The sequence below is a fragment of the Stigmatopora argus genome, chromosome 2 (genome assembly GCF_051989625.1).
Source record: "Stigmatopora argus isolate UIUO_Sarg chromosome 2, RoL_Sarg_1.0, whole genome shotgun sequence".
NCBI classification, from domain to species: Eukaryota; Metazoa; Chordata; class Actinopteri; order Syngnathiformes; family Syngnathidae; genus Stigmatopora; species Stigmatopora argus.
The window spans coordinates 2,811,922-3,044,381 of NC_135388.1; the positions used below are offsets into that span (position 1 = coordinate 2,811,922).

The 232,460-nt window shown below is 39.3% G+C and overlaps 11 protein-coding genes and 2 long non-coding RNA genes across 18 annotated transcripts; 9 read left to right on the forward strand and 4 right to left on the reverse strand.

Moving 5' to 3' along the window:
• Positions 1-64,131: 64,131 nt before the first annotated feature.
• On the reverse strand, positions 64,132-66,486 carry phospho2 (phosphatase, orphan 2). Of its 2 annotated transcripts, none has more exons than XM_077593433.1 (4): positions 66,247-66,346; positions 66,037-66,127; positions 65,861-65,955; positions 64,132-65,143 (listed from the first exon to the last, which is right to left on the reverse strand). In XM_077593433.1, exons 2-4 carry the CDS (start codon positions 66,105-66,107, stop codon positions 64,584-64,586), a joined length of 726 nt encoding a protein of 241 aa, XP_077449559.1. In that variant the 5' UTR covers positions 66,108-66,127; positions 66,247-66,346; the 3' UTR covers positions 64,132-64,583. The 2 variants fall into 2 exon arrangements, with proteins under 2 accessions (XP_077449559.1, XP_077449549.1); XM_077593423.1 differs by lacking the exon at positions 66,247-66,346 and adding an exon at positions 66,400-66,486 and having other exon boundaries at positions 64,134-65,143.
• Positions 66,487-66,861: 375 nt separating this feature from the next.
• On the forward strand, positions 66,862-71,214 carry syap1 (synapse associated protein 1). Of its 2 annotated transcripts, XM_077593413.1 has the most exons (10): positions 66,862-67,196; positions 68,064-68,182; positions 68,317-68,383; positions 68,467-68,540; positions 68,918-69,057; positions 69,214-69,365; positions 69,808-69,860; positions 70,543-70,699; positions 70,775-70,916; positions 71,002-71,214. In XM_077593413.1, exons 1-9 carry the CDS (start codon positions 66,983-66,985, stop codon positions 70,903-70,905), a joined length of 1,107 nt encoding a protein of 368 aa, XP_077449539.1. In that variant the 5' UTR covers positions 66,862-66,982; the 3' UTR covers positions 70,906-70,916; positions 71,002-71,214. The 2 variants fall into 2 exon arrangements, with proteins under 2 accessions (XP_077449539.1, XP_077449537.1); XM_077593411.1 differs by having other exon boundaries at positions 70,775-71,214.
• A 5,495-nt stretch (positions 71,215-76,709) lies between these two features.
• On the forward strand, positions 76,710-92,494 carry LOC144070340 (adhesion G-protein coupled receptor G1-like). Its single transcript, XM_077594903.1, has 15 exons — positions 76,710-77,528; positions 84,878-84,950; positions 85,369-85,619; positions 86,194-86,380; positions 86,465-86,510; positions 86,625-86,715; positions 87,640-87,765; positions 87,850-87,966; positions 88,046-88,088; positions 88,794-88,900; positions 89,818-89,933; positions 90,034-90,293; positions 90,364-90,463; positions 90,970-91,244; positions 92,032-92,494. The coding sequence occupies exons 2-15, from the start codon at positions 84,887-84,889 to the stop codon at positions 92,181-92,183; spliced, it is 1,935 nt and encodes a 644-aa protein (XP_077451029.1). The 5' UTR covers positions 76,710-77,528; positions 84,878-84,886; the 3' UTR covers positions 92,184-92,494.
• A 1,429-nt stretch (positions 92,495-93,923) lies between these two features.
• slc7a6 (solute carrier family 7 member 6) lies at positions 93,924-102,013 on the forward strand. The gene is made up of 10 exons (XM_077621478.1): positions 93,924-94,082; positions 96,556-97,032; positions 98,480-98,605; positions 99,379-99,523; positions 99,603-99,726; positions 99,799-99,902; positions 100,726-100,822; positions 100,904-101,053; positions 101,121-101,304; positions 101,583-102,013. The coding sequence occupies exons 2-10, from the start codon at positions 96,582-96,584 to the stop codon at positions 101,642-101,644; spliced, it is 1,443 nt and encodes a 480-aa protein (XP_077477604.1). The 5' UTR covers positions 93,924-94,082; positions 96,556-96,581; the 3' UTR covers positions 101,645-102,013.
• Positions 102,014-102,147: 134 nt separating this feature from the next.
• On the reverse strand, positions 102,148-106,938 carry slc7a6os (solute carrier family 7 member 6 opposite strand). The gene is made up of 5 exons (XM_077621487.1): positions 106,635-106,938; positions 105,445-105,762; positions 103,983-104,186; positions 103,770-103,914; positions 102,148-102,501 (listed from the first exon to the last, which is right to left on the reverse strand). Exons 1-5 carry the CDS (start codon positions 106,821-106,823, stop codon positions 102,374-102,376), a joined length of 984 nt encoding a protein of 327 aa, XP_077477613.1. The 5' UTR covers positions 106,824-106,938; the 3' UTR covers positions 102,148-102,373.
• Positions 106,939-107,479: 541 nt separating this feature from the next.
• LOC144090174 (uncharacterized) lies at positions 107,480-113,990 on the forward strand. The gene is made up of 3 exons (XR_013305297.1): positions 107,480-107,628; positions 111,333-111,504; positions 113,692-113,990. It is a non-coding gene; the product is annotated as an uncharacterized LOC144090174 (long non-coding RNA).
• On the reverse strand, positions 108,722-116,609 carry tdp1 (tyrosyl-DNA phosphodiesterase 1). The gene is made up of 16 exons (XM_077621498.1): positions 116,463-116,609; positions 114,897-115,466; positions 113,991-114,034; positions 113,871-113,926; positions 113,702-113,798; positions 113,607-113,641; positions 112,483-112,575; positions 111,319-111,489; positions 111,058-111,136; positions 110,810-110,986; positions 110,590-110,638; positions 110,442-110,508; positions 109,939-110,046; positions 109,489-109,591; positions 109,021-109,126; positions 108,722-108,922 (listed from the first exon to the last, which is right to left on the reverse strand). The coding sequence occupies exons 2-16, from the start codon at positions 115,462-115,464 to the stop codon at positions 108,849-108,851; spliced, it is 1,827 nt and encodes a 608-aa protein (XP_077477624.1). The 5' UTR covers positions 115,465-115,466; positions 116,463-116,609; the 3' UTR covers positions 108,722-108,848.
• A 576-nt stretch (positions 116,610-117,185) lies between these two features.
• On the forward strand, positions 117,186-133,551 carry LOC144090128 (semaphorin-7A-like). Of its 3 annotated transcripts, XM_077621459.1 has the most exons (16): positions 117,186-117,489; positions 117,562-117,707; positions 119,206-119,258; positions 121,152-121,282; positions 122,228-122,287; positions 122,351-122,449; positions 122,520-122,628; positions 122,709-122,816; positions 124,016-124,158; positions 125,730-125,908; positions 126,914-127,016; positions 127,095-127,281; positions 128,921-129,036; positions 129,109-129,260; positions 131,928-132,004; positions 132,828-133,551. In XM_077621459.1, exons 2-16 carry the CDS (start codon positions 117,658-117,660, stop codon positions 133,154-133,156), a joined length of 1,896 nt encoding a protein of 631 aa, XP_077477585.1. In that variant the 5' UTR covers positions 117,186-117,489; positions 117,562-117,657; the 3' UTR covers positions 133,157-133,551. The 3 variants fall into 3 exon arrangements, with proteins under 3 accessions (XP_077477585.1, XP_077477575.1, XP_077477593.1); XM_077621449.1 differs by lacking the exons at positions 117,186-117,489; positions 117,562-117,707 and having other exon boundaries at positions 119,136-119,258; XM_077621467.1 differs by lacking the exons at positions 117,186-117,489; positions 117,562-117,707; positions 121,152-121,282 and having other exon boundaries at positions 119,162-119,258.
• Positions 133,552-149,252: 15,701 nt separating this feature from the next.
• pnoca (prepronociceptin a) lies at positions 149,253-151,811 on the forward strand. Its single transcript, XM_077591311.1, has 2 exons — positions 149,253-149,382; positions 150,653-151,811. Exons 1-2 carry the CDS (start codon positions 149,257-149,259, stop codon positions 151,157-151,159), a joined length of 633 nt encoding a protein of 210 aa, XP_077447437.1. The 5' UTR covers positions 149,253-149,256; the 3' UTR covers positions 151,160-151,811.
• A 348-nt stretch (positions 151,812-152,159) lies between these two features.
• pdpr (pyruvate dehydrogenase phosphatase regulatory subunit) lies at positions 152,160-162,820 on the forward strand. Of its 2 annotated transcripts, XM_077592551.1 has the most exons (19): positions 152,160-152,271; positions 153,367-153,656; positions 154,205-154,338; positions 154,405-154,486; positions 154,893-155,056; positions 155,131-155,252; positions 156,032-156,149; positions 156,268-156,417; positions 157,217-157,409; positions 157,595-157,719; positions 158,292-158,447; positions 158,539-158,672; positions 159,004-159,152; positions 159,471-159,583; positions 160,110-160,204; positions 160,273-160,362; positions 160,465-160,647; positions 161,458-161,863; positions 161,947-162,820. In XM_077592551.1, the coding sequence occupies exons 2-19, from the start codon at positions 153,385-153,387 to the stop codon at positions 161,949-161,951; spliced, it is 2,691 nt and encodes an 896-aa protein (XP_077448677.1). In that variant the 5' UTR covers positions 152,160-152,271; positions 153,367-153,384; the 3' UTR covers positions 161,952-162,820. The 2 variants fall into 2 exon arrangements, with proteins under 2 accessions (XP_077448677.1, XP_077448669.1); XM_077592543.1 differs by having other exon boundaries at positions 161,458-162,820.
• Positions 162,748-164,385, reverse strand: mrps11 (mitochondrial ribosomal protein S11). The gene is made up of 6 exons (XM_077592564.1): positions 164,167-164,385; positions 163,952-164,038; positions 163,764-163,862; positions 163,442-163,571; positions 163,294-163,359; positions 162,748-163,023 (listed from the first exon to the last, which is right to left on the reverse strand). The coding sequence occupies exons 1-6, from the start codon at positions 164,241-164,243 to the stop codon at positions 162,916-162,918; spliced, it is 567 nt and encodes a 188-aa protein (XP_077448690.1). The 5' UTR covers positions 164,244-164,385; the 3' UTR covers positions 162,748-162,915.
• Positions 164,386-164,646: 261 nt separating this feature from the next.
• On the forward strand, positions 164,647-167,499 carry mrpl46 (mitochondrial ribosomal protein L46). The gene is made up of 4 exons (XM_077589816.1): positions 164,647-164,937; positions 165,226-165,430; positions 165,863-166,033; positions 167,146-167,499. The coding sequence occupies exons 1-4, from the start codon at positions 164,677-164,679 to the stop codon at positions 167,394-167,396; spliced, it is 888 nt and encodes a 295-aa protein (XP_077445942.1). The 5' UTR covers positions 164,647-164,676; the 3' UTR covers positions 167,397-167,499.
• A 739-nt stretch (positions 167,500-168,238) lies between these two features.
• LOC144092147 (uncharacterized) lies at positions 168,239-212,612 on the forward strand. Its single transcript, XR_013305986.1, has 3 exons — positions 168,239-168,343; positions 183,321-183,508; positions 212,532-212,612. It is a non-coding gene; the product is annotated as an uncharacterized LOC144092147 (long non-coding RNA).
• Positions 212,613-232,460: the final 19,848 nt, after the last annotated feature.

Here is a 232,460-nt window from a genome sequence, read left to right on the forward strand (position 1 = left end):
ACCATTCGAGGAGGAAGAGATGCAAAAAAGTACGCACCTGCTGCTTGATGAGGTCTGCCGGTTCTCCATCCCCACTGAGGAGGCTGGGTAATTTTCACCCCGGCCTCCCAGGGACCTCCACTTCTTCCCCATCAACAGCAAACACCATTCTCCTCCTTCTTGGGCGGCCCCCTAGAGGCAGCCAAACACAGTGCATAATTACCCGGTGTGAACATTTCCCGCGGTGAGTGTGTGTCTGTCACACGTTTGGGTGTCATATTTCCACTCATGGATGATGTTTTTGAGGACACGCTACAGAGCTCCTGTGTTGATGGCTCTTTTCGAGCTTTTCTCGCCACTGCAGTGTTGCTAAAAATAAGGCTTTTTAGCCTTTATTTTTCAAATGTACCCAACTGGAAATGGTTGGATGTGTGCCAGGAATTTGGACCGCAAAAATTGGCATTCCAAATGGGAAATCAGGACATTTGACGGGTGGAAACTAAGGTCATCACTTCACTCAAAATCAAAATTTGCCCGAATATAAGACGACCCTGATTATAAGACGACACCCTCTTGTTTGAAAAATACTTTATGATTTTTTGAATGTCTAGTGTCGTCAATGGCACTGAACGATGAGTATCTGCAGCCAATTTGAGTAAATTTTACATCTGTTATTGTCAATAGCAGTTAATTTTTTTGCCTTGTTTTTTTTTCACTTTCATTTTAGGGTACTTACATCCTACTTTTGGTAAATTTTGGATCATTTCCGATTGATTTTGGGGAATGTTCTTATTTGTTGGTTGATTCCTGTGGATTTCTTGGCCTTTTCCATTTTTTCCCTGTAAATTTTGGGATGTTTTAAGGTTCCTGATTAGGTGATAACCCATGCAAGCCCGGGAAGAACATGCAAACTACACACAGGAATGTCTGAAACCTAGATAGAATCGTTGATCTCAGAACTGTGACGGGGTAACCACTCAGCCACCAGGCCGCCCATGATTTTTATATATTGTTTTTAAAATTTATGATAATTTTTGAATTCCACAGGCAGGAAAAACTTACAGTCATACCTCTACTTTCGAATGGCTCTAGGTACGAAAGTTTCAGGTTACGATATTTTTATATGCAAATGAGTGACTCGATATGAAAAAAATGCAAGTTACAAAATCCCCCAAAAAGTAAATGCATTTCCTTATCCGTTATTTTATTTTGAATTCCCCTTATTAAGCTATTAAAAACTACAAATGCAACATGGCACATATTTTGACACACACACGCAAAGGGCGCACGTAAAAGTTTAAAATGTACTACAAAGTGGACGGCTTTCAGCCTTGGTAGAACGGGCTCTTGCCACTATCTGGCTTACAAACATGGATATTACATCTATAAAGGCCACGGGAGGAGATATTTCAGCGGTGCAGGGCACATTTTCATATGCTTTATTTATTTTAAGACATTAATAAATAATTTCCGTATAATTTTCTCTCATTTTTGTGTTTCCTCACAACTTTTTTACAAAAATTGGGACACTTTGACCAGTTTTAAAGGGTATAGTTGGTAGTTGTGTGAGGACCTTGGAACGAATTAGAGAAATTACATATAAAGTACACCTCTACTTACGAAATTTTCAAGTTACGAAAAAAGTCTTAATTTCGTAAGTAGAGCTGTATTTCAGCTGTTCTACAATGCCATTTTTTGCCAAAGCCGTTTTCATTGGCTCTGTGTGTATCTGCTTGCACTCGATGCCTCCGATTAGAGAACCCCTTCATTTTGCCACGTATGGCCAGCGGCCAGCAGAGGGTCCGCCGCCCCTCCTGCGGTCAAACAAGCAAAGATTTGGCAGCAAAACACGGATTAGGCAGAGATTATTAAATGTCAGCTCTTAAAACGAATACTTTTTACAGCCTCGGAGTAAATCAATACTACTTATCTTTGATAAAAGAGGTGCAGACAGGCAGACGCGGCGGCGTGACGGGGGGGCTCGCGGGGGGATGCATCTCGCCTCGTCTCCCGCCAAACAATACCGCTAATAATCTCGTTGGGAGATCCCTAAGGAATGTATTGGATATAGATTATTATGACGCGCTGCTTTCTTTGTCATTGTGGTTCTATGTTATATTAAATATAATCACATAAGATAACATATGTGATTAATATGTCATTTGAATCATATATTGTCAAGATATAATGTGTTTATAGTTGAAATATTTGTTTAAAAAAATAGGGTGGGCCAATAGGAGAATGGTTAGGGCGCCACTGTGTGGAGTTTGCATGTTCTGCCTGCGCTTATGTGGGTTTTCTCCGGGTACTCCGGTTTCCGCCAAAATTCCAAAAACATGAATGCTAGGCTAGCTGGTTGGACACTCTAAATTACCCTTAGGGTCTCCTCGTGCCCTGCGATTGGCTGGCCGCCAATTCAGGGTGTGTCCCGCCTGGTGCCCGAGCTCAGCTGGGATAGGCTCCAGCACCCCCCGCAATAATTGTGAAAAAATGAATGATTGAAGCATAAAACAAAAATAAAATACGATATCCAAATAAATCTTCAATGCCCAAGTCCCTGACGATATCATGGTCCAATTGCACGACTTCACCCGACCTCAGCTGGGATAGGCTCCGGCACCCCCCGCTACTCTTTTGAGAAAATGAATGACTGAAGCATAAAAAATAAAAATAAAATACTATATCCAAATAAATCGTCAATGCCCAAGCCACTGATGTCATGGTCCAATCGCCTGACTTCGCCCGAGCTCAACTGGCATAGGCTCCAGCACCCCCCGCAACCCTTGTGAGAAAACAAATGATTGAAGCATAAAACAAAACAAAAATACTATACCCAAGTCCCTAACCATGTCATAGCCCAATCACCTGACATCGCCCTAGCTCACCTGGGATCGGCTCCAGCACCCCCGTGACCCTGACACCTCCCAGTGAAACCCAAGCCTCATTCAAACACCTCCATTACAGCCTTCATTTGTGCAAAAGTGCCTATCTAAATGCATTCCACCGCCACTCCCAAACATTTTCCGCCTTGGACGACGACACACTGGTAGTTCCCATCAACATCTCTCTAAGTCCAAATAGAACCGGGTGACCCGCGAGCGCATATTTAACACGCCGCGTGAAGCTAGCAAAGGCCTCGACCTATGGCGGCGCTCCGTTCTTATTACCCAGCGTTCCGCTCTCTTTCTCGCCAACGGTCCGGCCCCTTTTACCCGAAGCTTCCCTAGATTGACGTATAGAAATATTGATGTAAACAAACCAATCAGAAGTCTTTGTACGGAAGCCCACTGAAGTACAGCGAGCCCACCGACTGGCAGCAAGTGTGCTTCATTACCTTACATTCGCCCCGCGCCCGCGTGTGTGCGTGCGTGGGTTCATGAATTTCTAGTGCCCCCTCGCCGCCTTCATCCAAATCATAATTACAATGTAATATCACGCGTAAGGCAGCGCCCCTGCTGTTGTTTCTCTTCCTCTTCTCTTCCATGAATATCAAATGTTGTCACGCTGAGCTCTCAAAGCTGCGCCATTCCTCGCCAGGCACACCGCTTGTGTGCGGGTACGTGCGTCCAAGTGCTGAAATGTGTGTCCGTGTGGGGGTTTTGAGGGTGCTTGTGGGTGTTTGTTTGTGTTTACGGGATGGTTACTGAAGGCAGGTGTGTGTGGGATTATCAGGGTTTTTATGGAAGCAGGTATGTCATTTAGCTTTCGTAACCTGTCGACGTATACGTTTTTCTGGGATTTTGTATGGTTTTTTTGATCATTTTAAATGGTGTACGGCACATGTGTCAAAGTGGCGGACCGGGGGCCAAATCTGGCCCGCCGCATCATTTTGTGTGGCCCGGGAAAAGTAAATCATGAGTGCCGACTTTCTGTTTTAGGATCAAATAAAATGAAGAATATAGATGTATATTAAATTTCCTGTTTTTTCCCCTTTAAAATCAATCATTGTCATTTTTTTAATCCATTTTTTTCAGTTTTTAGTTAGAAAATCATTTTGTAAACTCTAAAAATATATTTTAAAAAAGCTAAAATAAACATTTTTTTTAGATCTATAAAAAACTGAATATTCAGGGCTTTTAATCCAGTTCTTTTAATCCACATGTGTCAAAGTGGCGGTCCGGGGGCCAAATCTGGCGTTTAGCGTGATCGTGCTACGTGGGATTATATGTGGATTTTAGGTTAATTAGTTATCAAATATCAGGAATGTGGGGCGTTTTTTTGTTTTGTTTTGGTTGTGCAAAAGTGCAGGTTTTAAGGGAAAATCAAGTCTGGTAATTCGGTTGAGGATTTCCGAGTACAGTAATACCTCGCCACTTCACGGGTTGTTTATTCACCACATCGGATCCGCTAAGTCTACATCAGGGGTGTCAGACTCGGGTTGGTTCACGGGCCGCTTTAACGTCAACTTGATCTCACCATTTTAGATATAATATTTAGATTTTTTTAAATAAATTGATTAAAAGAAAAGACCTGGATTAAAATCCCTGAATATTCAATTTTTTATAGATCTAAAACAACGTTTATTTTAGCTTTTTTTTATATATATATATATATATATATTTAGATTTTACAATGATTTTTGAACTAAAAACACAGAAAATGGATTAAAAAATTACAATTATTGATTTAAAAGGGGCAAAATCAGGAAATTTAATATACATCTATACTCTCTGTTTTAAAGTCAAAATAAAATGAAGAGTATAGATGTATATTAAATTTCCTGATTTTGCCCCTTTTAAATCAATAATTGTAATTTTTTAATCCATTTTCTGTGTTTTTAGTTCAAAAATCATTGTAAAATCTAAATATATATATATATATATATAAAAAAAAGCTAAAATAAACGTTGTTTTAGATCTATAAAAAATTGAATATTCAGGGATTTTAATCCAGGTCTTTTCTTTTAATCAATTTATTTAAAAAAATCTAAATATTATATCTAAAATGGTGAGATCAAGTTGACGTTAAAGCGGCCCGCGAACCAACCCGAGTCTGACACCCTTGGTATACGCTGTATAACACTGTATTTTAGACATTTTATTTGGGTTGATATTATCCATCTTGACATGTTTTCTTCCCTTAAAATCTTGCTTCAAATTTGTGTGCCCTTTACGAGGAATTTTTAGCTTAGCATACCAGCCAACTTATACGTTTTCCAGTATTTTATACGTTTTTTGTTCATTTCTAATTGTGTACGCTGTATAACAACTTTAGTATGGGATTTATTAAAGTACTTTTTTGTAAAAGCGATCTCGTTTTACCCATTTCGGCTCTAATCCGGATCGTCTCGGTCACTGGTAGCAGACGAAAATGTCATCGTTGATGCTAATATTGTCATGCTTTAAGCATAATATGTGCATACCTTTTCACCATATAAATATAGCGTGTCAGCAAGCAATGTACCCAGACAGTTAAGCTGTCAGCGTCATACAGCGACATCTACAGAATGTTGAATTTAGTGCATACTGATTGGGCATCCCGTCCACTTTGGGGAAAATTTTAGACATTTTGCATTTGTACGTTTTTTTTCTCGTTTAATAAGGGGAATTGCAATCATTAATAAGGGGAGGAATTGACCAAGATTGACAGGTCTGGCTTTGGGCGGTTAGTCTTGATTTTTACATTTAAATTTGAGAAGAAGACTTTTTCAGCTTGAAGTGGGACATTTACTCCGTCGCCGTCTCATTTGAGGCTTGGCCGCAACTTTTCGAAGATTCATTTTCTGTCTTGAGTGAACTTTAAACTCCACTGCATTGCCTCTCGTGGCCTCCTTTTAAAATTCATAGAATGTTAAATTCGACCACTTTCCCCCACCTCGAGTATCTTTTCAATCCGCCCCGCCAAGTAATACTTGAGGATTTTTCGCCGTGCGGACAAATTTGCGGGCGACAATTGTTTTTACCACCGCCTCGTGTTGGAAGTCGAGAGGGGGCCGAGAAGGGCGCCGAGTGGAACGGGCGCCCCGTGACACACGGATCACTCTAAATGTAAATGAGGGGGTTTTAGCAGGGCGCCGGTCGTGAAGCAACAATCGACATGCGTTGGTGAGACATGCCGACGTCATAGAAATAAATGACTGCGTGGCTTTTTCGAGAGGGCGGGGTTCATTTGAGTCATTATTGGGGTTGTTTTCAGGGACGTACTCTTCATTATCTGCGAGAAAATCTGTCTAGTTGCTGTTTTTGTTGGTTTGATATAGTAATGCTTTGTCGCCATCTGGTGGCATCTGTCCATGAACTATGTTGAGAAGTTTTTTTTCGATACGTCTTGGCCGTATTTTTGTCATTTTTGTGTCATTTTGAAGCAATAACTATATACAGAATCTATTTGACTGCTTATGACAGTGTCACAAAATGTTATTATTGTGATATGACACTTGTTATGGACATTTAAAGATGATTGTGACAGCCGTAATTAACTTTATTAACCCTAATAAAGGGATTATGACAATCTTATAACACTTCTTTATCCTCATAATGCAGCATTGATCGTTTTTATCCCTTTTGTTCATGCATTTTTGCTTTTATCCTTCTTCATTTCTCTCTTTTTCAAACATATTCATTCATTTTCCCTACCGCTTATCCTCATAAGGATCGCAGGGGTGCCTGAGCCAATCCCAGCCAACTATAGACCCCCTGAATTTGTAGCCAGCCAATCACAGAGCACAAGGAAACAACCATTCATGCTCACACCCATAACTAAGGACAATTTAGCCTACAATTAGCTTAGCATGCATGTTATTGGGATGTGGGAGGAAACCATAGTACCTCGAGAAAACCCACACAAACCCAGGGGGTGCCTGAACCAATCCCAGCCAACTATGTGCAGTGAATTCATAGCCAGCCAATCACAGAGCACAAGGAAACAGGCAACCATTCATGCTCACATGCATAGCTAAGTCCAATTTAACCTACAATTAGCCTAGCATGCATGTTATCGGGATATGGGAGGAAACCGGGGAGGAAACCAGAGTACCTGGAGAAAACCCACACAAACCCAGGGGGCCTGAACCAATCCCAGCCAACTATGGGCACCATGGATTCATAGCCAGCCAATCACAGAGCACAAGGAAACCGACAACTATTCATGCTCACACGCATAGCTAAGGACAATTTAGCCTAGAATTAGCCTAGCATGCATGTTATTGAGCTGTGGGAGGAAACCGGTGTACCTGGAGAAAACCCACACAAACCCAGGGAGAACACGCAAACTCCCTAACGGGACGGTCCGGACCTGGGATCGAACCCTAGATCTCAGAACCGACATCACGCGCTAAACACAACCCATGCTGTTAAATATTACTCATTTTTACAGTGAGTAAACAAACACAGATTGGGTATCAAAACAAAAAAATGGCGCCCATGAACTGCAACTCTACTTTACAGAGTCATAAAAAAAACTGCACAAGATAGAATAGCGAGGATCCCACTTTTAATTAGTCCGTCTTTGTTGTCCTGCAGGGACGCACGCGTGTACGAGTCCACAAATGGCCTACATTTGCAGAAATTAAATGATTAGCTAACGCCGCAAAAGCTCTTCTTTACTTTAAAGTAACGCCACTCTCATTTTCTTCCTTTGGAAATGTCTTTCATTCATTTGGAACTCCGGCTTTCACGCCGGCTTTTGCGTCTTTTGTCCCGCTGTACATTAAGAACGCACCGAGCCTTTCACGCGGTCATTTGACATCTTATTTTGTCCTTCATCCCCGAACGGCTCAAAAAGCAATTTGGTCGGCAACGTGGCGGCTGAATGGAGCCACGGAAGGACAATACGTCGTTTCTCATTAGCGCTAACGTGCCGGCCGCCACGGAGGCGGACGGAGAGGCCGGCGCCACTCAGAAAACCAGCCTCGGGTCTGAAGATTGACTCGCCCTGGAGGTCAAAAGCACGATGGATGCAAAAGTCTTACCCACAAATAAAATCCGCCCACCCGCACACGGACGGAAACCCTCACAAAACACCGACGCCAAGCCGAACATACACGAAGATGCTAACTGGTAGACACCAAAATGACACACACACACACATTTGCCTGCTGACTTTGGATGGTTCAGACGGCGGGTGTTCCCGCAGTGACAGGCATATGATTGACAGGTGAGCGCCGGCGCCGTTTACAGCTTTGTGTTCTCCCTGGGCTGCAAATCCCACGCCGTCCTTGACCCCCCCAGTACTGCACCTGAGTCGCATACATTTGGATTAAACGTCAGCATGAACAAAAATGGTATCCTGAGGATGCAACACTTTAGGTTTCCATTTTTGAACACCACTAGAATTTTCGGGGAAGAGGCTTTACGTCTACTTGGACATCTATCTTCTACTAGGGCAAATTACCGTATTTTCCGTGACCGGACATTTGGTCACCGGACGTTTGGTCGCCCGGACGTTTGGTCGCCCGGACGTTTGGTCGCCCGGGTGAATATAATTTTGAGAGCTGGTTTCAACAATAGATATTTAGAAATTAAACTCTCTCTCATGAATATAATTTTGAGATCTGGTTTCAACAGTAAACGCTCTGTCATGTTGTCAAACGTCCGGCGACCAAATGTCCGGCGACCAAACGTCCGGGCGACCAAACGTCCGGTGACCAAACGTCCGGGCGACCAAACGTCCGAGTACCGTATTTTCTCGCATATAGGCCGTATTTGTCGCTAAAAAAATGATGACTGAATTGAGGGTGCGGCTTATATGCGCACAAATTAGACTTGACGTGCACGAAACGCCATAACGCAAGACAATGCGGTCGATACGCTTATTTATTTCAAAATAGAGAAAAGATAAATGGATAAAACGCTAAACGAAATTTATTTTGATGTCTTTGAATGAAATTCAAGACAAAAAATAGACCGTATCTTGCATGTATCCACAACAGCGGAATGACTAATTACAAGTCCGTAACTTACACTTATTTAGGTCTTTTGCCGATTAAACGTAGCTTATGGAGAAGCACCATCAATTTCGTCACACGCAGTTTCTGCGTGTGATGACAAGTAGGCTTTTTTGTGTTGTGGTAATTACGACATGGCCTATGTCCGATTATTATTATTATTATTATTATTATGTAAAAACTCACTTGTGCCTGCCATTGCTCACTCAAGGCACCGCTATCTTACCTAGGGATGACAAATGAGACCGCTATGGACACACTTCCTGGTTGTAGTGGTCACCTGACTTCCTTTTTGTGTTTGTCGACATGCAGGCAACACCCTTTCGGAATGTCCAATACAGCAGACAATCCTTTCGATTCATAAACAATCTTAGAAATACCACATGCGGTGATTTTGATGACTTGGATTACCATGCAGACACACTCAAAAATAGGTTTAATCTAACCTTACACTAAATTTAATTCTAATTTTGTTTTAAAATTTGATACCTTTCTTCTCCCGGGTTAGCTCTATTTGCCCCGCCTCCACCCTGACTTTCAAATTCAACCTATCGAGGGTTGTTTGCTTTTGTCTTCCCTTCAAAATATTCCCAAAATGATGTACACATGATATTGACCCTCCTAATGTGCTTTTGATTCATACAGTATCGCAGAAATACCACGTGAAATGATTTTTCTCAAGTTTTTCCCTTCAAAGTAACACATTTGTACTCCCTATTAAAACCATGAATATGGAGGTGAAAATTGTGAATAAGGGGGCGGCTTATACACGAGAAATTGTAAAATTCAACAATTTTAAAGCAATTTTTAAGGGTATGGCTTATACGCGGAGGCGGCTAATATGCAAGAAAATATGGTATATTCATTAACATGGATATGTTCATTAATATATGCTGTCCCTTATATTAAATAACTCAAACTCAAGGGACGATGCGCCATTTTCACAAAAACTCAGGACCCCTCTGGGATCAAACCCTCGACCCCAAAACTTTGAAGCCGACGCGCTAACCACTCAACCGAGGCGAAAATATCAATGAGACCATTTTTATAATGACTTGTGCTCATTACCTTTGTTGGGTCTTTGATGTGATTGAGTCATCAAAGTGCAGCTCCAGGCTGTTTTTGTTGCCGATTCTCCACCCCCAACGCCGAGACCCTTCTGGCTGAAGATGCTCTCACGGTTACTGATTGACAGTTTGCGGGAAGGTGCCCTCAGCGTGTGAGTGTGTCGCTGACATTCAACCCCCCGCTATCTGCTCGCCACCAGAAGCCGGCGTATTCCCCTCCGGACGGCACACTTGAGCGAAGCAAAATATACACTGCACCCCAACCCGCCATCCCGCACCCAGCAGGACCCCGAGAACCCTCACCTGCAGTTAAGGTGGCAGCCCTGCAAGCCCGCCTCCTCCACATGAGGTCTTTGATGTTGTTGATTGTTTCTTGACAATGCAGTCAATCATCCTTGATGAAAAACCCTTAGATGGTCTCGAGGAAAGAATGGCCCAGCACGCCGCGTATGGCTCCTTAATCCGGCACCCTGCGCAGTTTCATTTTCCCGACTTCTGGAATACACGATGGACGAGTGGTTAGCGCGTCGGACTCGCAGTTCCAAGTTTGTGGGTTTGATCCCTGGGTCAGGAACTCGTAGCTGTCAAGCTAGGCCAATTGTTCCCTTTATTAATGATTAAAATTCTCCTTATTAAGTGATTTTAAAAAAACATAAAAATGCAACGTAGGACATATTTACTCACATTAAGGCGCACGTAAAGGCGTACTTCTCCAAAGTAGACGGCTTTCTGACGTGTTATATTTACCATATGTTTTCAAGTATAATGCGCACCCGTGTATAACGCACACCCATAATTTGTGACTTAAAATTGGTATTTTTGTTTTGTTTTGCACAGGTACTGGTAACTGGCTAATGCTGAACACCTGTCGCCATGACAAAACATTTATTCACAACGGTACACGGTCGATTGGTCGCCGGTCTTTTGGTCGCCAATCTTTTGGTCGCCCGGAAGGTAAGTGATAATTACCATTTAAATGGTTGCTCAAATTCCCTAAATACAAACTGCGAATTACTATTTAGTCATACTTGATGCCCTAGTAATTGTTAGGCTAAAGAAAAGCTCCAAATTTCCCGGACTTTTATTGTTTTTTGTTGGAGAACTTGTTCAGACCCTGACTGACGTAGCTTCTTAAAGGGACAACGCATGTACATACAAACTCTTATACACTCACACGTCGGCTCAGTGAAACTGCTCATGGCCATTGTTGGCTTTTATTGATGTGTAGACCGTGTTGTTTTACCTTGTTTTCTCGCCGGTCTTTTGGTCCAACGCTGCCTTCCATGCTTTGTAAAGCTGTATTGATGTCGATGTCCAGGCCACAATCCATTGGGTGTATTGACAAAAGAACTATATATCCCAGCAATCACTGCGCAGTACTTTTTCTACGGGGAAAATAGTAGAGTCAGGGGCTGCTTGCCATAGTTGTGAGACCTGTAGAGGGTGGTGTACCCTATCGACTGATTTATTTTATTTTATCATGATAACAATTTTAGTATTGGTCCATATATAAGGCGCACTGGATTATAAGGCGCCCTGTCTATTTTGGAGAAAATTTAAGACTTTTAAGTGCGCCTAATAGTCGTGAAAATACGGTAATTTGACAGGTATGGGAACTTCCTCTGTGGAGTTTGCATGTTCTCCCCGGGCTTGCGTAGGTTTTCCCCGGGAAGTAAAAAAGTTTCATTTTATTCGACGGTCACGTCCATACACTTTGATCCATTTTTTGTGTATTTTGATCACACACACTCGCACAGCCACATGACAAATAGTTTAAACTGGACGCCCTGAGCAGTACGTTTGAAAACAAATACATCAAAATGTGGACATATTCTTTGGCCATTCGCTGCTGGGGGAGATTAGCTGGGAAACAAGATGGAATTTAATATAGCCATTAATAAAAATAAAAATTGTTTTAAAGTTGGTAATGAAGCTGCCGCAACAAAGTTTTTCAAGCCCTCCACAGAAGTAAAACAATACGCGGCGGCTGTTTGGATGATTTACTGTCAAGTCCAATCAGAGTGAGAGCGCAGATCCATATAATAGATCTCCTCGTTATTACCACGGGGAGATGCAGTCGGCGGCGGCGGCGGGGCTTCCAGCTGCGGCGCCAAAAAAGCGCCTCATCACGTCGCCGCCATTGCTCAATTGCATGTTTATCATCCATGACATTGGCGGAATGTTTTTTATCGGGATTGCTCCTCATAAAAAGAGCCATTTGCTAAAAGTTGAGCCGGGATTTGAGTCCATTAGCCAAATTACCAGAGACCAGCGGTCCCTCCTCCCCCCAACCCGAGTCCACGTCTTCAATCTGATGCTCAGCATGAAGCGAGAGGCGGGAAACGGCGAGTTGGAAACGAAAGGGAGATAGATGATAGGCCGGTGAATGGGAAGGCCTTTGTCGAATTTTAGCTAGCGGTTAGCGGTTATATTAAATAATTAACTCATATCTGGCGATACGATTCGCAGATCACGATGCGATTAATTCCGATGCTACACTTTAATTCAATTGAATGCTTTTATTGTCATTATACAAGTACAATAATATTTAAAGCTTCACCACAAAGTGCACAAATAACAACAACAAACAAACAGACAACAAAATAATCGATGAATAATAAGTTAATAATGAGTAGACAACATAATAAGTAGTCAAAAACTTAAATAAGTAGGGGAGTGCAGCAATAACAACAACAAACAAATGAACAGATAAATAACCGAAAAATTAATATGTAGTCAACAACATAAATAAGTAGTCGTCAACAAAATAAGTGGTCAGCAACATAAATAAGTAGAGAAGTGCACAAATAACCCACAAACAAACGAACAGATAAACAATACAATAATAAATAAATACGCACTTAACATAATAAGTAGTCAACAACTGAACTAGTAGGCAAGTCCACAAATAACAACAACCAACACATAAAAAAATAATCACAGAATAATAAGTAGCCAACATAATAAGTAGTCAAAAACAAATTAAAGTTGGGGAGTGCAGAAATAACAACAACAAACAAACAAATGAACAGATAAATAACTAATAAATTAATATGTAGTCAACAACATGAATAAGTAGGGAAGTGCACAAATAGCAACAAACAAACAGATAAATAATACAATAATAAATAATAATATAATAATAATAATAATAATCGGACATAGGCCCTGTCGTCATTATCACAACACAAAAATAAATACGCAGTCAACATAAGTAGTCACAAACATAAATAAGTAGGGAAGAAATAGCAATAACAAAAATAACAACAACAAACAAACAAGTGAACAGATAGATAACCAATAAATATAATATGTAGTAAATATGTAATGGTCAATTAAATAAGTGGTCACAACATAAATAAGTAGGGAAGTACACAAATAACAACAAACAAACAGATAAATAATACAATAATAAATAAATAAATAAATACGCAGTCAACATAAGTAGTCAACAACTCAACTTAAATAAGTAGGGAAGTGCAGAAATAACAACTAATAAACAAACAGATAAATAATATATTAAGAATTCATAAGTAGTCAACAAAATACACAAGTCGTAAACCGATGACTCCGATTTTTGTGTATCATTTGGAGGAAAAAACGAATCTAAATGGATAGAAATGGATATATCAATGTATTTTTTTAAGTAAACATGTTTTTGTTTGAACAATTTTTAGCCTTTATTCTATCATTTTATCAATTTTTAGTGCAAACCAGCTTTGTTCCAAACCTGCTTAAACGCATCTTAAAGGATTTGAGCTGGGAAACAGCGCCCTCTCGTGTCCAAGCATGATTAGTAGATTTCAGGGCACGACGGTTGCTGCTGCCTACTAGTGGACGCGAGTGGAGGTGTCGTCGCCTATTAGATCTCAGAGAACAACACTTGACTGCTGCCTACTAGTGGACGCAAGTGGAAGTGCCGTCGCCTATTAGATCTCAGTGCACGACGCTTGACTGCTGCCTACTAATGGACGGGAGTGGAAGTGTTTTCACCCAAAAACACGTATAAGAGCAATTCCGATTATTCAAACGAAATAACCATCAAGACGAGCAATCGCATTAATCATCCGACTTTTTTTAAATCCGTGGATTATTTCTAGTCGTTCACATTTGACGAGGCGGGCGAGCGTCCTCGAAGCAGACCGCGGGTGTCAAGTAGGCCCAAGCGCGCTAAGGTCTTGCCGAGTGTGATTACACGATGACGCCCTTTCCAGATGAAAACTTTCATGAGTTGGAGGCGGAGAATGACTCTCACAACCTTTAAGGGAAAAAAAGAAGGTGCAGATAATGTCAGCGTACTTCACAAAGGCCAATGAACGAAGAGCTGCCTGCCACTTAATTGTCACGGCACAGCTGATGATAAGAAGGCAAATATCACGATAATCAGCGTATTACTTATTGGCTACCCGCGGAAAAACCAAATTATGAACTCCTTCACCTTTGCTAGAGGTAGGCATCCAATCCGTGGGAATTTGAATTTTCGCCGTAATTATTCAACGAATGAGTTTGTAAACCGCAGGCTAGTTTATTTCCAAATCATTTCAAATGTACGGCTCGCGGGCCGAATGTGGCCCGCTACAGGGTCTAATTCGGACCGCCGGGTACTCTGTAGTTCATTCCTACAGCACATTTTCACCATCGTAAAACCAGAATTTTGTGATTTGTGTAGCGAACTCAATTTCTTGTTCGCAGTCACAGTCGTAGTTACGCCCCCTGCTGGCAAAGAGGAGCCATCGGAGTTCACAAGGAACCTTAAAATGCCCTAAAACTCATAGGAAGTCCCAAAAATCAACAGAAAGCGACCAATGAACAGGACGCAATCCTAAAAACCAATAGAACATGATCCAAAATTTACAGTAAGTGACCCTAAAATGGAAAAAAAGTGACAGGAATTTAACTCATTGCCTGATATTGACAATAATAGATGTCAAATTCATTTAAACTGGCTCATATTTCAGTGCCAATGACGGTGCTAGATGTCCAATCCATTTGGACTGGGAGAAGCGAACGAAGGAACATTCATGATGCGCAATAAATAAACTTTTTGCCCAAAAATAAATCACTACATGAGATCTAGCTAGCATAAATGTAGCTTGCAAACCATACTGAATTTGTATTAAACTGTATATAAAAGTGTTTTTGGGGTTGGTGGATAGGTGTGTTTTCCTTAAGTGGCCTGTCTAAGTGATTTGTATGTGTTTTCGCCTGTTGTGTCCCTCCTGGCTTCCCTTTATTGTGTGACCCAGGTGTTTGTAATTTGTAATCACCCTTTGTATGTGTATTTAAACCCGTGTGTTCTGGCATGTCTTTTGTGGGAGTATTGTTTTCCTGTTTACTGCGTCCATAAGTAATGTTTGCCTATTCGTCGGTGTGCGACCACACCCCTGTTTAGTTTTTATTAAGTTAACTTGGTCCCAGTTTTTATTATTTTGTATGATTATTTTGGCATTAAAATACACCAGCACTTTCCTCTCATTTTTTTCTGATTCCCGCATTCCGGGTTCAACTTCACGACAGTCCTCAAGAACAGTTTTGTCTTTGCTTGGCCACTAATTGGCTAGCGACCAATCCAGTCGACCTCGCCATAGTCAAAATCCGCCGAAAAAAGTTTCGGCCAATCGGAAAACCCGAAAGAGGTCAACCCAAAAAAAAAAAAAAAAAAACGGAAGGACAGTCTATTAATGAACGTCGACTCCCAGATGACCATTCCTTCATTTCGCAGAACAATACCTCCCTTTTCAATGTTTTTTAATGTGGAATAGAGGACCCCTGACCCCCCCATTTGCATACGTACCCACATGGGTCTATTTGCAGGGACATATGGCGGATGTTTGAAGCGCCGGGGTCTGTATCTTCTCCATACAGTCGTCTCCGGGGAGAATTTGAGTCCCTTTCATGTGACATTCTCCAGGTGTCACTCTCCACCCCGCGTTATCATGGCCGCCGCCGCCGCCGCCGCCGCCGTGACAGCTTCAAGGCACCAGAAATAAAAAGCCAAACTCCAAAGCTGGGCTCAAAGTGTTTGCCGGGGAAACGTGAGTGACGTGCGCTTTATGCACGGGCGACGAATGAGACGCCATTGTATTGTTTAATAAAAGGCCATGTGGTAATTTGTTGTTATCCACGGGTAATTCGGGGATTAGTTTTCGGAAGTGGTGGGAATGTTGATTTTAAGTACCTGTCAAGGCATTTAGGGACAATGTAAACATGCCGCTGGGTATGCAATGGGAAATATAAGCATGGTGGAGATTAGGTTTTGACAAATATTTTTGAGATGATGCACATTTTTTGCATTGTCAAAATCTATGTAAAATATATATAAAGTAATTAGCGTCAAAGTTTTATCAATGGGAATCAAAGAAATTGATTAAAAAATGGATGACCTCATTTTTGACATCGACCCAACTTCGGGTTCGCATGATGTAGTGGTTTTATTATCCTAGTTTTATGACTTTTTCTCCCAAAATGACTGCAATCTATTAATATTGGGCAAAAAAATGACAATTTTGTGGTAAAACTGGATTTATAGTTGCCAAAAGTTGATGCCCATAAAAAATCAATCAACTTTTGGTGCACTTTACATAAACTATATGCAACAAAACTACTTGAATCTTGTAAAATTACTAGTATTTGCATTTTGTAATCTTATGTTTTGAATTTTGTAATATCACAATTTGAATCTTTTAATATTACAATTTGAATCGCGTAATATTGCAATTTGAATCTCGTGATATCACAATTTTAATCTTGTTATATTGCAATTTTAATCTTGTAACATTACAATTTGAATTTTGTAATATTACAATTTTAATCTTGTAATATTACAATGTTAATCTTGTAATATTACAATTTGAATTTTGTAATATTACAATTCTAATCTTGTAATATTACAATTTTAATCTTGTAATATTACAATTTGAATCTCGCAATATTACAATTTGAATCTTGTAATATTACAATTTGAATCTCATAATATCACAATTTGAATCTTTTAATATTACAATTTGAATTTTGTAACATTACAATTTGAATCTCGTAATATCAAAATTTCAATCTCGTAATATCACAATTTTCATTTTGTAATATTACAATTTGAATCTTATAATATTAAAATTTGAATCTTGTAGTAATACAAGATCAATTCATTGTTGAAATGAATTGAATCGAATGCTTTTTATTGTCATTATACAAGTATAATGAGATTTAAAGCTTCACCACAAAGTTTATTTGTTTGTTATATTTCCATTTCAATCTTGTAATATTACCATTTTTATCTCAGGACATTAATATTATAATGTATGTCTTGGCAGGTCATTTCCCATGACACACCTGACCACTGTCTTCCGAGAGAGGTCAGCTGACTCATTACCAACAAAAGATGACAAAAACGAAGCTTTTCAACCTCAAAGGAAAGACTTGACAAGCTGCTGTAACAGGTCAGTTATGTTAGCCAAATCCGTCTGCACCACATTCAGATCGTTAAATGAATCAGATTTGCATCTTCAAAAGTAGTGTGACTATTAAATGTGCAAAAATTGATTGAAAAATGGTTTAATTTAATTTTAATTTAATCCCCACAATTTTGTTTTACGCTAATTTGCGGTAATCTTACTGTAAACAGAATGTAAACACAGCATCAAACTCTCAAAATAATTTTTCGAAACGTATCACATGCATAGCTGTACGATTACCGCCACCAGCAGGCGTGGAGTGGAACAACCACATTTATTCGTAAACGATGGCGTTGTTCAAGGGTAACCTCACATGCGTCGTCTAATTTTTACCGCCGCAACGACACAAAACAGCCCTTAAACTTCGATTAGCTCGCGTTCATTCAAAGGAAACGCCATCTGCAGAAAGTCGGGCGATGAAGACTTCAAAGAAGGAGCGTGTAAACAAGAAAGCGGCGGGATAAGAACTCCTGCCGCACTTCCTTACCACGCAGTACAATGCCGTTGGGGGCTTTGAGCTTCGCCAGCTCGCTCCCACGTGGCGAGGACTTCAGGTGATACGGGAAAGAATGGGCGGGGGAGGATTTCCATAAATTCGGTCGGGATTTTCTTCGTTGGAGAATGTGAAGGAAGAGATTACTACAATTTTCGGGAGTCGAGGGATTGCTTCAGAAGCTTTTATTTCTCTTTCGGAAAGTGGCGTAGAATTGGGGGACGCAACGAGTAGATGCTAACAAAGAGTTTCCTGGAAAAGTGGAAGGAAGAGATGCTTAAAAACGTAGAGAATTTTGTCATTTTTTTTCGCTATCACGTTGGTTTTGGGATTAGCCGTTGACTTCCTGTACAGCGTTAGCTGTATTACTTATTTATTGACTATTTATCTGTTTGTTTGTTGTTGTTATATGTGCACTTCCCACATTATTTATGTTTTGATGACCTATTATGTGACTACTTATTTAGTACTTATTTATCGATTATTTATTATTTATTTTCTTTGTTTGTTTGTTGTTATTTGTGCACTTTGTGATGAAACTTTCAATCTCATAGTTGTTTAATGAGAATAAAAGTATTCAATTCAAAATCAAGCGTAGAAATTTTTTTGGTCATTTTGAGTACAGTTAATGTATATACATATTTAGTATATCTAGATTATATTAAATGTTGAATTGGATTGACTTTTTCAAATTGTCATTATTCAAGTATAATGACATTTGAAGCTTCACCAAGTGCACAAATAACAACAACAAACAAATTAAAAATCAGTAAATAATAATAATTAATAATTAATCAATAAATAAGTAGTCACATAATACTAGTTATGTGTTACTTTGTCAATAGATGGCGAATTAGAACAAATAAAAATGTTTTTCCAATCCAATATCCTGATTTTGGTGTTTTTTCAGAGGGTTGGAGCAAATTAATTTGTTTTTAGTTCATTTCAATGGGAAACGTTCGCTCGAGTTACAAGAATCTTGTCATACGAGCTCAGTCCCGGAACGGATTAAGCTCGTATCTCGAGGTACCACTGTATGGTAGAGATAAGAGGTCGGACCCTACTTTGCGGATGATCGATTTCCGTGACCGTATCGAGTCTACATTACCCACAAAATTTGAGGGAATACTGTATTGTATGCTTGATTAGTTTCTCTGTTAAAACCAGGCCCCTGGCATCGTACCATGCCCACCCGGAGGCGCCTCCCTATTTGAAAGGGACTCAACTACACAAATAAATTGAAAATGTCGGTCACACAAACACACAAACACACACATACACACACATCTAAATTGTTTGTCGTGTGCCTTCAGACATCGGTGCGGGCTAATAGGTTTTTTTTAGCGTGAAGGTAATGTGTCACAAGTGCAAATCCCAACGGCACTACCGCGTGTCTCGCCGCCATTTCGGCCCACTCCATCATGCTCTTTTTTCCCCCCAAATGCTCAGTCTTCTCGGGGAAGGGGAGGGGGCAGGATTGTACCTGCCCCCAGGTGTCCATCAGTTTCCAGATAATGCTGGACGGCAATGTCGCGGTGCACAACTGTGTGTGTCGGGGTTTTACCGTCTGTCTGTTTGTCTCTTTGAGCGTATACATGTCTGTTTAGCGCTAACGCTAACCGCCGTCTGTTGTGTTATCACTTCAGACGTCGAATGAGAGGCGGAGACGGGAGACGAATCAAAAGGTGGGATTGTTGGAAGGTTTTTTTTGTGTTTTTTTGCCCGAATCAGAGACACTGCTTCCACTTTTCTTCTGCCTGTGTGCACCATGTCATCTTTAATCACCGTCACTGACATCAGGAAGCTTTTTCATTCGCCGCACACGCTTCTTGATACACTCGTTCCTTGACATGTGTGTTTTGCTTCCCTCTGTATAGGAGAGGCAATCATTTCTGCTTGAGGAAGGCGACCTAAAAAAAATAGACGCAACATTTTGACGATTTCGGCTGCGTTTGTTGGTCTTTTTCGGAATAAAAAGAGATTGGAGTTTTTTTCAGAACATATTCAAGTTTAAGTTACAGCACGTGTGTCAAAGTGGCGGCCCGGGGGCCAAATCTGGCCCCCCGCATCATTTTGTGTGGCCCGGGAATGTAAATCATGAGTGGCGACTTTCTATTTTAGGATCAAATTAAAATGAAGAGTATAGATGTATATTACATTTCCGGATTTTTTCCCCTTTTAAATCGATAATTGTAATTTTTTTATCAATTTTTTCTGTGTTTTTAGTTCAAAAATCTTTTTGTAAAATTTTAAAATATATTTAAAAAAAGCTCAAATAAACATTAAGTTAGATCTATAAAAAACGGAATATTTAGGGCTTTTAATCCAGTTCTTTTAATCCATTTATAAAAACGGCTCGTTTTATTCCAAATTATTTTTTGTAAAAATCAAGTTGAAATCAATGATGGCTATCCAAATTTGCGCAAGTTTTTTTGTATGTTTGTTTCATACTGTAGAAAAGATAAATTATTTCATTGGTCTTTATAATGGGCCAAGTAATAGTAGTAGTCAAAAATATTAGTTTGTTTGAGGGGTTTCTTCTATTCTGATCAATATTTGGGAAATTTGTAGTAGTAATAATAGTCCTTAAACATGTAAAAAAAATTAGCATGATTTTTTTTACTGAAGTATCACAGTTGTTTAAGTGTGATAAATAGCGGAAATTTCAATTAAAACATTGTTTTCACACTGTATACAAGATAAATTATTTTCTTGGTCTTTATGGTAGCCAAGTAGTAGTAGTCAAAAATATTAGTTTGTTTGAGTGGTAGTTTCTTCCATTCTGCTCAATATTTGGGAAATTTATAGTAGTAGTAATAGTCCTTAAACATGTATAAAAAAAAATTGCATGATTTTTTTTAACTATAGTAATACAGTTGTTGGAATGTGATAAATATCGGAAATTTCGATTAAAACAATGACTGATCAATTTGAATTTAGACCATCGTTGAATTTCTTCATAATTACTCAAAACAGAGCCACCCAATGGTGTAATGGTTCTTCCGCCTGGCTTTATTGCGGGTAGTCTGGGTTCGATTCCCACTCGGTGGCAGTGTGAGTGGTTGTCCGTCTGTCTGTCTGTGTGCCCTGTGACTGACTGGCGACCAGTCGAGGGTGTAGTCTTCCTTTCGCCTGAAGACAGTTGGGTTAAGCTTTTTTACGCAATCCAAATAACCAAAATAACTTGAATTTCCCCACAACCTAAAAAAAGTCCAATGCATATACATATTTACCAAATTTTCTTGCATTCATGTCATATTTGTCACTCAAAAAAATGATGACTGAATCAAGGGTACGGCTTATATGCGCATAAATTAGACGTGACATGCACGAAACACCATAATGCAAGACAATGCGATCAATTATTTCAAAATAGAGTAAAAATAAACAGATAAAATGCTTTGAAAAATGTATTTTGACGTCTATGAATGAAATTCAAGAATAAAAATAAACCGTATCTTATCCACGGAGGCGGCTTACATGCGAGAAAATACGGTAATAATAAAGATGATTGCTCGTTGTGGCAGTTGTTAACAATAAATGAGAAAGAGAGTGGCTACATCAGTCAAGGCAGCTGAGTGAGTGTTTTGACATGGATTGGTTGTGCGTTGTGTGTGTTGGGTGTGTGTTGTGTGTGTGTTTCGTGTGCGTTACGTGTGTGTTGGTGGGCAGTTACCAATCTGATTACTCGGCAATGTCGATACCAAATAGGGAGATGTGAGGAAGTGTCCCCGCTGAAGTGGAAAATGAACATCTCTGACCTCATCAAGCCTGCGGAAGCCTCTTCATTCACTAATTAAGATTGAGCAGAGGAAGCAACGTCGGCCATCTTCGTCGAAACTAATCAAGTGCAGCTCACTTGCATTCGCCTCCGCTGCACTTTTTTGTCCATAAAGTTGATCGAGGCAGGAAAAGGGAAAGACTCGAGTAGAAAACACTGATGTAAGTCCGGATAACTCAGCTAACGATGTATGCTTAGCTAACTTTCCGAGTTTAGTCAACTGGCCCTGCTTCCCTTTCCGATATCGACCCCGCCGTCTTCGCCGGCTGGTCCTGCCGAACTCGCTATCTTTCAATTTATTGTGCGCACGGTATAAGTCACTATAAATCATAGTTACGTGTCGGAGACCAATGTTTGATAAACCCATGCGGCTATAGTTGATGGTAAAGTCCGGTATTGTCGAACAACTTGCGTAAAGACACACAAAAAAACACATTGCTCGCTCAGGGCGCCGCCATCTTAGGGATGACAAACTAGACCGCTACGGACACACTTCCTGGTTGTACTGCTCACCTTACTTATTTTTTTGAATTTGTCTACATGCAGGAAACAACCTTTAGGAATGTTTAATCCAGCCAAGGATCCTTTCGATTCATACATTATCTCAGAAATAGCACGTGCAATGATTTTTCTTAAGATTTTCCCTTCAAAGTAACACATTTGTACTCCCTATTAAAACCATGAATATGGAGGTGAAAATTGTGAATCAGGGTGCGGCTTATACGCGAGAAATCGTAAAATTCAACGATTTAAGGCAATTTTAACAGTACGGCTTAGGTTTGATTTGAGCATTTAGGCACCCATAGTCTCTTAGTTCAGTCATGTTAATGCAAATTCCTTGAAATTAACACATTTCTACTCCCTATTAAGATATGGAGGTGAAAATTACAAATACGGGGGCGTCTTATACGAGGGAAATTGTAAAATTTAACATTTTAAAGCAATTTTAAGAGTGCGGCTTATACAAAGATGCGGCTTATATGCGAGAAAATACAGTATATGTTCATTAACATGCAAATTTCTTCAAAGTAACACATTTCTACTCCCCTATTAAAATATGGAGGTGAAAATTATGAATCTGGGGGCGTCTTATACGAGTGAAATTGTAAAATCTTAAATTTTAAAGCAATTTTAAGGGTGTGGCTTATACGTGGAGGCGGCTTATATGCGAGAAAATACGGTATATATTCATAGACATGGATATGTTCATTAATATGTGCTGTCCCTTATTAAATAACTCAAACTCAAGGGATGATACAGCATTTTCACGTGGAAAAAAAACTTTCGGCAACCGTTCCTTATCTAACAATCTTGGCGATGATCTTTGCTGTACAACAGACTCGTTATTCCCAATTAAACTTCCCTGAATCCATCCTCAAGTCTATGGTTAGCGTGCAGCCATTACTGGTTTCCATTAATACTGCATCTACGCAGCCCTTGCGAGAGCAGTTTAATCCGGCGGCATCTCTCTTTAAATATTCCACAGCCAATTTGCGAGGCCCATTTTGATTTACAACGCCAAGAACGCCGGCGAACATACTTGCGCCGCCTCTACGGGTTGTGCAATTAGCTCGACAAATAGCCCGTCATTCCCAGCCAGCATCACGTCATCCGGGCCAAGGACTCGCCTTCAAATAAAACGGGGAAAATCCTCCGTTCGCCGTAACTGTAAGTCGAGGAACGGCGCCATTTTGTGACCCGTATGCTAATGGGCGTACGAGAAAACCCGCCAGACGTGACACGGTGGGGGTCAGGATTAGCGGTGGAAAACATGGCTCGGCGTACGAGGAACCTTGAAGAAGGTGCCCTTTCTCCAATGAGAAATAAGGGAACATGGGTTGCCGGGTAAAAATTACAGCTGCGGTGTCAAAGCGCCAGTCGCATGACAACCGGGAACGGCGCTGAGTGCCCAAGGCGGTCGCCGTACTCCGTTCCCGTACCGTCGCCCCCGTGAAGGTCAGAACGGCGAGTGGCCCTCGGAGCATCGCCGAGCCCGTGTTTACTTCTCTTTTTCCGAAAGCCAATTACGTGGTGGCAGCGCGGTGCCAGTCAAAGACGCCAACGCCGGTGGGGCTCGTGCCACTTACTCGGGCGTCGGAGGTTAGCGTGCGACTTCTTTTTAATGGCCAATTTGCCACATTTTATCTTTTAGGATTTCATACTTGGACGTTAACAACTTGTAGGAATAAATGTGTGGTGGAGTGTCGGCAAATAGAATGTTTTGGCGGGTTTTTTTAGCTTGCTGTGTATAGAAAAGAAATTGACTGTGTGAGTTGAAAAAAATGGACATATAGATAGATGGCAATACATTTGTGCCGGTTGAACGAAAAGTAAAATTTAGATTAGATTAAATTACATTACATTAGATTACATTAGATTACATTACATTAGATTACATTACATTAGATTACATTAGATTATATTGCATTAGATTACATTACATTGGATTACATTAGATTACATTACATTAGATTGCATTAGATTACATGACATTAGATTAGATTACATTAGATTACATTACATTGGATTACATTAGATTACATTAGATTAGATTACATTACAATAGATTAGATAATTTTGTATTCGGGAAATTCCACTGTCACAGTAGCAAGAGGGTGAGAATACAGACACAGGAAAAGACATTTTAGACATAAATAAATAGGTCATAAATAACTTAAAAAATAAATATATAAATAGATAAATAAGCGTGTTGCTGAAATATATCTATATATACATTATGTATATATATATGTATATATATATAAGTTGCAGGTTCAAATGTGTGTATATTATATTTTATATTTATTGTTATTATCATATTATATATATATATATATATATATATATATATATTGTAATATATATTTATATTTATACATATATACATAATATAATAATTATATATATATATATATATATATATATGTATATATATATATATATATATATATATATATATATAGGTTGCAGGTTCAAATGTATGTTTATTATATTTTTTATATATTATGTTATTATATTATGTATATATCTAAATAGATATAGATTTGAACCTGCAACCACAAAACTATTAACAACCTCATCCCCGGCATTTTCTTATGGCAGCCCATATTAAAGTACAGCCATATTTCACCAGGTTGGGTGCATTAACCAACGCATGCTTGTTGACCATTATAGTGCACTGAATGCGAAGTGATTATAAACCCGTCTTCATTTGAGTGAAAAATGTTCAGCCGTCCGTGTTAATGTTTGCGGATTTGTATTCCGGAAACCCCCGAGGGTGCGGCGGGTGATTTACGTGGGCTCACGGACGCGGCGCGCGATCTTACAAGTGTTTGGCTATTGATGATGACGAACGAGCGTTGGCGCTTGTCGCCACTTACTTTGGCTTTTAGCTGACACCTAATGGCCTCGTCTTGACAGCCCGAAAAGACGATCGCCCAAGAAGAATGTCCATTCGTCCAAGGTGTCACCCTAAAGGCCGAGAGTCGGGTATATACAAGACAAATGTCCCCCTTGACTGTCCTTGTTGTGCTCATCCATCCGCGGAGCGCCGGGCCAACGGTGAACACCTGCCCAAGCCGCTTCGCGTTGTTATTCAAGGGGTATTTTCCAAAATGTCAGAAAATGAAAATGATTCTATTACGGAAAAAATGTGGTGGAAAAACAACCGGCCCGTCCCGTTCCACAAATTGGCTTTTCCAAAGCTTTGTTTCAGTTTTTGGCCGGAAGTTCTGGGGCCGGGGGTTCGATCCCGGGTTGGTCCTCACTGTGTGGAGTTTGCATGCTCGTCGTGGGCTTATGTGGGTATTCTTTGGGTACTCCGGTTTCCTCGTACATTCCAAAGTTGGCTGATTGAAAACTGCTGGGATGGGCTCCAGCACCCCCTGCGACTCTTGTGAGGATAAGCAGTTTGGAAAATGAATGAATGGAAAAAAAAGAATGTTTTAGTTCTTTCATTTTCAACACATTAACTAGTTTTCCCATAAATTGAATTTCTTGGAAAAAAATGCATGAGATTAAACATGCATTTTGCACTTTTGGGGTTTATTTAAGAAAGAAAAAGACCGGGTTATGGCTCGGTGTTGTCCAATAGAATTCAACCAATGAGGTGATACAGTCATCCCTCGATTATCGCGGTTAATGTAGACCAGACATGGCCGCAATAAAGGAAAAAACGAAAAATAGGGTCACCCCTATTTTTTTAAAATATTTTTTTCTTTTTAAAAAAAATTATAATAATATTTTTTTCTTTTTTTAAATAATAATTGTTACTTTTTTAAAAAATTAATAATATTTTTTCTTTTTTTTTACTTCAGTGCTGAGTTCAAGGAGCAAGCGGAGGACAGGGGAGTGGCTTCCACTTAGGAGTTTTCACGTGGATTTTCACATTTTTGTGAACTTTAAAAAAAATTATATACAAAAAAATCCTGCGATGTAGTGAACCCTCGGAAGTTGAAACCGCGATATTCAAGGGATTACTGTAATGGGAATTTTAGCTTTCTGTCAAAAGAAGTTTCAAAACTTTTCACCTAACAAGACTTGAGAAAACCCAAAATTACGATTAAATCTAATTATGACCTTTTTCCATAGCGACGTTCATGGCCAAGAATTTTTTGGATTGTCTAACGCTTGAATGAGTCCGGTCAATAAGTGAGCGTTCCCACTCGATGCCACGTGCCACGCGGACTTTGCAACATTTATTTCAGTCCAAGCGCTGGAACAAACCACTTTTCTTTCTCTTTCTGTCTTTCAAGCCTCAGGTAACCTTGGGGGAGATACACTAACTAAGGCGCCGACCAACCGGAGGCGTGCGAGCCAGCGGCAGCCGGCGGCCTTACCCCGCCGCAAAAATCAGACCGCGTGGCTTTTATTCAATTAAGTGGCCGTGCTTTGGGGAGAAGTTGAATGCTTCGAGCCGTAATGGGAGCGCCATTAACAAAGGTAGGAAAACCACAGTTCTTTGTGTAAGTCCAAGTCCACTTTTTTTGTCTTCCAATGGCAATAGCACAATTTGCATTGGACAAGAAAAATGACGGTTTGAAATTCCTTTATTAAAGCATATGGAAAATCCTTTTTGAGAGCTGAAAGTGCATGCATGGAAAAGTCTATTAATTCTTCTAAAAAGTTGGTCAAAGTCGCATGGAATAAAGTTTCAAAAATTTGTTTGGGATAAATATCTGTCACCAAAGGACACCAAAAAAAGTTTTATGATGAAATTGAAGAGAAAATTTGCACCATTATTGATTTATTGACCCAAATATTTCAATTCAAGAAACGCGATCAATATTTCTAAAATGGCTCTCAATGGTAAAACACTATAAAAGATGATTGTAATGGTAAACCTGAAATTTTCGCACTTTAAAAGATGATTGTCCTTCCATAAATTGTTATTGTTTTGAAATACTACTTGTACTACAAGTATCCTAACCACGACCAGACATGTACCTAATGGTCCATGTACTTGCAAGTGTACTTGTACTACAAGCAGGTGTACTAGAGTGTACTTGTGTTACAAACATGTTCACTTTCATTTTCTTGTACTCCGTGTCCGTGCTCTTTAAGGCCTTAAAATAAACCGTGGCGAGGCCGTATGGAAAATCATTTCAGCTGGTGCGCCGCTCTCGGGCTTGTTCGCTACTTAAATATGAGCACCCTCTCGCCACCGCGTTCCCGAGGGGATGGCGGATGTCTCCGTGCTCGGGAAGCACGATGGGGAAGTGGATATTGACGGGCCATCTGCTTTTTGCCGCTCGCCACGTCTGTTCGCGGGCCCGAGGCACTTCCTCAGGTGGCGAGTCGTACCGACGTCATCACTTTTCCACTTGTTTAATGGGCGTCGTGCCGGGGCTCTTAAATATTCATCCAATAATTGATCGTTTTGGTGTGCGGCGGCAGCGCGAGTCCGCAGAGGTACGATGGAGTGAGGATCGCTATGGAGAGTGATGACACTTCATTAGCGCAGCCTGTTCTGGAAGCTAATCAGAGCGGAGAAGAAGACAACATGGCGGCTGTCATTTTGGGTCAGGAATGGATCTTCATCTCGTGTAGTTAATGGCGCTATGGGAAAAAAAAGAAAATGAATTTGGTGGTCAAATCTAGTTGTTTTATTAGTTTTTCTACTCAAAACAATGCATTAGGGAACGCCCACTTTTTACAGCAATTCTGGTTGTGACATCACAACCAGAACGGTTGATCACATCTAACGTTGACTGAAAATGACTGCACTAATGTCATGTAGAAAATGAATTTGGCGGTTAAATATGGCTATTTCTTTTTTGTTATTTAAACCATGCACCAGGGAACGCCCACTTTTTACAGCAATTCTGGTTGTGACATCACAACCAGAGAGGATGATCACGTCTAACCGTGACTGAAAATGACTGCACTAATGTCATGTAGAAAACGAATTTGGCGGTCAAATATGGCTGTTTTTTTCTTTGTTATTCTAATAATGCATCAGGGAACACCCACTTTTTACAGCAATTCTAGTTGTGACATCACAACCAGAACAGATGATCACGTTTTACCTTTCAATGAAAATGACTGCACTAATGTCATGTAGAAAATGAATTTGGCAGTCAAATCTAGTTGTTTTTTTTGTTATTCCACCCAAAACAATGAATTGGGGAACGCCCACTTTTTAAAGCAATTCTGGTTGTGACATCACAACCAGAACAGATTATCACGTCTAACCTTTCAATGAAAATGACTGCACTACTGTCATGTAGAAAATGAATTTGGCAGTCAAATCTAGTTGTTTTTTTGTTATTCCACCCAAAACAATGAATTGGGGAACGCCCACTTTTTACAGCAATTCTGGTTGTGACATCACAACCAGAACAGATTATCACGTCTAACCTTTCTAAGGCCGCGCTAGCGAGTGCATGACAAAATCTGGATCTCACTCTATATGTGCCATCCTCTTCCGATTGGTGACTTTTTGTGGGCGGGGCCAAGCCATCTCAGAGAGGAAGACTAAATAGGATCACATTTCATTCTTAAGCCATTTCTGTCACTTTTTTGGGTAGTGATTCGCTTCCAAAATACACTTGCTATTATACTATTTTAAACCACCTAAAAAGTAAAACGTGATCAAAACAAAACGGACAAATACCCGTAAAACCCGCTGGAGGCTTTATTATTTGCCACCGCTTCCCAATTTAGGCGTAGACGCGGGAGAGAAGGATCAAGAAAGCCTTTTACAGGTGCGCTGGTGTGTTTTCATTTTAACATGGCAGATAGGCCGCCGTGTCCTTGACACCGAGGAGATGGATGCAGCGCCGGTCAAAGGAAAGTCATTTATTTCCTTTGACCCGCTCGGTCAAGTGGATTGAAGCCGAGCCTTTTGATTTGCCTCCCGTCCCCCCCTTCACAGAGTCCACGCCGCCGCCGCAATTACCGCAAACAGAGAGGGTGATGGCTCCAAGATTTTGTCCCGATAAGGGACTCGGGACTCTCTCTCTCGCTCTCCCTCCTGTTGACAGCATTAAGCTATCACCGAGAGTGGCGCTGCTCGCCGAGGGTCTTTGGAGGCGGGGGGTCCCCGCCACTCAGGGCCCGTCAGTCAACGCTTACCGCTGCGTTCTTGTTTAAAAAGCCGCACAATTCCCGGCGGCCTCTTTGGGTCGGATCCGGTGGCGGCGCCACGGTCGCCGCGTGCCAGATTCGCTTTCGGTCTTATCGGGAAAGCCGAGTACGCTCGGGTAGAAGAAGGTGGAAAAGCGCTTAAGGGTTATTTGTCACTTACCGCCAAAGCCGCGAGCAAAAAAAAAAAATCTCCACGCCAAAAGACCGACGACTATACACGCGTTTTTTTTTATCAGCTGACACGAAGGTGGGTTCAATGCAGTCACCGTTTGGACTCTAATCCGGCATCAGCGACACGCGGGGAAGCTAAATCTCTCCACGGTGCGACTTATCAAACAATAACAGATGCTTTGCAGATCCATTTGTGGCTCAGAGAGATTAATTTGATGTTGTGACTCCAGGTTAGAGTTAACTGCGGGTATTGAGATCAAAATTCCATACAGACGTGACAAAGGAACACATTTAAGCATCCTTCATCTGTCATATAGTTGTTGACGTTGGAAAAAGCCCTACAAAGTTCATTCATTCATTCACTTTCTGAATTTTTTTTAGCCTCACAGGAGTTCGCGGGGGGTGCCGGAGCCTATCCCCGCTAACTATGGACACCCTGAATCAGTGGCCATCCAATCGCAGAGCACAAGGAGACAAAGGACAACCAATCATTGATAGGAGCAATTTAGAGTTTTCAACCAGCCTACATATTTTTGGGATGCGGGAAGAAACCGGAGTACCCAGAGAAAACCCACGCAAGCCCGGGGAGAAGATGAAAACTCAGGGAGAACTGAGCCGGACTCGAACCCTCGACCCCAGAACTGTGAGTCCAACGCGCTAACCACTTACAACATATTGTCACACCCCTCCCCCAAATACTTTTCATTCATTTTCTGAACCGATTTATCCTCACAGGAGTTGTGGGGGGTGCTGGAGCCTATCTCCGCTAAATATGGACACCCTGAATCAGTGGCCAACCAATCGCAGGGCACAAGAAGACGGACAACCAATCATAGCCTAGTGGCGATTTAGAGATTTCAACAGCCTACGCTACATATTTTTGGGATCCGGGAAGAAACCGCAGTACCCAGAGAAAACCCACGCAAGCCCGGGGAGAACATGCAAACTCCACACAGGTGAACCAACCTGGATTTGAACCCTCGACCCCAGAACCGTGAGTCCAACGCGCTAATCACTAACAACAAATTGTTACACCCCTCCCCCAAATACTTTTTATTCATTTTCTGAACCGCTTATCCTCATAAAGGTCGTGGGGGGTGCTGGAGCCTATCCATGCTAACTATGGACACCCTGAATCAGTGCCATCCAATCACAAGGCACAAAGAGACAAAGGACAACCAATCATTGATACGAGTAATTTAGAGTTTTCAACAGCCTACGCTACATATTTTTGGGATGCAGGACAAATAACGGATTACCCAGAAAAAAAAACACACAAGCCCGGGGAGAACATGCAAACTCCACACAGTGAGGACCAAGCTGGAATCGAACCCTCGACCCCAGAACTGTGAGTCCGACACACTAACCACTAACAACATATTGTCACACATACTTGTTAGTAGAAAAATATTTTAAAAAATATAATCTGTGCTTACCAAAAACATTATTTATTGAAATTCCGTTCATTCAGCTGACTAAAGGTGAAAGCCAAACTAGTGGGAATCGAGCCCGCGCCCAAGTCAGGTGAGTGTACCACTACACCATCAGGCAGCGCTTTGATTGGAAGATATTTTCCGCATCCACTTGTATAGCTACGCCATAATTTTTTTTAATTTTTGCTACTCCATGGATGGTGTCAGCTGGCGTTAAGAGTCAGCACAATTTAATTCCCTTCATAAACGCGCGAGGATGGGTCGCTAGCAATTTAATTCTCACTTTTGTTTCAAATAGCAAAATACTGGTCTCATTCCACCCGAGATGACAATTGAGAAAGGCGAGACTGCGGCGAATCAACGCAGCTGTCGCGCAATCTGACGCCCACTTATGCCTTTCAGCTGCAAAATGGCAGCACGCTAAAAAAAAATGCATTAAAACGACTGATATAAGAGACTATGGGTGAGTTTAAAAAAAAAAAAAAAAGCCTAGATGCTCAAATCAAACATCTGGTCTTTTTGTGTTTTTTATGTTCGATAATATTACAAAGCCCCAACTTGAATTGCTTTCCAAAAATGTTCATAGTAAACAAATTCTAATCACGTGTTAACTAAATACAAAATGCTCGGAACATTAGAATCCTGACACAAGATCAAAAACTCTCAAAATTATTTCCCCAAAGTTGAATTAAACTGAGACAAAATTTCTCCGTCCCGTTATTTACCGTATTTTGTCACATATTAGCCGCCTCCACGTATAAGCCGTACCCTTAAAATTGCTTTAAAATTGAAAAATTTTACAATTCCCCTCGTATAAGACGCCCCCAGATTCATAATTTTCACCTCCATATTTTAATTGGAGAGTAGAAATGTGTTACTTTGAAGGAATTTGCATGTTAATGAACATATACTATATTTTCTCACATATTAGCCGTCTCTGCGTATAAGCTGTACCCTTAAAATTGCTTTAAAATTTTAAATTTTACAATTTTCCTCGTATAAGACTCCCCCAGATTCATAATTTTCACCTCCATATTTTAATAGGGGAGTAGAAATGTGTTACTTTCAAGGAATTAGCATTAAAATGACTGAAATAAGAGACTATGGGTGCCTAAATGCCCACCCTCAAAATTGCCTTAAAATCGTAGAATTTTTTTAAATTCTCGCGTATAAGCCGCACCCTTAAAATGGCCTTAAAATCGTTGAATTTTACGATTTCTCTCGTATAAGCCGCCCCCTGATTCACAATTTTAACCTCCATATTCATGGTTTTAATAGGGAGTACAAATGTGTTACTTTGAAGGGAAAATCTCTTTAAAAAATCATGTAGTATTTCTGAGATACTTTATGAATTGAAAAGATCATCTGCTAGATTGCACGTCCCGAAAGGGTGTTGCCTACACGTAGACAAACTCAAAAAGGAAGTCACGTGAGCAGTACAACCAGGAAGTGTGTCCGTAGCAGTCTAGTTTTCACCAAGTCTCTGGGTGCAATAATAGCATGAGATACACATTACGCAGATAACAATTTTATTTTAATAATCAACCATGTTTAGCATTTTATCCGTTTATCTTTTCTCTATTTTGAAACAAATAAACATATTGGCCTTATTGTCTTGCGTTATGGCGTTTTGTGCATGTCAAGTCTAATTTATGCGCATATAAGCCGTACTCTTGATTCAATCATTTTTTCGAGCGACAAATATGGCATATAGGCGAGAAAATACGGTAGTTTTAAGGACAAAAAAATCAAGTTTACAACTTTTCTGAGACCTTTTAACTAGCTGTAGTTTTCTTTAAGTAAGAAACTACATTTAGCACGCTTCAGTTAGCATTCACAAACACGCCACTGATGCTAACTCCATGTGACACCTGTCGTTAGCTTACGGCCGGAGACCTTTCGGCATACGGGAATCAAGCGGCAGCCGTCGCCGCTTTAATCGGCGCCGGCGCTAAATCGATGCCGGGTGATATAGGAGACAAGTGGGCGGGGCAATGGGCGGGGACACATTCGGGGCCAACTGGCAGCTGAATCTGATTTAGCGAGTGTGAACAGAGACTAATTAACGTTCTGAAAATCTTTCATTGATGATGGCGGAATTGGACAAAATAAAAGAAGCAATTTCCTCCTCATTTCTGGTTTTATCCTCAATCCAATTTTCTTTAAAAGAAGCACTTAACCAAAACAAATTTGTACCTCCCCGCACTAAAAAAATAATCACTTAAAACACACCATTTGCAGAGTGTGATTGGAACGTTGAAAAAATCTCACTTTTGCGCATTCGCCGCTGCAGTTTAATAAAGATTGTTTGTCAGCAATGGAATTAATGCTCACTGATGATTTAAGATTAAGACATAATTAGGTCTGATTACTCGGCGGAGATAATATAGTATAATTATACTCATTGTTCCAACATTTTCATTTTCGCCAATTGCCGGAAATCACTTGATTTGCTTCCTTCGTGGTGACAGACATTTTGTGAATACAGTGGTACCTCGAGATATGAGCTTAATTCGTTCCGGGACTGAGCTTGTATGTCAATTTTATTGTAACTTAACAAACGTTTCCTATAGAAATGAACTAAAAGCAAATTAATTCGTTCTAGCCCTCTGAAAAAAACACCTAAAACATGATATTGGATAGGAAAAACATTTTTATTTGTTCTAATTTGCCATCTATTAACAAAGTAACAAATAACTAGTGGTTTAATAGTACTAAAATGTGTTTAAGAGAACTAAAATTAGACGGATTTCGTGGAGGGGAGACTTTTTGCACGGCAACGCGCTCGTAACATAACATAAACAAATTTAAATGAACTTGGATTATGATGCAGACACACTCAAAAATAAGTTTAATCTAACCTTACACTAAATTTAATTATAATTTTGTTTTCAATTTTGATACCTTTCTTCTCCCGGGTTGGCTCTATTTGCCCCGCCTCCACACTGACTTTCAGTCAATATCGAGGGTTGTTTGCTTTTGCATTCCCTTTAAAATATTCCCAAAATGATGCACACAAATGTCCTCACAATAGGATAACGCACGACCACTTGCCAACGACGACTTAGTATATACTCCTGTCGTATTAGCGATCGCTCTACCATTCGCACTGACTAACGGGAAGAAAATAAACATTACAGGAGGGAGTTGCGGGGAGAGAAACAGTGGCCATGATGTTGTTATGAGCAGCCTTCTCGTATATCAAAATTTGTCTCGTATCTCAAGATAAATATTTGCCTGAAATTTTACTCGTATCTCAAATTGAGTACTCGGCCGTTTGGTCGCCCGGAAGGTTATTGATAATTACCATTTAAAATTGTTGCTCAAATTCCCTAAATACAAACTGCGAATTATTATTTAGTCATACTTCATGCCCTAGTAATTATTAGGCTAAAGAAAAGCTCCAAATTTCCCGGACTTTTATTGTTTTTTGTTGGAGAACTTGTTAAGACCCTGACTGACGTAGCTTCTTAAAGGGACAACGCATGTACATACAAACTCTTATACACTCACACATCGGCTCAGTGAAACTGCTCATGGCCATTGTTGGCTTTTATTGATGAGTAGACCGTGTTGTTTTACCTTGTTTTGTCGCCGGACTTTTGGCCGCCGGACTTTTGGTCGCCGGACGTTTGGTCGCCGGTTGTTTGGGTCCGGGCGACCAAACGTCCGTCCGGCGACCAAACGTCCGGTCACTCTCAAATTGCTCGTATGTCGGGGCACTCGTATGTCGAGGTACCACTGTAACAGAAAAATATATATCAAATCCATGTTGGCGAATCCATTGAATTTACTGCAAATACTTGGACGACTTGAACTCATTTGTCCAAACCTGGTATTGAACCCTCGATCTCAGAACCGCCAGGCCTGCGCGCTAACCACCAACCCACCGTTACACATCCACCTCTTTTTAAAATACCTAAGAGAGCGCCTCTCTTAAAAAAAAAATCAATTAAACCCGCGTATTTTTAGTCGGCGATTTGACACGCAGCCGGCGGCCTTCAAGCCGTCGTCCCGCCCAAACGGCGGACTCTTAATTAGACGAGGTTAACGAACGGAGCGAGACTTTTGCCGCCGCCTTGTCACGGCAGCTGGAAGGATGTTTTCATAACAGCCGCCGACTGGCGTGATTAATGCTCGCGTGTCAAGGGCCGTTTCTTATCCCTTTTCTCTCCTATTTGAAGGGGTTGGGGGGGTTTGGGGGGGCAGTCCTGACATGTCTGCAAAGTTCAGGTGCGTTCCTGGGCGCCACTTCCCATTCAAATGAGCGCATCAGACTTGCAAATGCGGGAGAGTGCCTTCCAAGTTCAGCTCGGATGTCTTATTAAGAGCAGTTTAAAAATATCCGAAGCGGGATGGGCATGGAGTTCTTTAAAAAAAAAAAGTACATGCGGGTAAAAAAAAAAAAACTGAGGCTAAATAGACTGGACGTCAATTCCGATTGTCTCCTATGAAAACCCGAAAAGCTTTTTACCCAAAATGGACTCTGTCGTGCAGTCGCGATTCATTCCGACAACGGAGAGGGAAAATGGACTATTTTTTTTTGCGGGTAATCACGCCGGTATTTTCTCCCTAGACTTGCCAAATATTTCTCGCTGTTGAGGATTTTCATTTGCATGCTAATGAAGGTGAAGGGCGGAAGCCACTAATTATACTCCAGTAAAGGCCTGCCTAATGGTCCACTAAAGACGTAGCATGGCTGAGCCCATAATTCCATTATGCAAATGTGGTGTCGGAAGTGGGAGGGGAGAAAGAAAAAAAATACAAACTCCGTCGTCAACGCCGCCGTTGTCGCTTTTTAGTCTCGGAAGACTGACGAGCGTTTGAGACGACGGTGGTTTCGTTTATTTCTTTAGTTACAGACGAGCTCGAATGCCGCTGCTTTTTGTCACGCACCTGGAAAACCACGCCTCAGTGTCTATGCTAGGACATTTGTGTGCATCATTTTCGTAATATTTTGAAGGGAAGACAAAAGCAAACAACCCTCGATAGGTTGCATCTTAAAGTCAGGGTGGAGGCGGGGCCAATAGAGCCAACCTGGGAGAAGAAAGGTATCAACATTTAAAACAAAGTTAGAATTAAGTTTAGTGTAAGGTTAGATTAAACTTGTTTTTGAGTGTGCATCGTAATCTAAGTTCATTTTTAAAAAAAATATGTTGTGTTACGAGCGCGTTGCCGTGCAAAAAATCCCTCCCTCTCTACCCTCCACGAAATCCGTCTAATTTTAGTTCTATTAAACACATTTTAGTACTATTAAACCACTAGTTATTTGTTACTTTGTTAATAGATGGCGAATTAGAACAAATACAAATGTTTTTCCAATCCAATATCCTATTTTTGGTGTTTTTTCAGAGGGTTGGAACGAATTACCGTATTTTCACTACTATATGGCGCATCGCATTTAAAGGCGCAGTGTCAGTAACGAGTGCTATTTCTGTATTTGAAACACACACAAGACGCAACGCATTTAAAGGCGCACACACTAGGTGGTGCTGCGCTAAAGGGAATGTCAACAAAACAGTCAGCCAAACTTTATTAATAGATTACAAAACAGCTTTCTGACCACTCCATTCACTCCCAACATGAATAAACAACAGTTTTTTTATTTTCTCTGAGGTTAAAGTATTAGTATTTTTGTGACACAGCAATAGCATAATAACTCATGTTGAACAGGTGGGCATCTCACCAAAGTCGTCTTTAATCGAGTCAATAATTTCTGCCTTCCTGAAAGCTCGGACATTTGAGTAAATTGACATACGAGCTCAGTCCCGGAACGCATTAAGCTCGTATCTCGAGGTACCACTGTATAAGAACGGCACAAACAAAAGTCGTAGAAGCTCATTGAAAAGAAGCAGTTAGCACTAATACGACACGCAGGGAGACAAAGTGAATCAAATCCAAACCGGAACATAAACCTTAAAACGAAATTACGTTAATGTAGAATGAATTTGATGAATATAAAAGCATTTATTGCTTTTAGAATCCATCTAGCCAGCGCAAGTTTACGCAAGTTCATTCGTCAAATCACGCAGCGGTGAACAATGAAAATGACATTCATAATGGATTCATTCATAATAAATGAATCCTTTCCAATGTGAACCCGCGTTGGTGAGTGCGTGTCTTTTTAGGAATGCAATGACTTTTGATATAAAGACTCCAGACTTTGCGTGCTCTACCGCACAGGATTTTATTTGGCAACTGCGTTATCAATCGAAGGACTGCTTTCAGGCCCTGACTAGTTCCGTTTGTAAATGTGTCATCGCAAAAAAAAATGGCACAAGAAGCTAATAAAAGTCTGTTTGGTTTTTTTTGCTTTGGCTTGCCTGTTCCTGATTGGCTCCAATGAAGCATTAAATTCACTTGGACTCGTTCGAGAAGCAACTTTTTGACTAAATAATTTTGTTTTATATACATATATATACACACCGTATTTTCTCGCATATAAGCCCTATTTGTAATTTTAAAAAATGATGACTGAATCAAGGGTACGGCTTATATACGCATAAATTAGACCTAACATGCACGAAATTGCATGGCAAGGTGACAAAGACGAAATGCGGCCGATACGGTCAGTTATTTCAAAATAAAACGCTAAACAAAATTTATTTTGAGGTCTATGAATGAGATTCAAGAAAGAAAGAAAACATATCTTGCATAAAACGTGAAAAAAACTCACTTGTGCCTGCCATTGCTCGCTCAGGGCGCCGCCATCTTACCTAGGGATGACAAACTAGACCACGACGGACACACTTCCTGGTTGTACTGCTCACTTGACCTCCTTTTTGAATTTGTCTACGTGCAGGCAACACCCTTTCAAATTGTGCAATCCAGAAGAGGATCCTTTGGATTCATACAGAATCTCAGAAATACCATGTGCCATGATTTTTCTTAAGATTTTCCCTTCCAAAGTAACACATTTGTACTCCCTATTAAAACCATGAATATGGAGGTGAAAAATTGTGAATCAGGGGGCGGCTTATATGCGAGAAATCGTAAAATTCAACGATTTTAAGGCCATTTTAAGGGTACGGCTTATACGAGCAGGCGGCTTATACGCAAGAAATCGTGAAATTCAACGATTTTAAGGCCATTTTAAGGGTGCGGCTTATACGCGGAGGCGGTCAATATGCGAGAAAATACGGCATGCTAACATCATTAGCAACATAGCATAGCTAGGGGCAATGTAAAGTGTTCAACCAGCACGTTTTTGGAATGTAAGAGGAAACCAGAGTACCCGGAGAAAACCCAAGGAGAATATTCAAACTCCAAACAAGAGAACCGACCTGGATTCGAACCCAGGACACCCAACATGCAAACCACTTTTTCCTACCGAGCCACCTCGGCTCATTTCTATTATGCAAAAATGGAAGCTATGGTCAAGAACTGAAGAACTGAATTCCTGGAAGTGACCCACACTTTTTGGATGGCTAATCACTTATCAACAACAATCTCAGCAAGCACCCGCATTGTAGAAAAATTAAAAAACACACAAACACACACACACCCGTGTCGTGATTACGGCAGGAGTCGGCTGGGGAGAGAGCGAGTCAAAAGTCCGAGGCCCAGCACATCTGCTTTGAAAGACAAAACGATAAAAATTTCTTGGCCGTCCATCTGGCCAATTAGATGACAACTCCTCACGGGCTCCCGCCTTGATTTCCACCCATGAATGGAAGCGTTTAACCGTTCAAAAAAAGGGCTCGGCACGATCATAAAAGGCTAAAAAAAAAGAGCACGTGAAGTTGCGGCTTTGACGACTTTGTCGCTCAAAGCCCACACTTTGCCGCCGGAATGTGTTCTGAATAAATAGGTAAACATGGTGTCAAACGCCGTCCCTCTGGGGTGCCTGACAAAGCGGCTTCTCCGTGGGAATAAATCATCCTGCTTCCGCCGGATTGAAATGCGCCAGAAAAGACGAGGCCCGAAGCAAGGAATTCATTTTTTTTTTCTATGGCTCACGAGCAACAAGGCTCCTCGGGGACCGGCGCTATTTCGCTATCTCGCTAACGTCAATACGTCATTTCCAATGTAGGCTTTTATTAAAATGCTACCTATTCATGTTTGAGAAGACTTGAATTGAATTAAACGCTACTTATCTCTATTGATTATTGATTTGTTGTTATTGTTTATAGATAATTTATCTGTTCGTTTGTTGTTATTTGTGCACTTTTCTACTTATTTTTGTTGCTGGCTACTTATTATAGGACTACATATTTATTTAATACTTATTTATTGATTATCTACCGTATTTTCACGACTAAAAGGCGCACCGCATTATAAGGCGCACCCTCAATGAATGACACTTTTTTTTCCATATATAAAGCACATTATAATCGTTTTGTCTTATAATGATTATAAGGTGCCCTGTCAATTTTGGAGAAAATTTAAGACTTAAGTGCGCCTTATAGTCATGAAAATACGGTATTTATTATTATTTATAGCTGATTTATCTGTCCGTTTGTTGTTATTTGTGCACTTTTCTACTTGTTTTTTGTTGGCTACTTATTATCGGACTACATATTTATTTAATACTTATTTATTGATTACCTATTTATTATTAGTTATAGACGATTTATCTGTTTGTTTGTTGTTATTTGTGCACTTCTACTTATTTTTGTTTTTGCCTACTTATTATGGGACTACATATTTATTTAATACTTATTTATGATTTATGATTATTATTTATAGATGATTTATCTGTTCTTTTGTTGTTATTTGTGCACTTTTCTACTTATTTTTGTTGCTGACTACTTATTATGGGACTACATATTTATTTAATACTTATTTATTGATTCATTATTATTATTTATAGCTGATTTATCTGTTCGTTTGTTGTTATTTGTGCACTTTTCTACTTATTTTTGTTTTTGGCAACTTATTATGGGACTACTTATTTATTTAATACTTTTTTATGACTAGATGATTTGTGCACTTTTCTACTTATTATGAGACTACTTATTTATTGATTATTTCTGTTTGTTGTTTTTGGTGCACTTTTCTACTTATTTTTGTTGTTGGCTACTTATTACATATTTATTTAATACTTATTTATTGATTATCTATTTATTATTTATAGATTATCTGTTCATTTGTTGTTATTTGTGCACTTTCCTACTTATTTTTGTTTATGGCTACTTATTATTTGACTACTTATTTATTCATTATTTATCTGTTTGTTTGATTTTATTTTTTGTTGTTGAATTTTGCGCGTTATACTTGAATAAATACAGCAAATTATAACCCAGAATGATGAGACTGCCGCAATAACCACTCGGCCGTTTGTTTGTGAATCTGCAAAATATTCAACGACATAAATACATCAAATGAGATTTCCAAATGCAATTATTTATTTGCCGACACTCAATAAACCAACATTGCTGTGAACAATTAGCGCGAACGACTTTTGGACAAGAAAGCCGGGCTCCAACACGCCGTCTTTCCACACTTTATCCCCGCTGTTTTATGAATGCGCAATTACGCCTTGTTAATATGTCATTTGCATAATTACAAGAAATGAGGACAGCGATCACCATGGGAATACAGACCTTACCTTTACGTGCCTGTGCTTATTTATAGGCCTTGTTTCTATGATGCCGAAAGCCAATGGGTAGATTTATCTCAAGTTCTTACCTTAGTTCATATTTTCCCGATGAAAAAAATACCCGCGTCGGGGGCGTACGTGAACCCACCTTCGCCAGGTTTCCCTCTTAGATAAATGGAATGCCCAGAAACAGATGACAGGTCTTTAGCTCGACTAGAAGATGCAATTAAGCGGCAAATGAGGCCGGGTGAGGCGGCCATGACCGTTTGGCATTAGCGGCATCAAGGAGGAGGATGAAGAAAGGGGAATTCAAAAGCAATCTGCCGGCGACCAATCAAATGCGGCATAGTTGTCCGGCTCTTAAAATGGCGTCAATCATATGGAGCTTTGGTATAGATGATTTTGTATGCGTACAAATATGAGGGAGGGAGTTTTTGCACGGCAATGCACTCGTAACATAACATAATACAAATTTAAATGAACTTGGATTACGATGCAGATACACTCAAAAATAAGTTTAATCTAACGTTACACTAAACTTAATTCTAATTTTGTTTTACATTTTTATACCTTTCCGGCTCTATTTGCCCCGCCTCCACCCTGACATTCAGATGCAACCTATCGAGGGTTGTTTGCTTTTGTCTTCCCTTCAAAATATTCCCAAAATGATGTACATGTTATATTGACCCTAATAATGTGCTTTTGATTCATACAGTGTCGCAGAAATACCACGTGCGAGGATTTTTCTTAAGATTTTCCCTGCAAAGTAAGACATCTGTACTCCCTATTAAAACCATGAATGTTGAGGTGAAAATTGTGAATCAGGGGGCAGCTTATACGTGAGAAATTGAAAAAAGCAACGATTTTAAGGCAATTTTAAGGGTGCGGCTTAAACGCGGGGGCGGCTTATATGCGAGAAATTTAATAAATCAACAGTTTTAAGGCAATTTTAAGGGTGCGGCCTATACGCGGGGGCGGCTTATATGCGAGAAATTGAAAAATCAAAGATTTTAAGGCAATTTTAAGGGTGCGGCTTAAACGCGGGGGCGGCTTAAATGCGAGAAGTTGAAAAATCAACGATTTTAAGGCAATTTTAAGGGTGCGGCTTAAACGCGGGGGCATCTTATATGCGAGAAATTGAAAAAAATCAACGACTTTAAGGCAATTTTAAGGGTGCGGCTTAAACGCGGGGGCAGTTTATATGTGAGAAATTGAAAAAAATCAACGATTTTAAGGGATTTTAGGGGTGTGGCTTATACGCGGGGGCGCCTTATATGCGAGAAAATACGGTACTTTTTTCTCTTTTAGCTAGCGTTGTATTTGTTTGCTCATGTTCATGCTAGCAAGTCTTACAAACCTGCCAAATTAGCATAGCTAGCGTCGTTTTAAAGATGTTTGTTGAATTTAAAGATGAGCGTCTTTTTTTAAATGCCTGTGTGTTTTGGATTGCGGGCAATCATCTGCAAATCAGTGCAAAGCTAACCTACACGCCGCCTGGGACGACGTATAGCGGCGTAGCGCCGGCATTCTTGTTCTGCGCCATAATCCATCTTTATTAGAATAATCCCGTTGCTCACATGCGCCATTACTCTCGGTTGCATCAGCGAAGACTTTAACGGACCGCATTTGCACCACGTCGGAGAAAATGAACCGCTGCTTTGAGGGGAAAAGCCCGTCCGGGCTCGGTTTCACATTCAAGCGCAAGTCTGGAGATTAATGGCGATGGTCTTGAGGGGAGTTTTTGCATCCCTCCATTTGTTTTGCACATTACCGACGCTGGCCTTAATGCGCCGCCGGCGTCCCCCGGAGATGCGGCGTATGGCGCCGTTCTTTGCTTCACGCTTGGTTCGGTTCCCCCACAGCACTCCAGTCGGCCTCCTCCGGAGATCCGACCTGACATGAAGACCCCAGCGCGTCTCTTGAGGGGCTATTAATACGTTGAAAGAGGAAATATCCACCTGCATAGCTAACATATTTGGGGAACACTTTGTTGAGCAGGCGGCTGAGTGGTTAGCGCGTCGGCCTAACAGTTCTTGGCTCCCAGGTTCGAATCCAGGTTGGTCCTCCTGTGTGGAGTTTGCATGTTTTCTCTCCAGGCCTGCTTGGGTTTTCTCCGGGTACTCCGGTTTCCTCCCACATTCCAAAAACATGCATATAGACTGGTTGAACACTTTAAATTTCCCCCAGCTATGATTGGTTGTTCTTTATTTCCTTGTGTCCTGCGATTGGCTGGCCACCGATTCAACTCATAGTTAGCTGGGATAGGCTCCAGCACCCCCCGTGACCCTTGTGAGGATAAGCAGTTCAGAAAATGCTGACTTAATGCTAACACTCAATGCAAAATATACCAGTTGTTGGGCTTTAAGCAACAGATATTCCAATAATGATAAACAATATAAAAAGTTTTGCAAGCAAATAACCTGCCCGCGATGCATATATATATATATATATATATATATATATATATATATATATATATATACATATATATGTATACGTATATATGTATATATATGTACATATATACATATATATATATATATGTATGTATATATACACATATATACATATATATATACATATATATACATATATATATATATAATATCGCGAATTACTAAATCATTGAAACTTTTTTTCGGTTTGTGGCTTGGAGCCTATTAAATATCAGTTTATTTTTAATAATATTTTTAATTTTTAATAACTGTAAATTATTTTTGGTTCAACAGATAAATTTTACCACTATACCAGCATGAAAAAATGCTTTACTTGATGCCAATTATTTTCTAACTCACTAAATTGATCATTTCATCAATTAATTAGTGGAAATCATTAATGAATACACCTTTATGAGACAAAAGAGTGTCTATTTTGTCCCAAAAAATAAATCATGGGCATTCTTAGTGCACCTAAAAATCTGAATTGTATGCAAAATATGTCAACTGTATTCATCTTTTAAATCAGGGGTCTCAAACTTGCGGCCCGCGGGCCAACTGCGGCCCTCGGGACGATAATTTGCGGCCCCCGTCTTAATATGAAAGATCGATTTTTTTTTTTTTTTAATTTTTTTTTTTTTTTTTTTTTTTTTACCCCTTTCCCCATGATGGCGCCGTTTAAGTGGCAGCCAGTGGCAGTAGCTCTGTCCACTCATGTTTTTCTTGTTTTACAGCATGTTTTACATGAAAAATTAGAGGGAACATTGACATGCACCTGCTTGTGGCAGGTGTGATACTGGTGTGCCGATAGCGAGCAATGATGATGTCGTGACCGGATGATTCGCCTAAAGACGTTTCGCCGACGGACGTTTGACAGACGGACAGGTCGTATTAGTATTTGTTAGTTTAATGATTAAATACAAATACTAGTATTTGTATTTAATCATTAAACGCTGTTTTCAGCTGGATTTGACCGAATTTGAGAGCATTTTGAGCCGTTTGGCGAATGGACGTCTATAGACGTTTTTTTGCCTCCATCGCGATATCATCCAGTATTTGTATTTAATCATTAAATGCTGTTTTAGGATGGATTTGACCCGATTGCTGTCATTTTACCCCTCGGTTCTGCTACATCTGCCTGCCCAAGGGTGCTTACTCCCGGACTGCCATTGATGGTAGACGAACATTGATTTTTACTATAATTTGGACAACACCGGCGGCGGGCCGGATTAAAAATCCTAACGGGCCGTATATGGCCCGCGGGCCGAGGTTGAAAAACTTGTACACACACGATCCGGCGGGGCGAGCGTTCGAATCCCGTTTCGGTGAAACCTCCGTTCGGCCGAATGAACGTTCGGTGGAACGTCCATTCGGCGACCTGCCCGTCTGTCAAACGTCTGTCGGCGAAACGTCTTTAGGCGAATCATCCGAGTACCGATGATGTCGCTCACACTGGTACTCAGTGCGCTCAGGGAGGTTGTCTTTCTGCTCAGACCAACAAAAAATTAGAGGGAACTTTGGTTCGGAGCTGAATGAACCAATCATGGTGAGGTATACGGCTCTGGAGGGCGGGACATCGGCCGGGCTGTCCAGTGCCTCGCTCACTCACTCATTCATTCCTCCAATCAGCTGGGCGGAGGAGAAGCCGTGAGGCCGATCACTCCGCTCGGCGCGCACACTCCTCCGCTGCTCTCAGCATAGAACTGAATGAGGCGCTATGATCCGTGATCCAGCCTGTGTCAGTGTCTGTAGCCATCTCCGCGATTGAAACGGAGAGCGAAAGTGCACATGCGCCACAAACCCGCGCGACTGAATGTGAAAGATCAACCCGAGACTCATTCCAAGTGGAAAAACATATTACAGAGCCCCAGAGATGTCTCTTTCAAAGCCTGCCGTGAAGAGAAAGGTCGGTGATGAGCACAGACAGTTTCAAGAAAAGTGGGGAGTGCAATATTTCTTTGTTGAACACAGGGGCACCCCAACGTGTCTCATTTACACTGAAAAAGTTGCGGTGCACAAGGAATACAATTTGAAACGTAATTGTACTACGAGACATGCTGAGGAGTACGAAAAATACCAGGGAGATGAGAGAGCCAACCAGGTTGCCAGTCTTAAAACACGTCTTCTGAGGCAACAGGATCTCTTCAAGAAGGCTACCAAAGACAGTAATGCAGCAGTCAAAGCTAGCTACGCCGTTTGTGAGTTGATTGATCCTGTGCTAAGTGATCCCAAATGGCTCATGGACTTGGCTTTTCTTGTTGATATCACACATGAGCTTAATGTACTGAACAAGAAGCTACAAGGCCAGGGGCAACTTGTCAGTGCTGCCTATGACAACGTGAGAGCATTCTGCACTAAACTTGTGTTATGGAAAGCCCAGCTCTCTCAGACAATCCTTTGCCATTTCCCAGCATGCAAGGCTCTCGTGGATGCAGGCACACCATTCAGTGGTGAGAAGTATGTTGAGGCCATTTCGAAGCTACAGGAGGAATTTGATCACAGATTTGCAGACTTCAAGACACACAAAGCCACATTTCAAATTTTTGCGGACCCCTTCTCCTTTGATGTGCAAGATGCCCCTCCTGAGCTTCAAATGGAGCTCATTGACCTGCAGTGCAACTCTGCACTCAAAGCCAAGTTCAGGGAGGTGAGTGGAGAAGCAGACAAGCTTGGGCAATTTTTGAGAGTGTTGACCCCCAGCTTCCCTGAACTTTCCCGAAGGTTCAAGCGGACCATGTGCCTTTTTGGGAGCACATACTTGTGTGAGAAGCTCTTCTCCACCTTGAACTTCAATAAGTCCAAGTACAGGTCCAGACTTACTGATGAGCATCTTCAAGCTCTACTCAGGGTCTCCACTGCTTCCTCCCTCAAGCCAAATGTGACTATGTGAGAAGAAGCGCTGCCAGGTCTCTAGCAGCAAGGAGTAGGCAAGAGAAGCCGTGTTCAGAATATTTCATGTTCAATGTTCCATTCAAGTTCAGAAAGTTAAAGGTTAAAGAGCTGTTAATACAGACATTTGAAACGGAATAAAAATAATTCATTTTCTCTCCTTAGCCAGCCAGTGTATATCTACTGTATGCTCATTAGTATTATTTGGTTTTGTATTACTGATTGATTTATTTTTTATTCATCTTTAAGTTAATTTATTTAATTCATTATTTTTTGTTAAAAAATAAAGATATTTGATAACGTTGGAATGTTTTATCAGTCCTTTTCTTGTGGAAATCCTGATGCGGCCCAGTCTCACCCAGACTCGGCCTCTAGCGGCCCCCAGGTAAATTGAGTTCGAGACCCCTGTTTTAAATGCATCGCACTGAATTAGCATGAGGACTATTGTCCTTGCGTCTCATTTGCAATTATTTCTGATGGGCAATTCCGCAGCTCTAAACATCCCGGCCATTCTTCGCTAGTTTACATAACATAAGGACAATGGCAAGGCGATAAATCTTTATCGAAGCAATTACAGAGCAAATGTTATTTATACTTTCTAATTGGGTGGCTGTATCTCGGCGACTGAAAATGGACACCAATTAATTTTACCTGAAAGAATTTGTTTAACACAAGGCACTTTGTTTTCCTCCCCTACGAGACGCAAGGTAAGAATGCTCAAATGTGATAGGCTATTTGTCCTGCGACCATTCCCGTTCACTATATTTGGTTATATAAACAGTCATACCTCTACTTACAAATGCCGCTAGGTATGACATTTTCAGGTTACACATTTTTTATATGCAAATAAGTGACTCAAGATACGAAAGAGATCCATGAAATCCCCAAAATGCATTTCCTTATCCGTTATTGGCTGTCTCACTACAACATTTTTGCAGTGTTTTTTCCCGTTAGTCAGTGCGAATGGCGGAGCTTGTTCGCTAATACGAGAGGAGTGTATACTACTCGTTGGAAAGTGGTCGTGCGTTATCCTATTGTGAGGACATTTATTTGCATCTTTTGGGGAATATTTTGAAGGGACTAAAAACGCAAACAACCCTCGATAGGTTGCATGTGAAAGTCAGGGTGGAGGCGGGCCCGATGGAGCCAAGAAATGTATGAAAATGTAAAACTAAATTAGAATTAAGTTTTGTGTAAGGTTAGATTAAAGTTATTTTTGAGTGTCTGCATCGTAATCCAAGTTCATTTAAATTTGTTTATGTTATGTTACGAGCGCGTTACCGTGCAAAAAGTTGCTGGTTTGTTGTCGTTTTGGTTCTTGTTTCCTCTCATGTCACGTTCTTGTGTTTTGTTCCTGTGATCGGCCATTGATTCCACCTGTTGTTTCCTGGTCTTTGTGTGTTAACCAATCCGCTGCCCGTTGTTTCTCGTGGCACCGCTCGCTAGCAAGCTTGAGTTTGAATTTGATTTATTGACACATATTAATGCACATAAATATGTAAATATGTAAGATTGTAGCCGATGGCTAATTTCCATCGTTAGTCCCTTGTGCAGGTTGAAGGTAAACGTTGACAGACACAAGTAGTGCAGTTTTAGACAGCGTTGTGATTGCAATATTGTTCGTCTAACACAAGGGTGTCAGACTCTGGTTGGTTCGCGGGCCGCATTAACATCAACTCGGTTTCATGTGGACTGGACCATTTTAGATATAATATTTAGATATTTTTTTTCATAAATGGATTTAAAAAACTGGATCAAAATCCCTGAATATTCAGTTTTTTTATAGATCTAAAACAATGTTTATTTTCGCTTTTTTAAAATATATTTTTAGATTTTACAAAATGATTTTTGAACCAAAAACAGAAAAAATGGATTAAAAAATTACAATTGATTTCAAAGGGGGAAAATCAGGAAATTTTATATACATCTATACTCTTCATTTTAATTTGATCCTAAAACAGGAAGTCGGCACTCATGATTTACTTTCTCGGGCCGCACAAAATGATGCGGCGGGCCAGATTTGGCCCCCGGGCCGCCACTTTGACACCTGTGGTCTAACAGATAGGCTTGAAGATGATTGGTCTAGAGATTCAGAGACGGGAGTTCACATATGCTAATTGGTATTGAGTTCTAGGTATGAATGTACTCTTTTTGAAGGGAACTACACAGTCACCTCTAGAGCCAGCCCTTGTTGATGTGTAGCAGAAATGTGAAAACAAACCTTATTCAACAATACAAAAAACATTGTATTTTGGTCTGAACTTAAAAAAAAAGCCAACTAAGGACTTTCCTAGTGTGAATACACTGTCGGTCAAAATCATAAAATATAGCACGACCGCGGCCGCAGAGAGCCGTATAAAAAATATGGATGCTGGTGTGTGTTGACTGACCGTCAGAGAGGGAAAGAGTGGGGCGGGGGGTTGGGGAGGGGGTTTAAATGGCGGCTAGTAAATGTCAAGCACACATACAGGACCACACGTGGCTTATTAAAAAGCTGTCACCGCGCTAACAGGATGCACCTGACGTGATGAGGATTTATTACCCGCTGACAACGCCGCTAAGTGACATACACATAAACACACACCCACATGCAATACAATGTGTGTGTGTGTGGTTGTGGTGGGGTAGGGATGGGGTCAGGGGTCATATTAGTTTGTCTGGATTCGTTAAATGTGTCAGGATCTAACTGGCAGTGGTTTTTCCGTGTTTGTAAGTTGTGTTGGTATGTGTGTGATTTACAGGGAGTGGGCGGATGAATCTATGTAATCATACATAATGGCAATATATCATTTGTTTCATTTTTTATGACACAGTGGATATGTGGTTAGCATAATGGCCACGCAATTCTGAGATCGAGGGTTCGATCCCAGGTTCGGACCTTTCTGTGTGGAGTTTGCGTGTACGTGGTTAGCATATTGGCCTCGCAATTCTAAGATCGAGGGTTCGATCCCAGGTTCGGACCTTCGTGTGTGGAGTTTGCATGTATGTGGTTAGCATATTGGCCGCGCTATTCTGGGATCAAGGGTTCGATCCCGGGTTCGGACCTTTCTTTTTGGAGTTTGCGTGTATGTGGTTAGCATATTGGCCAAGCAACTCTGAGATCGAGGGTTCGATCCCAGGTACGGATCTACGTGTGTGGGGTTTGCAAGTATGTGGTTAGCATATTGGTCTTGCAATTCTGAGATCGAGGGTTCGATCCCAGTTTCGGACCTTTCTGTGTGAAGTTTGCGTGTATGTGGTAAGCATATTGGCCTTCGCAATTCTGAGATCGAGGGTTCGATCCCAGGTTCGGACCTTCCTGTGTGGAGTTTGCATGTATGTGGTTTGCATATTGGCCTCGCAATTCTGAGATCGAGGGTTTGATCCCAGGTTCGGACGTTCATGTGTGGAGTTTGCATGTATGTGGTTAGCATATTGGCCTCGCTATTCTGGGATCAAGGGTTCGATCCCAGGTTCGGACCTTCCTGTGTGGAGTTTGCATGTATGTGGTTAGCATATTGGTCTTGCAATTCTGAGATCGAGGGTTCGATCCCAGTTTCGGCCCTTCGTGTGTGGAGTTCGCATGGTTCCCCCCCGGGCCGCGTGGGTTTTCTCTGGGTTCTCCGGTTTTCGTTCATATTCTAAAAAACATGCTAGGCTAGTTGTACGTGAATTGTCATTAGATGCGATGCAATTGGCTAGATATACCAATTCAGGGTACGTATCCCATAGTTGGCTGGGATAGGCTCCGGCATCCCCCGCGACCCTTTTTTGGATAAGCGGTACGTGAAATGAATGAATGAAGCAATGAAACATTTTTTGGTCAACGCATTCTTTTTTTAAGGCGAGACGAAACGACTCATCAACTTTTTGACTTTTAGTTGAAAAGAGTAAAAAGTCATTTAGCGCATTGATTGTATTTGAAGTGAAGCGTCCATGTCAGCCCTTTTCGCGGGTGCGTCGATGGAATCCAATCTGCTCTACAAACTGCTCTTCTTTTGAAGGAGGAATTACTAGCGAGGGTAAAAAAAAAAGAAAAATAAATAAATAAAATAGAAGCCGTATAATATTGTGTGCTCTTTCCCGACTGGACAAGGTCAATTAGAGAAGGACGCGGTTGGCAATCAAAGCTGACACCCAAAGATTGACTGTGGTGATTATAAGCATGCAGATGCTTTAAATGTTATTAATAATGATTTATGGAATTAATTAAGGCGCTAAGATGGGATTTGCAGGCTTTAAGCGCACAATATCATTCTGTGCTCCGCCATGATGATGATTGCAGGGAGCAAAGATGAATGAAGATGGAATGGAAATGTCACATGTGAAATGATAGCGTGATTATTTATACGTATGCTGCACTTTCATGCTTAACACATTGTGTTATGCTAGGCTTCAACACCTCCTTTTAATAGCAAATTCCTGAAACGATACCCATTTACATATTGTATTTTTCGCATTATAGGGCGCACTGGACTATAAGGCACACCTTCAATCTTAACAGTTGTTTTATTATTTATTTATGACTACTTGTTTATTTATTATGTATTTATTGACTATTTATATGTATGTTTGCTTTTGTTATTTGTGCACTTCCCTACTTATTTATGTTGTTGACTAGTGAGTTTGTTGACTTCTTATTTATTGATTGATTATTTCACTGTTTATTGTATGCTGTATGTTGTTGTTATTTGTGTACTTTGCGGTGAAGCTTTAAATCTCATTATACTTTTATAATGAGAATAGAAGCATTGATTCAATTCAATAAAAGGCGCAACGGATTATAAAACGCATGAATAGTAGTAATGGGTTGTCTTATAGATCCAGTAGATGGAGCTGTAGTAGTAGTAGTAGTAGTGGATTGTGGAATAGATACAGTAGAATGACTAGATGGAGATGTAATAGTCGTAGTGGGTTGTGTTATGGATCCACTAGATGGAGCTGAAGTAGTAGTAGTAGGTGTTGTGTTGTAGAGATGCGCTGGATAGAGCTGTAGTAGTAGTGGGTTGTGTTATGGATCCACTCGATGGAGCTGTAGTAGTAGTGGATTGTGGAATAGATACAGTAGAATGACTAGATTGAGATGTAATAGTCGTAGTGGGTTGTGTTATGGATCCACTCGATGGAGCTGTAGTAGTAGTGGGTTGTGGAATAGATACACTAGATGGAGATGTAATAGTAGTAGTGGGTTGTGTTATAGAGCCACTACATTGAGTTGAAGTAGTAGTAGTAGTGGGTTGTGGAATAGATACACTAGATGGAGATGTAATAGTAGTAGTGGGTTGTGTTATAGAGCCACTAAATTGAGCTGAAGTAGTAGTAGTAGGAGGAGTAGTAGGGGTTGTGTTGTAGAGATTCGCTGGATAGAGCTGTAGTAGTAGTGGGTTGTGTTATGGATCCACTCGATGTAGCTGAAGTAGTAGTAGTGGGTTGTGGAATAGATCCACTAAATGGAGCTGAAGTAGTAGTAGTAGTAGGGGTTGTGTTGTAAAGATACACTAGATGGAGTTGTAATAGTCGTAGTGGGTTGTGTTATAGATCCACTAGATGGAGCTGAAGTAGTATTAGTAGGGGTTGAGTTATAGAGAACCACTAGATGGTGTAGTAGTAGTAGTAGTGGTTAGGGGGGTTTGGTTCATGGGCCAAATTCGAAGTAATTTGATCTCATCCAAGCCAGACCAGTTTAATTTGTGTTGAGTTTCACGTGAAAATGTAATTTTGAAACAGGTTGTTTTAAGTACACAGGATTTTCTTGCAATGCCTCAGATAGCTTGACTACGACTTCCATCACCTTAATATTCCTATTATCATTTTTTTTCCGTGTGTGTGACTACCATGGACAACCACAGACGTCCAATCCATTTTAAGCGGGAGACTCTGGCAGCACTCCCGGTAAAAATGGATTGAGTTCATAGTGTTAATTTGACCTTGATTACTTCCATTATATCAAATGGGAGCAAAACGGTGACAGCAATGGGATTTTTCCAGCAATAAACGCTATTTCATACTTCCGTCTATAAGCACTCAACCGAATTAGAGTTTCATCAGGTGAACTCCCTCCTGTTGATGGCGTGATCTTGTGACCTTGTTGACCTCCGAGGGCTTCTCGACCAGACTTTAATGCCGTAATTGTCTCCTGGCAGAGGAAAAAACAGCTGATCTCCAAAGGCGGAAACAATCCGTCATCGGCTATAATTATGGTCAAATGTTATTTTCGTTGAAATGTGGTTGCACTTTTAAACTCAGCTCACTTAAGCAAGCCACCAAAACAGCATAAAAACACTGTTGATCACTCCGAACGCGAAATACGTCAACATTAAAAGCCACCAGGTGCATTTTTTTAGGGCGAAACCAGATTATTTGAAGTCAAATGTCATGCCAAGAGTGAAGTTTCTAGAAATATTCATAACTTCATCTTTAGCCTGCTTGCAGAGTGCATTAAAATAAGTTTTACATTTTTTATCGGAGACGTACAAGCTTTAAAATGAAAGATGACGCCATGTTCTGGGATTTATATTATTAACTTGATTTAGTAGTTGCGGCAGCAATTAAACTATTCATTGCGCGTCATTTTTATGCCACATTTTTAAGAGCAATTGTTTTGTTGTGCCTAAAATGATAACTTTAATATCACGCACTCAATAAGAATACTTGTGAAAACTAGTCGTGCCTTCTGTCCTTTTTAAAATAATTCAAATTAAACCATGGAGCCATAAGATAAAAGTGGAGAGGATTTAATTGTCTAAATATATATATTTTTATATAATATTCGACTGTCATCTGGTTTTATTATACTCTTTATGGAGGTACTGTAATTCTAACTTTAATATGACTTGCATGACATTAATATCCTCACTTGAATTTAATGTTGTTGGAACTTGTAATGAGATTTATGATATTATTAACTTTACTTGTTCTATTTCTTGCATTGATTTTTCACAATATTAAGGATGGTCAAGCCTGGGGTGGGAGTGATTTAAAAAAAAAATTGAAATTGTTATGACTGAGCTTTGAAATTGTTAGTGCCCATTTAGCCTGAAAGCTATTAATTGCGATGTAGCATACATGAGTGTGGGTTTTCTCTGGGTACTCCAGTTTCTTCCCACATCCCAAAAACATGCGCGCTAGGCTAAAACTGAAAAGAAGAACGCGGAATTATACGAGGATGAAAACAAACAACGCTGATATTGGAGTTTGCATGTTCTCCCTGGGCTTGCATAGGTTTTCTTCGGGTACTCCAGTTTCTTCCCACATCCTAAAAACATGTGCCATGGGCTAAAACAGAAAACGAGCATGCGGAATTGTACAAGGATGAAAAAGAAAAATGCTAATAGTGAAGTTTTCATGTTCTCCCTCGGCTTGCATGGGTTTTCTTCGGGTACTCCAGTTTCTTCCCACATCCTAAAAACATGTGCCATGGGCTAAAACAGAAAACGAGCATGCGGAATTGTACAAGGATGAAAAAGAAAAATGCTAATAGTGAAGTTTTCATGTTCTCCCTCGGCTTGCATGGGTTTTCTCCGGGTACTCCAGTTTCTTCCCACATCCCAAAAACATATACGCTAGGCTAATTAACCACCCCAAAATGCCAACCGCACCAACGTTAGTCCGTCTCATTGCGCCCTGCAATTTGCTGGCGACCAGTTCAAAGTGTATCTGAGCCGTAAATTCGGCTCCAGCACCCCCTGGTGCGGCCAAGCGGCATAGAAAAAGAAGGAATGAATGAATCAATCCCTTCACACGGAGGGAAGTTCAAATAACGACCATTTCTCCTGTTGAAGCAGGACAGGTAACGATCATGGCGGAGGTGAGCGGACGCCACTTTCTACATGCTTCAGGAGACTAATTATACAAGAGGGCGACCACTCGAGAGAGAGCGCCGGGACGGCGAGCGACACGGATCCCGCCGTCCGAGAGGAGGGCAGACAGCTTCTCATGCATGCCTTATTACCCAGAAGAGCCGGCTCGTTGGCAGATAAGTCACCGACTCCTTCCACACATCTTGTAATGATACATTTCACTTCTGCCCATTTCCTACTTTGACGGAAGGGGGGCGGCGGGGGGGTTGCCGGGTGGGGGGAAGGCGCAAAAAAAAAAATGAGGGACCCCATCTCTGACCCCCATCAAAGAGTTCTCCCTTCAGTAGCAGCCCCTCATTTTCTTCACGTCCGTCTCTAATGGGATTTAGGTTTTATATTAAGTCCGCCTCCTCCCTTGTCCCGGCGCCGCGGGTGGGGGGCTTTGGGGGGGGGGACTTGATTTGAATTTACAAAGTGGCTAAATCCACAGAGAAGCCTTCAAATGGGATTGCCAGCACCTTTTGGCTGTTAAGCGGGTAAGCCCGTCCTGTCGGGTGACGGGGAAGGTGAGGGGTGCGCCCGTGTAGGCCATCGCTTACACACGAGACGCCTACTCGCTTAGGCTGATTTCCTCTTTGAGCGCCTCAGTGTCGGTTTTTGGGGGGGGGTGCACCTCATTTTTATTATCTGTGATAATAAAGGTGGTCCGTGTGTGTGTGTGGGAGGTAGAGATTTTGTTAAGTAAATGATTCAAGGTCGTGGCGTCAATTTCACGACGCATTAAACTGCTGGCGGCTTTACGGCCTGTCACGCCAGCCAATGTTTTTCGAGTCGCGGCGTGATGTCACCAAATGAGACGAGGCGAAAATCGAGACGGTAAAACCGACTTCAAAATCCAACGCGGGATGAGAGTCGCTTTTAAGGTTGAGTTGGGATTATTTGGGAGTTGAATTAAGGACGCCATTGCTGGCAAAAGAGATTGATTGTCGATAAACATACTTTTTGCGTTGAATGGAAACTTGCATGCTAACAGACAGCTGCTTCATAAACACGATTATATTAGATTAGGGTAGGGTAGATTAGATAACTTTATTCATCCCGTATTCGGGAAATTTCACTGTCACAGTAGCAAGAGGATGAAAATATAGAAAATTAAGTTGGTGTTCAAAAAGTATTTTTTCAAACTTGAGTCTTGAAAAGGAGGGTGTCGTCTTATATTCGGGCTAGAGGTAAAATCAGGCCGAAAAAATCCAACCTAACCCGACCCGAATCAACGTTTCCCATAGAAATGAACTAAATACAAATTAATTTGTTCCCACCCTCTGAAAAAAAACACCAACAAACAGGGTACTACAATGGAAAAACACATTTTTATTGGTTGTAATTCACCATCTACTAACAGAGTAACAAATAACTAGTGGTTATGATGTTTAATACTAAAATGAGACATTATTCAGTATAACGCAGAGTTCGCGGATGGCAGAGAGAGACTTGACGGATGCACTCGTTACGTAACATAAACTTAAAATGTAACTTAAATGAACTTAGATTCCAATACATACACACTTAAAAAAAGCTCAAATTCATGGTACTTTCATTTAAAAAAAATACAACAAAATATACATGTTAGCTTATGTACAGAGTCGTTAGCAATATGAAGTCTGCATTAGCGCAAAATGCTAATAATGGAACGACAGCTATAAAAATTAAAGATATAAAAGTCAACTCTTCGAAAAGAATTACACGGGTTGAAACGTGGAAAATGGATTCAGATCAAAAACATAAATGATGGATTTTTACCGGGGAAACTGTCATTGCGCGGAAAAATGAAAGAGAGATGAAATGGCAAAATGGTTAATAATGAATGAATGAATGAACGAGATTAAAAATATTATACTTTCTTTATTATCACGTCTGATTTCCTTCTGTTAAAAAAAGAGCAATTACCTCATTAAATTCCCCAAATTACATTTTTTTCCAATGTTAGACCCCTGTGGGTCTCTTCCCAGCATACAGTGGATGATAAGAAAATCATTAATTTATAAGTATATCGTTATATATTCAGAAGAATGTTTCACGTGCGACACGTTTATTCGCAGACTTGAAGAATTAGGAGAATACTCAAAATTAAATCCACATTTTACATTTCCTTTTTGACTTTATGACTCTATTAGAATTTTATGAATGCCGTGCAAAGTGAAGCAGCCTCAGAGTTTATGTTGAAAATATGATTTATGATACACAGAATGCTACCTTTTCATTTTTGCATGTACTTTCCCTGAAAACGAAAAACTTAGCATCTTTCCATGATCAGGATTAATTTCAAGACTTAGAATGTCAGAACCTCTTAAAACTTTCTTTTCAAACTTTCCTGAGGCCTAAAAAACCTGCAAATGATAAGAGCGTGCATGCTAATCGCTAACAACCCCACGCAAAAGGTGCCACACTCCCGCGGTGATTCTCAATTAGCGGGTCAGGAATGGGTCGCGGAATCGGTGTAGACAAGAAAGTAGGAAATGACAGGAAGTTGTTTCAAAAAGGTGTGCAAATATTTCATTTTTGCTGTGATTGTCACAAGGGCAAACGAGGCTACCGTATTTTCTCGCATATAAGCCGTATTTGTAACAAAAAAAGATGACTGAATCTACGGTATGGCTTATATGCGCATAAATTAGACTTGACATGCATGAAACTGCAAGGTGACAAAGCCTTAACGCAAGACAATGCGGCCGATATGGTCATTTATTTCAAAATAGAGAAAGGATAAATAGATAAAGCGCTAAACAAAATTTATTTTATGATTATGAATGAAATTCAGGAAAAAAAATCAACCATATCTTGCATAAAACGTGAAAAAAATCACTTGTGCCTTGAGTCTTGCAGTCGATTGTTAAAATATCAGCCTTGATACCTGCGTAATGTGTATCTCATGCTTTTATTGCACCGAGAGACTTGGTGAAAATTAGACCGCTACAGACACACTTTCTGGTTGTACTGCTCACGTGACTTCCTTTTTGAGTTTGTCTACATGCAGGCAGCAAACTTTCGGAATGTGCAATCCAGCAGACGATCCTTTCGATTCATAAAGTAAATCAGAAATACCACGTGCGATGATTTTTCTTAAGATTTTCCCTTCAAAATAACACATTTGTACTCCCTAAACCGTGAATATGGAGTTGAAAATTGTTAATCAGGGCGCGTCTTATACGAGAGAAATGGTCAAATTAAACGATTTTCGTCAATTTTAAGGGTGCGGCTTAAACGCGGGGGCGGCTAATATGCGGGAAAATACGGTAAATGACGGGACAGAGAAATTTTGTCTTAGTTTGACTCAACTTTGGGGAAAGAATTTTGAGACTTTTTGATCTTGTCAGGATGCTAATGTTCCGAGCATTTTGTATTGAGTAAGCATGTGATTAGCATTTGTTTATAATGAACATTTTTGGAAAGCAATTCAAGTTGTGGCTTTGTAATATTATCTAACATAAAAAACACAAAAAAATACGTTTGATTTGAGCATTTAGGCTTTTTTTAAACTCACCCACAGTCTCTTATTTCAGTCGTCTTAATGCATTTTGTTAGTGTTAGCGTGCTATCTGTACTATCTATTAAAACCACGAATATGGAGGTGAAAATTGTGAATCAGGGGGCGTCTTATACGAGACAAATCGTAAAATTCAACCATTTTAAGGCCATTTTAAGGGGTGCGCCTTATACGCGAGTGCGGCTTATATGCGAGAAAATACAGTAATCTTTCTGGGGACCCTTATTTGAAGATATAAACATGCAGACACATTAAAAAACAACATCACTTTTTTTTTCAGTGTATTTTTCTTGAACGACATACCCTGCCATGTAAAAACCGAAACCTAAATTGTTCCGTTTGCTGATTATTTTGAAAATCTGGCTTGAAAACGACATTCGCGGTGATTTATTTACCAGTGTTTAAGCCAGCGGAATGTCTTGTTATGACAGCAGACGTTGGCAGACTGTCTTAGAAACAAGACACGATGCCTTTGAGGACATTTGGAGTGCGACTAATTAATTGTAATAAGCTTTGGCCACCGCGTAGGCTGGCAGGGAGGTGCGAATTTGGGGCCTCCGGCACCCCCACCCCGCCACGACGGCGTGCGATCCAAGCGGCTGACGCACTCTGGCACCGGACATCGTGCACATCTGCTCTGATTAATCACCTGCTTTGCCTCGCGCATACATTTCATTATCGGCTTTAAGTGGGCGAAAACAACGAGGCTTTGAAGCGGACGAGCTGTGACGGGGGTGACGTTGAAAGGCGGCAGAAATGAGAGTCGTTTATCAGGTGTGTGTAAAGAGAAAATTGGCCGTCCCGGCGCCGCCTTGTTTTCCCGGGAAAACGAGGTTTGACCTCTGTTGACAAAAACACGCGATAGCTCACAATTTATGCCAACGCTGTCAAAGCGCATCCTTGTCTACCAGGCAATAAATGTATTAGCTGATGTCGTGTTTACGCAAATGGAGGCCGCCGTGGACAGAATGGAACGGGAGATAACTGGGGGACAAGATGGCCGACCTGATTTTTCAATTGTTAATAGTATCTAGTTCAGTCGAGGCTTTGATTGGATTAAGAACTGAGTTAGTAGGGTGAACGCTGCAAAATGTAGCGGAGCAAAATTTAGCGGAGCAAAATTTAGCGGAGCAAAATTTAGCGGAGCAAAATTTAGCAGAGCAAAATTTAGCTGAGCAAAATCTATCTTAGCAAAATTTATCTTAGCAAAATTTTTCTTAGCAATTTTTTAGTAAATTTTAGTTTAGCAAAATTTAGCTGAGAAAAACTTAGTTTAGCAAATTTTAGTTTAGCAAAATTTAGCCTAGAAAAACTTAGTTTAGCAAAATTTAGTTTAGCAAAATTTAGCTTTGCTAAATTTAGCTTAGCAAAACTTAGCTTAGCTTAACTTAGCGTAGTAAAATTTAGCTGAGCAAAATTTTGTTGGACAAAACTTAGGTGAGCAAGATTTAGCTTAGCAAAATTTAGCTTAGCAAAATTTAGCTTAGCAAAATGTAGCTTAGCAAAATGTAGCTTAGCAAAATTTAGCCTAGCAAAATTTAGCTATGCAAAATTTAGCCATGCAAAATTTAGCTATGCAAAATTTAGCTTACTTAAAAATGTAGCTGAGCAAAATTTAGCTTAGCTCATTTTAGCTTATCAAATTCTACCTTAGCAAAATTTAGCTATGCAAAATGTAACTGTTAAAAATTGAGCTGAGCAAAATTTAGCTGTGCAAAATTTAGCTGCACAAAACTTAACTGAAAATTTAGCTTAGCAAAACTTGCCACGTACATTTTTACCTTTTACCCGACTGTCCTTTTCAAGTTCATCCCATTCTGTCGCATTCGGTACACATGCTTAAGTTAGACACTTGCTAACTGTTTCTAACTTTTTTTTGTTCTAAATTTTCAAAAGAAATTGTTTGCGTGCTGCAGACTCTTAAGTGATAATGCTGCCTACAAACATTTATTTATTCAAAGGAGGGAGAAATTCTTTAGGCAGGAAGATTAATCAGTATGAAACAATACTAGCATTGATGTCAAATGCAAGTGGATTTTAAAAGAAAAACACAGACTTTTATGTAAATTTTGATATTTCACGGTCGTCTTGAATGGGCTAATGAAGTCGGCAACGGGAGTTTTGCATAGATGGCGACTTTATTCTGAAAAAAAAATCACCAATATTCTACTTTGTGGCTTTTATGAGTGTGCACGTCCTTGCTTGCAAGAACAAAGCTCAATCACACTTGAAAATTATTAGAAGGACTGCAAAAAATGCTAAATGAGTAGAATGCATACTGTATTTAATGTGGATCAAGAGTGCCACCAGCTGGTAATATAAAAATCTACCACAAAACAAATGCATCATGGTTTGATAGTCACAAAAGTTTGAATCATACGGTAATTTATTATTATTATTATTTTGGTCACTCCTAAATGACTGAAAATGTTTGTATTTTTAGCTGCTTTTTTTCAGGGTTGAAGTAAATTGTTTCTTGCATCTGTCTGCTAGAAATATTTTACACTGACAGACTTTTTTTCATGGGCGGAGCCTAAAAAGTAGGGCTGCTGATTGGACGAATATGCTTAGGAAAGGCAAATTGATTTTAATGTATAGACGCCATTAGGCCCAAGTGGACTCTGACTTTAAGGGTCTTAATTTACCGTATTTTCTCCCTTAAAGGTGCCTTAAAATGGTTGAATTTTACAATTTCTCGCGTATAAGCCGCCCCCTGATTCACAATTTTCACTTCCATATTCATGGTTTTAATAGGGAGTACAAATGTGTTACTTTGAAGGGAAAATCTTATGAAAAATCATCGCATGTGGTATTTCTGAGAGACTGTATAAATCGATTGTTGGATTGCACATTCCAAAAGGATGATCCCTGAACGTAGACAAATTCAAAAAGGAAGTCATGTGAGCAGTACAACCAGGAAGCGTGTCCGTAGCGGTCTAATTTGTCATCCCTAGGTAAGATGGCGGCGCCCTGAGCGAACAATGGCAGGCACAAGTAAGTGAGTTTTTCACGTTTTATGCAAGATACATTTTTTTCTTGAATTTCATTCATAGACATCAAAATTAATTTTGTTTAGCGTTTTATCTGTTTATCTTTTCTCTATTTTGAAATAAATGACCATATCGGCCACATTGTCTTGCGTTATGGCGTTTCGTCTTTGTCACTTTGCAGTTTTGTGCACGTCAAGTCTAATTTGTGCGCATATAAGCCTTACCCTGGATTCAGTTTTCTTTTTTTTTTTGAGTGACAAATATGGCTTATATGCGAGAAAATCGTGACGTTTGGTTGCCGGACTTTTGGTCGCCGGACGTTTTTGTCGCCCGGACCCAAACAACCGGCGACCAAACGTCCGGCGACCAAAAGTCCGGCGACCAAAAGTCCGGCGACCAAACGTCCGGCGACCAAACGTCTGGCGACCAAACGTCCGAGTACCAAACAAGGTAAAACAACACGGTCTACGCATCAATCAAAGCCAACAATGGTCCTGAGCAGTTTCACTGAGCGGACGTAAGAGTGTATAAGAGTTTGTATGTACATGCGTTGTCCCTTTAAGAAGCGACGTCAGTCAGGGTCTTAACAAGTTCTCCAACAAAAAACAATACAAGTCCGGGAAATTTGGAGCTTTTCTTTACCCTAATAATTAATAGGGCATTAAGTATGACTAAATAATAATTTGCAGTTTGTATTTAGGGAATTTGAGCAACAATTTTAAATGGTAATTATCAATAACCTTCAAGGCGACCAAACCTCCGGCGACCAAAAGTCCGGCGACCAAACGTCCGAGTACCCGAGAAAGTAGGGTAGTGATTTTAGTGTGAGAGATCGCAACTCTGACTCCACTTCCTTCCTGGGAAGTTCAGTACTATAACAAAGGAGACAGCTGACATGTGACCTAGCGCCAAGCTGACTGGGGGCTTCTATCTGTGACTCGGCCCAGCGAGGCGTGGAACTGACCGACCACCAATGCGATGCCAAGGCACCCATCCAGCAGATCTGACTAGGTCACCGCACATTGTCGGAGTAGAGCATCCGCGGCCTTAGGGGAGGAAGGACAGGAAGATGAAGATGAGACACGTTGCTAACTAGGATTGTTTCACACTACAGCTAATTCATCGCCTGTAGCCTTTTAGGTGGTGAAAACTGAGCAATAAAAGTAAAGGATTCATCATTCGGAGGCTTTATGTCTCGGTGAAAATATTATTTAGCAGATGTGACGTACATTATTCATTCATTTTGTCAAGCGCTTATCCTCACAAGGGTCGCAGGGGTGCTAGAGCCAATCCCAGCCAACAGGTGAGGGACACCCTCAATTAGTGACTAGCCAATCGCAGGGCAAAAGAAGACAAAGGACAACCATTCACGCTCACACTCTATCTACGGCACATGTGTCAAAGTGGCGGCCCGGGGGCCAAATCTGGCCCGCCGCATCATTTTGTGTGGCCCGGGAAAGGAAATCATGAGTGCTGACTTTCTGTTTTCGGATCAAATTAAAATGAAGAGTATAGATGTATATTACATTTCCTGATTTTCCCCCTTTTAAATCAATAATTGTAATTTTTTAATCATTTTTGATCTTTTTTTTGGTTCAAAAATTATTTTGTAAAATCTAAAAATATATTTAAAAAAAAGCTAAAATAAACATTGTTTTAGATCTATAAAAAAACGGAATATTCAGGGCTTTTAATCCAGTTCTTTTAATCCATTTATTAAAAAATCTAATCTGTTCCATGACACGCGCCGTAATGTGCCAAAATTTAGAAGGAATGGAAGGAAGCCTGCTGATTAGTGCCAAGATGTTTACGCTAGTCCAAAATACTAAAAATTATATATTTTTTCAGTTAATACACAATTCAAGTCATAATTTAAGTTCGATTTGGTCTAATAGTGAAATACATTTTGCTAGCATAGAGAAATTAGCAGCTAATTAGGAAGCGCGAAGCAAAAAAAAATGTTAAGGTCCACTAAAAAAAGTGTCCATTTTCTTCAGGCGTCATTTAACTAGCGATTCTAAATGAATGCTGACTGGACAGATGGATAAACTGCCAAAAAATCCGCTCAATCATGATGCCGGGTGTCCAATCTTGCTTGGAACATCGGCCGGCATTGAAGATCACATGGCAAGCGGGTTTTACTGGCCCAAAACCAGGTGAGAATGAGACCATTGAAGCGAGCTGGCAAGCAGGGTTAAACATTTTTTTGACACTAATTGCTTCTGCCATATGCTGGTAATTAATGCTGCAATTAACATAGAAATAAGAACGCGGATGTGGCGCTAAATTGTGGAATACGACGAGAGCCATTTTGAAAAAAGCGGACATTACATTTGGGCCAAATTGGGCTGCATTGTAGGAAAGCCAACTGGAGATGTTTTATTTTTTAACCCTGTGTTTAATTATGCATTGGAACAAAAAGACTATAACATTTCAAATGGGATTTGTTGTAAAATTGTATTATATTTTATTTTATTGAAACATCAGCTTTGATCAGGGGAGATAATTTAATTGCATAAAAATTTAAGTAGCAAATAGCATACGTTTGGCTATAGTTAAAGTTATCTAGATCACAGGTGTCAAAGTGGCGGCCCGGAGGCCAAATCTGGCCCGCCGCATCATTTTGTGCGGCCCGAGAAAGTAAATCATGAGTGCCGACTTTCTGTTTTAGGATCAAATTAAAATGAAGAGTATAGATGTATATTAAATTTCCTGATTTTCCCCCTTTTTAAATCAATAATTGTAATTTTTTCAATCCAATTTTATTTTCTTTGTGTTTTAGTTCAAAGCGCATTTTGTAAGATCTAAAAATAAATAAATAGATATTTTCCGTTTTCCACCTTAATATTGAACACAATTAAAAATATACATTTTGTTTCCATGTGAAATGAAAAACATGATTAAACGAAATTTTCCATTACTAAGAAATCTATAAAAACTGACTATTTAGGGCTTTTGATCCAGTTCTTTTAATCCAATTTAAATATATATATATATATATATATATATATATATATATATATATATATATATATATATATATATATATATATATATATATATATATATATATATATATAATATCTAAAATGGTCCGGCCCACATGAAATCGAGTTGACGCTAATGCGGCCCGCGAACCAACCCGAGTTTGACGCCCCTGATCTAGATTATTCATCAAATGAATTTTAATGTCTACTAAATGGTTTTGTCTGACAATTTACTTAAAATTATTGTTATTATTAAATTATAATCATTATGCAACAATATAATGACAATAAAACATGCCAAGGACTTCATTGAAAGTAGAGGAAAATTTTTACACTGGACAAATCAATCAATCACCAGACCTTAACCCAATCGAGAATGGATTTCAAAGTCCAAAGTCATTATACACAGCTGCATATAACGAAATTGGTGGTGCTATGCCACAAAAGTACGTTTTCCCAGTGAAACAAAGCACCAAACTGAGAGCAAAGAGCCACTGCGCCCGTATGCGCCGCCATTTTGGATCAAGTGCTGAAAAATATCCCTTTGATAAACCGCTAGAGGCCTGTGAAATCATTTCAAAAGACAAATTTATCAGTCCAGTGAAGACTTAGTAAAGAAAAATTTGAAATTGTGACATTCACTTGAAGTGCAGACTAATATTTTATTTTACAGTATTTCAGGAAGTTTTTTTTAAATGTCAAATGTCATTGAGAAGTCGTCCTGGCTTTTCTTTCCTCCCGGGGGGACTTGAGTGGTGGTTTTGACATTTCTGCAACACACTAAGAGTTGAGAGAAGTGACCTAAACACCAGTTGTTGTTTTTGTTGTTACTTCAGGGCCAAGCATTTTGCAACCCTAACAGTTATAAAAGATCATAAAAATGTGACCACACCAAAGATTATTGTTATTAGTGCAGTTTTCGGACTATAAGTCGCCCCGGCTAAACAACACACAATGAAGATAAAAATATAAAATTTTAAGTATGCGGCTAATATCCGGGGACGGCTTATATGCGAGTAAATACTGTACCGTTTTTTCTCGCATATCGGCCGCCCCCGCGTATAAGCCGTACCTGTAAAATTGCCTTAAAATCGTTGAATTTTACGATTTCTCGCATATAAGCTGCCCACCCCCATATTGACCATATTGACCACATTGTCTTGCGTTACGGGATTTGGTCTTTCTTTCTCACCTTGCAGTTTCGTGCATGTCAAGTCTAATTTGTGCGCATATAAGCCGCACCCTAGATTCAGTCACATTTTTGTTTGTTACAAATATGGTGTATATGCGAGAAAATATGGTAAGTCGCATTTTTGAGAGGGCATTTTTTTTAATTTGATCAGAAACCCAGAACATACGTCAACAATAGTAAAACAGATAACAACAGGCTAACTAGGCATGTGCTAACATACGATTTTCAGATAACCACAGCCCTACAACAAAATAAAACATTGAAAAAAAACCTACTAAATATAGTAAATAGGCTGCAGTGAAGATAAAGAAAAGTAAACAGTCGACTGGGGGAAATTGATTTTGTCCCATTTGGCTAATCCAAGTTAGCCGGGTAACCCCGTTAGTCCCGGATGACATCATTTTTGCTTCTTAGACTATCTTGTAGCTCGTCTAAAACTTGGGTTCCACTACTCCACGGAATAATTCTGGCTTTCAAACCCTCTCTCTTGTCCTCTAGTAGCTCCTCCAGGGCGTAGCCCTCCCTGGGCATGACGACATCGCACCCCCGCAGGCGGGAGGCGGGGCATAGATCGTTGGAGCCGTCGCCCACGTAAAAAACGGCGCCGTAGCCGTTGCGCTGGGCCAGGTAGTCCTGGAGAACCTTCCCCTTGCACATGTTAACGGGGCAGCGGCGGCACTGGTGCGCGTGGTGGTGCTGGACTTCCACCCGGCCCAGGGCGTTAACTCCGGCCGGGTTGGTGAAGACTTGGTCCACGGCCGAACGCAAGCCGGCGGCGCCGAGGATCCAGTCGATGAATAGCGAATTGGCGTCGGAGATGACCAGGCAGTCCACGCGATTCTTGTTGCGCGATATGAACGTTAGTAGTTCGCTCATTCCCGCCGTTAACGGGATGCGCTCCATCTCGGCGCGGATATTTTCCACGCTCACTTCCTGGTCACCTGCGAAAAAACAAAAAAATATGGATTTAAAAAAAATTGTCATTCCGTGACTAAGCCTAAAAAGACTAAAACGATGTTGAGGGAAAATTCGAATAAATATTACAGATGATTAGGAAATATTTTTTCCCTTTTAATGTAACCGTGAATACTTTTTAAAATTAAAATAATTCTGTCAAAAGTTAGTTTTTTCATGAAATAAAAAAAAAAAATTTCCATTTTTATTTTACCATGAATTAAAAAAAATGTATTTCTTAAAAAATATATTTACTGTTTGTCCTTGAATGAAAAAAAGGAATATTTAACATTTTCCATTTCTGGGAAATAAATAAATTCAAATGTTATGTTTTTGTAAATGTATTTTTAATCTAAAATTCTGATAAATAAATAAACTACTCTATTTTTTAATGTAAATAAATAATTACAAAATACATTTAAAAAAATCAAAAATTCAAGAGATTATTTCCTATTAAAAAAAGAAAGAGCATTTGGACAAATATTAATGTCCTTAAATTATCTAACGCCTCTTCGAAAATTAATTAAAATTAATTGTGGCTGATTATTAGGCAGAAAAAGCGGAAATACGACGTGGCCGGCGACAAAAAAAATGAGTTTGATACCCCAGTGTTACATTAATTACACTATCAAAACTGTATCAAGATTACCAACCATTCCCCTACAATTACTCCAATATTAATTTTCTAATATTAATTTACATGCCTATATAATCCATCACTTTGCCCATGTACTCCGTCCATTGGCCTTTTCTGTACGATTTCTTCACTTCGTCAGGTAGCGTCTGACCTGGAAGACACCTAAAAAACACGATATGTGCCGTTAAATACGACAATGCATGTTTTTGATTACGTATCATAATCCAAATAATCCAACTTTACCTGATCACCCACGTATCGCTGTTAGCATCGATCACCGTGTGATCGAAATCGAACACCACTAACGTCTTCATTACGCAGTGATATTTGGAACCTGATCCGACAAAGTGGGAAGAAAACATTTGTTATTCGAGTGGAAGGTTCCACATACTCCATAATATTTCGAGTTTTTGTATTATTCATCATGTAAAGTAGAACTATATATCCACATACATTTGTAAATTGTCTTATTTTTTATGGACTTGGGTGACGATTCACGAACCTATCTTTTTGGTCTTATTTGGGCTATTATAGCGTCATAAAATCACACGTGAGCAAAAATGTCGATCAGTAAACGTAAAAGGCAAATAAAAGACTTAAACTGACCTTTATTTTGTAGTTGTTGTTGTTGAATGAAGCCCCTTCGCGTCGTCTCAAGATGACGTACGACTCATTTTCGCCACCCTTTGGCAACTGTAGGAATCGAATATTTAGTAACGTCAAAATAATGTCACAAAATAAAATATGATAACATTAAATAGAATACCTAATACTTCTATATAGCAATAATATATCATTTTACCTGTTCTAGATTAACTGGCATTGGAAAATGATTTGCATTTTTTGCTGTTGATGGATGAATCATTTTCAAGACGATAAAATATTTTAATTTGACGGATTGTAAAATATTTCCTTTATATAAAACATATATTTGTTTATTTTTTAATGATAACAAGCCACGTAGATTGCCAATCAGAGCAGTGGTAATCATTACAGCTAATATCAGCAGACAGCGCTAACGCGTTATGTTAATTTACAAGTTGTCGTTTAAATGAGCGAAGAAGAAAATAAACACGCGAAGAAGAAGTCCTGTCCGCGTCTTACTTCCGGGAATTTCTGGAAGCTGTATCTCCTTTTCGAAGCAGTTCCTTTAACGTTTGCCCCGCCAGAAAATTAGTTTTTTTGGACCATGTTGCGAGGTTTAGGCTCTTGGTTGGGTTTGGAGAACCCAACGGGCGCCAACACGTCGGGTGACGCGGAAGAAGAAGATAAGCAAAAGCAGGAGGAAAAAGTGGTGGAAGCCCAAAACGAGGTAAACAAACAGCAAGTGGCTGCTGACAGCCACCATGAAGAAGAACGAGGTGACGTGGAGACGAACCCAGAACTCAATAAAGGACTTGGCGGTGAGTCATCGCATTGATTATGATAGTAATCAGAACTATTATCAAGGAACAGTGTGACGAAAACAACGGACTCGGTTGTTTACCCGTTTTGGATGACGTCATCTATTTGATTACGAAAATGCTTTTATAAAGCAAAGTTCCCCACATTTTAAAAGCGTCCGATTTTTTGGGGTCACAGCGCGCACTCTTTGACTGATTAAAATTTTAAAAATGCAATTAATTTCCAATTACAAAGAGATTCAAAACACTACCTGTCTTACTCATTTTGTCGAAATCTCATCACTCACTCATAAAAACCGTCATTAAAAATATTGAAGGCTTCCGAAGTTATTCTCAATTTAAAAAAAAAAAAAAACTTTCTTGTATTGCCGCAAAATTACCAGGAAAGGACCCGGAAATGAGATAAAATCCACAAGAAATGATTGAAAATATTCAGGAAGTAACCCTTAAAGACCTTTTAAAAATTGGCAGGAACTGACCCAAAATCACCCAAAAAATAACATTGCGTGCCATTGACAAGAATGGACATCTAATTAGTTTCAAATGGAAGGGGAATACTCATGTTTCAGCGCCATTGACGGCCCTAGACGTCCAATTTCCTTGGTGGGTTGGGCGGATAAACATCACAATCATTCAATGACTTCACAACAAAGTGTCCGTAATTGCTCCCAAATGATTAGGAAGTGTTTTAGAAAAAATCTACAGGACGTTTCCCATGGAAAAATCAAAGCATCCTCCCACGATTTCGCCATAAATGTCTAGTTCCAAGAAGATGTGATTCATCACTTTGTTAGCATGGTGAAAGACTGGCAAGGTTCCTTTATTCATGAGAAAACTAAAGTACTTTTCTCCAAATTTTCTGTCCAGACTTCATCTTCAGTTTCGCATCCAGCGCCACCAAAAAGTTGTCCGAGTCCGTCGTCGAAACGGCACAGAATATCAAGAGGAGCGTGGAAGAAGGAAAGATCGACGGCATTATCGATAAGGTTTATTCCAAATTTGAGTTAGCAACTTTTTTTGTGAATATTTTGAGAATGATTTAAAATCACAATTTCTTTATTTATCATCTGGTCTTGCTTGTCGCTTGACTTTTGTCCATGACGTTCGTTTTTGTGTGCAGACCTTCTTAGGAGACTTTCAAAAGGAGCAAGAGAAGTTTGTCCAAGAAAAGAAGTCCAAACGAACAGGTACTGAAAGGACTCCCGTATGGAAAGTTTAAAAAAAACGTATTCAAGCTTCCACTTTATATTATTTAATGATATCTATCCAGAAGCAGCAGTGCCTCCCTGGGTAGGTTACAACGAGGAGGAGACCATCCAGCAGCAGATTCTCGCTCTCTCAGCTGTAAGCAACGTTACATATTTAAAATCAATTTGCAAATAACTACCGTATTTACTCGCATATAAGCCGCTTTCGTCAGACCCCAAAAAATGATGACTGAATCAAGGGTACGGCTTATATGCACATAAAAACACGACATGCACAAAACTGCAAGTTGACGACGCCCTGACACGGTGACGTCATGACGCAATGGCGCAGTGACGTCATGGCGCAAGACAATGTGGCCGATAGTCATTTATTTAAAAATAGAGAAAAGATAAACATAAAACGCTAAAAAAAAAATATTTTGATGTCTATGAATGAACAAGGAAAAAAAAACGTACGTATCTTGCATAAAACGTGAAAAACCTCGACTGTTAAGTGTTGCCTTCCACGTTCAGGACAAGCGAAACTTCCTGCGAGACCCACCGGCCGGCGTGCAGTTCCACTTTGACATGGAGCAAATGTTCCCGCTTGCCACCGTCATGTTGGAGGAGGACCAGTTGCTAAACCGCATGCGCTTTGACCTCGTGCCTAAACAGTCAGTATCTACTTTACTACTACAGTATTCCCTCGATTTTCACGTTTAATCCGCCTTATAACCACCTCTGTTAAGTGAATTCAAGTATTTACTGTTAAAAAAATGGCTCAAATAAGTTAAAACTGACTTCTGCGTTATTTTGGGATTGATTGACAGCGTAAAGGAGGAAGTATTCTGGAGAAACTACTTCTACCGCGTGTCGCTTGTCAAGCAGTCGGCTCAGCTGACGGCGTTGGCAGCCCAGCAGCAGCAGAATGTGGGCGGTGACGGCCAGGACGCCGTCTCGTCCAATGATGTCGTTTTAACAGGTATACCATTTACTAGCGATCGACCAATTATCAGGGACGACATTATCAGCCTTTTTTTTAATCCGACCGGCCGATGTAAAGAAATATATTTAAAATTTAAGTCGGGGGATTCATTATTGTTTCGACTGTTTTGCTTCAATCCGCAGCTCCCTTTATTGGTGATAAAAATACACAGACACACCCGCACCAACGCAAATGTATCCACATAACCCGATGTTGCCTTGTCGCTGTACAAATAAAGTTGAATTGTAAATTCAATAACATGCATCAACATAAATTGATATTAATCCTCAATATATATGACCATTTTAGAGAAAATTTTAGACTTAAGTGCGCCCTTTCAGTGTGAAAATATGGTTTGTTTGTGTGTGTGTATGTATATATATCTATATATACATTATTACCTCATATAACCTCATTTCTGTTGTTTTTGTCCTCGTAGACAACGTCAGGCCCAAAACACCACCCGTTTCCATCAACGACAAGCAGAAAGTGGTACGCAATATGAAGTATAAGATGTATTAGTTTAGTAGTGCACGAGAAAAGAAATGAAAATTAGATGCAAAAAGTTTAAAAGACTTTTATGAGAAAAACGGACTAGTTTGCAAGCCAGATAAATATGTATATTTTCTTTATTAATTTTATGAACCACTTATCCTCACTGTTAGCCTGAATTGGTGGCCAGCCAATCACAGTGCATGTTTGCTTAATCTTTTTTTAGATTTCTTACAAAATAACTCCTTTTAAAGTTATTTTACAATATACAGGAATATTGTAAAAAAATAATTTTTTTTTTGGAGAAAAACAGTTTGAAAGGAATCAGAAACTATTTTAAATGTGTATGGAAATGGAATGCATGTTTTTGAAAATTGATTTACATCAACTATTTTGTAAAATCAAAATCTGTAAACAAAATGTGAAGATTTCACATGCCTGACTTAAAAAGTTTCCTCTAAAAAGTCATAAAAATTCCCATTTTTGAAAAAGGTTTACTATTTTACAAGCCAAAGTTGGTTTGTTTTTACAATATTTTTCATACATGAAATGATATACTTAAATAAAATTCAATAAACGACTGTACTTAAATTCATTCAAAGTCATCACGCTTCCTGCAAAATTGTCCTTTTTTATCTTTAAAATACTGAATTCCTTCCCCCCCCACCCCGCTGTTCTTCAGCTGTCTCCAGATGAAGATTTTTCCATGTCCACCAGTCCCGGCGTCTCCGAGTTCGCCAGCGACGCCTTCGACTCGGCGACCATCGACAGCGAGGACCTGCAGAAAGGGATGGAGCAGCTGGTGCTGGACAAGAAGGACAACGTGTCCTCCGTCGACGGTGGCTTTGAATTCTTCCCATACGAATCTCCAGCCACAAAAAAAAAATGTCTAACGTCAACGTGTCCTTTCGTAGAGGATCCATCAGACTGGGAGAAGGAGCTGCAGCAGGAGCTCCAGGAGTACGAGGTGGTGGCTGAGTCCGACAACCGGGACGAGCAGTGGGACCAGGAGATCGAGGAGATGCTGCAGGCCGCCGACCCGTGAAACGGATCACGGTACGACCGCTCATTTCTCCTCCCCAAGTCATGTTTTACGCTTTAGAACTTTGACGGATAAGGGACTGACTCCTTGCGGTTTTAGAGCAAGAACGTCCCGTCATCTCTGCTCAGTTGTAATGACAAAGAAAGGGCACTAGGGTGCGCTCCAGGGTGAACTATGGCAAATTATTACAGATTCAACTCCGCCCACCCCCAATGCTTTTCTTGTACAGCCAAAAGCGCTTTATTAGTTGTCTAACACACACGTTCGAGTATAAAAGTGAGAATTATTTAAATAAAAACACGTAGAATCATCCATCTTAAAGGAGTATTTTTTCGTGTCGTTAATTGATGAACTGGCGATGACAGGCAGTTGATTGGACGTGTTTGAACGTCAATGGCAGCGAAGAAGTTCATGCGCAAACTCAAATTGACAATGATAGATGTTTAACACCCCTGATTTAATTAGTGTGTAAAAGTGGGACATTAAATGATTGTCCTGTAAGGGAAAAATAGCCATTTATTTGTAACCTAAATATTGTATGCAAGTAGAGCTGTGCTATAAAATCATAACGATAATTATCGTTAAATATTTTTTGTCAACGATAATATTAAAAACTTTCGATAAAAATGTGATAATTTTCAACTGCAATTACACTACCCGACCACCATATAGATCGGGGGCGCTGTTGCAAGATGAACATTGGTTCCAGACCAACTCTCAGGAGAAGAAGAGGAAATGTGTTTTTTAGTATGTTAGCAATAGAGGCTAACACGGAATACGAGCGTAAAAGGACAATAACACGGCCAATGAGCGATTGTGAGATGCAGGACAACATATATCCGATACACTAAAAGATCCAAGTTAATTTTACCTGGCGTTTTCTTACTTTTTTTTGTCCTTAACCCACTGTCCTCATTTGAGGACACCCTGTAATATGTTTCTAATTTTTCCCCATTCTATGTAAATGAGAACGTTGCAAAAATCCAAAACTTTTATCATGGGTAAAACTGGATTAAGTTCATTCCAACTTTTTCATTTTTATATATATATTTTTTTGTAAATGGCCGTATGTGAGGTAAGTTTCTTTTTGTGGGCCTGAAAATAGTTTGCTTGCCAAAGCTGATGATGTCTTCAGTTGATTATTTTATTTATTTCATATTGCACAGCAACTTATGAAAATCAATCAAACTTTCATCATTGAATATGGAGGAAAATTTATTTATTCACAGAAGTTTCAAGTTTCAAATTTGAAAAAAAAGATGTGATAGTTATTGTCTGATCTTTTTTTTTTTGCGTGATAACATTTTTTTGTCATATTGCCCAGCTCTATATTCAAGTTTTTTTGTAGTCATGAAGTTCAAGAGAAGAGAGTGATTTTAGTCTGAAGCCTGCGTGGTGACTAAGCGGGTATGGAATGACAGGGAGGGGAGGGGCTTAGGAAGGCACTGGCACGCTGAATGTTGTGTTTTGTCTGTAATTCCGTCCCGGTTCAGTGGGACACCGACGTGTTGCTGCCTGTCCTACAAAACCAGGTTGACTACCCTTGAAATCAAACATAGCTCGCAAACAACCATCAACACAATTTTCCACCTTGTGCAGAATGACTAGAGTACTCCCAGTAGTAAAAATATCAGCGTTTCCCCAACCTTTTTTGAGCTGCGCCACAATTTTTGCATTGAAACATTTAAAACTATGTCGCCTATACAGTAATCCCTCGATTATCGCGGTTAATGTAGACCAGACATAAACAAAAAAAAACATGAATTAGGTGTCACCCTTATTTAAAAAAATATATATGTATTATTATTTTTTTTTTACTTTTTTCACATTTTTATGAGCTTTAAAATATATATATATATTTTTTACTTTAATGATGAGTTCTAGTAGCAAGCAGAGGAAAGGGGAGTGGGTTCCACTTGCGAGTTTCATCGTGGATTTTCAAATTTTTATGAACTTACAAAAAAAATAGCAAAAAAAAAAATCCCCCTGAAAAAAATCTGCGATGTAGTGAAGCCACGATATTCGAGGGATTACTGTATTAACAATAGTCCGGTTCATGTTAGAGAAAAAAAGGCAAACAAATTACTTTCACAATTTGAATATTGAAATAGTATAATCTATAATTTTCCATTCATCATATTTTTATTTTAATCTTGTAATAGTTCAATCTTAATCTCATTATATTCACACAAGTATATTTTGTAATTAACTAACCAAAAATGTTCATTGGAACAACACAACACTGACTTTTTCATAACAAATTATCTACTAATGACAATAGGAATCAATAAGCAATCTAATTGCTAATTAGTTCATGCCTATCTTAAAATGCTGGGATCAATACATGAATTTAACTTCCTGCTTTTTTATCACTCCATTGAATTCCTTTTAAAACCTCCCAGCTGCCCATCCGTTGCCATGGCGACAAGCCACCCGCTGTGGGTGTTTTATTGCTTGTGTGTGCGCCCAACTATCTTTCAATAATGCATTAGGACCTTTGTGTATTTGTGTGTGTGTGTGTGTGTGTGTTGTTCTAGACAAAAGATGTCATTAATTTTAGTTTTTGAGCCTTACACACCCATTTTTATAGCCCGCCTTGTATAATTATAAATTGTTAGGAGCCCATTCCGATAATATTAATAATAACGCGCAGCAATAATGAATGAGTATTTGTTAAAACTAAAATGGGGGAGAGGGTGACATAGGGGGAGGAGAAGGTGAGAAAAAAGAAAACAAGCTAAAATAAATGATTGAAATCAGCCAGCTGAATAATAAGAATAAATTATATTTAGCATATAAATGATAATTTTGACAGTTCAAGGAAAAAAACAAGGATTCATAATCTGGTTAAATGATATATATAAATATTTAATTCCACTTTCCTTATGAAATATTCGCATGTAGGAGGTCATTTAATATGAACTGCCATGCCAATGTAAAAAAATATATATTTTGACTTAAAATGTGAGCATGGGAATGGTCTTTGAGAACCGCCGCCGTCTCAGCACTTTCACATAAAAAAAAGACTTTTGTTTTGATGGGGAAGTGACTCACTCACACACAAACTTTGAAAAAAATACATATTCCATTCTGAATATCCCACACCTTGTACCAAAGTTATTTTAATAGACTCATTTTCTGCCCTCATGTACTAACACCTTCCTTGTATGTGTTTTTTATTTTTTATTTTAATAATGATGTAATAATGAACACACAAAAATACACACCTTTTGTCTCTTACATCCTGAAAGTGGTTTTGATGTACTGCAACCTGCTTTTAGTGGTTACTGGTGTTAAGTAAAACGACCAAGTAGTACACGACACATTCAAACAGAGTGAAAAACATTGATTGGGACTTCCTGTCTGCCCATCACCATAGCAACCACAGCGTGCAGCATCTTTAAGTTTTATCTAAGTTGTTTTTTAGTTTTAAAAAAGGATCATGATTTTATCATGGGACACTTTGACCAATTTTAAAGGGTTTAGTTGGTAGTTGTGTGAGGACCATGGAACAAATTGGAGAATTTACATCTAAAGTACACCTCTACTTACGAAATTTTCAAGTTGGTGGTTGTGTGAGGACCGTGGAACCAATTAGAATTCAAATATAAAGTACACCTCTACTTACAAAATTTTCAAGTTGGTAGTTGTGTGAGGACCGTGGAATGAATTAGAAAATTTACATAAGTACACTGTACTTACGAAATTTTCAAGTTGGTAGTTGTGTGGGGACCGTGGAACGAATGAGAGAATTTACATATAAAGTACACCTCTACTTACGAAATTTTCAAGTTGGTAGTTGTGTGGGGACCGTGGAACGAATGAGAGAATTTACATATAAAGTACACCTCTACTTACGAAATTTTCAAGTTGGTAGTTGTGTGAGGACCGTGGAACCAATTAGAGAATTTACATATAAAGTACACTCTACTTACGAAATTTTCAAGTTGATAGTTGTGTGAGGACCGTGGAACAAATTAGAGAATTTACATTAAAAGTACACCTACTTACAAAATTTTCAAGTTGGTCGTTGTGTGAGGACCATGGAACGAATTAGAGAATTTACATATAAAGTACACCCCTACTTACAAAATTTTCTAGTTACAAAAAAAAGTCTTGGTACCAATTAATTTCGTACGTAGAGGTACAACTGTATCATCACATCACCCACCACAACTAGAAATCAATCAAATTTCATTTTATTGTAAAGCGAAAGCTAAACAAGTCACGGCTTATTTTGCTTTCACTTTCATTTTTTGGCCCATTTTTACTTTTTATTTCCCCTGTTTCTGGGCAGATTTCAAAGCGCCCCAAGGGGTTTAAGTCAGGGTGGAACCTGAGGAGATGTTTGTAGTGTGTACTGCCATTGGACGAGATTTCAGTCATTCACAGGTGTAAGGTTTCAACTTAGTGCGAGGAATGTGCACCTTGACCTGTTGATAACTCACTAATTAACTAATTTGGGTCACTTGGATGCTTTCTTGAGATTACTAACCTGAAAAAAAGCTACCTTTTATCGTGCTGAATCAGACTTCAGCTTTCTTCTTCACTTCCTTCTTTCTCACGGACCAACGTACCCTTGTTGTTTTGCCACCTGCTCGCCGCTATCAGCCAGACGGCGGTTGTAAATGAGGCCACGCCCACAAAAACACACGCCAGGTGTTTCTTCATTCCTTCTTTTTTAGATTTGAAAGCCTTCTCTGAGGGGGGGGACCTCGCACGATCGAGTGAATGTCGGGAAGACGCCGACAAAATGGCGTTTTGATCGAAATTTGCCACGCGATGCTAGTTGGAATGTTTGCCTTTTATTGTCAGTTTAAACTCGTTCAGAAAACAGACTGCCAAAATGGAAAATTGTTTTTTTTTGTTTTCTTTTCCGGGACAATGAAAAGCCCCGTTGCTCGTAAGGAAATGAAAACAAAATATGTATTTCATGATGTCGTCTGGTTGGTAATGCGAGTCAGAATTTAGTTTAAGCGGGTTTTATTGTTTTGAACCAAAGTTCACGACACGCGATTGATTTTTTTAATTGATTTGGCAATACAGTCAGAAGTCAATCATGGATCTAAAAAATTGAGAATTGGTTAAATGAAGTTAAAACTAAATATATTACCCAGAAATTTAGTTTAGCTCGTTGGTGCACCCATTTTTTTCCTTTTTTTTTCATTACAATTCGTAAGGGAGAGGAGACAAAACTTTAAAATAAAAATAAAAAATGGGCAATTAATATGTATAAGGAAAAATTTATTTAATTGGTAAAAATTAAAAGGAATAAAAAAATATTAGACAAGCTTTGCAAAATAAAAATACAATTAATTAAACATATTTAAAAATAAGATAAAATAAAAGACAAGAATAAAATATGTGTTTTATTTACTTTTTAATGACTCTTTGGCTGCCATTGACGGCAATAGTCGTCCAATCCATTTTTACTGGATTGAACTGGCGCTCTATTGCCAGAAATAGCTATTTTTAATATAATTTTCCATATTTTACTAACTACTGCAATCCACACTCTGACTTGAGATAACTTTTGAATAGATGTCCCCTGCGACCTATTTTCCTGAAAAGCTTAACATCACATTAAACTAATTTTATGACATTTCCATAAGAATAATTGCAGATTATTACTATTATTACTGTTTATGCACATGTGGCAAAGCCTAAATTTTCCATAGACAACTTCAATAAACTTCCTTTGACTTCAGTGACTATTTTCCTATTGACAAAAGTTGGACTTAGTTGGACTCAGGGCACTTCAGAATAGAGCCTATTTACACCCAACCCTAAAAAACATATATATACTAATTATTAAACAAATATTTGTCATCAACTGGTTTTCCAAAACGATAAGAGCCTTTCAAACCTGTAAAAAAAACAGCCTTGCATTCATCTATGTCTGCTGCTCCTCCTTTTACATCTCATTGACTGCAAGCCAAACCACACAGACGTTGCTTACAAAAATAAAATCATAAAAAAACAAAATAACCCTCAACGGCTACGCTTCCACAATTAATATAACCTCACTTTTTAGTCAAGGTAATCGGAAACACGATACAAATGTCGAAGGAAAAAAATTCAACATACAAAAGAGAAACGAATTAATAACTCGCGTACTTATTCTTTTACTGTGAAAGTCTTTAACGGAATCTCTTTTGGTTGTAAATTTGTCTTGACAGCGAGTGGATCCACCTTTACACCTCACGCCCGCGTTTCATATTATTCACAACGATCTGGTGAAAGGTTCACTTAAAAGGCTCTTATTACTTATTTACTACGTCTTTTTGTAATATTTTCCATTTTAGTACCTTCTGTATACAGTACGCCATTTTTGTTTATTTTGGCGAAACGTAGCCTAACAACAGGTGGACACGTTTCGTCTCATCTTCCCTATTTTTTTCCTTAAACCTGCTACAGTTTGGTCTTGGATAGACTTTATTCTCATTTTTACGGGGATTTCCCCAGAAACGGCTTGCGTCGCTTTCATTTCGGGCTTCTTTTGCTCTTTTTGGTGGAGAATTTGGACACATTTCCGAAGATTTTGCCCTGCTGTTTTTTGGGAGTTCGAACGCGTCAAAACGGTGGTTTCTACGCTGGAGGTTTGCTGTTGACTGGAATTGCCGCAGGTAAGATATTTATCTATTTATTTTTATTTTTGTAAATGGTAAGCCAACCTAGACAAAGTCCCCGTTTTTATTATATTTTTTTATTCTTTGTAAATGTGTCGAATCAGGTTTCAATTTCTTAGTATTACAGTGTATCAATGTAATCTGCCCAGAGCTTTCCAATGTTAAAATGGTGACTTCAGCGCTATAAAAAATGCATAAAATCATTCATTTTTAAAATAAACATTCACCATTATTATGCATTTACTCGACATTATTTTCCCATTTGGGATTTGGGAGTATTATGGTGTATGATTAAACATTCCTTTTCAAACTGGATAATTTAAATTTAAAAAAAAACTTTATTTCACAACGTAGCATTACAAAATGAATGCTACATTGCTAGTTTGATTATGCTATTCAAACCAACTATTAGATATCTCTACTTTTTTTCTCTCCAGGACAATAATGGGATAATTGACTTTATAATGTTTCATCAAATAATTGATTAATTATCCACTTCTGAGAAGAGATTAGTAAATAAGCACGAGTGCTATATGAGAGTTTATGTTCATATTGAGCCTAAATTTGAGGACATCCTGAACAACAGAACAGTGACAGTAATAGGATCTTTTTCAATGAAAGTTGGTTAACAATTACAGGATGCATTTGACTTAATGTGAACTCATGATGTGGTTTTCTCATAGTCTCTATCAAAGGTTTTGACTCATCTCTCGTTCAAAGATGGTGTGAAATTTCCACCTCTTCACGCTTCATCAAACTGAGGAACTTCTGCTTTGACTTCATCAAATTGGAGTGCCCCGTTTGTCCTCTTTTAAACTCATTGAACTCCCCTGAACCCAAAGAATGCCAGAATTTAGGAGCTTTAAAATATATCAAATCCTGGAATCAAACTCCAAAGCACCTGCAAATACACTTTCTTGAAAAAAAAATGTAATATTGGTGATGTTTTGACCAGAGATGCCCCAATTTATTTTCTCTGAGGGCCGATTTTAATGAATAATCAAATAATGCAAGGACCAAATTGAATTCCTTACATTTTTTATTTGTTAAGTTAGAATCAGGGTTAAAAAAAATGTATTGTCGTCAATGGCAACTAGACATGATGATTCAATACAAGTTGAAATTGATTCATATGTCAACAAAAATAAATATATATACATATATACTTGTTGCCATGTTTTGACCGCTCAGTTAATAGAGAGGCACTGTTTAAGTGACCAGCTCCATCTAGTTTTAAAGCTGAGTATTGCAATCTAGGTTGAATTTAAGCTTCTTGTGCTGGCCATGTTCAATATTTTCATCATTTGCTGCAGGTTACTAATAACTAATGTAGTCTGGACAATCCCGCTATACACAATCTTCTTCGATTCATTCATTTTTCGCCCTGTTCATCCTCACATGGGTCGCGGGGGGTGCTGGAGCCAATCCAAATGTCGGCGGGGCACACTCTAAATTGGTTGCCAGCCATTGAGACAAACAACCATTCATGCTCGCACTGTTAACGTAAGGAAAATTGAGTGTTTACAATTAGCAATTAGCGTAGCATGCACATTCTTGGCCATGCAAGGTGGAAATGGATGTAAAATACAAATAATGCATGACTCACTGCCTTGCAGGCCGACTTAATTTTGCGTAATGAGTAATAGAAATCCCATGGTGGCAATTTAAAGTGCCTGACCCACACCTGAGGTCTCACCATAAGGCAAGCGTATCATAATAATCTGGTCTTTGTCCTTCATTGTGCTATGGATTTATTTCCTGGCCCTACAGAAGCATCCATGTTGATCCACCTGCTCCTCCAATTTCTTGCCGGACATGGACCGTCTCCATGGCAATTGCAAGAATGCAACGTGTGCAAGCGTAGCCTAGGGAGCATTCCAATTTTTTTCTTTTTTAACGCAGGGACTTCATTTTGAGCCTGTATTCGTGCTCATTCCTGCGTTGCCTTACACGCCGACGCTTTCAAGTGTGGCGAGTCCCCCACAGGAGCTCAGCTCAGGATATGAGAGCGAGACGCCGTTTCCAAATCTACTATTTAGCTTCTCGGATTTTGTGCAAAGAAAATACAGCTTGTGTCTTATCTCGCAGTCGCGCAACATTGTTGCACGGTACACATTTTTTTCACAGTGATAAAGGAGCAGAGCAGGAAAGTGGTCTTGGAATAAAGCAGTAAAAAATAATAAATGTACCACTAGAGCAATTGGAGACGGTGTTTATACAAGGGACATTTGCAAAATCAATGGAAGAGTGGCTAGGTTATAGACAGAGTATTGATGTGATTTCTATTTTACAAGGTTATGAATGAATTAACCATGCAAGAAGACATGTTGGTCTATCTCACGTCTTAGATTTATTTAAACAAACAGTATTACACTATTGGTTAGCTTGACGATTAAGTATTCACTTGGCAAGATAGCTCAAACTAAGAGAAGAACTTGCATTTTTAGCCATTTTAACAGATTAAGCAGGATGAAAGTGCTGCTTGACCTCCAATTTATTTCGATTTTTTTTCTTTTTTAGACATTTTGTTTTCCGTAAATCATCCATTCCAAGGTCAAAGACACAAAAATAGGGCCTCCCTTTTGATAAGGTGTGACTCAGCAGCTACTGCGAATTATATTGTTCTTAGTTGGTTAGATTTAAGACGTTTGTTGCACTTTTGTAAAGCAAAAGCTACTAGTAGAGTTGACGCTTCTGAAAAACTGGGTTCATTTTGTGAAATTGTATTGATGTGTAAAAAGAATAAACATTTTACACCTTATTAAGATTAAAAGCCAAGGCAGATGGTTAGCTTACTAGCATAGCTAACATCAAATTGTTTTGCTCTGTCTGGCAGTACTTAAAAAAATGATTAATAGCAGAGAAGCTACTCATTTACTGAGCAATAACTACTATTTTTTCTGAGGAAAAGTTTTTTTTGTTAAAAAACTTCAGCCCTGAAAGTTTACTAGCTGAACGCTAGCACAAAATGTTATGCTACAAGAATATATTGAGAAAACATAGTGTTTAATGAAAGCCCATCCCTATGTTTTTCGCATTTTGAGCTACATCGCTAGCTTGTGTTTGAAAAATGAAGGGTGAGCTGTCTCTGTTGGGGCGTGGGTGTCTATTGGCTGCGCGCTGAAAGAATCCGAAGCTGCCGGTGACCTTTGAACCTCATTCACGCGAGCTGTCAACGCAGCTCAGTGGCGGCAAGACAACAAAGAGCGACCATTATGCTACACACCCACCCCGTGTATTGAAAATTGGTTTATTAATGAATTGAATTCAATGCTTTTATTGTCATTATACAAGTATAATGAGAATTAAAACTTTGCGGGGGTGCTGGAGCCTATCCCAGCTGAATTGGTGGCCAGCCAATCGCAGGGTACAACCAGACAGACAACCATTCACTCTCACACTCTAAGGGCAATTTATAGTGTCCAATCAGCCTACCATGCATGTCTTTGGAATGTGGGAGGAAACCAGAGTACCCGGAGAAAACCCACAAAGGCCTGGGGAGAGAACATGCAAACTCCACACAGGTGGACCAACCTGGATTTGAACCCAGGACCCCAGAGCTGTGAGCCCGACACGCTAACCACTCAATCCACCAGACCGCCACAACAAACAAACAAATAATCCATAACTAATAACAATGAATAATGCATAAATAATCAATAAATTTAAAAAGTAATATGTTTTAAGCTTGTGTTTTCAAAAGCATAATTGTATCTTTTGTGGTGGAACAAATGTTAACTGGGCCCAGGTGCAATGATTGTCAACGGGCCCCTTGAATTAATTGGGCGAGCAGGTGCTGGGGGGGGTGGCGGGGTTGCTAGTGAGTTTTTACCCACCCCTTAATGGTCCTTACTAACGACCAGAGAATCTGACAATCAGTCTGAGAAATTTTAACATTGAAAAACCTTAATTGTTACTCTCCACTAATCCAACTTTTACAATCTAACAATGCCCCCCATGGGGGCCGAGTGCGGCCGCGCCCCTGGCAACCTCTTAATGTCCGCCCCTGGACTTGGCCTTTCTGTGTTCTTTTGTTCACAAACATTTTCCCTCTCGATTTTTTTTTTTTGCTATTTGCTTCCAAATTCAAGTGCTTTGTCCCCTCAAATTGCCTCTCGTTTTCTTCCTCTGTTGTTTTCCACGGCACAATGCAGTTATGCACGCCTTTGTCACAAACTTCATTTTCACATGCCACAGCATGACTCACCTCCGAATACAATGAGACCCTGCTAAATTGCAAAAAAAAAAAATACATTTCTCGGACAACACCTTGTTAGGAGGGGCACGAAAGTCTGTGGCTAACGTCTTTATGTTATTCACACTCGAAAGGCTGCGGTCGACAATCGCCGAACGTCTTCATGTTCACACTTGAAAGCTGCGGTTGTCTTTTGCTTTCGGAATGAATTGAAAAACGCAGATTGGGTCTTTTTCTGCCGGCTCACACGAGCTGAGAAGTGAAAGCAGGGGGTGGAATTCTTTAACAATAGTCTATGTGTGTGAGTGTGTGTGTGTGTGTATGTTATTTTTTTTTGCCCGTTGTTTGTTGTCTTTGTTTTGTTTTGTGTACGCAAATGGTGACGTTGTCTTGTCATGAAGCACATAAACACAATAATGGCACTTTCTGTGAATGGACACACACTCTTACCCTTCTTCCTGGGGTGTGTGTGTGTTTGGGGGGGCTTACTTTGACACAAATGTACACAGTCAAGCGTTGTGTTTCCACGACATTGCTGCCTGTGTGCTGTGCGTTGGTTCACAGCAGACACAAACTAGCTTCCGCCTCGATTAAAATGATTAAAATTGACGAGGCTTGGGCAATTAAATGGTTTTTATGAATTATTTAAAGTTTAGGGACGATTTAGCCTGCAATTAGCTTAACATAAATGGACAACCATTCACGCCAGGGGCAATTTAGAGTGTTCAACCAGCCTACTTTGCATGTTTTTTGGATGCTGGAGGAAACCGGAGTACCCGGAGAAAACCCACGCGACCTGGGGGAGAACATGCAAATTCCACAGGGTGAGGACCCGCCTAGGATCGGACCCTCGACCCGAGAACTGTGAGGCTGGCACGCTAAACGTGCGCTCACCGGGTTGCGCAAGTCCTGATAAGAACCAGGAAATATGATTACCGTATTCTTTGCACTATAAAGTGCATCAAAGTGTTAGGTGCACATTCAATGAATTACCTAACCCACCAAACCAAGGTCAGAAATGGATTTCTACCATGAGGCATGGGTGTAGCAAGTCACCCCTTTTTTCACAATCTTCAGAGAAAACACCAAAGTGGTATTTCCCTGTTACTAAATATTCGTCTTCAACACGGTCATTTTGTGTGGGAAAATCTGCGTGTACACCACAGGTGTCAAAGTGGCGGCCCGGGGGCCAAATCTGGCCCGCCGCATCATTTTGTGCGGCCCGGGAAAGTGAATCATGAGTGCCGACTTTTTGTTTTAGGATCAAATTAAAATGAAGAGTATAGATGTATATTACATTTCCTGATTTTCCCCCTTTTAAATCAATAATTGTCATTTTTTAATCCATTTTTTCTGTGTTTTTAGTCCAAAGATCATTTTGTAAAATCTAAAAATAAATTTAAAAAAAGCTAAAATAAACATTGTTTTAAATATAATAAAAAAACGGAATTTTCAGGGCTTTTAATCCAGTTCTTTTAATCCATTTATTTTAAAAAAATCTAAATATTATATCTAAAATGGTCCGGACCACATGAAATCGAGTTGACGTTAACGCGGCCCGCGAACCAACCCGAGTCTGACACCCCTGATCTATTATATAGAGCTGTGCTGTGGTTGCAGTGTATACATCCACTAGATGGAGCTAAAGGGAATTTCATGATTAATAGTATTTATCCATATATAACCCGCAATTCCGGACTTTTATTTGTGGGAAATACGATATGTTAGTCTAGCTATGAGGGGGAACAAAAACGTCAACAAAAAAACCTTTCCTTATTCAGTCTTAAGACAAGGCCAACGTAATTGGACGTCTTTCGCCTTCCTTATCACCCATTTGGCAGCAGACTTGACTTCTCCGCTTATCAGGTGTGCATTTTAGGATAGGCTGCAAATAAACAATGAATCTGTCTGACTGCGGTTCCAACAGTTCCTGTTTGAAGACAGCGAGGAGAACAGTAGCGGTTTAGTTTGCCCCCCAAGATGACAGAATGTCGGCTCGACCACAGACTTTACGTGATGAAAATGTGACTTTTGGGACCGCGATCCTGTCTGTGATGACTAACTTGGAGGAAGTGTTTTGAAATTTCACACGTGTTGTTGATTGTTCACATTCACATGATATTTAATGGGGTTTATTTGAAAGAGGAAGTGATAACTTTTCATGTACCTCTGTCATGTTACCGTATTTTCTCACATATAAGCCGCCTCCACATATAAGCCGTATCCTTAAAATTGTTGAATTTTACGATTTCTCACATATAAGCCGCCCCTTGATTCACAATTTTCACCGCCATATTCATAGTTTTATTAGGGAGTACAAATGTGTTACTTTGAAGGGAAAATCTTAGCAAAAATCATCAAAAAGGAAGTCATGTGAGCAGTACAACCAGGAAGTGTGACCGTAGCGGTCTAGTTCATGTGTCAAAGTGGCGGCCCGGGGGCCAAATCTGGCACGCCGCATCATTTTGTGTGGCCCGGGAAAGTAAATCATGAGTGGCGACTTTCTGTTTTAGGATCAAATTAAAATAAAGAGTATAGATGTATATTAAATTTCCTGATTTTCCCTCGTTTAAATCAATAATTGTAATTTTTTAATCAATTTTTTCTTTGTTTTTAGTTCAAAAATCATTTTGTAAAATCTAAAAATATATTTAAAAAAAGCTAAAATAAACATTGTTTTAGATCTATAAAAAATTTGTGCGCATATAAGCCGTACCCTTGATTCACTCATAATTTTTTTGTTACAAATATGGCTTATATGCGAGAAAATACGGTACCTCATATTTTAGTGCTCCAAAGATTTCAGTTTATTAGTTCTGGATTTTTCTGAAATGGTCGGTCCCTGTGTTTTTATTTTTTTGTAGAGGAAGAAAAAACGGCTGGCGGGTTAAAAATAAAAAGGAAATCGTTGGAGCGCGTGTGTTTTCAAGTGGAAGAGTGTTTCCATTGATAAGAGCGCAGGGTATGGCTTTGGAGTGTGAACGCTCATATTCCTTGATAGTGCCGTCTCGATAAAACACAGACCACAGGATAAGAATCCTATCGTTAAAAAAGCGTTATTCTGTTAATCCAGTGTAGCCTGGAGATAAGGGTCTGCTGTTTTTTGTTCAGGGATTCAGATTCTTTCTAAAATGCTTCTTTTGTATTACAGGTAGTACTGATGGGAGTCCTACTTGCTAAGCGACTGGGGGGATTTTTTGGATTCATTATTCTGCTTTCTAAAGGTAAGAGCACTCACTTCACTCTATTTCATTGAGGTAATTCGTTAAAAAACACCACTCTAGTACTACAGTGATCCCTCGCTAATTAGCTCTTTGCGTTTCACCGATTCTGTGCATCGAGGCGTTTTAAGTAGGCGTGTCCTCAATATTTTCTGGCATCCGACAGAAAATAACTAAGAAATAGTAAATGTTACTTTGCCCACATCTACTGGTGAAAAAATGTATTGCAAGTGTTGTGCGCATATAAGCCGTACCTTTGATTCAGTCAGTTTTTGGAGTTACTAATATGGCTTATATGCGAGAAAATACGGTATTTGTTTCTCGCCGGCAGACAGCATTATGGGGAATGAAAAAGCAACAAAAAAATGAAATCTTCTGAGTCAGAATTAACTTTTACATTGCATTTTATGCACCCTTGTAGCATCGTGCGACCAATTTAGCGGCACGTGGCGGCATGGTAAACACCCATTGACCCTGAGCTTTAACATCTCACGCGGGTGTGGACAAATCGGGGTGGCGGCCGACGAGAGATCCCTGACCGTCAGCGGGCAGATCGCCGCGCAATGCAAGCGCTCCAGCACGCACCTGCTCGACCACCGGGAACTCAACTCGGACGGAGAGACTCGCGTCCGTTTGTTCTGGGAGCCGCTGCAGGATCAGCTGAATTTACAGGTGACTTTCATGGTTTTTTTGGGGGTGATTTCTTTTCAAGTACACTAATTCCTCGCCAAATACCGTATTTACTCATTTTATGTAAGATACATACTTTTTTTTTCCTGAATTTCATTCATAGATGTTAACATTTTCTCTTTTGAAAGAAATGAAAGTATCGGCCAAATTCGGTTGCGTCGTGACGTCACCCACCGACGCAACTGCGCCATTTTGTCGTGACCTCATCGTGTCACGGCGCCGTCAATTTGCAGTTTTTTTTTGTATGTCGTGTTTTATGCGCATGTAAGCCGTTTTTTGTCCAACAAAAGCAGCTTATATGCGAGTAAATACGGTATATATGAAAAGTTTAACCACGATAAACGAAGTATATTACTGTATGCTACATCTCACAATTCATTTGGTCATCAATTCATCTGTGATTTATTTGTTTATAATTATGAGCTATTTAAACAATGGCCTGTGAGTAAAGTTAAAATTGTATTTCATTCAAATGACTACATGAACAAAGCTCTTATTGGCCACAAAATAGGAAATGTCCAAAATGGTTGTTGGCTCACACGTTGTTTTTGCTCAGGTGGGAGAAAAAAACTTCACCCTCTGCTGGCCCAGCGCCACACCCGAATCCTGTTGCACGTACCTGTCGCACAGCTCCAACGCCCCCGAGGCTGCTTACGGCATCGCGGGCGGGAGCATCGAGGGCGACGTCATCACCGATAAAACTTTGACAGCGTACACGTTCATCGGGAGCAAAGTCAGTTGCGGTAAGACGGGGTTTACGTCGTGCGACTAATCTCGAACGTAACCTTGAAAGTTCCTTTTTTTAAAGTATTTTTTCTCTTTTACAGCCACGTTCTGTCAAGATTGGACCCGTGGAAACACCCACGTCAACATGTAATTTCTTCCCTCCGTGTGATGGAAAATTAAATAATAACCTGGCCCGCTGCGATGAAAGCTTTGGAAATCTCGGCTTAAAAGACTGTTGCATGTGTGTGTTTATTTTTGCAGGAGTGAGCGTGTTCCTGGCGAGCATTTCTGCGCCTTCAGCTCGGAGGTGGAGCTTAAGGATGACTTCGGAGGTGTAAACATCAACTCGAGTGTGAGTCAAACATGCAAAAAAGTCAATGAAAGAGTTGAGACACTGATAAGAAGATGTCGAAAGTCAGACAAAATGATCAGTCATAGGCTGTGTTTTATTCATATCATACAGTCATTTAAATGGTTGTGCATATAGTGGTACCTCGAGATACGATCTTAATGCATCCGGGACCGAGCTCGTATGTCGATTTACTCGTAGCTCAAATGAACATTTCCCATAGAAATGAACTAAAAACTAATTCATTCGTTCCAACCCTCTGAAAAAACACCAAAAATAGGATATTGGATTGGAAAAACATTTTTATTTGTTCTAATTCGCCATCTATTAACAAAGTAACAAATAACTAGTGGTTTAATAGTACTAAAATTAGACGGATTTCACGGAAGAGAGACTTTTTGCACGGCAACGCGCTCGTAACATAACATAAACAAATTTAAATGAACTTGGATTACGATGCAGACACTCAAAAATAAGTTGAATCTAACCTTACACTAAATTTAATTTTAATATTGTTTTACATTTTGATACCTTTCTTCTCCCGGGTTGACTCGATTTGCCCCGCCTCCACCCTGACTTTCAGATGCAACCTATTGAGGGTTGTTTGCTTTTGTCTTCCCTTCAAAATATTCCCAAAATGATGCACACAAATGTCCTCACAATAGGATAACGCATGACCACTTGCCAACGAGAAGTAGTACATACACCTCTCGTATTAGCGATAGCTCCGCCATTTGCACTAACTAACTAGGGAAAAAAAACACTGAAAAAAATGCAACGCTCCGCCCAGTGCTCGTAGAGACATTACACGAGGGAGTTGCGACCAGAAAGACTGTTCTTATGAGCAGCCTCTCGCGTCCGCTGTCTGCTCGTATATCAAAATTTGTCTCGTATCTCAAGTATACTGTATAATGATTTGTTCTGCAGAGCTTGGAAGGTGTCGCTCCAGAGTTTGCCACCACCACCATCCACCTCCCCTCAGCTTTAAAGCAAGCCACCAAGAACAACAATAAAGTGGTCTACACCTTCTTCAAAAACAACTCCATGTTCCAGGTGATAAGGCAATAAAAGATTAAAACTATCAATATCGATTCTGTTCATAACACGGAATTGGTGTGGAATGTGTGTGTCCTAAAGGAGGGGCTCAAGGAGGTGAAAGTTCTTGACAATGTGGTGGAAATCTCCATTGAGAACGAAGTCATCCGCAACCTGCCCGAGCCAATCAGAATTGGCTTTCATCACCATGTCGTTCCTGTGAGTTGGGGCAGATAATGTAGTATTTTAGGACAGATGTTGTTGACATTTTGCTGATAAATGTTGTTGTTTATTCTAGAAAACGCACGCGAGGACGTGTGTCTCGTGGGACACCAGAAAAGGTAGATTAAACATTCATACCACAGCCAATGAATTTTCTTAAATAGCTGTATTGATTTTTGGGTGTTAAAATAATGTATGAATTCAAAATATTAAAAAAAAATTAGATTAATCCTTTTTTTAAAATATATTTATAACGTATTTCTCAAGATCAACTGAAAGTGTAGTATTACTGTCTTTTCTGGAATATAAGTAGCACTTTTTTAGTTTGGATATTATCAAAGTTTCATCAACAGGAATCAAATAGACCCCCCAAATTATTAAATTTTCCATTTTTTCACACTGGCATAATGTACGCGAAAGTTGATGTCAGCAAATATGACTATTTTTAGTCCCAATATTACTAATATTAAGCAAAAAACACATTTATTTTGTTGCCAAAAGTTAATGTCCGTGAAACCAAACAACTTCCAGTTCGTGTGACATAAAAATTAGCAACAAAATGACTTTATTCTCATAATATTACAATTTGAAACTTGCAATAGTTCAATCTATAACTTCATTTTCCTCATATTTCGATTTTAATCTTGTAATTTTAAGATTTTTCTCTGGGGAATATTACATTTTAAGACTTCTTGGCAGGTAAACACTGCTATAGGCTGTCCCAAAAAATATTATCAAATAACAAAAAGAAAACACAAAACAACCGTGTTATTTTTAAAAATCGAAGTGGTACATTTTGCGTGTTTTTCTTTCTTTTCGTGTAGATCCCATGAAGGTGAAATGGTCAAAGGAAGGCTGCAAGACGCAGCTGAAAGGAGCCAAACATACCGAATGCCTCTGCGACCACCTGACCTACTTCACAGTACTTGTGGTGAGACGTCCACGTTCCAAAAACACTGAATCCTCCCGTTCCGTTCCTTTCCCGATTCCAAATTCACTGCTCAAGTTGAATTTGAGGTCAAAATACATGAAAATAAGACGCTGTACTTTGCGTGATCATACCTGTCAATCTCGGCCAATCGCTCCCCTTATTAATGATTGCAATTCCCCTTATTAAGCAATTAAAAATGCAAATGCAATGTGGCACATATTTACTCACATAGGGCGCACTTAAAAGTCTAAAATTTTGTCCAAAGTGAACGGGGTGCTCAATCAGTATGCACTAAATTCAAGATTCTGTAGATGTCGCTGTATGACGCTGACAGCTTGACTGTCTGGGTACATTGCTTGCTGACGCGCTATATTTATATCGTGAAAAGGTGGAAGTGACTGACTCAAAGCATGTCAACATTAGCAATGGACGATGATGTTTTTGTCTGCGAGCAGTGACCGAGACGATCCGGATTAGAACTGAAATGGGTAAAACGAGATCGGTTTTATATTTAAAAAAACGTCCTAAAAAAATCTTGTACATAAGTTGTTATATGGTGTACACAAAAAACGTATAAGTTGATAGAGAGTTCGGGTTTCCAATTTTTTTGCACACACGCTGTTGAAAAGGAAGTGAACACGGTTCTTTCAAAATAATGCACCGTACTTGACAACGTACAGAATGCAAAACTTTTATATACAACATGAGGTTGCATTCCCGGTAAGTTATAATGGCGAGCCCAAAAAAATGGTCAACATTTTCATTTTTTTTTTTCAAATAAATTGCTGAATTTTGTTGTAGTTTTGAAATTAAATGCGTATTTACTCGTTTCCTAAAACACTGGAGTAGCAAACTACGGAAGATCCGTCATATTTGGTAGCTTTACGTTACTCACCTCGCTTTCTCGTCAACCACAGCAACTGTCACCTCGTCCTGTGCGTCACCTGGTGGCTCTGACCGCCATTACATCTCTGGGCTGCGCCGTGTCCTTCATCAGTGGCATCGCGCTCATCGTCTTCCTCTGCAGGAGAAGGTTAGTTTAGAACACAGGATTTTTAAAAGTCTTTTATTTTGTTTTTTTAAAACACTTTTGCGAAACAGGATGTGCTCTTTTCTTCTTTTTCCTCCTTCAGGAGACCCAAGGATCCAGCCACGCCCATCCACTTGGGCTTAGCCGTGTCCCTCACCTTCCTGCACTTCATCTTCTTCTTCACCGGCATTCTGGCCAACGGCGGAGGACGGGATTTGTGCGTCCTGGTGGGGGCCAGCCTCCATTACGCCCTGCTCAGCTCCTTTTCCTGGATGGCCATCGAAGTCTTTCACACCTTCTGGCTGGTCTACGTGGTCTTTAGACCTTCTCCTAACATCTGCGTGTGGAACCTGCTCGGCTTCGGTGAGGGACGCCCCGCCCCCTTCGCCGGGTCGGTCGAATGATATTGGAAATATTATTCATTGCGTTTCAGTGCTTCCCGCTATTCCCGTCGGCATTCTGGTGGCCGTCGGTGACATCTACGGGCTGAGGGAGGTAGTGCCCTATGAGGACCAAGGGAACCCCTTCAAGATGTGCGTTTTTTGGCGTTCTCCGTTTTCAAATGTTTTCAAAAGAACCTTTTTCTAGGCTAAACTACTTGAGGCAGCATGAGCGTCTCTTGATTTATTTATTAAACTTTATTTTATTTTAATTTATTTTACTATTTTTTATTTTATTTTACTATTTTTTATTTTATTTTACTATTTTTTATTTTATTTTAATTTATTTTACTATTTTTTTATTTTATTTTACTATTTTTTATTTTAATTTATTTTACTATTTTTTATTTTTATTTATTTAACTATTTTTTATTTTATTTTAATTTATTTATTTTATTGTATTTATTTTTTATATGTATTTTATTGTATTTATTTTTTATTTGTATTGTATTTATATATTTATTTATTTAATTCTAATGTATTTATTTTTATCCAATCAGTCGCTATGATATTCAAATAAGATCAAGCCCTTCAGAATAAGCAGTGGTGGCCTCCTCCTAGAATTCTTTAGTGACGCCCTTTTTTCTTGTTGGAGCCAGGTGCTGGATGAAGCTGAAGCCCATGGCTCTGCTGGCCCACCACCTGACCAACACCACCGTTTTGGCGGCGCTGGTGTCGGCAGGCATGCTGATGCTCCTCCTGGTCTACCGGGAGATTCGCACCCGGGACGAGTGGCGCAGCCACCGCGTGGCCTTCCTCAGCATGTGGGGGCTGGGCTGCCTCTTCGGAACCACTTGGGGTCTGGCCTTCCTCGACTTTGGACCTCTGGCAGACTTTTTCCTCTTCATCTCTTGCATCCTCAACTCCTTCCAAGGTATTTCGCTTTAAGTGCCGGATTTTTTGGACTATAAGTTGCACCAGCCAAAGAGGAAAATTAAAAAAAATGAAAATAAAAGATGAACGAGTCGCACTTGAGTATAAGTCGCAGTCCCAGCCAAACGATGAAAAAAATGCGACTTATAGTTGGAAAATGTGTGCGTGTGCGTACCGTATTTTTCAGACCACCGAATTGGCCCGAATATAAGACGGTATTTTTTGCATTGAAATAAGACTGAAAAAGTGTCTGTCGTCATAAATTTGGGGTCTAGATGTGATACCCATTCATAACACTAGATGGTGCCAGATATATCTAAAGTGAATGATGGTTAATTTTGTTATTTTATCACTGTAGATTTTTCATTTATATTTCTAAAAACCAGAAGCCATTCATTTTCAAATGGGATTGCATTTTAGTTTACATATTTAAAATAAAAATAAAAACATATTTAAGATGTGATAAAGTTTTTGCATGATTTGAATGAGGCAAAAGAACATGTTTTTGCTCACAAATATATTGTTATAATTGTATTGTCATTATTTTCCCTATGAAAATTTAATTTGATGTTCGAAAAGTATTTTTTCAAAGTCTTGAAAAAGTGGGGGTCGTCTTATATTCGGGCCAATGCGGTATTCTGCTGAAAAATTACAACAAAGTGGCTTGATGTGGACCTTAACTTGACTTTCCCAAGAACAAAAACTTGAAATTGAAGACTTAGACATCCACACGTGTGATTTGTCCCAACTCTGACACGTTTTATTAATATTTTAATTTTATTTTTCAGGTTTCCTGGTGATGCTGCGCTTTTTCATGCTAGACTGGATGCGCAAAAACGCGGGAAGGCTGAAAGAATCCCCCGCCAAGGCTTGTCGCGTCACAGCGTCACCGTCCACCATCAGTCAGGAACCCCTGGAGCCGCTTTGTTCCACATCTTGACCGGAACCAAAAAAAACGTCATCCCTCAGGTAAATAAAGCGTCCGCCGCCGGCCTGGAGCCTGGGACTCTTCCTAGACTGGATCTAGTTGAACAATTTTCATTTCCTTCACATTTTTTTGGACCGTAAACTGGGAGAAAAAAAATATGATTAAGCTTTATTTTCAGAAAAAAAAGTTATGCACTGATGTTCTTTCGTGACTGTTTGGTTCCACTTTAGCGAGCTTTGATTTTGTTCTTAAATAATTGTTTTTATTGTGTACAGTTTTCAAGTAGCACTTTAGATTGTTTTGTATGGCATCGCTGGATTGGGTAATTTTGTCACTGCCCCAAAAAACAAAATAAAAAATCGGGATTAAATACATTTCCAGTGAAATGGAGGATAAGAACGGGATTTATTGATGCAAAAGGGTCGCTTTCGGGCAAATAGGTTGGACGTGTATCACCGCCAATGGCACTGAAACATGCATTTATAGAAGGTCTCTTCACTTTGAAAGAATTTTCTATTTCTGTTAGCTCATTCACCCAATTTGACGTCATTACAGTGTTATTATCATGTTATTACAACATTGGTTTTGGACGTCTGCTGATGTCAATGGCACTCAAGTATGCCCATTAAATGCCAGATTCTGTTTTGTAAATGTCCACGTGTTTATGAACAAAATAACAACAACAACAACAAAAATGTACAAAATTTTCAAGTGGTGTGTTTAGAGTCAAATGCTGATTTTTTTTTTCGTGGCCCGCCACCAACCAAGTGAATTCTGAGCTACTGTGAGTGACATTTGCACTTTGTCCCCTGTTTTTTTTCCAAGTTGTAAAAAAAATGGTAGTTTTTCTTGTCAAATTTGTCTAAAAATAAATAACCCTTCTGTTTTTAACAAAGTTTGACGCGGCTTCCTGCGATTGTCGACGGCTTTGCTGACTTCACAACGACCCGCGAGTGAACTCGAGCGTGTTATTTTGACTTTCCACTTTATCGACACGGCGATAAAAACGTTGTGTAGCGAAAACAAGATGGATGGAAAGTGAGCAGAAGAGCACGAAGCAGTGGCAGCTTGATAAGTGAGTGTAAACACAATCATTTGCGCCGCGTGTGACACTTTACACTTGCTTTATAATTACTGTGACTGTCCATTGCAGGACGGCTATAATTGCCTGACTTTTCCTTCGACAATGCATCACGGATGGCTCATAGTTAACACTATATGTAGAAAATACTTTTTGCCACTTGGTACTATAGCTTGTATTGATTTTATTTGTATTTTATTTTTCAATGTTTACTTACAATTTGGAAATGCTAATTTTATCCTTATCAGTTTTCCGGTTTAATGTGAAAAAAATGCTCTTATTGTCATTATACAAGTATAATGAGATATAAAGTTAAATCACAAAGTGCACAAATAACAACAAACAAACACAATAAATGATAAATAATAATAATAACTATTAAATTAAAAAAAAGCAATAAATAAGTAATAGATGATAAATAAGTCATCATATTAAGTAGTGTAAGGAGTTTTACAGGTTGCTATAATTAGTGTATTTATGTTTTTTGTTATTTTTAAAATAAATATTAATATTTATATAAAAGTATATCAAGAATATTTTTTACAAAACGTCAAATAATCACACACAATTAAAGATTAGATAGAACATTAGATTCATGTAGGCCACACCTAAATAGCAAATGTTGACTCAAAATATGATATTTTTGTGGTTTATTTATTATTTAAAAACAGTGGAAAGTTTGCCGAAAAAGGAAGTGTCTGGTCACGTAGTGATGACGTCAGTGAGTGGCGGCAGCCCAGTTGTTCCCAGGTGCAGCTGCTTAAGCACTCTTGACTCCGGACGCCGGCTGTCACACGCGATCCAATCGGAGGAGGACGACGTCCGCTAAGGTACCACGGGGACGCATACATGAGTGGGGGGTATTTTTTCCATAAAATACGCACCATGGGGGTAAATTGGGGTAATTTTAGGGACTTGGTTAGTTTTTATTGCGGACAAAAGCAGGAAGTCAGCCACGATAGTGGTCGCGTCAAGTTAGCTGTTATAACATACCGATGAGTCCGCCATGATTGGAAGAAAACGGAATTTTCAAAATAAAGCATTTTATCAGGCGCTTGTTTAAAGTAGCCTGAACAGTGGAGGGTTTATTTTGAAAAGCGTTTACGGAGGTGATGTTTTCGTTTTTGTTGTTTTTACTTTTCCTGGTTTTTAAAGACGAGACACCGGCTTTTGTAATAAAGATGTCCTTTGGATGATGGGATTCTTACGATTATGATGTCATAAAATGTTAATTTAATTGTAAATAATGATCTTGTGAATACATGTTGTGGTGTTGTGAAGAATTTTAAAAATTCACGGCAAAACGAGCAACATCGAATGAAAAGCAACCATCATCCTTCTATCATGTTGCCTAAATAAATAAATACTAAAATATACACACACACAAAACTTAAAAGCATATTTTGCCTTTTTTATGTCATAGTTACAGATGTGACTGTTTCCCCTCCTCTTTAAGAGTAAATATTTTATAATACATATTCAGTCAAGCAGACTTAAAAAAGGTTTTTGAAAGAGGAGCATATAAATTAAAATATATATATTTCTCTCTAAAACTGATTAAAATTATAATCCATAGATAATCGGTGGTTAGTTAAATAAATAAATAATTTGATTTCAAATACCCATTTTTGTTCCCAGTGGTAAATGACAAATGGGAGAATAACATCCATTGCTTATAGAGGTGGACATACACTTTAATTAATCTGTATTTTTTGTAGCAGATGTCAATGATTAAATATATTTTGTTATTTCTTCACAAATTAATACAATGTAAATAAAACGGTTGAAAGTGAAATGAATACAAATATCATAAAACATTATGCTAGATGTCTATCGCCATCAAAGGTAAATAAATAACTCATAATTCATGCACAAAATAGATTTTTTTTTAAAGCATTACCCCCAACACCAATTATTTTAACATGTATATGTTATTTATATTTTTTTAAGTGTGTTCCACAAGCACATGTGACCCAAACTAATTACACGCCTGTGTGACAACTTAAACATGTCAAGTAATGAGTTTCCACTTAACAGAGGTGTGCTCCTTTTATGACTAAAACTGAAATGACTTTCTGTGGAGTACATGCCTCATTTTTAGATGTCAAACCTCCTACTAATGAAAAAAAAATATGTATATATTTTTATATTTTTAAATACACTAGTGTATAGAATTTTTTTTTTACAATTTCTTCAAAAACGTTTGCAGTGCATATGTGTGCTACAAAACAAGACATACTTGCAAAACTGGATTTTTGCTTTGATAAGCGTAGAGTGCTGATTGCACATATTTAAAAGACATACTGGCACAGGAGAATATTTAAAAACATGTTTGATTAGTTTTACATTTCTTTTTTTTTTTACAAATCTAACATACGTTATCGGTGCAATTTTCCCTTTTTTTCTTGTAATTCTGTACTGATAAAAATATGATAATAACACAATCTACTAAAAATATGACTCTCCTAGCTAATTTTTAATACGCTTTGAAGTCATTTGGCTACAATTTTCTTCATTTTCTCTTTAACGGTTAAACAACGTCAAGCCACGATTTAAATTTAGGAGAGAGAAAAAATGAAAACTCATATTCATCTCTCAATTGTTTTCAGCTTGCGCCCATATTTTCAGCTCTTATTTTGAAATATCATTCACATATTTAGAAGAAAATCATCTAAACAAGCAGATGCCGCCGGACGTCCAATCAGCAACTCTTTCTGCCCACCCTCCCCGTATTTACTCGCATATAAGCCGCCCCCGCGTATAAACGGCACCCTTAAAATTGCCGTAAAATCGTAGAATTTTAAAATTTCTCACGTATAAGCCGCCTCCGCGTATAAACCGCACCCTTAAAATTGCCGTAAAATCGTCAAATTTTAAAATTTCTCGCATATAAGCCGCCCCCCGATTCACAATTTTCACCTCCATATTCATGGTTTTAATAGGGAGTACAAATATGTTACTTTGAAGGGAAAATCTTAAGAAAAATCATCGCATGGGGTATTTCCGAGATACTGTATGAATCAAAAGTAAATTATTAGGGTCAATATCATAAGCAATTCATTCATCCAGTCATGGGTGTTTTCTTACTGCAAAACAGAAAATAACCAACAAATAGTAAATGTTACTTTGCCCACATCTACTGGTGAAAAAGAGTATAGCAAGTCTTGTGCGCATATAAGCCGTACACCCTTGATTCTGTCATTTATTTGTAGTTACAAATACGGCTTATACGCGAGAAAATACGTTAATAGCCAACGAGCCCAACTAACGCCCCCCCCCCCCCCCGTTTCTGTGTCTTCCCAGGAGAAGCCCACCCTTCCGGCGCCAAAATGTCGGACGGAGAAGCCTCCGGGACGGCGGCCGGGTCGAGCATGCGCCTGAAGAAGGAAATCTCCCTCATCAACGGCGTCAGCCTCATCGTGGGCAACATGATCGGCTCGGGCATCTTCGTCTCGCCCAAAGGCGTGCTCTTCTACAGCGCCTCCTACGGGTTGTCGCTGGTCATCTGGGCGGCGGGCGGTCTCTTCTCTGTGGTGGGCGCGCTGTGCTACGCCGAGCTGGGAACCACCATCACCAAGTCGGGGGCGTCCTACGCCTACATCCTGGAGTCCTTTGGCGGCTTCCTGGCTTTCGTGCGCCTGTGGACCAGCCTGCTGATCATCGAGCCCACCAGCCAGGCCGTCATCGCCATCACCTTCGCCAACTACCTGGTGCAGCCGCTCTTCCCCACCTGCGAGCCGCCCTACGCCGCCTCACGCCTCATCGCCGCCGCCTGCATATGTGAGTGTACAGTGGTACCTCGACATACGATCTTAATCCGTTCCGGGACTGAGATCGTATGTCGACGTTTTCGTAACTCGAGCGGACGTTTCCCATTGAAATGAACTAGAAAACAAATTAATTAGTTCCAACCCTCTGAAAAAACACCCAAAACAGGATATTGGATTGGAAAAAAGTTTTATTTCTTCTAATTTGCCATCTATTAACAAAGTAACACATAACTAGTGGTTTAATAGTAAGAAAATGTGTTTAATAGAAGTAAAATTAGACGCATTTCGTAGAGGGTAGAGACAGCAGTGGTGGTCCGTGAATTTCCTAGTGACGCCTTCAGCTATCGGAATCAATCCAATCCTGGCTTGGTCGCATCTCCAAATTTTGATCGTATCGCGGGCGAATTATTCGATCGAAATTTTCATCGTACCTCGAGCATGTCGTAGGTAGAGCTGATCGTAGGTTGAGGTACCACTGTATATCCCGCGTTTCCCAAACTATAAGTCGCCATTTTTACCAATACTCGAGTACAGGGGTGGCGAATACGTGGTTCCCGGCTTAAATGAATGCAGTGCTTTAAAAATAGGGTCCATTAAAGGCCAATTAAAATTAAATAATAAATTACCATCTCGCATATAAGCCGTATTTGTCGCTCCAAAAACAGAGGATTGAATCCAGGGTACGGCTTATATGCGCATAAATTAGACTTGACATGCACGAAACTGCAGGGTGACAAAGACGAAACGCCATAACGCAAAACAATGCGGCTAATACGGTCATTTATTTCAAAATAGAGAAACGATAAAGCGATAAAATGCTAAAGAAAATTTATTTTGACGTCTATGAATGATATTTAAGGAAAAAAAATTAGCGTATTTTGCATAAAATGTGACAAAAACTCACTCGTGCCTGCCATTGCTCGCTCAGGGCGCCGCCATCTTACCTAGGGATGACAAACCTGACCACTACTTACTACACTTCCTGGTTGTACTGCTCACATGACTTCCTTTTGGAATTTGTCTACGTGCAGGCAACACCCTTTCGGAATGTCAAACTACGATGTTATCTCTGTTTTGACTAGCTTGTTTATAACAGACTGGTGTTTTGAGTTTTTTTCGTTACCTGACATGTTTCGGCGTGTCTTGTAGCAAAACGATCTAAAAACACTGCTGTCTATTATAAACAAACTATTAGTCAAAACATAGATAACCACAAGAAGACAAAATTAACTTAATACAAGCTTTTTTTTAGGTTTTCGTTGTCTGAAAAACTTATGTTAACAGATGCCCCATTTTACTATTGTTACTTTAAAGCATGTTTGTTTTTTGGTAGCATAAATCACAGCCAAAAAGTTGAATTTGTTTACATTTGGCCAGGGCGTGTTTATCTGTCATTTCCCTTTTGGAAGTCCATGTTTTTGGTCCAATTCCGTCATCTGCTCAACTTTTCTCCTCAGGCCTTCTCACCTTCATCAACTCGGCCTACGTAAAATGGGGAACCCGCGTTCAAGATATGTTCACCTACGCCAAGGTGGCCGCCCTCATCGTCATCATCATCACGGGCATCGTTAAGCTGTGTCAAGGTGAGACGCTCCAACGCCAGAAAATCACCGGATGTTTGGCAGGACATTTTTAGAATGAAAAAATACCGTTTGGCCCGAATATAAGACGATCCTGATCGTGTGCGGTCGATTGGTCGCCGGTCTTTTGGTGGCCGGTCTTTTGGTTGCCGGTCTTTTGGTGGCCGGTCTTCTGGTGGCCGGTCTTTTGGTCGCCCGGTCTTTTGGTCGCCCGGTCTTTTGGTCGCCGGTCTTTTGGTCGCCGGTCTTTTGGTCGCCCGGTCTTTTGGTCGCCGGTCTTTTGGTCGCCGGTCTTTTGGTCGCCGGTCTTTTGGTCGCCCGGTCTTTTGGTCGCCGGTCTTTTGGTCGCCGGTCTTTTGGTGGCCAGTCTTTTGGTCGCCGGTCTTTGGGTCGCCGGTCTTTGGGTCGTCCGGACAGCGACAACGGGTGACAAAACAAGGTAAAACAACACGGTCTACGCATCAATAAAAGCCAACAATGGCCATGAGCAGTATAAGAGTGTAGAAGAGTTTGTATGTACATGCGTTGTCCCTTTAAGAAGCGACGTTAGTCAGGGTCTTAACAAGTTCTCCAACAAAAAACAATAAAAGTCCGGGAAATTTGGAGCTTTTCTTTAGCCTAATAATTACTAGGGCATTAAGTATGACTAAATAATAATTCACAGTTTGTATTTAGGGAATTTGAGCAACGATTTAAATGGTAATTATCAATAACCTTCCGGGCGACCAAAAGACCAATCGACCGTGTACCGATCCTGATTATATATTTTTTTTCAGGTAACACCAGCAACTTTGATTCGTCCTTTGCGGGCTCCTCCAAAGACCCCGGCGACATCGCCCTGGCGCTCTACTCGGCGCTCTTCTCCTACTCTGGCTGGGACACGCTCAATTTCGTCACCGAGGAGATCCAAAACCCTGAAAGGTTTGCCTTTTTCTCGTTTTTTTCCCCCCTGTCTTCCCATTCCTGCGCCGGGACCGACGCCACACCGTCCGTCTTCCAGGAACCTCCCCCTGGCCATCGCCGTCTCCATGCCCGTGGTGACCATCATCTACATCCTCACCAACGTGGCCTACTACGCCGTGCTGGACATGAGCGCCATTTTGGCCAGTGACGCCGTGGCCGTGGTAAGGGACCGTAAAAAAAAAAAAAACAACAGCAATTTGAATTTGAAATAATCGATTCTCTCGCACCTGGAGACGTTTGCAGATCACACGTTGGGCGTGATGAGTTGGATCATCCCCATTGCCGTGGCGCTGTCCTGCTACGGCGGCCTCAACGCTTCCATCATTGCTGCATCCAGGTAAGCTCGGAAAAGCGAACGGTCCCCCCTTCAGGCGCCTTGACTCCCCCACCCCCACCTCAGGCGCCTCGACCCGCCGCCTCCTGGCGCCTCGACCCCCCCCTTCTGGCACCTTGACCCCCCCACCCCTTCTGGCACCTTGCCCCCCCCTACCTCCTTCTGGCACCTTGCCCTGCCTTCTGGCAACTTCCCCCCCCCCCCCCTCCCAGCGCCTTGACCACCCCTCTTCCGGCGCCTTGACCCCCCCCCCCTCCTGGCGCCTTGACCTCCACCCCCCCTCCCTCCCGGCGCCTTGACCACCCCCCCTCCCAGTGCCTTGACCAAGCGCATCTTGGACCCTCCTCCTGGCGCCTTGACCTTCACCCCCCCCCCGGCGCGTTGACCTTCACCCCCCCCCTCCCGGCGCCTTGACCTTCACCCCCCCCCTCCCGGCGCCTTGACCTTCACCCCCCCCCTCCCGGCGCCTTGACCTTCACCCCCCCCTCCCGGCGCCTTGACCTTCACCCCCCCCCCTCCCGGCGCCTTGACCTTCACCCCCCCCCCCCGGCGCCTTGACCTTCACCCCCCCCTCCCTCCTTCCCGCCGCCTTGACCAAGCGCATCTTGGTCCCCCATCCTGGCGCCTTGACCTTCCCCACCTCCCTCACGGCGCCTTGACCTCCCCCCCCCCCTCCCTCCCTCCCGGCACCTTGACCCCCTCCCCCGGTGGTTTGACCTTGACCAAGCGCATCTCGGTCCCCCCTCCCGGCACCTCGACCTCCCTCCCTCCCCGCACCTTGACCTCCTCCCCTCCCGGCGCCTTTACCTCCCGGATCTCCCCGCAGATTGTTCTTCGTGGGTTCCCGCGAAGGTCACCTCCCCGACGCCCTGTCCATGATCCACACACAGAGATTCACGCCCATCCCGGCGCTCATCTTCAACGTAGGCCGAGGGGCGATCGCCACGGCTCGGGTCGCCCGTCCGCGGACGCCGACGTGATAACGAAACGCGACGTCTCCACAGTGCGTGATGGCGCTGATCTACCTGACGGTGGAGGACGTGTTCCAACTCATCAACTACTACAGCTTCAGCTACTGGTTCTTCGTGGGCCTGTCCATCGCGGGACAGATTTACCTGAGGTGGAAGGAACCGCGTCGGAACCGACCGCTCAAAGTAAAGCCGATTTCGCGCCACCGCTAATTCACGCTAGCCGCTAATCGGCGACGTTACGTCCGCGCAGCTGAGCCTGGTCTACCCGGTGATCTTCTGCCTGTGCACCGTGTTCCTGGTGGCCGTGCCGCTTTACAGCGACACGCTCAACTCCATGATCGGCATCTCCATCGCCCTGTCGGGGGTGCCCGTCTACTTCCTGGGCGTCTACTTGCCGGAGTCCAAGCGACCGCCCATCGTTACCAAGCTGCTGCGTAAGTCAACGCTCAAATGTCAAGAAATATTTCATGTATTTAATTCGAAAAAAAAAGTGTATAGGAACCATAATACAAACATGAAATTGTCACAATTGGAGTATATTTGTCCACTAGGGGGCAGTGTCTACATTCGGGACTTAAGTAATAGTACAGCAATCCCTCGATTATCGTGTCTTCACTTATCGCAAATTCACTAATTAGCTATTTTTTTTTAAATATTTATCTATAGAATCCATTTTTTTCATTTGACTAACATCTTTTGTTTTTGTGTGCAGGTTCTCTGACCCACTGCACTCAATACACGTGCTTCTGCGTCGTCACTGACAAGCGGGACTAAAAAAAAGGTGGGAAAAACAATGGTTTATCACTTTTTTTAAGGAAAATGCTGCACTTACTCACATACTTGTTCCTGTATGGAATTACTTTGGACACCAATGGCTTGCCTTGGAATCGTATTAGGTCCTTTTTACAGTTTACATTCAAGTATCGCCAATGTCAGTTTTATCTTTTCAAGGAGATTAGTATATAAATTAATCTAAAATGATATATAACATTTCCACGTGCATTTTGGAAACAATTGGATCAAATGTTATCTTATCTAATATATGAAGTATTGTTACGGTCTGAGTTGAAAGTATTTATCGTGTATTTCATGTCTTGCTGATATCAAATGGAGAAATTAAAATAAAATGGACAATTTGCAACATTTCAGAGTAAATTATGATGGAACTTAATCATTTGTAATATCTCTTATGTATTAGTCAGGTTTGATACAGTGAAATCCTCCCAAAAAGACATTTGGAATTTAAACACGCTTTGTCATGAATGTAGAAACATCGGTGAGTTCTTTAACATTTATTTCTGAAATATTTTATCCACATATTTACAATAGTAATCTCCGAAAAGCATTCTTTAGGAACAGCACACGCTTTCACAGTATACACACGCTCTAGAACACATACGCAGTTGAACACACCGCACGCCCACAACACAAAAGCGTACCCAACACGCACTTACGCAAACACGCCTTTAAAACAAAAACAAAATAGAGACCTCAAAGTGGTGGTCAGTCGGAGTCGTATTGGTCGGTGTCGTGGTCGTCGGAGACGCGGCCGAGCTCTTGCAGGATCTCCCGCTGGTATTGTTGCCAGTTTCGACGGATGGGAGCGCCCTCCTCCACGTCGGCCCACTCGCCTGCAAAACAACAAAAAGGATTGTCACCGAAAGCTCATCGCATTCATCTTTGGTAGGAAAAAAATAATTATTTCACTCGGGCAGTGTGTTTTTTCCTGTAAAATATCTGTCTGATAATTTTGCCTTTTGCTAAATATGTATTTTTTTAATTTGCATAATTACCAGCTATATTTTGGATGTACCCTGGCTCCTTACTTGGACATTTTTTTTCAAAATATTCTAGTGATTGTGGCATGTTTTTGTCCAAAAATAATGTTACTTACCCCCCTCTTCCTCATTAAAATGTAACATCTTTCAAAAAAAAAAACATTTTTTTTCTGTGTACTTTTTCCTCAATCTGCATTTTTTTAAATTTCCATCCCCCATTTACTCCAATGGACTTTTTTCTTTAATAATTCCACCTTTTACCCATTTATTAATATTTTACACACGAAATACTTTACCCATTTATTAATAATTCCTTTACCCATAAATACTTTACCCATTTATTAATTATTATTTTACCCATAAGAGATACTTTACCAATTTATTAATAATTATTTTACCCATAAATACTTTACCCATTTATTAATAATTCTTTTACACATAAGAAATACTTTACCCATTTATTAATAATTCTTTTACCCATAAAAAAATACTTTACCTATTTATTAATCATTTTACCCATGAGAAATACTTTACCCATTCATTAATAATTATTATTTTACCCATAAGAAATTACTGTATCCATTAATAATTATTTTAGCTATAAGAAATACTTTCCCCATGTATTAATAATTATTTTACTCATAAGAAATGCTTTACCCATTTATTAATCATTCTTTTACCCATAAAAAATACTTTACCCATTTATTAATAATTCGTTTACCCATAAAAAATACTTTACCCATTTATTAATAATTATTTTACCCATAAATACTTTACCCATAAGAAATATTTTACCCATTTATTAATAATTATTTTACCCATAAAAATACTTTACCCATTTATTAATAATTATTTTACCCATAAAAATACTTTACCCATTTATTAATAATTATTTTACCCATAAAAAATACTTTACCCATTTATTAATAGTTTTTACCCATTTAAACATTATTTTACCCATTTATTAATAATTATTTTACCCATAAGAAATACTTAACCCATTTATTAATAATTATTTTGCCCATAAGAAATAATTTACCCATTTATAAAAAAAATACTTTACCCATTTATTAATAATACTTTTACCCATTTGTGAAAACTGACAAAAGTAGAAAACGTACGTCCGTAGTAGCGTTCCTCTCCCTCGCCATCGCTGTCGTCCTCGCTTTCTCCGTCAGGATAGTCGTTCCTCCAGTTGCTTTCTTCGTTCTCGTCATCTTCGTCATCGTACATTTCTTCATCGCCGCCCTCCCCCTCCTCGGACACCTGCCCACGCCAAATGGTTAGACCAGGCTCGGGTTTCAGACCGGGCTCCGCCGCTGCTGCAGCCCTACCAGTTGCGCGTGGTCGGCGTAGGCCCTGACGGACAAGATGTCCTGGATCCACCCCGGCGTCAGGGTCTCCTGGTAGTAGAGGTCGTAAACGTAGTCGTCGCCGGCGCCGCCGTCCTCGAGCGGCGTGTCGTTTAGGCGGAGACGCTCCCGCAGCATCTTTGTGTTGTTGCACAGGATGGCGTCCAAGTCTGATGAGGGCGGGGTCTTAAAAACAAGGATGTCCCACAATCATAAATCATTTCCATCGGCTTCAATTAGGTAAAAGTTATATTTTTGTTAAATTTATTGGTTGACATTTTTAGGTATTAACTTATTAGCTGTCGTGTTTCAGGTTTTTGCGTGTAACATTTGGCATTTCTATCTTTTCAGGTTAAGAAACGCTGTTCACTTCAAAAGAAAAGGCATTTTGCGTGTTAGTTTTCCTACACTCAGTCGCCAAAGACAGTGCACCGTGCAAATTTGGCAAAAAAACTTTTTTTTTTAAATTGGGACTTGCTAACAAAAATTTCAAGAAAAGGGCTGATAACGATAAAAAAAACTTTCGATAAAAAATAGATAATTTTAATCTGTAATTACACCACCCGACCACCACGGAGAATGGGGGCGCTGTTGTGAGACGAACGCTAGTTCCAGACCAACACTCAGGAGAAGAGGATGATGAGGGAAATACGTTTTTAGCATGTTAGCAATAGAGGCTAACACAGAGCAAGAACGCAAAGGGACAATAACACAGCCAAAATTAGCATTTGAGATGCAGGACAACATCGAACCGGCCCACTAAAAGATCCAAATGAATTCTCCCTGCCGTTTTCTTTTCTTAAGTGCCTTGTACCTGTGCAAAGAGCAGCCTTATTGAACATGTCCTTAACCCACTGTCCTCATTTGAGGACGGCCTGTAATATTTTTCTTGATAAAGATGTTTTCCCATTCTATGTAAATGTTCTGAAAACGTTGCAAAAATCTCAAACTTGTTATCTTGGGTTAAGTTGATCCAACTTTATTTTACTTTTTTTGTAAATGTACTGTTTCTTTTTGTGAGGCTGAAAATAGTCTGCTTTCCAATGTTGATGATGTCTTCAGTTAATTATATTATTTCATACTGCACAGCAACTTTTGGTTTAAAGTCAAATTTATAAAAAATAAAGATGCCTGTCAAAATTTCTGCATCTTATCCTTACTTTTCAGTGTACGAGGAGAGTTATCTTTATTGCACAACAGTGCAACAAAAATACTTTTTAGAATCATCATATTTCATATTCTAATTGTTATAAAGGTAACAGTTACTTCCATATTTGAATAAGGAGTAAATGAATTGATTTAATTATTCACAGAAGTTTGACGTTTCAAATTTGAAACAAAAAACGATGTGGTAGTTAGTGCTAATTTATTTATTTTTTATATCGTGATAATTTTTATCGCATTGCCCATCTCTACTACAAACCATCTTTTTCCGCACACTCACCTTGCTGAGAGGTTTGTCCTGCTCCGGTAGATCTTCGTGCAATAGGTCCACCACCTGCACACCATCCTCCGGCGTCTCCCCCTCCTCCGCCGGCGGCGGCGCCACCGCCTCGGGAGCGTCGCCACCCCGGCGAGGCGCGAGCGAGAGGTCGGCGCGGTGGCTGGAGAGGATGCGGTAGCGTTCCTCGCGCCGGACGCTCAGCTTGGCGTTGCGGGAGTCGGCCAAGATGCGCTTGGTGCTGTTGGCGGAAGGACGCAGGGCGTGAGCCACGCGGGGGCGGGACAGGGCTCGCCGCACTTCCGTCTCCACTGGGGCATCCTGAGAGAGAGAGAGAGATTGAAGTATTGCTCATTTCATTTTTTCCAGGTCGGGAACTTGTGGCTCACGGGACATATACGGCTCTCTGATAGCCTGGAAGCCGGGTCAGGTCTCGTCATTTTCATAGAATCGGGTAAAAAAAAATATAAAATGTATTGGTGTCAGGGTTTTGATTTCATTGGTTTACACTTTTAGGTTTTAACTCATTAGCACATACGCAACAGGCTTAACATCTTGTTTTGTTTATTCATTTAGTGTTTTTTATACATTGTAGTTAACTTTTTTTAGCATTTGTTTTTTCCCTTGTTTTGTCGTCCTTTTATAATCCTCTAACATTTTGGTTTATGTTTTCACTTAACCTTTCACGTTTGCACTATATTTACATTTTGTTTCTAGTTTCTATCCAAATGTTCCCATCAAATTTTAAAGCTAAAGGTTTTTTTCTGTTATTGTAGTCTTTCGAGGTTCATATTGAACTCGATTGGACGTCTGTCGCCGTCACAGTTGTACTTGTGGCATTGCTATATCATCGTGTTTATTTAAATATTAGAAAGAATGTGACAATTACTTGACGGTCTCTAAAAGCTCGTGAAGCCACAACAAAGACATGACGTCACATGGGCATGCGCAATGACGCCTCTGAGATAATGACGTACAACTTCCGGGCTAGAAGCTAAGCTAACAGCTAGCACGCGTCGGTTTCGAAAGCACCAAAAAACATAGAGGACATTTTGAAACCCGCAGACCTAACATAACGAAAATTAGTTTAAGCGGTGCTTTATTTATAGCTGACTTTTCGTCGTTTGTCGTTATTCCCTGTCGGAGTGAGCCGGACACGAGCTGGCTAACCGACGACGCCGCGGCCATCTTACCTGCGTCGCTACCGTGGCCACGAGTTTGAACACCGACTTCTCCACGTCGGCCTCGCCGGGCTCCGGTGGCGTTTCGCCGGGGGCCTGGATGGTTTCCGGGCGGATTCTCTTACAGGCGAGCAGCAGGGTGTCCGCCGGGTCGGTTCCCCGCTTTCTCTTAACGCGCAAGATTGTGGCGTTCGGCTCCATGTTTGTTTTCCGCCTGTCTGCCTGGTTCCGGTCTGTGTTTTGGCGTTTGGCTGCTTGACGTCACGTGATCATGAAGGACCGCCTTCAGCCGAGTGTTTTTTTTTAAATAAAAACAAGGTCTTCTCTGCTGAAAATATCTGAATTACAGACTGATGTTAATTATATTTTGCCCATGAATACTGATTAAATAATTCCAAATTGTCAGTCAGCTTCCTTTCATTGCTTCCATCCTGGTTGCGCTGCCTCCGGATGTGTGTTTTCATATTTAAGCATTTAACCAATCACATTTCACCCATTATTTGTTGCCAGGTTCAGAAATCTCCCTGGATGCCTTCATAAAATAAGCGTCTGTTTCTTTAACCAATCAGATTTCGAGTTGGCAACACCGATGACTTCTCGCATGCGTAGGGATACGTCATCGCGTTCAGAAACTATGATTGGCTAATGATAGCGTGAACTAGCCAGAGCTAGCAAACTATTTGTTGCGAGCTGCACAAGTAAATGTATTTGATTTAATGGCGGTTTTGTCAACCCACAATGGTTGAAGGAGGAGAAGAAATGGATTTGGTTGCAGATTTACTGTCAAAACGGACTTTTCAAGAAAAGCTGGAGATCATTAAGAAAGGGCGGATAACTCTGAACCTGGCAATCCTGCTACAACTGGGAACATACATTTTCAGCCCTAAATCGAATACATACAAACTGTCAGAAATACGACAGGACATGGCTCGACTTTCAGGATTAGCTCCGATGGCGATAGAAAAGAAGGAGGATGGATTTTGTGTACAAATAAAACTGATTTTTGGTGAGTAAACTGTGGCTTTATACCTAAATATTTCAATTTTGTGAGGTTGTTATTGATGATTTTGTATGTGTCGCAGCTGTAGCTGCAGTAGTCTTCCTTCGACAATCGTGGCTTCAATTCAATTCTTTGCAATTATTTTCTATTACTATTTTTTTTTTTTTTAAAGTTCATAAAAATGTGAAAACCACCCTGAAACTTGAAGCCACTCCCATCTTCCGCTATTTTTTTTAAGTTCATAAAATATGAAAATCCACACTGAAACTCGTAAGCGGAAGCCACTCCCCTGTCTTCCGCTTGCTACTAGGACTCAGCACTGAAGAAAAAAAATAGTTATAATAGGGGTGACCCGACGTGATTTTTCGATTATCGCGGCCATGTCTGGTCTACGTTAATCACGATTCTCGAGGGATTACTCTAAAGGTTTTATAGCCATAAAATAGGTATTGCGGGTTCGATTGATTCAAATGTATCACTACTGAAGGTCTAGGTATTAAATACACGGCCCGCCACTGTTTTAATAGCAATTTCCTTCTTTCCATGTCTATCTAAATTGGAAAATCATAACCCAAAGAAAGTCAAGTGAAAATATGTTAAAAAATAAACAAAAATATAAACATTTTAAAATATAGAATAATACAATACTCATGTAAATTTATTTATTTTTAATATATATCCTAATTCTACACATTCACCTTTAAATCATTTGATTTGGTGATTTTGAATTGGAATTTTAGCAAGATTTTTCTATTTAATTTACTATTCTATTATATACTATTGTTTCTATATCTAGTTTTTTTCCACACAATTTTTGTATCGGTAGGTAAGCAAAAAAAACAAATAAATACAAATATATAAGTTTTAAAAATAGAGTAATACAATACTCATTTGAATGTATCATTTATTTTAAATATATATCCTAATTCTACATTTACCTTTAAATCATTTGATTTGGTGATTTTGAATTGAAATTTTAGCAATATTTTTCTATTTAATTTACTATTCTATTATATACTATTGTTTCTATATCTAGGTTTTTTTCCACATAATTTTTGTATCGGTAGGTAAGCAAAAAAACAACAACAACTCTAGCAAATGTCATGTGACAAACTAGCATTTTATTATTTTCCGTACAAAAATATGAAAATAAAACTATAATCAACACAAATGACAGTTACAAGTACGATAACATTATTTCCCCAAAAATGTAGTGTGCATTTTTTTTAAGAGGGAACCCAAACATTGCCATGGGTATCTGGAGCCTGGCTGTATGGAACATTCCAGATCCAAGGCTGATCTATAAATAGAGAAATCGGCATATTGATATTATTTGAAAAAGATCATTATCACATGGAAAATGCAGACATATACTATTAAAATTTGAGCCATATTTACCCTTAGGTACGTAGGGTGTTGGAGGTAAATCAAATGGCACTGGAAAACCGGAGGATGACGACGAGAAGGGAAACGGGCTTTTGCGAATTGGAAACGTCTTCATGTTCTACAAGAAAATAAGTCACCCTCTCTTATTTAGATAATAAATTTTAGCGTTATCATCTGACATAGTCGTCGTACCTCTAATTACGAAATTAATTGGTTTCAGAACTTTTTTCGTAACTTGAAAAATTTGTAAGTAGCGGTGTACTTTATATGTAAATTCTCTAATTCGTTCCATGGTCCTCCAACTACCAACTAAACCCTTTAAAATGGGTCAAAGTGTCTCAATTTTGTATGAAAGATGTGATCTTTTTCATATCTCGATTCATGCATTTGCATATAAAAAAATTGTAACCTGAAAATTTTGTACGTAGAGTCATTCGTAAGTAGAGGTACGATTGTATTTATTTGCGAGTGTCTTCTTACAAAGGCTGATGGCAGGTAGAGAACGCCAAGTTCATAAGATCGAACCATAACCTGTGAGTTGTTCTTCTCCAGAGCTCCCCACGCAGCTTTGGATAAATTGGAACTGTAAAAATGAGTCATTATTATTTCAAAAATTGTATTTAGAAGAGAGAAAATGAATGGATACATCCAGAAATGAGTGTTCGTTTCTGTTCTGTAGATGGCGACAAAATATTGCAGTAAAGTCACCATTTTTTTTCCTCAAATATAGCTGGGAATCGTCAGATTATAATCCACAACATCCATTTCTTATTTGTCATTAAATTCCCTGAACCATGGTTCCTTGGTAACCATGGTATATTGACCCTTTTTCACATTATCACCACAAAAAAAGTAAGCTGTGTCTTGTAGTTCCAGTATTTTGGTGTAAATTTTGACTTTGTCCAACCAAAAAAGCAAAAATGTGCCAACCTGGTAACAAGGAACCACGCCAACTCTGTGAAATCGGGTGACACCCTCATGTATGTCTTGATGTGGGGCATGGCGTGAGTCCGCCCGGTCGCATCGGCCTGCCATCGGCTACACACACACAAGCGCAGTACAGTAATCACTCGAATATCGCGGTTAATGAAGGCCGCGATAATCGAAAAATCGCGAAGTAGGGTCACCCCTGTTGTAACTTTTTTCCAGTGCTGGGTCCTAGTAGCAAGAATGGCTTATAATAATAATAATTAGCAGAAAAAATCGCAAAGTAGTGAATTCGCGATAATCGAGGGATTACTGTATTAGATTTCAGTAAAATTGGGAGTAAGTCATACAATTATGATATATATTTTTTCCTATTAGCAAAGGTGGCTTCCACTTACGAGTTTCAGTGTGGATTTTCACATTTTTATAAACTTTCAAAAAAAATCGAGGGATTACTGTATTATAAGAGTACAATTTATGTGATAAATTTCTGAGTGTCAAATTACTGAAAGTAGGAGTGCAGCCAGAGTTGCTTCTGCGCCGTCTGGATGCTGTAAGGAAGAGAACCTCCGGCTGGTGGATAAAACCACATTTGATAATCAATACCGCGAGTAGAAAACATTTATTAAATAAATATAAAATGTTAAAACTCACCAGGATAACCTTCTAAACTCGTTCGTACATCTTCCACTGACGGATACAGCTGCAAAAAGAAAGTGAAAGCAATGATTCTTAATTGTGTCTTGTGGCGCGGGAACGTACCAAGTGAATAGGGGTGTTGGGCCGTCTTAATTGTGTCTTGTGGCGTGGGAACGTACCAAGTGAATAGGGGTGTTAGGGCGTCTTAATTGTGTCTTGAGGCGCGGGAACGTACCAAGTGAATAGGGGTGTTGGGCCGAAGAGAGGATCCTCCCAGCGTGGTCAAGGTGCGTTGAAATTCCCCCGCCAGCCACTTGGTTTTGTCCACCCCCATGGAGCCGATGCTGGAGAATTGTCCGACCACTGGCCATTGGTTCTCGCCCGGGATGGAGCTGGTGTGCTCGTAGAGCAACTGCAAACCAGAGTTAGACTTTAGTCATAATTATCAGTCATTAAAATTACATTTTTAATATTTTTTGTTACCTTTCTTAGTCTAAGGTGGCCCCACCGGTCCATGTCTGATCCCACATATCTACCAGGAGTGGAGCCAACCAAATAGACCCTGAACACAAAAGTTATGGGTGGGTTGAACATTTAGCTCAGTGTTGTCAAAAATGAGGCCCACGGGCCGAAAGTGGCCCGCCGAAGGGTCCGATCCGGCCCGTTGGGTTGTTCTGTCTTGATGGGCACTTTGTAGCTTATTCATAAAGTACGTACATTATTAAATGGTTCCATTTTTTTTACCTGGTTTCCGACAGATCGTGGTCTTTTATCCGCTGGATCCAGTCCTCCAGCTCAGGCGCCCGATAGGATGCCAAATATTCCAGCAGATCTCGCTTGAAGAAGGTCGGCGACTCCCCACAGGTGTCGCCGCTTCCTTTTGGCAACCTTGGAAACAGGGGGCTCATCCACATCCTGGGAAAAGTGCGGGTAAACATGATTTTGACTTTAATTTATTTAATAAGGGACAGCACATATTAATGAACATATTTATGTAAATGTGTAAGATTGCAGGGCGGCTCGGCATCTGAGTGGTTAGCACGTTGGCCTCACGGGTTCAAATCTAGGTCGGTCTACCTGTATGGAGTTTGCATGTTCTTCCCGGGGCTGGGTGGGTTTTCTCCGGGTACTCCGGTTTCCTCCCACATTCCAAAGACATGCATGGTAGGCTGATTGGACACTCTGAATTGGCCCTAGATAAGAGTGTGAGCGTGAATGGTTGTTTGCGATTGGCTGTCAATTGGGTGCCAATTCAGCCTCTGACCAGAAGTCAGCTGGGATAGGTTCCAGCACCCCCAGCGACCCTGGTGAGGATAAAGTGGTTCAGAAAATGGTGAGATGTAAGATTGTAGCCAAGGGCTAATTTCCCATCTTTAGTCCCTTGTGTAGGTTGAAGATAAACGATGACACACACTAGATGTGCACACTTTTAGACGGTACACGGTCGATTGGTCGTCGGTCTTTTGGTCGCCGATCTCGTATGCTAATTGGTATTGAGATGCAGAGAAGGTGCTTTGGCTAATTTAGCACTCATTTTGAAGGGAACTACACAGTCACCTATAGAGCCAGCCCTTGTTGATGTGTTGGAATTTTTTGTACAAAAACTTGCAGTGGAGGAGGAGCTTTCTGATGGAAGATTTTGTAAACTAAGCATATTTGATTTCAATTCATGAGTCCACTAATTTTGGCAGATGTAACTGAAACAAGCACTTTTTTTGAAGGGAACTACACAGTCACCTCTAGAGCCAGCCCTTGTTGATTTGTTGGATTTTTTTGTACAAAAACTTGCAGTGGAGGAGGAGCTTTATGTTGGAAGGATTTGTAAACTAAGGTGGCCTCTGCATATTTAACAGTATTGTCCAAGTTCAGGCGTTTGGCATGACGGAAAATAGGATTTGAATGACGAACCCCTGCGTCTTCTGGTACCAGTCTGCTCGGATCATGTTGGATGTTAGGATGATGACTCGAAATCCTTCCTCGTACCAGAGAAGCATCATCTTCCTGTAATGAAGACATCTAGAGCAGGGCTGTCAAACTTACGGACATTTTTTTATGCGTTGGAGGCCAAATGGAATGAATGGATAGTTTTTCTAGATCATTTATCAATATTAAAAATTGGGGGGTTAGAATTGTCTTTTTGAGCCTTTAATGAGGAGATCATGTATTATTTTTTTTTACTTTTAAATGTAATTATCATTTTATAAGGGGTAACGTTACATTTTTGATGTTACTAAAAAGGGAAAAAAATAAATATTCAATTTATTTATTTATTCATTTACACTGAAAAATCAAAGGGGAGAAGAGTAAACATGCATTTTTTGTTTTTTGTTCTAAATGATGGATTTTTAAAGAATATTTTGGAGATTTAAAAAAGTGGGAGAAAACCACAAATCTTTTTTTAAACCCAAAAAATGTTGATTTGAATTTTTCTAAAAGGGGAAAACATCAAATATTTCATTTTGCCATTTTTTAATCATAAAAAAAGAAAAGTAAATATATTTTCATAGATCTAGTTTATGATGATTTAAATTAAAAATAAGTGGGAAGCAGAAATATTGTGCAAAAAAGCTTTTTGGATTAAAAAACTGGAAAAATGACAACATGTTAAAAAATGTAGTTCATTTAAAAAAAAAAAAGTAGTTCATTTAAAAAAAAAAACAATTGTTGATTTAAAAAAAATAGTTCATTAAAAAAATTGTTCATTTGAAAAAAAACATACTTTGTCCATAAAAATATTTTTTTAGTTCATTTAAAAAAAGTGTTCATTTAAAATATATATATTTAAACAATTCATTTAAAAAATAAAAATAATCATTTTAAAAAAATTCTAGTTCATTTTAAAAATATATATATATATTTTGTCAAACCAAACCCCCTGAAATGATTATCTATGTATCTCTAATGTTAATTTGAATTCATCATGAATTCATGAAGAACCACAAAAAATGATGGGGGGAGGGGGCAGTCTGGCCACTTTGACACCCGTGCTCTCGGATTAAAGACCGACGTGATCCACCTCGAACCATGCTTACGTGTGGTGCGTTCCAAAAGCGATGTCTAATTTGGCCTGTCGGGAGAAAAATTCTTACGCTCAGAAATCTTTCCATTTTCAAACAGTGCTGCATACCTGACAGAAGCAGATGTGGGGGAAGGGCTGAGCCTGTTGCACCAGCCGAGCCTTGGCCTCCCGCTTGTCGCCGTGGACGATCAAGACGGGCCGATCCCTGACGCCAAAGGCAAAACAAAAGCGATACATATAGGCACTCTAACTGAGCCATCCAGCAATTAGACCCCACCTGAATTCCGGAGGATACTGCTGAACCATCCAAGCGATGTCAAAACAGTAGTTAAACTGTGCCAAATAAGAGAGGTATAGTTATATTAAGCATCTTTATTATAATTGATTAAAAACCTACCTGAACGGACTCTTTAAGCGTTCCGAATAATGGCGAGAGGATATCTGCAGAGGAGAATGTATATACATTTATTTATTTACATATGATTCAACACGTGTATATTCATTTTGTTTGGTGTATTTATTTCCATATTTGTGAACTACCGTATTTTCTCGCGTATTAGCCGTCTACATGTATAAGCCGCACCCTTAAAATTGACTTAAAATCGTTGAATTTTACAATTTCTCGCGTATAAGCCACCCCGATTCACAATTTTCACCTGCAAATTCATGGTTTTAATAGGGAGTACAAATGTGTTATTTTGAAGGGAAAATCTTAAGAATAATCATCAAAGGATGTCATGTGAGCAGTACAACAAGGAAGTATGTCCGTAGCGATCTAGTTTGTCATCCCTAGGGAAGATGGCAGCGCCCTGAACGAGCAATGGCAGGTACAAGTGAGTTTTTTCATGTTTTATGCAAGATACGGTTTATTATTTTTCTTGAAGTTCATTCATAGACATCAAAATAAATTTTGTTTAGCATCTTATTTGTTTATCTTGTCTCTATTTTGAAACAAATGACCACATCGGACGCATTATTTTGCGTTATAGCGTTTCGTCTTTGTCGTCTTGCAATTTTTGCATGTCAAGTCTAATTTGTGCGCATATAAGCCGTACCCTTGATTCAGTCATAATTTTTTGGTGCGATAAATACGGTGTATATGCGAGAAAATACGGTACCTACTCTGGCTTTCTGGCCAACAGCATGGCACTAAAATGATGTTTTGCGTCTTTTGTATGGTTTATTTTGCAAAAGAAATGACTACTGATGACTCAGAAGTTGAATTGTCTTCAAAAATAAAGTCCTGCTCAACCAGTGTTTAAAATCAAAGTTTTCCCATCAAACAGGATGAATTTCTTCTTACCTTTGATATGCAATGCGCCATTGTTGTATTTCCTGTCCAGGCCCGTTACCTTGTTGAGGTAGAACCTGAACATGTCGTCCAGACACGGCAGCGTGGACTCAAAGAAGTCGTCGGGCTCGTCGATGTAGTAGACGCGTCCGTGGGGGCTGGGGGGACGTTCGTTGGCCACCTTCCTCCGTTTGGGACTCGGGGCCTTCCTTGCCGCTTCGGTCGTCTTCTTAGGACCGTCGTCATCGTCGCTGTCGGAGAGCGCCCAGCCGGCGCCATCTACCGAATCCGTCTTCCTCTTACCGGCCAAAGATGGAGAGGGCTCAAACTTGACCGGGTTGATCTGGTTCTGGGCAGCCTGTTGTCTGGCCTCAGAACCCACCACGAGTCCAGGGAGCGGGCTTGGTTCTGGTTTAACTTCAGGAGGAGAATGGTCTCCGACGGGGGAGGGGAGCGAGTCGTGATTGGAGGGCAGCGCTTGAGGGGGTTTGGGCGGGGTCCTCGATGGAGGAAGCTCGTCGTTGTCGTCATCCTCGCTGCTGGAAACGCTCCATTTGCCATGTTGACTGTCTTGAGACATTCCTGCGGACAAATAAAACTGCTAAAATTGTGGTTTATTTGAGCCTATTATTGTCTGTCCAATATGGTTTAACCTAAAAAACTAATAACAATTCCATTTTTTTTAAAAGGACATATACATATATACATCTACATAAATATACACATATACACACATATATATATATACATATACACACACATATATACAAACATTTATACACACATACACACACATATATACACATATACACACACATATATATACACAAATACACACATATACACATAAATACACACATATATACACGTATATATATATATATATATATATATATATATATATATATATATATATATATACATATACACATAAATACACACGCATATATATACACATTAATACACACACATATATACATATATACACATAATTACACACACACATATATATAAACACATTTATACACACACATATATACACAGATACACACACATACATGTATATGTGTGTGTGTATATATATATATATATATATATATATATATATATATATATATATATATATATATATATATATGTATATATATTTATATATGCATGTCCGCCGCCTCTGACCCAGAGTCAGCTGGGATAGGCTCCAGCACCCCCCGCGACCCTAATGAGAATGAAGAGGTTCAGAAAACGATATGAGATGAATACACATACAATCACATTTAGTACACATATGCACATGTAGTACAAATTTACACATTTAGTACACATTTACACAGTTAGTACACATGAAGACATGTACATACAAACACACAAACACTATTCATGTTTTTATGAGAGCGAAATACAGAATTACGTCCAACTAGGCAGTGTAAGCGTAGAAAATAAAGCATTCTTCGAATATTATTCTTTTTAGGCCTTTTTAAGTGATTGTTTGCTTTAAAAAGCATCCATTGTAGTCGGTGCATGCAGATGTAAATAAAGATGCGGGGGTCTTTTATTTGGTAGTTTAAATATATAGCTTACCGTAAATGTTTCTTTAGTATTCAGTTTTTTTGTGTGGCGGCTGTCGAGATTTTAGCCGAATTAAAGCGAATAACTTGCAAATGTGTAAATGAACAAAATAAAAAGTCCGCTGGAAATATAAATCCGTACAGAAACACAGGACATTTAAAAAAATGTAGCAGAGATATGAGTCCGGGTGGAATTACATAACTAAGTAGTTCGTGTTTTTGTTTAAATACATAAATACCGTATTTATTTAACTGCTACAACACCTAAATTACACCTTTTGTGCAAACAACAAAAATATTCATGAATATTTTATAAATTCATATAAATTACATGGCTAGATTACACATAGAAACAAACGTTCCCTTTTAGGCGGCCATTTTAGGACAGACAATTCCTTCACATGGCATTTTTCGACTTCTCGGAGTCAAGATAATTTTGTTGCTTCACCCACAGAAACGGCATTGAATAATCATGTTTCACTACCATTAACGGAGATAGACGTCCAATCAAATTGGACTGCTGAACCTCCCAGTAAAAGTAGATTAAATGCCCACTTATTTTGAAAACCCATATATTTTTTAACAATTCAGATCCTTAGATCATGTTTCAGAAGAATTATATCTTTTTTTTTAATTTGTGTATTTTGTTGCATTCTGAGACTAGTACGTACAAAGCTGAGGCCAATGAGTCGTTAAGGCGCATTAATTTAGCCACAGGTGTCAGGTGTTGTTTTTTTCCTCCTCTGTGATTGGTTGTTGCACTTTGTCAACTAGGTTAAAAGCAGTGTGATAGTCTTTCCTAGCTGTTAGCACAATGAGGGCTAATTCTCAGTTTGTGAGTATGCTAGCACCACTGTTGGTGGTTTTGCTGTGTTTCGCCGCATTTCCAGCGGGTTTTGACGAGTGAGGGGAGGCCATTTAAGTGCGGCCCCGAAGAAGTGAAAGAGTTGGGGTCCATTGCGGAGCGACACATCCGTTACAGTCACCATCATGGATTCAAATTCAAGCTGAAGGCCATCCACGACAGCAAATTTAAACCGGTTTGTTATTGCCGTAATTTACTTGTCAAGTTTTATTCACATTTTTTAAAATTACTTGTTGGTTTGATCCAGATTCCTTCTGGATGCAAAGTGGACATGAGAATTGAGCCGGTACAAACCATGTGTCACGTGACCAACCCCAAATAGAGGAGACTGAATGTCCCAAGGATGCGTATCGTAATCATGTGTCCTGTCGGCGTGAATGCATGGACAAAAAGGTGAGGTTTTTTTTTTAGAATAGACCTTTATTTCATCCCATATTTGGGGAAATTTCCTTGGTTGCAGTAGCAAGACAGACACAGAAGACATTGTAGACCTAGTTAAAAAAAATCCTGACAAATCTAGCTGAAATGGACTAGTTTTTAACCGATTTCATGTTTGTCAAGCGTCACGTCTTCTGCAAAACTTCCTATGACCCTCGTCAAGAGAAAGTTGGTGATCTTTCGTGTGAAAGGTATTCTCCAAGAGTGTCTATGAACATGCTCTCCATTTGTACCTGTGCAAATGTTTGATTTTGTTCTCCTTAGTTTCCAGCCCTGGATTTTCCAAAGTACAACTGATTTGCTGAGCCACCGTATTTGTCCTTTCCCGTCTTTATCCCCTTGATTCTTTCCCAGGCTGAACATGAACTGTTTTTGAAGTTGGAATCAAATAAATATGCTTCAAAATATTAAATTGGCTTCAATGTGCTTTCAATTATTTTTAGTTTTTGTTTTAAACCTTCCTATCGCACAGTTTTGGGTCAAATTTTCTTAAAGTATTGTGATATTTAGGTATTTCCCCAAGTACACAAGACTAGAGAAACCTTTCTACTGCTCCATTTGTGGTCATTCCCTTTAAAGGTTGTGAGAATTTTTTTCTGAATTGTGTAGTATTATTGACTTTGTTGTACTTTGCTGTTGAAATTTAGTCACTAAAATTCAATTTCTGTGAGATCAAAGTAAAATCAAATTTGTTATAAGTTTATAATGTCAAGTGTACACTTAAAGCTGAGTGTCAAGGTATGATTAATTAAAAATATACATTGCTGGCACGAGTTCAAAATGTGTAAATTTGAAATAAGGTAATTGGAATGATTAACACTAAACTAAAGTTGGATATAAATGCCAACCAATAAAGACTTGTACTTAATTTGTTCTATTGGAGTAATGTTTAAAAAGGGTAATGGTAGCAAAAATGGATTACTGCTGTAATAAATGTTGAGCTTTATTTGTTTTAAACCACTTTTTGCAGGAGCAGTTTTTTTTAACAGCAAGATGATTTAAATTGCTGAATGTGTTCTTTAGCGCCACCTGCTGCATATAAAAGGACAGTTGAGCACTTAACGTTTATTTTAAAGCGTTTTCAGGGTCGTTAAGTGAAGATCTTCTTTTTTTACCCTACGTATATAAAATATTGAGTCATATTTTAGATATTAAATATAAATGAGGAATAAAGTTGTTTTTCATTTCAATTATTTAGTAGGAAGACTATGTAGAAATATTGTTTTACTTTGAGTAGGCCAATGTTTTCTTTCCTCCAGTCAATTGTTCTGATCGAAAAGAAATGAAAAATTAATGAAAAGTGGGCGGGGTTGGGGTGGGGTCAAAAGAGGGGGCGTGGCGAGGGCGAATAAACCAACTGGTACTGATCTCAAATATCTCGTTCGACTCGTTCAATTCCCACGATGGCCGACTTGTTATTGACGCTGTATTTTCATTATTTCCTCATTTTAAGGCTTCTTGCTGTGGACCAGACGAGTTTACCGAGAATGACTTTCACACAAAAAGGTAAGTGTGTAAATGTGTATATATGTATGTGTATGTGTGTATATATGTATATGAATGTGTATATCAGTGGCGGGCGGTGCATTTTCTGGTAGCGCCTTCAATGTATCAATCCAACCCTTAAAAACTATTTTATGGCTATCAAACCTCTACTGCAGCTACAGCTGCAACACATAAAAATAATCAATAAATTAATGCACAAAAATGGGGTAAAATCCACTTCCTAGCAGCATTTCATGATTAAATACAAATACTGGAGCTTTTCAGACATTAAAACCAGGCCAGGGGGTGATTTTCCCGGGAAAAGACAGCGATGAACGTCAATGGCGTACGGGCAAACATTGCCCGAAAATGGGGTAAAATCCAGCCGAAAACAGCATGTATTGATTAAATACAAATACTGGAGCTTTTTAGACATCAGAACCGGGCCCGGAGTATCATTTCCCCGGTAAAAAGACAGCGATGAACGTCGATACGTCCATACGTGAAATGACAAAAAAATTGACTAAAATACTAAAATTAGGTAAAATCCACTTCCTAGCATCATTTATTGATTGAATACAAATACTGGAGCTTTTGAGACATTACAACCAGGCCAGGGGGGTGATTTTTCCCGGGAAAAGACAGCGATGGACGTCAATGGTGAAACGCCAAAAATTTAACTGGGGTAAAATCCACTTCCTAGCAGCATTTTGTGCTTAAATACAAACACTGGAGCTTAAATACAAACACTGGAGCTTAAATACAAACACTGGAGCTTAAATACAAACACTGGAGCTTAAATACAAACACTGGAGCTTAAATACAAACACTGGAGCTTTTCAGATATCAGAACTTGGCCCACAATTGAAATATTATTTAGGAATATGGCCATATTTTACTCACCAAAAATTCTTTTTACACAATATCCATCCTCCTTTCTTTCTTCCTTCTTTCCTATCGCCATCGAAGCTAATGATGAAAGTCGAGCCTGTCCTGTCATATTTCTGGCATAGTCCGTTTTGAAAATGGCTTTAAATCAAAACAACAATATACAATTTGCTTGTGGAGCTAAGTTAGCACACTGAAAGTGCCGCACACACCATATTCCCGGCTGTAACAGGCTTGCTAGCTTCGGAGTTGACCGCCCTTTCTTAATGATGTCCATTTTTTTCTGGAAAATAGCTTTGTGAGAGAAATCTGCAACAGAATTCATTTGTTTTTATTTTGTTTTTAAATAACTGATTGTGAAGGCTTTGAGGCAGATCTGATCTGGCAACAAATAATGGCTGAAATGTGATTGGTTAAATGCTTCAATATGAAAACACATCTGGAAGCAATGCAACCAGGGGGAAAAGCAATGAAAGGAAGCTAACAGACCATTTGGAATAATAAGTATTGATGGACAAAATATAATATGATTCAGATATTTCTTAGGCCAGCAGAGAAGGCCTTGAAGGCCCTGACGGCCCGCCACTGGTGTATATATATATATATGTATGTGTGTATATATGTGTGTATGTGTGTATATATGTATGTGTATGTGTGTATATATGTATGTGTATGTGTGTATATATGTATGTGTATTGTGTAAATGTGTATATTTTTTTCCATTACATTATTGTACTTTATTATTTCATTCCCTTTTTTTCGTTTCATATGTATACATGTTTTTTCATTAGAAATACCTAATACATAAAGGAATTAATCCATTCGTAAGATATTAATAAAAGCAAAATTCCTAAAATGAAAATGACTCAAAACAGAAACGCACTAGTTATGACTCTTTTTTCATAATAATAAATATAACAAACAATTTGCATTGTCTTTGTTTAATTCAAAACCCATGCTATAAATGTGACTTCCCTTATTAAATTGCCATGTCATCAAAGGCGTGCTTTGTTGTCCCAATAACAGAATTGACCCTTGAAAGCGTGAATTTACCCGAGGAAATCCGAACATTTCTTCTTCTGAAAAGGGACGACGACCCACTCATGGCTGTCGGAGAAAGAAATTTGATCTCATTCGACTTCCAGAATCCCAACAAGGTAACAAAAAAATGTGTGAAATGATGAAATAATTCCAAATCATGCAAAATTGCATACGATTTTTATGCATTGCAAAAATCTCAAGGTACACCACCATCTGAAAATCCCATTTAAAATTCTTTCGACTATATTTTGAATGAAAAGTTATTTTCGCGACCCGGTGGTAGAGTGGTTAACGCATCGGTCTTGCAGTTCTGGGGTCGAGGGTTCGATCCCGAGAGTTTCCTCACTGTATGGAGTTAACATGTTCACCCCGGGCTTGTGTGGGTTTTCTCTGGGTACTCCGGTTTCCTCCATCATCCCCAAAATCATGAATGCTAAGCTAATTGTATGCTAAATTTCCTCTAGTTATGATTGGTTATCCGTCTCTTTGTGCCCTGTGATTGGCTGGCCACTGATTCAGGGTGTCCATAGTGAGGCTCCAGCACCCCCGTGACTTTTTGTGGATAAGCGGTTCAGGAAATGAATGAAAAAGTCATTCCCACTAAACAAAAAAAAGCATTTCAACATTAAAAACTTTCAACCCTGACCTGACGTCGCCAAAGGTCAAAGGTCACGAGAAGTAAAAATATGAAATTGACATAGGAGATGACTTCAATTTTGGGATATTACATGAAAAATAGTTTTGAAGTCACAAAAAAACGGACACATTTTGGTTTTACAAGTTGAATCTTGTAATATTGCAATATGAACGTATTATTCATCATATTTCATTTTTTATCTCATTTTTTCTCTGGAAATATTACAAAATATGACTCCGTAGATTCATATTCCCACACCGACACAATTGCACGACCAATCAAATTTGACTAATTTTTTTTCTTTTTTCGTTTTTGACTCAAATTTTTCGTTTTTCGTTTTTGAGCAAATGTTTTCGTTTTTCGTTTTTGAGCAAATTTTTTCGTTTTTCGTTTTTGAGCAAATTTTGTCGTTTTTCGTTTTCAGACTGTCGTGGGAAGACAAATTCGATGGCCCGAGTGCCCGGACCCTCAAGCCTCACCTCACGTGAGATTTCCCGCACGAGCGCGACTCTACGATTGGTCGCACACCTCCTAAAATGTGTTTCAGGGTTGTGACTACGACGTGGTCTTGGCCCACCAAAGAGAGGACGGCGCCCGGGTCTTTGTTTGCGGGACGGACGGCACCCAGATGCTGTGCTGCGACATGGTGACACGCTTCGGGGGAACCGTTGTTCGATGACGGCTTCCCACTGACTTCCTGTCCCATTTTTTTTTAGACGCTATCTGACATTCCACTCACCTGCAGGCCAACTGACGACCTGGTAAAGTTTAAATGGAACAGCCGGAGTTTCAACTTGAAAGGCGATAAACCTTCAGTACTTGTCGGTGAGTTTTGGCTTTCACTTGTGACCCATTTTTCGTTCTCACTAATCTTGTATTTTGTGGTTGTTTTCAATCAATTGTAGAATCTAAGGAAAGTTCCTCGCTCTTTGTGACATATTCCGGATCTCTGGAGCATGTGGGTGTTCGCAAGTTTGGAAAGAAAAGAGTGGGACCGGCTTACCATGATAAAGGTTAGTTAGTTAGTTAGTTAGTTAGTTAGTTAGTTAGTTAGTTAGTTAGTTGGTTGGTTGGTTGGTTGGTTGGTTGGTTGGTTGGTTGGTTGGTTGGTTGGTTGGTTGGTTGGTTGGTTGGTTGGTTAGTTAGTTATTTAGTTAGGCTGCTAACCACCTTAGACACTTTTGTACCTACTTATTTATGTGACCACTTATTCATGCTGACTACTTATTTCTTATGTTGACTACTACTTATTTCTTATGTTGACTACTACTTATTTCTTATGTTGACTACTACTTATTTCTTATGTTGACTACCACTTATTTCTTATGTTGACTACCACTTATTTCTTATGTTGACTACCACTTATTTCTTATGTTGACTACCACTTATTTCTTATGTGACTACTTATTTATTATGTTGACTAGTACTTATTTATTATGTTGACTAGTACTGTAGTAGTCGTAATAGTTGTGGCAGTATTAGTAGTCATAGTAGTGGTAGCGGTAGTGGTAGTAGTGGTAGTAGTAGTAGTGGTGGTAGTAGTAGTTGTGGCGGTAGTGGTAGTAGTGGTAGTAGTAGTGGTAGTAGTGGTAGTAGTGGTAGTAGTAGTGGTAGTAGTGGTAGTTGTGGCAGTAGCAGTAGTGGTAGTAGCGGTAGTAGTAGTAGTTGTGGCAGTAGTAGTAGTTGTGGCAGTAGTAGTAGTTGTGGCAGTAGTAGTAGTGGTGGCAGTAGTAGTAGTGGTGGCAGTAGTAGTAGTGGTGGCAGTAGTAGTAGTGGTAGTAGTAGTCATAGTAGTGACAGTAGTAGTAGTTGTGGCAGTAGTAGTAGTTGTGGCAGTAGTAGTAGTCATAGAAGTGGCCGTAGTAGTAGTCATAGTAGTGGCCGTAGTAGTAGCAGTAGTCATAGTAGTGACAGTAGTAGTAGTCATAGTAGTGGCCGTAGTAGTAGTAGTAGTAGTCGTAGTAGTAGTATTTTTTATCAGGTAAAATCAATTGGGAAGAATTTCTCAGCGGTAGATGATCAATTACGATCTACACTTCTTTCATTTTTTTCTTGTTGTTATATCTCCTTTAATATACGTATACTTCAACATTCACCAGAAAGCAGGCATAGCTAAACTTGTAGATGGGCTGTTTTGACTTAAGCACTGTGTGAAGTTTGTATTGTTAAATGAGTTTTGTGTGTGTTGATGTGTGCTTCTTTCTGTGTGCAGAGCAGGACTACGTAGGTGTGGTGCTGAGCAGACACAAGGACGACTCTTTGCAGGACAAAGTCTACGCCTTTTACAAAGAGAGGAATAAAGATTTAAATGTGTGCAACAGTGGCTGGCTTCCATACATCTCACAGTTCTGCGTGGTGAGTATGACCCCGTGCAAAAAAAATAAAAATATCTTATCAATAGCATCAGGCAATTGAACCACGCACTAATGCAACCATTCTTTGGTTCAATTTTGTGACTATTTTTACAATGAATACAAAAGTTTACGGTCATTTTAAACTTAATTATACTTGTTGGGTACTACTTGGTATTTTAAAAAACAGTTCCTGTTCTTTAAAAGATTTTAAAAGGCCGGGTCAAATAGCAAGTTCTCTTTTGATTTATTTTTGGCTTAGGCTTAGGATAAACTGCAATTCTTTTACTGGTGTTTAATAAAGGAAGTAAAGCTAGACGAAGGTGTAGCGGTTTTTTGAAGAAACAGGAACAAAATAGATTCAAAAGACAACTCACATGGTCACTCAGCAGGAACAGTCAACTAATTACCCACTTCCTGTTTCCCATTTAACGAGAATAGGAAGTCAAATTAATTATCTTAACATCCAGCTAAGAAACAATTATACATTTTGTATGCCATTTTGTATGTATTCATTCATTCATTCGTTTTCTGTACCGCTTATCCTCACAAGGGTCGTGGGGGGTGCTGGAGACTAGCCCAGCTGACTTCGGGCACTAAGCCTTCAATTTGTGGGCAGCCAATCAGAGGGCTCAAGGAGACAAAGGACAACCATTCACGCTATGGGCAATCTAGAGTATTCAACCAGCTAGCCTAGCCTAGCATGCATGGTTTGGGAATGCGGGAGGAAACCGGAGTACCTGGAGAAAACCCACGCAAGCCCAGGAAGGACATGTAAACTCCACACAGTTTGGACCGACCTGGAATCGAACCCTCGACCCTAGAACTGCTAATCAAAATACTTATAGTTTCAGCGTGAATTTTTAAATGTTTATGAATTTACAAAATAAAAATACATTTAAAAAAATAAGATTTTAATTTTTTTATGAACTTACAAAATAAAAATAAATTTAAAAAAATAAGATTTTAAAATTGTATGAACTTACAAAATAAAAATAAAAAATATATATATATATATTTTTAGTTTTTTATGAACTTACAAAATAAAAATAAATAAAAAATAAAGATGTTTAAATTTTTATGAACCTACAAAATAAAAATAAGTTAAAAAATAGAGATGTTTACATTTGTATGAACTTACAAAATAAAATAAATTAAAAAATATATTTTTTTAAATTTTTATGAACTTACAAAATAAAAATAAATTAAAAAATAAAGATTTTTAATTTTTTCTGAACTTACAAAATACAAATAAATTTAAAAAAATATTTTAAATTTTTTATTAACTTACAAAATAAAAATAAATTAGAAAATAAAGATTTTAAATTTTTTATGAACTTACAAAATAAAAATACATTAAAAAAGATTTTTAAATTTTTATGAACTTACAAAATAAAAATACATTAAGAAATATTTTGTTTTAAATTTTTACGAACTTGAAAAATAAAAATAAAATTAAAAAGTAAAGATTCTGCGATGTAGTGAAGCCGTGAAAGTTGAAGGCGCGATATTCGAGGGATTACTGTATTTTGTGAAAACATAGCAGTGACAATTGATAACTTTGCCTCTCTCCAGGTAGACATGGGCGGGCCTAAAAACAACATGCAGTTCACCTGGACGTCCCAAATGAGCGCCAAACTCTTTTGTGGTGACCCGGCAAGCAAAAAAAACTTTTTGGAGATGGTGGACATCACCACTGTTCAGGCCGAACAATGGCAGGATACCCTTGTTTATGCACTTTTCAGGAATGAATGGTGGGATTTTTCAACATCTAATGGAAAAATGTTTATTTTAGGATTTTTAAGGGGCTAACGAATGGGTGTCGAACTCAGTTTGGCTTGCGGGCCACATTAATGCCAACTCGGGACCATTTTAGATATAATATTTAGATATTTTTTTAAATAAATGGATTAAAAGCCCTGAATATTCAGTTTTTTATAGATCTAAAACAATGTTTATTTTAGCTTTTTTTTAAATATATTTTTTAGATTTTACAAAATGATTTTTGAACTAAAAACACAGGAAAAAATGATTAAAAAATGACAATTATTGATTTGAACGTGGGAAAATCAGGAAATTTAATATACATCTGTACTCTTCATTTTAATTTGATCCTAAAACAGAAAGTCGGCACTTATGATTTACTTTCCCGGGCCACACAAAATGATGCGGCGGGCCAGATTTGGCCCCCGGGCCGCCACTTTGACACCTGTACTTTAATACTAAAGGCAGGAGTCTTTCGAAAACAACGAGGACTTAGAAATAAAATCACAAAATCAAACCTGACGTGGAAGAAACGAGGTAGAATTGATGATTCGACAATGACTAACAAACACACAGGGTTTAAATAGACAGACAAGGGTTGATAACATAGTACACGCAGCTGGTCACGAGAGAAAGGGAAGCCAGGAGGGACACAAGAGGCCAGATAGGAAAATGTACCTGATCATCTAGTTTTGCGACATTAAAAAAATTCTACCTTTTTTTTTCTTTGTAGTTAATAAAAAAAAACTATGCTTGTTTATTTTGAGTAAGCTCAAAGCTATTTTTCTGAGACTCGATTGTAGAGAGGCTTACCCTATTTTGGGAAAATAAATTCCTGTGCATAGCTAGTTTTGGCTACTTATTTTTGATGATTTATGACTAATTTATTGATTATTTATTTGTCTTTGTTTGTTGTTGTTATTTGTGCACTTGGTGGTGACGGTTTAAATCTCATTATACTTGTATAATGTGATATATAATATATCTGCTTGCAGGAACATGAGCGCCGTGTGCGTGTACTCCATCAAAGACATCCAAGACGTCTTCACCAACTCGTCTTTTCGTGGCTCGGACCCTCAGGGGGGCCGACCCAGGGAGGTACGAGAGCGCCAAAGTAACCCCAATTGCAATTTTCTTGTGACATTTGAGCATCAAACCCAAACATTCCTCCTCCAGTGCGTTCCGGACAGCAGAGTTCTCCCGCTGGCGGTGCTGAGAATGATCGAGAAAAACTCGGAGATGGAGCAATGGGTGAAGCCCGTGAACAATTCGGGGCCCCTTCTCGTCAGCCACCACCCGTACACCCGCGTTCGTGCCGACGCTGCTTTCGCGGAGGAATACACGCTTCTCTTTTTGTCTCGAAGTGAGTATCAGGTTTTGGAAAGTACAAAAAAAAACAATGGGTTGACACTCAAAGTCCGTATCATGTTAGCCACACGATACCCGTGAAAAACTCAACACTGGGTTGGACAAACGAACCAGACGGGAAAAAATTCCAAAAATCTTCGTCATGGTTCAAATGGCCTCTTTAGTGAAGATGCCGTCTAGGATTCTTGGGTAATCCGCAACAGTACACCTCATTGTTGCCAAAACAGTGCAAACCAGATCTGGCAAGAGGGTGAGTGATATTTGCAGATGGGTGCGGACGCAAAGGATTTGCAACACTGGTTGGGTATGTGAAGCAAAGGTTCCTGGATGTAGTCACGTCTGTTGGTGTTGTAATAATGTGATTCTAGCATGTCAGTAGTTTCCGGTATGAGATGGGCGCAAGATCTGACAGACAAAAAAGATAGGATCTCGGTGTTGGCAGTTGCTAGGTGGACTTTTGATACAACTTCCGAGAGAAGAGAAAGGCTAACTAGAGAATATAATGTCAGAAGCTAGTTTTAAGAATGTCACTCATTTTAGGCTAATTTACTCGGTATGAAGTAATTCATTTCCAGTAGTGGTAGTAGTAGTAGTAGTGGTAGTATTGGTGGTAGTAGCGGTGGTGGTAGTAGTGGTGGTGGTAGTGGTGGTGGTGGTAGTAGTAGTGGCAGTAGTAGTTGCAGTGGTAGTAGTGGTAGTAGCAGTAGTTGCAGTAGTAGTTGTAGTCATAGTAGTAGTGGTAGTTGCAGTAGTGATAGTAGTTGCAGTAGTAGTAGTCATAGTAGTAGTGGTAGTGGTAGTCATAGTAGTAGTGGTAGTAGTAGCGGTAGTGGTAGCGGTAGTGGTAGTCATAGTAGTAGCGGTAGTAGTAGCGGTAGTAGTAGCAGTAGTAGTAGCGGTAGTAGTAGCGGTAGTAGTAGCAGTAGTAGTAGCAGTGGTAGCAGTGGTAGTAGCGGTAGTAGCAGCGGTAGTAGCAGTAGTAGGAGCGGTAGTAGCAGTAGTAGCAGCGGTGGGAGTAGTAGTAGTAGCAGCGGTAGTAGCAGTGGTCGTAGTAGGACTAGCAGTAGTAGCAGTGGTCGTAGTAGTACTAGCAGTAGTAGCAGCGGTCATAGAAGTGGTAGTAATAGTACTAGCAGTAGGAGCGGTAGTAGTAGTAGCAGTGGTAGTAGTAGTAGTACTTGCAGTAGTAGTAGTCATAGTAGTAGTGGTAGTCGTGGTAGTAGTGGTAGTAGTGGTAGCAGTTGTAGTAGTAACAGCGGTTGTAGCAGTGGTAGTAGTAGTACTAGCAGTAGCAGCGGTAGTAGTAGTAGTTGTAGTACTAGCAGCAGTAGTACTAGTAGCAGTGGTAGTGGTAGTAGTAATAGTAATAGTAGTAGTAGTAGCAGCAGTATTAGTAGTTAGTAGTCAGAACTTTATTTTATCAGGTAAACTGAATTGGGAACAATTTCGCACTTATATTGATGAGCTGGTACAGGATCAGCAATCAATTAAAAGACAGAAAAGACCCTAAATCAATGATCCTTTTGGAAAACAATTGTAACTTTGGAGTAATACTAGTCCCTTTCTTTCCTACACTCTTTTGAACCAGTTCTAACCCCAATATCTGACTACCTATGATTGGCATTTGTCCCCAGATGGCGGCGGAGTGGACAAAGTGGTGCTGAAATCCAACACCGCCTTCAACATCGCTGAATACAGACCTTTCGCCAACAGAGCTCACATCAACGACATCATCTTTAACCCTTTCTCTGTGAGTAAAAAAAAGGTGTGCCCTCCCCACATACTAAATGCAGTCAAACTACAGTAACAAATGATTTCACAGAAGAATCTGTACGTCAAATCTGGCAATCAATTGGTCCGAATGAACGTGGCCGACTGCCGACTTTACGGAGACAATTGTGAGCAATGTGTGTTGGCACGAGACCCCCACTGCGGCTGGGATGGCGACAGCTGCGCCCCCGTTCCCACCAACAGGTCTCGTAGCATTTCCTGCGTACATGTTTCACACGCTCACTTCACCAAAGCGTTGTCACGAAAAGTGAAACAAACAACACAACCGCAATCTGCCAGGAAATTCTCGGTAAAAACTAGACCAGCTAAACGTGTTAGTACATCTGCGGCCGAGTAGATTCATATCTGCAGTTGCAGTAATCTGTGGTTTTGCACCTTGATAGGTCGACTAACAAGAAATATTTGCAAATATTTCTTCTTTACGCCAGTCTTCGAGCAAAATGCTTCCTGGATTGAAGTAGTGACACTTTACTAAATGATCCTTGCTAAAAAAAAGAATTGAATTGAAAGTTTTGATTGTCATTATACACTTATGAGGTTTCAAGCTTTCACCACAAAGTGCTCAAATAACAACAACAAACAAACAGACAAATAACTAAGTAATAAATAAATAAGTACTCAACATAGGGGTGTCATAATACGTAGTCACGGCATAAATAAGTAGGTAGTAGTGCACCAATAACAACAACAAACAAACCGATGAATACTAATAAATAAATAATCTATGAATAAGTGATAAATAAGTAGTCGACATAACTAAGTAGTAGCGGTAGTAGCAGCTACTTATAACTAAGTAGTAGCAGCTACTTATAACTAAGTAGTAGCAGCTACTTATAACTAAGTAGTAGCAGCTACTTATAACTAAGTAGTAGCAGCTACTTATAACTAAGTAGTAGCAGCTACTGATAACTAAGTAGTAGCAGCTACTGATAACTAAGTAGTAGCAGCTACTGATAACTAAGTAGTAGCAGCTACTGATAACTAAGTAGTAGCAGCTACTTATAACTAAGTAGTAGCAGCTACTTATAACTAAGTAGTAGCAGCTACTTATAACTAAGTAGTAGCAGCTACTTATAACTAAGTAGTAGCAGCTACTTATAACTAAGTAGTAGCAGCTACTTATAACTAAGTAGTAGCAGCTACTTATAACTAAGTAGTAGCAGCTACTTATAACTAAGTAGTAGCAGCTACTTATAACTAAGTAGTAGCAGCTACTTATAACTAAGTAGTAGCAGCTACTTATAACTAAGTAGTAGCAGCTACTTATAACTAAGTAGTAGCAGCTACTTATAACTAAGTAGTAGCAGCTACTTATAACTAAGTAGTAGCAGCTACTTATAACTAAGTAGTAGCAGCTACTTATAACTAAGTAGTAGCAGCTACTTATAACTAAGTAGTAGCAGCTACTTATAACTAAGTAGTAGCAGCTACTTATAACTAAGTAGTAGCAGCTACTTATAACTAAGTAGTAGCAGCTACTTATAACTAAGTAGTAGCAGCTACTTATAACTAAGTAGTAGCAGCTACTTATAACTAAGTAGTAGCAGCTACTTATAACTAAGTAGTAGCAGCTACTTATAACTAAGTAGTAGCAGCTACTTATAACTAAGTAGTAGCAGCTACTTATAACTAAGTAGTAGCAGCTACTTATAACTAAGTAGTAGCAGCTACTTATAACTAAGTAGTAGCAGCTACTTATAACTAAGTAGTAGCAGCTACTTATAACTAAGTAGTAGCAGCTACTTATAACTAAGTAGTAGCAGCTACTTATAACTAAGTAGTAGCAGCTACTTATAACTAAGTAGTAGCAGCTACTTATAACTAAGTAGTAGCAGCTACTTATAACTAAGTAGTAGCAGCTACTTATAACTAAGTAGTAGCAGCTACTTATAACTAAGTAGTAGCAGCTACTTATAACTAAGTAGTAGCAGCTACTTATAACTAAGTAGTAGCAGCTACTTATAACTAAGTAGTAGCAGCTACTTATAACTAAGTAGTAGCAGCTACTTATAACTAAGTAGTAGCAGCTACTTATAACTAAGTAGTAGCAGCTACTTATAACTAAGTAGTAGCAGCTACTTATAACTAAGTAGTAGCAGCTACTTATAACTAAGTAGTAGCAGCTACTTATAACTAAGTAGTAGCAGCTACTTATAACTAAGTAGTAGCAGCTACTTATAACTAAGTAGTAGGCGACATAATAAATAAGTACCTGTCACCCTAGATAAGTATTTGGTACAAAGCGACCAAAGTAGATAACATGTAAAAACGAGAGCAAAAGTGTCCATTTTTGAGATACAGCATTTGGCCAAAATGCTAAAATGACACTAAGTCACTTTCAGTTTTGGGTGATTTTGGCTATTTGAATTGTTTATGGAGCACTATTAGTAACAGACTGTGTAATATCAACCCAAAGACTGTCAAAAATCCAAAACAAAGCTAAAATTGCAAAACGACCAATTTCAAAATCCATCAAAAGACACACAATCATTCATCATGACATGACTGACCAATGAGGATTGCCTTAACAAAATGACTCACAAGAACTCATTTGAATGAGTACATATTTGAATATTGACTCACAATAGGCAGATTGCCAATTTTTCAATGTGACTAAGCGATACTAGCAAACAGATTTATCAGTAAATGTCATCTTATTAAATGTTAAACTGTAACAATTTCCCCATCCATTTTTTTAGGATGTCACAGTCCCAAATTCAAAAGACTTAAACCACAATATCGAAAATGCTACTTTGGTAAACGTGTCAAATCGGAAGTGTAGACATCCAAAGTTGAAACATTTGAAGTTGCAACACTAATTTCTTGTAACATTTGTGTTTTGTTCTTCAGTGATGAGGTCATTCAGGATGTGAAATCAGGAAATTTCCGCCTGTGCTCTTCTTCACCTCATGTTAACTCAAGTCAAGGTTTGTACGATATGAATTTCTTTTTTAAAAGACCTTATAATGACATAAAAATATATCCATAAAACAAGAATACAGTAATCCCTCGATTATCGCGGCTTCACTACATCGCGTTTTTTTTCTGGCAGAATTTTTTGTTAATTAATTTTTGTTAATATATATATATATATATATATATATATATATATATATATATACATACATATATATACACACATACATACACATACACACACATATACACACATATACACATACACACATACATACACATATACGTATACACGTATACACATGTACATCTATGTATGTATATATGTGCTAATATGTATGTATGTGTGTATATATGTATGTGTGTATATATATATGTATATATGTATGTGTATATATATGTATATATATATATATGTCTATATATATATATATATATATGTATATATATATATATATATATATATATATATATATATATATATATGCATATGTGTATATGTATATATGTATATGTGTATATGTATATGTATATATGTATATGTGTATATGTATATATGTATATATATGTATATGTATATATGTATATGTATGTATGTATATGTATATATATGTATATGTATATATGTATATGTATGTGTATATATATATATATATATAGTTCAGCAACACGCTTATGTATTTATATATTTATTCATGTATTTATTAACTTACTTATTACCGATCTATTTATGTCTAAAATGCCTTTCCTATTTCTGCATCCTCACCCTCTTGCTACTGTGACAACGAAATTTTTCCCACATATTTTTGAAATACTGCTTCCTGATATTTGCAGTGGTTAGTCGCCCAATCACGCCTGAGGTGGCGTTACCACTTCCTCGCGGCTTCCAGTTCTTCCTGCCGTGCCCCACGGGGTCTCACCACGCCCACTACACCTGGCGTCACAATGACAGCAAAGCTAAATCTTGCGCGTGGAGCCCGCACGGGTGCTTGCTGTTCATCGACGGCGAACAGGAGGGGGCGTACACGTGCACGTCGGAGGAACAGGGCTATAGCCGCGTGCTAGCCCGCTACGCCGTAAAAGTCGCGGGCGGCGCCACGTTAGCGACAGGCCACACTGGGATGCTAATTTTGCTAGCTGCTCTCGTCTGCATAATAATGTAAAAAAAGATGTATTTGTATCTTTGTGCTATTTATTATTTTTATTATATTTTTATACAAATGATTGTTATGGTTTTATGGCATAAGAATGAGTTGCGCAATAGCTTTGCATTGCGTTTGCTGTAATTTAATTATTTAAAGCATCTTTTTGCAAAATTGTCGTCGAAAGTATTTTATTTTGTATCTTCTGTTTTAGCAAAAGTTTGAAATGACTGATGAGGTAAGTTTTGAAAAATGTTGATTATGTTCAAAAGTTTAGGCACCCTGCTACATTCATAGTTTCATATTTTGTATGTATATTGATCTATAAATTATGCCGTAATCGCAAAAAACTCTGTAAAAATTGTCAATCTTATGCCTGTGTGTGGAAATATAGTACTATTTTTTTGCTTTATATATTTATTTGGTGAACAAAAAGATACTTATTTTCATTTTCAATCGTGATCAAAATCTGAGAAAAATATAAAATATATGTACAATTAAAAACAAATTCAACTATAGTAAACTATAAAATGGAAAAGGAACAAAACCGTAAAAAAATACTATGCTACATAAATACTAAAAATAAATTCTATATCTAAAAAAATTCTCCTAATCTATAAAAACATAGTTATTTTATACCAATATGAATATCTGCTATTCTTTTTTAACATAGTGTTTGTATATTTTGACACTATTCAATGCTATTATTAAATTAATTTAATTAAAATGAGAAATCAATATAATTCTTTATAGATATATAAAAAAAATATTTGCCCATTAAGTCAAACTTCTATAAAATAAAGAAGATTTTTTTTAAATGAACCAAATTATAGTGATTAAATTGTGCGTCTGGACTAGAGACTGAAACTACTCGATGTGATGATAAAGAATTGCTGAATCTCATCTCATGCTATTTATAATTAAGTTTGAACTATTTCTGTTTCAAGTTCTTATCAGATTTAGTTGACTACAAGTTAGTTTCATGTCGAAAGTTGAACACGGGGTTGCAAAACCGTCTTTGTGTTGCAATTGCGTTGCTTTCACAACCTATTTTAGCGTCCTCACCTCAATCATTGCGAGACGATGATTCGACAGTTTGTCAACTTTTTGTCCAAATTTAAAAAAAAAAAAGCTCAGCAAAAAAAATGACTCACATAAGCACAACTTGTTAGCGCAAGTGTCTTTTCCAGTTAGTGCGAAGATTAATTTATGTATTTTTAGGGAGACACATTTTTCTCAAGTGATGCTAATGTAGGATAAATTGTCAAAAAAATAAATAAAGACACTAAAAACATATTCGGAAAAATATAGATGTAGCAACTGGTGAAGTCATGCTAATGTAGGCTATTTAGACAGAAATGAAGAATGTTAGTGGGAAATGCTGCTCTCTTGTGGGCTTTTTGTGAAAGTTGACAAAATCTTATCTCATTTTCTGAACCGTTTTATCCTCACTAGGGTTGCGGGGGTGCTGGATCCTATCACAGCTGATTTTGGGCCATAGGTGGGGGACACCCTGAATTGGTGGCCAGCCAATCGCAGGGCACGATGAGACAAACAACCAATCACAGCTAGGGGCAATTTTATAGTGTCCAATCAGCCTATCATGCATGTCTTTTGAATGTGGGAGGCAAACCGGAGTACCCGGAGAAAACCCACGCAGGCCTGGGGAGAACATGCAAACTCCGCACAGGTGGACCGACCTGGATTTGACCCCAGGTCCCCAGAACCGTGAAGCCGATGCACAAACCACTCATCCACTGGGCCGCCGAGTTGACAAAATAGCTTCATGTAAATGTAATTTATTTACATCTAATTAGTATTTTATCTGCATTCGAGTTATTTGCCATATTTTTCCTTGACTTAAAAACTTTTAAGTTGTTTATGCTAAATATTTACCGCCATTTTTTCATCTCCAGTCTTTCGCTTGCAAGTTTCAGCGAGGATTTGGACATTTTTCAGAACTTTTTGTATACATAAGATAAAAAAACACAATGAACTGAAGGTGCCAAGGGGTGACGGATCACATTATTGGTGATTATGCGTGATGAAAGTAAAGATAAGAATGGAAGGAGGTCTGCCTCCTTATCGGCCTTGAGTTAAGATGCCACGATAGCAATAATGGTTCCGGACCACTAATCGGCAAATCCAGCATGTCTTTTCTTTGGACATTTGAAAACAACGTGGAGCTGGAAGAACATCTCTGATTGGTTGAGGCTAAAGTTGTCATGTCTTGTTAGGGTATTGGGTGGAGATGTGTGTGTGTGTCAGTGGCGGTCCGTGAACTTTCTAGTGACGCCTTCAGCGAATCAATCCAACCTCTCAAAATCTATTTTATGGCTATAAAACCTCTAACTGCAGCTACAACTTGCGACACATAAAAAAATCATCAATAATAACCTCATACAATTGAAATATTATTTAGGAATATAGCCATATTTTACTCACCAAAAATCCTTTTTACCTGTACACAATATCCTTCCTCCTTCTTTTCTATCGCTATCGAAGCTAATGCTGAAAGTCGAGCCTATCCTGAAACTGGCCTTGCCAGTAAATCTGCAAACAAATCCATCTCTTCTCCTCCAGTCATTGCGGGTTGACAAAACCGCTATTAAATCAACACAACAATATATTTGCTTGTGCAGCTCTCTCCAGATACAGTTTGCTAGCTCTGGCTAGTCCACTCTATCACTAGCCAATCATAGTTGGTGAAAGCGATGACGTATCCCTACGCCTGCGAGGAGGCATTGTTGACGCTTGTTTAATGCAGAAGAGCCTTCTGAACTGATTGTGAAGGCCTTGAGGTAGATTTCTGACCCTGGCAACAAATAATGGCTGAAATGTGATTGGTTAAATGCTTCAATATGAAAGCACACATCTGGAAGCAGTGCAAACAGGGGGGAAAGCAATGAAAGGAAGCTGACAGACAATTTGGAATTATTTAATAAGTATTGATGGACAAAATATAATATATGATTCAGATATTTCTTAGGCCAGCAAAGAAGGCCTTGAAGGCCCTGACGGCACACCACTGGTCTGTGTGTGTGTGCTTTTCACCTCTTGTGTCCCTCCTGGCTCCCTTTCCTATTGTGACTAGCTGCTTGTGATTGATAATCAGCTCTTGTCTGTCTATTTAACCCCGTGTGTTTGTTAGTCTCAGTCAGATCGCCTGCTTTTTTGGTACTATGCCTTGTTACCTCATGTCTTTCACGTCAGGTTTGATTTTGTTTTTTGATTTCTAAGTCCTGGTTATTTTCTAAAGACCCTGCCTTAAATAAGTAAAGTTTTTGTGTTTTTGTCCAATGGCTGCTTCCCTGCTTTTTGGGTCCAACCGAGTTCCACGACTGAGAAAATGCTAACAGAAGTGGTGGTTCTTCTTGGAGGTTTTTATGGCCGAGCTAGCTGGCTTCTGACCATGTCTATTACACTGGGACGTGATTAGCTTAAAAGGCTTTCTAGCCACGAGATTAGCGTGGAGATGGACCCGTTTTATTAGCCACTTGATTGGTCCCGTGGCTTCGATTTATCCTGAGGAGACAGTCTATGGACTGCTATAAGATTGTTTTTGAGCATTTATGAGGCAAATGCTGAGGAACCGACTCATTTATCGCTTTGGCATTTAACTGGTCCATTCTTTCGATTCCCACCCACGTCAGTGGTGGACAGTTTGATGTAAAGAAGAGCGCCATGTTTGCTAATCATGTTTAAGAACAAGAATCCTATTCTTCTGCGAAATTGGGTTATTTGTATTTTACAAGAAGTATTTTTTCTGGACAAATCCAAATCTCTAAATAGAAAATAGGGCTGAATTTGAAAACTTATTGACTCCACCTTTACATTTTGGTTTGTTGGGTTCTTTGTATCTTCTACAGCAAGGGTGTCAGACTCGGGTTGGTTCGCGGGCCGCTTTAACGTCAACTTAATTTCACGTGGGCCGGACCATTTTAGATATAATATTTAGATTGTTTTTAAATAGATGGATTAAAAGAACTGGATTAAAATCCCTGAATATTCCGTTTTTTATAGATCTAAAACAATGTTTATTTTAGCTTTTTTTAATATATAAAAACAATCTAAATATTATATCTAAAATGGTCCGGCCCACATGAAATCGAGTTGACGTTAACGCGACCCGCGAACCAACCTGAGTCTGACACCCTTGTTTTAAGGGATAAATATTGTTTTTGAAATTGGAATTTCTGTTCAGATTTTGATTGTGTTTCCCTCATTTTGTTTCATGTTGCGCTATTGAATAAGAAATCGCTTCATTACGGAAACTCCGCCCATTGACCGACTGGTGACTCCCAGGGCCCGCTGTGCATTGTGGGTATTACGTAGAATTTACGAGCGTCCTGGATGGAGGGATATGTTTATTCAATCAGGACGTCGGATGTGGCTATCCAACGGCCATCAGTCATTCTGCTGGAGCCTTCTTGAAAACTGTGCGGATCTTCTTTGCTGTCACTTCAAAGTCGTTTTTTCTTTCGGGAAAACAAGACGTATTGTTTTAAGGATTTTTCTTTTAAGTCCAAAAATATCTCAGCGTGTAAGAAGTGGTATATTTTCAATCCAATGAAGTTCTGGATGGGAAAAATATGGCTTTTTCATTGGATTGGAGGCCTTTATTGACATTTTACAAGTATATAATGAGATTTTAACCACAAAGTAGTCATAAAAGGATTTATATATAATAAGAAGTTAAGTAAGGTGAAAAAAAACTGTATTTAGATTAATTATTAATAAGGTTTATGTTTTCCTGATAGAAAACCAATTTATTGTTTGTTTGTCATTGGCATCAATTTGAACCTTTTTATATTTAGATTAAAACTAAATAAAAATCTTATTGATATCATAATCAGAATGATCTGTTTTTATTCAATTAAAGTTTGCCCAGTAATTCAATAATGCATAATAAACAAATACATATTTTAAAATGTAAATTAAATTAATAGATAGATAGGTATATTATTATTTTGGGTTATTAAAATAGATGTGTTCACATGTAAAAAGTATATATAATTTTTTTTTTTACACGTGTAGACATCTATTTTAATAACCCAAAATAATAATCTACCTATCTAAAATATTTATTAGATCATCTAATATATGTAGTTTTTTTAATCATTTTTGGAAAAATAGCATAAATATTGCATGATGATTAGAAACAATTGAGACTTTTTTTGCCTTCACATAATGGTATTTATAACCCCAAAAATGTTTTTGGTCTATTATTTTAATTTAATTTTAAAAATATTTTTTAAATTATCTATTATATATTTTTTATTGTTTTATTGTTTTTGGTCCATATTTTAGGAGAAATGTCATGATATAACTTTATTTGATACATCTTGCCCACCCACGATGCATTGCAGCCGTCAATATGACACGGCGTGCTGAGGTATGCGAATGAATACATCAGCGTCATCCAACCTTGTGACGTCAAAAGGTTGGGTTTTTTTGCAAGTCTCCCTTTTGTTTCACCTCAAAGCACTTGTGGGGGTCTTTGCCTGGAAAGTCGATGAATTGTTTCAAGCGGGCCGGGATTGGACGCGGCCTCGCCGTCTGGTGTGGGCAAGATAAGACCTGTTATCTACTTCTCTGTCTGAAAAAAAATTGCAACCTCTAGCCCTCCTATTTCATCAACATGACCTCGTTATACCATCCTTAACCACTAGGAGCGGGGGTTGTCGTTGGCGAAAAAATCGTGAACTGTAAAAATTTTACTGGTGGAAAGTGGAAACTGAGAGTACAGTTTATATGGGATTTTGTTTCGCCTTTAAAAGGGAATCGAATCAGCGGTTAGGTGAGTTTTTTTTTAGACTGGATTTTGCTGAGTCATGGCCCAGTGTGTGTTTTTCACGTTTTTAATTGGAAAATTGGTTTAACGTCTTGTTAGGAAATGTATACAAAATGATAATGTCTTATATTTATTTTTCCATACGACCAAGCGGTGGAGTGAGTGAATTGAGCAAAAAAAATAAGGAAGTGGAGCAGTTGGTAAGTAGCCTTTTTATACTATTTTTAAAAAAAATATATTTTATTTTTTAATCCAAACATTTTACTGACGACTGCTTTGAGGAAATGATAAATTGTGTGTGGCTGAGGAATTGATTTGTGTTTTTGTTTTTTGGGGGAACTGCAGTAAAATATACTAGCTTTTATTTGGTTAGCATGTGGGCTAGCTGGCAAGCGCTAAACTGAGTGAGTTGAGAAAAAAGAAGGAAGTGGAAAAGTTGGTATGTAGCTTTTTTTATTTCTATTTTTTTTACCCAAACATTTAATTTCAGAATGCTAAGACCAAATGGCAAATAATGTATGGCCAAATATTTGGGTTGGATTTTTTTGGGGGGGGGCTAAACTGCAGTAAAAAAAATAGCAGTTATATGTTAGCATGTGGGCTAGCTGCCAAGCGCTAAACTGAGTGAATTGAGAAAAAAGAAGCAAGTGGAAAAGTTGGTACGTAGCTTTTTTCATTTTTATTTTTTTACCCAAACATTTTATAGAAGACTGCTTTGACCAAATGACAAATAATATTCAGCTGATGAATTGGGTTGGATTTTGGGGGGGGGGGCTAAACTGCAGTAAAAAAATTAGCAGTTATATGTCAGCATGCGGGCTAGTTGCCAAGCGCTAAACTGAGTGAGTTGAGAAAAAAGAAGGAAGTGGAAAAGTTGGTACGTAGCTTTTTAAAAAAAATGTATTTATTTATTTTTTTACCCAAACATTTTATTGAAGACTGCTAAAACCAAATGACAGATAATGTGCGGCCAATGAATTAAATTGGATTTTTGGGGGGCTAAACTGCAGTAAAAAATAGCGGTTATATGGTTAGCATGCGAGCTAGCTGCCTAACGGTTTACTAAGTGAATTGAGGGTGAATTCTGACATTTAATTCATTTGTAAAAATCAATTAAAGTACTTTGGAGCACCTTTGGACAAAAAAAATAGATGTTTTGGATTGACGCGACCGCAGTAGAAATCCTCCAATCACAATTAGGGATAAACATAAAGCGCTAGTTATTGATCGCAATGGTCCTATATTCCCTATTCGTTGCTACTTTGAGCTGATTGGTGTATTGTTTTCAGGAAAAAGGAAAAACAGGAAGCCGACGTCCTATTTCGTGCCGTCACTCCTCCGCCATTTTGTTTGGAATGACAGTCCTCCTCTTCCTCGTCATTCTCGTCGTTGAAGTTGACAGCGCTTCATTACTGTCACCGTTTGAACGGACGGCGACCAATTATTGGTATGACGTGCACAATAGACAACTCACCTTCCTTTCCCAATACTATGGATTTAAATCCTTTATTTTAACCTGTTTAAGATGTAAAGAAAGGATGAAATCAATTTTTTTAGCTTTTTATACATTTTTCGTTAAAAAAAAAACTAAAATTGGACAAACTTCATTCTTTTATTTTTGTTTTTCACTTCTTGGTAATGTTTTAAGGACATTTTTTTAACAGTTTTTCCCCTTTGTTTTTCTATTCAAAAGCTATAATGACAATATTTACTGTTTCTTATAACATTTGGTGGGCGGGGCTTATAATCAAATAATCAAATAAAAGCGTCAATCAGTCTAAATTGTTATTTACAGGGTTACTATCCCTTCCAAAATAAGAGAAGAGCAAAAATGGACTATGGATTTAAATCCTTTATTTGAACCTGTTTAAGATGTAAAGAAAGGATGAAATCAATTTTTTTTAGCTTTTTATACATTTTTCGTTAAAAAAAAACCTAAAATTGGAGAAACTTCATTCTTTTATTTTTGTTTTTCACTTCTTGGTAATGTTTTAAGGACATTTTTTTTTACAGTTTTTCCCCCTTTGTTTTTCTATTCAAAAGCTATAATGACAATATTTACTGTTTCTTATAACATTTGGTGGGCGGGGCTTATAATCAAATAATCAAATAAAAGCGTCAATCAGTCAAAATTGTTATTTACAGGGTTACTATCCCTTCCAAAATAAGAGAAAAGCAAAAATCAAAGACAATTTCCATGAAAAAACTGCTACGTGCTACACTCCAGCTAGCTTATTGCTAATTAGCGAAATTGACAGGCGCAACAAATCGTCGCTGAAAAGTTTTGATGTGTAAATTCGACAAGAAAATACGGAACATCCGGGTGAACGGTCGCTGCATCGCACACATCTTTGATCGGATGAGTTGATTGGCTTCTCATAAATTATTCAATGTCATTAATTAACTGCTCATCAAGATTTCTCTCCAAGGAAATGGCTGATAGCTAAACAGTAAATGACAGTAATTACGATCTAACATTGTAGACTCATTTTAAATGTCTCCACAAATCTACATTTTCATTTATTTCATCTGTTATCGTGTTTTTAAAATGTTTACTTTTTGCGAAAGGACAACCAATTATGGTTAGGGGCAAATTAGCATATAATTAGCTTAGCATGGATGTTTTTGGGATATGGGAGGAAACTGGAGTACCCAGAGAAAACCCACTCAAGCCCTAGGGAGAACATGCTAACTCCACCAGGAAGGTCCGATTGTGGACTCGAACCCTCGATCCCAGAACTGCAAGGCCGATGCGCTAACCACTCGTAAATCAAATAATTAAAAAATAAATATAGAAAATATTTTATGTTTTCATTTTTTAGAAAGAGAAAGAAAATCATTAAAAAATAGAGAAAAAGGGAATATTAAGATTTTAAAGAAAAAAAACCAGATTTTATTTGAATCTAAAAATTAAATATAGAAAATATTGTATGTCTTCATTTTTTAGAAAAAGAAAGAAAATCATTAAAAAAATAGAGAAAAAAGGGAATATTTAGATTTTTAAGAAAAAAAAACCTCAATTTTATTTGAATCAAAAAATTAAATATAGAAAATATTTTATGTATTTCACTTTTTAGAAAAAGAAAGAAAATCATTAAAAACTTAATTTAAAAAAAGGCAATATTAAGATTTTTAAGAAAAAAAACTTAATTTTATTTGAATCTAAAAATTAAATATAGAAAATATTTCATGTATTTCCTTTTTTAGAAAAACAAAGAAAATCATAAAAAAATAATAGAAAAAGGGAATATTAAGATTTTAAAGAAAAAAACCCTCAATTTTTTTTAAATCTAAAAATTAAAAAAATAATTAAAACTGAGAATTCCGACTCTCCACTTTCATTTTCAATGTTAATTAAATAGCCTATTTACAGTTTTTCCTTTTGAATTAAAACACAAAAGATGATAAGATAATAATTAATTTTGACGCTTTCCCTCTTTTAAATTAAAACAGCATTATAATATATCTAAAAAAAAATACTAATCCGCTAAAAAAAGTAGCCCATTCATTGGCTAATCAAATATAATCGGATAATAATAACAATCACACAAATAACAGTAAAATTCACAATTAATCGCAGCATCATGGCATAACATCCCACAAATAAGGCCTAATAGCCCAAAATATGAATTTTATTAGAGAGCATAATTGATAAGGCTATGTTTTAACTTCAAAACAAACAAAGAAATAAATGCAATATAAATATGGCGCTAGCTCTTCAGAGACTATCTTTTCTTCTTCCTTCTCCTCAGGAGGACTTTGGAGGTGGCGAGAGAGGAAACCTACAGAGGAGGGTGATTGGTGGCAAACCATGGCAAGGGGAGGGCTTCTCACTATAAGAGCGCTCGCCATCGTCATCCACGTCACCACACGCCATTGCTTCTACGGGAAACTTTCTTCTAGCAGCCGGCAGGTGAAGCACCCTCAGGATTGTCACCAAAACAGGTAGGAGATTAATGGAGATGCTTAGATATCAAATTTAAGAAAATATATATATATATATATCGCATTCCAGATGTATAAATTAAGAGGTGTGGCGATATGTCAAAATGGTGATATACAGTAATCCCTCGAATATCGCGGCTTCACGACATTGCGTTATTTTTCAGAAGAATTTTTGTTGTTGTTATTTGTTTTTGTTATTTTTTTTGTAAGTTCATAATGATGTTAAAATCCACGCTGAAATTCGCAAGCTTAAGCCACTCCCCCTGTCATCCGCTTGCTACTGTGGTGGGTGGATAGCACGTCTGCCTCACAGTTCTGAGGTCGAGGGTTTGCATCTTTTGGTGGGTTACGACCTTCCTGATTTGCTGTTTGGCAACATGAGGGGTAACATATTTCAAAATGATATGAAATATGGCCACCTTCAAATATTATTAAGGCCTGGATTTGTGGAACATGTTGCTTTAAATTACTTTTGAAATATACTATAGTGATATAGGAAGTAAAAAAACATTTTTTTTTACTCTTCTGTTCAATTTAGGTCAATTATAGGTCATTTTTGATTGATTTTGGGTCACTTCCTGTTCCATTCTTGGGGAAACTTCCTGTTCAGTGACCCAAAAACAACACAAAGTGATCTGTGTGCCCCAAGATCAACAAACGAATAAATTTACATTCTTTTATTACTCCGCCTGTAATCTTAATACACATATTAATTCATTTTCCGAACCGCTTATACTCACAAGGGTCGCGGGGGGGGTGCTGGAGCCTATCCCAATGAGCCTGGATCGGTGGCCAGCCAATTGCAGAGCACAAGGAGACAAAAGTCAACCAATCATAGCTTGGAGCAATTTAGCGTACAATTAGCTTAGCATGCATGTTTTGGGGATCTGGGAGGACACCGGAGTACCCATAGAAAACCCACGCAAAAAAATGCAAACTCCACAAAGTGAGGACTCACTTGGCATCGAACCCACGACCCCGAAACCGCGAGGCCGACCCGGTCACCACTTCTCCACCGGCCCGCCCTTAATACATTTAATGGGACACAATTAGTAATTATTCTATTAGTGGTTGGATGAAGCTCTGATTTGATTCGACGCTGACTTTTCTTGATTCATTTCAAAATGTGTGGGAAAATAAATCTTAAAAACACCCAAAAGAGACTGTGAAGGTAGGATGAAATGAAAATAAAGTCGTGCGCAGTGACCTGTTACACGCCGGGATGCCGCCATCAATGTAGTGGTTATAGAACGGCGTTAATCCAAAGAGGCAATTTTGCCAAAACGGCGGGGTCCCTAAACATCCCTTTTATGCCGGGCCCGAGGGCGACTGTGTTTATCCCACCGGTGTGCCTCGTTTTCTGACTTGGGCTCATAAAAGAAGTCTTTATAAAGTGTGTGCTCACGTCACGTGTGGAAAAACGTCACATCACACTCATACCTAGGGGCAATTTAGCATACAATTAGCTTAGCATGCATGTGTTTTTTTGGGGATGTGGGAGGAAACCAGAGTACCCGGAGAAACCCACGCAAGCCCAGGAGAGAACATGCAAACTCTACACAGGAAAGTCTGAACCTGGTATTGAACTGTCGATCTCCAAACTGCGAGGCTGGCGCGGTAACCACTCAACCATCCAGCTGTATTGATCGATTATTAAAGATTTTTTTTTAAATTCACCATGACCAAATAAAAAAATAGAATAAAATGATAAAAACAAAATACAGTGAAGACCAACCTGGGATCAAACCCCCGACTCCAGAAATGTGAGGCCGCCGTGCTAACCACTTTTCCACCGAGCTGCCTAAATATATTGATCGATTATTAAAGATTTTTAGAAAATTCTCCTGGACCTAATAAAAAATAAAATAAAATGATAAAAACAAAACACTATGCCGACCGACCCGGGATCAAACCCCCGACTCCAGAAATGTGAGGCCCCCACACAAACCACTTTTCCACCGAGCTGCCTAAATATATTGATCGATTATTAAAGATTTTTTAAAAAATTCTCCATGACCAAATAAAAAAATAGTATATAATGATAAAAACAAAACACAGTGAAGACTAACCTGGTATTGAACTGTTGATCTCCAAACTGCGAGGCCGCCGCGCCAACCACTTCTCCACCAAGCTCCCTAAATGTATTGATCGATTTTCAAAGATTTTCAAAAAAAATCTTCAGGACCTAATAAAAACAAAAAAAATGATAAAATGATTAAAACAAAACACAATGCCGACCAACCAGGGATCAAACCCCCGACCCCAGAAGTGTGAGACTGACCCGCTAACCACTTTTCCACCGTGCCACCTCTGTCCATTTGTTATCCAATTATTTTGGCACTCATAACCCCTACAAAAAATTAACTTCACCTCTTTACTTCATATAACTTTTATTTAATTTACATATGATTCCACATAAGATATGAAACAATAACATTTTATTTGCTAGCCGTCCACCTCGCAGCTATTGCCCATAGCACTTGTAATGTTTTAGACTTATAAAAGCGTCTCGATTTAAAAGCAAGCCCTTAACAAGCTCTTATCTTGAACAAAGCCCAACAAAGAAAATCAATCGCGACAGTCTGGTATGATCGTTTTTTTTTGTGTGTTTGTGAGCCCACCTCCACCTGCATTAATCGACCTGAGGTAATTAGACACATTGACCAGGAGAATTGGATTTAGCTTAGCATGTCTGGCTGTAATCACCTCAGTTTGCTATCTCCATTTTTTGAAAAACAATCGACAGAATACTTAGGAAAAAATTATTAAAATATTTCCGGGGAGCTTTTTGTCCTGCATTTTTTTTAAATAATAAAATGTCTTGTGACCATCACTTAAAATGCAGATTAGCTCGTTATTCCGCAAAAATAAAATTTACCCTTCGATCCACCGCGTTGATTAGCATAGCGATGACTATTTTGGCATATTTTGACTATTTTAAATATTAACGAGCCGTTCCTCAAAGCTCTTGAAGAGAAGTTGATGAACACAAGTAGCCACTAAGCTAATTTGGGGTCAAGCTAATTGAACATATTGATTGCACAGTCGCTTATCAGCAGGATAAAAAAAATACTATAGAATGTATTTGAAATTTTAAACAAAAATGCCTTTAAAAAGAACCATTTTGCATATTTTTACTTTTTTTTCAAAGTACAGTAATCCCTCGAATATCACGGTTTATGTAGACCGGACAATAATCGAAAAAACACAAAGTAGGGTCACCCTATTATCTCATCTCATCTCATTTTCTGAATCAAAAGATGCCAAAAAAGGAAAGTTTTAGCCCTTTTTCATTATAAAATGTAAAAAAATAACATATTGCAATGAATAAAACGATTTAAACGATTTTAATGTCTAATAATAATTGCTCATCCTTCGGAAATTAAAACACCAAACATTAAAAGATGCCAAAAAATGATTGTTTTAAAAAAAAAGTAATGTAATGAATAAAAGAGGCTCAAAAATAGGATTTAGACACGTTTTAATGTCTAATAATGATTGCTCATCGATCAGAAATCAAAGCACAAAAAATTAAAAGTTGCAAAAAATGAATGTTATAGCCCATTTTCATTAAAAAAGGTGATTGACAAACATAACATCATGTAATGAATAAAAGAGGCTCAAAAAGTGGATTTAGACAAATTTTAATGTCTAATAATGATTGCTCATCGTTCAGAAATTAAAGCACAAAACATTAAAAGTTGCAAAAAATGAATGTTATAGCCCATTTTCATCAAAAAAGGTGATTTACAAAAAAATAACATCATGTAATGTATAAAAGAGGCTTAAAAGAGGATTTAGACACATTTTAATGTCTAATAATGATTGCTCATCGATCAGAAATTAAAGCACAAAACATTAAAAGTTGCAAAAAATGAATGTTATAGCCCATTTTCATTAAAAAAGGTGATTTACAAAAAAATAACATAATGTAATCAATAAAAGTGGCTCAAAAAGAGGATTTAGACACATTTTAATGTCTAATAATGATTGCTTAACATCATAAAAGCTGTCAATTAATGAGTTAATTAATGATGACAGCCTAATTAGCAGGGAAAAAAAACAAAAGTATGACGTGGTCCGTGACAAAAATAGATTCGACACCCCCGGCGAATACAAATAAATGATCACTTTTATGAGGAAAGAAAATATGATAAAGAAAACTTTGCAGGACCACTTTTGAGTTTGCTAATATTAATGAGCATCTTGTTCAATCGTCCGTGAATAATCCGGCTTATTCTCGTCAGAAGTCATTTCCTTTTTAAAAAGCCATGTTCAAGAGGCCAGAAAAGCAATAATTGCCCCCCAAAAATAAACTAGCATTTCCAGATATTGTACAACTTTCCATTTTTTCCACGCTTGGTTTGACCGCCACGTCAGAAAGACTCCGATTGGACGCCAGGTTTCCGGGTCGTGAAAGGTCGCAGGTAATCGTAGCGGACTTCCACCAGCACAAACGGTCATGGGTGCAATTAGCGGGTTTACTTTGCAGTTAATCGCTTCATTAAAAGCAAATTAATTGCTTTCAGGAAGCCCCCTGGAGGACATGACAGTTGGCAGGATCTATTAGCTCAATTCAATTAGCAACGTAGCTTATTTGCAATGGGGACCAAAACAGAAAAAATGGCTACCGCTAGAGTTAGAAAATGGACGTTTTGGGCTTGCGTGGGTTTTCTCTGGGTACTCCGGTTTCCCCCCACATCCCCAAAACATGCATGATAAGCTAATTCAATGCTAAATTAGACCCTAGGATTAGCATGAATGTTTTTTTTTGGTCTCCTTCTGCCCTGTGATTGGCTAGCAACCTGAAGTCAGCTGGGATAGGCTCCATCACCCCCGCGACTCTTTGTGTGTATAAGAAAATGATTATTCGAACTTGGTAATGCTTAAAACCACTCTTCTCTCCTCATTTTGGGTCATTGTTGTTCACTTCCTGCCCCTCAAAGATATCTTTCTTGCGCAATCCCGACAATTGTTATTATTTTTAAGTGCATTTTGTCATCAGCGCCACTTGTTTTTTTTTGTGCAGCAGGACAAGTCACGATGTCAATGCTTAATGAGCTCTATTCTTCATTTTTTATATTTATTTTTTTACGTGAACGCTGCTCCACACTGATTTTATGGGCACAAAAAAATGTTAGGAAATTTATCTGAAAATCTGCCTAGCAACACATGACCAGACCGCTTCTCCCTTTAAGGCTGTAATGATTTTTGAAAATTTAAATTATAGAATTACTGTTGACGTCATGTATATTGCGATGGGCAAGTAATAAAGCATAATATGATTTTTTTTAAATGCATCCATTTTGATGGAAGAATATTTAAATTTATTTAAATAGTAATAAATAAAAAAACGAGGTGTAGCAGTGTGAAGCTGGATAAATTAAAGTCATTCTAAAAAATAAAAATAAATTTGGTATATATATACAGTAATCCCTCGAATATTGCGGGACTATTTTAGATTTACTAATTAGATTTTTTTTAAATTGGATTAAAAGAACTGGATCAAAAGCCCTAAATATTCCGTTTTTTTACTTATCTAAAACAATGTTTATTTGAGCTTTTTTTCTTAGTAAGGAAAAATGTTTTTTAGTTATGTTTTTCATTTCAAAATATTTTTTGAATTATGTTCAATATTAAAGTGAAAAACAGAAAATATTTGTATACATTTATCTTTAGATTTTACAAAATGCTTTTTGAACTAAAAACACAAAAGAAAAAAATGGATTAAAAAATTGCAACGATTGATTAAAAAAGCAGTAAATCCGAAAATATAATGTCCATCCATAATCTTCATTTAAATTTGATTCTAAAACAGAAAGTCAGCACTTAGAATTTACTTTCTCGGGCCGCACAAAATGATGCAGCGGTCCAGATTTGGCTCCCGGGCTGCCTGTGAACTAGATAGAGCTTATTAACCAATATTTATACGCAAATCAGGTGCATCGTATTATGAGGCGCATTGGCGGTTTTGGAGAAAATTAATGACTTTTAGTTGCGCCTTATAGTGCGGTAAATACGTCAGTCCATTTTAATTTATTTTTACATTTTAATGATTAATAAATAGTTGTTTTTTTCCATCATTTTAAAGAAGTGAGTCATGGGTAGGTATGGGAACAATTCAAGTTTTATATTATTCGGGATGATTCAAAGTATAAAAGTAAACGTTTTGAGCCAGATTTGGCCCCCGGGCCGCCACTTTGACACCTGTGCTATAAACCCCAAGCCAATTTCCATCTAATATCAACTTTCAAATAGATATCCACTGTCCCTGAAATGCTTTAAAAAAAATTGTGACTCCCAAATGATGTGTTTGTTGTTCTGTCTGCTTTATCATTTTGATAATATTGCCACTTTTGAATATTTTTCCCTGCAGACCACCATGAAGATGCTGGTGGCGCTCCTCATGGCGCTGTTGCTCTGCGTTAATGGCGTACGTAGCGACTGCCAGGACGACTGCCTGTCCTGCAGTCAAATCCTACCCAAACAGCTGGCCTTCAACATCGCAGTGAGCGCCGACTTCGTACACCCGAAGTTTGTTCGGCTTCCCCCGACAGCCTCCACGTTCATTTGCCGATAACGAACCGTCTTCTAAGTCCGTCTGACTCAACAAATTAGCCTTTTGGCTTTTGACTTTTACTAATTTGCCGTGGCTAATTGATTCCCGGGGATGCCTGAGCGCGCCTCTCGAAAAAAGTCGTTAGAGGTCGTAATGGCGAGACAAATATGATGATTTATTTCACAGGTTTTCACTAAACAATGTGTGGACCGTATTTTCCGCATTATAAGGCGCACGTTCAATGAATAGGCTATCTTAAAATTAGTTTCAAAAAGAGTGCAATAAACAAATAAATAAATATCTAAACAAACAAACAAACGTAAACAAACAAACAAATGAACAAAAAACAACAAAATAACTAATGAACAAAAAACAAAAAAAACTAACTAATTAACAAAAAACAAAAAAATAACTAATGAACAAAAAACAAAAAATAACTAATTAACAAACAAATACACAGATAAAACAAACAAACTGATAAACAAACAAATGAATAGACAAACTAATAAATAAATAACTAAACACAAATAAATATTTAAACGGACGAACAAACAAATAAACAAACAAATGAAAAAACAAATGAACAAACAAACACAAGCAAGCAAGCAAACAAACAAGCACATAAACAAACATAAACAGACAGATAAACAGACCAATAAACAAACAAACTGCCAGACAAACAAATAAACAAACAAATGAACAAAACAGATAAACAAACAAATGAACAAACAAATAAACAAACAAATGAACAAACAGATAAACAAACTAAGAAACAAACAAATTAACAAACAAAAACAAACAAATAGACAAACAAAAGAACAAACAACTGATCAAACAAACAAATCAACAAATAAACAAACAAATAAACAAACAAATAAACAAACAAATAAACGAATGAACAAACAAACGGATACACAAACACATAAACAAACAAACAAATAAATACACAAACAAATACACAAACCAACACAAATAAATGAATAAAAATATACATGTCATTTGTCACTTGGTCAAAGCAATGTTCAAATCTTTTGATCAAAACAACGGAATACTTAGAAAACCAAGGCATCAACACTTATACACGGTGCTTAAAACCTTTTATACAGCCTTTGTAAATAAATAGCGCTCTAATCTGATTCTTAAACCTGATTATACTTGAATCATGACAACAAAAGCATTCAATTTAATTCATTAGTTTTTGATTTTTTATTTATTTCAGGAGTGCCTCTTTGAATGCGAAGCCTCCGACACCCCGCCGATCTCTTGGGACGCCTGCCGTAGGTCCTTATCGCTATCACCCATGCCAAAAAGATCCCAGGAAGAAGTGGACGCCATGTTTCCAGCCGAGGAGGACGTCGAAGAAGGTGGGGAGGGTCTTCCCCTAGCCTTGCACAGGCTGGACCGCATTACCCAAGCGCTGGCCCCGGACCAAAGCGACCCGGAAACCCACGATTACTTGTCCACGGATGCCGACGAGGTGGCCCCGAGCATCTCCAAGAGGTTCGGCGGCTTCGTGAAAGGCCGCCACGGCTACAGGAAGCTGATGGCGCCGGCCAGGTCCTACCAGAAACGCTACGGCGGCTTCATCGGCATCCGCAAGTCGGCGCGCAAGTGGAACAACCAGAAACGCTTCAGCGAGTTCCTGAAACAGTACCTGGGCATGAGTACCCGGGCCACAGAGTATAACAGCGTCTCCGAGGAGCTCAGCCATCAGAACCAGGTCTAGCGAGGTCATCCAACCCAAATTTTTTGTTTGTAACCCTAGCTGGATTTACACCGCAGGGTTCGAATCCCAAGTTAGTGCCTGTTTGTGGACCGTCCAGTTCCGTCTTCTCGCAAGTGACCCGTATTTGATATTGATGTTTATGTGTAGGATATTTACCATATTTATTCGGGTTTAACGCGCATAATTTTGTACCAGAAAACTGAAACAAAATTCGGGTGCACGTTATACACGAATCCCGTGGAAACACTGCCCTCCGCCAGTGAAAAAGTCCCCTCCACAGCCGTTATGTATGATGGGATATGTAAAAACCTGTCTTTGTCCACCAGATGGCGACAAAGGCCAGGCCTCTCCAAATAGCCTTTGGCAAGTTTATAGGGTAATAGTAGGGGTAAGTTTTTCTTAAAAAGTTGCTCCAGGGAAATGAGTCCGCCCAGGGAGCGCTAAGTTTTAAGTCTACATTTCATTTTTTACCATATTTATTCGAGTATAATGCAGACCCATGTATAACGCGCACCCATAATTTGTGACTTCAACTTTAAATCAAACAATGAAGCATTTGACCTAAATTACACATACAGTACATTTATTCTGACTGAGCATAACACCCAATGTACAGTACTAATGTGGCTAATGTTTGGTGTGTATGTTTTATTTTTGGGGGGGTGATTGTAAATACTAGATGTCAATAAATAAATGTAGTTGGTTATTTCCACTGTGTGCAAATGATTGTCTTGGGCTGATTTATTCTCGAATACAGATCATGAATGTTCAACATCCACAAAAGAAGACTGGATTGGCTTAAAAAATAAACATCTTAACCGAACAATTTTTTTTCTTCGATGCCTATTAAAGGAAATCTACTAATCTCATAAAAATAAAAAAGAAACAATAATAGCCTCGTTTCTTCCGATAAAATGAAAGAACATATTTTGGTCATTGCCTTTCAAAACAAACCTGCCCTGCTACTTTTATTTTGGAAATCTACTCAGAAGTAGCATCTGGCAATACATCCGTACGCTTAATCGCTTTGACTTGGGACCCAAACAAAACAAGTCGGTACCCCCGGATTTATGTATTTTGACGCTGCAAATCAACTACGGCTGAACTGGTAGGTAAGTAAAAACGTATAAAACTACAAAACAAGGACAACCACTCTTCTTCACTTTGTTGACATTCAGATACTTCCTCCTTCGACATTGTTTGCTAGCTTTCGTTAGCATTAGCCCAAAGCGCTATCTGCCACTGTGACGACCCTCACCATCACACCAAGTGGTTCAAATGACATTTTACTTGACAATTTTGGATATAATAGGATATTAAAAAATGTCTTTTTAAAATAATATATCCCGGATAAGTATTTAAGACCCAGCGCGAGTTCAATTTCGCTAGCTGTCAGCTGTCCAAAGCTGATCTTTGAGGAGAAGAGAAGTCAAGATTTGTGACACCTGAAGGACTTTTAGAAGTTAACTTGACCTAAAGCTATTTTTAAAATATTCCCTAATATATTGGGGTTCAACTAATTCGGGACCCAGCTTCCTAATTTTTTACTATGAAGTAAAAATTAGGAAAGCTCAGTGTTAGAATATATAATTAAAAATGTTGCATTTAAACCCCACTCTCAAAATAACTGGTGAAAATTTGGCTACAAATTTAGCAAGAACCAGAGTTGTAAATATATATATATATTTTATAATAAATGTATATAATTAAATATTTTGTATATTTCACCACCACTTTGCAGTATCTGCCTCTCTTTTGCATCCTTTTGCTAACACTAAACATTCAAAAACTGTTCAATGTTGTCCAAAACTAACATTAAAAGTGCAAAACTTTTCTACCTTTATAAAATAATATAAAACTTAAATTGTTCCCATACCTAAACATGACTCACGTCTTTAAAATGATGAAAAAGCAACAACTATTTATTAATTATTACAATAAAAAAAAATAAAAAATGAATGACCGTATTTACCGGACTATAAGGTGCAACTAAAAGTCATATATTTTCTCCAAAACCGCCATTGTGCCTTATAGTTAATAAACTCTATCTAATTCATATATAACAAACCTCCAGACCACAATTACTACTAATACCACCACCACTACTACTATCTCGTTTTATAATCCGGTGCAGGCAAATGTGGTAAATGTTAAAATTGATTGATGAGTATGAAAGAATGTTTTTTTTCTGTGTTTTGTTTTTCTAGTAGAGAGAAACCACAGCCATGTGCAGCTGCGTGCGGAGCTCCAGGGCTCTGCCGCCTGCCCTTCTCCCCAGGTTGCTGCTGCCACACATTGGCTACCTGTCCTCCGCTGGCAGGGGTCTGCGGACATCCACCAACTGCATCCAGACGGTGAATCCGGACACATCTCAGCTGCTCCCGCTGCCTAGCCAAGCCCGCGTGGTTATCTGCGGCGGGGGCATCGTTGGGACTTCGGTGGCGTATCACCTGGCTAAGATGGGTTGGACTGATATTGTCCTCCTGGAGCAGGGCAGGTATGCCATGTCCTACAAAATTAATCAGTTTTCTTGGATTACCGCATTGGCCCGAATATAAGACGATGGTTTTTTTGCATCGCAATAAGACTGAAAAAGTTTTGGTCGGCTTACATTCGGGGTCAAGACATTGTACCTATTCACAACACTAGATGGCGGCAGATATCTTGAAAGCAAATGCTGAACACTTTGATGGTTAATGCAGTTAATGTAATTTTGTTGTTTTATCAAAATCGATTGGTTAATTTTCATTTTGAAAAATCAGAAGCCATTCATTTACAAATGTGATTGCACTTTAGTTTACATATTTAAATGTTGAAATATTAACATGTGATAGACAGTTTTTGCATGATTTAATTGAGGCAAAATAGCATGCCTTTTCTCTCCAAAATATTGGTATTTGTTTCAGATGTACTGTCATTATTTTGTGTATAAAAATTTAATTTGGTGTTCAAAAAGTCTTTTTTCAAACTTGAGTCTTGAAAAAGAAGGTCGTCTTATATTCGGGCCAATACGTTTTTTGTGTTAACATTTTGTCTTACCGGCAGGCTAGGGGCGGGAACCACCAAACTATGCGCCGGCATCATCAGCGTGGCCAAGCCCATTTCCATCGAGTGCAAAATGGCCAATTATTCCAACTCTCTGTACCAGCAGCTCGAGCAGGAGACCGGCGTCAAGACGGGTACGTCGTCTGGATATCCAACCGGGTGTTCATCTTGCATTTTGAACTCCGTTTTGTGTCTTTCAGGCTACGTGCAAACTGGGTCGCTGTGTCTAGCGCAGCATCAGGACCGCTTCATTTCGCTGAAGCGCCTCGCGTCAAGACTCAAGTAAGATATTTTTATTATTTTTCCTAAGATTTTTCCTTCAAAGTAGCATATTTGTACCCCCTATTAAAACCATGAATATGGAGGTGAAAATTGTGAATTGGGGGGCGTCTTATACGCGAGAGATTGCAAAATTTAAAGATTTTAAGACAATTTTAAGGGTGTGGCTTATACGTAGCGGCGGCTTATATGCGGGAAAATATGGTATGTCGAACTTAAATTGTATTTTTTAAAAAAAATTTGCAGGACTCTGCAATGTTTTTTTTTTACAGAGTTGACCCTACTTTGCGATTTTTCGATTATCGTGGCCATGTCTGGTCTACATTAACCGCAATATTCGAGGGATTACTGTGATGTCATTTCAAAATTAACTTCAATGTCAGGCACTTGTGTTACTCTTTTTTTCTAGAGTGTTGGGGATAAGCTGCAACATTGTGAAGCCAAAAGATGTAGTCAAACTCCACCCCTTAGTAAACATTCACGACCTGGTGGGGGCGCTCCACTTGCCTACCGATGCTGTTGTTTCACCGCCAGATGTCAATCACGCACTGGCAGTGGGAGCAGCTGGACAAGGCACGGTATAGTATGTCTATTTTTTTACCAAACGCGAAGGCCTAATTTTTCTGCTTTTGTTTTTCTCCAATCAGGGGTTCAGATCCTTGAGAGAACCAGTGTTCAGCAGGTTCTGGTGGAGAAGGGCCACGTGGCGGCCGTGGAGACTGACCGGGGCTCCATTGAGTGTGAATATTTCGTTAATTGCGCTGGACAGGTAAAAAATTTTTTTTTTACATTATGTAGCGTATTTTCTCGCATATACGCCGTATTTGTCGATTAAAAAATGATGACTGAATCGAGGATACGACTTATATGCGCACAAATTAGACTTGACATGCTTGAAACTGCAAGGAGACAAAGACAAAACGCCATGACGCAAGACAATGCGGCCGATACGGTCATTTATTTCAAAATAGAGAAAAGATAAAGAGATAAAACGCTAAAGAAAAATTATTTTGACGTCTATGAATGTCATTCAAGGAAAAAAATAAACTGTATCTTGCATAAAATGTGCAAAAACTCACTTGTGCCTGGCGGAATAGGCGTCAGACATTTTTAAATGCAAGCTCTGTTTTAGCCAATCATAAACAAATATCTCACCACTCCTGACCTCCCAGTCAAAATGGATTGGACGTCCACCGCCGTCAATGGCATCTAGTGAGTTAAATGAGCGCCCCGTAAGGATACAAAAAAAATCTATATTTGTGCATGAAAGGCTTAAATAGGGGGGAAAACATAAGGAATAGTATACAGAAACAATTGAACATAGTTTATGCTACCTTGCTACAACTAGCATTACGCCCGAGAAGACCTAAATAAATATTATACTGTCAAAACTGTTCATTCCACCTGTCATAGAATTCACTAAACATTGCGTTCCACTTATAAATGTGTTTCTTTTGGTCTTCACATGATAACTTTCCATGCCGTCCCGCCACTATTGAAAGTCGTGCATCTTTACTCAGCTAAAATATATTTTATTTGTGGCTACAGTGGGCTTACGAGCTGGGTCAGGCGAGCGAAACCAAAGTCTCCGTCCCTCTGCATGGCTGCGAACACTTCTACCTCCTCACCAAACCCCTCCAGGCGGAACTCCTCGCTAACGCGCCAGGTCTCTCCCCTCACATTTGTATCGTGCTTATTTTAAATTTCCCAAAGCCAAATTGGACGCAGTGACCTTGACTTGAATCATCGCGTAAAGCCGAGGTACCACCGCGTGTGTCTTACAGTGGTATTCGACATGGACGGGAGGATATACGCTCGGCCGTGGCAGGGCGGCGTGCTGTCGGGGGGCTTCGAGAAGAACCCCAAGCCCATCTTTACGGAGGGACGCAATCAGCTGGAAATTCAGAACATGCAGGAGGACTGGGACCATTTTGGTGAGGGAAAACCTATTTGATAGGGGCAACTTGAAATATATTTAACACTGTACAAGTGGAGACTTTTTATAACAAGGTGCCACCATAGATCTGTTTTCTATGGAATACATATTATTTAAAAAAAGGCAACTACAGTAATACCTTGACATAACAGTGTCCCAACATACGAGAAATTTGAGATACAAGGAAAATTTCGAGTCAATTTTTGCCTTGAGATTTGAGAACATTTTGATATACAAGGCAAATTCCGAGTAAACTTTTGACTTGAGATATGAGAAATATTTGAGATACGAGGAAAATTTTGAGTCAATTTTTGCCTTGAGATACGAGGAAAGTTTTGAGTCAATTTTTGCTTTGAGATTTGAGAAAAATTTGAGATACGAGGAAAATTTCGGGTCAATTTTTGCCTTGAGATACGAGAAAAATTTGAGATATGAGGAATATTTCGAGTCAATTTTTGCCTTGAGATGCAAGAACATTTTGAGATACGAGGAAAATTAAGAGTCAATTTTTGCCTTGGGATACGACAAAAATTGTGAAAAAGGTGAATTATTTAATTAGAACAAATATAAAGATTTTTTTCCATTGTAATATCCTGTTTTTTGTGTTTATCAGAGGGTGGGAATGTATTAATTTGTATTTAGTTCATTTCTATGGGAAAAATTGACTTGAGATACAAGTGCATTGACATACGATCTCGATCCCGGAACGCATTAAGTTCGTTTCTCAAGGTATTACTGTATAGGACTTTTCTGTACAGTTTTTGGTTACTTAAAATGTTCACCTCTTCTCTGTTTAGAGCCTATGCTCAGCTCCCTGCTTAGAAGAATGCCTGGGCTGGAGTCGGCTGAGATCCAGCAGCTGGTCAACTGCCCAGAGTCCTTCACACCAGATATGCGTTGTCTCATGGGTGAAACGCCGGGCGTCTCGGGCTACTTCGTTCTGGCGGGCATGAACTCCTCGGGTCTGGCCTTCGCCGGAGGAGCTGGCAAGTGAGTAGAAAACAGGGCGTGGCCTTTCCTAACACAGTGCATAATGCTACTGTTAAATTCAAACAAGTTTATCGTGTTCTTTTTTTAAACAAAAGAGAACAGATATTTTCATTTTTGGCTGGTGCCACTTATACTCAAATATATACAAATATATGTAATCCATAATATTATAATATTTCATTTAGGTATCTAGCCGAGTGGATGACCTACGGTTACCCCAGCGCCAACGTGTGGCCCCTAGACATCAAGCGTTTTGGCAACCTGCAAAGCAGCCGCACATTTCTGCGACACCGCGTGATGGAAGTCATGCGTGAGTCCTTGTTTTGTTGTGGACAGCTACCTACCGTATTTTCTCGCATATAAGACGTATTTGTAACAAAAAAATGACTGAATTAAGGTTATGGCTTATATGCGCTCAAGACTTGCGAGACTCTTTTTCACCAATAGATATCGGCAAAGTAACATTTACTATTTGTTGGTTATTTTCTGTTTTGTAGTAAGAAAACAGCCATTACTGGATGAATTAATTCCTTATGATATTGACCCTAATAATGTGCTTTTGATTCATACAGTATCTCAGTATTTACAGTATTTTTCTCAAGATTTTACCTTCAAAGTAACGCATTTGTACTCCCTATTAAAACCATGAATATGGAGGTGAAAATTGTGAATCAGGAGGCGGCTTATACGTGAGAAATTGTAAAATTCAATGATTTTAATGCGATTTTAAGGGTGTGGCTTATACACGGGGGCATCTTATGTGAGTTAATATGGTAATTCACCCTTTTTTTCAACTGAAGGACAGTTAAATTTTTTTTCAATGTAATAAAAATAAAATAAAATAAAGTGTGTGTGCTTATGTGCATATTTGTGTGTACGCAGCGCTATTGTACCGACTAAAAGTTCCTCGCTGGGACTTCCAGACGGGACGGCAGCTGCGAACAAGTCCACTGTACGACAGGCTGGACACGCAGGGAGCTCGCTGGATGGAGAAACATGGCTTCGAAAGGCCAAAATACTTTGTTCCTCATGGCAAAGGTACACAAAATATCTAAAAATGCTGTCGGATATGTCTATATATACCGCATTTTTTTTTTCCTATTTCGCACATTCTCCTTCGCTCCTACAGATCTTCTGTCTCTGGCCCAGAGCAAGACCTTCTACAAGCCCGACTGGTTTGACATTGTCGGGGCGGAGGTCAAATCCTGCAAGGAGGCCGTCTGCGTTATTGACATGTCCTCCTTCACCAAGTTCGAACTCACTGTGAGTCTGCTTGGGATGTAGTAGTATGTATCTTTTGCTGACGGACTTCTTTAGAACCAAAAGACAATTGTTGCGCTATTTAAAAAAATCTCCTTTGAAAAATGGGTGTTTAACAAATAAAAGATTGGGTTTATACACCACCATAAAAAAATTCAACTCTTTACGTTGCACGGTTTGGACAAACGTAGCAAGAGAATCGTAACAGACACACACACACACACACATAAATCACGCTTTATAAGGCTTATAAAATTTTAAAAAAATCCTGGATCACCTTAGGTCGTGCCGGGGTAACTCACACTGTCTTCTGCTCTGTCCCTCTGTCCTTTAGTCCTCGGGTGACGAGGCTCTGGAACTACTGCAGCGTCTGTGCTCCAATGACTTGGACGTTCCGGTGGGACACATCGTCCACACGGGAATGCTGAATCAACAAGGAGGCTACGAGAACGACTGCAGCGTCGTTCGCATCAGCAAGAACAGGTTGAGGCATTCGTTTTAAAGTCTCACTGTAACCTCACAGAAGGCCCGGTGGATGATAGCGGGACTTACCGTATTATCTCGCATATTAGCCACCCCCGCGTATAAGCCGTACCCTTAAAATTGCCTTAAAATCATTGAATTTTAAAATGTCTCTCGTATAAGACGCCCCCTGATTCACAATTTCGCCTCCATATTCATGCGAGAAAATATTGTAACTGCCATTGCCGGTGAAACATGATCACTCGGTGCCAACCTTCCCAGATGAAATGGCTTGGACGTACAATGCATTACAATACTGACCTTCCCGTGTCTCTGCAGCTTCTTCGTCATCTCCCCGACAGACCAACAAGTCCACTGTTGGTCATGGATCAAGAAACACATGCCAAATGACCCACATCTCCACCTCGAGGACGTCAGCTGGAAGTACACAGGTAAAGCCACATCCCACTTAGAGGTAAAATCTTGAATCCGAGCCTGAACCCGACCCGAATTTCAAAATGTCAATCATTACTTCGGGTTCGGGTCGGGCTTTTCTCTCACTGAAAAAAAAAGTACTGTATTTTCACGACTATATGGCGCATCGCATTTAAAGGCGCAGTGTCACTAACGAGTGCTATTTCTGTATTTTACAAACACACAGGACGCACCGTTTTGACAAAATAACTATATATCCCAGCAGTCACTGTGCAGTACTTTTTCTACGGGGAAAATAGTAGAGGATGGTGTACCCTATCGACTGATTTATTTTATCGTGATAACAATTTTAGTATTGGTCCATTTATAAAGCGCACTGGATTATAGCACCCTGTCTATTTTGGAGAAAATGTAAGACTTAAGTGCGCCTTATAGTCGTGAAAATATGGTATACTAAACGACGTGTGGTCTCTGGGTTACTTAAAAAAAAAAACGTTAATAAATGTTTTTAAAAAAACAATAAGACACCATCTCTCGTTTCAGCTTTAAATCTCATTGGACCTCGTGCCATGGACGTTCTGGCAGAGCTGTCCTACGTTTCCATGACGCCAGATCATTTTCCCTCCATGTTCTGTAAGGTGGGTTAACATGGCTTCATTTTCAGTGTGTAAATGTAAAATGTTATCACGTCGTTGTGTGTTTACAGGAGATGAGCGTAGGCTACGCTAACGGCATCCGCGTGATGAGCATGACGCACACGGGCGAGCCGGGTTTTATGCTCTACATCCCCATCGAGGTCACCCAGCTTTGCAACTTTTATCGTTGCCGTCTAAGTTGACAGCTTTTAGTCCATTTCCCGCAAAATGACACGTCGTTTATGGTGTGTTCTTTTCCACAGTATGCACTGCACGTGTACAACGAGGTGATGTCGGTGGGTCAGAAGTACGGAATCCGCAACGCCGGATACTACGCGCTGCGCAGCCTACGCATTGAAAAGTTCTTTGCCTTCTGGGGACAAGACCTGGACGCCTTCACCACGCCGCTAGAGTGCGGACGGGAGTTCCGCGTTAAATTTGATAAGGTAGGCAAGACAATGGTGAATTATACCAAAATTGGCAAATACTATTATTTTTTTGTAGTTTACTACACCAGTTTTGACCAAACTACTAAATACGCATTTAGTATCAAAACCAGGGAAAATAAAAAAAATACTACAAATCTTCCGTTGTTTACTACACCATTTTTTTAACCAAGCTACTAAATACCCATTTAGTATCAAGACCAGGAAATAAAATAAATAAAAATCTTCCGTAGTTTACTATGCCAGTTTTTACCAAACTACTAAATACACATTTTCTATCAAAACAAGGGAAAAAATCAGGGACCATTTTTTTTTCAGACATTTACATGAAAAGAAAAAACTAAATTTTGAAAGATTTCATCATTTTAACTAACCATAATGATTAATTTTGAAACAGAACATCATGCTTCAAGCAGCTGATTCGAGAAATTCTTGTATTCTTGAAAAAGGGGACGAAAAATATTCCACTTCGTAACGTAAAAAATGTAAGGGGGTTAGCCGTTAGCACCTTATGTAGAATTTATTTTTTTTAAATCAGAATATCGCGGTTAATGTAGACCAGACATGGCTGTGATAATCGAAAAATCGCAAAGTAGGGTCACCCCTATAATAACTTTCATTTTTCAGTGCTGAGTCCTAGTACCAAAAGTGGATTTTCACATTTTTATGAACTTAAAAAAACAAATAATAATTAATAGCGGAAAAAAATCTTGAAGTCGTGAATTTGCGCTAAGTGAAGACGCGATAATCGAGGGATTACTGTAAACATATGCAAACCACAACTTAAATCTCTTTTTCTGGATTTGTCAGGACACCGACTTTGTGGGCCGCTCGGCCCTGCTGCAACAACGCCACGACGGCGTGCGTCGCCGCTTCGTCATGCTGGTCCTGGACGAACACGACACCGAGCTGGACCTGTGGCCCTGGTGGGGCGAGCCCATCTACTGCAACGGGATGCTGGCCGGCACCACCACCAGCAGCGCTTACAGCTACACTCTCGAGAAGCACGTGTGCCTGGGCTTCGTGTCGCCGCCCCCAGGACCCGACGGCCTGCCCGCCGCGATCACCCCGGATTTTATCACCCGAGGGGACTACGAGGTGGAAGTGGCCGGGCAGAGGTACCCGGCCAAGGCTAAGCTTTACCCCTTCAGCTCCCTTTTTAGCCAGCAGAACCAACGCAGACGCAAGGACGACTTGGAGCTCAGCAACCTGCAAGGCGAGTGATCTTGACGTCTCCGTCGCTTTAAGTTCAATACTTGAGGGACAAGTGGATAAAAAAGTCTGCCATCTTTTCATCAGTCTGACGTCCAAGTGCCTTGCGGGGGGCCGCGACCCATCTTTGACACGTCGGCGCTCTGCAGGTGATTCAAATTAAATACTTGCATGCCATTTTTATCTGTTCTTAAGTTGATTTTTTTTAAATCGGAGAAATATATTGGAATTTTAGCTGAGTGGTAACGTTTCAATAAGAAAAAATACCAATGTCACCATTTAAAATGCATTTTTCAATGTTGGGGTGACCTAAAAAAAATCAATTTTCTATGGGTTTAAAATGCCTCCCAAATTACATAAAGTTACCATGTGAAGTCTTAAATGTTAATTTTCAGATGAAAATGCTAAACATATGCAATATACTGTAGTTTTTTAATTCATACATCAAAATGTATATTTTACTTTCTTGGCTTTTGTCATGTAATGATGTTGTAAGGCCCAAATATCCTAATTTATTTCCCCTAAAATCACTTATAAATTTGCTTTTTTGTATATAACAAAATAGCCAAAATATACAAGGAACTCTTCCTAAACTATTCTGCTTAAATGCAGTAAAAAAAATGACGCCAGTGCTTAAATATCTTATTTTCATCACATCCTGTTTTACTGTGCAATATGTATGCCTGCCATGTCATCATTTTAATCATTGTAACATATCATTTTTAAATCTGGACTGTTTTGTTAATTTCTATGTCACTTATGAAGGGCTGACTTTGACATTGCTTACCATTTTACTGCACCTCGTGAATGAATACATGAAGTCTGACATCCAGAAATCTTGTCAAATACTATTTAAAGATTTACACAGAAGACAAACAACCCAAAACGTAGATTTTTGTTATTGTTGTTGTATTGGTAACAGTGCATCAAGTCATAATACAAATAAAAAAGTCACATATTGCGAGGTCGTGTTTGTCTTCTGATCAGCCGACTCCGCCCACTTGCTGTCCTGATGAAACTGAGCCAAAATGGCCTCACAAAAGATTTTGTCGTTGATCAGAGCCTTCGGGCTTTGCGCGGCCGACAGCCGTTGTGCGGCACGGGTGTGTTGTCACTAATGGAGACCACCTCGAGACCCCCCATGGTCAAGCCTTTGATAGCCGACTGCAATAAATACAAGCAAATATGAGATAGGTTGAAAATTACAAAAAAATAGATAGTCTGATATGAGACTGGCTAAAAATGACAAAATAAAACCAGATAAAATCTGATATAGTTATAAAACACATCTTAACCCCCAATTATACTATCAAGTCAATAGATATATTTTTTAAAGTTTCCTTGCTAATTGTCTGCTATTGGTATTGACTGAATTGGACATCCGGCGCTGTCAATGGCATCCGTTGGTCAAAAAAAAAAGTTAAGCTAACTCACCAAACGCCCCGGACCCAGACCTTTAACGAGAACGCGGACAAACGTCACCCCCTTGGCTGTAGCTTTCTGCTCGGAAGGATAAAAATGAAGATTGTAACAAAAAATTCAATGTAATATTGCAGATTAACAATGGCTAACGAATACGTACGGCCGCGGCAGCGATTGCGGCAGCCTGGGCAGCAACCGCCGTGGATCTCTTGCTGCCTTTGAAGCCTTCTGTCCCACAGGAAGCCCTGACCAAGGACTGGCCTTCACTGTCTGTCAGTTGGATGTGTGTGCTAGGGGGGTCAGGAGGGCCGTCCAATGTTACATGATATCACCAAACTTTGGTCGTCTTGTATTAACATTATATTATTTTTAACTTCAGTGCTGAGTAGAGAGTGGCATCCTCTGAATCCACGCTTTGATTTTTGGATTATCGCGGCCATGTCTGGTCTGCATTAACCGCGATATTCGAGGGATTACCGTACTTGTTATATGTAGCTTTGATATGCAGAACGTGCAACTCCTCAAACTTCTTTCCAGCCCACCGTAGTGGACTGTCTAGGCCGGGCATGGGGGGAAAATGGCTGTGGGGGACCAATTCACGTAATCAGTAACCAATTTGAGAAGAAATAATCATGTTCTCCATAATGTTATGAATGGAAATACAAGTTACCTGAAGTCTCTGGAGTCAGCTGATTCTTTGCTGGTCGTTGTCGTCTCTTGGAGCCTCACAGGGGCGCTTTGGAACGCCCTGCTGCTTCTAAATGCAATATGACATGCAACAATATTAATCGTATCTCATTATGTATTTATTACCTGACGCACACTTCTGTATTGTAGACGCTTGCTAAGATAACCGTTAGCATTCGGCATAAAAAAACGACTTACAATGTGATTCCGTTGGCGGCAGCTTTCCGGCAAGCGCCGTTTAAGGAGTTTAAGGCTGAACAAGTTAGTTTAAACATTTTCTACGTATTAAAACTTATTTAGCATTGTCTTAAAAACACCAGAAACGTGACATTGAGATCTCCGAGGAGTCTGTCAAAGATATCGTACATATAGGATATCTTAAAGCAGGGTCAGCAACGTGTGTAACCGACGGCCATCTTGCGTCAGTTTTTCAGTGAGTCTTCGCTTAAGTGGGGCCAGCAACCTGTGTAACTGACAGCCATCTTGTGTCAGATTTTCCGTGGCTCTTCGGTTTTGGTAAGTGATATTCTCCACTTTTTAGATTATTTACATCATTACACTCATAAAATTTCTTTACATTGTAGTAAATCATTCAAATAATTATAATGTGAAGAAATGTCACATTGAACTATTTGTGTCTTCGTGCTTTACGAGTCGTTTGTAGTTGGGGATGTTGTTTTCCGGAAGACCCTAAACGTTACACAAAAGATGGCGGCTCCCTGTGGAAGGGTGGCAAGTCGGCCTCTTATATGTTTTCTTTCACGTTATGAAAGGAACCCGGTAGCTAATTGTGTATTTCGTTATTTTTCCAGCAGTTCTTCATGCCGGGCAATTTTGCGGAGGAAAATAGCCCCAGAAACACCGCGTTCCCCGTGGAATCTGATGGCTGCCGTGTGTTTGCAGCGTCTGCCGGTCATTTCGGCTGATTTGAGTCCAATAGAGCAACGCTTTGCTCGGATGATGCAGCAGGTGCGTCTAATATACTACAATATACAAAAATGCAATTATTATTGTTATTATTTATGTTCTTTTGAATACAATAAAATCCTCAAATATTGAAAAATTTAAGATACCATTTATGTATGTACTGTTACATGATACCTCCACATTGAAAAAATATGAGACCCAGCCAACATGGCGGCCAGAAAAAAAGTGAACTTCCTAAAAATTAGGAAAATGGGTCTCTAACCCCTGATGTGTGTATTATAATACCATTACGTATTAGTGACTTGAACTTTTCCAAAACTATTTTGTCAGATGGAAATGGAGAAAAGCCTTCTTTCTGACCACGAGCTGCGTCTGATGGAGGACGCGGAGCGGCTGAGGAGGAAGCAGTCAGAAGAGGACGAAGACGATGACGACGACTACGAGCACAGGGAGCAAGATATCGTGCTGACGCAGGATCTGGAGGATGAGTGGGAACGCAAATTTAAGGAATTCCAGCCTGCCCCCAGGGTCACGGGTCAGGACAATACCATATACTCCTACTTTTACAACTTCTTTGTATCATTTTCTCAGTTTATTTTAGTGCAAACCAGCCTTAGTCATAACCTGCTTAAATGCGGGATTCTAAATATGAAAAAAAACATCTAAAAAAATCAAAATCACTCAATATTGGGCTTGAACTGGGAAAACAGCACCCTCGTGCGTCCAAACACGATGACATCCTGTCAGGGCACTGCGTCGGACTGCTGCCTACTAGTGGACACAAGCGCATGTGCACCCAACTTTTCTTTATTTCCCACCAAAACACATGTTAATAGCGATTCAGACCTGTTTTGTATGTCATATGGCAGAATGTATTTTTAAAAATCATTTATTATTGACTTAGTTGACAGTTGTCAAAAGTTTCCCCGATTGCCAAGTGACGCTGTCTTCGCTTATGGTCCTGCAGATGAGGTGGACAAGGACCTCGGCTCGTCATCACGTCTCCTGTCCGAGTCGTTGGTGCTGCTGTCCCAGCAACAGGTGGGAAGCGACAAGCTCTGGCTCCTGCCGCAGGCTCAGTGGAGCCCCGGAGAAACGTTGAGAGACACAGCCCAGAGGGCGCTCGCCTCCATCTCAGGTATTTGTGGTCTCAAAACACTGGTACCTCATTCGCCAGAGAAATAGACATTTAACGTTTTAAACCCCACACACACCAGGCCCCCGTCGTTCATTCATTCATTATCTGAACCGCTTATCTGCACAAGGCTCGCGGGGGGTGCTGGAGCCTATCCCAGCTGACTTAGGGCACCAGGCGGGGAGTACAAGGAGACAAAGGACAACCAATTATAGCTAGCGGCAATTTAGAGTGTTCAAGAAGCTAGCCTAGCATGCATGTTTAGTTCAGTGCCGAGTCCTATTAGCAAGAGTGGCTTCTGCTTACGAGTTTCAGCGTGGATTTTCACATTTTTATGAAATTGAAAAGTTATTAATAATATTTTTTTTCAAGTCATAAAAATGTGAAAATCCACGCTGAAACTGGTAAGTGGAAGCCACTCTAGCTGCTAGGACTCAGCATTGGGAAAAAATAAACAAACAAACAAATAAATAGATAAATAAATAAATACGTAAACATATACCTACATAAATACATACATAAATACTTAAATAAATACATAAATATATAAATAAACAAATAAATAAATACAGAAATAAACAAACAAATACATAAACAGATAAATAGATACATACATACATAAATAAATATATATATAAATAAATACATAAATAGACAAACAAATACATATCCAAATAAATAAATACATAAACAAACAAAAAAATACTTAAACAAATAAATATATATAAATAAATACATACATAAATATATAAATAAACAAGCAAACAAACACATAACCAAATAAATAAATACACAAATAAACAAACAAACATAAAAAATAAATAGATAAATAAATAAATAAATACATATATAAATAAACAAATAAATACCTAAATAAACAAACAGACAAATAAATACGCAAACAATTACAAACTAATAGCAGAAAAAAAATCGTAAAGTAGTGAATTCACAATAAGTGAAGTAGCGATAATCGAGGGATTACTGTACCCGTGCAATCCATGGTGTGATCTGAAAAAAACATTTTATACCAATTTTTACTCACAAATTATGAGTGCGCGTTATACTCGAATAAATATGGTAATTTGATACATTTTTTGGACTTGATCCTTTGGCAGAGCCTGCCCTGGAGGCCACCTTCCTGGGCCCGGCGCCGTGTGGCGTGTACAAGTACAAGCTGCCCAGTGCCACGCGCAGCAGCACGTCGGTGGGGGCCAAGATCTTCTTCTTCAAAGCCTTCGTGACACGTGACGCCGCATCCAAAGCCGAGCCCAACGGCCCCCTCATGTGGCTGAGCAAACACGAACTGCAGCGCTTCCTCAAGCCGGCCTACGGGACCAAAGTGGAGAGCTTCGTCCTCGCCGTCTGAATCGAAAAATTGCCCACTTTGTTCGATAGTGCAGGTAGAGTTAATCTATGTATTTGTGCTGTCTTTCCTTGTATAAATAAAACATTTTTTTCCATATGCTAAATATTTACCCTGCTTGATTCTATTTTCTTTGCAAAGAAATGTTAAAAATTGATTTTAAAATGTTTTAAAATTATATTTCCATATGTACCTATTAATGACAGGTATATATATTTTTTAACCTAATTACTGTTTTGACATATGCAATATAATTTTAAAAAAAATACATAGAATGTTTTTTTTGGGGGGTGTTATTTAAAAAATAAATTTATTTTTATTATTATTTATTCATACAGTTTTATTTTTTGGTATTGTTATTGGAAAAATAATTTTCTTTTTAGTACAAATTAATTTGTATTTTTAAATGCTGATACGTTTATCAGCAAAGTATTCATATACAATATATAGTATATCTAATATTGAAGTAAATATTTTTAAACGATTACATTTTCTTTATGTAAAGTAATACTGTACCTTTAACTATTTTCGAATAATACCAACCTATTTCATTTACATGTAACCTAAAAATATTAAAATATATGATCCCAAATACTGCAATATTACTCCAATAAGAAAACTCAAGGAAAAATATCCATTTCATTTCCATTGTCCACGAGCGCGGATTCTTCAACGACCGTTAGATGTCAGTGTTGCTACACGAAATTCACGCGCATGCGTCAATTCCTATCGCGTGGTGACGTCTCACCTGTTGTCAATTGACTCTAAAACCAGCTTGCGTGCCGACACTGAAACTTGCACGCTCTACTCATCAGGCCAATCTGCATTTTTTGGAGTCACTTCTTCCTTTTTTTGTACTTTAAAAAAAATATAAAACACCTTCAAGACTTCCAGATGTCCGCCTGCCTGATTCCGATGGTGTTTAATGGAGATCTAACTCATGCACGAAGGTCAGACACACAAACAAATGCAACCAAACAAATGACCACGACCGCTATTTTGTTTTATTGTTGTTGTGTTCTTCCTGCCGACAAAGTACATTTGTACTAAAATGCTCGTTATTTTACAGCACAAAACGAATAACATCATAAAAAAAGAAAGAAAAAAAAACGCAAATAAATAAATAATAAATAAATAAAAATAAACGAATGTGTCGACAAAATTGCGTTCATTTTTTTTTAGTAACAAACATTATAACGGAAAAGGGATCCATTTACGTTGGCATTTGCACCAATAGTATATCACTACAATGTATTTTTTTAAAATTGTATTTAGTTCTTTTTCTGTACTGTGTAACCTCAAGGGTCACGGGGTGCTGGAGCCTATCTCATCTGACCTTTTTGGAAGAAGAAACCTGTTGTAAAATGTGTAGTCGATTCAAAAGTCACTCTAGTTTGCCCATTTGTATTCAAGATAACTCACGGATCAATAAAGGGATGATCATCAAACTAGCATTATATGTACGTAATATGATAATACATTTTAACACCGAAACGCTAAAGCTTTAACCTTGGTTTTATACTCTCCCCCTAACCACACCCACTTTACACCCCAGAGAGGGAGGGGCCCGGTAGCAGCCATTAAGCTCCACCCCTGAACACGATATTTTCATAAAATCCGATGAGATACATTTATACCAAAGTGGCGAAAAACAAGGCAATAGGCTTAGCCACAGGCTTGGCTAACAGACGCTAGGAGTAGGGGGTGACACGATAGCCGCTGCGATGCCATCGTTTCCGTCCATCTGAAGCTCTGGGCTGACATTCTCTCATGCGGGGAAGGCAACTGTGCTTCTTTCACAATCACATTCTCCTCCTTTTTGCTTTGATAAACGTTTGTTTCTCAGCAAGTTGCTAATCAAGTACAAATTAGGGGAAACAACCTAACCCATTTCCATCAGATTTGTTAGGAAGAGCAATGAAAGAAATGTACCATTTCTTTTAGTCATTTTACTAACCGCTTATCCTCACAAGGCTTGCGGGGGGTGACGGAGCCTATCCCAGTTGACACCCTGAATCGGTGGCTAGCCAATCACAGGGCCCAAGGAGACTCAGGACAGTTAATTTAGAGTGTTCAACAAGCTAGCCGAGCGTGTTTTTGTAGTATGGGAGGAAACCGGAGTACCCGGAGAAAACCCACATGATTGTTTCTCAGCGAGTTGCCAATTAAGTACAAATTAGGGAAAAACAACCTAACCTATTTCCATTATATTGTTAGGAACAGCAACATTTCTTTTAGTCATTTTCCTAACCGCTTATCCTCACAAGGCTCGCGGGGGGTGATGGAGCCTATCCCAGTTGACATCCTGAATCGGTGGACAGCCAATCGCAGGGCCCAAGGAGACTCAGGACAGTTAATTTAGTGTTGAACTAGCTAGCCTAGCATGTTTTTGTACTATGGGAGGAAACTGGAGTACCCGGAGAAAACCCACACGTTTGTTTCTCAGCGAGTTGCTAATTACGTACAATTTAGGGAAAAGCGACCTAACCTATCCATGATCCTCGTTAAAGTAGCAATGCAAGAAATCTTAACATTTGATTCGTTTATTTCCGAAATGCTTATCCTGACAAGGTTTGCGGGGGGTGCTGGAGCATATCCCAGATAACTGTGGGCACAAGGCAGGGGACACCCTGAATCAGTGGCACTTCCCCACTTATTCATGTTGTTGAAGACTTATAATGTGACTATGACTATTTATCAATTATTTATTTAATGTTATTATTTATTGATTATTTATATGCTTGTTTGTTGTTGTTATTTATCCACTTTGTGGTGAAACTTTAAATCTCAATATACATGTCTAACAACAATAATTCAATTCAATTATAGCTAGGGACAATTTGTAGTGTTCAACAAGCTAGCCTAGCAACAAGATAGCTTAGCAACAAGCTTGCCTAGCATGCATGTTTTGGGGATATGGGAGGAAACCCAGAGTACCCGGAGAAACCCCACGCTTGCTTAAGAACATGCAAACTCCAAACAGTGAGGACCAACCGGGTATCGAACCCTTGACCGCACAACTGCGAGGCAGACGCGCTATCCACTCGACCACCGGATCAACCTCATTTTTTGCTATTATTTAAAACATAAAAACAATATCACGCTCACGTCCTCCAGCACTTCGACGCAATCATTGGAAAAGTGCTTTTCAGCGTTTAAACAAAAAAAGCACTCAAATTGCCGCTCATTTGGAATGCAGGTGTGTGACTTGTACGCAAAAGTGCACCGTGGCGTCCACTGTCTATGCGTTTGGGTGTGTTTAATTGTGTTGTTGTTGTTGACGCCACACATTAAATCAAGCACCTCCATGTTTTATTCAGTTTGGAACGGGTAGCCAATGGTGCCGTGAGCAAAGTGCTCCACAATTTGTGCAGTGTGCGCACGCATGAGCCGGTGAGGAAGTAGCAGCTGTGTCCCCGACGACACTTTATCATCTTGGATATGCCTTTCACCTAAAAAAAAAATTAAATAAATAAATTATATATATATATATATATATATATATATATATATATATATATACACATAAATATATATACATAAATATATATACATAAATACATATATACATACAGTGGTACCTCGAGATACGAGCTTAATCCGTTCCGGAACTGAGCTCGTATGACGAGATTCTCGTAACTCGAGCGGACGTTTTCCATTGAAATGAATGGAAAACAAATGAATTCGTTCCAGCCCTCTGAAAAAACACCAAAAACAGGATATTTGATTGGGAAAATGTTTTATTTCTTCTAATTCACCATCTATTAACAAAGTAACACATAACTAGTGGTTTAATAGTAATAAAATGTGTTTAATCTAACTAAAATTGGGCAGATTTTGCCGACGGGAGACAGAGACGTTTGGGGGCGTGGTTCGTTTTTTTCCACGACAACGCACTCGTAAACGGAACAAACAAATTTAAATTAACTTGGATTAATATATACAGACACTCAAACATACGTTTAATGTAACTTTACACAAAACTGAATTCTAATTTTTTTGTAATCTTTTGTTACCTTCGTTTTTCGGGTTGGCGGTTTGCCACGCCTCCACCCTCACGTTCGCTATCGATGGACTGTTTGCTGTTGTATTGCCTTCAAAATTCATTTTTATTTTTTTTATTCTTCAATATGAACAATCACAAAGCAATTGAGAGTAACAAAAAACAACAACTTGAGTGTGAACATAGCCCAAAATACAAAAAATCCACAATATTTTTGTCTTGTCAAAAGAATATCAACAATCGCAGTAGACAGCTTATCTCACCCTGAAAAAAAGGAGAAAATAACTCATGCAAAGCGGCCCCTGTTGCTCACTTGAGAGTTTTTTTTGCCGCGAACAAAAGGAGCAGCGCAACAGATTCCCCACAACCAACCGACATCACTCCACTGACGAATATCATGACATGATCCCTCTTGGACTGTCTCACCCAATTAGAGTTTTTTTTACTCATTTTCAAGCACGATGTTTGCCTTCAAAGGCGATGACATCTGCCACAGCAAAAACCCACGCAAAGGAACATCCCGGTAGACGTCAGCTTTCGCGTTTTCAACTCTGAAATTGGATATTTGTCATCATGACGCCAAAATTGGGCTCAAATCAGTCGTTTTCGTGCCATTTTTTAAACAGAAAATCATATAACTGGGCATACAGACCACACTGAGGACCACTGTGAGCAACATCAGAAGTGCCCTGCATTTCTATTACCCATAAATGATCGAGTAGTAATAAAATTTAATGATTAATATCCAAAAATAAAACATGTTACTAGAAAATGCAAAAATCTGACTTCAATTTTATCTTATTTTTCAAGTCTAGCCTTCCCACTTCTCATTTTCATTCAAATGACTTTTCTGCTAAATATGTCGCTTGAGGTAGCCTAGCTTCCATTTAGTCCATATTTTTCCATCGAAAACTTGCTAACAACTTTAGCTTCGTAGCACGTTTTTTGAGAGTTGACCTTTTCCAATCGAAAATGAAGAGATTAAACCCAGTTTCACCGCTTGTTCTTCTATTTGCGCACACTCCAACTTAAAAGAAGTACAGTTTTATTTACTTTGATTTGAGGAGTCGACGTGCCACATTCACTTTAGCAGGGTTAGCATTAGCGGCACTTACCGTATTTTCTCGCATATACGCCGTATTTGTCGCTTAAAAAAAAAGATGACTGGCTTATATGCGCACAAATTAGACGTGACATGCACGAAACGCCATAACGCGAGACAAAGCGGCCAAGCTAGGGATGACAAACGAGACCGCTACGGACACACTTCCTGGTTGTATTGCTCACATGACTTCCTTTTTGAATTTGTCTACGTGCAGGCAACACCCTTTCGAAATGTCCAATCCAGAAGACAATCCTTTCAATTTATACAGTATCTCAGAAATACCACGTGCGATAATTTTTCTCAAGATTTTCCCTTCAAAGTAACACATTTGTACACCCTATTAAAACCATGAATATGGAGGTGAAAATTGTGAATCAGGGTGCGGCTTATACGTGAGAAATCGTAAAATTCAACGATTTTGAGGCAATTTTAAGGGTGTGACTTATATGCGAAGCCGGCTAATATGCGAGAAAATACGGTAATTCCATTGCAATATACTTTGTAGTGCAGTTTATAGGGAATTTTGGTAACCATGCTTCTGGGCTCCATCTAAATATTCTTGCTGTTTTTTTCCCAGTTAAACCACCCTTGAAGCAATACACACTAAAACACACACACACTGGCACACACATAGCATTAGTTCACACTGCGCCTGGAAGCGAGACCTCCGGCTCGCGGGGGCCACACGTCCCCCTCCCTCGCCCGGATCTGCCACCTCCTTCGCGTCACCCGGCGGCTTCGACCCCGGGAGCTGTCAATCGCGTCTGCGGGTGTGTGGGTAGAGAGGAAGATGGTCGGGGGCGCCAATGGACAGCGCCAGGGTGAAGGTCAGATCCTGCCGCGCCGTAATATGGCACGGTGGCCGACCCCCGACTCTTTTCTATCAATCAACGCCAAACCAGAACATATTTGCCTCGTCCCATTGGTTGCCGGTCAGCGGCCCCGCCCCCGGGGTCAACGTTGGGGGTCGTTCCAGAGAAGGATTGGGCTTCAAAGTTCTGGAAATTGAAAGCATTTGAATTATTTTAGATCGCGTGATGGTCACAGATGGAGCAATTTTGGGGAAATGATTTAATTGATTTCTGTGATTGGCTGGCCACCAATTCAGGGGGTTCATAGGGTAGGCTCCAGCACCCCCCCTGATCCTTGTGAGGATAAGCGTTATGGACAATGAATATAATGAATATACTTGGAAGGATCGTTGCGATTTAGTTGCATGCAGCAGGGTGACAAATCCATATTTGTTTAATTTTGTTAAAAACATTAAAAAATAAAATTAAAATAAAGTGTTCCATGAAGTGAAATTATTTCAGACTCAAAATGTGATAACATTTTTGAAAAACTTTTCGACTTGTGATTCACTGCTTTTGTCTTCTATTGCTAAAAAGGTTATGCTAGCATGTTGTGGAACACGCATCCCACAATTAATATTTACCAATTGAAATATGATATTTACCAAACACTATGTTCACACTAACTCGAGCAAGCAATGAAAGAATAATACAAAAATAATGACATTTAAATTCATAAAAATATATTTAATGGTCTTCAAAGTGGTTGTTGTGCGGATAGGACTAGCTTTTATTATTTGTCGTATTTATTTGGGAAGCCGTTTTCAAACATTTTTTGATTGAGGATTATTAAAAAATCGAGGGTAGGATTCCAAACATCGGCCAAATCTGCAACGACCCGTTATTAACATAAACATTTATTTATTTATCAACTTATTAATGACCTATTTATTTGTCTAAAATGTATTTTGCTGTGTCTGTATTCTCACCCTCTTGCTACTGTGACAGTGAAATTTCCCAAATACAGGATGAATAAAGTTATCTAATCTAATCTAAATGAGACAAACCTAGAACTGATTGGTCACCCGTCCAATTCAATAATGAGGAGTTAGATATATTCTATCTAGAGTACTTTAAAACATTTTTTGATTGACAATTATTAAAAAATCGATGGGTAGGATTCCAAACGTAGTCCGGATCTGCAACGACCCGTTATTAACATAAATGACAGAAGCCTAGAACTGATTGGTCACCCGTCCAATACAATGACGTGGAGTTAGATATATTCTATATAGAGTACTTTCAAACATTTTTTTAATTGACGATTATTTAAAAAATCGATGGGGTAGGATTCTAAACGTAGTCCAGATCTGGAACGACCCGTTACTAACATAAATGACACCAGCCTAGAACTGATTGGTCACCCGTCCAATCCAACAAGGAGTGAGATATATTCCATCTAGCGTTTCAAGACGTTGTTTATAGCTCCTAAAAAGTGTTTGTATTTCTAATAATTGTTTTAAATGTAAAATAGCTAAAATGACAATTATGCTAGCTCTCGGATTAGCTCGGAATTCCGCTAGCAGTGGCGAGTGAAGGGCCCGTTCTCCTTCCAAAGACCTTTCAGATGGCCATCGATGGTCCCCGAGGGACCTTTTAGCAGTTACACTTTGGCAGCGCCGTCTGCTCCCCCGTGCCCCCTACACCACCCCGAGGGGGCTCCCCAAACATCTGGCAGAAATGTAGGAGAGTCAGGGTCCCGTCCACGGTGACACCTTGAGGTCACGCGACACGAGGCTTTTAACGTTAAAAGGAACGTTCCCCGATTGAAGACGGTGCCCTCGGAGAGCTAAATGATAAAAGATAGCTTACATGGCGTGCATGCTAACGAGCAGAAGTGGGCTCGGGGCTTCCCTGGTGGGATCAAAATAAGCGAAACCTAGATTTGACGTGTCTCTTAACTTATTCAATGACATTGATGATGATGAATGTCTATTTCTTTTTAATGGGAGAGGCGACAGCAGGGAGAGAATAGCATTAGCATTAGCAAGAAACTGTCGGTTTGTTTAGGCCACGAAGTCGTTAAACCAAAGCACAGATTCTAAAGGACTAAATTTAGACATAAATAATAATGTTTGTTTTTTCAATTGGCACAATCGATGTGAAATGAGGACTGTTGATAAAATAGTTTTAAAATAAAAAGTTTTGTTTGTTTTTGTTTGTGTCTCATGGAGTAATAAAGTTACATTTTGAATTTCTACGTACAACCATTCGAACAAAGGTTATTATTGTTAGCCCAAAGGAACTACTTTAGAAAACAATAGAACAAAATGTTTTATTGTATTTTTTTGTTAATTGTTAAAGGACAAAATTTAGACTGGAATAGTAGTTGTTTTTTTCAATTGGCACAATTGGTGCGAAACGAGGACTGTTGAATAAAACTAAAAGTTTTGTTTGTTTTTGTTTGTGTCTCGTGGAGCAATAAAGTTACATTTTGAATTTCTACGTATAACCATTCGAACAAAGGTTATTATTGTTAACTAAAATTAACTACTTTAGAAAACAATAGAAAAAATGTTTTGTAAATTGTATTTTTTTGTTAATTGTTAAAGGACAAAATTTAGACTGGAATAATAATGTTATTTTTTCAATATAAAATAAAAAGTTTAGTTTGTTTTTGTTTGTGTTTCGTTGAGCAATAAAGTTACATTTTGAATTTCTAAAAAACTATTATTATTGTTAACCAAAAGGAACTAATTTACAAAACAGTATATATTTTTTTGTTGGTTAATTGTAATAGATACAAACGCTAACTGGGCGGCCCGGTGGAAAAGTGGTTTGCGAGCCGGCCTCGCAGTTCCGGGGTCGAGGGTTCGAAACTCTATTGCCAGGCTTGGACATGGGCATTAATGTTTTGAATTAGTTAATCATGTCATCTTTTAAAACAAAGTGTAAGGATGTAAATTTGAATTTTAAAGGCTTTCCAGATTAGAGTTATTTAAAATAATACTTGAATTGATGTCAGTGTTAAGTTTTAAAATTCACTGCATTTCGGTTTCATTTCGGAGCTTCAAAACGCACTCCAGGTTTTAATTTTATACTCTGATTAGGCGTGTAAAAAAGTGCCAGGGCTTTCAAACGTAGATTCTCAGTCAGGCTATCGTATTTGAATTGATTTCATGGTTTTCGACCAATTTTTTTTCGCCATGGTGCACTTCCTGAGTCACTTTCCAAGCGAGACGTGTAAATATGTATCAAACAGCTTTGAGATGATGTTCACTTAAGGTGCTCCATCTAATAGAAAGAGCTTCTTTCTAGCGCGCTATAACGTAATAAGAGCGAGGCGACCACTCATTCTTTTCTTTCCATCGCACTCGTCTGTACTTAGTCCGGCGCGGGAGCTTGCTGAGCATACATTCTTAACAGAATCCCTTTTCAAATTAAATTTCAATGAGCCCCTCAGCTCATAAGCGGAGGCTCTCCTGACAACTTAATTCATAATTCAGTGCTGAGCCAGGACCCCGAGGGCCGTAATCGCCGCCTAAATGGAGGAGCCGCGCCACTAAATGGGATGTTTGTTTGCACCTGAACCTCTTTACGGCCGGCCGAGTCCACAGCTCAGCACTGCGCCATCTCGCGAGACGGGACGCCGCAATTTGCTGACCGGCTGCTTCGGCGGGAGACCGCCGAGGCTTTTCGGGAGGCGGTCCGGAGGGATTGTTCACCTGGAGGGGAGGCGGGGCAAACAGGCGTACTCACCTTTTTATTTAATTGGATTGGATTGAATTGAATTTGGCTTTATTGTCATGATAATGAGATTTACAGCTTAACCGCAAAGTGCACAAATGACAACAAGAAATGAATAAATAATCAATAAATAATGACAATGAATAGTTAACAATATAAATAAATAGGGAAGTTCACAAATAACAACAACAAACAAACAAACAAACTGATACATCATCAATAAATCAATAATAAATAATGAATAATAAATAAATTAAAAAATAAGTAGCCACATACTAAATACATAGTCAACAACATAAAAAAATAGGGAAGTGCACAAATGACAACAAACAAACAAAACAACTGATATGTCATCAATAAGTCATAATAAATAAATAATGACAATGAATATAAAATATAAAATAAGTAGCCACATAAAAATAGTGAACAACATAAATAAATATGGAAGTATACAAATAACAACAACAAACAAACAAACAAAAACTGATACATCATCAACAAATCATCAATAAATAATGACAATAAATACTAAATAAATAAAAAATAAGTAGCCACATAAGTACATAGTAAACAACAAATAAATAGGGACGTACACAAATAACAACAACAAAAAAATAAATAATCAATAAAAAATGACAATGAAAATTAAATAAATAAAACATAGTAGCCACATAATAAGTACATAGTCAACAACATAAATAAATAGGGAAGTAAACAAATAACAACAACAAACAAACAAACAAACATAAATAATCAATAAATAATGACATTGAATACTAAATAAATAAAAAATAAGTAGCCATATAATAAATACAGACTCAACAACATAAATAAATAGGGACATGCACAAATAACAAACAAATAAATAATCAATAAATAATAACAATGAATACTAAATAAATAAAAAATAAGTAGCCACATAATAAGTACATAGTCAACAACATAAAAAATAGTGAAGTGCACAAATAACAACAACAAACAGATACATAATCAACACAAAATAAAAATAAATAATCAATATAAGTAATAATTAGTAATAAATAAATAAGTGGGAGCGCCTAGTGGATAGCACGTCGGCCTCATAGCTCTGGGGTCCTGGGTTCGAATCCAGGTTCGTCCACCCGTGTGGAGTTTGCATGTTCTCCCCTGCTCCGGCACCCCCACAGCCCTTGTGAGGATAAATGTTCCGGAACATGAATGAATGACACTCTCCATGTCTCCCAACCCTAATTTCCAAATACAAATGGTGTAGTCAAGTTTAGTCATTCCATTGTGTTGATTGACTGGCTTCTAAAGCTGGTCTCTCGGCTCCCAAATGCAAATGGCGCTCCTTTCCACACTGGCATTGGTTGAAGGGAGTGTTAAAAATGATTATTTATGGCCAAAAGCCCTGCAGCGTTGGCCCCGAGCCATGTGAAACACACTGCTAATAAACACACATCAAAAATGCATGAACATGATCAACATGCTCAGCATTAATATCAAGTGGGAGGACAAGAGGACATATTCATTCATTCACACCGATTATCCCAGCCAGCCAATCGCGGGGCACAAGGAGGAAGTTAGCGTATAGTTCACGTAGCATGCGGAGAAGATTTATTGCTGCCATTTGTCATTTTGCCTTGTGTCATGTTCGGAGAATTGAATTCAACAACATAGTCACTATTCAACAAGATAAGTAAGTGGGGAAGTGCACAGATAATAACAACAAACAAACAAACATTAACAGATAACTAGTCAATAAATAATCATAAAAAATAAATCATAATTTTTAATAAGTCATGAATACATATGTAGTCAACATAATAAATAAATACAGTGGTACCTCGAGATAAGAGCTTAATTCGTTCCGGGACTCGTATGTCGAGCTTTTCGTAACTAGAGCGAACGTTTCCCATAGAAATGAACTAAATACAAATTTATTCGTTCCAACCCTCTGAAAAAAAACACCCAAAACAGGATATTGGATTGGAAAAACATTTTTATTTGTTCTAATTCGCCATCTATTAACAAAGTAATAAATAACTAGTGGTTTAATAGTACTTAAATGCGTTTAATAGTATGGAAATTAGATGGATTTCGCGGAGGGGAGACTTTTTAGCACTTATGAGCAGCCTCTCGTGTCCGCTGTCTACTCTACAGTGGTACCTCGACCTATGATCAGCTCGTGGTACGACATTCTCGTGGTACAACGAAAATTTCGATCGAATAATTCGCCCACAATACGATCAAAATTTCGAGATGCAACCAAGCCAGGTGGCCATGACATGAGAGGCTATTTATCATTGTAGCGCACTGTCTTTTTTTGCTGCATCTCTTTCGTCTAAACAGATATCTACGAGCACTGAATGATTTATTCAGACGAGTTTCGACCAGGAAACGCACAATGCGCATGCGCGGGCAAAAATAGGGCTTTCTGGGTAATCAAGTATACTCGTGCACACAACATCGATAGCCAATTTTAGTTATATTAAACACATTTTATTACTATTAAACCACTAGTTATGTGTTACTTTGTTAATAGATGGCAAATTAGAAGAAATAAAACAATCAAATATCCTGTTTTTGGTGTTTTTGCAGAGGGTTGGAACCGATTAAATTGTTTGTAGTTCATTTCAATGGGAAACGTCCGCTTGAGTTACGAAAAGCTCGACATACAAGCTCAGTCCCGGAACGGATTAAGCTCGTATCTCGAGGTACCACTGTATATCAAAATTTGTGTCGTATCTCAAGATAAATATTTGCCCGAAATTTTACTCGTATCTCAAATTCCTCGTATGTCGGGGCACTTGTATGTCGAGGTCTTACTGTAGTCAACATAATAAATTAGCAGTCAATGTATTCAATAAGCAGTAGTCAACATATTAATAAGATCATCAAGAAGGCATTTTATTTTTCCCAAATGACAATAAAATTGTGAACTTTTCAACACGATACTGGCGATCAAATCTGGAAAACCAGCCAAACAAAGAGCAATTTTTGGGGGGGTAAGAAATCGATGGCAGCCATTGAAGGCATCGCCGCAGTGGCAAATACTTGGTCTCAATGGAGGAACTTACGGGCAAGGCTATATGGCCCGAGGCAACGCTATGGCGGTGAAACCTGAGGGCCTAAACGTGCCTCCTGATTGCTTCAGGCGCAAGGTTGAGACAAATGGTTCTTTCAAGGCTTCTCTGCGGGTTGACAGGAATCCGTTGTTGTGACTTTACCCGCAATTAGCTGCCAGATATACAGCGTACATAGCATGTTAAATCCAGTAGCATATATCGAGCGGGTGCGACTCTCGTCGAGGACCGCCACGTGAGTCTTTGAGTCCAAAGACACTCTAAAATTGGGCGTTCAGAAATAAATATCGAGACGTTGTTTTTGGGATGTCGCTAAAATTTCAGACATTTTATGAAAAATGATTCTGTTAATTAGCTTGGCTGTTTCATCCATCTTCCTTTGCGCGGATTCTTGTCATCTATTAATTGATTAAATGGAGTCATTTGATTAGGAAAAAAAAGCTTACAAATTGAATTTTGCTGATTTGATTAACCATTCGGTCCGGTGGAGGAGTGGGACGCCCGTCTGATTCACAGTTCGGAGATCGAGGGTTCAATCCCGACCGACATTTCTTGTGTGCTATTTACTTTAGGTACATTGGGAACGCTAAATGAGCGCTAGTAAAGGTACTATGCTTACTTTTTACATCTTATCTTATTCCTGTTTTTTTTTAAAGATATTCAAGAGGAATTTTATCAATTTTATGGGAGATTTTCGATAGTAATTTTGCTATTGCTCACGGAAATTAATGGCTATTTTTTAGCTGTTATGAGTCATTGTTAGGTTTAAGTTACTTTGTTTTTAATTGTTTTTTTTTATCAGTCATTCATTTTCTGAACCGCTTCTCTTCACAAGCGACGCCGGGGGTGCTGGAGCCTATCCCCGCTGACAGCTCGAATTGGTGGCCGGCCAATCGCAGGGCGCAAGGAGACGGACAACCAATCATAGCTAGGGGCAATTTAGACTGTTAGCCAGCTAGCCTAGCATGCATGTGGGAGGAAACCGGAGTACCCGGAGAAAACCCACACAAGCCAAGGGCGAACATGCAAACGCCACACAAAGTGGACCGACCTGGGAATCGAACCCTCGATCCCAGAGGTGTTAGCTTATTAGCAATACACTTCTTAAAAAAAATAATATAAAAAATACATAAAATCAATCCCCCTTACCTTTTCTAAAACTCTACTGCAGTGACTGTTTATTTAGATTGCAAATACAAAAAAAATAAAAGAACATAATTTTACAGTGCTTAAAGATCCAATATTAATTTCGCGTTGAACTTTATAAGCATCATTAGAAGCAATTTTCTTTGTACTTGTATTTAATTAGATTTAGCACATACTGTAGAACGTATAGTTTTGTCATCATCATATGTTGAATATATTATTTGTTCACCATTGGATTGAGATTTTATGAAATATGCTGTCCATTGAATTTCGATGAAAGACGCAGGTCAGATTATAATTAGCAATAAAAATGTTTGGTCACGTCAGTTAATATGATTTTTGTTTGTATTGTCATCCAACATGGACTGTCCAGTAATATCGGCGTGACAGCTGGATTATGTTGTGCGCGTGGCCCCGCAAAAGCCGAATGATATCGAGGTCCTGTCACTCTGACTTGTTCACGCTTGGCGGATCGTAATTAGAGGCGCCGCGTTGACAATATACGAGCTGTCACTTTCGCTAGGCAAATACGTTGATTTTTGCGCCAGTGTGCTCAACACGGTGGAATGAAAGACCTGCCGGCTTGCCCGAGGGAGCCGTGATGATCACCTGACAAACACTCCAAAATATCAGACTTTGTTAAATGAAAATACAGCAGCCCCTTGGCAACACCTCCTTTTCTATCTCATTTCAGCCCAGTGCAAACCGGTGCAGAGATTTACTCAAATATGTCAGAAAAGGCACACTTTTTAACGTTAAAATTTTAGAGGCTTTTTGGGGGGGGGGGGGGCGTATTGTTCTCCAGATGATTTAGCATCATTTTGTCTAGTCGACCCTTCAATGTTGCTGAAGGAAGATAGACATACAGCAACTTGGACAATTACCGTATTTTCTGCACTGTAAATGAATGGCCGACCTTAAAATTGGGTTCATATATAAGGCGCGCTGGATTATAAAATGCAGTAGTGCTGGTGATAGTGGTGATAGTAGTAGTGTTAGTAGTAGTAGTAGTAATAGTAGTAGTGTTAGTAGTAGTAGTAATAGCAGTAGTGTTAGTAGTAGTAGTCTTAGTAGTTTTAGTAGTAGTAGTAGTCTTAGTAGTTTTAGTAGTAGTAGTAGTCTTAGTAGTAGTAGTCTTAGTAGTAGTAGTAGTCTTAGTAGTAGTAGTCTCAGTAGTAGTAGTAGTAGTAGTAGTCGTCTTAGAAGTAGTCTTAGTAGTAGTCGTAGTAGTAGTAGTCTTAGTAGTAGTAGTAGTCTTAGTAGTAGTCTTAGTAGTAGTCTTAGTAGTTTTAGTAGTAGTAGTAGTAGTCTTAGTAGTTTTAGTAGTAGTAGTAGTCTTAGTAGTAGTAGTAGTCTTAGTAGTTTTAGTAGTAGTAGTAGTCTTAGTAGTTTTAGTCGTAGTAGTCTTAGTTGTTTTAGTCGTATTAGTAGTAGTTTTAGTCGTAGTATTAGTTGTAGTAGTAGTAGTCGTAGTTTTAGTCATAGTAGTAGTCGTAGTTTTAGTCATAGTAGTAGTCGTAGTTTTAGTCATAGTAGTAGTCGTAGTTTTAGTCATAGTAGTAGTCGTAGTTTTAGTCGTAGTAGTAGTAGTAGTTTTAGTCGTAGTAGTAGTAGTTTTAGTCGTAGTAGTAGTTTTAGTCGTAGTAGCAGTACTAGTCTTTTATTTGTGCCTTTATAGTGCGTAAAATACAATACCATCATTTCGTTATTTTGCTGAAAAGTTGACTTATTTTGTTGTCAGTGTTGTAACATCTTCTATTTAGTTTTATTACTACCTCTATTTTTTCAAAAAGCAGTCTTTTGCCAAATTATGCCTTAAAAACAAAAAAATGGAAAAAAACAAAATAGCATCGGCACATCCTTAGTCTCCATGACCATCCACACTATAGACCAACATTTCAGCAAAATTTCACCAAAATCCAAAATTAAAACATCACGTCTATTGTGGAAAAGTTGAAATATATCCTTATTAACAATACATTTGTTTTTCTAGCCTCTTGAAAAGCATCCAGTGACATATTGTAACTGTAACCAAATATTGGATTGACATTTCTTATCGTCTTCTTCCAGCGACATCAGGGGTGAAGGTGGGCGCACCCATGTGGGGAGATGCCATCTCGTAATGGAAGGGTCCCCACTTTCCCCTCCTCCCGAGACTATGGGATGGATACCCAGAAAGAAACCCGACTCCATGACTTCATTGCTGATAACTGGGAAGCCTTTTGGGATAACATCGCCAGTCAAGCAGCGTTGCTAAGGTTTCTCCTCTCTCTCTACTTTTCTTCTTTGTGACCATTTCGACTCAGAATTACTAGTTATCTCATTGAGAGAGTTGTCTGATGCTAGCTGCTAACGAGATTAGCGGTGTTCCCAATCACGCGATCGGAAATCGGGCCTGATTTTGTCATTTTCAGGGGATTGGAATCAGGGAAAAAAGGATTTGCTTGCATATTTAAGTATTAACTCACAGGTGTCAAAGTGGCGGCCCCGGGGCCAAATCTGGCCCACCGCATCTTTTTGTGCGGCCCGAGAAAGTAAATCATGAGTCCCGACTTTCTGTTCTAGGATCAAATTAAAATGAAGAGTATAGATGTATATTAGATTTCCTGATTTTCCCCCTTTTAAATCCATAATTGTAAATTTTTAATCATTTTTTTTCTGTTTTTAGATACAAAATCATTTTGTAAAATCTAAAAATATATATAAAAAAAGCTAAAATAAACATTGTTTTAGATCTATAAAAAAACGGAATATTCAGGGCTTTTGATCCAGTTCTTTTAATCCATTTATAAAAAAATATATCTAAATATTATATCTAAAATGGTCCGGCCCACATGAAACCGAGTTGACGTTAATGCGGCCCGCGAACCAACCCGAGTCAACCCTTGTATTAACTCATTTATTAGCTGCCAAGAAGTCAACTGGGATAGGCTCCGGCACCCCCCGCGACTCTAGTGAGGATAAAGCAGTTCAGAAAATGAGATGAGCCATTTTCTTCTCAAAAGCGGGTGACTCCAACTCAACCGCAAAAATACGCGATCGAGACGCTAACGTTAGCTAATCAGCTAATCAAATTAGCCTATGGCTATAATCTTACACATTTAAATATATACGTCCATGAACACGAATATGTATATGGTCATTAAAATGTAATGTCCCTTTATTAAATAAATCACACTCAGACGTTAATAGAGATGTTCACTTGGGTTTTAGTCTGGGTGTGTGTGGATGTTCCATTTTTTTTTAACCTTAATTTTTACCTTTTTATTCAAATATATTCATATTCATTCAATTCAAAGAGTAGCAAGGCTTCCATTTAAGTGTCACTTCCAACTGTGAGGGTGGACAAGGGGCTAAGGAAAAGACCCAATCGTTGCTCCTACAGGGGGGCTTCTAAAAAGACCGGACCACACATAACCTCCCGCGCCATTACCCGCTTTAACCGCGGTGATTTGTCGGCGGCGCACCCGCTACGTGGCGGCTTCGCCAGTGAGCTCTATTAAAAAGTCGTTAAAGCCCAGAGACTCCGAGCGTCTTGCCCAAAGGCTCCTCTGGAAATGACTCCATCCGTCATAATTATACCGACCCACCGACCGGTCGGTGGGCTCGGCCAGGCCGAGGGACTCGGGATCCCACCGTGACCTCACCCGGGAGACCGCCAGAAAAAAAAAGGGAAGAGATAAAAACTCGGGAAGGAAATTTCAGGCCCGCGGGCAAAAGGAGGGGAAATAAGGGCGGATTTGAGGGAATATAAGTAGCGTCTGGTTTGGGTCACGATGACATCCGATAACAAGCGAGCCGCGTTTCTGTCCACGGCGTCCCGAAAGCATCGAATAGCCGCCGCTGTCATGCCGCCAAATTGAGTCAGGGATGTAATAATTGTCATTTTTTTTGGGCTTGCTCTTACGCGGATAAGATGGCAGTGGCCCGTAAACATGCATTTACGTCCGCTGGGTAAAAGCAATTACGGTGGAAATCGGATTTTTGGGGCATTAAGAGGAGGAGGCTTTCTCAGAAGCATTGTTTTGGGGATTTAAGATGGCGGAGATGGCAGAGATGATGCCACTTACTGCTTTCGTGTTTGTTTTACTCTTTGGATGTCGTTGACGGCGCGGGATGTCCAATTAAATTGGACTGGGAGAGTCGGCGGAGATCGTACGCTGCCAAGCCGCAATGACCAATCAATGGAGTATTTAGCGATTTAGCAATTGGTGTGGATTGTCGATGGAATGGTTTGAAATTTCGCTTTCTCATTTTCTGAACTGGGGGTGCTGGAGCCCAACCCAGCTGACTTTGAGCCAGAGGCATGGGACAACCTGAATTGGTGGCCAGCCAATCACAGGACACGAGAAGACAAACAACCAATCATTCAAAGCTAGGGGCAATTTCGAGTGTCCAATCAGCCTACCATGCTTGTCTTTGGAATGTGGGATGAAACTGGAGTACCCGGAGAAAACCCACGCAGGCCTGGGGAGAACATGCACCCTCACACAGGTGGACCGACCTGGATTTGAACCCAGGTCCCCCCACTGTGAGGCTGACGCGCTAACCACTCATTCGCCGGGCTGCCCACTCATAATTGTTTAGATATAATTTTTAAAAATCTTATTAGTATATTTTTTTCTGATTTATCTTCCATTTTTGTTTATTTTGCATTTTGATAAGAACTAAAGAAAAAACATTTTCATTATATTTGTTTATTTATATATCTATATTTCACTTGCATTAAATTGTTTTTTTTTTAATTATAGGATTTCATTTTTAAAACATTTTCAAAAACAGCTATCTAATTCTTAAATGTTATTTATGTTTTAAGGAGAAGCGAATTTTATATATATATATATACATATATATATATATATATATATATATATATATATATATATATATATACATATACATATATATACATATATATATACATACATATATATACACATATATATGCATATATATATATATATATATATACATACATATATATATATATATATATTATTGTATTTATTTTCATGTTCTAATTACAAAAGAATATAGATATAAAATAATATGAATAAGTATATAAATAATAATAATAAATATAAAAAGAAGTTTATATGGAAAAAAAATAAATTTAGAAAAATGCTGTTTTTGAATATATATATATATATTATATATATTTAAAAACAGCATTTTTCTATTTTTTTTCCATATAAACTTCTTTTTATATTTATTATTATTATTTATATACTTATTCATATGATTTTTTTTATTAAAGAAAGGAGAAAACAATTTTAAACATTTTTTTGTTCAAGAAATGAAAAAGGAAATATGTTTTTTTAAAATTTTGAGCAAAAAAAGTAAAAAGCAGTCAATCAATATTTTTGTTGTTGCAATCACTTAAGTAATGCAAAACAAAAAAAGATAAATTTTACCATAAATACTCATTTGACAATCATTGTCACCACCGAGATGACTTTCAGCCGCGTATTTTTTTCTATACTTATTAAGCAAAACAGTGATAATTTCCCGGTTCAATATCGGTCGGCGCCGTTCTCCCGTGTGACATTGCTCGCTAGTAATTACTGTTTTTATTACAGTCATTTTCTGCAGCCAAACAAGGCGGATTTAGTGGACAAGCGTCCTTTTATCGCACACGTTTCGGACATATTTGTTATGAGGCCGCCGATTGGAAAACAACGCCGTCAGGAAGTCAAACAGCTCAATATGCAAACTGTCAAGGTCTTTTACTCCATAATTTAAGCGGTTTGTCATCGTTTTTGCTCCACGCCACCTTGACGATAACATTGGAAACACCCGCGCAAACTAATTAGCTCGATTTTGGAGTCTTAGGCTTTTATTTTGGAATTTTTCAGATTAGGGGTCTTGTTTGGAGGTGTGTTTTCTATTCTTTTCAGGCAAAATAACGGTTTTCTGGTGATGCTATTGGCCCGGTGGAGTCGGTGGATTAGCCTGTCGGCCTCACAGTTCTGAGATCGAGGGTTCAATCCCAGATTCGGACCTTCCTGTGTGGAGTTTGCGTATGCTCCCCGAAGTTTGTCACTGTTTTTGCTCCACGCGACCTTGCCAATAACATTGGAAACACGCGTGCAAGCTAAATTAGCTACAAGTTTAGTATAGGGTTTTGGAGTTGTATGCTTTTATTTTGAAAATTTTCAGATACGGGTTCTTGTTTGGAGGTGGGTTTTGTGTTCCTGTCAGGCAAAATAACGGTTTTCTGATGATGCTGTTGGCACGGTGGAGTCAGTGGTTAGCGCGTCGGCCTCACAGTTTTGAGATCGAGGGTTCAATCCCAGATTTGGACATTCCTGTTTGGAGTTTGAATTTTCTCCCCGCAGTTTGTCACCTTTTTTGCTCAAGCAACTTTGCCGAAAACATTGGAAACACCCGCACAAACTAATTAGCTACAAGTTTAGCATAGGATTTTGGAGTCTTAGGCTTTAATTTTGGAATTTTTCAATTTTGGGGTCTTAATTGGAGGGGTGTTTTGTGTTCTTGTCAGGCAAAATAACCTTTTTCTGGTGATGCTACTGGACCGGTGGAGTCAGTGGTTAGCGCGTCGGCCTCACAGTTCTGAGATCGTGGGTTCAAACCCAGATTTGGACCTTCCTGTGTGGAGTTTGCGTGTTCTCCTTGCAGTTTGTCACTGTTTTTCCTCCACTCTCTAACATCGGAAACTAATAAGCTACAAGTTCAGGATACAATTTTAGACTTTTATGCAATTATTTTGAAATTTTCCAGACACGGGGGCTTCTTTGGAGGTGTGTTTCATACCTGCCCAACTCGGCCAATTGCTGCCCTTATTAATAATTGCAATTCCCCTTATTAAGTGATAATAAACCGTACAAATGCTATGCAAGACATATTTATTCGCATAGGGCGCACTTAAAAGTCTAAAATTTTTCCCAAAGTGGACGTGGCGCCCAGTCAGTCGGTGCGCCTTTTGTATGCACTAAATTCAAGACTCTGTAGATGTCGCTGTATGTCCTTGACAGCTTGACTGTCCGGGTACATTGCTTGCTGACACGCTATATTTATATCGTGAAAAAGCGGAAAGCGCATATCATTCTTAAAGCGTGACAACATTAGCAATCGACAATGACGTTTTCGTTTGCTAACAGTGAGCGAGACGATCGGATTAGAGCTGAAATGGGTAAAACTAAATCGGTTTTACAATTAAAAACACAGTTTTAAAAATGTTTTTTCCCGTACAAAAGCTGTTATACGGCGTACACAATTTGAAATCATCAAAAAAACGTATCTAATACGGTTTTGTGTTCTTGTCAGGCAACGGTTTTCTGGTGATGCTGGTCTTGAATGACCTGCTCAGAATTGTCTTTTTATGAACTAAAGTCCTGTGACTGTAAAAATAGAAGCGGAATTGCTCCGAGGAACGACCGACCGTCAATGACTGGTCTTTGCTTATTGAGTTACGCCGTCTATTATTTTCTGTATTTCTGCGAGACGTTCAAAGGCAATTTGTCAATTCTACCCAAGCGTGATTATCTTCCCAGACAGTCGTCGTTGTTCCTCCACTAAATGTCACCTCTGGCTTTTTCAATCGTTGTTTGTTTTTAAAATTTTGCCTCGTAAGGAGACACCTTTCGGCTGCGATTTAAAACGCATTTGCATGAATACGTTGGCTGAAGGAATTATGCGGGATTTGTGAACAAAGTTTCAACCCGAGCTTTTGACCAATTGCCTGCCTTCATATCGCTAACTTTGTTTTCAAAACGACCCGGAACGTTAAAAAAACCCAAGATAAACTACAATAGTTAAATATGTTTCAGTTTTACGTTAGGAAAAACTTGTCACATTTTTTTAATGTTAATAAATATAGTCACTTTCGGCTTGTAAATTGCTACTTCCTTATGTGGCTTTTCTCCGGGTACTTTTGATTTGATTTTCTCCCAAAACATGTGTGGTAGGTTGGTTGAACATTCTAAATTGCCCCTCCCACTGCCTTCCGATTGGCTGGCAACCAAAATTGCCCCTCTCACTGCCTTCCGATTGGCTGGCAACCAAAAATGCCCCTCCCACTGCCTTCCGATTGGCTGGCAACCAATTCAGGGAGTCCCCGCCTACTTCCATAGATGGCTGGGATAGGCTCCATCACCCCTGCCACCCTCGTGAGTATAAGCGGTAAGGAAAATGAATGAATAATAATATATAAAATATATTTTATCATAATTATAGTGCAAAAAAATCAGCGAATAGATGAATAAACATTTTAGATATTAAAAAAGCAATTTGTTGACGCTCCCTTAAATAACGATTTTGGTGGCAAGAACAGACAAATTCAAATCCCTTGTTTTTTTTAATAAAAAAGTAAAATGAAATAAAAAAAACACTTTAAATAACATTAAAAATGATTCTTTTGAATCAAAAGCTAAAAAAATAAAAATAATAAAATAAAAAGAGGATATTAAATGTTTGCCAGCGGCTTGAGTGGTTAGCGTGTCGGCTTCACAGCTCTGGGGTCCTGGGTTCAAATCCAGGTCGGTCCACCTGTGTAGAGTTTGCATGTTCTCCCCGGGCCTGCGTGGGTTTTCTCCGGGTACTCCGGTTTCCTCCCACATTCCAAAGACAAGCATGCTAGGCTGATTGGACACTCTAAATTACTCCGAGCTATGACTGTGATTGGTTGTTTGTCTTCTTGTGCCCTGTGGTTGGCTGGCCACCAATTGGCCACCAGCTGGGATAGGCTCCAGCACCCCCCCCCCCGCGACCCTAATGACGATAAAGCGATTCAGAAAATGAATGAATGAATGTTTTCCTCTTTTTTTAGCAGAAAAATGTCAACAAAAATTCAAATGCTTTTATGATCTGCCGTGGACAGCAATCCAAAATCCATTTTGCGTGGGAAGGTTGGCAGCAATCCTATTTTCAGAGCCAATCAGAGCACGAGATGTCCAATTCAAAGGCTTTTCTGATTAGCTAAGAGTCTCAAAAAGAGGATTTGGACCGTTTTTTTAGGCCAACAACATCTCCAAACGATCAAAATTCATTCAATCTGTCATTGCGGACGCAATTGGTCGACATAAAATAAAAATCCCCCCGAACCGCCCCCCCCAAAGGAAACCTGAACGAGGATGATTTGGATTTTTTTGAAGCCTGCACGGATGGATTTTTATTGTTCAATTTCCTGCCGCTATTCTTCAGTCTTGGTCTCATTTGGTATTCAGAAGATGCGCTTTTTTTGATGTCGGCGTCTGTGGCGGAACCGTCGGCGTCGGTGCGCGAGCTGGCGGCCTCGCCCACCAACCAGAGGAAACATTAGCTCGGAGGCGCCGTATCGCCGCCGTGGGGGCAAAGCGGCACGGGGGAAGGACAAAACACACGCTTTGAAATGCCTGCTATGACAATTTCATTTTGGCGGCGAACGGCGTGCTGGAAAGTGGGACAAAATGTCGATATTATTTGCTGTGATACAATATTGATACGCTGACATCAAATATGGATATGATTATTAAATATCAAGGCGCTCCGGAGGAATTCTACTGACGCTTTCATGTCCTCGAGGCTCATGCGGGTAAAAAAAAATACAAAAAAATGCCTGTTTCCAGTTAACAAAAAATAAATCGGATTGGCATGTCTTTCATGAAAAGCAGACCAGAAAGATGCCTGATTGAAAATCAGCTTTTGTAGAGGCATAAACTATATTTAAAAAAAATGTTTTTCTATAAATCGCACTCGAGTAAAAGAATACACGATGAAACGGAAAAAATGTCGCATTGCAACAGGCTGAATAAATCACTAGATAAATAATAATATAGAATAAAATAAAATAAAAATGATAATAATAAATAGATGCTTGATAAATCAATAGGAATCTGTCAGCAGATTTTCATTCATTCATTTTCTGAACTGCTTATTCTCACAAGGGTCGCGGGGGGTGCCGGAGCCTATCCAACCTGACTTCGGGCACCAGGTGGGATTTGTGGCCTGCGTGACCAGACGTTTTGTCGAAAGACGTTTGGTCCCCAGACGTTTGGTCCCGGACGTTTGGTCTACCGGACGTTTGGTAGTACGGACGTTTGGTAGAACGGACGTTTGGTCGCCGGGTTCGCTCGCTGTCAAATTATGACAGAGTTTACTGTTGATATTTTGATATTAGATATTTAGATATTAAACTAGCTCTGTCTCTCTCTCATGATTATAATTTTGAGAGCTGGTTTCAACAGTAACAACCCGGCGACCAAACGTCCGTTCTACCAAACGTCCGTTCTACCAAACGTCCGTTGTACCAAACGTCCGTTCGACCAGACGTCCGGTCGACCAAACGTTCGGTCGACCAAACGTCCGTTCGACCAAACGTCCGTTCGACCAAACGTCCGTTCTACCAAACGTCCGTTCTACCAAACGTCCGTTCGACCAAACGTCCGTTCGACCAAACGTCCGTTCGACCAAACGTCCGGTCGACCAAACGTCTTTCGACGAAACGTCTGAGTACCGTGGCCTGCAATCGCAGGGCAGAAGGAGACAAAACAGTCAATCACTTGTAGCTAGTGGCTATTTAGGCTACAAGTAGCTTAGCATGCATGTTTTTGGGATGTGGGAGAAAACCGGAGTACCTGTAAAAAACCCACGCCAACCCCACAGTGACTTTTTGCACGGCAACACGCTCGTAACATAACATAAACAAATTGAAATGAACTTGGATTACGATGCAGACACACTCAAAAATAAATTTCATCTAACCTTACACTAAACTTAATTCTAATTTTGTTTTACATTTTGATACCTTTCTTGTCCCGGGTTGGCTCTATTGGCCCCGCCTCCACCCTGACTTTCAGATGCAACCTATCGAGGGTTGTTTGCTTTTGTCTTCCCTTCAAAATATGCCCAAAATGATGCACACAAATGTCCTCACAATAGGTTAACGCACGACCATTTGCTAAATGAAAAGATCGCGCGAGAGAGAAAAAAGTGGGTGGCGAGCGCTGGCGTATCGTCGATGAGTAGGTGGAGGAAGAGAAAACGCCACACGGGAGGCTGACTCCAACCCGGAGTTGAGTCACGTCTGCCGGATTTGAGAGAAACCCAAACGGGTGGCGAGAGCAAGCGTGCGATGCTAAACGCAGTTTCATTATGATGCGGTGTCAGTGGTCAGCGCGCCAGGCTTCCTGTTGCCTGGTTACCGCGCGCCGGCGGCGCTGGCGGCGCTGTCTGCGTTTGAATGTGTCATCTTTCCCGTCGGCGGGTGTCTGCACGACGCCGCCATCGCCGCGTCTGCCGCTGAGAACGGGCCTCGCCGTGTTCGCGGGATGCTGGTGCGAGCAACAGGCTGCCTCTGGAGATGGAGTGGATATTCATAATGGTTTTTAGCTATTTTATATGGATGTAGTGCACGCAAACATAGATTTTAACCAAAATGTTAGCAAGGAATTAAAGCGAAGGGAAAAGCAAGAAATACACACTAGAGCATGTGTCAAAGTGGCGGCCCGGGGGCCAAATCTGGTCCGCCGCATCATTTTGTGTGGCCCGGGAAAGTAAATCATGAGTGCCGACTTTCTGTTTTAGGATCAAATTAAAATGAAGAGTATAGATGTTTATTAAATTTCCTGATTTTCCCCCTTTTAAATCAATAATTGTAATTTTTTAATCCATTTTTTCAGTTTTTAGTTCAAAAATAATTTTGTATAATCTAAATATATATATATATATATATATATATATATATATATATATATATATATATATATATATATATATATATATATATATATATATAAAAAAGCTAAAATAAACATTGTTTTAGATCTATAAAAAAATGAATATTCAGGGATTTTAATCCAGTTCTTTTAATCCATTTATTAAAAAAAATTTCTAAATATTATATCTGGAATGGTCCGGCCCACGTGAAATCAAGTTGACCTTAAAGCGGCCCAAAAATGTGATATCCACACATGTGGACGAAAGCCACGTCATTGGAGGTTAATGATTGCAATTCCCCTTATTAAGCGATAAAATAATAACAACACGGCACATATTTACTCACATAGGGCGCACTTAAAAGTCTCAAATTTTCCCCGAAGTGGACGGGTTGCAATCAGTCTTTTTTATGGACTACAATCACGATTCTGTAGATGTCGCTGTATGTCGCTGACAGCTTGACTGTCTGGGTACATTTCTTCCTTCCAAAAGGAGAAGCATAGACGGTGGCCAGAATATCAGATTTTTTTTTTCTCCAATTTGCTGATTTATTCCTGCAAAACCTCCTCACTCCATTTCCCCTGCAATCGCATTTTCTAGTTAACGTATGCAGTTAAGTTTTATTTCCCAATGTGCCAAAATGCCATAAAGGGGAAAGATTTCACACAACTTTCCTGCCGAGTACATTTCATACTCGCTTCTACTCAATAACAGGAGTTCAATTACCGTATTTTCTCGCATATACGCCATATTTGTCGCTAACAAATGATGACTTAATAAAGGGTGCGACTTATATGCGCATAAATTAGACTTCACATGCACGAAACTGCAAGGTGACAAAGACTAAACGCCATAACGCAAGGCAATACGGCCGATATGGTCATTTACCGTATTTTCATGACTATATGGCGCATCGCATTTAAAGGCGCAGTGTCACTAACGAGTGCTATTTCTGTATTTTACACAGACAAAGGACGCACCGTTTTTATAGACGCAGCCAGGCATGGTAAAACATACACCATCTTAAACATACACGCTTCACCCACACGCTAAAAACACGTTTTTTAAAGGCAACGGAAGCAAAACTGAGTTCGGTTGTACTTTATTTAGCCATTTTACAATGTACTCACATCATCGTCACCCAAAAATCCATCAAAGTCCTCATTTTCTGTGTCCGAATTGAACAGTTGTCCAAATGAGTCATCGAAAACGCTGAGTTTTATACGTTCGTCCTGGTGGCCACAATCTATTCGCAAATAGTAGCTAGCTAGTAGCTAGCCTAACTATTCCAACGCTGTCTTCCATGCTTCGTAAAGCTTTGTTGATGTCGATGGCCAGGCCAAAATCCATTCGCAAATAGTAGCTAGCTAGTAGCTAGCGTCCATGCTTCGTAAAGCTGCGTTGATGTCGATGGCCGGGCCACAATCCATTGGGTGTATTGACAAAAGAACTCTATATCCCAGCAGTCACTGCGCAGTACTTTTTCTACAGGAAAAATAGTAGAGTCGGGGGCTGCTTGCCGTAGTTGTGAGCGCTGTAGAGGATGGTGTACCCTATCGACTGATTTATTTTATTTTCTCGTGATAACAATTTTAGTATTGGTCCATATATAAAGCGCACCAGATTATAAGGCCCCCTGTCTATTTTGGAGAAAATGTAAGACTTTTATGTGCGCCCTATAGTCGTGAAAATACTGTATTTAAAAATAGAGAAGATAAACAGATTAAACGCTAAACAACATTTATTTTGACATCTATGAATGAAATTCAAGAAAAAGATAAATCATACCTTGCATAAAACGTGAAAAAACTCTGCCATTGCTCGCTCAGGGCGCCGCCATCTTACCTAGGGATGCCAAACTAGACCGCTAAGAACATACTTCCTGGTTGTACTGCTCACATGACTTCCTTTTTGCTGATTTTTATTAAGATTTTCCCTTCAAAGTAATACATTTGTACTCCCTATTAAAACCATGAAGATGGAGATGTTAATTGCGAATCAGAAGGCGGCTTATACGAGAGAAATTGTAAAATTCAACCATTTTAAGGGTGCGGCTTATACATAGGTGCGGCTTATACATAGGTGCGGCTTATACATGGGTGCGGCTAATATGCAAGAAAATACGGTAGCACTTTTACTATCCTCGTAATCTTCAAAATCATACAAAATTTCCCGAGTACGGGATGAATAAAGTTTAATCTAATCTAAAATATGATCATATTTGCCACAGTGGTGCTACAGAGAACGCAGGGGTGACAGCAGCTGGTTTTTCTGAGCCAACACACTCCCTGTTCACTGGCCCGATTGCCCCTGGTAACCCCCCTTTATCAATCACCTGCGCCTGACAGCCCCCTCCCTCCCTCGGAAAACGTAAATCTCCAACCGGTCCCCCTTACCCATTCAGGATGATGGATGATTTAGGCTGCCCCCGGAGGCGGTGGCTTCTATAATGCGTGAAGCTTGGCCGACACACAATCTGGATGTTATCAACCCATTAAAGTGCCGTTATCGGTCGCCCCCGGGACGACCGATCCTCGGGGCTTGTACTTCATAAATATGCCCGTGTTTACACCTGGGTGATTGACACTTGTCGTAATTACAGGAAGAGTGTGAATGTAAATAGAGGGAGTCCTGGAGCTCCGCCCCAAATTCTGGTTCTCCCCGGATTTCTACATACGTTGGATGCTATTGTTGACGTTGGAATTTCTTTTCATTCATTTTCTGAAGCACTTTATCCTCACTAGGGTCGTGGGGGGTGCCGGAGCCTATCTCAGCTGACTTAGGGCCCTCAATTGGTGGCCGGCCAATCATAGGACACGAGGAGACGGACAACCAATCATAGCTAGGGGCAATTTATTGTGTCTAATCCGGGCTAGCATGCATGTTTTTAGAATGTGGGAGGAAACCGGAGTACCCGGAGAAAACCCAGGCAGACCCAGGGAGAACATGGAAACTACACACAGGTGGACCAACCGGGATTCGAACCCAGAACCCCAGAACTGTGAGGCTAATGCACTAACCACTCACCTGGAATTTACATTAAAAAGTAAAATACATTAGAATAAAAAATCAGATGTAGTAGACCACATGGGTCAAAGTGGCGGCCCGGGGGCCAAATCTGGCCCGCCGCATCATTGTGAGTGGCCCGGGAAAGTAAATCATGAGTGCCGACTTTCTGTTTTAGGATCAAATTCAAATGAAGATTATAGATGTATATTAAATTTCCTGATTTTCCCCCTTTTAAATCAATAATTGTAATTTTTAATCATTTTTTTCTGTGTTTTTAGTTCAAAAATCATTTTGTGAAATCTAAAAATATATATATAAAAAGCTAAAATAAACATTGTTTTAGTTCTATAAAAACGGAATATTCAGGGAATTTAATCCAGTTCTTTTAATCCATTTATAAATTTTAAAAAATCTAAATATTATATCTAAAATGGTCCCGGCCCACGTGAAATCGAGTTGACGTTAAAGCGGCCCGCGAACCAACTCAAATCTGACACACCTGTAGTAGACGGAACACGACGCCAACAAAAACGAAACCAAAACTTAATCGTCCACTCCGCCACAGCCACGTTACACATTCAGGGTAGCCCAGAAAACAGAGCACTCAACAAATTAACATTAAATTCCTGTCCTTATTTTTAAGTTACGCGAACTACAAGTTGTTTGACTTTGACTGTCGCTGACCTCAGGTCTGTGACCACAAAACAGAATGACCTGGCGACGCGTTTACTACAAAATGCGCATACATTTTTCTCCCCTTGTTCTTTTTATCATGCTAAGCTTGGTTTCCATGGTAATTTGGATTCTTTTGCCTGAACTTAGAAGACCTAGCTTTCTTCTTTGGAGCTGTGATGTGCAAACGACTATGGCAAAAAAGGGGAAATATACTCCCGGCGGACCAATGCAGACGAGTTAAACCGAAATTATGGTCTAGGGGACTCCGTGACGGATGAGGGAGGGGTGCCGTAAAGTCCAAACATTGTCGGTTGAGAACATTGTAACCCGAAATTTCTCTGTAATTGAACCACTGTCGGATGGGCGGATCTATTGACAAAACCGATGAAGAGAAACCATCTTTATTCCCATCACATCCAAGTAAACGGACACTATTATTCCTTGTTTCAGTTTTTTTTTACTCCTCGCAGTAGGGAAGACCACAAACACATAATTTCCGAGGTACATACTCCAGCAGGAGGCTATTTTGGCACCCTCGGGAGCCGTGTGTTGCCTGGATGGTTCATCGCTCTCATTGTTCAGCGGGTTAATGCCCGGAATTGAACTGAGAACCCCCACCGTGGCGTACAATGATCTTAACCACTTGGCTCAGCTGCCAAGGTAAAAATCTAATGAGCAATAATGTAGTAAAATCCATTTGATTGAACTGGGAGGACAGGCTTTTGAATGCTCGTCTTTTAGCCGTTGAGTTAACAACTTTGCAGGAAAGGATATCCTGGTGACCCACAAGGCTTATAAATCTCGGTGGGAAGCCCTGAACTCTTAGAAAATATCTTGCCCAATTTTCAATCAAATTCAAACTCGTGCTACGAGGGAGACAGAGGCCAATAAATTGTGAAACATTATAAAGTATGGCCATAAAAAAACATTTCCGGTCCCCATAAAAATTTCAACTCGTAACTTTGTCTTCAATTCATTATCACCCAGAATGCTCACCGAGAAGACTTGCATCTGGAGTACATTTTCTCCCCCTAGATTACCAAAAATCACGAATGGACTACCGTATTTTCACGCATATATGCCCTGTTTAGACTTGACATGCACGAAACTGCAAGGTGACAAAGATGGAACGCCATAACGCAAGAGAATGCGTTGTCTACCGTATTTTCAGGCATATACGCCGTATTTGTCGCTAAAAAAATGATGACTGAATCAAGGGTACGGCTTATACGCGCACAAATTGGACTTGACATGCACGAAACTGCAAGGTGACAAAGACAAAACGCCATAACGCAAGACAATGCGTTGTCTACCGTATTTTCATGCATATACGACGTATTTGTTGCTAAAAAATGATGACTGAATCAAGGGTACGGCTTATACGCGCATAAATTGGACTTGACAGGCACGAAACTCCAAGGTGACGAAGATGGAACGCCATAACGCAAGACAATGCGTTTTCTACCGTATTTTCAGGCATATACGTCGTATTTGTCGCAAAAAAATGATGACTGAATCAAGGGTACGGCTTATACGCGCACAACTTTCACTTGACATGCACAAAACTGCAAGGGGACAAAGATGGAAACATAGACGGTGCATTTTCTCCCCTAGATTACCGAAAATCACATATTGAGTTCCGTATTTTCACGCATGTACGCCGTATTTGTCGCAAAAAACAATGATGATTGAATCAAGGGTACGGCTTATACGCGCACAAATTGGACTTGACAGGCACGAAACTGCAAGGTGACAAAGACGAAACGCCATAACGCAAGACAATGCGTTGTCTACCGTATTTTCATGCATATACGACGTATTTGTTGCTAAAAAATGATGACTGAATCAAGGGTACGGCTTATACGCGCATAAATTGGACTTGACAGGCACAAAACTCCAAGGTGACAAAGATGGAACGCCATAACGCAAGACAATGCGTTTTCTACCGTATTTTCAGGCATATACGTCGTATTTGTCGCAAAAAAATGATGACTGAATCAAGGGTACGGCTTATACGCGCACAACTTTCACTTGACATGCACAAAACTGCAAGGGGACAAAGATGGAAACATAGACGGTGCATTTTCTCCCCTAGATTACCGAAAATCACATATTGAGTTCCGTATTTTCACGCATGTACGCCGTATTTGTCGCAAAAAACAATGATGATTGAATCAAGGGTACGGCTTATACGCGCACAAATTGGACTTGACATTCACGAAACTGCAAAATGACAAAGATGGAATGGTACTCCCTAATTAAACCATGAATATGGAGGTGAAAATTGTGAGGCAGGGGGCGTCTTATACTAGAGAAATTGTAAAATTCAACCTTTTTAAGGCAATTTTAGGGTAGGGCTTATACGCAGAGGCGGCTTATATGCGAAAAAAATATGGTATTTCATATCGCCGCTCTCGTCTTTCATATGAGATAAAATGTGAAGTCTTTTCATGAATAAAACCGTCACTGTAATCACGCTAAAAATAAAACGGAAGGCCTTGACGATAAATGTTTCCCATCGTGTCTTTGTCATCAAAGACGCGCTGATGTCCAAAACGACTCAACGCCTTTTGAAGGCTGAAAATCGCCATTGTTCCGATTATGCAAATGCTTTTAATGGATTATTATCCCGCCATGATGAACACTGCCTTTGTCCGATAACGCCCGCTGCGAAACGCGGGTTGAGGAGGTTTCCCGCCACGGCGCTGACAAATGGCAGACGTTGCCCCGAACGGCGGGGCGGCGATAAAAGAGCGAGCCCTACAAGCCGAGCGCCGCTCAACGCATTTACCGCTTCATAAATGAGCCGTCTTTATTTGCAACCTATTAGACGCGCCACCGACATGATTTAGACGGAGCAAAATTCCCCCTTCGTAATGAGATCGTCATACCGAGGCTCACTTTGCGTCCCCGCCGTCGTGAAATACGGTCACGCCGGCCCCGCCCAACGGGAGTTTATCCCGCCGGAATCGGAATTTCAGCGACCGTTGGAGATGCTTTTCCGGCTTCTTATTTTGTGGACCGGCGTAAAAGTGTCCCATAACCTGAGCCTTTGCCTCTTTAATGGCCGTTAGGGGAAAAAACGCAGGGCGGAAGATGTGGCGAGAATATTTGTTTTAATTTAAACGCGACAGTTTTATCTTGCAGCCGAGAATGAAGGCTAGTTGTAACTGGATTTTATGGAGTTTAAAAAAAAATTGTGGAAAGTAATGGGCCGACATGTAGAGGTCGTAACTTGAAGTAGCAAATTTGGCTACGTTTCGAAGTAACCAGGTTAAATAAAATACACGATGATAACGAAAAATGATGTCGCACTGGAGTATAAGTCGCATATTTGTAAAGGTCATTTTTATTGATCGAATCAGAACAACAGGCTGAATAGGAATTTGTCAACAATTTTTTTTATCAATTCATTAATTTCTGAACCACTTAACTTCACAAAGGTCGCGGGGGTGCTGGAGCCAATCGCAGCCAACTACAGGCACCAGGAGTAGACATCCTGAAATGGCGGCCAGCCAATCGCAGGGCACGAGGAGACTAGGGAAAACCAATCATAGCTAGGGGCGATTTAAGACGTTCACCCAGCTAGCCTAGCCTAGCCTGTTTCCAGTTAACAAAAATAAATCTGTAACTGTATTTTTTGGACTAATAAGTAGCACCTGAGTCATAAAAATACACAAATAAAACGAAAAACATCACGCACTGGAGTATAAGTCGCATATTTGTAAAGGTAATTTTTATTGATTGGATCAGAACAACAGGCTGAATAGGAATTTGTGAACACATTTTTTAATTCATTCATTCATTTCTGAACCACCTAACTTCACAAGGTTCGCAGGGGGTGCTGGAGCCAATCGCAGCCAACTACTGGCAACAAGAGTAGACATCCTGAAATGGCGGCCAGCCAATCGCAGGGCACAAGTAGTAGAGTGTTCACCCAGCTAGCTTAGCTTAGCTTAGCTTAGCATGCATGTTGTTGGGATGCGGGAGCGAACGTTGGTACTAAGAGAAAACCCAAACCAGGCAGGGGAGAACATGCAAACTCCACACGGGATGATGCGTACCGGGGATCGAACCCTCGATCTCAGAACTGTCCGGCCGATGCGATTTTTTTTCAATTAAAAGAAAATCGGCAAACCGCAGACATTCAGATTTTATTTTTGCAACTCGCAAAACAAAAGAATACAATCAAACGAATTTGTGGTTTCACTCTCTGATATTAATACAAACAAAGCATATTGTTGTAAGATCTCGGTTCGCTTCGCATTTCAACGAAATTGAATCCCATTCACCAAGTCCACTTTTTAGTAATGGCGGTGTGTCTTTCCACTTTATTTTCTTGTTATCCCGCCCTTGCTGATGTATTGCCAGCGTAACACACCTCGATATGCAATCTTTGGAAAAATTTCCCCTCCATCTGACGTTCACTCTCTGCCAGCCGACGAGGATAATGAAACCAAAAGGCAAAATTGGAAGCGACAAGCGTCTCGCAGACAGGAGACATGTTGGACGGGATTTCCCAGCGCCGGGCGTGCCAGCTTGCGTGTCGTCGTCTGTAGGCTTTTCCATCGTTTGATCGGCGTGTGACTGTATTCGTTAGGCGTCCGGCTCAATTATTCAACTGTACTTTGTAGAGTTGATCGTGTTCGACAACCTTGTGGTCACGTTTCATACCAGGAAACGGCGAGTTTTCATTATTTAAAACAGCCGCCATGTTTTAATAACATGTCAGGGGATGTAAATGAAGGATGGATGAAGAAATGGAGGCTTTGTTGGGGACTTTGAAAGGTTGATTTGAGATACGAGCTCGGTCCTGGAACGCATTGAGCTCGTATTTCAAGGTATTACTCAATAATTAAGTTTACTACAGAGTTATGCTAACCCGAATGAAGAGAAATGATCTTGTAACTTTGCAGGTTGATAGTAAACGATGACAAACACACGCCAAGTAGCACCGTTTTGGAAAGTGTTGTGATCGCAATTTTGTTCGTTTGACAGCCCGGCTTTAACGTGATTGGCCAAGAGGTTCAGAGACGGGAGTTCACGTATGCTAATTGCTATTGAGCTCCAGGTATGAACAGAGAAGCTGCTTTGGCTAGTTTAGCACTGTTTTTGAAGGGAACTACACAGTCACCTCTAGAGCCAGCCCTTGTTCATGTGTTGGAATTTTTTGGGACAAAATGTTGCAGTGGAGGAGGAGCTATGTGAAAAGTTGGATATTTTTTGTGTAAATCTGTATGTTCATTGAGGGTGGGGGTAGTATAGACTCGTTGGGTGACAAGCGTGTGCGGTCGATTGGTCGCCGGTCTTTTGGTCGCCGGTCTTTTGGTCGCCGGTCTTTTGGTCGCCCGGACCCAAACAACGGGCGACCAAAAGACCGGCGACAAAACAAGGTAAAACAACACGGTCTACGCATCAATAAAAGCCAACAATGGCCATGAGCAGTTTCACTGAGCCGACTTGTGAGTGTATAAGAGTTTGTATGTACATGCGTTGTCCCTTTAAGAAGCGACGTCAGTCAGGGTCTTAACAAGTTCTCCAACAAAACACAATAAAAGTACGGGAAATTTGGAGCTTTTCTTTAGCCTAATAATTAATAGGGCATTAAGTATGACTAAATAATAATTTGGTGTTTGTATTTTTGGGAATTTGAGCAACGATTTAAATGGTAATTATCAATAACCTTCCGTGCGACCAAAAGACCGGCGACCAAACGACCGAGTACCGGTGACAAGATCCACTTTACCGTGAAATGATTGATGGGGAACAAAAGAAATGAAAGATTAGTTTCACCCCTATGCTAAGGGCTAAACATGCTACGGCATTAAAATAAACGATTTGTTGAATGCAAGCACATTTAAAAATATAAAACCAAAAACCAAAGTACAACCCATTCAACGGCTCCTTTACAATCAGCTTCATTATTTATAGTACAGTTTTAGGTTTATTTTTAAATATACCTGAATTCCAGTTGTCTCTACATCACTAGTGTTATTGATCCGTTTTTTAAATTATTATTATTATTTTTATACAGCTTCAACATGCTTTAGTAGCCGGAAGCAAACATCCTATCGTTGTGTTATTATTATTATTATTCTTTTGCAGCACAAATGGTCCCCGCGGCAGCCGAATTGACAACGTGAGTAAGCAGTGATGGCAAATCAATGTCCCGGCGCTCCGTTGTTATTCCACCAGGAATTGCGTCGATGAGATTTCCCTAATGGTTATCACCGTAAATTAAAATCCAGGTCCTGGCCTTCGCATTTAGAGTTTTAATGTTCACTTCCGACCTGCTTGTGTGTGTTTTTTGTGTAGTCTGAGCCAACGATGCTTCTGTGGAGACTATAGATTCTTAAATGTGAATTTTAATGTGCCTTAGTTGATCAATTTAAGATGGCTTTTTTGCCTAGAAGCGTTAAAAGAAAGACCGTCTGATCAGTTTGAGTCTTTATGTGAAGTTAAATAAACTTGGTTGCAGTAGCAAGACAGTAGCAATTAAAGACACAGAAGACATTGTAGAACTAGGTAAAAAAAACTGGAGCCACATGCAGGAAGTCCACAAGACTGAGACTGAGATTAAATATGTAGAATCACTCTTTAAGGCTGATCCGCACAATCAATGTTTTGGTAAAAAATATGCACAATATGAGTTTCTTGGAATTGGTTTTAGTATCAGTCGTTTTTTTTTGCTTAAAAACATCAAAAACACTGTCTAATCCAAGGGTGTAAAACTCGGGTTAGTTCGCGGGCTGCTTTAACGTCAACTTGATTTCATGTGGGCCGGACCATTTTAGATATAATATTTAGATTTTTTTAAAATAAATGGATTAAAAGAACTGGATTAAAAGCCCTGAATATTTATTTTTTATAGATGTAAAACAATGTTTATTTTAGCTTTTTTGTAAATATATTTTTAGATTTTACAAAATGATTTTTGAACCAAAAACACCGAAAAAATTGATCAAAAATTACAATTATTGATTTAAAAAGGGGAAAATCAGGAAATTTAATATACATCTATACCCTTCATTTTAATTTGATCCTAAAACAGAAAGTCGGCACTCATGATTTACTTTCCCGGGCCACACAAAATGATGCGGCAGGCCAGATTTGGCCCCCGGGCTGCCACTTTGACACATGTGGTCTAATCCATCTGAGTCTTTATGTAAAGTTAAATATACATCGGTAAAACCTCAAAACAGGGATTTACTGTTCGTACATGGCTGCATGGACAACTTTCTGGGCAACTGAATTTCTTAGAATTGCTTTTAGTTTTGATCCATTTGGTCTCATTGGTCGATTGGTCAGCCACACTCAATAACGAGCTGGCTACCAATAGTATAAATATCCCGTTATTATTATTATCCAATAAACCAGTTGCTTATTTTTAATGTAACATGAACCAGAAGTTGTTTTTTGGGGGGGTTGCCAAGTGACTACTAAATTCAGTCTATCATGTGACCTTAAATGTCAAAGTGAAAAGACACACGTGAAGCCTCAACAACGACGTCCCGGAAATACTGTTCATACCCGTTCATCCCCCATTTGTATTCCAAGCAAGGGTTGCGTTCACTGCGGCCACGCTAATGTGCGGCGTCCACCCAACGCCGACGACTCAATTGCGGCAGAGTGGCGATGCCTCATTGCTTCGCCCTCATATTTCATCCCAAGCAGCCCCTTCACTGCTGTTTTTTTCCCCTCTGTTAGCTTCCTCATTACCTCACCGACACTTCCAGGGAAATATCGCACCACCGTTCTATTACCCAAACGAAAAAAAAAAACCCAAAACACCCGTTTCCCCTCATCTTTCTTGATCCGCGTATGAACCACAGTACATGCACTATCACCCCCGTTACGCCACCCCTCCATTTTCCGACCTCGGCGCCATTCGCCCTCCTTAAATAGGCTATTTTCTCCTCTAATGTTGTTTCCCCCCTTTTCTCGTTTGTATTGATTGGACAAGCTCGCAAGATCAATAGATGCTGTAGATCAGAGCGATTGCTGCGCAGGCGGGCGGCCATCTTCCACTATTCAACCCGGCCGCATCCCACCATAAAGCATTTTCATTTCTGGGGGTCCGGGTTATGAAATAAGGCGCTGATAAAAGTGGATGGTCAGGCTTGTTTGTTTTGACCGATGAGTCGGTTAGCCGCTGTGGCGTCCAAGCGAACTCGTGGGTTGGGGGGTAGGGGGGCGGGATCACCTTTTTGTGGAGCAAATTACCTTGAATCTATGGTCTCTTTATTGCACCCACAAATTCTTAAAGTTGTTAATGCCTTGCTACCGCCAAAGAATAGAACAGGAGATTGTACATTGCTGTTTTTTTTTGTATGGTGACCATATGAAATCATTCGTCACTGTCTTCAGTGCTTTTAGCAAATCATCTTCTCGCATGGATTCCATTCTGGGCCAACTTTGGGAAGAATGTACCGTATTTCCGCACTATAAGGCGCCGACGGTGCGCCTTATATTTTGGTGCGGCTTGTATCTTGAATTGAAATGAATGCTTTTGTCATTATACAAGTATGATGAGATTTAAAGTTTTCACCACATAGTGCACAAATAACAACAACAAACAGACAGAAGTAATCAATAAATAAGTATTCCCAGCGGAGTGGCCTTGTTCCGTCTGAAGTCCAGGATGAGTTTCTTGGTTTTAGAGACATTCAGTACCAAGTTGTTGAGAGTCTACGGACTCAACAACAAACAAATACATAGATAATCAATATATATAGTCATGATAAATATGTACCATATTTTGCCGTTTAATATACCCGGTGTTGGGGTTATTCTGGGATATTATTATATATCATTTTATTAATCATTATATGTATATGAGCTTTATTTCAATTTGGGACCGAGCAAGCTCGAGGTCACTCTCCATGGCAGCTGGCTCCGAGGACATTTAATTGGTTTTAGGACTATTGACCTGACAGATCACCAAGTTCCGGGCCAAGGACTGTTGATCTGAGTTCGCAATTAAGATCTGTGAAGGACTCTTAAATTGCTTTGACTTGGATTCTGGCAGATGGCTATAATCGAATCAGCTAACGAAAATACTCGCAAAATACTGCCTCCCTTGTATTGTTTATATTATATTAAAGTATACCTATTAATAAACCTATCACCCGGGTATATTAAATGGTTTTTGCTTTTTTGAGCCTCCCGTTTGTGCGCCATTTAATATACCCCTGGCGTTTAATATACCCGGGTATATTAAACGGCAACTCGGCTTTTTTGGCAAGATTTGTATGGTGTTCATGGGGGCATAATTATAGATACTTAAGTTCATTAAAATTCCAAGTCAGACTTTATTCAGCAGTAAGTAGTTTTAACCTGAGCAGTAAGTAGTTTTAGTCTGCAAAACGTTGATGCACCCCGTCACGGCATAAAGAGTGCGTACTGGATCGTACCTTCCTGTTTGTGCGCCATTTAATATACCTCTGCCGTTTAATATACCCGGGTATATTAAATGGGGGGGGTATATTAAACAGCAAAATACGGTAATAGTAATAAGTCTTAGGTGCAGAACTCGATTTGAGGATGTTGACAACTCTTGGGAAGAAACTGTTCTTGAGTCTGTTTGTCTTGGCTGTTATGGCTCTATAGTTTGTACTTTTCTACTTAAGATCAGTACTTATACGGATCAATATTGGGTAATCATTGCAGGAAATTGCCTTAAGCAGAGCTCTATTTAGTTGTTGTGTAACACAACTCCTCACCACTACTACTATTGCTACTACTACAGCAGTTTTGTTTGATTTATTCTTCTTTTCCAATGACCACCTGGCAGTCATTCATCCAAATTCGTTTTACCCACAATTCAGCAGTTCTTCATTAATCTCATATTCATATTCGGTGGCATGCAAAGGTTTGGTATTAACGAAATAATCATTTCTAGCGAAAAGATAAGACGCATTACATTTTTCACTGTCTGTAGGCTACGTTACAAGCTACTGGGATGCCTTTTTTTGACGTTGTGATGATGGCATCAATGATTTTTTATTTTAATTCACCCGGCGACCGCTTCTTCTTAAGATGCTTTGCTTAGTTTGAACTTTTCGGTGAAACTGAAACTTTGAATTTATTTGATACATTTCTACTTAAGATCAGTACTTTAAAAAAATCCCTTTTAGCCAATTTTTTGTACCATATTTTAGGTTTGGGCTTAGCTTTTTCTTTATTCACAATGACAGAATAGGATAAAAATCACTTCATCTCTCTCATCCAGCTAGAAAAAAAGCAGATGTGCTTCCAGCGTATTCTTCTTTTCAATTCTCTTTGGAGTATATTTAAAAATTTCAAAGGGTGCATTTGCCGTAAAGAACCGGCAAATGCATGACGTCCTATTGCGTTCGTAGTTAAATGATTTATACATCATCAATTTAAATATACTTTATATAATTCATAAGAAAGCGCCCATGTTTTATTAAAAATCCAAGGTGTATTTGCACAAAAATCACGCCATGGCGGAAAGGCCTTTGCTCCTTTTTATCGTGACGCTAAACGATTAGCGACAGGAACCATAAGTTAAAAGCTCGTATCGAAACAAGTGGGAATTCGTACTTGCTGCACTTAGACGGGTAGTAGTGCCGCTTGGAGGGAATTCACACGGAGATCTGGCAACCGCCGCTACACAGCGGCAAGTCATTCATTATCAATGAGACTCGGTGTTTCTCTCTCTAGTATCTCACGACGACGGAACCACCGAGCTTTACTCCTCACGTATTGGAGGCAATTGGTTTTCCACTCGGCCTCCACTCAGAAAAAAACTGATACCTGTCAAATTATACGTTTTTCCCGTATTTTATACGTTTTTTATTGTGTACACCGCATAACAACTTTTCTACGTTTTTTTAAAGTAAGTTTTTTGTGAAGCTGATCTCGTTTTCCCTCATTTCGGCTCTAATTCGGATCGTCTTGGTCACTTGGTACCCGTCTATGTGCACGAGTACGAATTCCCACTTGTTTCGATACGGGTTTTGATTGTGTACGCCGCATAACAACCTTTCTAAAAAAAATTAAAGTACGTTTTTTGTAAAGCTGATCTCGTCTTCCCCATTTCGACTCTAATTCGGATCGTCTTGGTCACTTGCTACCCATCTAAGTGCACGAGTCCGAATTCCCACTTGTTTCGATATGGTTTTTGATTGTGTACGCCGCATAACAACCTTTGTATCTTTTTTTAAAGTAAGTTTTTTGTAAAGCTGATCTCGTTTTCCCCCATTTCGGCTCTAATTCGGATCGTCTTGGTCACTTGCTACCTATCTAAGTGCACGAGTACGAATTCCCACTTGTTTTGATACAGGTTTTGATTGTGTACGTCTCATAACAACTTTTCTAAGTTTTTTAAGTGCGTTTTTTTGTGAAGCTGATCTCGTCTTCCCCATTTTGGCTTTAATTCGGATCGTCTCGGTCACTGGTAGCAGACGAAAACACCATCGTCAATTGCTAATATTGTCATGCTTTAAGCACAATATGCGCACTACATTTCACGATATAAATATAGTGTCAGCAAGCAATGTACCGTGTCAGCGTCATACAGCGACATCTACAGAATCTTGAATTCAGCGCATACTGATTGAGCACCCCGTCCACTTTGGAGAAAATTTGAGACTTAAGTGCGCCCTGTGTGAGTAAATATGCGCCGCGTTGTGTTTGTAAGGTTTATTAGCACTTAATAAGGGGAATTGCAATCATTAAAAAATAGAGCGATTGGCCGAGGTTGACAGGTATGAAAACTATTCACAAGTACCAAATGACATCAAAGACACAAACACTTATTGGCGTTTTGTCAATGAACAGTTGCGTATTCGCTTGTTCTGGTTCGGAGTCGAACTGAGAAGCAACGCCTCATTTAACGCATCAGCGGAGGACATTAAGGGTCCCCCATATTTACTTCTTGGCAAGTGTCTTTGAGCATTTAGAAGACACTGCGAGCCAGTAGAAGAAAGTAGAGTATCATGGCAAAGTTCAGCTTTTGGATCTTCAATACTTGACTTTTTAATATTCGTACAAAGAAAAGTGCCACCTTGGACAGACTATAGTTGGACTCGGAGCGACTTTGGCAATGCGATCCTGGAAAAAGTCCAAGCAAGCCACCCTGTGACATCAAATGGAATGTGAAGAGGGGGTGTCGCGGTGGTCCAAATGAGGCAAAAAACACTATTATTTGTGACACGACACCGAATGGTTGGTTTATTGCCCTGGCCAGGCGTGTAACGGGAGCCCCCGCTAATGAGGGCTCATCCATCTTTCAGGCCTGGCAAAGAACAACACCGACACTCCACTACAAAGGCGGCAAACTGCGGCTCTCTCCATTTTAAATGACCTGCGAAATGGGCCCTCAGCCCTTGCCATCACCCCTGTGTCGCAGAGTGCCTCGTCAGCGAATAAATCCACAAGGACAGAGCGTTGCGTGGGAGGCGTGAGGCAAGGCGGAGGCGGACAGGTGGAGTAGATCTAAAGATGCGATACAACAGATGCCAGCTTGATCGAGAAAGGAAAGTGTCCATTTGGTGAGATCTCCACTGGTCTGAAAATTCCAACTCAATGGAGAACAAGTGGCTTTCATGCTACAGACTGGCCGGCCCAATTCTAGGGGACATGCTGTCTCCTGTCCGCAATGCAAAATATCTACTTGAATACAGTAATACCTCGACATACGAGTGCCCCGACATACGAGCAATTTGAGATATGAGTAAAATTTTGAGCAAATATTTATCTTGAGCGGACGCGAGCATGCTTGAGGCTGCTGATAAGAACATCATGGCCACTGTCTTTCTGGTCGCAACTCCCTTGTGTAATGTCTCTACGAGCACTGGGCGGAGCCTTGCATATTTTCAGTTGTTTTTTTCCAGTTAGTCAGTGCGAATGGCGGAGCTTTTTCGCTAATACGAGAGGAGTACTGCTTCTCGTTGGCAAGTGGTCGTACGTTATCGTATTGTGAGGACATTTGTGTGCATCATTTTCGGAATATTTTGAAGGGAAGACAAAAGCAAACAACCCTCGATAGGTTGCATCTGAAGGTCATAATAATAATAATAATAATCGGACATAGGCCCTGTCATCATCATCATCAACAACAAAAGCCTAATTGTCATCACACCCAGAAACTGCGTATGACGAAATTGGTAGTGCTTCTCCATAAGGTGCGTTTTCTCGGCAAAAGACCTAATAATGGTGGAGGCGGGGCAAATAGAGCCAGAAGAAAGGTATACAAATGTAAAACAAAATTAGAATTAAGTTTAGTGCAAGGTTAGATTAAATTTATTTTTGAGTGTGTCTGTATCCTAATCCCAGTTCATTTAAATTTGTTTATGTTATGTTACGAGCGCGTTGCCATGCAAAACGTCTCCCCTCCGCAAAATCTGTCTAATTTTAGTACTATTAAACACATTAGTTATTTTATACTTTGTTAATAGATGGCAAATTAGAACAAATAAAAATGTTTCTCCAATCCAATATCCTGTTTTTGGTGTTTTTTCAGAGGGTTGGAACAAATTAATTTGTTTTTAGTTCATTTCTGTAGGAAACGCTGATTTGAGATACGAGTAAATCGCCATACGAGCTCAGTCCGGGAACGCATTAAGCTCGTATGTTGAGGTATTACTGTACTCCCATATTTCACCATGCCTCACGGCGTTGGTTATCTTCTGCTTTGCCTTTCATCGACACCTTGTTACATGGTCTGTCTTGCGTCTTGTCTTCCCGTGACTATTCTCTACGTTCCTGATTGATGGCGAGCTGGAGTGTTAAAATTTTTATGCCGTGTTCCGTTCACATGCTTTGATAACAAATTGCATGTCTTGCAATCGAGCCCCGTCCATCTGGCAAGTATAGAGTTGGGACATTGATTAATTTTCTTCTGTTATACTCTAAACTTCACAAAGGAAATAAAATGGAAATAATCACGATGTGCTTTAACTGAAAACATCTACTTACCTCTACTTATGAGATTAATTGGTTCCAGAACTTGGATTTTTCATTAATAGAGCAGAATTTTATTTGTAAATTCTCTAATCCGTTCCACATTCCACCAAAAATGTTGCTACTAAACCTTTTAAACTGTCTCCATTTTGTATAAAAGATAAGAAAAACTCACAAAAGTGAGAGAAAATGGTGAGAGAGATAATAGTTTATTCTTTGGTGAGGAAAATGCCTGCACAATAGGGTTCAGGTCGGGTGATTCTTTTGGCCATTGAATAATATTCCAGTGGAAAAAAAACCTATTGGTTGGCTTTTTACAGTTATCAAGAAATAAATTTTCATTTTGGAGTGCCATCCAATAAGATCCATTCAGCATTTGGCTAAAAAAATAACTTTGCACAGAATTTATCCTAATTTTTATCCTATTTTTTTCACGTCATGAACAAATGGATTAAAATTAGCTCCATTAATAGCCAAACATGTCCACTCCATGACTCTAGCACCACCATGCTTCCCTGAACAGGTCATATTTATTCGTGGAAACTGAGAAAAATCCTTAAAAATAACTTCCTAGAACTGGAGACTTTCTGACTTTTTTCAAGCACGACTTCTTTTAGCGGTGTGACTCATAGTAGACCCATCAAACTGCATGAGATCTTATTGGTTCTTATCGAACCGATGTCTTGACCACTGAAGGCATCGACTGATTTCCTGTTGCGCTACTCGTATTATCGTAGGGTGACTGCTCTTTGCTTCCTCTACCTCGATGCACTGGAAATGTTAAGCTGAATTACAATCAATAGGAAAAAAAAGACCATCAACAACGTCCAATTTTGAGCAAAACTGGTCTGCAATCTTCACCAGGCAATCGCAGTTTAGGCCTAATCACCTTATTTACATGCAGGCTAGACTTTGTCTGTCTTAAAAAAGACCTACTGGGCTTTTAACTGATTTTTCTTTTGGCTTTTTATCATAAAATCATCGAGAGCAAAATGTTTTTAGCAAGCTAGGCAATTTAAATGATCCTATATAGACTCCTTATATAATAACATGACAACATTAGCATTATTTGAATACTTTTATATTGTTGAGCTGCCTTAGTAAAGTTGAGCTAACAACGTAGAAAGCCATTTAGCGAATAATTTTATGAAATTTGATTAAATGAACTCTGTGGTCTTGTTTGCTCATTTAGTTTGTTAGCGTAAAGGCTAATTTGCTAGCTAGTTAACGTTTGAGTTTGATGTTGGGGTTATTCTGGATAATATTATAGATGTATGCATTTTAATTACTTTTGTACAAGAGTGTCTTTAATTTGAGACTGGGGCAAACTCGAGGTCACCCTCCAGGACAGCTGGCTCCAGCTTGTTGACGTAACACCTCACCGTATCCTCTTTACTGGGAGATACACCTTGATGCAACCCAAATGACACCCAGATGCAAGTTCGCAATGAAGATCTGCGAAGGACTCTTAAATTGCTTTGACTTGGATGGCGATAATCGCAGTTGTTTTTGACCTCGATGGTGTTATTCGGTTAGCTTATGCAATTGTTTGAATCAGATTACCTTAGATGTTTTGAATTATGAGTGACTAAATGGACAGAGGAGGATGCCGCTCTTCAGAATCCTCTTGAACGAAGGCGAGTTGGGAGTGATTCTCCTTGCAAGTTGTAGCCAGTGTATGTTTAAAGATGTCTCCATGTTTGATTAAATTGTATTAATAATAAATCCATCATCTGACAATGTCCTCAACAGATTTAAAGACTTGAATTTAGTGCATACAAAAGGCGCACCGAGTGATTGGCCACCCCGTCCACTTGGGGGCAAATTTTAGACTTAAGTGCCCCTTATGTGAGTAAATATAATAATTAAGTGAGTGTTGCATTTGTACGGTTTATTTTCACTTCATAAGGGGAATCGCAATTATTAATAAGGAGAGCCATTGACCGAGGTTGACAGGTATGTAGTTTATTCCATCCAATATCACTTATGCTGTTTCAATTTGTCTTCCTACAGATGAGAACCCACATATGACAACTTTAAGAGCTAACGCGGAGAGAAATGCTAGCTAGCGTTGCTTCCCCGAGAGAGTAAAACAAATGAGAACACCGTTGGAAGCGACAGCTTGGACTTCATCGCCCATAAGCCTGTAAGTCCTCTACTTTACTCCCAAGAACTGTCATAAAACTCTTAAAAAAACAGTCTGAATTAGAATAGCCACAAATTACTGCTACACACATTTTGAAATTGAAAATATTTCAGGCAGTCATGTGAAAACCACTAAGATTTATTCTGGAGATTTGCGGCTTTTGTGGTATTTTAGTTATTCTGAAAAAAAATAAAAATACAGTGGTACCTCGACATACGAGCAATTTGTGATGCGAGTAAAATTTCGGGCTAATATTTATGTTGAGATACAAACTCAAACAACTGTCGATATTGACTGAAAGTCAGTGTGGAGGCGGGGCCAAAAAGAGCCAACCCGGGAGAAGAAGGGTATTAAAATGTCAAACAAAATTTGAATTAAGTTTAGTGTTAGGTTCGATTAAACTTATTTTTGAGTGTGTCTGCATCGTAATCCAAGTTCATTTAAATTTGTTTGTTATGTTACGAGCGCGTTGCCGTGCAAAAAGTCTTCCCTCTGCAAAATCCATCTAATTTTAGTACTTTTAAACACATTTTAGTAATATTAAACCACTAGTTATGTTTTACTTTGTTAATAGATGGCAAATTAGAACAAATACAAATGTTTTTTCCAATCCAATATCCTGTTTTTGGTGTTTTTTTTCAGAGGATTAGAGCAAATTAATTTGTTTTTAGTTCATTTCTATGGGAAACGTTCATTTGAATTACGAATAAATCGACATAAGAGCTCAGTCCCAGTACGAATTAAGCTCATATCTCGAGGTACCACTGTAATAAGGCATTTGGAGAAACACCAGGTAACATCTCGTCGGGATGCTAATTAGCATTTCAAACCAATGATGAAAAAGTGTTGGTTTTAGCTGAATTTTATTGGCTTCTAATCACTAAGAATGTCCAGCTGAGCCCAGTTTTTACTGCAGCAAAAAGGCCCTCCGCTATAAAAAAGTAAAATAATCGGTGAAGGAACATTTAATAGGGGGATAAACAAGCCATGAATCATGATGCCTTTATCCAGGTTTTTCATATCAGTTATGTGCAGTAGGAATAGTGCTTCTGCCCTCAAGGGAACATCTAGAGGTCAGAATTGGCCTGCGGGTGGCGGTCTTTTCAGCAGATCATCCCAAAAACTGAGGTTTCTTTGCGAGCAGTACGTAAAATACTTGATTCCGTTCCATGTAAATGTCGGGAAAGTACAAATCTTTGTCAAGTTGGACACAAAAACACAGCCAAAGGGCTTTTTTGTCGGCCATTTTCAGTTTCCCCGACACTTATTGCGCGAGCAGCCAACCAGGAGTGACCAGACGGCGAATTATCCAACCTCAAAATGTCCAAATTAGCGATAACGTGATTAAAGGAGGCCATTAAAAATGAACTACAGCGGCGCCTCCGGCCCTTTAACATCCCACCCCCACCGCTACCCGTTCGACGGGACTGCGTTTTATTTTTTTATTATTATTTTTTTTGTTCTTTCATCTCGGCAAATGGCTCGGCGGTTAGCACGGACATGCTGAACTGCAGTTTTTGGGCCGAGCATTAGCGGTTTGGAGAAGGAGCGGCATTAGTATGATGCAATTATCAGATAGAAACATTGATAGGGGCTGACTTGAAAACATCAAAGTGCTTTATGCACCCTCTGCACGAGTAAATGCAACGGTTTAAAGAGTGTGGTGTTGTTGCCACTTATTGATTGGGAAGCTAGCGTTATTATGCAGACTCGGTACTTCAGTGGAAGTACTGACACTTGTGTACAAAAGCAAGAAGCAGGAGTCCCAATATTTTTTTTACGACCGATTACCGTATTTTCTCGCATTTTCGCTGTACTTGTCGCAAGAAAAATGATAACTGAATCATGGGTACGGCTTATATGCGCACACATTAGATTTGACATGCACATAACGGCAAGGTGACAATGACGAAATGCCATAACGCAAGACAATGCGGCCGATACGGTTTCAAAGTGGCGGCCCAGGGGCCAAATCTGGCCCACCGCATCATTTTGTGCGGCCCGAGAAAGTAAATCATGAGCGCCGACTTTCTGTTTTGGGATCAAATTAAAATGAAGAGTATAGATGTATATTAAAATTCCTGATTTTCCCCCTATAAATCAAAAATTGTCATTTTTTCTGTGTTTTTAGTTCAAAAATCATTTTGTAAACTCTAAATATATTTAAAAAAAGCTCTAATAAACATTGTTTTAGATCTATATAAAAAAAACAGAATATTCAGGGCTTTTATCCAGTTCTTTTAATCCATTTATTTAAAAAAATCTAAATAATATATCTAAAATGGTCCGGCCTACGTCAAATCAAGTTGACGGTAAAGCAGCCCGCGAACCAACCCGAGTCTGACACCCCTGATTTAGAGTATCCAATCAGCCTACCATGCATGTTTTTGGAATTCATAAAGAAACCGGAGTACTCGGATTAAACCCACGCATGAGAACATGCAAACTCCACACAGGTGGACCAACCTGGACTTGAACCCAGAACCCCAGACCTGCGAGGCCGACGCACTAACCACTCCCCTCTCAATTCACACAAAAAATCCCAAAACTCACCCAAAATAATTCACATATAACAACCCAAAATCTCTCTCTAACCTCATCAACAACAAGAACTTAAAAACAAACCTCCACCAACCAACTACGTGCACAACTAACTGTAGTTCAGCTAAGCTAATTCGCCCCCCCCCCCCCCCCAGCCCCCCTCCCACCCTAGACCCGCCCCGTTGCCCGATCATTAATCGTCAAGCGATCATAAGTCATTTGAGCCGGGCGTAATTATATCTGACAGCTGTGAACACGAAAACCTTGACTGGTTTTGATGCCATCCTCTGGGTGGGAAATCATCGGGGTGGAGACGAATGGAAGGAAAAACAAGTCTCCGACAGCAGGCGGTGCAAAGGCGGACCCTGAATGCAAAAGCGGACCCTCAATACAAAGCCGCACAAAACCACCACACACATTTCCTTTGCAGTAAATGCTATTTATCTAATGTATTGGCCTATTACGACCTCTTCTATGGCAGGCCCCCGCGGAGGAAGGCCCCCCCGCCGGCGCTCGACGGGGGGCCGCCCGACGCACAATTGATTGGGGAGTCGTTCTATTTTCTGCCGGCGGACCCTCGCTCGGGCTCCTCTTCTATCAGCCCACCTATTATTCTCCTGCTTTTGTTTCTTTCTTTTCAACTATCCGTCTAGGTGACCCCTCCCCTTTCCGCCTTTTCCTGAGAAAAATATTGAAGTGATCATTTGTATAGGTGTACAAGGGTGTCAGACTCGGGTTGGTTCACGGGCCGCATTAACGTCAACTCGATTTTATGTGGGCCGGACCATTTTAGATATAATATTTAGATTTTTTTTTTATAAATGGATTAAAAGAACTGGATTAAAAGCCCTGAATATTCAGTTTTTTGCAGATCTAAAACAATGTTTATTTTAGCTTTTTGTATATATATATATTTAGATTTTACAAAATGATTTTTGAACTAAAAACAGAGGAAAAAAATGGATTAAAATATTACAATGATTGATTTAAAAGGGGGAAAATCAGGAAATGTAATATACATCTATACTCTTCATTTGAATTTGATCCTAAAACAGAAAGTCGGCACTCATGATTTACTTTCCCGGGCCGCACAAAATGATGCAGCGGGCCAGATTTGGCCCCCGGGCCGCCACTTTGACACATGTGCTCTAAATTGTCCCTAGGTATGACTGTTATTGGTTGTTTTTCTTCTCGTGGCCTGCGATTGGCTGGCCACCGATTTAGGGTGTCCCCTGCCTCCTCCCTGAAAGACAGCTGGGATAGGCTCCAGCACCCCCAGCGATCCTAATGAGGATAAAGCAGTTCAGAAAATGAGATGAGAATTGACAGGTATTTTTTGATTTTTTTTTTGTTTATTTGACGGTGTTTGTGGACTATTTTGTGTGTATTGACAGGTAGTTAGGAATTTTTTTGGGGGGGGGGTTTACAGGTATTTGTGAATTATTGTGAAATATTTTTGATCAGTTCCGGGACAAATTTTGTGTTGTTTATTTGTGAATTATTTGGGGTGAATTTTCGGGTATTTGTGAATTATTTTGTGCAAATGTACAGGACTTTTTAAATTTTTTAAGAGCAGTTCCCAAACAACGTGTAGTTGGATACAACCCTTGCCTCACAGTTCTGACATCCAGGGTTCAATCCCCGATGGTTTTCGACCTTTCTATGTGGAGTTAATGGAGTTTACATGCTGTTACCCAAACTTGCTTGGCTTTTCTCTGGGTACTCTGATTTCCTCACACATCCCTCAAACACTCAAAATTGCCCGTGTATGATTTTGCGCATGAAAAATAACCATTTGTTGTGCTGTGTAATAGCAGAATTCAGTATATTATTATCATTATAATTTAAATTTCAAAATAAAACGTCTAATCTTGCCTTCGACTTAAAAAAAATACCCCATACAAAAAAAAAAGACCTATCCCATGTCACATTTCAACTTTTGCTACTACGTCTTTTTAATTTTTTTTTCTAGTCTAAGAAATATAGCGGATGAAACCTTTTCTAAATGTGATCCTCAGAATAATTACAACAAAAAAAAACGAATCGGTCTAAAAAATATGGCCTCGATGGAAGCTTGCCCTTTTGTCTGCATAATTGATTCTTCTTCCCATTCTGGCTTTAATGTGTGCCAAGCATTAGCAAATGTGGACAAAAGAAAGCTTGTAAAAGAAACGTATTGCCGACTCAATGTGTCCACTTTTTGGCGCGCTTAATTCATTTGAATTGCTCGCCGGTGTCACGGCGGCGAGGACATTTTCATTTAGCGTGGCCCCTCCGTCGGCTTCCTATTCATCCCCACGCCTTCGTGCATTTTTTTTTGTTGACACCTAACGAGATTTGGGGGTCCATTGTGCGGAAGGAAGCTCATCTTCTCCTCCCGCGCACTCTTCATCTCCAATCGGATGATGAATAATTAATTCCTTTGGCGGAATCGCTATATTGTCTCGGAAAGAGTGTCGTCGCGTGGCGGGCCGTCGTCCCACGGGGGGCCCGTCGCCGCCGCGCAAAAAGCTTTCCAAAGGGTTGAAGGCGGGGCTCGCGGTGGCGGCAAAAACGCGGGTCCGTGGTCCAATGCGCAGGGGAGGAGAAGACATGAAGACATGAGGCAGGTAATGGCACTTTGCGAGGCCTATTCATTAAACAGAGTGTCTGAAGAATAGAGGCGTACGTAATGCATCTGCTTTAAACATGCTGCATTATGGATGAGTGGAAAAAACAGCTTTATATGGTGGAGCCGGTTAAAGGCTTAAAGGTTGCCAGGGGATTTGACAGGGAGGAGTTACAAGGGGTTGGACTTGGGTTTGATTCCCGGTCGTGTTGGCATGCAGAGGTTACGGAGTAAAAGTTACAGTGAGATGTATGTTCGATTACACCAGGGGTGTCAGACCGGATCGGGTTGGTTCGCGGGCCGCATTAACGTCAACTTGATTTCACGTGGGCCGGACCATTTTAGATATAATATTTAGATTTTTTTTGTAAATGGATTAAAAGAACTGGATTAAAATCCCTGAATATTCAGTTTTTATAGATCTAAAACAATGTTTATTTTAGCTTTTTTAAAATATATTTTCAGATTTTACAAAATGATTTTTGAACTAAATACACAGAAAAATGGATTAAAAAATTACAATTATTGATTTAAAAGGGGGAAAGCCAGGAAATGTAATATACATCTATAATCTTCATTTTAATTTGATCCTAAAACAGAAAGTCGGCACTTATGATTTACTTTCCCGGGCCACACAAAATGATGCGGTGGGCCAGATTTGGCCCCCGGGCCGCCACTTTGACACATGTGGATTACACGCTTCTGGGCTCGATTGCAGGGAGGTCCTCACTGTGTGGAGTTTGTGTGTTCGCCCCGGGGTTGCGTGGGTTTTCTACAGGGACCCTGTTTTTTTCTAACGTCTCCAAAACGCATGAGTTGTGTGGGTTTTCTACGGGTACCCCAGTTTCCTCTCACATCCCTAAAACATTGAATTGTGTGTTTGCCCCGGACTTGCGTAGATTTTCTACAGGTGTCCCCACCTGGTACCAGAAGTCAGCAGGGATAGCCTCCAGCACCCCCTGCAAATGAATATATACAACAGGGATTTTGGTTAACACACATTCAGCAAAATTGCAAAATATTATGACTAATTACAAGGGGTTATATTTTTTGGGGTAATATAAGGGCTGTGCTCAAATTGATGTTGTAGTAGTTTTGTTTTTGCAATTATTTTTTTGCATTGCTATGCCACTGAGGCCCTTAAAACAAAGTTTATTTCTGTGACAGTACTTGTGGCTACAGTTTATTTAATTTGGTTCTGCACACACAAAACCACACAAATAAAATAGTTTAATGAAGAATGCAAGTTCCCTTACTCATTTAATAATATATTTTATTGTTTGAAGATATGCCAGCTAAAAAAAAAAAAAATGAAAACAGTGATTTTTCGGGTTACATTCCTGAGAAGCAGCATAACCCAGCATAATTTTGACGTAAATCGGAACAGAAATATAAAATTGTACGGTTAGTATTTCACCGGGATTCGTGTATAATGCGCACCCAAACTTTGCTTCAATTTTTTGGTAAAAAAAATTGCGAGTTATATTCGAATAAATACGGTCGTAAAATGGAGAACAACAGGATAAATTGCAATTTATAGGAAAATACATAATTATTACAATTTTTTTTTTTTTTAAAAACAACTGTACATAAATAGAAACAAATTTAGAGCATAACCAGTGCATAATCTGGCATATCCTCCAGCACCCCCGCGACCCTTGCATGGAAAAGAAGTGTTTCGCCAGGGATCCGAGTATAACACGCACCCAAACTTTGCTTCAATTTTTTGGTAAAAAAATTTGCGCGTTATATTCGAATTACTACGGTCGTAAAATGGAGAGCAACAGGATAAATTGCAATTTATAGTCCGGAAAATACGTAATTATAACAATAGTTGCCGTGCAAAAAGAAAAAATGTCATAGAAAATCTCCAAATATAGTAATATTATTTATAAATATTTAAGTACAAATAACAAAAACCTAACAATATTGTTAAAAAAAAACGTGTTTCACCGGGATTCGTGTATAACGTGCACCCGAACTTTGCTTCAGTTTTTTCGTGCGTTTTGGAGTATTTTACCCACACACACACACTTTTTGCCACTTTTTAATTTTTTTTAAATCAGATTTACTTGGGCAAAATACTCACATTAGCATTTGAATCTGTGTTGTTATTTAGCTGTCATATGATTGGCTTTTAAGTACCCAGTATATAGCGATTTAATTTTCCGCTATATGCACTTGAAGCGCATTAAAGGTTCTGGAAAATGTCTCTATATTATTAATGTTATTGACCCTCAGCATTTGAGGTTCAGTCATGTAAAATTCACGTTTGTTGTTGCTATATTTCACATTTAAATCCGTATTAGTGTATTTCTTCGCATTTAAGCATAAGCAGCAATCGAATTATTTAGCAATTTGTATTGCACATTCATTTTATTTTGTTTTAACTTGAGTTTTAATGAGTTCTGAAAGTAAGGTTGTTAGCTTTTATTTGTTATGTTTCAGCCGGGCAGACCGTAAAACAGCAGCATGAACACAAAAGTAAGAAATTAAAGTAATTTTCTAAAGGAGAAACATGGGAACAAATGAAAAAAAAATGAACAAAACAAAAAAGAACGCTTATAAAAAATCGATGATACAAGAATGCACTCAACAATAAACTGACCAGGACTGAAAAAAAATCAAATTTAACTCATTGCACACTCGTGACAAGACAATGAGGAACACGTTGCTAACGAGCTAAGCTAATTATGATCACAAAAGAACTAAAAAACACGGAACAAAAAATAGTAAGTCCCAAAACTAAATGCAGATATTGACAAAATTGATTGAAAAATTAAAGTCGTTTTAGCAATTAGTTATATTTTTCACATGCGTTATTATATTCCTCAATTAAAATTGTCATAATAAGTCTGTATTAAAAACACAGAAAAACAGGATATTACAATGGAAAAACATGTTTATTAATTCTAATTCACCATCTACTAACAGAGTAACAAATAACTAGTGGTTATGATGTTTAATACGGTGTTACCTTGAGATACGAGCTTAATGTGTTTTGGGACTGAGCTCGTATGTCGATTTACTCGTATCTCAAATCAACGTTTCCCATTGAAATGAACTAAAAACAAATAAATTTGTTCCAACCCTCTGAAAAAACACCAAAAACAGGATATTGGATTGGAAAAAAACGTTTTATTTGTTCTAATTCGCCATCTTTAACAAAGTAACAAATAACTAGTGGTTTAATCGTACTAAAATGTGTTTAATAGTACTAAAATTAGACGGATTTCGCAGAGAGGAGAACGAGAGACTTTTTGCACGGCAACACGCTCATAACATAACAGAAACAAATTTAAATGAACTTGGATTAGGATGCAGACACACTCAAAAATAAATGTAATTTAAATATTTTGCATGCCAACTATTGTCATAATTACGTATTTTCCGGACTATAAGTTGCATTTTTTTTTTACAGTTTGACTGAGCCTGCCACTAATACTCAAATGGGACCTAAGTATTTATTTTTGTTTTTCTCTCTGAACACTAACAGCACGTTATATTGTTTTTAGGCTATAGTTATGAGAAAAAAATCTTATGTTAACAGAGGCCTATTTATCCTGATGCTCTTCATTTTACTACCGTATTTATTCAAGTATAACGCGCCAATTTTTGTTCCCAAAAACTGAAGTGTGCGTTATACACGAATCCCGGTAAACACTTCTTTGAAAAATATTAAATATTATGATGATGATTTAGACTTTAGGATTTAAAATTCTAAATTCTATATGAGAATTATGTTCCTAAAAAATGTATACCAATGTTTAGTCACAAATTATGGGTGCGCGTTATACACGGGAGCGCGTTATACTTGAATAAATACGGTATGTACGTGTTTTCTCTTGGTTTCTACTCAAATAAAAAAAGTTTGTCCTCCAAAAAATGGGATTTTTATCCAATTTTATTCCTCTTCATTGTGTATTCTTCCACTGTTTCGATTTATAATCCCAAAAATTCATTTTTTTTCCACATAGTTCATGACTTTAGCCAAATATACTTTTTTTACAGTAACCCTCCCAACCTTATAACTCATACAATCCTCGAATACTCCCACATCTGATCCATAATAAAGTTGTTACCAGTCACCGGTGCAGCAAACCCGGGAAAAAGCTGCGAAAAACTGCAACTCACCCCGAGCAAAATGATGACTAGTGCTATGTTGGAAAAAAAAATGGATGGTTTAGGAGTTGAAGAGTGAGTCAGAGGCCTCATGCTAGCCTCCAACTCATTAGCATAATTCTGCCTTAATCAGCACCTGGCTGCTCACCCGCGTTCTATTCTGTAAAGATCTGAAAATGACCCAAAACTTTGACGGTGCGTCCCAGGGAAGGAGAAAGGTGCACTTATATCCTCGGGATTTTCATCCTCCTGGTTTTGGAAGAACTCTTTGATGTGCTGATGACGGACGCCATGCTCTAATGAGGCCACGTGTATGAGGGTGGGAAAAAAATCATTTTGTTAAAAAAAATTGGGCATCAAATATGATACATAGGCTACATAAAGGACATAATTGACATTTTAATGGGGAAAAAAGGCCAAACTAATATATTTGGAACGTAACTTTTTAATAAAGGGATGGTGGCGTACTTGAAGTTACTCTTGTTATGTTCATTCATTCATTTTGTGAGCTTCTTTATCCTCACTAGGGTCGCAGGGGGTGCTGGAGTCTATCCCAGCTGACTCTGAATTGGTGGTGGGCCAATCTCAGGGCGAAAAGATACAAACAACAATTCAGGGCAAGTTTGAGGGTTAGCCAGCTAACTTAGCTTAAATGTTTTTGGGTTGTGGGCGAAAATCGGAGTACCCGGAGAAAACCCACAAAGGCCTGGAGAGAGAACATGCAAACTCCACACAGGTGGACTAACCTGGATTTGAAACCAGGACCTCAGAACTGGGAGGCCGACCGTTCTTTTTATGTTCATTCATTCATTTTCAGAACTACTTTATCCTCACTATGGTCCCAGGGGGTGCTGGAGCCTATCCTAGCTGACTCTGAATTTGTGGCCAGCCAGATACAAACAACCATTCACGCTCACACTCTTACAAGAGCAATTTTGAGAGTTAGCCAGCTAGCTTAGCTTACATGCTTTTGGGTTGTGGGCGGAAACCGGAGTACCCGGAGAAAACCCACGCAGGCCCAGGGAGAACGTGCAAACTCCACACAGGTGGACTAACCTGTATTTGAACCCAGAACCCCAGAATTGGGAGGCCGACACGCTAACCACTTAGCCGGCCGTTCTTTTTATGTTCATTCATTCATTTTCGGAACTACTTTATCCTCACTAGGGTCGCGGGGGGTGCTGGAGCCTAGCCCAGCTGACTCTCAATTGGTGGCCAGCCAGATACAAACAACCATTCACGCTCACTCTCTTTACAAGGGGAAATTTTGATGGTTAGCCAGCTAGCTTAGCTTACATGTTTTTGGAATGTGGGAGGAAACCGGAGTCCCCGGAGAAAACCCACGCAGGCCCGGGGAGAACATGCAACCTCCACACTGGTAGACCAACCTGGATTTGAACCCAGGACCCCAGAATTGGGAGGCCGACGTGCTAAAATTTAATATTTTCGAAACCACTTTGTTCTCACTAGGGTCGCGGGGGGTCCTAGAGCCTATCCCAGCTGACTTCGGGCACAAGGCGGAGGACACCCTGAATTAGTGGGCAGCCAATCACAAGGCACGGAGAGACAAACAACCATTCACACTCACACTCTTACCTAGGGGCAATTTAGCGTGTCCAATCAGCCTAGCATGCACTTCTTTGGAATGTGCGAGGAAACCGGAGTACCCAGAGAAAACCCACGCAGGCCCCGGTCGAACTCCACACAGGTGGACCGACCTGGAATCGAATACAGGACCCAAGCACTGTGAGGCCAACGTGCTAACCACTATCCGCCAGTTCTTTTTATGTTGTTGTTTTGTTTTTAAATATAATATTATATAATAATATTGGATAAAAACAGGAGCAATATCTTACATCACAATGTCAAACTTTGGCTTTTTTCAGGCCGAGCCTTCTGCGGAAAATACAAATGATCTGTAGTGAAAAAATTCCAACTTGAAAATCCCTCCGGCCATTTTTTTTTACTCTCGCCTCCAACGCGGTGGGCGGCTCATATCGACCGCACGCCAAGACTTGCCGTGTAAATGTAGCAAAATGACATAAATTCCAGTCAGCAGAACATGCGCGCTCAGCTGTTCCACCTTAACTTTCACACCGCGTTCGTAAAACATGTTCACCGATGACTTGGACTGTGGTTAAATGACTTCTAATTGTCCCTAAAAGTGTTGTGTAGAGAGTTCTGCTGCTTAATGAGCCCGTTCCATAATTGTTAAAGCCTGTATGGCGCTTAATACCCTTGTGTCGGAGCACAGCAAATTAAAGCAGTCCAAAAAGAAAGCACATTCCACATTAAACATAATGCATAATTCATACAGACCAATGGACTGAACACAGAAAGTTTCTCATGAATGCCTTCAATTATATAATATTTGACGTCGTTGCGGCTATTCCGCAACCCAGTTTGTAAACAAAATACCGAGATCGATAGCTTATATGCTATACAGGGAGTCCTCGGGTTACGCTGGTCTCAGGCTACGTCATTTTGTCATTACGAAAGACCCATTAAAAAAAAGTATTTATTTTTCATATGACAAATAAATGCTCTTAATCTGCTCCAAGATGCTATAAAGATATGTAATGTATTTTCTCGCATATACGCCGTATTTGTCACTAAAAAAATGATGACTGGATCGAGGGTACGGCTTATATGCGCACAAATTAGACTTGACATGCGCCGTAACATAAGACGATGCGGCCGATACGGTCATTTATTTCAAAATAGAGAAAAGATAAACAGATAAAACACTAAACAAAATTTATTTTGACGTCTATGAATGAAATTCAAGAAACAAAATAAACCATATCTTACATAAAACGCGAAAAACTCACTTGTGCCTGCCATTGCTCGCTCAGGGCGCCACCATCTTATCTGGGGATGACAAACTAGACCGCTAGGGACACACTTCCTGGTTGTACTGCTCACATGACTTCCTTTTTGTATTCATTCACGTGCAGGCAACAACCTTTTGGAATGTGCAATCTAGTTCATACAGTATCTGAGAAATACCAGACGCGATGATTTTTCTCAAGATTTTCCCTTCAAAGTAAAACATTTGTACTCCCTATAAAAAAAACATGAATATGGAGGTGAAAATTTTGAATCAGGGGGCGGCTTATACGCGAGAAATTGTAAAATTCTACGATTTTAAGGCAACTTTAGGGGGCGGCTTATACGAGGGAAATTGTAAAATTCAACGATTTTAAGGCAATTTTAAGGGTACGGCTTATACGCGAGAAAATACTGTACTTATTTATTGCTCATTTATCTATTGATTATTTATTTGTCTGTTGTTATATTTGTTCACTTTGTGGTGAAGCTTTAAATCTCATTACTCTTGTATGATGACAATAAAAAGCATCCAATTCAATTCAAATTACTTAAAAATAAATATGTAGATAACGTCCTAAGGCGGATCATATAAATGATCAATTCAATATTTTCCGGGGCGGCTTATACGAGGGAAATTGTAAAATTCAACGATTTTTAAGGCAACTTTAAGAGTACGGCTTATACGCAGAGGCGGCTAATATACGAGAAAATACGGTAATATGTATCTGCGCCTTTTGATGACCTTGCATTGTGTCCAATCCGACCACTGCTATGACATCATCACAAGGCGCGGCTCCAATTTCCTCACGCTTGGTGTCTCATTTATTCCGTGTTCGTATTCCAAATTTTGTTAAAAAAACACCCATTTATTTGTTTTGAAAACCAATTTTTATTTTATTGTCTGCCAATAATATTTGCGAGTAAATTCGGTATTATTTTGATGTCAATTTGACAGTGAAATCTGACGTTTTCAGTTCATTTATGGACTCACTCCACCTTTTTGGTTGTTTTCCCTTCAGTTTGTTTTATTTAAGTAAAATTCCAGATCACTTTGATTCATGTTGACTTCTCCGTTACATAATATTCCACTTCATTTTTAAAAAAACGAAAAAAACGTTGCTCTCGCAGAATGCTTCAGGTCATTGAACATCACGCTCCAATGTGAATGTGCCGTTCAATGAATGCTGACGCATTTGGCGTAATAGGAATGGATAATATTGCCTGACAAACTTCAGAATTCCTTCTGCCTCTTTTATTGGATGTCACATCATCCGTAAGTCCAAAAAAAAGGAGCTCCATTGTCAGTCACTTCAGCACCTTGAAAAAAAAAATACACCTTTTAGTCATGGGCGACATATACTTACTGCTCCTTACAATAGTCAGACATGATGGGTGAATGCCAAACATAGACTCTGAGCTGGAAGAAAATATTTGACAACTGGAGGAAGTCACAGTGGGGAAATGAAGTGAACTGAAAGGGAAAGTGAGCATCCCTGTGAAGAAGTCTCAATTTCCCTGTCAAGGTAAAAAAAAAAAGCACTTTAGCATTTGCCTTTGTGCATGCAAGTTTCACTTTCAGTCCTTTGCTACCTTGTGGCCAGCTGATCTTGCTTCATTGTCTGATGGAGTCCAAAAACAATACACAACTCACCGTTAACAAAAAAATAACGAATTTTCTCGCATATAAGTCGCATCCGTGTATAAGCCGCACCCTTAAAATTGCCTTAAAATGGTTGAATTTTACAATTTCTCTCGTATAAGCCGCCCCCTGAATCACAATTTTCACCTCTATATTCATGGTTTTAATAGGGAGTACAAATGTGTTACTTTGAAGGGAAAATCTTAAGAAAAATTATCGCTCGTGGTATTTCTGAGATTCTGTATGAATCGAAAGGATCGTCTGCTGGATTGGACATTTCGGAAGGGTGTTGCCTGAATGTAGACAAATTCAAAAAGGAAGTCACGTGAGCAGTACAACCAGGAAGTGTAGTAAATAGTGGTCAGGTTTGTCATCCCTAGGTAAGATGGCGGCGCCCTGATGACCAATGACAGGCACAGGTAAGTGATTTTTTTTCACGTTTTTTGCAAGATACGGTTTATTTTTTTCTTGAATTTGATTTATAGACGTCAAAATAAATTTTGTTTAGTTTTATCTGTTTTCATCTTTGTCGCCTTGCAGTTTCGTGCATGTCAATTCTAATTTGTGCACATATAAGCCACACCCTTAATTCTGTCATCATTTTTTTGAGCGACAAATACATATTTTTATAGCATCTTGGAGCAGATCAAGAACATTTATTTGTCAGCAGTTTTTCACGTTTTATGTAAGATATGTTTTTTTCTTGAATTTCATCCATAGACATCTAAATAAATTTCTTTAGCGTTTTATCGGTTTATCTTTTCTCGATTTTGAAATAAATGACCATATCTGCGGCATCGTTTTGCGTTATAGCGTTTCGTCTCTCACCTTGCAGTTTCGTGCATGTCAGGTCTAATTTATGCGCATATAAGCCCTACCCTTGATTCAGTCATCATTTTTTTAGCAACAAATACGGCATATATGTGAGAAACAACGGTAAAACACATTTCTTTCCACACAAGCTATGCTAAAAATGGACAAAACGGTTTAAAACAGTGGTTCTCATTACGTCGATGGCTACGGTACTATTGATAGGTCGCCCCAGAGTACCATTTTAACTTGTTTGTTAGTTTCCTTCGGGGCTAAACAATGTCTCGTTTGTACCACGACATCGCCATGTGCCCGCCGCAGTACTTTTTTGAACATGCATATCTGATTTAATTAACAATCGTTAAGGGCTCATCAGTATCTATAAACGTGGTGCCGACAGTTTCACAAAAAATGACCTGTCACAGCTGCTTGTTAAGTCTTTTGATGTTGAATAGATAAAAAGGCTTCATTTCGGCGCCCTCTGTTGGTAATGAGACGCGTCTTTGCTGCCCTCCCACCGAACTCAGTGCCGAGTGACCCCCCTTGGATCCTTGAAAAGTAAATCTTGTAGCAAAAACTGAGAACCCCTGGTTTAGAAGTCCTGCTGGACCCTCATCACGGTACTTTTCTTATTAGAAATATTGTTTTTCCGCTTCCATGCTTGTTTATTTGCCTTTAAAATGACAACCGACAAAATTCCGTCAAGAGGTGGAAGTGGCTAACATTGGCTTTGATTTCCCTCGACAACAGCAGCCATTTTTAATTCTACGCGGCCCGCCGCGGGTGTGACGGGATAAGCTAATCAGCGTGCGCCTCGGGGATTAAGTTCCTTATCGTATCGGCGCCACCCGGCAGGTTAAGCATGCTATCGCAATTGTAACTTTTTTTTAATAAAGCTCCATTTTAAATCAAGATTTGAGTAACGCCACCCACGTAATGAACGGCTTTCTTTTGTATTGCGAGACACGACGCCGATGATTCACAGACTCGACGATTTGAATGTAGTCCTCGACAAGTTATTTTTTTTGCATAAAAAGGCCTCATTTTACATCAGGGCTTCCGAATTATTGACCTAAATATGACAAGTACGTTCAATTCTACCTAGCAACGTAACCGGGTGTAAATAGTAAGTTCTCTTAGCATGCTATGTGTGATTGATATTGATATATTGAATAAATGAGTGCCAGAATTTTCAAGTTTTGTCTCTCACCCACTGCAATTGAAATTACCCCATTTTCTCGCATATAAGCCGCATCCACGTATAAGCCGCACCCTTAAAATTGCCTTAAATTTTTGAATTTTACAATTTTCACCTCCATATTCATGGTTTTAATAGGGAGTATGAATGTGTTACTTTGAAGGGAACATTTAAGAAAAATCATCACACGTGGACGAATTAGAAAAGGAAGTCATGTGAGCAGTACAACCAGGAAGTGTACGTAGCGGTCTAGTTTGTCATCCTTAGGTAAGAAGGCGGCGCTGTGAGTGCGCAAACAAGTGAGATTTTTCACGTTTTATGCAAGATAAGGTTTATTTTTTCATGAATTTCATTTATAGACATCCCAATAAATGTTGTTTAACGTTTTATCTGTTTATCTTTTCTCTATTTTGAAATAAATGGCCGTATCGTCTGCATTTTCTCGCGTTACGGCGTTCCGTCTTTTTCACTTTGCAGTTTCGTGCATGTCAAGTCTAATTTGTGCGCATATAAGCCGCACCCTCGATTCAGTCATCATTTTTATTAGTTACAAATACGGCGTATTTGCGAAAAAATACGGTAACTCTTTTTTGTTTTCCACAGTAGCCCTTTTGGGCTCTTGAATGATACTAAATGTGAAGCGCAAGGGATTTGTATCGTTGATCTCTTCATGAATAAAATATCGTCTGTCAAGATGAGCCCAATTGATGGAAAGAGCAAAAGTAAACGTGTCATACTTTTTGGAAACGTGATGTTCTGTAATGGAATATGATATTCATTTTTTTTCCAAGCTGCTTTTCCCCAAGGGTCACAGGGGTGCTGGAGCCTATCACTGCTAAGTATAGGCACCCAGGAGATGGACTACCATTTACGCTAGGGGAAATTTACAATGTTCAACCAGCTAGTGTAGCCTAGCCTAGCATACATGTTTTTTGGGATGTGTGTGGAAACTGGAGTACCCAAAGAAAACCCACGCAAGCCCGGTTAGAAGTCACCTTGACACCAGTACTAGGGGCGTATGCTTGTTATGGATCCACTAGATGGCACTGTGTAAAAGAAAATGTCATACGATGATTAACTAATATTAAACCATATATAAGACGCATCTGATCATGAGTTGCATGATCGTCTTTTGAGAAAATGTACATTTTTTATGCTGCGCTTTATAGTCCACACAACATGTTAGTCATTTTGACTGTGTTCCACGCAACAAATTAAAAATAAGAATATTTCTCCAAATATAATAGAGCCACAAGTTTGCAGTGCCTTGAATTAATAATCGTTTAAAAGGGATTTACTTTTTGACTTATTCGCTTTATAGTCCGCAAAAAACATTCGTCATTTTAACTGTGTGTTCCACGCAACATATAAAAAATAAGAATATTTCTCCAAATATAATAGTCACAAGTTTGCAGTGCCTTGAATTAATAATCGTTTAAAAGGGATTTATTTTTTGACTTACGTACATTTTTCAGTGCACGAGTGTTGGTACGAGGCAAAACTTGACATAGTTAGGAAACTCTAAAAAGTCTATCCATCTCTCGGTCTGTCTTTCCTTCCCTTTCTTCATCCATCTATCCTTCCTCTTATCTATGTATCTACAGTATGTTATGTAGATGTTGTTGCTATGAAACCTGCTCTTGCCTCTGCCCGTCAATCAAGCTGTGATGCTGGATGTCATGGTAACAACATCCATCTGGCAGCTTGGACCCGATCGAGCAGGCTTTTCACTTCTTGTCTTCCTTGCGAGTGTTTATCTTCCGATTACGCTATGTACACACAAAATGGCTTCTCCTGATTCTTAAAACCGAAAAATCTAACATTCGTTTTATAGAAGCTTGTATTGATATATGACATGCATAGTGCTTTTAACAGCAGTATATATATATTTTTAACATATCTTAACTCGTTACCATAGAGCAGGGGTAGGGAACCTATGGCTCGGGAGCCATATGTGGCTCTTTCCATGGGGGCATATGGCTCTCCACTAACCAGTGAGGTAAAATATGAAAATCACTAGTGAGAGAGCCGAGTCCTGAACGCACCAATAGGAGCGTCACGTCGACACTGTGGCGTTAAGACTAGCTCTAGCAGCACTTTAATCATAATTTAGTTTTTCATTACTCATCTCAATACTGATTGATTACCAACATCATAACAATATTGTCAAAAGAAATCAGAGACTTTTTGTGATTAAAAAGTGGTGAAATGACAAAAAAATGGCACATTTTCATATATTTTTACTTTTAAATTCTGAGAATGGCTCTTTAGCAATAACATTAGAAAATAAGAATTGTTTATGGCTCTCTCTTTCTAAAAGGTTCCCGACCCCTGCCATAGAGACATAATGTATACACATACTGTTTTTCTCAACCATTTTGCTCAATAATATCTGTTTCAAGAAAAATCTCAAGTTGGACTCATTTATTTATTTGTACAATTAACCAAAACTGCGCATAAAACACTTTTAATCCTATTTCGCTGTTGGCCAAAAAGCCAGAGTTGCGTCATGGGTGGATGGATGGATGCCCTCTTTGCTCAGGGCCTCCTTTCCCGTTTAGTTTTATTACTGTGACAGCCTGCATTTTCATAATATCTTGTTTTTCCAAGACATTCAGTTGTCTCGGGAAACGGGTAATGTGTGTTGTGTAGGAAATTGGTACGAAACCAACACTCCCAATATATTTTCCATCTGACTAAGCGGTGAGCTGAATGAATTGAGCACATAGAATGAAGTTAGTAGCCTATTCTGTTGTTTGGATGCAAACTTACTTACTGGCCGTATTTTCTCGCATATGCACGGTATTTGTCGCAAAAAAAAATCGTGACTGAATCAAGGGTACGTCTTATATGCGCATAAATTAGATTTGACATGCATTAAACTGCAAGGTGACAAAGATGAAACGCCATAACGCAAGACAATGCGGCCTATACGGTCACTGCATTTTCTCTACCTCGGTCACAGTCTGCAGAAGTTCCCCATCTTGTGGAAAACTTCCTGTGTGTGGTTCCAGTTTTTGTCCAACTTTACAACGTCTTTTTGAGTCTGTATCCGTTTTTGGTGCCGCAACCAAGATGGCGCCATTCAAGTGGCAGCCGGTGGCGGTAGCTCCGTCCACTCTTGCTCGTTTTGTGTTTTTGCTGCTTTTCTGTCTTAATGATTTGATTTGGTGATTCTTAATGATCCCATTTACTTTGATTTGCTTTGTACTTTGTGCTTTTGCTTTGTTGTTCTGCGGCCTTTGCGACTGTACTGTCTAACTTATAACTATGCCTTTTCCTGTATCTGCATTCTCAACCTCTTGCTACTGTCGCAATGAAATTTCCTGAATACGGGATGAATAAAGTTATCCAATCCAATTTATTTAAAAATAGAGAAAAGATAAACGGATAAAACAAAATTTATTTTGACGTCTATGAATTAAATTCAAGGGAAAAAAAACGTATCTTGCATAAAATATGAAAAAAACTCACTTAATTGTGCCTACCATTGGTCGCTCAGGGCGCCGCCATCTTACCTAGGGATGACAAACCTGACCACTACTTACTACACTTCCTGTTTGTACTGCTCACATGAATTCCTTTTTTAATTTATCCATGTGCAGGCAACACCGTTTCGGAATGTGCAATCCAGCAGACCATCCTTTTGAGTCCTACAGAATCTCAGAAATATATCACGTGCGATGATTTTTCTGGAGATTTTCCCTTGAAAGTAAAACATTTGTACTCCCTATAAAAAACATGAATATGGAGGTGAAAATTGTGAATCAGGGGGCGGCTTATACGAGAGAAATTGTAAAATTCAACGATTTTAAGGCAATTTTAAGGGTGCGGCTTACACGCGGAGGCGGCTAATATGCGAGAAAATACGATACGTTGCATGATAAACATTATTTCTCCATTGAATTATACACCTTCTTATCTTATTGTACAATTTCAATACTTATAGATCTGTGTGAGCCTTGATCATTTATCATTACCATTCAATTAGTGCGTAAAACCTAAGATCGTCAGCCTTTAAATGATACATTTTCTTTTTAAAAATA

Bases quoted from the DNA above. Each gene is read 5' to 3' on its own strand.
- phospho2 (XM_077593433.1), bottom strand. From the start codon at position 66,107: ATGAAGACGTTAGTGGTGTTCGATTTCGATCACACGGTGATCGATGCT. The intron at 65,956-66,036 runs GTAAAGTTGGAT...CGTGTTTTTTAG, and splicing joins AGCGATACGTGGGTGATCAG to GTGTCTTCCAGGTCAGACGC. The intron at 65,144-65,860 runs GCATGTAAATTA...GTTTTTTCGCAG, and splicing joins CAAAGTGATGGATTATATAG to GTGACCAGGAAGTGAGCGTG.
- syap1 (XM_077593411.1), top strand. From the start codon at position 66,983: ATGTTGCGAGGTTTAGGCTCTTGGTTGGGTTTGGAGAACCCAACGGGC. The intron at 68,384-68,466 runs GTACTGAAAGGA...ATATCTATCCAG, and splicing joins AAAGAAGTCCAAACGAACAG to AAGCAGCAGTGCCTCCCTGG. The intron at 70,700-70,774 runs GTGGCTTTGAAT...GTCCTTTCGTAG, and splicing joins CAACGTGTCCTCCGTCGACG to AGGATCCATCAGACTGGGAG.
- LOC144070340 (XM_077594903.1), top strand. From the start codon at position 84,887: ATGGGAGTCCTACTTGCTAAGCGACTGGGGGGATTTTTTGGATTCATT. The intron at 86,381-86,464 runs GTAAGACGGGGT...TCTCTTTTACAG, and splicing joins CGGGAGCAAAGTCAGTTGCG to CCACGTTCTGTCAAGATTGG. The intron at 86,511-86,624 runs GTAATTTCTTCC...TTATTTTTGCAG, and splicing joins GGAAACACCCACGTCAACAT to GAGTGAGCGTGTTCCTGGCG.
- slc7a6 (XM_077621478.1), top strand. From the start codon at position 96,582: ATGTCGGACGGAGAAGCCTCCGGGACGGCGGCCGGGTCGAGCATGCGC. The intron at 97,033-98,479 runs GTGAGTGTACAG...TTTTCTCCTCAG, and splicing joins CATCGCCGCCGCCTGCATAT to GCCTTCTCACCTTCATCAAC. The intron at 101,054-101,120 runs GTAAAGCCGATT...ACGTCCGCGCAG, and splicing joins GTCGGAACCGACCGCTCAAA to CTGAGCCTGGTCTACCCGGT.
- slc7a6os (XM_077621487.1), bottom strand. From the start codon at position 106,823: ATGGAGCCGAACGCCACAATCTTGCGCGTTAAGAGAAAGCGGGGAACC. The intron at 105,763-106,634 runs GTAAGATGGCCG...TCTCTCTCTCAG, and splicing joins TGGCCACGGTAGCGACGCAG to GATGCCCCAGTGGAGACGGA. The intron at 104,187-105,444 runs GTGAGTGTGCGG...CTTGTTTTTAAG, and splicing joins AGGACAAACCTCTCAGCAAG to ACCCCGCCCTCATCAGACTT.
- tdp1 (XM_077621498.1), bottom strand. From the start codon at position 115,464: ATGTCTCAAGACAGTCAACATGGCAAATGGAGCGTTTCCAGCAGCGAG. The intron at 113,642-113,701 runs GTATGCAGCACT...TTCTCCCGACAG, and splicing joins CCCACATCTGCTTCTGTCAG to GCCAAATTAGACATCGCTTT. The intron at 109,592-109,938 runs GTTGGCACATTT...TCATTTTTACAG, and splicing joins GCGTGGTTCCTTGTTACCAG to TTCCAATTTATCCAAAGCTG.
- LOC144090128 (XM_077621459.1), top strand. From the start codon at position 117,658: ATGCGTATCGTAATCATGTGTCCTGTCGGCGTGAATGCATGGACAAAA. The intron at 121,283-122,227 runs GTAACAAAAAAA...TTTCGTTTTCAG, and splicing joins ACTTCCAGAATCCCAACAAG to ACTGTCGTGGGAAGACAAAT. The intron at 125,909-126,913 runs GTGGGATTTTTC...ATCTGCTTGCAG, and splicing joins GCACTTTTCAGGAATGAATG to GAACATGAGCGCCGTGTGCG.
- pnoca (XM_077591311.1), top strand. From the start codon at position 149,257: ATGAAGATGCTGGTGGCGCTCCTCATGGCGCTGTTGCTCTGCGTTAAT. The intron at 149,383-150,652 runs GTGAGCGCCGAC...TATTTATTTCAG, and splicing joins AGCTGGCCTTCAACATCGCA to GAGTGCCTCTTTGAATGCGA.
- pdpr (XM_077592543.1), top strand. From the start codon at position 153,385: ATGTGCAGCTGCGTGCGGAGCTCCAGGGCTCTGCCGCCTGCCCTTCTC. The intron at 155,253-156,031 runs GTAAAAAATTTT...TTGTGGCTACAG, and splicing joins TCGTTAATTGCGCTGGACAG to TGGGCTTACGAGCTGGGTCA. The intron at 160,363-160,464 runs GTCACCCAGCTT...TCTTTTCCACAG, and splicing joins TGCTCTACATCCCCATCGAG to TATGCACTGCACGTGTACAA.
- mrps11 (XM_077592564.1), bottom strand. From the start codon at position 164,243: ATGTTTAAACTAACTTGTTCAGCCTTAAACTCCTTAAACGGCGCTTGC. The intron at 164,039-164,166 runs GTAAGTCGTTTT...TATTGCATTTAG, and splicing joins GCCGCCAACGGAATCACATT to AAGCAGCAGGGCGTTCCAAA. The intron at 163,863-163,951 runs GTAACTTGTATT...GGTCCCCCACAG, and splicing joins GCTGACTCCAGAGACTTCAG to CCATTTTCCCCCCATGCCCG.
- mrpl46 (XM_077589816.1), top strand. From the start codon at position 164,677: ATGGCGGCTCCCTGTGGAAGGGTGGCAAGTCGGCCTCTTATATGTTTT. The intron at 164,938-165,225 runs GTGCGTCTAATA...CTATTTTGTCAG, and splicing joins TTGCTCGGATGATGCAGCAG to ATGGAAATGGAGAAAAGCCT. The intron at 166,034-167,145 runs GTATTTGTGGTC...ATCCTTTGGCAG, and splicing joins GGCGCTCGCCTCCATCTCAG to AGCCTGCCCTGGAGGCCACC.